At 34.1% G+C, this 259649-nt stretch overlaps 4 protein-coding genes, 3 long non-coding RNA genes and 1 other non-coding gene across 11 annotated transcripts in view; 2 read left to right on the top strand and 6 right to left on the bottom strand.

The window, feature by feature from the left end:
- Positions 1-2909: 2909 nt before the first annotated feature.
- On the top strand, positions 2910-39351 carry LOC143223294 (sucrase-isomaltase, intestinal-like). Its single transcript, XM_076451087.1, has 23 exons — positions 2910-3151; positions 5752-5999; positions 6576-6751; positions 9303-9480; positions 11143-11239; positions 12689-12801; positions 14221-14346; positions 16865-16996; positions 20601-20759; positions 22549-22665; positions 25208-25343; positions 26337-26469; positions 26679-26812; positions 28804-28838; positions 31876-31992; positions 33277-33440; positions 34661-34745; positions 35047-35106; positions 35398-35513; positions 36457-36545; positions 36765-36814; positions 37617-37775; positions 39132-39351. The coding sequence occupies exons 1-23, from the start codon at positions 3022-3024 to the stop codon at positions 39228-39230; spliced, it is 2853 nt and encodes a 950-aa protein (XP_076307202.1). The 5' UTR covers positions 2910-3021; the 3' UTR covers positions 39231-39351.
- Positions 39352-83927: 44576 nt separating this feature from the next.
- Positions 83928-88316, bottom strand: LOC143223292 (uncharacterized). The gene is made up of 2 exons (XR_013012800.1): positions 88041-88316; positions 83928-84313 (listed from the first exon to the last, which is right to left on the bottom strand). It is a non-coding gene; the product is annotated as an uncharacterized LOC143223292 (long non-coding RNA).
- LOC143223293 (uncharacterized) lies at positions 84502-246508 on the top strand. Of its 2 annotated transcripts, none has more exons than XR_013012802.1 (3): positions 84502-84691; positions 240639-240843; positions 246210-246508. It is a non-coding gene; the product is annotated as an uncharacterized LOC143223293 (long non-coding RNA). The 2 variants fall into 2 exon arrangements; XR_013012801.1 differs by lacking the exon at positions 246210-246508 and adding an exon at positions 241994-242761.
- Positions 117594-159939, bottom strand: LOC143223290 (uncharacterized). Of its 3 annotated transcripts, none has more exons than XR_013012797.1 (2): positions 158592-159939; positions 117594-120151 (listed from the first exon to the last, which is right to left on the bottom strand). It is a non-coding gene; the product is annotated as an uncharacterized LOC143223290 (long non-coding RNA). The 3 variants fall into 3 exon arrangements; XR_013012798.1 differs by lacking the exon at positions 158592-159939 and adding an exon at positions 130964-131052; XR_013012799.1 differs by lacking the exon at positions 158592-159939 and adding an exon at positions 124432-124620.
- Positions 148151-150877, bottom strand: LOC143223289 (transcription factor Jun-like). The gene has a single exon (XM_076451085.1). It carries the CDS (start codon positions 150620-150622, stop codon positions 149678-149680), a length of 945 nt encoding a protein of 314 aa, XP_076307200.1. The 5' UTR covers positions 150623-150877; the 3' UTR covers positions 148151-149677.
- Positions 210426-243661, bottom strand: LOC143223291 (uncharacterized). Its single transcript, XM_076451086.1, has 13 exons — positions 243454-243661; positions 232338-232420; positions 230787-230943; positions 229761-229829; positions 229420-229518; positions 226265-226410; positions 225762-226158; positions 222019-222131; positions 221396-221650; positions 217377-217982; positions 216384-216536; positions 212200-212359; positions 210426-211694 (listed from the first exon to the last, which is right to left on the bottom strand). Exons 1-13 carry the CDS (start codon positions 243521-243523, stop codon positions 211435-211437), a joined length of 2568 nt encoding a protein of 855 aa, XP_076307201.1. The 5' UTR covers positions 243524-243661; the 3' UTR covers positions 210426-211434.
- Positions 220108-220189, bottom strand: TRNAS-CGA (transfer RNA serine (anticodon CGA)). Its single transcript has one exon. It is a non-coding gene; the product is annotated as a tRNA-Ser (tRNA).
- A 12792-nt stretch (positions 246509-259300) lies between the features above and the next one.
- LOC143223288 (uncharacterized) overlaps positions 259301-259649 on the bottom strand; it is a 9625-nt gene continuing 9276 nt past the window's right edge. The window contains exon 5 of the mRNA XM_076451083.1: positions 259301-259537. The gene's annotated coding sequence lies outside the window, so the exon portion shown is untranslated. The remainder of the gene's footprint in view (positions 259538-259649) is intronic.

The following is a 259649-nucleotide window of genomic DNA, read 5'->3' as shown; positions in this document are numbered from 1 at the left end:
AAAAGGGAGACCGCGAATTTGTACCTCCCTCATGGACCCAATGAACTTCCTCATCAAATTTGGTGAAGATCCATCTACACCTTACATGAACGTACAAAAAACAATACTGGTATATTTATATAGATTTAAAAAGAGTTCTGGTGGATGCTAATTACATACAGTCGAAATATGAGAAATCCGTATGTACTTAATTATAAAGTTAATTTTATCATAAATTGTGCTTATGTGTACAGATCGAGTAACATAATTAGATAAATTTGATGATTTACAAAAATTACTGAACCATATTTGGTTGTTTTTATTCAAATAAGATATATAGTTTACAATGCTTTAATTATCTAGTTTAAAATATCACGTTATGTTACACAGTTCTTTCTTAATTTTCAATTTTCTAGATTTGCATATTTTTCATTAATAAAGAGTAATCCATGACTACAATATAAGTAATTGTGTACGTGATACACTAACAGAATGTTTTCAGCAAGCAACACAAATTATCACGAATGTTTTGAAAAAAAAAATTTCTAGTAAATACTCATAAGACTTTTAGTTAAAATAATTTTCAATTGACATTACATAACTTTCAAATGTAGAATAGTTATTTCACTAAAATAATCAGTTCGATACAAACAGTTAAGATGATTGATCATGAAAGTGAAGAAAGTAAAGTAACGCCTTCACAAATATATTTAATAATCAGATTTGTTCTTACTCACGAGTTAAGGCTTAATGTCAAAAGAAAGGTTTGATTTGTTTTGAATTTCGCACAAAGCTACTCGAGGGCTATCTGTGCTAGCCGTCACTAATTTAGCAGTGTAAAACTAGAGGGAAGACAGCTAGTCATCACCACCCACCGCCAACTCTGGGCTATTTTACCAACGAATAGTGAGTTTGACCGTCACTTTATAACGCTCTCACGGCTGAAAGGGCGAGCATGTTTGGCGTCAAAAGAAAGAGAAATGTAATGGTGAGCATAATTAAAAAAAAAATTAAGGAAGATTTTGTTCAGTAATATTATAGTATATGCTGATTAAATCATATACTATATTATTATTTTAGTATCGTTGTTTTTAACGTATATGTAATGACGGCGTTCTAGCCAGCTTTCCTTAATATTCACAACCCTTTTCATGCTTTTAAACTTTCTTGTAGGAATTAAAAAATAAAGAAGGTCTGTAGTCTAGCAAGATAAATGGTTGCGTTAACTACTATGGTAGACGTACAAGCGATGATAACATTTTATTTGGTTTGTTTTAATATAAAAACGAACTGAACAGCTTGTTCGGAAAAGAGAATGTAACTTCTGCAACGACGTGGTTTGTTTTGAATTTCGCGAAAAGCTACTCGAAAGATATCTGTTCTAGCAGTCAATTAACTTATTAGTGTAAGACTAGAGGGAAGGCAGCTAGTCATCATCACCCACCGCCAACTCTTGGGCGATTGTTTTACCAATGAATAGACCGTCACATTATAGTACCCCCATAAATGAAATGACGAGCATGTTTGATACGATGGGGGATTCGAACCCGCGACCCACAAATTATAAGTCGAGTGTCTAAATCACCTAGCCATGCCGGCCCTTTAACCTACTGAGAAATACACTTGGTTTACTAACATGAAGAAGCTAACTTTTTTTTTTTTTCTTTTTTTTTGGTGAATGGTAGGTATAACTTTACTTGCAATAGTAACTTACATGTATAGTTAGAAAAAGTTAATAAAAGCAATTTATAAACAGTTTTGTTAGTTGCTTAGCGTTTAAAAAAGTGCTGGTTTCTTAAGTTGAACAAACGCAGTTTTACACCGTGCGCCATCGAATCATTGGTCTGAAAATATTACATTTGTTGGAACTTGCAAGTAACAGGGTTTTAAGAAAGAACTGTATTGTAGAATTTCAAAATGAAAGTGCTATAATAACATTTTTATATAACCATTTCTAAATGAAATTATCCGAAGCGGAAATAATATTAATATATTGTCAACATAATAGGGGAGGGACTAAGATTATATATTTTTCTTCCTGCTTCTAAAAAAAAAAAAAAAAATTCTAAGAAAGAATACTCCTGTAAGTATCAAGGTTTAAATAATCATGCAATAAATGTTCTTTCCCTCTAAGATAAATCGTTTTAACTTGTAAATAACGATACAACCAGGTTTTATTCTGCAGTTTCTTAAAGTCATTTCCATACTTATGGGCAAAAGTGACATCTATATTTATTTTGGGTGTGACTTTAAGTACCAAAAATGAAATAATGCCTCCTCTGAAACACGTGCAAACATCTTCAGGAATTTTGGTTTATCTTTTCGTGCTTTTCGTTTATATGTAATAACAGAATAAGTGAGGATGAATTGTTTTGACATATGTGATGCTAGAGAAATGAAGATAAGTATCCTGAAGAGCAGGTTGCAGGAGGAAACTGATGTATAACATAAGAAAGAAGACCAGTGAAGTTTCTAGGAGACTTCATGAAGAAAGAAAAAATTGAAAGTCTGATTACAGTTAGACCGTGGATGAACGTATCGATATTGGAATTTCTTTATGGCTCAAAGGAAAGTCTGTGAAAGACCACAGTCATAAATGCCTTGTTTGCATGTGGTAAATAAAGAGAGAGAATGTTATGGTATGAACAGCAGTAGTGGTATTGTGTAAATGCACTTGTCGTCAAAACACAAGTTCTAATCTTATTAGTTTAGCATTTCTATACACTTAGTTACAATGCGAGGTTCACAGAGAGACTGTCTTCCATTGGTATCTTATCTTCGAGAAACGTTTCAGCGAATTTATATCGGATAAAACACCACCTGGAGTATAACATCAGAATTTCATTGAACTTTGTAACACCATGAGTGATAAGATTCCTAATTAAGAAAGGTTTGTTCTACTGTTGTTGCACATACATTTTTCAGTCTTATCTTACTTGCGAATTGATAAATTATATATTAATTTACGTATAGAAACACATCATATATGCGTATACATCCATTTTTATGTAACATTATTCTTTGTTACCCTTTAAGAGTGAAATGAAGCTTCATCTCATACTCGTCTACCTTGGATTTCTGTATGTGGCTGAAATAATTGCTGTTAATAGGGGTGTTCAGAAGGCTGACTCGATATTTCTTTTACTAGAAAGATTGGATTGCATATTTGATGGTAAGCCTGTTGTTGTAATATTCTGTTTAACGCGGCCTGACAAACATTCGAACCTCGTTATCAAGCATGCCATAGGAGCGTTATAATACTACGATAGGTTCCTTTATTCGTTGGCAAAATAGTAGCTCAAGAGCTTATAACTTCAAAATTAGTGATGATTAATGCAAATATTTCTGGAGTAACGTTGAAATTTCACAAACAAACTAGCGTTTGACATTGAAATATTACTATTAAACAATGAATAATTTTACAAGATTCGAAATATTTATATTGTAAATTATGTGCTAAATCAAAATCCTTTCATACATTAATTTTTCCGAAGAAAAATAACTTTAATTTATTATTATTTATTTAATAACCTGTGTGTTATTGTCGTTTTAAGTGTTCTCAATAATAACAATACAGTATAGAGTTTTCATCAGATATTTTTATTTAGCCAGTTCGAGTGAGATAGATAACGTTTGTGGTTGAATTTCGAGCAAAGTGGCAAACTAAAGGAAAGGCCGCTACTTAATCGCCAGCTTTATTAAAGAACAATGGGATTGACCGTCACATAATAATGCTGCTACGACTAAAAGGGTGAAAATGCTTGACGACACATTTTGATCCTGCGACCTGCAGATTGTTCCTAATCACTCAGCTTATAGATGACATTCGTTATTAGTAACATTCAAGAGTGTTATTTCTGTTTATTGTAACAGGTTAAAAAATATGGTGTGCTTTTACATAGTAAAAAAAAAATATTTAAAAATTACTGATTAGATTTATGATTAACTGTCACAATTTTGAATTTATAAGCATACTCATGTTATTGTTTCATGTAGTCTATAAAGTAAGATGAGTGGTTACATGGCATTGTTTCCTGTGGTCTCTGACTGATATTGTTGTTTGTTGCTAAATGCAAAGCTACACCAAGGTTATCTGGGCTCAGTTTTCCACAGATATCGAAGCCCGGTTTCCAGAACTATAGGTCCGCTGTGCCACTAGTAGGAATTTGTGACTGAAGACTCGTGATCATGTGATGTAATTATTTGGCGAAGTCTTTGAATTTTTAGGTCACACATTGTCATTATTTCATGTAGCCTATAAATGAAGAAGTATACTGAAAATGGTATCATTTTTCATATGGTCTATAAGAGAAGATACGTGGTTGCATTATGTCATTTTTCATATGGTCTATAAGTGAAGATGCGTGGTCACATTATGTCATTTTTCATATGGTCTATGAATAAAATGTCCTGGCCTTAGAGCACTGATGACGACAAAAGGATTTCCAGACTTAAGGGGTAGGATTGTGTTATAGGACATTACACTGTTATTAGAATTTTTTTGTAACAAGAAAATATCTAATTATTGACTTTGACGATAGGTGGTAATTTAAGTATCAATAATTGTGATTGATGAAACGTAAGAATGAATGATGTAAATTATCAATTAAACTGCTAAATCAAAAACAATTTTCTCATAGTTCTTGTATGCAAATACTAGAGAAATGTCAAGGAAAAATGTGAGCTGAATAGAAAGTTTATCGAAAAAAAGTCAAAGTTTCGATCCATGAAATGAATTATGAATATATAACTAGATAATTGTGAAAGTTATAAAACTGCGTTCAAGTTTGTTTTTGAATTTCGCGCAAAGATACACGAGGGCTTTCTGTGCTAGCCGTCCGTAATATAATAGTGTAAGACTAGAAGAAAGGCAGCTAGACATCACCACTCATCACTAACTCTTGGGTTACTCTTTTACCAACGAATAGTGGGATTGACCGAACATTATAATGCCCCAAGGGGGGTAGAAATGACGAGCATGTTTGATACGATGGGGATTCGAAACCGCGACTCTCAGATTAAAAGTCGAACCCCTTAACACACCTGGCCATGCCGGGCTAAGTTCAAGTAGGCCCGGTATGGCCAAGCGTGTTAAAGCGTGCGACTTGTAATCTGAGGGTCGCGGGTTCGCATTCCCGTCGCGCCAAACATGCTCGCCCTTTCAGTCGTGGGGGCGTTATAATGTGACGACCAATCCCACTATTCGTTGGTAAAAGAGTAGCCCAAGAGTTGGCGGTGGGTGGTGATGACTAGCTGCCTTCTCTCTAGTCTTACACTACTACATTAGGGACGGCTATCGTAGTTAGCACTCATGTAGCTTTGCGCGAAATTCAAAAACAAACAAACCACTATTTTGAACCATAGCACAGTTACATTCGTTTACTGTTAGCTTCGGGTATTTTGCTACTAATCTCCCCGCTTTAGTTAGACCTCGTTTATGTCGTTAAAGTGGCAAGCTTGAAATATTTTCTAAACTCTTATTCTTTCATACGATTATTAACCATTTAAGCCTAATCTTAGTGGAATTAACACAACTGTCTCTGCCAAATGTCTTAGAAATTGCATGGGGCAGCCAGTTTCTCACAATAGCTTGCAAATTACACCAAAGAGAGAAACACAAGTAACTGTGCTGTATATATTTGGAGACAGTCAGTAAGTAAACGACCAGACCTAACTATTGTCAGTCGTTTTTTTTTTCTATTGTCACAAATTGTAAGTGTAGCTGTTCCTGCATCATAACCGAAGGTTTGCATGCTAATCCTATTCCTGTAGGCGAATACACAAAAGAAATATGCGAAAACAAAGGTTGTCAATGGATAGAAAGTCTTGAAGAGAACGTTCCGAAATGTTTCATTCCGAAGACAGAGTTTGGTTACAAACTAAAGGAAGCAAAGGTTAACAAGCCCAGAGGGTTATCACTTCTTCTAGAACAGATGTCCTCTACTTCTCTAGTGCAGAAAAGCATTAAAGAGATTAGCTTTGAAGTGACGTATATCACAGAAGACATAGTACGATTTAAAGTAAGTTAACGTTAATTTTGATCCATAAATTCTGACACCTGACGTATCATATGGCTTTTTTTTTATTATGCAGATACCTACAACTAAAAATGTTAACAACTTATTATACACACATATACATATATGTACTTTACCGGGCTTTTTTCTAGTTAATGGCTTATCAACATGTATTTAGTAACATTATATTACGTAATTTATTAATTAATTATTTACCTTAAATCTTAAAACAGCAAGATATTTAATATGTACTGTTGTTTGTTATCATAAGTAATCAAACTCTTGTGATTTAAAGGTTATTCTATTTGCAGTTAAAGGTGGTTATAACCATGGAAGTCATCCGAATTACTCAATGGAATTTGATCCCTTTGTATTAGGAAAAAAACCAACTTAGTCACGTCCATGTAAATATTTTACTTCACTAAATGATTATGAGGAGTGACTTTCAGAAATACTGTGATGGACTAGAATGTTGAATATTACTTGTTAATGTTTTCACACTTGGCCAAATGCTAAATTCTTTTTCTTCTAAACTCTCAATTTACATTTAGCCAATAACTCTATATTTTATTATTTTAGTTCACAGACCCAGCCACTAATCGTTACGAAGTTCCCGTTCAAAAAACGTTTGATTTGTTAAAGAACATACCAGAACTTGACTTGAATGCTTTAAAGTACGAAGTCATTCTGGACAAGGAGGAACCAGGATCTATGTTTAGTTTCAAAATCAAGAGGAAAGAAAATGGTATAAATGTGTAAGTTTTTAGGAAAAATTAGTTTGTTTCCAGTTCATAGAGTTTTTACAGACTATTTCCTTGCGCGGAAGAACTGTATTGTAATTTGAGCTGTTATAAAGGTGTCTTATTATTTCTTCGTCAACCTTTCAGTCCAGTTAGTAAAAAACTCACTTATAATGCAAGAAGTCACAGGTTTGATCTTGAGAACGATATATACAGGGTGGCCCATAAGTCCCTGCCCATCCATATATCTTATGTATCCAGTGTATCTGTGTGCTGTCCCTCATTCTCGCTGCATAATATTATGCGACGCCATGTTCTGAGAGACATTTTCTCAACATAGCAGGGGTTATTGTTCCAAATGCCACGGTAACAGCTGCCTTCAACTCATCATTAGTATTATAACGTTGTTTAGACACAATGTTCTTTATGTATCCCCAGTTATTGTATCCAGGGTGTCACCAGTATTCTTGCGCTCATGTACCCACGTACTTGTCACAATACGCTCTTCAACTGTAAATGGGCATACATCGGCCATATTTCTCTGAAAAAAAAAACAAATTTATAATAATTGCGTAACTGAATATAACATAATAACATATGGATTGGTAGGGACTTACGGGCCACCCTGTATATATATGAAAAGGGATTGCCACAAGAAAAATTAGGATCCACCAGTTTGGTGCGTGTATGTGTCATTTGGAGTTCGTACGCAGGTTTCGAACGATTTGAAAAAACTAAATTGTTTAGTCTATTTCATTATCGTGGTTTAGCTTCTAAAATCTAACAAATATTTTGACCAATGAGCCAAAATCAACAGACTTTCAATTGAGAGTTACGGAAGATTCGCTTTAGATATATTAGCGTTTACAGTTGTAACATTTTAATTATGGGAAATAACTATGTACATCGGTATTTTTTAAAAAATTAATCATTTTTAATCTAAATATATAAACAGGAAGAGTTTAGCGTCCTTAAAACAGGCTTGGTTCTAATGCCTCCTGTATGTCAGATATGGGAACTATAACAGTAATTATAATTTTGTTTGGGCTCAAACTAATAGATGGATCTCAGAATGAAACAAAAATTAATGTGATTGAAAGACTACATAAATACAGAAAAATGATAATAACTTTGTAGTTTTACCCAAGAAAACTGGTTTCTAGACCAGGATATACATATATACAATCCCTTATTCTTATTTTTAGAAAATAAGCCTGAAATTAAGAACAAGAAATGGGATGGTGGAGAAAGGTTGATGGTCACTCTAACATTTGATTGAAATACGTATTGTATAATACATTCAGGCTCATTAAAACAATCTAAAACATTTGATTGAAATACGTATTGTATAATACATTCAGGCTCATTAAAACAATCTAAAACATTTGATTGAAATACGTATTGTATAATACATTCAGGTTCATTAAAACAATCTAAAACATTTGATTGAAATACGTATTGTATAATACATTCAGGCTTATTAAAACAATTTAAAACATTTGATTGAAATACGTATTGTATAATACATTCAGGCTTATTAAAACAATCTAAAACATTTGATTGAAATACGTATTGTATAATACATTCGTGCTCATTAAAACAATCTAAAACATTTGATTGAAATACGTATTGTATAATACATTCAGGCTTATTAAAACAAGCTAAGACATTTGATTGAAATACGTATTGTATAATACATTCAGGTTCATTAAAACAATCTAAAACATTTGATTGAAATACGTGTTGTATAATACATTCAGGCTCATTAAAACAATCTAAAACATTTGATTGAAATACGTATTGTATAATACATTCAGGCTCATTAAAACAATCTAAAACATTTGATTGAAATACGTATTGTATAATACATTCAGGTTCATTAAAACAATCTAAACTAGTACCCTTATTTTATAAGATCGAATATAAATTTTATTAATAATTTAAAATTCAATGAACTTCAGTTTGATGATGCTTTAATGTGTACATATAGTTATAGTTGAAGTTCTGATTTTTCAACAACTACTCGATTGTAACCCTGTTTACATAGACTATATATCCTAATTACAAGAGGTTTCATGAGGAGTAAGATTCTCTGAAGTCTGTCTGCCTACGTGATAAATGGCGAATCTAAGAATAGAATGAGCCTTATATCTCTTTCTCGTGTAATTTCGCAATTTTGGTGTTGAGACAAAAGAAACACTTTAACTTTAGTATTATATTCAATAAGTATATACACACCTGTTCCCTCCACTTTTTCCTCCAATGGCCAGTGAGAGTTGTAATGACCTATAAAGTTAATATTGGCTCGATTCCTAGCGCAGCCAATCACAGATGGCTATATAGGCCTTTTAGCAGCTCTACAATTATAATTCGTAACTGAATACGCAAAACAATTATAGAAAGAACATAGACAAAAAAAAAACACAGAAGGTTAAAGACATAATTTTATCCTATAACAATACATTTAGGCATTCCGTGGGAAGGAAATACAAACACAAAAAAAAGCAGTACAAATGTTTAGGCACATTGAATACCTGTCGTGTTAACCCTTATATTCTGTGCATAGATGGGATACCAGTATTGGCGGATTAGCTTTCGAGGACCAGTTTCTACAGATTGCCTCTTACCTTCCAGCTGAGAACGTGTATGGTTTGGGAGAGAACAATCACGAAACCTTCAGTCATGATCTCAACTACCGAACCTGGCCTCTTTTTACCCGAGATGAGTTTCCTAACGATTGGCCGGTAAGTCCTAAGTTTGACATACTCTATAATACGGCCGTGTTTACATGTGACGTAAACATTACTGTGTCTTAATTAACCTTCCATACAACTGTAACTTCTTATAATGTTATTCAGACACTGTTTGGTAAATCTTCCGACAAAGCCTTATGGTACTTGTCACAGTGTCCAAACATTACTTAGTAAACCTTCCACATAAAGCTCACAGTGTCCAGACATTACTTAGTAAATCTTCCATGTAAAACCCACAGTATCCAGACATTACTGAGTAAACCTTCCACATAAAGCTTACAGTATATAGGCATTAATTTTAAGCCTTCCATATAAAGTTGACAGTATTTATAACAGTATCCAGGCATTACTTAGTAAACCCTCCACCTAAGCTTGATGACTTTGATCACAATATCCAGACATTATACCAAGATATTAATTAGTGAATTTTGCACAACTCTTGCTGATTCATCGCTAATCTTGCGTACAACTCTAGTTGGTTTTTACACAGTAATATTTTACCCAGAGATAGCTATTTCTTACAAAATGCCTACCAAAAATACGACTAGTTATTAATCAATAGTTGACAGGCTCATTAAAATGTTCAGCTTATTTTCCAAAGCAAACTCCTAAAAATATAAGAATTCCTTCAAAGGTTGCCAATAAGTTACATTCCCAAAAATTAATTTAAAAAGTTGAGTAGGTTATATTAAAATTATTTTGAATATATAAAACAGCAATTCAAAGACAGCCATAGCCGATATTAAGTCGTAGTGCAATGGAAAAAATGAGAAATACATCTTGATATTGCTTGGTGTTTTGTAGGTTGTGTTATGCCACCGAAAACTGATTAGGAAAGGTATGCAATAGCCCTTTCCAAAACAAAATATTCATACACTTTTGGACGGGTATATCACTTGCACTTAATGGTAAAGAAAGGAATATTGGTCAACTTAAAGAAACCAAGACCAGAAAGAAAGATATTTGCAATAAGTAGTACCCCAGCCTTGGTAAGCACAGTTCGGTGTTATGTAAAACGTGAGGATTTACGAACCTAAAGGCTAATGAATGGCAAAAGACAGCCCCTGTACCTCGGGTAACAAACAACACGCAACGTAATAATAAAAGGTCTCTGTCTATAAAAGCATCACAAGCCACAAGTTGAATCCACGACATATCTATTCAACCACTGCATACCTCAATAAATTGAAGACTGAAACAGCTATTTCTCTTGTTTCATAAAAATACATACAATTTAAGTCGTATATTAATTTCTGTGTGATCAGACTGTTGAAAAGAATGCTGGAAAACTGTTGTCGTTGTACAATAGATGTATTTATGAAGAGCGTGGAGAAAAGCATTGTTGTGTTTTACACATTACATCCTTACGACAGAGATTTTTCTAATGGAAACTACTATGTTGTGCTGTTACAAGATCTAGGGCCGTCAGACAAAGCACGAGAGGACTTGGTGACGTGGGTTGTAACGACGTGATAAGGCTCCAATTCCTAGTTGAAAAATAACACGAAGTTTGCAACTAGCGGTTGCTGTTACTCAATTATAAGTATATCTATTCCCCAAACTAGTAGTTTTGATAGATTTTTTTTAATAAGAAGACCTGACCACCAGGGCAAAATATTTATCTCATTTTCTTATCTTGTTTTATTTTTGCAGGGCAGAAAAAATCTTTATGGTGTTTATCCATTTTACATTTGCTTGGAAAAGGATGGGAAAGCTCATGGAGTGTTGTTTTTAAACAGCAATGCAATGGGTAAGAGTTGATAGACCCAAATTTAGTGTAATAATTCAAACATGTTAACTTTTAATGCACTGATTATTATAAAACACACAGCTCCACATAATAGTGGAATGTATTATACTATGTATGCTATTACATTATATTATAGCATACTTGTAACTAGTATGAGATTCTATATAGTAAAATATAACTTAAAGACATCATGTTGTGTTATTTCTCCTTCATGAAACTTGTAAAATTCAATTATCAACAAAAGAAGACACTTCTAACGTGGTAACGTATTGAAATCGAAAAAAAAAAAAAAAAAAATTACTTTTTTTAAAAGTTTACTGGTTAAGGTTGAAACGTCACATGGTATTCAGTGTTATGGTAGGGAGGTATTTTTAGAAAATAATGGAAATATGTGACATAAAATCATGATCGAGTGAAATAGAGAGGGACATATGTTTATATATGGAGATGATAAGGAAGATGGGTAAAGAAAATATATCTGATACAATAGGGGAACAAAAGGGCGATTGAGAACAGAAAAGAAAACGGAGAAAAATTAATGCGGAAAAAATTCAGTAGCATAAATTATAAAAAGAACGGACTTAGGAGTGGAGACAAATGAAAAGGTGGGTAAAGGTACGAAAGGGAAAGTAAAACATGGGTTTTACATGGGAAGATAGGCACTCTTGGGGAAAGAGAAGAAGGATAAGCTAGAGGAAGGGAAGATAGGCACTCTTGGGGAAAGAGAAGAAGGATAACCAAGAGGAAGGGAAGATAGGCACTCTTGGGGAAAGAGAAGAAGGATAAGCCAGAGGAAGGAAAGATAGGCACCTTGGGGAAAGAGAAGAAGGATAAGCTAGAGGAAGGGAAGATAGGCACTCTTGGGGAAAGAGAAGAAGGATAACCAAGAGGAAGGGAAGATAGGCACTCTTGGGGAAAGAGAAGAAGGATAAGCTAGAGGAAGGGAAGATAGGCACTCTTGGGGAAAGAGAAGAAGGATAAGCTAGAGGAAAGGAAGATAGGCACTCTTGGGGAAAGAGAAGAAGGATAAGCTAGAGGAAGGGAAGATAGGTTTGTTTGGTTTGAATTTCACGCAAAGCTATTCAAGGGCTATCTGCGCTAGCCGTCCCTAATATAGTAGTCTAAGACTAGAGGGAAGGCAGCTAGTCATCACCACCCACCGCTAACTCTTGGGCTACTCTTTTGCCAACGAATAGTGGGATTGACAGTCACATTATAACGCCCCCACGGCTGAAAAGGCGATCATGTTTTGTGGGACGGGGATTCGAACCCGCGACCCTCAGATTACGAGTCGAACGCCTTAACCCACCTGGCCAGGGAAGATAGGTATGAACACTGACAGAAAACTAGGTAAACGAAGGAAGGTTACATAAAGAGAAATAACATAGACAGCTGGATGAATTGGTCAATAATTAACCTACTGATTTGCTTCTTTCATCTTGTTTTCAGAATATACACTGCTTCCTGCTCCCGCCATATCCTTCAAAACTACGGGTGGCGTGTTAGATTTTTTTGTTTTTATTGGCAAGGGACCGGAACATGTGGTTCAACTGTACACACAGGTAACGTTCTTATAATGTAATTTTTTTTTTGGTGAGGAACATAAGTTATATAAATAACCGTCTCTAATATTTTATTAACTTTTTTTACTGCATGGAGTACAGCATAATTTTACTTACAAAAGCCATGTAGATTAACCAACTCGCGAATGAACTACGGGTAAGATTAATTTGTTGACATGGAAAATTGACAGAAACAAATTAATTGGAATATATAGTTTGTAACTCCTTGTCGTACCGTGTGTATAAAATTGATTATTTTCTCAAACACAGAAGAAATATTATTAGGTATTTTCAACCTGAATAAATCCAGATACAAAATACAAGTTAAATTACTAAGTTAGAGACCCTTAGAGCTTGTGTATAGCCATCCCTAATTAAGGGCTACTGTCCGAATGGAGTGTAATCACTCAGCAACACTCGCTGTCTCATGCATGTACTCCTTATCGAGTAGTTATAACACCCCCACAACTGTATTGTGTCATGACTTGAACCTTGAACGTTTCTATCCTAGCCCGGCATGGCGAGGTGGGTTAAGGCGTTCAACTTGTAATTTGAGGGTCGCGAGTTCGAATCCCCGTCACAGTAAACAGGCTCGCCCTTTCAGCCGCGGGTGCGTTATAATGTGACGGTCCATCCCACTATTCGTTGGTAAAATAGTAGCCCAAGAGTTGGCGGTGGGTGGTGATGACTAGCTGCCTTCCCTCTAGTCTTATACTGCTAAATTAGGAACAGCTAGCGCAGATACCCCTCGTGTAGCTTTGCGCGAAATTAAAAAAAACAAACAAACGTTTCTATCCGAATCATGGTCTGTTAATTAATGAGCTATCTATGCTATGCCCACTACGGGTAACGAAAGAAAGAAGGCTATAATACTTTTCCTTGTTTGATTTTTTCTACTTAATATTTACTGTATCATCTTGGAGAATTGTCTTTAGTGAAGACTAGTATAAAACTTTTGGAAGTAGTTTGTCATATATAATATATGATATAATGCATTAAAATAACACTAGATGGAGAGTCTAGCACATCAAATGGTAAGAATAAACATCAAGATATGACGCCTTAGATTATGTGTTGTTCACTAATTCAATCAGTCTACAAAGACAGAAGAAATTTATAAGTGTTAGTATTAAATATGAATTTTACTCTTTGTCTGTCAGTTTTATTCACAAATGAAATTCTAATATTACAAAATGGGTCGAGAGGACAGTATAATGTTTCGTCAGCATGTTTTATTTTTTTTTGGAAATAATGAAGTAATTAGAAATCTAATATTCTTGGCTGTTGTGAGTGTCTCAAATAAGCATTATTCACATAGAATTTTAGAATTTACGCTTACGCTACAAAATTTATACTTTAATCTAATCAATGAGTTGAAAATATATTTAACATAATTAATAATTTAAGACTATTTTGCAGCTTGTAGGTCGACCTGTTATGCCTCCCTACTGGTCTTTGGGATTCCAGTTAAGTAGATGGGGCTACAACAGCTTAGAAGAGTTACAAGGTGCTGTGAAAAGAACAGTAGAGGCAGAGATTCCTTTGGTGAGTAACATAGGTTTTCAAGCATAACAGTTGTTCTCAAAATATCTGCTAATACAAGTTATCTAAACCACTTCTTTAGTTCCTGTATCTCAGCAACCCTGGAGAGTCCTGGCAAGAGGTGAAATATCTCATCTGTATTAGATTATGTCTGTTTGTTGTTAAGCACAAAGCTACACAACGAACAATCTGTGTTGTGCCAGTTCTTAGCATTATAAGCCATCAGAAGTCTCAACACTTCAAACAGCAAATATAATGTTGTTTACTGTTAATATCTATTTTGTTTGTTGTGAAGTACAAAACCACACAACCCGGCATGGCCAGCTGGTTAAGGTGTTCGACTCCCCGTCGCACCAAACACGATCGCTCTTTTAACAGTGGTAACGTTATAATGTGACGGTCGATCCTACTATTCGTTGGTAAACGAATATCCCAAGAGTTGGCGCTGTGTGGTGATGACTAGTTGCCTTTCCTCTAGTCTTACGCTGCTGAATAAGAGACAGCTAGCGCAGATAGTCCTCGTGTAGTTTTCCGCAAAATTTAAAAAAACGAACAAAACCACACAATGGGCTATCTCTGTTGTGCCCACCACAGCTATCGAAACTCGGTTTGTAGCATTATAAGTTCGCAACATGTCTGGTGTGTTTCTTGGAGGGGGAGTGTTTTTTTAACGATCACATTTTTAGAAGTTATTATATCAGGTTTAACACACTATAATGATTACTTAAACCAGTATTTTAGTTACGTATAAGAAAACTGTGAACTTTCAATTGACGTACATAACTTGATTAGATATTTATTTTATGGTAAGCTTCAAGAAACAGGAACATAGGAACGGTGAAATATCGGTAAGTTTCAAGAAACAGCTTGACAAAGGAACGGTGAAATATCGGTAAGCTTCAAGAAACAGCTTGGCATAGGAACGGTGAAATATCGGTAAGCTTCAAGAAACAGCTTGACATGGGAACGGTGAAACATCGGTAAGCTTCAAGAAACAGCTTGACATGGGAACGGTGAAATATCGGTAAGCTTCAAGAAACAGCTTGACATGGGAACGGTGAAATATCGGTAAGTTTCAAAAAACAGCTTGACATAGGAACAGTGAAATATCGGTAAGCTTCAAGAAACAGCTTGACATGGGAACGGTGAAACATCGGTAAGCTTCAAGAAACAGCTTGACATGGGAACGGTGAAATATCGGTAAGCTTCAAGAAACAGCTTGACATGGGAACGGTGAAATATCGGTAAGTTTCAAAAAACAGCTTGACATAGGAACAGTGAAATATCGGTAAGCTTCAAGAAACAGCTTGACATAGGAACGGTGAAATATCGGTAAGCTTCAAGAAACGATGAAACATCGGTAAGCTTCAAGAAACAGCTTGACATAGGAACGGTGAAATATCGGTAAGCTTCAAGAAACAGCTTGACATAGAAACGGTGAAATATCGGTAAGCTTCAAGAAACAGCTTGACATAGAAACGGTGAAATATCGGTAAGCTTCAAGAAACAGCTTGACATAGAAACGGTGAAATATCGGTAAGCTTCAAGAAACAGCTTGACATAGGAACGGTGAAATATCGGTAAGCTTCAAGAAACAGCTTGACATAGGAACGGTGAAATATCGGTAAGCTTCAAGAAACAGCTTGACATAGAAACGGTGAAATATCGGTAAGCTTCAAGAAACAGCTTGACATAGAAACGGTGAAATATCGGTAAGTTTCAAAAAACAGCTTGACATAGGAACAGTGAAATATCGGTAAGCTTCAAGAAACAGCTTGACATAGGAACGGTGAAATATCGGTAAGCTTCAAGAAACAGCTTGACATAGGAACGGTGAAATATCGGTAAGCTTCAAGAAACAGCTTGACATAGAAACGGTGAAATATCGGTAAGCTTCAAGAAACAGCTTGACATAGAACGGTGAAATATCGGTAAGCTTCAAGAAACAGCTTGACATAGGAACGGTGAAATATCGGTAAGCTTCAAGAAACAGCTTGACATAGGAACGGTGAAATATCGGTAAGCTTCAAGAAACAGCTTGACATAGGAACGGTGAAATATCGGTAAGCTTCAAGAAACAGCTTGACATAGGAACAGTGAAATATCGGTAAGCTTCAAGAAACAGCTTGACATAGGAACAGTGAAATATCGGTAAGTTTCAAGAAACAGTTTGACATAGGAACGGTGAAATATCGGTAAGCTTCAAGAAACGATGAAATATCGGTAAGATTATAACTTGATCTCAATGAAATTTTAATTTCACTTTTTACAACAACTTCGCTACTTTTCTCCTATTAAAAATACTTTATAATTAATTTGGTAATTTTCAAATAAGAAATTACTATACTCATTAACAAAACATATTATTGGATAATTGAGCTCAGATACAACAAAAAGATTCATACAAGTCTATTCAATAAAACAATTTTATAACAGGGTGGAAATACTTCGAGTTAATGTTACAATATTAATGATTATTAGTTTTTAATAAACTGTTTGTTGTTGTTTTTTTGTCCAACAGGATGTACAGCATGCTGATATTGACTATATGGAGGACCGTAAAATCTTCACTTGGGACAAGGTAAACTGGGACGGGTTCCCAGAGTACATCAAAGAGACAAAGAAAGACGGACTGAGATGGATCATCATACTGGTAAGTATTAGTAAGTTTATTATTTTTATAATTGTAGATTAATGTGAGCTTTTTTAAATGTTGTGATTTTTTATTCATAATATTTACTTTAAGGATAACTATAATAATTTGTAAACTGTTTAAAATACGGCTGTACGACAGTCGTTTACGATCTTTCCAACCAAACGTCCTCCTGCTGTCGGTTATTCTTGCTGTAGGACCACAGTAGTTTTATTACTTGGGTGTAATATTTCCGCATGCAGGTTATACCTTAAAGATGGCGCTCTGTCGTCATGTTATAACGTCAGAATAACCTTTTAAAGCCAATTTGCATTTTTATTGATATATTACTAGTCAACAGGCAAGTAATTAGCAATTTTGAGGTGTTGTGCTGTATTTTTTGAACATCGCTCTAATAAAATTAGTAAGAACCAATGTTACTGTGTATTATTCTGCAAAAGCATATACACTATAATGACAAATGTGCTTGGACAACATGTCCTTTGAAGACGATGGAATTATATTAAGTGCCCGGGATTCCATATTCATAAAGAGTGATTCTACAATTGTCGTTAATTTCAACTTGGATTCTTTTACTAGCATTAGTGTTAATGTACATTTGGTAGATTACGCAGCAGCACCACTTGAGTTTGTTAAACTAAACATGTTGTTCTGTTTTTGGATGATACTTATTTCAAACTAGTCGTGGACATGAGCTACGAGGATAGCAGTTACGTTATCATACTGAATAAAGTGTATCAGATTGGTATTGGAATCATACAAAACTGTTGTTCATGCTTCGAGACACTGTAAGGGTCCACACCTTGCGTTCACAGATGCTTTTGTGTTGCAGCCAGTAGTATAACATTGACCTCATATGAATGGCATAGCCTTTAATCCTGATCTATCATCGAAGGTTTTAATGATTGGTATAATGCTAGATGTTTTACACTTGGCGAAAACGTTTGCGTATTGGTCTATATCGATGTTATTGTTCACATGAATGGAGTAGTTATTGAGTAAATAAATGTTTGGATAGTAAAAGTAACGGTAGAGTATTATTGGACAAACACGCACATGTTGTTATTGTGGTCTGTATAAGTTGTTTGAGCATTTGTTCATCAAAACACACATATCCATCTGATTTGTATAAAAGGGTGTATTTTGGTATACACTTTTTTTTTACGAAACAGATCAATGCTTTATTTAGACAATTCCTATGTACTTGGTGTAGAGTCAGTTGTGTCTCGTCATGTGTCAGAAGTTATATGGCGTCAAATTGTTCGACTGTCCAGAAATGATATTATCCAATGCTCATTGCTAGAACAGTAGGGCACCCCCATTCTACTGTATCAAGAATCTTGCAACGTCATCGAACTACAGGAAATGTTGCTCCAGGAAAGTCTAATAGTAGACGCTGAAAAACAGCGACATAACCGTGTTTTTATCAGGTTCACAGACCAAGGACGAAAGATCTCTTTCAACAAGTCCGAAAGGAATGGAATGAGCACATTTATTTCAGGGTAATCAGAAGAACAGGGAATAGAATAGTGACAAAACAAGGCTATTTTACAAGCGGATTTTAACCATAATTCACCAACGTCACTCTTTTACTTGGGCAAAACAGTATGAATCTTGTTTCCTCTTTCTTAAAGTTAATGGTAGGTTCCGCGATCGTCATTTGCCTGGAGAACAGAAAACAGAAGGCTGTCATTCTAAGAGGAGGTGGTGCAATACGTGTTATGGAATCTATTCATCATGATGTAAAAACTGTTCTTTATTTCTTCCGGAGAAACGTCAACGGTGCCTCCTGCAGGCATCACATAGAGATATTATTCCTGTCATATGTCAGATCAAGGTTTGCATCAGCTTTGTGTTCCAGGATGATAATGCCACTGCCCAAGTACGCGTATTGTACAGGATTATTTCGACCAGGAGGACGTTGCAAGAGTGCCATGGCCAACAAAGCCTCCAGACTGTAATCCCATTGAGAACTGATGGGCAGAACTGAGCCGAAAAAATTCTAACCACGACCTAAAACCAGAATTGTAGATTGGTTTCAGTGCCTTTTAGTGACAAGCTGGACTATAATTACGATGGAGACACCAATAACCTTTTTGACATCATACCATTGTCGCCTTGGGGAGGTTATTAAAGTACGAGGGGGACCAACCAAGTAATGAATATTTACTTTAAACTGATATAAGATTACGAACGCTATTTATAATAATATTATGGTATACTTTGTCATTATATATTTGTGAGATTTGTTGTGATGGATGAAATTCTGAATTACACATTTTCCTACAAGTGGCTGATAAAATTGTTTGCTGCTCCAATAAATCGTCCATGATGTCCACAGGGCCTGTTTCATTATAAAAATTACAAATGTAGATGTTTAATATAATATGCATCTCTCAATTTGACAGCGTTAAGTATATGTGTATTTCATTTTATTATTAATGATTTTATTTGTTACAAAATATGCAAACATTTTGGCCAAGACTGTAATTTCAATTCAAGGTTTACAAAGACTTAATCTATATGAATTTTTGGTAATCATTCCACAGTTGTATGTCCAACTTCTATCACTTCTTTGGAGTATCACCTATAATGGATTTATACATGATTAGATGCGAAGTCATATGATCAATACTGATCAATAATCTTTCATTATTTAAAGCCTGGCCCGGCATGGCCAAGCGTGTTAAGGCATGCGACTTGTAATCTGAGGTCGCGGGTTCGCATCCCCGTCGCGCCAAACATTCTCGCCCTTTCAACCGTGGGGGCGTTATATAGTTACGGTCAATCCCACTATTCTTTGGTAAGAGAGTAGCCTAAGACTTGGCGGTGGGTGGCGATGACTAGATGCCTTCTCTCTAGTCTTACACTGCTAAATTAGGGATGTCTAGCACAGATAGCCCTCGAGAAGCTTTGTGCGAAATTTAAAAAAACAAACAAAACAATATTTAAAGCCATTCAGTTCGATTTTTTTTTTCCAATAATCTTGATTCCAACTAGCTGGCTACTACAGATACTCACATTAAAAAAATCTTGTTAAGCAACAGACGCATAATTTATTTTCAAAATTAATATGGAAGTGACCCTTTTCCCAATAACTCTATAGTATATTGCATAAGTAAGTGAAAACCCACAAAAGCTTTTCGGTTTAAATTAATGAAACGCAACCAAAAAGGTTCACACGTATAAATAAATGGCTACCAAGAAAAGGAACCAGAATCATGTTGGCATGTTCTTTTTCTTTATCAACTTACTTTCATCATTTCTCGTATTATCATATTATTTCTTATATAATCAATTTATTATAATCACTTTCCTTGTTCTTACTTACATGTTCAGTGTGTCATCATAACTTCACTTGTTCTTTCTTACATGTTTCGTTAAGTTTGGCCAGACTACTTTGCATCTGTAACATCAAATGATTAAAAATAAACTATTGTGTTTTAAAAACAATTACAAGAAATTCTGACAATGAACAACGCGTGTTTTGTTTTTAGAAGTAAAAACTTTATTCCACCTGATTTTATATTTGTACAATATGTTTGAGCATTAAGTCTTAAGACGCTTTGGAAAACTTCGACTAACGCAGCTGTTTTATTTTCAGGATCCATTCTTAGTGGCTAATGACACTACTTATCCAGTGTTCTCCAGAGGTTTGGAAAAAGATGTTTACATCAAGTGGCCAGCAACGATCAAGATGGAGGACAGAAACAATCCTGAGTTCGAGAATATTGACAATACCAAAGACTTGATGTATGGCTGGGTAATGCTCAGTTTAATTATATTCTAATGGGAATTTATTCCCTAAAAACAGTCAAGCTATAGGAACTTTTAAACATGAAATTAATAACCGCTATTAACCAGAATGTAATTAGATTATACTTGTATCATTTCGAACTGTATTAAACCTAGTGTAATACCTGGAAGGACAATTGTTATACGTGAACTTGCTTATAGTTACTTTATGTTTTCTTCCTTATTAGGAAAGTTGCTCTTATTTATTTTGTTTTTCATACCACGTGATTATCATTATCATTTCAGTTGTTCTTCATCACTTCACCTGATCACTTTTTCCAGACGAATAGTTCTGTTCCATTTTACTTATTAAATTTTGTTATATTAGTTTCTTATCACCATTTTGCGTTTTATTTTCATTATCAAATTAATTTGTCAATGTGTCCTCATGAATTCAGATATTGTTCCTCACGTGATCAGTTTGTTATCATCACTTCACATATTCTTCTCTACATGATCAGTTTGTCACCATCACTTTACATGTTCTTCTCTACATGATCAGTTTGTCACCATCACTTTACATGTTCTTCTTTACATGATCAGTGTGTTATCATCACTTTACATATTCTTCTTCACATGATCAGTTTGTCACCATCACTTTACATGTTCTTTTTTACATGATCAGTGTGTCACCATCACTTTACATATTCTTTACATGATCAGTTTGTCATCATTACGTTACATGTTCTTCTCTACATGATCAGTTTGTTATCATCACTTTACATATTCTTCTTTACATGATCAGTTTGTCACCATCACTTTACATGTTCTTCTTTACATGATCAGTGTGTCACCATCACTTTACATATTCTTCTTTACATGATCAGTTTGTTATCATCACTTTACATGTTCTTCTTTACATGATTAATTCGTTATCATCACTTCACATATTCTTCTCTACATGATCAGTGTGTCACCATCACTTTACATGTTCTTCTTTACATGATCAGTTTGTCACCATCACTTTACATGTTCTTCTTTACATGATCAGTTTGTCACCATCACTTTACATATTCTTTACATGTTCTTTTTTCTTTACATGATCAGTGTGTCACCATCACTTTACATATTCTTCTTTACATGATCAGTTTGTCATCATTACGTCACATGTTCTTCTTTACATGATCAGTTTGTTATCATCACTTTACATATTATTCTTTACATGATCAGTTTGTCACCATCACTTTACATGTTCTTCTTTACATGATCAGTGTGTCACCATCACTTCACATATTCTTCTCTACATGATCAGTGTGTCACCATCACTTTACATGTTCTTCTTTACATAATCAGTGTGTCACCATCACTTTACATGTTCTTCTTTACATGATCAGTGTGTCACCATCACTTTACATGTACTTCTTTACATGATCAGTGTGTCACCATCACTTTACATGTTCTTCTTTACAAGATCAGTTTGTCATCATCACTTCACATATTCTTCTCTACATGATCAGTTTGTCATCATTACGTTACATGTTCTTCTTTACATGATTAGTTTGTTATAATCACTTTATATGTTCTTCTTTACATGATCAGTTTGTTATCATCACTTTACGTGTTTTTTTAGTTTTTTTTACATATCATTTTGTCTTTATCACTTCACATGGTCAGTTTGTCTTTATAATTTCACGAGCTATTCAATATTAGATCAGTTTTCCTTCATCATCTCAAGTGGTTTCCATGGTTACTTTATCTTTATCACCTTACACGCTTTCAATTAACAGGTCAGATTATCAGGTGTTCTATTTCGTTAGGTCTGGCCAGACGGTCCAGCAGTATTTCCAGACTATTTTCGCCAGTCGACGAGAACCTGGTGGAAGGAGGAGATTAGAACGTTATATGAACAACTGAAATTTGACGGTCTTTGGATTGTAAGTTTATAACATCGTTTTACATAATTACTTGAATGAAGTCTGGCTGGAAAGTAAATGTATGTCTGTTTTATTTTGTTGGGAATTAGTTTTAAAATTAAATAATCTTAATCTTAGATGTTTTGAAAACTGAAGGAACCAGGGATATATGTTACAAGTTGATAACGTTCTAATAATAACACGATGTAACACAAATTTTGTTCCTGGATAGTATGTGTTATTTCTTAATTGCTTATGTTCTAAAAGTACAGAAAGTGGCCATTATTCCCTTCAAACTTTCCTTTTGTGAACAGGATAATGAAATTTAGAAATTAACCTATTTTCTATGTAAAAACGGATAAATTTGTACATTTTCATTAACATAAGGTCTGAATAAAACAACATATGAATCGAGATTTACATGTATTTATACTAAAGTTATACAAAAATGTTTGGAATTGAGTAGTTTTTCGAGATTTGCGACTGTGATGTAAATCACTTTCACGTATCGGCCCTCAAATATAGTCTCCCATCATGTTTTCGTTATACGCTTCCAGCTCACAAAAGCAAAGTTTGAAGAGAAAAATAAGTCTTTACCATTTACTTTAGGCATAAGAAACTGAAATATAACACTTTATGCCCAGGAACAAGAAAAAGTAAAAATTTTGTTACTTGTGTAATGCATAACTGGAGGATTATACGTTGTGTTCTGAAAGTCACTGTGCAGTTTTGAAAGCGGCGATAACAGCATTCATTCAGTCTATTTCAAGCCAGCAACTGATAGCGGTGTTTAGAAACAAAATAAAAAGGATCCAAGCCTGTATTGATGTCAACGGAGGTCACTTTCAACATTGTTTATAATTGCCATTCATATTTATCTCCTGTATTCTATATTGAAACATGTCTGTTAATAAATATATAAGTGCACAATGACTTTCCGAACACCTTGTACAACAGTCTGTTAGGTAACAACTGCATTCGATTTTCCATTTTTGACAGTTAATGTAGCTCAGACATTTTAATAAGAATGACAGTGAAAACCTGTTACAGTGAAGTGAATAATTAAACAATAGTAATAAGTATCTTGTTGTATTTTTGTCATCATAAAAGTAGATATACTATAGTATTTAAGAATACAGTATGGAACGTAGATACACATAAAAGCCAGTCATTTGATTTGATTACTAGACACCAGAGGATGATGTAGTTTGAAAAGGACAATCAATGAATATTATATTCTATATTTTTATTATTTTGGATCACTATTATTTCGACACAATAGAAAAACCTGTAGAATATTTCCGAAATTCCAACAAACTACCAACATAATTAGCTCATTGGTTATTATTTATAAGTTAAAAACAAATTAGTTGTTCACGACGTGTAGTTCTATACTTTATTTTTAAACCCCGCCAAAACACTCAAGTTAGATGAACTCCATTTGAACGATTCGTGTGATTCATGTAGTGTCATGCCACTGCAACACAAGCTGTGGCGCATTGTGCATCGTGTTTAACACCAATATATTTAGTTTACAGCGAATTAAAATAACAATACATTGTCGCTGCGGATACAAATATGCAACTATGGTTAGAGGATGTAAATGCCCTTTCCAAAGATAAATATTCATAAAGCGAGATTGTTAGATGACGTAGAACCGAAGGACACAACGTTTCACAGATGGAAATTTTCATTGTTCTCAATAGAATCGGAAATTTCGTAGAACAGAGCGTTTAGGACAAAAACCATACCTCAAGTCAATCTTTCATAAAGTAAAAGTTTTGGTTTAAAATAGAATCATTTTACCTAAATCAAGGTCATTTTGAAGCTTAGCACACTTCCTGATATCGTTAATAAGAAATAAACAAGGATTTGAAGTTACACGAGCTTCCAACAACACCTCGACAATTGTTTTGGCCAAACAAACAGGAATCACAGTAATCACATTTGGCTACTTACATACCAAATTACCACAATAGTTCCAACGGGCTTTTGTGCCTTTAGTATGTTTAAATGTGTTTTTATAGAAATTGACCTTCACGTACAGTGGAGAGGCTTTAGAAATGTTGTCAACATGTGTGGTTAAGGCCGACTTCGCCACTTTTTTGCAGAGTTCTGCTTATTACAAGTACGTATTCATGGCCATCAGAGTAAGCATGATAGGTGATAGAGGAAGCATTTCCAAGGTTAGTTTAGAACCTGAAGTATCGTTCTTTTAAAATGTAATTAACTTTATTATTATTCCCTATTTATATGTAAGTATGTGTAGGCACGGACGTGTCATCACGTAACTTAACGCACGAAAATAAAAATTAAGTATAGTACTAATCAAACTAATTGGCAACCTAAGAGACAGTGATGCCATATATACTAAATAAAAGATTTGGTTTATGGACATTAAAGCGCACTTTTAGCATTACATCTCTGCCAATAATCGGTGGCGCTTAGACTTTATATCATTTTGTTCATAAAACCTATATTTCTCTTCGTTCTGCACATATGATTGGTATATATTTCAGATATTGACTTAAAACTAAACCTTATAGTACATCTTGTTTTCGAGGATATGAACGAACCATCAAACTTTGGCACCAACGAAAAGAATCATGATGTCTACTGCCCGCAGTGGAAGTTTCCAGATGGTTGCTGGAGTCTTCAGTGCCCTAACAATCGTTGGGACGATCCTCCTTTTAATCCTCGTAAGTTTTGTTAAGTTATAAATGACTTATCGTTACTGTGGTCATTGTGTATTAAGTATTGTTGTCAGAAAGCTATAGCACATTGTAAATGTTGTGAACCATTGTAGATCAATATTTTTAAAACTTATGTTCAAGAAATCTTAAACAAGAATATAAACAAATGGTAATTTTAAAGGTCCTGTAACTAAGGTTGTATAATTATGTTTGACGTAATTTAAAGTAATCCGAAACTTTTCAGCATTTGACACAGCTATGATCTTAACCCATAGCTTAATGTCTCATGTAGACACATTTCACCAAGTTCATATAATATTAAATTCTGCTGACTACTTTTTATAAATTTAAGAACGACCAACTAAAGCTGAGGTCACGTGAGTGTTTGGAACTATAAGATTTTCTGGATATTATTTTAGTTTAACTATTTTTAGAGTTAAAACCAGAGGTAAACCGATAAAAGATTTGAGAGCTAGAAGTGTTTTGTGCGCTTTTTAGTTTAACCAATCATTAAGTTTAGAAACTAGAAAAGAAGTCATTCAAGTGTTGGGAGTTAGGTGTCTGAGTCTTTAGTTTAACCATTCTTGAGTTTAAAAGTCAAAGCTGCAGTCGCGCACGTGGTTGGAGCTACGAGTTGTGTGAACATTCTCAGGGATTCAATTGAAGGTTCGATGGCGGGAATACAAAGTGAAGAAAATATTACACCTTTACTTCCTAAAGAACTACCGACTATTACTTTTATTGATGGCGTTGCTTTCTAAAAATGACTTATTATCATAATTATAAACATTTTTATATATCGTGATGTTTGTTTTACAGTTGTTTTATTTTTCATTATTTGAATGTAAAGGTTATATTTAATTGGTACTTCTGCAAAAAAAATCATTTGTATTTCAAAAGAAATCAATGAAAAGATACCAACGTGAGGTCGTATTGTAAAATAAATTAAGTACATTTTCAAATTTTGTATAGTTAACACTTTTCTAACACTTCTTACAGTGAAGAAAGTGTTTAACAAAAAACTCTCTGATAAAACGTTGTGCATGGTGGCTGTCCAAGGAGAAGATGAAGAATTTGTTCATTATGATGTTCATAGTTTGTATGGCTGGAGCCAGATGGAGCCTACTTTGGAGTAAGTGAAAGAAATTTGTGAATAAAATACTGAACAAAATTGTGGTTCATTTTTATTAAGACATTAGCTCGATGAACAAGGAATGAGCTTTTTACTTCTGTTTTAAGAAGTATCATAGAGAGTAGCTTAATTTTTCTAGTCTGTTTGGACGCGAGTGATAAATTTATTGTCTCGAGTTTTGCAAAAGAACTTTGTTATTTAACTTTTAGAATAGCTCGTGAAGTCACTCAAGAGAGAAGTTTGGTGCTATCACGTTCTACTTTCGTCTCAAGTGGCCGGTATGGTAGCCACTGGCTAGGAGATAATAACAGTCACTGGCCTGATCTTCATCGATCCATTATTGGTAAGATAATTATCGATCTATGAGAAGATTTCATTTATTCAAAATTGTGTTTTATTCTAAAGAAATGGTTGTTGCGAGTACCACATTTATTTTTCTAATTGTCTGAAATTTGAATACCCACTGCGTGCATTTTTTTAGAGATTTTTATTTGTGGTGCCAGTAGATTTGTGGTATCAGTAGATAGCGCAGAGAAGTTTTCATCACATATATAGATACTGACATACTTTATATTTTCTAATGTTAAAGATTTTAAATGTGGTCAATATTACGTTTAATTCGATGTTTTCGTTACTGTCACATTATATATTTCAAATATATTTCAAGCAGCAAAATAACTTTTTATAACGGATTAATATTTATATTTCTGAGTTTCTTTTAAGTGTGTATACTTTATTCTTTTATATTTACCTACTTACATATTCTAGTCGATGAAGGGAATATTTTGTCTATTTAAGATGAAGAGATGTGAAACATTAAAGCTATGGTTTAATAAACTGTTTAAATAATCAGTTAGACATAGCATTACGATCCGCCATGGCCAAGCGTGTTAAGGCATGCGACTCGTAATCTGAGGGTCGCGGGTTCGCATCCCCGTCGCGCCAAACATGCTCGCCCTTTCAGCCGTGGGGGCGTTATAACGTGACGGTCAATCCCACTATTCGTTGGTAAAGAGTAGCCCAAGAGTTGGCGGTGGGTGGTGATGACTAGCTGCCTTTCTTCTAGTCTTGCACTGCTAAATTAGGGACGGCTAGCGCAGATAGCCCTCGAGTAGCTTTGTGCGAAATTCAAAATCAACAAACATAGCATTACGTAGATAAAGAACGAATTCCACGTTTCCTCCACAAAACGTTTTTTTTATTTTAGTAAAGTACACTTTCTAAGTATTTTAAAACTTTAACACGTTTTTTTGTACACTTTCCACGTATAAAGCTTTTTACCTAAACACAACTTTTTTTACATACACTCTCTACGTAAAACATTTTAAAGAGTAAACGCATCTTTATTCCTATACCATCCATACAAAAGCACTTTTGCATAAATTCTCGACATAAATATCTTTTCACACTAAACATACATTCCTCATCAAAACAATTTCACACTAAGCCTATTTACGTACACTCTCCACATATTTTGTGAAAACTAAATACATCTATTTGCGTATACTTTCTGCCTAATTTGTTTAAAACTAAGCACACTTTATTTACCTATACTTTCCACATAAAAACATTTTTTTACCTAATCAAACCTCTTATACATAACCAGTCGTCATGAATACCTTTTTAAACTAAACGTATCTTTTCCTGAACACTCGTCTTCTAAATAAATTTTAATTTCAACACATCGTTCAGCAAAGTTTAAGAATCGAAATGATATTTCAAATACAAAGGTTTTTATAAAATACATTAAAAAACTGATTTTTCCAATAAAGCCAGTCTTTACTTTTACAATGATAGTGTCTTGTTGATTTCTGAATCGGACATCTATCTCTTTCAAGGAATATCATCGTTCAAGATATATTTTCTACGTTAATATCGAAATTATTTCTAAGACCTAAATCAAGGTATCACCTAGGTAAAAAATATCCATATTTGGAACATTAACAACCTCGTAGGTAACAAACAATCAGTACGAAAAATTTAAGTTGCTAGCAAAGCATAAACATGAAACGGTTGTTGAAATGTCGCCACTGTTTCGCTGAGAGTTTCACGTCCTGTATACTATTTTTTCACATAAACCGTACACTTCTATATATACGAGAACTTCAGGAGCCACGAATATGTCTACCTGGTTTTCAGTAAACGTCTAAATATAGAACAAAAAACAACCTTTCTTCTGAAAATGTTTACTTTTTTTTTTTCTTATTTCTTTTTTGAGTAATCACATGTAGTTCCTTCACGAATCATATGAATTATCGAATGGGTTGTTTACTGCACGTGCTTACCTTTGTTTCTAATTCTTAATATCTTATTGTTTACCATTCTCTCCCCCAGGTATGCTGGAATTTAATCTTTTTGGAATTCCATACGTAAGTATCTTAAATGTATTTCATATAATGTTGTAAATGGGTAGCCAGTAAACCATTTCATAACCGTACGTGATTTTCGAAATCCTTTGAAGTCACTGGAATACAGTTACAAATATAAGAACCAAAATCAACTGTATAAAGTTATAAATTTACAACTTGATATTAAAACAAGTTACTCGTTACTATGTCCGTTTTAAAACAACCTACGTTTTCTTTAAAACATTTTATCTTATTTTACACAAAGTCGTATCTTCTGTTGGAACTGAATTCGTTAAATATCTATACGGTTATAGGCTAATGTGAACATTCAGCATATTTGCTTAACATCCTTTAAAACTGGTAATATGGTCTAGTTGTCTTGGTTACCTATACATCATCTAACTCTAATTATTAATTTGTAACACTATGGTAGGTAACACTTCCATCGAAATATCCCAGAATCGAATCCTACCCTTCCCAACGCAGAAAATGGCACTTCTTGGGAGTTATCTGAAGAAGGCAGCATCCTAGTAGCCGAAACATAAATTACAAACCACTCTGTACTTATTATTTAGCTATAAATTATGAATTATAAAAGTTATGAATTAATAATTAGACGTTTAAGCTGCTAATGATGACAATGATTGATAACCTCTCGTTACAAAAAACTTAATGTAAGTGTTGGATAATACAGCTAACAAATAGTAACTAAACCCCACTGTTGTCTTCTAACTAGCTTTTTTTTTTATTTTTACAATGCTAGAAACCAAGTTTTGATACCAGTAGTTTGCAGAGCAAAGATAGTTTTTTGTGCAACTTTGTGGTAAACTACAAACAAATAGAGCTTTTGGTTTACATTTTTTACACACCAATACTTGTTTGTTTGTTTTTGAATTTCGCGCAAAGCTACACGAGGGTAATCTGCACTAGCTGGCCCTAATTTAGCAGTATAAGACTAGAGGGAAGGCAACTAGTCATCACCACTCACCACCAACTCTTGGGCTACTCTTTTACCAACGAATAATGGGATTGACCGTAACTTTATAACGGTTAATACTAAAGAACACATAAACTATAACATGTTAATCGTGTGTAATTCTAGCTGGAAGAGTTGGACTTTCAAAAGAAACAGGTTTTCTTTTCCATATATACATATAAATTGCAGCTGTATATTTTCTCCTGCAACATTAATATACCATACTCCATACTGATTGTCGTGCATAATAACTACATTCGAGGAGTACAAGTAAACGGGCGAGTTCCTGTTCGTGTATCATAAGCAGTCTTGGACAAAATGTTTGAATATTTTGTAACAAATAAGATAATTAATATTAAGATGAAATGTAAATACATTTAGTGCTGTCAAACTGAGAAATACGTGTTATATTAAACATCTACATTTGTAATGTTTATAATGAAACAGGTTCTATGGACATCACGGACGATTTATTGGAGCAGCAAACAATTTTATCAGACACCTGTAGAAAGATGTATCTGTTCTTCAGTATTTCATCTATCACAACAGAACTTTACAAAAACATGTATCATGACAAGATATAACGTCAAATTAGTATGAATAGCATCTGTAACTTTTAATCAGTTTATATTAAACAGTTCTTAATAGGATAATTTGGACAGATTTTTGGTCATGGCAATCTTGTAATATCCTCTTTGTCAAGATAATCTTCTAGTATGCGCATTGTAGGCACTGGAACACAAAATTAGTGGCAAACCTTGTTCTGGCATATGACAAAAATATCATCTCTACGTGATATTGTAGAAGACGCCATTGACGTTTGCATGGAAAATAGTAAGAGTAGTTTTTTTCCACCACGATGAATAGCTGCCCAAACATATAGTGAACCACCTCCTGTGTATTTCCCGTGAAAAAGGCAGTCTTCCCTCATCTATTCTTCAGGCAAACGATAATCACAAATTCTACCATGAGCTTTAACAATACAGAAACAAGATTCATCTGAAAATATGGCATGTCACCATTGTCCTAACTGTGAGTTGACATCTGTCTTGCTCATGTAACACAGTGACGGCGGTGAATTTTGGTTAATACGTTTTACAGATAGCCCTTCTTGCAAAATAACTTTGTTTGGTCACTCTTCTGTTTACTGTGTATTTGGATACCCTGGAATGAATTTGTTCATGCAATTCCTGTCGTAAGATGTTTCAAAACTTCTGTCGAACTTGACGTGTTAACCTGATAAAAACAGGACCATTTCGAGCAGTGATTTTTCGGCGTTTACTACAAGACCTTCCTGGAATAACGTAGCTCGAAGACGTTTCAAGATTCTTGATACAGTGCATTGTGGGTAATCTACTGTTCTAGCAACATCCATTTGATTCATACAATTTCTGAACAGTTGAACAATTTGACGCCCTATAACTTCTGACATATGACGAGGGATGACTCTACACCAAGTATAGAGAAATTGTCTAAAAAACTCGTTGATCTGTTGCGAACAAGATTATATCAAAATCACATCGTTTTATACAAAACATGCATGCTTGTGTGTTTTGATGAACGAATGTTCAAACAACTTATACAGACCACAATAACAATTCGTACGTGTTTGTCCAATAATACTCTACCTTTACTTTTACTAGTCGAACATTTATTTACTAAATAACTACTCCATGCATGCAGACAATAACATAAGTATATAACATTATGTAAACAATGTGGCAAAACTGTAGTTCTGTATGCTCGTACCTTGTAACTTTCATCTCTCTGATCGCTTCAGGAAAGACATGGTTGGTAACACTTCCAGACAACTAATGGTCTCAAAGCAGCTGGACGTAATACAGAACCTGTCTTTATACTGTAGTGATAAGGCCGATAGCGTGACGAAGGAAGCCTATTGTAGTTAAAATAGACGAGTGATGTCCGGTTCCAACATCTTCACAACCATTGTTGTACATATGTTGATTGTAATCTAATTTCTTTGAACTACAGGAAATATAAAATCCAGCTTCTTTCTGAACACTCCAGGTATTATAGGAATTGTTACTATACGTCACATTAAATTTAATATTCTGTTTCCAGACTGGGGCTGATATTTGTGGGTTTTTCTCGGACACCACCATAGAACTATGTAAACGTTGGATGCAGCTCGGGGCTTTTTACCCTTTCTCCAGGAATCACAATGCAAATGGAAACCAAGTAAGTGTTAGGTTATATTAAAAACATTGAAATACATAACTAAGCATTGAAAAGCGTTGGTGTTCCTGATGATAAACCGACTTGGACTTTTCATCTCTCTCGAAATATTTCACTCACAATTAAATAAACTTAAGACACGTACCACACAAATGGGAAACCTTTGTTATCGTTAGAGAAAGCAGTTCTTTGTTTTTCTTTGTGTTTCACTATCTTTAGATGTTAGTTTTAAAATGATAATAATTTTAATAATATTTTGCAGTACATGTTTTGTGTTGTTTCTTTTTACTCGAAGAACATTGTTTTAAACACATTCAAGTGAGAGTTCTGTTGCTTTGTTGTTCATAATTTTATTATCCTGTTCACCAGGTAGTGCTTCCACAATGAAACTACTGACAAGCCTGTTCTAGTTTCCTTCAATTTATGTTCTGTATTCATACCAGTTATAGTATTTACAGTTTTAATGTAAAAACGTGCAACTGAATAAGATCTTCTTTTCACAAGTTTACTGATTTACTTTAGACATAAGAAGAAGAATCGTAATAACTTGGGGAACTACGGGAAATGTGTTATGTGTTAAACTGAGTTTATTATCTGATTAAACTGAGATAAAAAAATTAAATTAAATTAAAAAGACGAACTGAACAGGACGTGTCGTCACTAAATAAAGGACAGCACTTTACTAGTCGAAATATGGATTTAATACGAATAAAATAATTTAAACTCCGAATAAGCTAACCACGCACTAGAAAGCACAGTACGGTTATCTCTTTGTTAGAGTGTATGTGTTACTCACGTCATTCTTGGCTATTCCATAAACCCAAAAAAATATATGTTGTCACCTCATAGCATCACAAAACTCGTCAATGGTCAAGATCACTGCCTAAATCCACAAAAAGTATTTAACTGTGGATTCTTTCTTTCCCACAAAAAAGCACATGTTACACGAAGGAGAAATTATCTGAATAATGCTTATCCGAGACAAAAACAATTTAGCCACCTTATAGAACCAGCCCTATGCTGTTAAGTCTATACGTGAGCGGAAACATGCTTTTTTTGTGTGTGTGTACAATTTGTAAAGCTCTTGGTGGACAAAAAATGTACACCCGTTTAAACTAAACAAACCCTAAAAAGGATAAGGAAAACTAGTTTTGGATGTCTGTATAAAGCAATATTTGACTGTTTACAGTTGTATTTATGTTGAATAAGCAGCAATAAATACACGTGATTTAGAAATTACACATATATCTGTTCAGTGTTTGATGTATTTTTTCCTTTACTACTAAGCCTCAAGATCCAGCCCACCCAAATTTTGGAGGTCCTGATGGTCCAGTTGCTTCAGCATCTAGAAAGTCTCTTCAGGTCCGTTATACTCTTCTTCCCTACCTCTACACTTTGTTTTACCACGCCAACCAACATGGAAATACTGTAATTCGACCTTTGCTACACGAGTGAGCATTTAATTAAATATCATTTTTTTCCACTATATTTCCATTATATTTCTATTTAAGTTAAGGTACTTTTGTTTGTACACTTTTCGGTCAGTATTCCACAGTAAAGAGTTAACACCAATAACAGCAGTTTATAAACATTTCGTGAAATATCAAGATAAATATCTTTTAATTAATCTTTCTTTTAATGTGTTTTCCCGTCCTATAAGCATTTTCATATATTTTTATAGTTTTTGTTTTGTGTTGAATTTCGCTCATAGCTTGTTTGTTTTGAATTTCGCGCTAGCCGTCCATAATTTAGCAGTGTAAGACTAAAGGGAAGGCAACTAGTCATCACCACCCACAGCCAACTCTTGGGCTACTCTTTTACCAACGAATAGTTGGATTGACCGTTACATTATAACGCCCCCACAGCGGCTGAAAGGGCAAGCATGTTTGGTGTGACAGGGATTCGAACCCGCGAATCTCAGATTACGAGTGGAGTGCCTTAACTAGTTGGCCATGCCGGGGCACCTTTTCATACAATCAATAGTTTTTTTTGTTCTCTAAACGATTTTAAACTTTTTTGTTTAATTAATAATCTGGATGATTTACTTCATCCTTTAAAAAGTTTTCAGTTTATTTTCTACAATGAATGGCTTAACGTTACCTTTTGTCTTATAAAATATTTGAATTAATCTTTTTTTTTATTTTATTTTTACAATTTTTTATTTTCTGTAATCAAATATTTCAATGTGGTTTTAATTTATCAAATATTTTAAATGTATTTCTTTAACTCTAAAGAAAAATTTTCGACTCGTAATCCGAGAGTCGCGGGTTCGAATTCCCGTCGCATCAAACTTGCTTGCGCTTTCAGCCGTCGGGGCGTAATAATGGGAAGGTCAATCCCACTATTCGTTGGTCAAAGAGTAACCCAAGAGTTGGCGATGGGTGGTGATAACTGACTGCCTTTCCTCTAGTCTTACACTGCAAAATTAGGGACGGCTAGCGCAAATAGCCCTCGTGTAGCTTTGCACGAAATTAAAAAAAAAAAACTAAAGAAAAATTATAATAATATATTATATTCATTCTGTAAGATGCTGTAAGCTCCCCAGTGGCATAGCAACAAATAAGAAAACGTTAAAAATCGGGTCTCCATACCCATGATGGGCATGGCAAAGATAGCCCATTCAATTAACAGCAAACAAAGAAAATGTTTTAAGTTTTATTTTCGTTTTTAGATTTCCTACGGATAAATTAACATACAATATTGACAGACAGTTCATGTGGGGTCCTGTTCTTCTAATTTCTCCGGTTCTAGAAGAGGTAGGCTATCAGTTCACCACGTCCTTTATCTAGAAACTGTTATTCAATCCTTTAGTAGTCCAGATAATGTTGAAAAGTAGAATATAATATAGTTTCTATGTTGTTATATATAGCGAAATGAACCATTTGTAACGTAAAAAAAATAATAATACAAATTAAGATTTGAAATAATTTTTGTTTAGATAAGTATCGTAGTTGAGTAATAAGTAATGAAATGTTGATCAATTGACGTGTAAAAACAAATGAATAAAATAGAGAATGTTGTTGCAAAACGTCATTTTTCATCTGTTTTCATTTCAAGTTCCAAACGTCTGTGAAAGCGTACTTACCAATGGATTCTCAGTGGTTTAATTATTATACTGTAAGTAAAACTTTCCTAGCATAACGAAGATACTTAACTATTTTAATCAAAAGTAAAATGTTTTGGATTACAGAGTTTGTCATGAAAAATACTGCAAGTAAAAGTGTATTTAAATAATATATGTTACATTTTGTAACAGACTTGTGGTGCTGTTTAACGACTGTCACATATTTCATGGTATCAACTCAAATAATATGATATAATTTTGACAGACATTCGTATAAACTGAGATATCATCGAAACTTTTGAATTTTTAACACATTCATCAAATTTGATTTTCTTTATCCATAGGGTAAAATAGACAAATCCGGTGAAATAATAATTGATGATTTGGAAATGCCCCCTTTGCATGTTCGAGCAGGTTATATTCTACCCACTCAAGATTACGCCCAGAATACATTTCTTAGGTAATACCAAAAAAGTGTAAACTTTTGATAATGCAAGATATGTAGAAATAATTGTAAGTGGTTTCAAGTAGAAACATTTGCGTAAATTTCGTTTTGAGTTAAAAATTACAATAATAACGAAACAAACATTTCTGACATAGCGAAAGATTTTAAATGTTGTCATAAGCTTGTCACTAAAGTTCAATTTAAATAAATAAAGTCTTCACTGTGTGAATTTTAAGTACACTGGAATGCGATGACAGTTTTGCTAAACGAATTTCAAACAATCTATTATTTCTTTGGGCAAGTTAAACGATGCTAAGATATGTTGTTCAGATAAAATAACTGACGACTTCTTTTGGGGCGATGGTGAGGGAAAAGATTCGCTATTAAGTATAAAAACCATTATTTTATTTAAAATGTAAATAGTTATTGTACTGAACCACAGAAAACGTGATTAGCGATCTTTTCAAAAAAATCTCTTTATTTCAGATAAATATTATAAGCTCATAGTAAGACTACAGATAGTGGTAACATTGTTATTATTTTATTCTAAGTTTTCTTTAAAAGCTTATGATTAGAGCTTTTATAAAACCAAGTGTGTTGTATTATATTCAAAGCACTGCCTACCGTCAGAAAAGATTTCCAGCCTTCAGTTTATTTACTTTGTTTTTTTCAACAGCGAGTAAATTTTAATCTTTCCTCATGTTCAATGTTTTATATAAATCCGCTCAACAGTTGCAGTATTTGCTTTTAAGTATGGAGTCGCACTTACTGTTGTCTCTTCTTTGTGATACTAGTTCGATAGTTGTTTTAAGTATTAGGTTTTAAAAGAAAATAACGGAAAGACTCGGTGAGTCTATAGCTGAGTTACTAAGTACAATGAAGTAAAACGTTAGGTTCTTTTAAATTACAATACATATTATTTGCAATAAATTTTTGTGTTGTTTTTCATTTTTTCAAGTCGACAAAATCCGATGCACCTTTTAGTGTACCCTGACAAAGTCGGCATTGCAAGGGGCGACCTCTTTTGGGACGATGGTGTTGGCAATGGTTAGCTATAAACTATAAAATTATTACTTTGTTTAAAATGTATGTACTAATTCTTCTTTTATTTATTTTTAATTGTACTGAACAATAAAATAATGATTAGTAATTGTTCCAAAAATCTTTATATTTATTCTAGATAGCATTATATAAACAAATTAAACATTTTACTATTGATTAAATTAACTTTTTTTTTCTAACGAAGTGTTTATTTTTCAATTCTAGATAACATCCAACAAAATAAATATGTCTATTTACAGTTCTATTTAAATCAGGTAAGTACTTAATTGTTCAATATGTAGGCACGCTGAGTAGAATTTAAACAACACTAGGATATGATATTCGTTGGTTTGTTGTTAGGCCCAAAGCTACACAATGGGCTATTTATATTGTGCCATCACATGCATCGAAACCCGATTATTAGTGTCATAAAGGATACATTAATCACAAAAAAAGTTATTTTGTATAATATAATATTGTTATTCACTAATCTGGTTTATTTTAGGTCGTTCTCAAGAAAAGCTCTCTATTATTCCTATTTCTAATGTTAATAACAAGTTAGCAACATAGTATCGAGTTATTGTCGTTGCGAGTACTTAAAGATAAAAAGCGAAGAACGACTACCTTTATGTTTTAGAAAAAATATTACAGTCGTAAATTAAGACTAAACGTAGTGGTAACCTTGCTATTATTTAATTCTAAGTTGTTGTTTTTTTCAAATTTAAGCATTGGTTTATTTTTAGTACATATCCTAATGAATACTTATGAGTTGTCGATCGAAATAAATATTAAATTAACTTACAGTGTCATCTATTAAGAAAAGTAAACACTAACTGTTAAAGAAACCCGCTTTTCAATGACAATTTTTACAAATTGTGGATATGATTTAACATCTGAAATATTACATATTATTTTAATTGCTGAAAAATAATTACTAAAATCTTTTGTCATTAAAGAAGTGAAATAGTTAACAGTCTAACACAAACTGGGTGATTTATTCTTGTATTTACTTATATATATCCTTGTTCCAACAAGTGATAAATGACTTAATATATTCTTTTTAATTTATCTCAATAGTGCCATTTACTAATCAAAATGGACCCCGAAGACACTTTGATTCAAGATGAGCTTTATTTATCGTCTATCAAAGTTTATGGTTCTAAAAAAGCTGCCACATTAACTATAAATGGAAATGACCTACCTTCCGAAAACATTGAGTATGATGAATTAATTGAGGTGAGATAATATATGAATAAAATTTCTAATTGAAAGTGTATATGTGTAATTTCAATGGATATTACACCAACTTCTAATAAAAACAAACCATCTACACAAAATATAACTAAAAATTCACTCAATGAATAAGGTAACTAATTTAACATGGAATATGCAATGTAAAAAAAAAAACGTATAGTGATTAAAATGCATTAATTTATACGTTAGGTGTCATCGCTGTTATCGGTCATGGTATCAATAATATCTCACGAAGTTCAATCAGCTTAAGAGATTTAGATTAATTTGAAAACCATATATTAAGCCAACAGCATAGAATACTCCGTACACTAAAAATTATTTATAATAAAAGCGAACAGGTAGCCACTACTTTTTTTTTTTTATAATTTCACGGAAAGATGCTTGAGGTCTATCTAGCCGTCCATACTTTAGCAGTGTAAGACTAGAGGAAAGGCAGCTAGTCATCACCACCCACCGGCAACTCTTGGATTACTCTTTTAGCAACGAATAGTGGGATTGACCGTCACATTATAACGCTCCCACAGCTCAAAGGGCGAGCGAGCATGTTTGGCGCGACGGCGATTCGAACCCACGGCCCTCTGATTTGGAGTCGAATACCTTAACTCACGTGACCACGTCGGGCCAACCGCGACTACTTCCTTTTTTTTATTTGTTTGTTTCATACAATCACTCTTGATTTTTCCACTTAAAGTGAGTTCGAGCTCAAACAGATAATATTATTTGTTATAATCCTCACTAGAGAGATAAGAATTGATATAAATAAGTAGTTTGGTTTCCAAGTGCAGGTCTACGTAAATCTATTTTACATGTTGCAGTTAATTAAACAAAGAAGTGAATAAAATATCTGTGGTCGATCTTTTGAAAGTTTGAATAGCCTTAAACATTTTTTAGCGATAGAAAAGTTAAAAGCCTAATGTATAAACAACATTTCCGTTAGATGTGACCGCGTCATCATAACTGTGGTAGTCAGCTATCATGTATACGATTTATTATCTACTGTGAGGAGATATAACTTGTGTTAGATGTTTGCGATTTTTTTATTTGCTTTCATCGTGTTCTTTTAATCTTTTTACATCACGGATTCACTACAAATATCAATTTACAAATATATCAACAGTTCCGTCATAAAAGTGTTCCAAAGCTTTTATGAACATTTTAAACTTCTTTGAGACAAGGAGTTTTAAAGTTAAAGAATTAAAACAAGTCCTTCAAAATATATGTTATAATATAAGACCTTCTACGAAACAAAACAAACTAAATTTGATTTCTGACACTAGAAAAGATTCTCGTAATGACTGAAGAGATTGTATTAATTCTTTTTTGTTTTTGTATTGACAGCTTTTAACATTGACAGTAAACCTACATCCGCTCCAGGATTGCAAGGAAGAACCTTGTAAAGTCACATGGGCAAGCAACGACCAGTGTTTAACCTTGTAAACAGTTAGTTATCAGTTAAAACTGATTTGATAAACTTTACTTCAGGCAACATTAACTATTACAAGAATTATGTAGTTATAAGCAGTTGTGATGAGTAAAATAAAGAGATGTCATAATAAAACCATTTTGTCTGATTTTCTTAAAAGTATCGTGGAGTTATGTTTAGAGTTGTTTTAAACGTAGATTTATGTGTACTGTCAACTACGTCATATTAAACTTTCTGGGATATTTTTCTCTGTTATGTGCAAAAATATTGTTCATTATTATATTGTCCCATTTTAGAAATGTCATATTCTCAGTTGCAGAATCGTAGAACCTGGCTATTATTTGAGCACATTTATAGTTTAAAAAAGTGTTGACTGGAACTGCCAAACATCAGAATCATCCATTCATGTAACATTAACAAGAACACTTTATACACGTTGTAATTTGAACAAAAATAGCAGCTAAATAGCTCTGACTGGATACTAATTCTATGTTTTAAACATTACATCGACTGAAAAATCGGATACGTTTAAAAATATGGGAGTCGGTACTTTTAACAGCTATATGATGACATTATTTGGGAGATATTTTGAATCAAATCTACTAATTCCTTTATTAATACAGAATAAACGTCAAGAAATGTTAGTTATTAAAGACAGTGAAAAATAGTAGTAGAGCGTAAGTTTTTTTCCAGAATGGAATATTAAGATGTTAATTATTTATCTTGTGGTAACAGTTTTAAATGTAGTTTTCTCATGAAAAATATCAAGATTATGTTAAAACAAAATGTATAAATAGCTTATAAACAGAGGTGTAACCAACAGGAGGCCAAAGGTAACCTTGCTTCCCTGAAAAAATCTAGGCATGTTGATCATATATTATTTCTCATCTTTTATATATAATAACCTCGTTTTGTATCATTTAATTAAAAAAATAATTATTCTATAAACACTATTACATTTACTTTGATTTCTTTTGATGACAATTTTATTTAAAACTTAGATCAGTTTCAGCTTTTTAGTTTATTGGCCTTCCATTTACCATCTTCTGCTCCCTCTGAATGGAAAACTTAGTTACATCACCGCTTACATATCTTATTACAATGGAGCTTGAGACATAAAACGTCCAAAATGCGGATTTCGGAAACTACAGCTTTGATCATCACCAATCGTAACTTGGTAATACTTTTATAACTAGGTAGTCCGTTATGACGATAAAACCCACTTGTAGAGAAAATTATATATTTAAAAACGAATGGTATGGATAAAGAAAGCACTAGTAGAAGAGCGAACAACGTTTCGACCTTCTTCTGACGAAGATCAAGGAAGATCGACACGTTGTTCGCTCCTCTACTAATGCTTTCTATACCCATACCAACCGTTTTAAAATATATAACTAGGTAGTATTTTTACAGCTGAACAACGAATAAAACAATTAAAAGTTTCCCAAAAATTATACGTTTCAGATTAAACTAACAAAAATTACAAAGAAAAAGGAGTAAGTTTCAAATTTAACCAGTAAAATTTACAAAGAAGTAAGTTTTAAATATAAAACAATCAAAAAACAAATTTTTAAAAAACTCTGTTTTTCTTTAGATAAAATCTCACGAGCGATGCAACAGAAAATCAAAGCACTCTCATTAATAACTGCGTGTGCAAAGAAATACTTCAATAAAATGATGCAATGCTTTGATGAAAGCTAATTTTTAGACATAATTTTCATTAAAGTTCATTAATATTCATGGATGGTGAATATTATTGAATGTAAGTATAAGCAGATTGTTCTAGAACTGTCAGATAATTCCATAAAAGGCCGTAGGAACTAGCAGTCATGCCCGCCCGGAGAGCGGGTATTTCTGCTAGTTAATTTAAATATTGCGTGAAACTTGGACGACAAAACTACGAAGATATAGATTTTTAAAATTTAAATTATTGTATATGTTTAGGCCCAACTTGCTCAATTTTAGGCTATTCTCTGATATATTTATCAGGTTTTGTAGGATTTTCCATCATATAATGTACTTTATTTCAAGTTGTTGGCTTTTATTATAATTCATAAGTTTCTTGCTTTCCCAATTACTTAAATTTTAATGGATTTCATCATTCCTTTCGAAGGTTTTCAATTCAATTCTTTGATGAACTTGTTATACCTTGCTTTTATAAGTATCCTGCTTATTTGTCATATCTTTTAAGATATCTCATGTGTACTTTGTGCGTAAAACATAAATCAGCTTCAGTGCCTTAAAACTTTAAAACAATAACATCTTAAGCAGTTACAGAAGCCAAAATGTCCATTTTCCAACAAGAGATATTATGTTGTAAATTATTTTGTGCCATTACTTATCTGATTTGTCTGCTTAATAATTTGATAAGGATTTTAAATGTGTACGACTCAACACATTATTAAAAACGAAAGAGGACGCTGTGTATGGTTTGAGGAGATAGTCTGGCACTGTGGTATAGTTAGTCTTATGATTTGAGGAGACATCATTGAGTTAGATGAGCAAACAACCGATTAAGATTATAGTTACCTGAATCAACATTTTTTTTCTCTTAATTGTATCCTATTATCTGACAAGAAGAGGTTTCCAAAATGTTTGCAGCTCGGCCTCCAGTAAGTCCAAGTCCAACTCGTACGAGTATCAAAGAAGCTAATGATCACTTGCAGCTGTTACATACGAAAGTTGCTGAGTTAGAGAACACTGTGAAAGAACAAGCTGAGTCTCTGATTAAAAAGGACGAGTTTATGCAAGTTAAAGTTAAGGAGATTTCAGAACTTAAAGATATTGAAATTCAGGAGTTATTAAAGAAACTTGAAGTTTGTGAAGGAAAAATCAAGCAACTTGAACAATCATGTAGAGAAAAAGACAAACAAATCGAAACGTTATCTCAGCGTTGTGTTCATTCAGAAGATGTTGCCTCATACGTTCCTGTTATTGATAAACTGCTAACAGCTATGAAGAAGCTTCCAAGTAAATCTTCTCGACAGGGAAGCTTCACCAGTCGACCCAAAGTTCGCACAAATCGTTTACTCAAATCTGAACGGAAAAGTGGAGAAAATGGAGAAACCATGATAACTTCTCAACAGAATATTTCTGATGGAAGTGTCGACGGACATCTCAATAACTGTAATCAAGCTGTGGCAGATTTTAAAATTGCCAGAAGCTTCAATATTAACAGGAACTTTTCAGATGATGAAGGAGACAGTGGTGAAATTCTGTAGCGTCAATACAAATCTTCTTTTAAGTTAATAGAATAATATCTTTTCTCTGGCCAATATGACAAGACCTATAGCTTAACATACAGGAATAATATGTAGTCAGTGAGAACTGTAATAACTTCACTTATTCTGCACAAATGATCTAAACATTATTTTGGGATACAATTTGTTTTGTCTTTCAATTAAATTAACCCATATTAAAGTATGTTAGTTCAAACGTCAATTTATACTTTTGTGTCTACCCCACAGTGTGTTAAGGTTTAGATTTGGACTGCTAAGGATAGAATTTGAAAATATATAAAGTTAAAAATCTTATTTTATTTACTAAAAAATTCATTTTTGAAAAAATTACAAATTTTTTCGATATATTGGTTATTATGAAAAACTGTAGGACGTGGTATATAAACAGTAATTAAACATATTGTAGAATTGTGTGTATTTATATAAACGTTTACTAGTATGTGTACAAATGTATGTTTCTGTGTGATATATTTATTTATACATTTTTTATTTTAAAAAATTGTGTTATAATTTAGGCTTAAAGGGGACCAAACTCAAATTGGTGTGAATTTAGGCTAGTATTCAGTTGACGAGATTAGTAACCACCAAATTGCTGACTTGTGTAGTTTGCTATTGGTAAATTGTTACAGTAAAACCAGGTTGGTTCCTTGTAGGCCTTTCTTATTAATCACCAGTTCTTGAAATAAACTGTTAGTTTGAAGAAGTGTTTCTAGTCATTATGAAGAAAATCCTCCTTTTAGTTTGATACCACAGGTAAACAGTGTATTGAAATGGCTTTGTATATGTAGTTATAAAAGTTTAAACATACAGATATTTTGGGGACCATTTGTAGGTCTTGTTGAGCTGTAGCTATTATATTTTAGCATTTTTTATAGGATTTAGCTCACTATAAATGATTAAAAAAAGTATAATTTATGCAGTTTTATTTGTAGATAGAACATGACTAAAGAATTTAATCTGCTTGAAAATATAATAAAATATTTAAATATAATTTCTGTTATTTTTCTATTTTACTTTTATAGTTTATATCATTTCATTTTACATAAATCTATCCAATTTAAAAGCAACAGTGAATGGAATTGTTTCATTCTTTATCTATAGTTGCTTTTTGGTGTATTGTTATGAGACTTGTTACATGTACCATTGTATTCAAGATGAAAATACATGTAATGCGTAATAAGACTTTATTGACTTGTGCTAAAATATGTATAGGTCATCTTGACTGGAGACAAAATGTTCCAAGAATTCACTTATCTTCAAAGCTACACTCATATCTAGTACTTTTGAATATTAAAGTTTGTTTTTTGTGGTATCAAACATATTTTGGTATTACTATGCTAGTTTGGAAAAAATGGTAAATACTGAAAACATTTGCAAATATATTTAGATATGTTCATCAAAACTTGTGAGTAGATCTGACTTGATTAAATGATAGATTATGTTCTAAATTATTTTGAAATATACTGAAGTCAATATATGTAGTTTATTGGCTTGAAGTTGGTGTGTCTCTCTTTCTTTTTATTAAACTTTGACATTTTATCGCCACTCAGTTTTCATCAAAATATCATCCAAGTAACAAAATGTTATTTAAATTTTAGTAAGTTTGTTAATTAAATTTGTGATAAAATGTTTAAAAAATATTTCTTAAGGTATAATATATAATTATTTAATCATGTAAACACTTTACAGAATAATTTAATTTCATCTTATTATCATGATAAGTAATATGTTCTGTAGTCTTCCTGACTTCAAACTTTATTGAAGGCAAGCAATAGTGTAGTGCCAGTGTCATTTTGAGAACTGTACATTAAAGTTTGAGTTTTTGTATAATATTTTAATTATAGTTTGAAAATGTTTTTGTTGTTAAAACATTCATGATTTTCTGTAAACATTAATTGACAAGTGTGATTACTGTTATTTTATTTGCAGCTGATACAGTCATGTTTTTCTTACTTTGGGTTTGTGTAAATATTAATGATAGAAGTTATTGATTAAGAAATGTGTCTACATGTATACTTCAGTAAAATTATTAATTGATAAAATATACTACCGATTAATGAATTTTCACTTCAGGAACATGTTTCAAAGTACTCTTCTGGGTATTTTTCAATACTGTCTTGCTTTCTGTTGCACTGAAACTTTGTAATCTTTGTTATGCATTTTCACAGATAGAGTAAGTTGCCAAATTATATTTTTGTATAAACACATGAAAAGCATCTTATTTAACAAGTTGATTTTTACATTTTAAGACTATATACATTTACATTGCTGGGACTGAAACTTAAGATGAATGTTTACACTATAACATTTTCTCTTTCTCCCATTCTCAAAAGGCAATTTCTTCTAAACCAGAATATTTAGCGTGTTGTATTGTGAAAAAAATTTTTTATGTTATGAGTGTTTAGCGTTTTAGTATGCTCTGACTGGTATTATTATTATTGTACTGTTGAAATATTTTTACTATAATTAATTGTGAAAAATACAATATTTCAATTGGAAAATGATGTTTGGTAGTCCACATTTTATGATGATATCAAGTTTAAAAGTTCAAGTTATTAAATATTTTGCTACAAGACATTGTCTTATCTTAATTTTATTCAAAATGAGGTGAAAGTTTAGTGTTTTAAGTGTGGTGTCTGTAAAGTTAAAAGTACACAGTGATGGGCAACGTTATTTTGATGAAGAATTTACTTGAAGGTTGTTAGGTTCAATGTTGTTTTTAAGCTGTCTTATTAGTAATGACAGTTTTGATCAGATAACACATAAACACAATTAACAATCAAATTTTTCCCATAACTGCTTTCCATTTGACTTTTGTTTTTTCATATGATCTGGTATTTGTCAAACAAAAAACAACTCATATGACATGTTTCTTTTACTTATTTTTTAAGTAAATACAACGAAAATTTGGTGACATAATCTCTGTTGGTGGCTTGAATTAGAAATAACAATACTGTATTAATTGTCAAATTCTGTAAAGTCATTCATGTATCTTTCAGCATGTTTATGATTCAATTTATTAAAAAAAATGTTTTTCAGCATTAAAGTTTTTTCCATGAAAGTAATTATTTATTGGGGGGGGGCTAAAGTTGTGTTTAAGTAGTTATTTATGGGGGGGCTAAAGTTGTGTTTAAGTAGTTATTTATGGGGGGGCTAAAGTTGTGTTTAAGTAGTTATTTATTGGAAGGGCTAAAGTTGTGTTTAAGTAGTTATTTATGGGGGGGGGGCTAAAGTTGTGTTTAAGTAGTTATTTATGGGGGCTAAAGTTGTGTTTAAGTAGTTATTTAGTAATTCAAATTGGTAGCTATTTAGAGAATAGTTGATCTTCAGTTCATTGTGTAAAATATTTAAAATTCAGCCCCTTATAGATATACTGGATGTAATATATATACTAGTGGATATAACAGAAATGCTGTTAGTGGAATATTATTATAGGCTCTACTATCATTCATAGATCAAGTTATTTTCTCACCCTGCTTCTAAAGATACACATTTCATTGTTATGATTTACAAATAAAAAATAGTATATACATAACCTGGTTCTAAACAAAAAACAAACTGGTTTATATAACGAACTAGCTGGAGTATGCCCGTTGGGCGGGTGAAATAAAAACTTGTGTAATAAAGGGTAGAGAATTGTGCTTGTATTTTTTTTTTCTTAACACAAATATGAAAAGTGCAGTAAAAATACATAAAGGTACCAATAGTTATAAGAAAGACTGTACAGTAATTGTAGCAACTGTGATTACATAGTTCATTACAAGGCTGAGAAATATACAACATTAATAACCTATCCCGATGATCGTCATGCCATTTTGTGTCACTGTGTCAAGTTTGGTGCTGATTGATCAAGAAATGTGAAAGGAACAGACGCACACGCATATTGATGTTTATTTATAAAGACTGGTAGAAGTAATGCTTAAATATTATAAAATTAAATGCACATCTGAATGAATGAGATAATACGGGACTAAACAATTGTTTCATATTCCATAAAAAAAATGTTGCTGACAAAACTTTGTTTGGCAGGTTAAGCACTTTTTTTTTTTTTACTTAATTACTGAAACGTAATGCAATCAAGCACTGCAAAGTGACTATATGAACTGCAGCAATGAAACTCAAGAGTTATCAGTGAGAGTTTATTGGGTAAAATAAACAAAATATGCCCTCAATGTAATAACTTTAATATACCAATTATAAAATAAAATTCTTCAGCAAATTTTTAATTATTGCACTAATTTAATTCTCGGACGTCTTACGTTCAGAACTGGGCGTTCTACGACTCTGTATTTCTTTGCAGTTAATTACAAAGCTACACAATGGACTGAATACCTCTGTTTTTCCAACCACGGATATTGAAACCCGATTTCTAGCGTTATAAGTCGTCCGCAAACTTTTGCGGTGTAAAAGGAGTGCTTAAAGAAAAGTCTCAAAATGTCAACCACCAATTTGTTCTTATCTTACTTTTCTAGTGTCTTTATGCATATTGTTATTGTTATAATAATATCAAGATATATATACATTCTAAAATTAATTTAACATGAAATGTTTTTTGTGCAACGAGAAACTGTGTCTCTTGGCATAAATTTAGCAACATTCTTTGTTGCACCAAAAATAACATTGCGTGCTAATTTTTTTATATATCTTTTGCACGAGTTGGTTATATAAAAATTTACAATACATATTTATTCATACATGTTGAATGTTAAGATGATATAATTATTTCATATAACAGCCACTAGATGACACTACATCCATAGTATCGGTTTTGTTATAGAAACAAAAATTCACTTCAACTCTTCTAAGAGCTCCTAAAGGCCAGATGTCTATACCTTTTATGCTGTTCATTTTTAAAGTATACATTTGAAAAAAAAAGAAAGAAAACGGCCTTTAATGAAAGTAACATATGTATGCATTTCATCTTAAAACACATATGGTAAAATAAAAAAAAATACATGTTATTTTCTTTTATAACTAACTAATGCCACTCGTGATTCCACAAATGTACATTCTCTTTTCGACAAAAGGTTTCGTTATTAAAATTGTTAATGTGGTAATTCTTTAAACAAATTTCATAGAATTTCTGTAACTGATCAGGCGTGGCTAGTGATTTCGTTATTGAACTGTAAACATTTGGGTTTCAACAATCCCTGTGAGCAGAGCTTTCAATTAAATTTCTATCAACAAAACTTATATCAATTCTTATCTAGTATTTTTCCCTCATTTGTAGCCCATTGGGTGTCTTTGTGCTTAAAACAAACAAAGCTTGTTCTAACTATTTCCCTTTAAAGAAAAATATTTCGCCGTCGTTTTCTTCACGTGGTTAAAGTAATACAAAATCGAAAAATAAAATAGTCCAACATTTTATGATGTCTTTTTATATACCTTCCTGTTATTTGGTTGTTTTTTTCATGTAAAAGAACTGAAAGTTTATTCAAGTTGATTCCGATAACATTTTGAACAAAATTGTTTGGCGCCAAAATTTTAGTAATACTGTATTTCCATAACTGACTAGAGGTGGTTAGTGGTTTGCTTGCTAGATTGTGAATGTCCGAGGTGTGGTTCGTATCCCGTTGCTTCAAAAACGAATTCCGCACTTTGAGACCATAGGTACGTTATAAGATTGGCATTGAAGTTCAACTATTCGATAAGAGAAGCCCAAGATCTGGGAATTGGTGACGTTTATTACCTTCTGCATTCCCTGCAACCAGCCTATCAGCTCACAGGAAGAATGGACTAAGAGATTAGTTTCAGGTTTTAATTTTACAAATGTTTTAGGAAAATCTGTTTCAATGAAACACACTCTACTGATCTTTCTGAATATATATATATAAGGATCATATAATTTAAGTAAAAAAATATGATAGTCAAGTACGTCGCTAATGTCTTATTTCAATTTTTTCTTTTATTTTAAGATCCTTGCCAAGTTATACAAAGCATCAAAATTGTAATAAATCTCCTGTAGATGATATGAATTCTCATAAAACATCATGGTTATAACCAATCTTCAGTGTCTTTAGCATGCTATAATCCAAGAAGAATCAACACAACAAGTCCTGATCAAGATAAATAGCTTAGACCTTACATCCAAGAAGAATCAACACAACAAGTCCTGATCAAGATAAATAGCTTAGAGCTATCATCATTCTTTGTGATCTCACATCCAAGAAGAATCAACACAACAAGTCCTGACCAAGATAAATAGCTTAGAGCTATCATCATTCTTTGTGATCTCACATCCAAGAAGAATCAACACAGCAAGTCCTGACCAAGATAAATAACTTAGAGCTATCATCATTCTTTGTGATCTCACATCCAAGAAGAATCAACACAACAAGTCCTGACCAAGATCAGTAACTTAGAGCTATCATCATTCTTTGTGATCTCACATCCAAGAAGAATCAACACAACAAGTCCTGACCAAGATCAGTAAATTAGAGCTATCATCATTCTTCCCAACCACCTCTTGTGTGGAAACAAAAGTAGAACATTGACAGACTGCTAGCTATTCTCCAATGTTAATTCTGTAATATAAAATATTAATTAAACTAAATTAATTGGATATACCAATAACGCTGTCTTGACTTTTAAAAGCAAGTCAAACATTCTTATTCAACTACTTCTTACTAGTTTATTCATAACTCATGCTATATAAAAAGTCAACTAGTGTTTCAGAAATCCACTAGATTAGATGACAGACATGTTGCCCGTACACTTGAAGTAGATCGTTTACGTCTTACTTGCATGAGGCTTGTTCAACTGACGTAAATAATTTTCTGTCTTGTTTCGTACTTTATAAATGTATACACCTTGGTATTTTAAGTTTTACAGTTCAACACTTTGACATCTGTTTCAATAATTTTGCTTAACTTTGCATGACTAATAAATTCTTCCAGCCGACAAGCCGTCTGGAAAACATTTTTAATGTTTTAGCTGCACAAAGCTATTAAAAAAACCATTAAAGATACAAAGAAATAGTTAAAATTCAAGCATAGCATATATATATATTTTCAGGTGCAAGTGATTCGTTTCCTGTTCTGATAAAGGCAGTACACATGGTGGTTTCAAGAAGTGTAGTGGATGGTGTATAATGCTCTTGGATCTTACTACATGTCATCGAATTGTATCAAAATTGTTCTAATGCTCAATCACGTTTATTCGTTAAGTTTCTTTCCAAAATATCCACTTATCTTATGTTAACACTAAACGGTCATCTTTTACAGAGAAACCCGTAATGGTAATGTTTCACATTTTCCCACTAGCTTGTAGTCAAGAATCCTTAGATAGTGAACTTCTATTTACGAAAACTAGTCCCTAAAGATCACTCAATCTGCGCTTGTCACTTTATTATTACTGACGACACCATTACTATGCCACTTTCTTCCCTATACAAGCTATTGAATCACGTTTTTCCTAGTTACAATCAAACAATATAACGATCTCGCTTACCATAACAGATTGAACTTGTCTTTCTCTGTAGTCCATAATATATTCCAAGCCTCCACACAAAACAAGTTTCAGTTCTAACTGATTATCCTTGAGACACCAAACCTTGCACGTGCTGGATGAACCCTTGTGACTTACTTAGACCTCCTTCAGAGTTATATTATAGGTTAATAATTGCTGCTCTCAATTCGGGCAGGATTCTTTATCTGTCTGTCAACAATCTTATGGATTCTAGATTCACGAGACATTGCGTAACTTCATTGTAAATATAACTTTGCTTTTTTATTTAAACTGATATGCGTATTATAATATTAAACTGTTTACAGTGAAGTGATCATATGACAATGAATTCTGATCTTTCTAGGCCTTTTGTATAAATATTATCATTAAGTTCTTATGTAAAGTCGTAAAAAACAAAAAAAAAAACTTATAATGACTACAATGTATTGATGTACAAGTCAAGCACCCGCGTGTTGATGACGTAATTCTAACAATATCTTATGCGCTTCGACTAGCTTAGGAAATTTAGTTTAGATCAAACTCCAAACACTAAGCTAAAGGTGACTGAAAAAAGCATCTAGATTATCAGTAAGCTTTGTTTGTTTGTTATTTTCACCTCTCTCTTCTGTTGATCTTGGCTTGGCTTGTGCCAGTCCCTTCTGATGACTCAGTTCAAAAGGAATGAAAGAAAAAGGACATTAATAGTTTATTATAAGTTTAACTTTTTTGCAGCAGATTGTCAACTATTATTAAAACTGGTCTTATAAGGTGTTATGAAAAGCACGTTGTTCATTATTTTATCCAATCACTCGAGAGAGATTCTCAAACTGAGATCACTTGTCTAGGACATTTTCTTCCTACAATCTACTGTTTTTCAGTTGTCGTTTTTTATATGGGTTGGAAAATTAGAATTGATACCTTAAACTCAATAATTAAGAATGCTGTTGAGTCTGTTACGAAACAGGTTTGGCAAAGTGGTTGTAGTTATTGTTTTCTCAAATGGTACTTGTTACAGCAATTAGGTAATTATTCTCTAGCACTGAATAAAAGGGTAAAAAATTTAGATTTCAGACTTGTTGTTCAAGTTGTTGTTCAAGTGGTCTAACATTTTGTCTTTTTTTGTATGTGCTCTGGAAATTTTAGAATTGGCCACGTTAGTCTGTCCAGCAGCTGAAAGTCAATGACTCAAATACAATTTTACGTTAGTCTGTCCAGCAGCTGAAAGTCAATGACTCAAATACAATTCTACGTTAGTCTGTCCAGCAGCTGAAAGTCAATGACTCAAATACAATTCTACGTTAGTCTGTCCAGCAGCTGAAAGTCAATGACTCAATAATGACTCAATTCTACGTTAGTCTGTCCAGCAGCTGAAAGTCAATGACTCAAATACAATTCTACGTTAGTCTGTCCAGCAGCTGAAAGTCAATGACTCAAATACAATTCTACGTTAGTCTGTCCAGCAGCTGAAAGTCAATGACTCAAATACAATTCTACGTTAGTCTGTCCAGCAGCTGAAAGTCAATGATTCAAATACAATTCTACGTTAGTCTGTCCAGCAGCTGAAAGTCAATGATTCAAATACAATTCTACGTTAGTCTGTCCAGCAGCTGAAAGTCAATGATTCAAATACAATTCTACGTTAGTCTGTCCAAGCTGAAAGTCAATGATTCAAATACAATTCTACGTTAGTCTGTCCAGCAGCTGAAAGTCAATGATTCAAATACAATTCTACGTTAGTCTGTCCAGCAGCTGAAAGTCAATGATTCAAATACAATTCTACGTTAGTCTGTCCAGCAGCTGAAAGTCGATGATTCAAATACAATTCTACGTTAGTCTGTCCAGCAGCTGAAAGTCGATGATTCAAATACAATTCTACGTTAGTCTGTCCAGCAGCTGAAAGTCGATGATTCAAATACAATTCTACGTTAGTCTGTCCAGCAGCTGAAAGTCAATGATTCAAATACAATTCTACGTTAGTCTGTCCAGCAGCTGAAAGTCAATGATTCAAATACAATTCTACGTTAGTCTGTCCAGCAGCTGAAAGTCAATGATTCAAATACAATTCTACGTTAGTCTGTCCAGCAGCTGAAAGTCAATGATTCAAATACAATTCTACGTTAGTCTGTCCAGCAGCTGAAAGTCAATGATTCAAATACAATTCTACGTTAGTCTGTCCAGCAGCTGAAAGTCAATGATTCAAATACAATTCTACGTTAGTCTGTCCAGCAGCTGAAAGTCGATGATTCAAATACAATTCTACGTTAGTCTGTCCAGCAGCTGAAAGTCAATGATTCAAATACAATTCTACGTTAGTCTGTCCAGCAGCTGAAAGTCGATGATTCAAATACAATTCTACGTTAGTCTGTCCAGCAGCTGAAAGTCAATGATTCAAATACAATTCTACGTTAGTCTGTCCAGCAGCTGAAAGTCAATGATTCAAATACAATTCTACGTTAGTCTGTCCAGCAGCTGAAAGTCAATGATTCAAATACAATTCTACGTTAGTCTGTCCAGCAGCTGAAAGTCAATGATGATTCAAATACAATTCTACGTTAGTCTGTCCAGCAGCTGAAAGTCAATGATTCAAATACAATTCTACGTTAGTCTGTCCAGCAACTGAAAGTCAATGATTCAAATACAATTCTACGTTAGTCTGTCCAGCAGCTGAAAGTCAATGATTCAAATACAATTCTACGTTAGTCTGTCCAGCAGCTGAAAGTCAATGATCTGTCAAATACAATTTCAAATACGTTAGTCTGTCCAGCAGCTGAAAGTCGATGATTCAAATACAATTCTACGTTAGTCTGTCCAGCAGCTGAAAGTCAATGATTCAAATACAATTCTACGTTAGTCTGTCCAGCAGCTGAAAGTCGATGATTCAAATACAATTCTACGTTAGTCTGTCCAGCAGCTGAAAGTCAATGATTCAAATACAATTCTACGTTAGTCTGTCCAGCAGCTGAAAGTCAATGACTCAAATACAATTCTACGTTAGTCTGTCCAGCAGCTGAAAGTCAATGATTCAAATACAATTCTACGTTAGTCTGTCCAGCAGCTGAAAGTCGATGATTCAAATACAATTCTACGTTAGTCTGTCCAGCAGCTGAAAGTCGATGATTCAAATACAATTCTACGTTAGTCTGTCCAGCAGCTGAAAGTCAATGATTCAAATACAATTCTACGTTAGTCTGTCCAGCAGCTGAAAGTCGATGATTCAAATACAATTCTACGTTAGTCTGTCCAGCAGCTGAAAGTCGATGATTCAAATACAATTCTACGTTAGTCTGTCCAGCAGCTGAAAGTCAATGATTCAAATACAATTCTACGTTAGTCTGTCCAGCAGCTGAAAGTCGATGATTCAAATACAATTCTACGTTAGTCTGTCCAGCAGCTGAAAGTCGATGATTCAAATACAATTCTACGTTAGTCTGTCCAGCAGCTGAAAGTCAATGATTCAAATACAATTCTACGTTAGTCTGTCCAGCAGCTGAAAGTCAATGATTCAAATACAATTCTACGTTAGTCTGTCCAGCAGCTGAAAGTCGATGATTCAAATACAATTCTACGTTAGTCTGTCCAGCAGCTGAAAGTCAATGATTCAAATACAATTCTACGTTAGTCTGTCCAGCAGCTGAAAGTCGATGATTCAAATACAATTCTACGTTAGTCTGTCCAGCAGCTGAAAGTCGATGATTCAAGTACAATTCTACGTTAGTAAGTCCAGCAGCAGCTGAAAGTCAATGATTCAAATACAATTCTACGTTAGTCTGTCCAGCAGCTGAAAGTCAATGACTCAAATACAATTCTACGTTAGTCTGTCCAGCAGCTGAAAGTCAATGATTCAAATACAATTCTACGTTAGTCTGTCCAGCAGCTGAAAATCAATGACTCAAATACAATTCTACGTTAGTCTGTCCAGCAGCTGAAAGTCGATGATTCAAATACAATTCTACGTTAGTCTGTCCAGCAGCTGAAAGTCAATGATTCAAATACAATTCTACGTTAGTCTGTCCAGCAGCTGAAAGTCAATGATTCAAATACAATTCTACGTTAGTCTGTCCAGCAGCTGAAAGTTAATGATTCAAATACAATTCTACGTTAGTCTGTCCAGCAGCTGAAAGTCGATGATTCAAATACAATTCTACGTTAGTCTGTCCAGCAGCTGAAAGTCAATGATTCAAATACAATTCTACGTTAGTCTGTCCAGCAGCTGAAAGTGGATGATTCAAATACAATTCTACGTTAGTCTGTCCAGCAGCTGAAAGTCGATGATTCAAATACAATTCTACGTTAGTCTGTCCAGCAGCTGAAAGTCAATGACTCAAATACAATTCTACGTTAGTCTGTCCAGCTTCTGAAAGTCAGTGATTCAAATACAATTCTACGTTAGTCTGTCCAGCAACTGAAAGTCAATGACTCAAATACAATTCTACCTTAGTCTGTCCAGCAGCTGAAAGTCAATGACTCAAATACAATTCTACGTTAGTCTGTCCAGCAGCTGAAAGTCAATGACTCAAATACAATTCTACGTTACTCTGTCCAGCAGCTGAATGTCAATGACTCAATACAATTCTACGTTAGTCTGTCCAGCAGCGGAAAGTCAATGATTCAAATACAATTCTACGTTAGTCTGTCCAGCAGCCGAAAGTCGATGATTCAAATACAATTCTACGTTAGTCTGTCCAGCAGCCGAAAGTCGATGATTCAAATACAATTCTACGTTAGTCTGTCCAGCAGCTGAAAGTCAATGATTCAAATACAATTCTACGTTAGTCTGTCCAGCAGCTGAAAGTCGATGATTCAAATACAATTCTACGTTAGTCTGTCCAGCAGCTGAAAGTCAATGATTCAAATACAATTCTACGTTAGTCTGTCCAGCAGCTGAAAGTCAATGATTCAAATACAATTTTACGTTAGTCTGCCCAGCAGCTGAAAGTCAATGATTCAAATACAATTCTACGTTAGTCTGTCCAGCAGCTAAAGGTCTATGATTCAAATACAATTCTACGTTAGTCTGTCCAGCAGCTGAAAGTCGATGATTCAAATACAATTCTACGTTAGTCTGTCCAGCAGCTGAAAGTCGATGATTCAAATACAATTCTACGTTAATCTGTCCAACAGCTGAAAGTCAATGATTCAAATACAATTCTACGTTAGTCTGTCCAACAGCTGAAAGTCGATGATTCAAATACATTTCTACGTTAGTCTGTCCAGCAGCTGAAAGTCAATGATTCAAATACAATTCTACGTTCGTCTGTCCAGCAGCTGAAAGTCGATGATTCAAATACAATTCTACGTTAGTCTGTCCAGCAGCTGAAAGTCGATGATTCAAATACAATTCTACGTTAGTAAGTCCAACAGCTGAAAGTCAATGATTCAAATACAATTCTACGTTAGTCTGTCCAGCAGCTGAAAGTCAATGACTCAAATACAATTCTACATTAGTCTGTCCAGCAGCTGAAAGCTAATGATTCAAATACAATTCTACGTTAGTCTGTCCAGCAGCTGAAAGTCGATGATTCAAATACAATTCTACGTTAGTCTGTCCAGCAGCTGAATGTCAATGATTCAAATACAATTCTACGTTAGTCTGTCCAGCAGCTGAAAGTCAATTATTCAAATACAATTCTACGTTAGTCTGTCCAGCAGCTGAAAGTCGATGATTCAAATACAATTCTACGTTAGTCTGTCCAGCAGCTGAAAGTCAATGATTCAAATACAATTCTACGTTAGTCTGTCCAGCAGCTGAAAGTCAATGACTCAAATACAATTCTACGTTAGTCTGTCCAGCAGCTGAAAGTCAATGATTCATATACAATTCTACGTTAGTCTGTCAAGCAGCTGAAAGTCGATGATTCAAATACAATTCTACGTTAGTCTGTCCAGCAGCTGAAAATCAATGACTCAAATACAATTCTACGTTAGTCTGTCCAGCAGCTGAAAGTCAATGACTCAAATACAATTCTACGTTAGTCTGTCCAGCAGCTGAAAGTCAATGATTCAAATACAATTCTACATTAGTCTGTCCAGCAGCTGAAAGTCGATGATTCAACTACAATTCTACGTTAGTCTGTCCAGCAGCTGAAAGTCGATGTTTCAAATACAATTCTACGTTAGTCTGTCCAGCAGCTGAAAGTCAATGATTCAAATACAATTCTACGTTCGTCTGTCCAGCAGCTGAAAGTCGATGATTCAAATACAATTCTACGTTAGTATGTCCAGCAGCTGAAAGTCGATGATTCAAATACAATTCTACGTTAGTAAGTCCAACAGCTGAAAGTCAATGATTCAAATACAATTCTACGTTAGTCTGCCCAGCAGCTGAAAGTCAATGACTCAAATACAATTCTACGTTAGTCTGTCCAGCAGCTGAAAGTCAATGATTCAAATACAATTCTACGTTAGTCTGTCCAGCAGCTGAAAATCAATGACTCAAATACAATTCTACGTTAGTCTGTCCAGCAGCTGAAAGTCGGTGATTCAAATACAATTCTACGTTAGTCTGTCCAGCAGCTGAAAGTCAATGATTCAAATACAATTCTACGTTAGTCTGTCCAGCAGCTGAAAGTCAATGATTCAAATACAATTCTACGTTAGTCTGTCCAGCAGCTGAAAGTCGATGATTCAAATACCGTTCTACGTTAGTCTGTCCAGCAGCTGAAAGTCAATGATTCAAATACAATTCTACGTTAGTCTGTCCAGCAGCTGAAAGTCGATGATTCAAATACAATTCTACGTTAGTCTGTCCAGCAGCTGAAAGTCAATGACTCAAATACAATTCTACGTTAGTTTGTCCAGCTTCTGAAAGTCAGTGATTCAAATACAATTCTACGTTAGTCTGTTTAGCAGCTGAAAGTCAATGACTCAAATACAATTCTACGTTAGTCTGCCCAGCAGCTGAAAGTCAATGACTCAAATACAATTCTACGTTACTCTGTCCAGCAGCTGAATGTCAATGATTCAAATACAATTCTACGTTAGTCTGTCCAGCAGCTGAAAATCAATGACTCAAATACAATTCTACGTTAGTCTGTCCAGCAGCTGAAAGTCGGTGATTCAAATAGAATTCTACGTTAGTCTGTCCTGCAGCTGAATGTCAATGATTCAAATACAATTCTACGTTAGTCTGTCCAGCAACTGAAAGTCAATGATTCAAATACAATTCTACGTTAGTCTGTCCAGCGCTGAAAGTCAATGATTCAAATACAATTCTACGTTAGTCTGTCCAGCAGCTGAAAGTCAATGATTCAAATACAATTCTACGTTAGTCTGTCCAGCAGCTGAAAGTCAATGATTCAAATACAATTCTACGTTAGTCTGTCCAGCAGCTGAAAGTCAATGATTCAAATACAATTCTACGTTAGTCTGTCCAGCAGCTGAAAGTCAATGATTCAAATACAATTCTACGTTAGTCTGTCCAGCAGCTGAAAGTCAATGACTCAAATACAATTCTACGTTAGTCTGTCCAGCAGCTGAAAGTCAATGATTCAAATACAATTCTACGTTAGTCTGTCCAGCAGCTGAAAGTCAATGACTCAAATACAATTCTACGTTAGTCTGTCCAGCAGCTGAAAGTCAATGACTCAATACAATTCTACGTTGGTCTGTCCAGCAGCTAAAAGTCAATGACTCAAATAAAATTCTACGTTAGTCTGTCCAGCAACTGAAAGTCAATGATTCAAATACAATTCTACGTTAGTCTGTCCAGCAGCTGAAAGTCAATGATTCAAATACAATTCTACGTTAGTCTGTCCAGCAGCTGAAAGTCAATGATTCAAATACAATTCTACGTTAGTCTGTCCAGCAGCTGAAAGTCAATGATTCAAATACAATTCTACGTTAGTCTGTCCAGCAGCTGAAAGTCAATGATTCAAATACAATTCTACGTTAGTCTGTCCAGCAGCTGAAAGTCGATGATTCAAATACAATTCTACGTTAGTCTGTCCAGCAGCTGAAAGTCAATGATTCAAATACAATTCTACGTTAGTCTGTCCAGCAGCTGAAAGTCAATGATTCAAATACAATTCTACGTTAGTCTGTCCAGCAGCTGAAAGTCAATGATTCAAATACAATTCTACGTTAGTCTGTCCAGCAGCTGAAAGTCAATGATTCAAATACAATTCTACGTTAGTCTGTCCAGCAGCTGAAAGTCGATGATTCAAATACAATTCTACGTTAGTCTGTCCAGCAGCTGAAAGTCGATGATTCAAATACAATTCTACGTTAGTCTGTCCAGCAGCTGAAAGTCAATGATTCAAATACAATTCTACGTTAGTCTGTCCAGCAGCTGAAAGTCAATGATTCAAATACAATTCTACGTTAGTCTGTCCAGCAGCTGAAAGTCAATGATTCAAATACAATTCTACGTTAGTCTGTCCAGCAGCTGAAAGTCGATGATTCAAATACAATTCTACGTTAGTCTGTCCAGCAGCTGAAAGTCGATGATTCAAATACAATTCTACGTTAGTCTGTCCAGCAGCTGAAAGTCAATGATTCAAATACAATTCTACGTTAGTCTGTCCAGCAGCTGAAAGTCAATGATTCAAATACAATTCTACGTTAGTCTGTCCTGCAGCTGAAAGTCAATGACTCAAATACAATTCTACGTTAGTCTGTCCAGCAGCTGAAAGTCAATGATTCAAATACAATTCTACGTTAGTCTGTCCAGCAGCTGAAAGTCAATGACTCAAATACAATTCTACGTTAGTCTGTCCAGCAGCTGAAAGTCAATGATTCAAATACAATTCTACGTTAGTCTGTCCAGCAGCTGAAAGTCAATGATTCAAATACAATTCTACGTTAGTCTGTCCAGCAGCTGAAAGTCAATGATTCAAATACAATTCTACGTTAGTCTGTCCAGCAGCTGAAAGTCAATGATTCAAATACAATTCTACGTTAGTCTGTCCAGCAGCTGAAAGTCAATGATTCAAATACAATTCTACGTTAGTCTGTCCAGCAGCTGAAAGTCAATGATTCAAATACAATTCTACGTTAGTCTGTCCAGCAGCTGAAAGTCAATGATTCAAATACAATTCTACGTTAGTCTGTCCAGCAGCTGAAAGTCAATGATTCAAATACAATTCTACGTTAGTCTGTCCAGCAGCTGAAAGTCGATGATTCAAATACAATTCTACGTTAGTCTGTCCAGCAGCTGAAAGTCAATGATTCAAATACAATTCTACGTTAGTCTGTCCAGCAGCTGAAAGTCGATGATTCAAATACAATTCTACGTTAGTCTGTTCAGCAGCTGAAAGTCAATGATTCAAATACAATTCTACGTTAGTCTGTCCAGCAGCTGAAAGTCAATGACTCAAATACAATTCTACGTTAGTCTGTCCAGCAGCTGAAAGTCAATGATTCAAATACAATTCTACGTTAGTCTGTCCAGCAGCTGAAAGTCGATGATTCAAATACAATTCTACGTTAGTCTGTCCAGCAGCTGAAAGTCGATGATTCAAATACAATTCTACGTTAGTCTGTCCAGCAGCTGAAAGTCGATGATTCAAATACAATTCTACGTTAGTCTGTCCAGCAGCTGAAAGTCGATGATTCAAATACAATTCTACGTTAGTCTGTCCAGCAGCTGAAAGTCGATGATTCAAATACAATTCTACGTTAGTCTGTCCAGCAGCTGAAAGTCAATGATTCAAATACAATTCTACGTTAGTCTGTCCAGCAGCTGAAAGTCGATGATTCAAATACAATTCTACGTTAGTCTGTCCAGCAGCTGAAAGTCGATGATTCAAATACAATTCTACGTTAGTCTGTCCAGCAGCTGAAAGTCAATGATTCAAATACAATTCTACTTATCCTCACCTTTCATCGTTTTTCCCAGTGTTCTACATAACTGACATTTTTAATGGTTAAGATTTGTTTTGCTGACATCATATTATAAAATTTCTCCGAATTTCAACCCACATTTTTCATCTTTATTTCGGATTCTTACAACTAGTGGAATACCTCAAAAAACTTTCTCACTTTTCAACCTTCTCTGACCTTTAACCACATTCAACTGTTAATCCCATTTCTGGCACCAGATGTAATGCACCAAACTTTTACCCGATTTATTTTTTTCTGTTTTATAGATAACACACAGATTTCTTGAGTGATATCACTTGTTTATTTAGTAAATATGACTAAAACTAAGTATAATAGTTTATTGCAACTTCAACTGTACGTGGGTATTCAAACAGGTATTTTATTCCTATTATCACTATGATGCTAGTCCTATTTTTACCCTAGTTACGTAGATATTAATATACAATGCTAAGCCAGCTCGTTAGCACAGACAATTTCTAAGCATTAACAAGCCCTAACGCTCGGTTTGCGAGTCAATGAGACCGAATTCGAAGAATTGGGTGGGTTACGGAGGGTGTCACTGTTTCCGGTATTCAAGCTAGAAACGTTAAAAAAGTTCTCTTATAAAAAGTTCGGCCCGTTAACCTTAAAACTTACATACTTTACTTTAAAAACAACTCACATTTTAATAGTCTTCCGCCATAAAGATGCGGAGTTTAGGCGGTTAACCGGCCTCTTGCACAACACAAGTGTTCATGTTCAGAAAGGTAACGTTATTCACCTTACAGCAGAAAGTAATCTTCCTGCAACTTTCTAGACCATCGTTCTTACCAGAACGGTATAGAGAACGCTTTACAGAGTTGAAGAACTAGATATTATTTTGTTCAACGATACACAACCGCAACCGTATAGGTTTTTTCTTCCCTCGTAGACTGTGTTAATTCAGCGATACCCATGAAAAATTCAGATTACAGTTATTGTAAGAAGTTCAAATCTCTAATCAGATTTTTTAGACAAAAGAGAATCCCAAAAACTTTGTTTAAGAATCAATCCGCCAAACATGGCAACCGGACACAAACTTAATACTTACATAGCCGAACTTCTTTAGCTCCGTTAGTTACTGTTCATACTCAGATAACAATTTCAATATTCTATTATTATTATTCTGGATATTTTGAAGTCGGATGTTGTCAACCATGAAGTTACATAATCGAAATCCGATATTTTGCGATGTAAGTTTGCAAACATACCACTGAGCCAGGGGTGGGGAAGCTCGGATATTTTATCTTGGGATCATTCTAAGGAATCTGATTAGTAAGTAAAAGAAAGTTCTCTTTGCACTTCAGAACATTTGAAATACACGTAACAATATCAATACATAAAGCTAAATAAATCAATAAAGACTTATTTTGAATTAAGTTGACATAACGCACCCTGAAGTCGAGAGTGTACTTATCCGAAATTTTTTGTACAAAGTTTTATTTTTATTTGTGTGTATATTACAAATTTGTGCTTATGTTTTTTTTATGTCACACTGTTGTTAGCAAAGTGAGAACCATTAGTAAAAACACAAATAAAATTTCGCTAAACTGTCGATCCTGTCCCACGGTGAGACAGCAATAAGTTAAATAAAATTTGGATTTAGATTTCCTAGGTAGCCACAACAGCTACACCAGTGTGACTTTGCTCTAAAACAAATAACTGTCGCCCACAGTGGCATAGCCCTAAAGCTGAAGACTTGTAACACTAAAAATTGAGTTTCAATACCCATGGTGGACATAGTAGAGGCTCGGTATGGCCTGGTGGTTTAGGCACTCGACTCGTAATCTGAGGGTAGCGGGTTCGAGTCCCCGTCACACCAAACATGTTCGCTCTTTCAGTCGTGGGAGCATTATAATACTACGGTCAGTCCCACTATTCGTTGGTAAAAGAGTAGCCGAAGAGTTGGCAGTGGGTGGTGATGACTAGCTGCTTTCCTTCTAGTTTTATACTGCTAAATTAGGGATGGTTAACGCATATAGCCCTTGTGTAGCTTTGCGCGAAATTGAAAAACCAGTACAAGAACACAGAACAGATCGTCCATTGTATGTCTTAATGCTTAGCTGCAAACAAAAAACATATTTTCTAACTCCTTCCTTTAGCATGATTTTTTTTTAGCTAGATATGTGTTTCACTAATTATCTCTTGTTTTTTGTTACAGTAATTGATTCGGATGCCACTGATTTTTGCTGGAACGCGTGGAACAAATTCTGTTGTGACAGTTTATTTTATCGTGATATCAATGGTGTAGATTTTAGACAGTTATAAGGACAGAAATTAGTGAAAATCTTGGTGTCACGCGACTTATGCGGTACCCTGTAGCAGCCTTTGAATGTTCATTGCTCAGTTTTAAAGGGTTGCACATTACAGTGAGTTTTGTAAATTTAGGATAGAACTATTTTTGGTAAAGAATGTGTTTAAAATGTCAACAGAAGAAAAACATTAAAAAAATTTTAATACATTTTGGAGCCCCAGCAAAGTAGTTAGGGGCGCTCGACTCACATTCTGAGGGTTGCGTATTCGAATCCCTATCACATCAAACATGCTCACCATTTCAGCTGTGGGGGCTTTATAATGTGACGGTTAAGCGCACTATTCGTTGTTAGAAGAGTAGCTCAAGAGTTGACAGTGGGTGATGATGACTAGCTGCCTTTCCTTTTGTCTTATAGTCTTAAATTAGGGACGGCTAGCGCGAAACACACTCGTACATTTTGCAGTTTGTTACGACAATCACGAAGTTTATTCTGCTCAAAGTTAATATTAATAAAAAAAAGAAAGAAAATACTGAGTTACAAGTTTGAAAGTTGATTTGTCAACATGTTGGAGTCTTTAGTTTTCAACCCACTCATTGTACTGGAACTTAAAATACTAACATAACCATAAATAGAAAACAACTATATATATTGTTTGTGTATTCACTGAAAACGTACCAACCATAGAAATATTGATGGTTACTATTCCTTCGGTTTATCAACATATTTTTACTAATTACTGATACACCAGAGTGTTTGTGGAACTGCAACGTCTTTGATTAGAGCGACCCCGGAGTCAAAACATTTAAACACAAATAATAATACAACATTGCATTTAATCCCACTAATTACTGCTGGAACCCTTGATGTATTTTACACAGATAATGTGGTCTCACTAAATTTTTTTGGGTCAGTTTTTTTTTTTATGATGAGTGTATAACAAACAAAAACCTAAAACTGCTTAATATGGTGCATTGTGTCGTAATTTGGTAGTTATTTTATTGTTGGATTCTTTTAAATTGTCTAGTGTAACGGGACGGCATGGCCAAGCGTGTTAAGACGTGCGACTCGTAATCTGAGGGTCGCGGGTTCGCATCCCCTTCGCGCCAAACATGCTCGCCCTCCCAGCCGTGGGGGCGTTATAATGTGACGGTCAATCTCACTATTCGTTGGTAAAAGAGTAGCCCAAGAGTTGGCGGTGGGTGGTGATAACTAGTTGCCTTCCCTTTAGTCTTACACTGCTAAATTAGGGACGGCTAGCACAGATAGCCCTCGAGTAGCTATGTGCGAAATTCAAAACAAACAAACAAATCAGGTGTAACAATATTAAATTACTTTATTTCCTCTTTTAATCCTTTCAAGAGCTTGAATGTTTGCACACTTTAGTAAGTAGTTGTAGGTCTACGTTACAAGTCTCCCGCGGGTACAGCGGTAAGTCTAGGGATTTACAACGCTAGATTAGGGGTTCGATTCCCTCGGTGGACTCAGCAGATAGCCCGATGTGGCTTAGCTATAAGAACCTCCCTCCCATGTTACATAATCTGTTAAGTAACACAATATAAATGAACTTTACTTTATAGACTAACCCCTGCGGCTAACACATTGGTTGCTTTACGAGTTTGAAATAATCCAATCTTCTATACATCACTGACCCTATTTAAAAACTCGCTCTCTAACCAACCTAACAACACTTTCATAACATCGTATTATAATCTGTACTATTTCTAGGACTTTCTTGGTATTAATGTCATGTGCCCTTTCGCTAGTATCTAAATTACACAAATTACAGCATCATAGATATAACAATACGGACCCTACTGGTTACAAACAGCATAAAAACAAGTCAGTAAGTAGAAGGTTGAATTCTGACGTTTCGAAAGCCTGAACGGTCTTACATAATGGCCAATTAAGAGTACCTATAAATTATTTTTTTGGTCGCTTTGACATTTATAGACGCAGTGGGAGAGCTTCCTATGACTGTCCCAAGAGGTATAGCTTTAGGAAAAAGTTTCGGAAGCATTCTATGCGGAAAGTTAAAGGCGAGGCAAGCAGTAACGCCGCTTCTTGCGGCTAGTTTCCTTGGAAGTGTTAGTCTTCCCACACCTACTTATTCGGCCTCGTGTACGAAATAGAAAATGATGCAAGATCTTCTCCCACGTGCGGATGATACTTGGCAAACTCAGAAACACAAGGATAATTCTCCAACGCCCACCACTATGTTAAAACAACGGGTAAAATAACACACTTTAACTTCAAAATATATAAAAGTTTCAGATGAAAATAATTCCTTCGTATAAAATATTACTTGAAAAACCTTTTCTTAGTATCATAGCAACACGGACTTCCTATAACTGCCATATTCTAAAATACTTAGGGTGTGGTTAAGATAATTACAAACAATAAAATATACATTCTATAAGAATGTGCGTGGGAATTTTCAAGGTGTATCATGAGTGTTAGAATTTCCAAAGATCAAATAAGAGACTGTTGAGTTGTCTTGACATAAAAATTCAGACATACATCTTTTATTCGGTGCAGCTTTAATCTATTTATAAAAATCAACTTCGTTAATTTCTCAGGCTGCCTTTCAATCGACTCTTTTTGAAGATTCAAATCATTTCTTCAAACTGAAGATACTGCAGACGTAAGTTAAACCATAGTTCTGTGCGTGTGCGTGTTTTGTGCCGAGTTAGTCGTCTGTTAGTTATGTATAACAGATGTGTATATGTTTTTTGTCAGTTAGACATGTACAATGAACTGAGTTAAATATCATCCAGCTGGGAAGTAACATGGACATTGAACAAATGGTTAATTCGTAATCGCTGTATCTCTTGATATTTTAAGCCAACGTTTCGATTCACTTATTTAGCATGTTGTTACTATCTTGAAGTGTTTTAAGGAGTTTCGATTTTTTCTTTGGATATACTGTACTATTTCGGATAATTGTCAACGTTTAATTCCTGTTGTTTAGATCAACTGCCGTAAATTCAAAAGGTTTCACGATGTATTAATGTTCATTTTAAGATATACTGTATTATTTTGAGTTAATATTTGACGTTACTGAATCATGGATTAAGACTACTGCTACAACTTTAAACGATGTCAGTATATTGAAATGATCAGATGTTCCATGTTGTTTTTGAAATGATTTTTGACGTCACTCTCTTCAGAATTCGACTTACCATTACAACCTAACAGTAATTGACAAACATACAAGGAGAGTAACTGTGCATACAAAAACTTCTAGTCACAGATACGTTGTAAAATCTATCTTTCTGAAAAAACAACATGCTAATAGCAAGAATTGTTCACCAAAAATGTTTAAAATACGCTTTTGTGAAACAAACAACAACAGTAAATTAGGAACATGCAAATTTCAACGTGTAAGATTTAACTGTGTTTGAATAATTAAATAGTTTAAACTTTGGAGAAACATTAATGAAATCACACTACATGATAAGCGTTCCAGTTAAGGGTTATTGTTGTAAGCATACACACATTCAAGGAGTCTAACAGAAGTCTCCTACCTTCAAACTTCAATATTCCTGGGAATAAGATTACTTAACATAATTTGGAAAAATGAAAAATGGATCTAATTGTCACATAAACTATAAATCGAAACCATTCTTGCTTGTAGTTTCTGCTCTATTTATCCAAAATCTGTAACTCTATATAGTTGTGGTATACGTAAGGAAAGGAAAATAAAATTATTCATAAGTATCTTTACGTTTCTTTCTCCCTTTTCTTTCCTTCAATTTTCCATTTTCTCTTTTCCCCTCAAAAACCTGCCCAAGATTTGTTATTCCTCGCTAGCCCCTCTGTGAACACAGTTGACTATAAGTATCTCCAAATTTGGTGATGAGTTTCCCAAACAACACGAAAATTCAATCACAAAGATTAAATAGACTACAATACGTCAGAGGGAGAATTTCGACAGAAGGGCATTTATCATGTGTTTTGACCTTCAAAGCAAAAACAGCTACAAACAGAGAGAGAGAATCAGATTCATGGTTAGAGGAAACTCAGCTGCACATGAATGCTGATGTTTTCAATAACTGTCTACATTATTAGTATATGATCTGAATAATATGAAACATTTTTCAAGTCTTGAAGAACTTATACACATTGCGTTTTCTTTACGCCTGTTTCACCGATAAAAATATTAAAATCTATTGTTTATTTATTATGAAAATAACGCCTTAAAATGTAGTAACTGCGTTACACGTTGTTACATTATTTATTAAAACTACTTGGGACGTAATAAGTACTAAAACATAGATAAGATTGTAAGTTTTAGTTTTTTATTTTGTTTTGTTTTTTAACACATATTCTGAGAAAGGTTTGTGGCAAATGTTGTTCTTTTTAAGACATATTCTGAGAAAGGTTTGGGGCAAATGTTATTCTTTAGACATGTTTTATATATGACTGTACAAAATATGAATCTTATTTAATTTAAGCGTATTATAAGAGAAATATATAAAAGCTGAACACTAATAGGAGATAGAAGTGCATGTTCCAAACTATGTAGTCCTATATAAAAACAAGTTCAAGCTTTTATAGCATCTGTAAAACTATTGTTTTGTTTTGGAATTTCGCGCAAGGCTACACGAGGGCTATCTGCGCTAGCCGTCCCTAATTTAGCAGTGTAAGACTAGAGGAAAGGCAGCTATTCATCACCACCTACCCTCAATCAATTCTTAGATTGACCGTCATATTATAACGCCCCTATGGTTGAAAGGACGAGCATGTTTAGTGCGACGGGGAATCGAACCCACGACCCTCAGATTATGAGTCGAACGTCTTACCCACCTGACCATGCCGGGATAAAACTATTATACATGGTAAAAATGTTTTATTATTTTTCTTGTCAAAGTTCCTGTTTGGAAACATGATGTTCTTCACCTATCACATGTTTCTATTTTACGTTTTGGCATTAGTTATCGATAAAATGTTAATAATTTATACATAAAGCTCTATAGCATAGATTTTAACAGAATTGTTTTTTTGTGTTTTTTTTTAAATTATGATCTTAAAAATATATCAAAAGTTTGGGCTTACCATTTGACATTATTCTTATAATTCAAAGCGAAACGCATTTAGAAAACTTTTATGCTTTAGTTATAAAAAGCCATTTTAGTGTACTTAATTATTTCTACTAATGTACATAACAATTATAGAAATCTATTTTGGTTGGGATTCTTCCCAGTTTTATAACTATCATATAGTCTAATGTTCCCGGGACCCTCGGGAACTTGCGTGCAGAATACCAGTACACTAGGGAATGAAATTGTTTTATTCATTCTGTAGTTTTCCTGTCAGTAAAAGTAATTATGATATTATTTGTGAACCTTTGGCTGAGGCAGTGGAAATAAACTACGAAAGCCACCCAGTGCTTGATTTACGTTATGACGAAGGTCTTACATGACTGGTTGATTTGGATGTGTACATTCAAATTCGACCAATCAATAGAGACCGAACACCAGGGAATAATGGCAGAGAATTGATTAGTAACTGTTATTTGTTATACGAGCACTGAGCTTTAAACCTCTGGTGTTTTATTAGAAAACCAGCCACGCTATACGCACATACATTTTGTTAGCTTTAAGAAAATCTAGTGTGTACTTGTATTTCCAACTGTTTCATAAAATAAACGCATATATAACTTCGATTAAATTCATCGGACAGCTTAAATTTCTACGCACAGGATAGTTCGATAAAATCCGAAAACTCTGTGAAAATAATTAGTGTGATAAAATTGTGTATAAAGAACCTAATACAGTAGAATGTTGTCAGGACAACCATGAGCGTCTATAAACAATTTTCAATGGGTGGCAAATTCTAAAGTAACGTAATACATATATACTGAATGAATAAAGAAAGAAACGTGTTTCTCGTTTCCCAAAGCACTTGTTTCCCCCTGTGGACACCCATGAGAACAACTTTAACTGATTGAATTCCATTAATTTTATGACTGCGTGCAAAACTGTTTAACTAAAAAATATATGGTAACGTATTCCAGCTATAATTACACCCTACCCTCAAGTTACAGCCCATAAGACTAGAACTGTATGTAGTGTAAACTTCTTCGTCATAGCATTCAGACATCCGTCGAATCTGTTGCATGGTTCTTCAGTGGTTTCAAAGGCAATATGGTCAGTTTCAAAAGTGATAATATCAAAGGCTCTGAGTGACCAGCTTAAATTCCATATTTTATTCTACACAGTTTTTTTTAACCATATGAATAAAATATCATACAATAGCCTTTCATTCCTCATAACTGGTTAAGTTTTTTCATACAATAGCCTTTCATTCCTCATAACTGGTTAAGTTTTTTCATACAATAGCTTTTCATTCCTCATAACTGGTTAAGTTTTTTCATACAATAGCTTTTCATTCCTCATAACTGGTTGAGTTTTTTCATACAATAGCTTTTCATTCCTCATAACTGGTTGAGTTTTTTCATACAATAGCTTTTCATTCCTCATAACTGGTTGAGTTTTTTCATACAACAGCTTTTCATTCCTCATAACTGGTTGAGTTTTTTCATACAATAGCTTTTCATTCCTCATAACTGGTTGAGTTTTTTCATACAATAGCTTTTCATTCCTCATAACTGGTTGAGTTTTTCATACAACAGCTTTTCATTCCTCATAACTGGTTAAGTTTTTTCATACAATAGCTTTTCATTCCTCATAACTGGTTGAGTTTTTCATACAATAGCTTTTCATTCCTCATAACTGGTTGAGTTTTTTCATACAACAGCTTTTCATTCCTCATAACTGGTTGAGTTTTTTCATACAATAGCTTTTCATTCCTCATAACTGGTTGAGTTTTTTCATACAATAGCTTTTCATTCCTCATAACTGGTTGAGTTTTTGTAACACCAACATAAACGAAATTTAGTGGCATAATTAATTTAGCGAAAACGGTTAACGAATTAGTATAATGAAAAATATATCATTGGTTATAGCCAATTTTCACTTTAAGCACGAACAAATACGTACAACTTGGAGCCTCGTGCTATTCTAACCAAAGAAAAGTTTTATTTTGCCATCGTAGTTGCTTAAAAAACGGAGACTTATTGGCTATATAACACTTTTAAGCTTTGCTAGTGTGAACTAGATGAAGCATCTAAAGTTCAAATTTATCCATTAATTTCATCTCTTGCAAATGTACGTCAAAATATGTGATGATTAACCCCGTAAAATAAGCCTTAATTTAAAACATGTGTATAGGAGTATAAGACCCCTAAATACTCTACTGGCTTACAACTTATTATATAATCTGATTACACTGAAGCTTCACGCTTCTTAAGGCCAGCAACGATTATTATGTAACTTTTGGCTTTGGAACAAATGAAAAATAGACAGGGTTATGGTTTAACTGGAGATTTGTCGATTTATTTAGTCGGTGTCATGCCAAGTTCTCTGACGTTGAAATTTAGACTAGAACATATTGTTAGTCAGTCTACTGTTTCTTGTTCAAAGTAGTCATTCACAGTCCTGGCAATATGACTTTGGACATTATCCTGTATCAGGAGAAAGTCTGGTCCAAATATACCCACAAATGGTCATATAATAAAATACCACGTCAATATACGACTTAACATCACATATATCACCTAGAATCTAAATAAGATCTGTAATTCATGAACACACAACTACACAACCTTAAATGATTTGTCAACAAGAAGGTAATTAATCAACTGCATGAAGAAGAGCGTCTCTCAGAATCTTCGGACAATGACTCACCAACCTTGACTTATCTGTGAAGAGTGAAGATGTCCAGTGACATTGCTACCGGTTTTGGTGATCTCCAACAAGCTATACGAGTGCTGTACGGTCAAATATGGAGCTGAAACAGGTCTTTTAAGTGGGTTCTTGAAGCCTGTTCCTTATCATATGGTTACTGATAACAACTACAGTTATTATTCTAAAGTTCATATTGAGCTATTAGGGTCTGAAAAAGAAATTCCTAAAGGATATCTTGCGTATGTGGCTCTGCGAACCTTCCCCAGGGTTTATATTAGCGCGTCCACAACTTATTTTTCCCACATCACAATCAGTTTCTACGGTTTTTGTCTGGTTGTACCATTTAAACATTTTTGACAGCCAGTACTATCGTCACCACCGAAAGGCAATACTGTCACACAATCATAGCGAAGCAATAACCAAAAGTGAAGCAAAAATGTATTCTCTTAGGTCATCTTCAGGTTAATCTGAAGAAGGTAGAAACATTGTTCTGTACTTTATTTTAATTAAAGTGCTAATAACCATACCGTTTTGAGAAAACATTTTTACTTCAAGTGGGTTTCTCGTCATCACGAGAAAACTGAAACAATCTTTAAAATAACCACTGTTTAAGTCTAAAGACGAAGCAGGAGTAATTTATTTCTAACATGTGTAGCACGTGTAAAACACACCGAAACAACTGTTTTTACTTCAAAAATTCACATTGTCATAGATACATTTGTTTTTGAAATGCATTCAGATGTAATATTACTGACAGAATTGAATACTTGGCTTTATAATTTTTGGTTTAGTTTAAATCGCACTTTTTATCAGTTCTAGCACGATAATTATCACATATAACATGCTGCAATGTTACCGTTATTATATTCCACATTGTTTTAAAGTAATATGTGTATTTTGAAGCATATTCTATCAACGTAATATTTTAACATAAAATTCGACTCTTCTAACGGTTCGTTTCCCACTGGCTCAGTGATACATGTGCAGGATCACAACAATAATAGACTGGGTTTAGGCACCCGTGGTGAGTAGAACATACATATTATTTTGTGTAGGTTTGTACTTAATAACTAAACCAAATCTACCAATTCACAAAACATAACACCTTCAAATATTAAGAGGCTTTTCAGAAAATTTATTATTTATTAGAGTTTCTTGTTTTGTTTGAAGTTAAACACAAAGCCACACGATAGGCTATCTGTGCTCTACCCACCACAGGTATCGAAACCCGGTTTCTAGCGTTATAAGTCCGCAGATATACCGCTGTGTTACTGAATCTAATACTGTGAACAGTTACCCTAATTGTTGTTTAAAATACCTATTTTTGTGGTTAAACTGTAACTTTGATACTAGTCATTCAAATGAAATTATGTTAGACGACGCTAATAAATGACGTAAAATATTTCAAATAATCCTTCTGATTCCTTTGCAACATGTCGCTCACAATAATTTTTTATGTATTATAAGTGTAACAATATTTCTACTTATTAATTAATAATTTATTAACACATAGGAAACAACACAACACTACCATTCATCTATAAGATGTAGCAGGTTTGTATCTTGCTCTGTTCAGCTTAATAAATAACAGTAAGTTTAAAGAAACAATCTTATCTGTTTCGTACATATTTGCTTTCATCCATATATTTCACTACACTATAATGTGAAACCGTCACCTGACCTTAAATATTTGGGTTTAATAAATTCAACATTGCAAGTAAAGCAGTTTCGTTAAACTGTTATAATGTGTTTTACCATTAAGCGAGTTATGTTGGATTATTCGGTAAAAATAACACGAAGTTACGTCATATTAACGATAACGAATTAATTTATGTATTCGGCACCTTTCTACGTTCTATAAAGGGTACGTTGACAAACAAAAGTCTCAACAAAAATTCTGAAACTAATGTACGCCTAACTCACAAATAAAGCTTACGTCACTTGTCTACAAAATTCTCCACTATACCTGATAGATAAGAAACACGCTGGTTCACTGACTAATTTTTGACTACCAGTAAACAACTAACATTTTCGATGAGTGAAACTCTCGTGAATTAACTAAACAATCATTAACTCTCACGGAACGCATTAAATGACACTAAACTGGTTAAGTTCTAACTCATTCGATTTGGCGATTTTTCATTATACTCTGTTTTCCAAACGTTCAATATTCCACAGAAGCCTATACTTTCTTGAAACGTCTAGGATTCCTACAATTATTACATCATGTAAAAATATTATCTTTATAGAGAACAAAACATAGAAATATTAAAAATATGGCTAACACCACTGCCCTTGAATAATCCTAGTATACAAATAAGACGATAGACTAATCTTGGGTTCGTTTTCTCTCGGCGGACTCAGCAGATAGCCCGATGTGGCTTTGTTAAAAAATATATATATAGATACACTAAACTTATAATCCCATTATTAGCAATATTTTTTTATTTGCAATGAATAAATATTAGTATTCCAATTAAACATTACAATCGATATATTATTAATCAAAGGTGTTAAACAAAGTAAAATAAATATTACATTTAACAAACCAGAATCTCTAATATGTTATTTCATTGTGTCTGAGTCATCCATTACTAAGTTTTTTATAGTTTTCCCTTCTAGGTTGATGATATGAAGATGAGGTGGCTGCAGTTACCTTATCTTCACTTGCTGTCTTGTCACTGAAGAGTTCTCTCTAGGTAGTGAATCTTTCTTGTGGAAGTAGACTCCACACGTTCTATGAAGGTTGACTTGACAAGAACCTTAGTCTTTTTATCTGGTTTCGTTCACAACTGATTAAGTCTTTTATGAAGTTAAGCAATTGACTGCCCACCTGTTGATGCTCTTCTAAAAATGATCACAACAGATGACTTTGGGCTTGGACTGCTTGTCAACCCGGATTCTATTCTGTTGCACTCCATATCGACAGTCTTCATTTCTCTGTACATTTGTTTTTCTTGTGTAACAGATTTACCGTTATACGTTCATTTTAATATCCATGCTTGTTTCGATATAGTGTTCTTTTTTGCATGCAATGCATGTTGTTGAATATATGTGGCGTAAGCCCCGCCTCTTCTCTAAGTTTGTAGAAGATCCTTGAGAGTAAGAATCAATAATATTTGTATTACAAAAACGTTAACGTGTTCGAACATTGTTGAAACTTCGAGAATCTTGCGTGATTAATATAAGAAACCAACGCGCTGAGATAAAATTATTATTATTATTATTAGTCAGCTACAGTCAGTATGCTTTAGGCCTCAGAAACTATAATTGTGGTTAAAGCTTGTTAATTGGAAAACTACAGAACTGGTCCAGGAGCGTTTATAGATTTTGAGCATTACAAATTGTTGAACTTCAGTGAATTACTTCGGACTTTTAATTTTCTACGAGGGCATTAAATATCATTCCTGGTTAGAATTGAGCTTGTAACTGGTGTGAGGCTAGCCAAGAAAAGATATCGTTGGCTTAGGTGAGGTGTGAGAATATAAACTCAGAATTAATTAATAAATATTCAGTTCCAGAACGGATATAAAACTCGGTATTACCTGTATCTTTATAAAACTCTTGTATATAAACCACTATTTGTAATAACTATTACTAATAACAAGTATAAATCAACACAATCTAAGGCTTCACATTGATAAATCCATTACCTCTTGGACTTATTTCTTTAGATAATGCACTTCTTATTTCCACAAGAGCACGTGGAGTATTATCATCCTCAATATTTATTTTTCTGCGCGTAACTGATAAAAGTTCAGCACTAATTAATCAATAATAAATAGTTTCCTAATTAACTTGATCATTTAATATTCACAAATAGAATAAACAAACTAATAATTCTTACTGAGCTCGCTAACTGACTTTGAACTGGCGTTTTTATATTTTACTCTATTTCAAGAACATCTGAGGTCACAAAGAGGTCTAAACATTCAAGGTAACTTTTGGAATTTGTCTTGAAAATAGTTAATGTAAAAAAAAAGATCCATGTAGTGAACAAAATATTAAAAATATAGCTTACAACAAAGCTAATCTACCTGTATTAGTTTCAACTACCCGTTAACTTCTGAGGAACGTATTCATTAAATTAAATAAACTCGTTAGTTTGTTATTAAGCAATGAGTTAGTAACGCAAAAAATTAAAAGTGTATAGGAGCGTATTCATGCAAGTTTATGGTCTTATTGAAATGATTTGTTTTGAATTTCGTGCAAAGCTACACGAGGGCTATCTTCTCTAGCTTTCTCCCTAATTTAGTAGTCTAAGAAGACTAGGCATCTAATTATCACCACGCATCGCCAACTCTTTGGCTACTCTTTTACTAACAAATAGTGAGATTGACCATCACATTATAACGCCCCCACGCCTGAAAGGGCGAGCATATTTGGTGTCACGAGGATTCGAGCCCGTGACCCTCGAATTAAGAGTCGAGTGCTTTAACCATCTGGCCACTTCGAGTCTTTATTGAAATAACCTAACAAAAGTATTAATATATAAAATAAATATTGGGAACTTTAGGACAAGCGTTCATTATGGTATAATTACAAAGAATTATACGAGTTACTTTATTAATTTTCTTAGTTACTTATAATAACAAGCCAGTTAAATCATTCAACATCATATTACTTCAACCTCAAATCCATTGATTTTTGTTACAAATATTATGCATTTAAAATCTTAAGAAAACATATCTTACTAGTCAATGCAATGTTAGGAGTTGTTTGAAATGTTGGGGTAAAGGCAACCGTAAATTAAACAAAAATGTATATATACGAGAAATGAATAAAACGTTATCAGATATTTCGTGAGAAACTATTGGTTAATACCTAGAAATAATTACCTAACATACTGGATTGAATCATGTAAGTTGATTATCCACATTCTAGTGGACTTCCTGGCTAACTCCACGAATTATTACGTAATACTGAATGTTTAAACCCGCGTTACAACTTGATCTAAACTGTACACTGTGTGCTCTAATATTAAACCTGTGTTACAACTTGATCTAAACCGTACACTTTGTGCTCTAATATTAAGAAAATTAACGTTAAATTTCCATCTCATTTTACCTTCAAAGATCTAAAACATTTTTTTTTCAAAATTGATATCCCTCAAACTTTTCCAAACTAAGAAAAAGAACATGTCTTAAAAGTCTTAACAATCACGTGCTTCTGCCAATTTGTTGTTGTTGTTGCTTATTTTTAAACAGATAGATCAACGTAAGCCAACTTGTGTTGTAAGTGTTTTTTATTTTATATTTTAGTTAAAATCTACAAACCAATCTTATGATTGATATTTTAAAAGAAAGTCTCTCTTTTCCTTGATATTTGGGACTGCAGATGTATATATAGCAGTCGTTTTATTCAAATAATTTATATTAAATATTTAAACTTTTTTTGAAAAGATACATCCCTCTGATGAAGAAATTTAATTAAATATTGTCCTTAGATGTTGTACCATTTAAATAATATCATAGCTACACCTGAAAGAATGATGATTATAACAAACATACTGCAGGAAGCTAACTAATGTTTGTTAGAGGTGCCGTCAAGAAAGAGCCAACAAATCCTAGAGAGCAGTTGGGGATGAGACTGTAGCGCCACCTTCCTTAACCCGTTTTTACTGGCAAATCGCCCATCATATACAGTTTAGTCTTCTCCTACTTGCTCATTTAAAAATTAAAAATAAACTTACTTTTGACACTTCACAGATTGCTGTAGTGGTAATGGACTGACTAGAAAGAAACGTTACAGTAAAAACCAAACTTCAGTGCCGACAGTATAAAATAAAAAAACTGTTAATACATCGATAGAAAAGTTTATTTTTCTTACAAACTGCGTCGCTACTTGGCTGTATCACGTACAGTCATGTGAAAAAGTTAGGACACCCTATGAAAGCCTGTGTATTTTTGTAACATTTTTTGGATATATAGATATTTAATCTCAATTTGAATAATACTGAGAGATTATATGAATATAACTAAACAATTAAAACTAAAGAAAAGACTTTTCAAGATCTTCTGTAAATGTAATTCTACAAAAATGCATATTCTAACTGAGGAAAAAGTTAGGACACCCTAGCCCCTAATAGCTAGTGTTACCCCCTTTGTCTGATATAACAGCAGTGAGACGCTTCTTGTAACCAACTACCAGCCTCTGACATCGGTCTGAAGAAAGTATTCCCCACTTCTCAATGCAGAATTTTTCAGCTTGAGATGTTTGAAGGGTTTCTTGCATGTACAGCCCGTTTCAAGTCACCCCACAGCATCTCAATGGGATTAAGATCTGGGCTTTGACTTGGCCATTCCAGGACTCTCCATTTCTTGGTTTTCAGCCAGTCCTTGGTGGATTTACTGGTATGTTTTGGGTCATTGTAGTGTTACAGGGTCCAGTTCCGCTTCAACTTTAATTTTTTTTTACAGATTGACTCACATGTTCCTCAAGCACCCTCTGATACACAGTAGAACTCATGGTGGATTCTATGATTGTGAGCTGTCCAGGTCCTGCTGCAGCAAAGCAGCCCCAAACCATGACACTTCCGCCTCCATGTTGGTATGAGGTTTTTTTCTTGGAATGCTGTATTTGATTTATGCCAAACATGTCCTCTGTTCTGATGTCCAAATAATTCAATTTTGGACTCATCTGCCCAAAGAACATTATTCCAGAAGTCCCGGTCTTTGTCAACATTCTCTCTGGCAAACTTCAGTCTGGCCTTGATGTTTCTCTTAGAGAGCAAAGGTTTCCTCCTTGCACACCTCTCATGCAAGTTAAACTAGTGCAGTCTCTTTCTGATTGTAGAGGCATGCACTTTCACATCAACAGTAGCCAGAGCCTGCTGTAGGTCCCGTGATGACATGTTAGGGTGTTTGGAGACCTCTTTTAATATCTTGCGGTCTGCTCTCGGGGTGAACTTGCTTGGACGACCAGAACTGGGCATGTTGGCAGTTGTTTTGAAAGCCCTCCACTTGTTGACTATTTTCCAGACAGTGGAATGGCTGATTTCGAAATCTTTTGGAATCTTTTTAAATCCCTTACCAGACTCATAAGTTGCTACAATTTTTTTTCTGAAAGCCTCAGACAGCTCTTTTGCTCTCACCATGGTGCTCACTCTCACTTCAACAGTCAGGAGCACACCAAACTAAATGTCTGAAGTTTAAATAGGGCAAGCCTCATTCACAATGCTGAGTAACAAACTTCTAATCATGTGCACCTGGTGTGATATACCTGTGTGTGAGTTAAGCCATTTTAAGTGGGAATAAATGTGGGGGTGTCGTAACTTTTTCCTCAGTTAGAATATGCATTTTTGTAGATTTACATTTACAGAAGATCTTGAAAAGTCTTTTCTTCGGTTTTAATTGTTTAGTTATATTCCTATAATCTCTAAGTATTGTTAAAATTAAGATTAAATATCTATAAATATATCCAAAAATATTACAAAAATACACAGGCTTTCATAGGGTGTCCTAACTTTTTCATATGACTGTAAGTGTATAGGTTTGTTTCATTTTTAATTTCGCGCAAAGCTACTCGAGGGCTATCTGCGCTGGCCGTCACTAATTTAACAGTGCAAGACGAGAGGGAAGGCAACTAGTCATCACCACCCACCGCCAACTCTTAGACTACTCTTTTACCAACGAATAGTGGGATTTACCGTAACATTATAATGACCCCACGGCTGAAAGGGTGAGCATGTTTGGTACCATGGGGATTCGAACCCACGACCCTCAGATTACGAGTCGAATGCCAAGTGTATAGGAGAATATACTTAATTTCACCTTGGCTATAGAACACTTTTAAAATAAATATCTCTTCTTGATTGTAAAATGAGTTTATGAGGAGATTTCTTCCTTATATTTCTTAATTATAAAGCATGTTTAAGTTAAAAACTCTTACTAACGTTTATTTAGCATAAACCAAGTTTTGTCCTAGAGCATAAAACATATTTAAACCAAAATCTCTTTATTGTTATATTTTGGATACAAACTAAATTTACGAAGAAATTATTATTTTTCTCTTTAACTATAAAACACATTTCGAACTAATTTTTTTTCTCGTTGCATCATGGGTAAAAAGCAAATTTTATTTTGTTGTTGTTCATGTTTTCGGACATATACACACACAAATTACACATAGCTATCCACACCACATGTCTCTAATTTTAAATTGAGAGACTAGAGAGAAAGCAGCTTAACAGCAACACAACTGTAAACTTTAGGGTAGCTGTTGTATAACCGAATAGCGGGATTTTACTGTAACCCTTATAACCCACTGACGGCTTCATAATGCAAAACAATATTTTTTGTTTGTGGTAACGATAATCATTGGATCAAATGCAGGACTGTAAAACATTTACCTCAAAATATCTTCACTGTTGCGCTATGAATATAAACAACATGTTTAAACCAATTTATTTTCATTATTTTTCCATGAATTTAAAACATGTTCATGCCAATTTCCATTGTTGCACTTTAAGAATAAACAGCAAGTTTTTAACAAAACCTGATCATTGTTACACCCTGAGTATATACAACACGTTGATACCAAATCATTTTCCTTGTTGCTTCCTGGGTTTAAAATACGTTTATGTCATAATGTGCCCGTTGTTGGATCGTTAGTATTAATCCAGTTTATAGAGTTGGTTTTGTTTGTTTGTTTTTGAATTTTGCGCAAAGCTACAAGAAAGCTATCTGCGCTAGCTGTCCCTAATTTAGCAGTGTAAGACTAAAAGAAAGGCAACTAGTTATCATGGTGGGTGGTGACGACTAGCTGCATTCCTTCTAGTCTTACACTACAAAATTAAGGACGGCTAGTGCAGGTAACCCTCGTGTAGCTTTGCGCGAAATTCAAAAACAAATCTGAAGATTTGTTTTAATGCAACTCCATGACTGGCAAGTATGTTTATTATATTTCATCACTGTTGCACGTTGACTCTAGATTAAGTTTACATAAAGTTTTTATTTATAGATTAAGTTTACATGAAGTTTTTATTGTAACTCTTTGATTGTCATATATCGTGTGTTTTTCATATCTTAACATTGTGTCAATTTTACTATAAACCACACATATATGAAGATATTTCACTCTAACCCCTTCACTGTCAAGTAAATTCAAGAGTTACTTTTGCTAAAATGAGCATCGGTGCGTATTTTTTAAGGCAGTACTAGTACGGGGACTTATTTGATCTGCCTTATCAGATGCACGTGCGTTCCATTGCTCCATCAGATAGCATTTATTCACTGACACTCAAACTGTCATGTTTTTTATGTTCTCGCATAGAGTTTTTTTATTTTTCAAAAACAGGTCTACTTCATTTTTTTTGACGAGAATTGTATTACTGAATAGGTTTATTTGAATATCTCTTTACTGTCACACCTTAACAATAAAATAAATTGACTAAGTTGTTTATTGTCAACTAAATGAGTTTATAGAAATAATTGCTGATTTTTATTATTCTTCATTCCAGAAGATCCTTTTACACATTATCTTTCGTTTCAGCTGTCGTGTACTAGTTGTGTCCGCAGACTTACAACGCTAAAATCCAGGTTTCAATACCCGTGGTGGCAGAGCACAGATAGCCCATTGTGTTGCTTTGTGCTTAACTTCAAACAAACAAAACTAGTTGTGTTTAATTCAGAGAACACCTACATTGTGTGTCTTTATTATTAACAGATTAACTTGACATCACAAACTATAAACACACATAAAAAAGGCGTTTATCATATGGAGCGATAACATTACGTCATAAGTGTAAATGAAAACTCTCGTCGAAATGAGGTCATCAATATCTGATAACAAGGGTTAAAAAGTGACACAGAAAGTACGTTTAGGTTATAACTAGCTGTATCCTTTTTTTCTGCTAATAAATCAGACATGCTTTTGACGTTGATTAGATATAATTAAATTGAAAGTGAATAAGTGCATTGATGCATGTTGAGAATATTTGACTTCTTCCTTTAGTTCGTCTGCCTCCCTCCATGTTGTTCTAAAGACATAAGGACTGTATGACGGTTATAAAATTGTCATAAGAACTATATTATGGTTATCAAATTTTTATATATACATATACAAAATATTGAAATATCATTTTGTACAAGCTATCAATACTTATGTCATATAAACAGCCGCAGAAAATGCACTGTGTCGCATTACTGTGTTAAAAGTGGAAAGCCCTGTGGAACGTTGAAAACCGCTAGATTAATGTATAGAAACTACACGTGATGACAGACGTTTATCTCAGTTTGTTCATTAATAGCTTCAAATGACGTATATGATATACGTTTTCAGATCTACATGTAGTCCCTCAGAAATCACAGCAGAGGAGGTCTTTCGCAAAATTCCAGAACGCGTCAGGTGGGCTTCGCTTCTTCTTTGTGGGTATTTGGTTATGTTGGATTTTAGATACCCAGGAGAGTCAGGTGCAAAATACCTCTTCCTCCATCCCTAATTTTAATGTTGGCTACTACTATGTTGTAGTATTAGTGCTTTAGGGCCAGAGTAACCTACAGTACTCCTTTTCAGGGTAATGTCCATATATTGTCTCGAGTTGTCTTTTTTATTTATATTTTTCCTCTTTTATATTTTTTCGTTATTATTATTTTTCTAAATCTATTTATATATATATATATCTTTAACGAAAAAAAAAAGAGAGAAAGGAAGAAAAAGCTATGAATATTATACTAGTTCTAAACGTCTAGTGCATGGTGGTCATCTTGATTTCTATTTCTTAACTATATATTCATTGGAGAGAGGTACTTAGGACTATGTTCATCATGTATGTAGATCACATAATAAATCATTTTATGCCAGTTTTTTTTAAAATAATTTAGTGCATTATGGAAGAGTCTATCGGATACTGTCTTTATGTTTGCATACTTGTGCATAAATATGGATGAAGTACTGCGGGGTACTTTATAAGCTGAGGTTAAGATTGAATTTTGTATTTTTTGTAGTTTGTGCAATTGTTTTTGTGTTATGTTTATCCAGGCTGATAATAGGTCTGATGTATGTTTTGTAGATTTTTACTATATTATAAGGTGATGTGCCTTGATTTTTACCCGATAGGCTTGTTGCATAATTTGCTCTTTTCCAGATTCTTGTCAGAATATTGTTAGTAGTTTTGTATCCACGTTACTTTGGTATCATAAGTTAATCCTAAACATTTAGCCGAAGTAGCAGTCAGTAAAATTGATCCGTTCATGTATAACTTTGGAGGATCCTTTTTCAGTTTATTTAATCTGGTAAATAGTATTACTTGGTTTTTTTGGAATATTTATTTTTCTTCTGTATTTCTCACAGTATTCTTCTAAATTATTCAGGACTGGTTAGAGATTTGTTGAAGGAGTGGGGGCACTTTTCCAGACCCCAACATTGCCAGCAAATTGTGATGCAAAACCTACGTTTAAATTCGACAGTGGCATATCACTCACATACGTGACAAATAATATAGGGCTAACTACCCCTCCTTGTGTGACTCCTGCCTCAGGCGTCAGGTGGGCTGAACCTATGGCAGTTTGTTTTTGAATTTCGCTTAAAGCTACACAAGAGCTATCTGCGCTAGCTGTCCCTAATTTAGCAGTGTAAGACTAGAAGGAAGGCAACTAGTTATCATCACCCACCACCAACTCTTGGGCTACTCTTTTACCAACGAATAGTAAGAATGGCCGTCACATTACAACGCCTCCGTAGTTGAAAGGGCGAGCGTAATTAGTGTGACGGGAATTCGAACCCACGACCCTCAGATTACGAGTTGAGTTCCCTAACCACCTGGCCACCTATGACAACTAAACACATTTATGAAATGTGTTGTTTACGTAGTGTACAAAACAACAACAACAACCTAATATTGTAATTATATATTCAGAAAGATGACGTATTAGTTTAAACCATTAGGTGTGGCATTTGTTATATACATCATGTTTATATGCAGAAATTTTCTTTCTTTAATATCCTTCTTAACTTGACTATTACAGATTTAAGTAGATATATCCCTTGTATGCCACAAGCAACTGCTTTCTATTTAATACTTGATTTACTGTTACACTTTTATTTTAATACCTGTGTTTGGTTCACTTTGATGCATGTGACTTATATTGTTGGAAGTATATTGCGCAATTCCAAACTGTTCTCCAACTTTGTAGAAGATTCTCGAGAGCAGTGATAAATAATATACGGTTTAAGAAATCACTACTGTGTCTTCGAACATTATTGAACAATCAAGAATCTCGCCTTAAAGTATATAAACCGATGCATTAAGAGACAGAACAGAATATGTTTTAGTTGCTACTATAAGCCTCGGAAGCTATAATTGTGATAAACGTTTACTAATCGGGAAACTACAGATATTGGACCAGGAACCTTTACAAGGTTGAAACATTACAAACTTCAGTTAATTAACTTCGGACGTTAGTATTTCTGTCAGAACATTAAATATCTCCATTGGTAAAAAGTCAAGTTATAAGCGGTGTTAGTCAAGCCAAGAAAAGACAGCTAGCTAGCTTAAACGAGGTGTAACAATATCAACTCAGAATTAATTTGCTCCTCATGGACTTGGATCGCCAATAAAATATTTGGTTCTAAACTAGATGAAGACCCAATTTACAAACTATGTATTGTTGTTTGTATATTAAAATATATTTCTAATAAGCAAGAAAATTATGTGTACTAATCTTGTTGGCAAATATCATAAATTTTACATGTATTGACATATATTTAACTTCTAAGTTGAGATTACAATTTTCGGCTATTTGAAATCGTAATACGTAATATACGTAACATAGTAAATAGGAGACTCGTTCGAGATTAATTATAATACATAACAAGGCTCAGAGCTCTTCATAAATTTTGAATTATACCCTGCACCCATTGATGGTGTACTTTTCCACTTCTTTGGTTCTGGTGAAACGAATAGCGCTTTCAAGGTCGACATCATTTTTTACAAAGGCCAGTAGCCTAATTACCGAATAATAATGAAATACTTCAGCAAAATTTTGGAGTTTTACCTTGAACGAGGTGATTCATCTTTTACCTAACTTCACATAAAACGAATAACTTGTTCACTCTGGTGGTTATAATCGCCACAAGTTTTTATTGTTGTGACGTTATACTTTCGTTGGTGAGTTATCTTGCATTATCTCGTGAAAATAATTCAAAGTCTAGTCTACGAAAAGATAAATTAGTTTATTTCTCTATTGACACTTTTGAAAGTTTTCTTCACTTGTACAGTGTTATAATAATTTAGGCCTAAGGATCCCGATAATTTGTGCACTAGTAACGTAAAGATTAACTTATTTGCGCGAAGTAACTGAATATGCACGATAGCTAGCCAAGATCCAGAAATGTAAACACACTGACTGATTCATTCTACAGTGTTACTTACTTAGCTTATTGGCTGACTCATCCGTCTTCTTAATCTAACTTCGAATAGACTAAAAAACTTGACGTCAAATCTTCTATAAACGTCCAGACATTCCAGGCCTAGATTATTAGACCTTTAGATTTTAACATCGTCATTATGACCCAATGTTTCCTCTGGCAAACAAACAAATTATAACTTATAACAATATGGTTGATGGGACTTTGTTTTCACTTCTCTCGTAATCCCTGATATGCTAATTACACAATACTTTTGTTCTTTTCTTGGAACTAGTTCTAATTTTAAATATTACTAAAAATAATTACTGACTTATACACTTAAAATCAATCATAGGACAACCAATTATCGAAAGCATAACCAACAGTACTAATATTTATATACTTTATAGATTAAATGAATTCCTGTCAATCATGACGATTTTTGTTCTCAATTTCGGATATTATAACACGAGGAGTGTGGAGGTAGCCGTTCTAATATTTTAGTGGTGCAGAAAGTTATATAGTCATTGCTTAGGTGCTTATGGTATTTAATGTCTTGAATGTTTGTTGTTGTTTTTTTATGAATATCCATCTAATTGTTTAAGGTTATATTTCATGTAAATTGCTTCCAGTTTTAACCTCATAATACCTATTTTCCCATATTTTCTGGGGGGGTCATGTCCCTAGACTCCCATAGCACTAACATGCTTTGCATGATTATGTTTCGTACAGTATGTGTTGGCTTCCGAATTTCATAAATTAGAACTTTCCATTCAAACATTGTGTACGGGCCTGTATGAATAGTGTATACATATATAAAAAACTTAATTACAGCCATATACGAATCTCACTCACTATTTATTATTATTATTCCAAAAAAACTATATATACAAAAGTCAAATAACTTTTTTTTAACTTTTATAAATTTCCCAAGCACTTGTTGGTTATCTGTGTTTACACTGTAGCCTCGGATACCACAAGCAACACGTGCAATTCTAACTGTCGTTCCACCTCTGGTTTACACCCACACACAATCATTGTGTCCTACATTTAACCATCTGGTCTATTGAGATATCTTCTAATAATCATGATGCTCGTATCGGTAATTAAGTCTCTAATGAGACGAAGTTCCCGTCAAGGCTTGCACGCTGGGTCATTGTTGAACGTAGTCGATACCTTCAGCTTGAGTCAACTTCTAATGATAGCAGCTATGACTTAACTCTGACTAAGAAATAAAAAAAAATATAAAAGAATAATATTTTGTAAGTCAACGATGACGTTGACTGAATCTTAGTTTCATGCTTGGTATCCAAACAAACACGACAAGTGTAACTATTTAAAGAAAAACAATGACCTGACTGATTCACCGGTTTAGCATGTCTCTGAGTAATCCCCTATTTCTGTTAACATGTGATTTAGGCTTGACGGTTACTACCACTGGTGAACTTTCAGATTCATACATAACATTACTTGTGTTTCTATAGCGAACATGTAGTCTGTGTTGTAGACTGTGATAACGTTTTTTAAACATTGTGTACGTCTGATAGCGAATTTACGAGAAAATATAGGCCTAAAGAGTGAAGGGACGAAATTACTGTTCAAAGTAAGTTATTGCGCCATTATCTTCTATTCCCGTGTGTACTTTTGTTGTTGTTGTTTCACTCGATTCTGCGTTATTTGAGAGCGTGGGAAATTGTGTAAAGAATATAAGTTAAAAAACAGAAGACGCTTTTTACATTTACGTAAACGTGTGTATTCAAATTCTACTTTATAAATTAGATTTCTTTTACAAATCATTGCTGTCTGTATGGAGCTTTCTTTTAAAAAATCTACCGTATTTCAAGAAACAAAGATTTTGTAAAAGCTGAATTTTAAAAATCAAATTAGTAATTTTTAATATACTTTCAAAACACAGTATTTCTTTTTGTAAATTTGTAAGGCCTTATACAAACTTTATGATGTTTTCTACTTTATTGTGATTAAATTTTAATACCCATGACACCCGTCTTTAGAATGCATTTTTAGACAGTATGCAATCATATTCGTTTCACTTAGGCCCGGCATGGCCAAGTGTGTTTAAGCGCGCGAGTCGTAATCTGAGGCTCGCGGGTTCGCATCCCCGTCGCGCCAAACATGCTCGCCCTTTCAGCCGTGGGGGCGTTATAATGTGAGGGTCAATCCCACTATTCGTTGGTAAAAGAGTAGCCCAAGAGTTGGCGGTGGGTGGTGATGACTAGCTGCCTTCCCTCTAGTCTTACACTGCTAAATTAGGGACGGCTAGCACAGATAGCCCTCGAGTAGCTTTGTGCGAAATTCAAAAACAAACAAACAATCGTTTCACTTAAAGCAGCAAAAAGTTTAATCGCTTAACTTACAGAAATAAAGTTGAATAATAAAGTAGCAGTTGGATTTCGAACAAACAATTAGTTGTGATGATGGTGAGACAGATGGACATATAATACTGATAAATACAAACAAGACATAATTTTCGATAGCATTGTGTTATTATCTTGGAGTTAGGCGTATATGAATATTTATAATGCGCTCGTTATGTTTTATATAGAAATTAACTATTAAACTTAAAACTGAATTTCATTTTATTTCGAGAAGCGGGAAAGCTGCACATTAAAGGCAGTACCAACTGTAAATGAGGCCCTTTTCATTGGAACTCGAAATCATTTGATGCTCAAGACCCCCATACAATCGCATGGGTCACACCCTCTATAAACCCCACATTATTTGTATCATCATTTATAATTTATTGTGCTGTTATTTAACGAAAGGGAAATGTTGTGTATTAATTAAACCCCCACCTCGAAGCTTATTTTTGTCCATGTAACTGTCTTTAATTTCAACTATGTAAAGCAACTTGAAAGAAGTAAATAACGATTCCAACATGTTAATTACTAATGTAATATTGGTAAATATTATAAAAAATGATTACTTAATTAACACTTCTATATGATATGTCATTAACTTTGCTATGTTGTTCATGACCTAAAGATAATAGTATACATGTTCGTGGTAGCGGTGTGCCTTATATCATTCTATAACTCAAGAACAATTTTATATAATTTATTAAATTACTTTTTCTCTATATATATATATGTACACACACACATACACATGTAGAAACGTTTAGTAAAGTCTGAGATAACTGTCTCCTTCTTTTAATACCGTAGCGAAGTACTAATTAGAAAGTAATTTCTAGTGCTCTTATAACATACAACAGAACGGACGTAACAGTTACCGCTTGGTGGACCGTGTTAAAAATGTTTTGTTTTTGGATATTCACCGAAGCTACTCGAGGTTATTTGGGCTACCCGTACCTAATTTTGAACTGAGAGACTAAAGAAAAAGCAGCTAGTAAACAGTAACCACTGCCATTTCTTGTATGATCGAATAATGATTTTTTTTTTTGTTCCGGAAATAGGACGCGAGTGACTCTCGAAAATCCACAATTGAGCTCACTAGTTACCAGATCACACTCAGCCCCGTTTTAAAAAGTTAAAGCTATGCACGATCTGTAGAAAGTTAAAAGAATGTTAATACAAAATGTTTTCGGTAGTTTTCATGTCCATAGTTTGAATTTTCCTAATTCTATCATTTTCACGCAAGCTCTTTAAGCTACGCTATCTTACAGGCATTATAGGTAAGATCAATAATTTGGTTGGTTTGTTTTGAATTTCGCGCAAAGCTACACGAGGGTTATTTGCGCTATCCGTCCCTAATTTAACAGTATAAAATTAGAGGGAAAGCAGGTAGTCATCACCACCCACCGTCAACTCTTGGGCTACTCTTTTACCAACGAATAGTGGGATTGACCGTAACATTATAACGCCCCCACGGCTGAAAGGGCGAGCATGTTTGGTATGACAGGGATTCGAACCCGTGACCCTCAAAGTACTAGTCGAGCGCCTTAACCGTCTGGCCCTGTAGGACCAATGTTCACTGAATGACAAGCGTATGATTTTAGAGAACTTCACATACATATTTTTAGATCTAAATAACTCGGGAAGTCTCAGAGAAATTATATTTAGTGTGATTTTCATTTGTAGGAAGTTTCATATTAAGTGTTGTTTGTGTGAAATACTTTGCAAATAAATGAAACGAAAGTGACTAAAGTTGAAATCGAGACCAGTCGTCATGTAATAATGACAACATTGTGCCATTATGTACCATACTCGTTGTATTGAAGAGACGGACTAAGCAAAGATCAGATAAGGTGATTCTGAACTGGACCTACTTAATGATATGAGAGTTGTAGTATTTGATCGAAAAATTTGGAAGAAAAGTTCTGGCCAAACAAACACAAATATACTATTTATATGGATTCTGTATGAGTTTATAGTATTGCTAAAGCTTAATGTATTGCTTAAGCGTGCTGTACTACAGTTTGATCACTTAATCTCCGAATTAAGGTAGATGCATTACATTTATAGAAATAGAAGATATATTACTTAATAATATTAATTTTATAGTAATGAGCATGTTAAGAGCAATAGCTAAAGGACAGTACTTTCTCAGTGAACTTATACAGTATGATAGGACACTTATAGGGCTAGAAAAGATAAATATAATCAAATTAGTTATTAATTTTGCTGTAATATCACATAATTATGCTGTTCAACGGATCATGTTTGACCAGTTTAGGCATTACATATCATAAAATGTAAATTCGAATATCATTAAATGATTAGGTTATGGTAAGGTTTTAACTTTATCGATAATACTGAGATTTAAGACCTAAAACAATGAAAAATGAAAACACTAGAATTAACAATCCTAAATAAATACGTCCACCTGTCGTTTAGCATTAAGGTTGAAGAATTATAAGGCTCACATTCGCAATTCGAACCCTGCTGTACACACAACACAATAACCCATTATGCAACATTGGCTTAAATAAAATTTAAATATAGAGCTCTTGCACGCGACGTCACAAAACTTACTGATTCACCAACGTCGCCATATTTGACGTCGAATAATCAACAGCAGTCTATATCATTACAATATATGATAAAGCTTTACATGTTTATGGCAAAAACATCGCCTTTGACAAAAGATACAGATCTCAAGTTGTACGGCCATTCAGTTTCATGATGTATCCTTATGAACACTGCTGAGATTATTTACACCATTTTGTAACACTATATTAGAGAACAAATTTGTTGTTTTCCACCTAAGACGAATGTAAGCACTTGACATTCAAAATGGCGAGGTAAACTACAGACCACGTGATTTTTTATTTTTTTTTTTAATGTTAGTGCGAGACTGTAACTTGCTTTCCTTGAATGTGTATTCCTTTTACGCTCGTGGATGAAAAAGTGTAACACCGACTCGTCCGTTTTTGTTGTTTTTTTTATCATAATGTAAAGCTGAGAGTAGTTCTAACATATGATGCTTTAGAAAATACACAATTCAATCCAATTCATCTGTGAAGCTAAATCGAAGCGCTTAGGTTATAAGATTTATTTTATGTTTTATCTACAAGTTCGTAAAATATGTGGTAAGCAAATACATTCAGACTTAGTAAGTATAGGAATATAAGCTATAAGATCACATACATATTTTCTATATTTGTTATTCTATCTGTATAAGACTGGCTTTACAAATACTTGTTTCTAATATTTAAAACATTTTATCTTATTTTAAAACTAAGATAATTGTAAACTTTACATTACTTAACACGAAGTAAAACACGGTTCACTTAATATATGCATTTTACTTACGAAAGAAATTTCCTAGAAATAAATATTCCATTATAAGCTTGATAAAACTTACGGTTTCATTTTCAGGCAGTAAACTATGTTTCTGAAATAAAAGAAAAGAGAGAGAAATGATATTATTATAAATATTTATATGTCATAAACTCTATATGTATGGATGGTCAAGGAACTCAATAGGTATAATACAAATATACAGTCTAAAAATAATAAATGACATAATTTTACTTTAAAAGATGATTACCACTCCCTTTCAATTGTATTTCTACCCAACAAGCCCAAAAACAAAGCAACAAACCATCGCTAAAATACCAAATCAGAAAGTGACCAACCCACCAAACTGTTTATATTTCTTCTTCTTGTTTCAATCGAGGTAACTCTGCAATTACTTCCTTACTAGACCCACGCTAGTACAGCGGTATGTCTTCGGATTTACAATGCTAAAGTCAGGGGTTCGATTTCCCTCGGTGGGCTCAGCAGATAGCCCGATGTGGCTCTGCTATAAGAAAACACACACACACACTTCCTTACTAACATCAGTTTAAACCTAAATCCACTCTATGTGCTTCTGGGCAATGCAAGATGTCAAGACTTAGACGTAATAGCTAGTAGTAATTTAAAAAATCATAATTCTAGTGTAAACGATGTTATTATTAACTTTCGAAGTTAGTTGTTTCAGAAACATGTGGGAGTAACAAAATATAATCAATACACATAATATTAAATTAACAAAATATAATCAATACACATAATATTAAATTTTATTACACACATTCATAGAATACACTAACTTTTAGTCGAGGTTAAAAAAAACACGTCACAAGCCCCTCAGTGGCACAGTGATATGTCTGAGGACTTAAACGCTAGAATCCGGGTTTTGATACCCTTGGTTAGCTGAATTAAGCATTGTGCTTAACTTCAAACAACAACAACACCTCACAAAATACGTAATGAAGAACATTTTATCAATATAAAATAATGTATGGAGTTTTTATCGGTATCTCACTTTGTAAATTAAACCTTTTTGCTTTACTGTTTCTCATACTTACTTCTTGTTTATTTTTATGGAACAGACCTGTTATAGAATGTTGTTTGTAAATTTGCGTACGTTAATTCTATGTTATACTTTCTAAGCAAGGCATTTTATAGAATGATGTTTTTAAATTTACACAAGTTAGTTCTATATTTGACTCTAAGCAAGTATTTTTTCTCGTTCACTTTGAGAAAGAGACCAAGTTTTTCGAATAGTTTTATTCTACGTTAAGTTTGAAATATACATATATTGGTTTTAAATTTTACTAGCTGCTGAAATAATATTTAATGAAGACGTCGAACATTACAAAAATCCTTCTACATTAAATCGAAACTTATTTACTTCTACAGGATTATTGGATAGCAACACATTTATAAATAGCCGCTTTTAGTGTGGTTAGAATTTTTTCGAGAAACTATATAAAACCTATCTGCGGTAGCCGTCCCTGATTTTGAACTGACAGACTAAAAGAAATACAACAAGTCTGCAGCGCCCTCTACTATCTCTTGCACTATGTTTTTTTCTGACTGACTAGAGTAATTTGGCTATCATTCTTATAATATACACATGACCCCAAAGTACGAATCACGTTTCAGCGGCAAAAGGACGCAAACTATACATCTCCGGTTCACTGCCCGTGTATATTAACCACTAAGCCACGAGCGATCAAACAGCTTTCGAATTCACCTTGGTCTTTCTGTCACGTAACGTTTTGTAACATTGGTTGCTTATACTTGAAGAACTCTATAATTTTCGTATTAATCATTTTACACTTTGGGCTAGCAATGGACTGTCTAATTAAATTAACCGGATGCGATATGGAAATTTAACAATTAATCTTTGGGTTAAATTAAAGGTATCAAGCCTCGTAATAAAGCTTAACGGTTGTGTAAAATCCAATAAAACCTCCTCGTGATACGAATTTCAATATAACAGTTATATATTTATATTGTGAACTCGCAAGTCATCAAGACATATAGTAGTTTTATGACTACGTGTATAATAACCTATTATCTCAGTAACATGCATTTTTCACGTGTCCATGTGTTCATCTTTTTACGTACCCTGCGCGAGCATTTTCCTCGTGCTTTAGTCAGTTGAACTTCTTCCATGTGTTTAAATAAACGATAACATGTTTTAAGCTGTTGAGGAACTGCCGCGGAGAAATAAAGAGTCCTTCCCTTACCGCCATAAGAACGTCAGAGAAATTTGCCTCTTGGATTATAGCGGTCAAAAGTATGCAGTAAGATATGTACTAAGAAGCAGAGCTGTTAATTTTTATTGGTTAGTTGAGGTAAAGTTCGAAAGATTCAAAGAAATAAAACGTTAAAAAATACCCTCTCTTCTTCTGGTTATTTACAATTTTTCAGTTTACCGGACATTCAAAACAGTGAAAAACATGACTGTAGGTAGATGCATGCGTTTTTCGCAGAATGCGCTCAACGTTACTAACATGTGCAAAAAGAATCTTGAAATAGAAGTTCGACATGAAGTGGGTTTATTTTGTAATTCTCTGTTTTCTGTCTATTCAAGAATACGCATTTCTTGAGTTGTATATCACTTTACAATAGACTAGGCTTTCCCTTACCGGGGGGGGGGTTCTTTGAGGAACTCACGTGAATAGAAATTCTTACTGTCTTCTAGTTATTAAAATATTTTTGCACTCCTTGCTCTAGAGAAGCTTTATTGAGAGGTTAATAGTGATGCGAAATAAAATATATTTTAACCCAGTTTATTTCTTTTCTTCTTCAGATAATATTTTCGTGAATATTAAACAGATGACGTCAGCATGTCCGAACTCACTCATCCAGATGGACTTGTTGATTAAATCGAAAATAATTTCAAAAAAGTTGTCATATATAGCTACAGATGAACTTGTAGCTATATATATATTGTTATGTATGGTTTGGAAATTCCAACATTAGTTACACTTAAATCATTAAATAAACGTGTGTTGAGTACGTTTAAGGAATAGTGAACACGTTTAAACATAAATTTTACAACAGTATACTTTAACTGGATTAATATCACGCTATGAAATGAGATTTGGTCACTCATTACAGGATTCCTCTTTCTGTTCGACCTGTTATCGATATCTGTCTCATTTGTCCCACCTGGTGAGGCATGGCCAAGTGGGTTAAAGTGTGCGATTCCTAATCTGAGGGTCGCGGGTTCGAATCCCCGTCGCACCAAACATGCTTGCCCTTTCAGCCGTAGGGGCGTTATAATGTGACGGTCAATCCTACTATTCGTTGGTAAAAGAGTAGCCCAAGAGTTGGCGGTAGGTGGTGATAACTAGCTGCCTTCCCTTTAGTCTTACACTGCTAAATTAGGGACAGCTAGCGCCGATAGCCCTCGTGTAGTTTTGCCCGAAATTAAAAAACAAAAAACATTTGTCTCCCTTCCCTCCTTTGTAATGTGTTACGTATTGTAATTTATCTCGGACAAATCTCCGATGTATTATGTTACGTACGTTACGTATTACTATGTCAAATAACCGGAATTTTTAATTTAGAAGTTAATTGAATGATAATATGTATTATATTTGCCAATAAGACTGATACACAAAATTTTCTTTCTGAACACAAATATGTTTTAGTTTACAAATAATAAAACAATTTATAATAACGGTTATTATATACAAGAGTTTTACAAACTTGCAAATTATAGTAAGTCTTCTGTTTGATCTAGAACTGAATATCCTATCGACGTTCACGAGACTCAAATTATTTTTATGTTGATACACAGTTACATTTCTCTTGACGGCTAGCTGGCTTGAAGCACATGTAAATTTTTCACCAACGACAATACCTAATGTTTTCGTAGAATTACTAACGTCTAAAGTTAACCCTCTGAACTTGAATGGTTTATGTTCGAAATCTATAAACGTTATTGGTCAAATATCTGTTGTTTTCCGATTAATAAGCGTTTATCACTAGTATAACTTCCGAGGCTTATGGTATACTGACTATAGCGTCCAAACAATATTCTATTACTGTCTCTCTGCGTTTCTCTTTATAAACGTTAAGGCGACATTCTCGAAAATTCAACAATACTAGAATATAGTGTTTCTGTAAAACATATAGTGTTGATTCTTACTCTCGAGAATCTTCTACAAATTTAGAGAACAGGCAATACATATTTAACAATATACGTTAAATGCTTTAAACTGAAACAAACGTAGGTATTAAAATAAATGTATAACAGTAAATCTGTTACCTCTACTATCCACTCTGTTCAGCAGCATCTCAAAATAAGAAACATGATAGAATACACATATATGTGTATACATTCTAATTTGGTTTAGAAGAATTAAGAGTGAATTAGTTTATGTTTTATTATACTCTGAAATAATCTATAACATGCTTATCCTTGCTTGAATTGTTGTTTTAAGTTCCCCTCAATTTAAATATATTTATTTTTTTCCTCAAAAGCACCATTATTGTTATCAGAGTTATACAACAAGTTATACAACATGATCTGATATCACGCTTCGTAAACATTGTTGGGAATGCAAACTCGCATACACACTTAGCCTTAATAGATTTTATCGCTTTAACCATAAAAAGTAAAGCTGGAAGAAAAGAAGCATAGTGAAGTAAAACAACATTTAACGATTGCGTACATGACACTGTTTTATGTACATGAACTAATTATACTTTAAGGAGACTGATTTTATGCTAGAATTTGCGTATTTACTTACGACAGACACAGGCCTATCCTTTTCTAGTATATATTATGTATTACTGCTGAAGACTTACAACCATAGTTGCCAGGAGTAGGTATCAAAATTAACACCAAGCAGACTTTACGCTTCCTTTAAGCGTTTTGTTTGAAATACGCTAATTCAACAAAAGATGATTAATCAACGTCATTTATGGTTAGGTAGTGCGAAGTTTTTTTACATTGTTTGAGTATAATTAAAATATTCACGACTTCTTTTCTACTTATTTAATTTGAAGTAATGTTTACGGTATTCACACAATGATGTGTTTGTTTAAACCCCAGCTATGCGGCTATAATATTAGTGATATAAATATGTCAAATGAAAGACAAACAAGCAAGTTAAAATGTAATGTATATCACAGCTTGTTTCTGTTTAAAACGTTTTTTATTTAGAAGTTGTCGTTACATATTTCTATTGATCACTTCTAAGTTTCCTCTCCTCTTGTATTTTAACGTGCAATCTGTTTTTTGTTATTATTTCGTTAATTATTTTAGATAAAGAAACTGAAACTATTGTGAAATGTCGTATGTGAGGAGAGAGTGGAAAGAGATATAGGCTATTTTCATTTTGGATATCAGGGTTGAGAAAATAACACGCACGAAGTTCAATCAACACGCGGAGAAATACTTTATGAAAAAGTGCCGTTAAGTTTAAGCGTTATAGTTTCTCTTTAGAGTCCTTTTCTGTGGTATGGACAGAGGCAGATTTAAGGTTGTGTGGGCCCAGGCCCTACATCCAATGTAATTTTACACAGAATAAAATTATTAATTGGCCCCCAATAAGACCATGGGCTCTGGGGCTTAGCTCCCTCTAGCCACTACCTGAATACACCACTGGGTATGGATCATGAGCACAAAAATACTGGGAGTTTTTAATGCTATTATGTGTACTTTAAACCATTTTTATTTCTTGAGACACTTGCATAGCTACAGTCCATGTGATTATTGATCTAAGTAGCGAGAATAGTAAGATAGCGTAATGGTTTGCCATTATGTTTAATGTTGGTATCACTGACAAGACAGAGTATAGAACAAAACAGTTGTTTATTAAACTTGTCTCCACTAAACTTATGATATCACATTACTCCTTCCACTCTCCTGTCTTTCAAGCATGTCTTATGATACGTGGGTATATTTAAATAAGAAACCACATTTAGGCGATATGGAGGTCAGTTCCTGTAAGTATCTGAAAACCACGACAACCTGATATAAGAAGCGGAACATGCGAACGCTTCAAATGCCCAGTTTTTATAACCAGCAACCTATATATGACTGCAAAAAGTAAGTATACGAGGAGTTTGTGTGTTCTTAGCAGATATAAGTCATGATGTATTAGAAACTGTTTATATGAATATAGTATTCTTTGTTTCTGACCCCGAATGAACTTTATGTGGATTATATATTTTGCCACATTTGTTTGACCCATTAAAATTGAACAGTGAGAACCAGTAACGAAAATGCAGTGTACTTATTTCGTTACAAGTTTCAGTACTACGAACGATATATATATTCTGTTTGAGGTTTCCATTAAATGACCTGTGTGTAATTTCTTCTCCACTAGGTGGTACGGTTTGAAAGGTTCTTTTTTTCCATTGAAAAGCGAGAAAGATATTGATATAAATAAAGCTATTGATAAGTGTATATGCATTTAATAAAATATTTTATTTACTCAAAATATACCACAAGATAAGACAAAATATGTGTTTAAATTAGACCTATCGTCATGCAGTGTGTGCGTCTATTTATCCATTGAAAATGAATAAAGAAAGAACTAATTTGGATGTAGAATTAGGCGTATCACTATATCGTTAGAATTTAAAGGAATGTATTACTTCAGAAATGTGCCTCTCTTCCCCGGCTACAAGTAAGGTATTGGTGTAACTTAGGCCTAGCATCTGATTTGGGGTAATTGAGGAATTTTATTCACCTAATTATAAAAAATAAGAGTTGTTCGAATTAGGCAATTTACAAATATTAGTTTCCAACTATTAGAGTTCTGTGATAATGCAAAATTGTCTGCTAGTTCAAATAGATGCTAACGTTGATATAAGAAACCGATAGTAAGTACTTTCAAACATTTTTTCTATATAAAAATAAGTTCCTTTCATGAAAAAGACTTTGAGTTTTCCTAAAATATCTGGCAATTTTGTTTGAGATAAACATTACTGTGTGTTTGTTATTTTCCATAAAAACAACAACAACACTACAATTACATTTCTTTTTATTGTAAAACAGCTGCAATAACAAATAATCAACAATATAGTATACTAGAATATAATTTCACCGAATTATAATAGTAATTTAATTATTCAATTATTTGTTAAATATTCTTGCTCTCCTTTTACTACAAAGCTACACAATGGGCACTGTATCCATTTCAGCACTGTAAGTCCGTAAACTTACCGTTGACTCACTGAGGGCTTTGAAAAACAAAGTGTTGTCATAACATAATCGTCATAGGCTACAGCGATGGAATTTTTCTTCCCCCCCCCCCGATGTCCTTGTTTGTTTAATTTACACGTTGATGTGATTAATAGCTCACATTATGTAGATGTCTAGGACATAGAACAGTTAGTGAACTTTCTGATCTATTTATTACCCCTGCTTTTCAGATCCAGTTCCTTGAAAGTAACTCTATGATTCAATCAGTGTAAACGATATCCATACACAGGAAACGCCTACGTAAGAGACATTGGTAGATTACTGTGAAAAAAGCAACTGTAGAACTATAATCACAGGAGAAACGTCTGTGTACAGAAGGTGAACAATACTGTGTGGGCGTTACGGTTGTTGTTGTGTTCGGCTAGTGCATGTGTTACAGTATAGCTTCAGACTGTCTAGTCGTGTGTTTGAGTGAAGGCTGTGACATGAACATTACACAAGTATGTATATAACACGACATTTTCATAGTAAAGCACGTACATATACATACATGCATAGCATGAAAACACGGATGTTTGTGCCGCATAAACTATTGTATACATATGAAAATGTTAATAAAACTGTTAGAAGCACAGATGCATTTTTAGATACTTTATTACACGTACTTATCCCACCTTCCAAACCAAATGATATAAAATGATATAACCTGATGCATAATATCACGTTATCAAAAAATACACAAACCTGATATAGATCTTGTCATAATTCGATATGTCCTTTTTTTACATTTTTACGTATTGTGAAATTATGATACATAACTAAAGTAAAACATGGATACACATATACAACAAGCACACGTATGATTTGATATGAGATTCCGTCCCACGACATTACAAAATCGCCGTGTGTTTACATGATAGGAACTTTCTCAAGCAAAAGAAACAAAAGGTAAGATATCTGACATTCATTAACACAGTTTGTTTGTTTGTTTGTTTTGGAATTTCGCACAAAGCTACTCGAGGGCTATCTGTGCTAGCCGTCCCTAATTTAGTAGTGTAAGACTAGAGGGAAGGCAGCTAGTCATCACCACCCACCGCCAACTCTTGGGTTACTTTTTTACCAAACAAATAGTGGGATTGACCGCACATTATAACGCCCCCACGGCTGGGAGGGCGAGCATGTTTGGCGCGACGCGGATGCGAACCCGCGACCCTCAGATTACGAGTCGCACGCCTTAACGCACTTGGCCATGCCGGGCCACCATTAACACAGAGTAGAAGCTCTTTCCTGGCATTTATACACATGCATTGTGTGTATATCTACTTGAATACGCACGTGGTTTAGAGCGTTCTATTTGCAACCTGCAAGTCATGAGTTTCAATCCTCTCTCCAAACGTATTTGACACTTCTACTGTGGAAGCATTATAACATTATAGCCAATCCCACTATTCGTTGGTAAAAGAGCAGTCCAAAAGTTCGCGCTGTTCTAGTCCCTCACGTCTAAACTAGGTACATAGAGCTTTCAGGTAATTTTGCAAGAAATTCAACAAACAAACGAAAAGGTGTTATTAACCTTAACAACGGAAGAGAAAAGAACAAAAATCAACATCAACTAAAGACCCAAGGTGATTTTATTAAAAGTCCTAGATAATTACGTCAATTAACAACTATAGCTAATCTAGGTTACGTGACGTAAAGCAGTATTTTTTGCTCCATAACTTATGGTAGGCTCTTATAAGGTTAATTAAACAGCCTTATATTTCAGAACAAAAAAAAAGTGTTAATGATTAAGAAATAAGAGTGTTTTTTTTTCATGTATTGATATATTATAAATGCGAGCACACCCACACGCGGACACGTGTATGTGTGCACGCTTGTATGTATTTTAATCCTTGTTGCTAAGAGGTAACGCTATACACGGTGTACACAATGTTACCGACTTTGTGTGTTCATATAAAACGCAATAGAAATTATTTTTTCTCTTATGTCTTATTGAATGTCATGGTTTGTTTCCTTCTGTGAAATTTTATTTTATGATGCAAGTTTATCCTGTTATAACCTATAGAGAAATGGAAAAAAAAAGACATAAAAAACGTGGTTGTTAATTGACAAGCATTTCAAAATAAATTCTGTCAAAGTCAAGGAGTTTAAAACGCAATATTAAAGATATAAATTCACACAATGAAAACGAAACTGACATTAATCTGTGAACATTAAAAATCGTGTTTAAAGCGTGCTTTCTTTCCTACTGACGCATAACAAACACTGATAGTACTACAGCTTAAAAACATGAGAACTTTTAATGTGAGCTGAGTACTTAGAAGTAATGTTTGAATTACACTATTAACAAATAAAGGACCGGTTTTCAGCTTAATTGGCCTTCATATTGAAATATACATACACTGCTGGCCAAAATCTTAAGGCCAATGAACATAAAGAAACAAATATGCATTTTGCGTTGTTAGACTCAACCACTTATTTGAGTAGAGCTTCGAAAGATTAAAATAAGAAAAGGGAAAAAACAAACTTTTTTAGCATTTAATAGAAAAAATGTGAACCCTATGAAATTAGTCTAAATACTAGCTGGTTAAAAGTTTAAAACCATACCAAAGAGAAGTTCTTAACAGAGTAGGAAATGCCCAACAAGAGGTCTCAGTAGTGAGTTGCACGGCCGTCATTTCGAATAACTTCAAACATTCGCTTTGGCATGGTCGATATAAGCGTTTGCAAAAGGCTGGCTGGAATGTTATTCCAAGTGGTAAAGATGGCTTCACGAAGATCATGCAATGTTTGGAATTGACGTCCATTTCTATAGACTTCCCTTGCCATCCACCCCCAAAATATTTTTAATGGGGTTCAGTTCGGGCGAACATGCTGGATGGTTCAAAAGAATCACGTTATTCGCCATGAAAAAGTCCTTTGTCCTACGGTCATTGTGGATTACAGCGTTGTCCTGCTGAAAGATCCAGTCATTTCCACACAAACGAGGGCCTTCAGTCAATAAGAATGCTCCTTCCAACATGCCAATGTAGCCAGCTGCTGTTTGACGCCCCTGAAGCTCCATTGTTCCATGGAAGGAGAAAGCACCCAAGATCACAATGGAACCTCCTCCACTGTGTCGTGTAGAAAATTCTACGGTGGGATATCCTTATCGTGCCAGTAACGTTGAAAGCCATCTGGACTATCCAGGTTAAATTTTTTTCTCATCAGAGAACAAGACCTTCTTCCACTTTTCTACGTCCCATGTTTGGTGCTTATCAGCAAAGTTTAACCGAGCTGTTTCGTGGTGTGGAAGAAGGTGTGGCCTTTGAAGACGTTTACGGTTTGTAAAGCCTTTGTCCCGTAGATTCCGTCTTATTGTTCTTGAACTGCATTCTGCATCCGTAAGGGCCTTAATCTGGTTCGACGATCAGCTGATGTCTTGCTGGACAACTCGTCGAATCCTTTTGCTCAACGCCTGCGAAATTTTCTTGATTCGACCACTTGAAATTCTCGTTCCATATCCCCCAGGGTCTTTTAAGAAATTTGCAACAGCAGTTTTACTACGCCCAATCTCACCAGCGATGGCATGTTGAGAGATACCTTGCTTTTGTAGCTCGACAATTCTGCTACGTTCAAACTTTGTCAACTTTTTAGCTTTTGCCATGTTTTTACTCAATGTAACACAGGAGATGTCAGTGAGAGATGTTGACAACGCTAATGCTTGAACACAAGTGACTAAATTTCGTTACGCGTCTACTGATTAACACTTCGTTTCAGTATGGTCTTAAACTTTTGACCAGCTAGTATTTAGGCTAATTTCATAGTGTTCACATTTTCCCTATTAAATGCTAAAAAGTTTTATATTTTTATTTTCCCTTTTCTTATTTTCATCTTTTGAAGTTCTACTCAAATGAGTGGTTGAGTCTAACAACGCAAAATCCATATTTTTTCTTTATGTTCATTGGCCTTGAGACTTTAATCACCAGTGAACCTGAACGACGATTGTTTTTGCTAGACTTTAAAGTATTATATGAAATAGTTTATAATGTTTAACACTATCCATCTACTTAGAACAACGTCCCGTTTTTCTTAAAGCAAAATAGGTGACAAGATAAACAACAATGGAAATCAGTAAAATGTTTGAAATGTTTCTTGAAGCAGTGGTGAACATTTGGTTGTTTTTCGTTTGCCATAGATTTTTTTTAGAGCATGAATACTCTGAAGAAGACTAAGTCTGTTACCTAATAGAAACTTCTTTCACAAACTAAAACTAACTGTAAACATTATTAATGCGCATTCAGAATAGATATATACGCAACATATATGTATATACACATTATAAGAAGCACAGTTACGGACGGAGAGTTGACTTCATATTGAAACAGTTTATTTCTTATGCCATACGACACCCGACAGATGGTCGTGGGCCAGTTTTTACACAGTAATTATAGAAAATGAGCTTAAAAAAAATTAAAGTCATGGAAAACAGTGAAAGACTTAAATCAAGAAAAAAGCTGACGATACTGAAAATAAAGAACGAAAATTATGTATATATATATATATTAAAATATAACAACACTTCTTTACCAATCAGGTATAAAACAGGCTTAAGAAAAAAGATGCACGAGACATTATACGTCAATGACGACAATACACCACCTGCATTTTGTTTTCTATATATATTCATATTGCGGTTTTTCAAGCATGGCTATCTAATAATATTATTAAGGTCAAGCATGTTACTAGAAAGTGATTAACTGAAATTTAAAAAAATCGAAATAGATATAAAAAATATTAATAGGCTTGCAGTATAAATAGTTGATATTATAATGAATCTTTGTGTGCTGTACAATGAAAGTAAAACTATTCCCCTGACCTTACAGGTTTGTACCTGTTGTTGATATAGTTGAAAATAAATGTTACTTTCAGTGAAGTTCCCTTCATATTTCAATACAAGGGCCGTAAATAGCCTGGTGGTTAGCAGATTCAGACTATACAAGTGCCGTTAGTGGCATAATTATTAGCAAGGCCAAGCTGCACATCAAAATATCCAAAGTTCGAGACGTGATGTCGATGAACATCTACGCACTTTCAGTCGTTATAAAAGTAACAAACAGTTCTGTTATTCGGTTCAAAGAGACACGTGAATCTTCGTTGTTTCTGGTTTTGCCGTTTCGTCCACATGTGCATAAGGTACCTTAAGGGTAAAATAAAATTCGATTTTCTTTTTAGCTCACCAGTTGTTAACAATAGAAAACAAATCTTATTTTCACGTTTGTTTATATACGCACTGCTGGCCAAGATCTTCACATTTTCCCTATTAAATACTAAAAGGTATTTTATTTTTATTTTCCCTTTTCTTATTTTCATCTTTCGAAGATGTACTCAAATAAGTGGTTCAGTCTAACAACGCAAAATACATATTTTTTTCTTTATGTTCATTGGCTTTAAGATTTTGGCCAGCAGTGTATATATTAGTTAATCCGATGGTGTCGCGTAAAAGTAGCTCAAATTCTTTCTAACATTTATGTAATCTTTATACTGTTATTTAATTTTTACTGGTGACTGGTGAAATTAAATTCAATGCTTACTGAGAAGTAACTCATGTATCTGACACTGTCTAGAGGGCATTATTCAGTTAGTGTGGTTTCAGTTCCCTAACTCACTATTCTAGCATTTATTCAGTCACTGTTGAAAAACTTTTAAACTGTGCTAAGGTTAACAAAGTTTATGGGTCATTTTTAACATTTGATGCAAGTCCTATACATGTTTCATAACTGAAAGCGAAATAAATTTTGAACAGTTTCTATATATGTTTCATTACTAAAGATTAAATAAGATATGGTTATTAATTTTTCAAATGTATATGTATATAAAGAAATAAAGTTTGATAGTTTTTAACTCTCCGTTTTCTCATTTACTGACTGATATCACTCGCATCTTTAAATCGCACCGTTTAGTCTGTATTAATTTTCTCGTTTTAAAACAAATTATACTGGTTACTATGATCTCATGAGATTCAGTTAGTATTTGTTTGATTTGTTAAAATTCGCGCAAAATCACTCAAGACTTATCTGCGCTAAATGTCCCTATTGTTGATGTTATATGCTAGTATTAATCAACACCAGCTTTTGGGTTACTCACTGTCAAAGAACAGTGCTCCCACCGTTGAAAGGGCGAGCTTGTTCGGTGAAGATATTCGAACCTACAATCCACAAATTGTGAATCGAGTGCCTTAACCACAAGGCTCTGCCAGACCCATAATAATGTTAGAGTCTTAATGGTGTTTCAGAGATTACAATATGCTTGGAAACAATAATAACTTACCTACTAATCCAAATTGTTGGAAATGGTTAAAAACATTGTTTTAGAGTTTGTTTTGTTTTCGTGTTGTTGTTCCTGTAATGTATGAACATTTAGGTAACTTGGAAAGGGGACAAATCAATATTATACTTATATTCAGTATAGATAAATGTAAATTATAAGAAGGTCTTTTGGTTATTTGATAGACGAAGAACCAGTTGTGTTCATGTTAAAGAAGATATTTATCATGAACTAACGACGTTATTTGGCTTATCTTGTATCTAAAAACAAATATTATGAACCTGTGACTAGTATGTTTGATAAGAAAGCTGGAAACCGAATAATTACATAAGGTTAGTAAGCCATCTATGACTTCTTGTAAATAGTGTGTTTAGAAAATATAGTGTTATGAAATACTTCCAATACTACAAGAGCTTATTTGTGTTGTACGAAAGTAACATATACTGAACTATGTCAGACTGAACACAAAGCGTTTATAGAATTTTTTTAGTATTTGTATGTATATGGGTGTATATATATATATATATACACTACATCGCAAATAGTATGTGGATACCCAACCATCACATCCATATGTGCTTTTTGAACATTTCATTCCAAAACAATGGGATCAATATGTAATTGGTACCCTTTTGTCTATAACAGCCTTCACTCTTCTGGGAAGGTTTTCACCAGATTTTGAAACATGGCTGCGGGGATTTGGCCCTATTCAGCCACAAGAGCATTAGTGAGGGCGGGCACTGTTGCCTAGCTCACAGTCGGCGTTCCAGTTCATCCCAAAGGTGTTCGATGGGGTTGAGGTCAAGGCTCTGTGCAGGCCAGTCAAGTTCTTCCGCACCAACCTCGGCAAACCATGTCTTTATGGGCCTCACTTTGTGCACGGGGGCATTTCATGTTGAAACAAAAAAGGGCTTTCCCTAAACTGTTGCCACAAAGTTGGAAGCACACACTTATCTATAATGTCATAGTATGCTGTAGCATTAAGATTTCCTTTAACTGGAACTAAAGAGCCTAGCTCAAACCATGAAAAACAGCCCCAGACCATTATTTCACCTCCACAAAACTTTACAGTTGGCACTATGTATTCAGGCAGATAGCGTTCTCCTGGTATCTGCCAAACTCAGATTCGTCCGTCCGACTGCCAGATAGTGAAGCGTGATTAATCACTCCAGATAACGCGTTTCCACTGTTCCAGAGTCCAATGACGGTGTGATTTACACCACTCCAGCCGACGCTTGGCATTGCGCATGGTGATCTTAGGCTTGTGTGCGGCTGCTCGGTCATGGAAACCCATTTCATGAGCTTCCCAACGAACAGTACTTGTGTTGACGTTGCTTCCAGAGGCAGTTTAGAACTCGGTAGTGAATATTCCAACTGTTGACAAACGATTTTTACGCTCTACGCGCTTCGCACTCGGCGGTCCCATTCTGTAAGCTTGTGTGGCTTACCGCTTCATGGCTGAGCTGTTGTTGCTCTTAGACGTTTCCACTTCACAATAACAGCACTTACAGTTGACCGGGGCAGCTCTATAAGGGCAGAAATTTGACGAACTGACTTGTTGGAAAGGTGGCATCCTATGACAACACCATGTTGAAAGTCACTGAGCTCTTCAGTACGACCCATTCCACTGCCAATGTTTGTCTATGGAGATTGCATGGGTGTATGCTTGATTTTATGCACCTGTTAGTAATAGGTGTGACTGAAATAGCCGAACCGACTAATTCAAAGAGGTGTCCACATACCTTTGGCCGTGTCTTATATGTTTCTATGAGTAAATGGAATTAATAATTTTCAAATATTGGTACAAGATCTGTATTGTTATGCAAATAATATTCCTAAAGAGGAAATAAGCGCTATCCCCTAGTGGAACGTACTATAATTATAATAATCAGTAAATTGAGAGAAATTAAACATTTTTATAAAACTATAAGCACGTTCATGGTAATGAACACACGTGTTGATTGAACACACAAACGCAGGTGAGGTCATGAACTCCTACTTCAAATAAGTTTACAAAGTCAGACCTTGTAACAAATGACCTGATTCCAGTTCACTTAGGAACCATTTACAAAATATTTTATTAATAATTATCGAACATTGTTCCATAATTTCATGACCCGCGTTTTTTATCAAATATAAACATGTTAAATTATAACACTTGGCGTGGGGTAAGACAATTAATCATATTTATTAAAGATAAGCACTGATAGAGAAGGATAAAATGAAGTAATTCTCGATGACGGGAAACCCACTTGAAATAAAAATTGCAAACGCTTTCTTTGTATCTCAGAACGGCTGTTATGGGTATTAACACTGCTACTCATACGGAAAGAACAAGGGCCTGGCATGGCCTAGCGCGTTAAGGCGTGCGCTTCGTAATCTGAGGGTCGCGGGTTCGCGCCCGAGTCGTGCCAAACATGCTCGCCCTCACAGCCGTGGGGGCGTTATAATGTTACGGTCAATCCCACTATTCGTTGGTAAAAGAGTAGCCCAAGAGTTGGCGGTGGGTGGTGATGACTAGCTGCCTTCCCTCTAATCTTACACTGCTAAATTAGGGACGGCTAGCACAGATAGCCCTCGAATAGCTTTGTGCGAAATTCCAAAAACAACAACGGAAAGAACAACGTTTCGACCTTCCTAGGTCATCTTCATGTTAAGATAAGTTAACGTTGTTCTCTTTTATCAATAACAGTGTTAATACCCATAACAGCTGTTCTGAGATACATTTTCATTTCAAGTGGGTTTCTCGTCATCAAGAGAAACTCTCATTTTGTTAACCTAAAGATGACCTAGAAAGGTCGAAACGTTGTTCCCTGCTTTATTAGTAAAAGTGTTAATGCCTATACCAGCCGTTCTGAGATACAAAATATAGTAACTCTATTGGTATTTTATTACGCAATTTGTTCAACAGATTCTTCTTGTTTTATACCAACTTTTACTGTACAATCATCGACAATTTCTAATGTTGACAGTTCTGAATGTTTTTTTAAATCCTAATAAGACGTTTTACAACTGCGTTTATCGGTTATCTTCTCAACATTGTATGAAAGAACATTTATTCAGCAACCAGCTGAGTACATTTTTTTTCCTGTTGTTATAAGGAGCTTTTGAAAGGGGTGGAACGCATGTGTGTGTGTTTCTCTAATAGGGAAGCTACATCAGGCTATCTCCTGGCCTTACCGAGGGAAATCGAATCCCTGATTTTAGCGTTGTAAATCCAAGGACTTACCGCTGTCTCAGCGGGGGTCGGGTGGAACGCTCTTTTGTGACCCACTTTGACATTCCAATCGGAAGACCAGGAACGCTAATTGCTTGAATCCTCACGAGGCGGAACACCGTTCCGCCCCAGTTTAACTTCTGAACTTTTTGACCTCACATAGCACACTTGCAAAAGAGATTACCTTTATTTTAGTATAAATAACTTTTACCTTACCTGAGCCCGGCTGACGTCCGTTCATTGGACAACATATCTGTTTGTCCACCCGGTATCATTCCATTCGCATAATCTTATGTCAGTTTACCCAAACACTTTCGCTCTGTTCAACCGACAAAATGCTAGTATGTCCACCCAGTTTCCTTTCTTTGTTTTTTGAATTTCGCGTAAAGCTACTCGAGGGCTATCTGCGATAGCCGTCCCTAATTTAGCAGTGTAAGACGAGAGGGAGGGCAGCTAGTTATCACCACCCACCACCAACTCTTATGCTACTCTTTTACCAACGGATAGTGGAATTGACAGAAATATTATAACGTCCGCACGGCTTAAAGGGCGAGCATGTTTGGTGCGACGGGGATGCGAACCCGTGAACCTCAGAATACGAGTTGCACACCTTAACCCATCTGGCCATGCCGGGCCTCCACCCAGTTTCATCCGCTAATTTTACAATATGCCCGTTTGCTTAAATGGCTTCTTTATATTTATTTGGCATGTCTCTAGTAGTGAGGAGAAACCCATATGAAGTAAAAATGTATCTCAGGACGGCTGGTATGGGTATTAATATTATTACCAAAATAAAGTAGAAAATAACGTTTCTGAAGATTACCTAAACAGGTCGTAACGTTGTTTTCTGCTTTATTTTGGTAAACGTATCAATACCCATGCCAGTCGTCCTGAGATACATGACAACATGTCTGTCCAAATGGTTTCATTCTGTTAGTCTAACAAAACGTCTTTCTGGTCATATGATTTCAGTCCGTTAATTGGACGGCATATCTCTTTGTTCAAAATTTCTGTACGATCATTCAATAAAAAGTCTTTTTGTCCAAACAGTTTCAGTCTATTCACCCAATAATATATCCACCCAGTGCGTTCGCTTTTCAATAGGTCTTTTTATGAAAACGGTTTCTATACGTTTATTTGGTAATCTGTTTGTTTGTGAAAGCAGTTTTAGTCTTTTTCATAATTCAACATACCTGTCTGTCATCTGAGTTTTGCCCTTTCATCTCACTACATTTTTGTCCGTCCACTTGATTTCTTTCCGTCAATTAGACAAAGTGTCTGTTTGTCCAATCGGTTTCAATTCTTCATCAAACAACACCTATTTCTATCCAAAAGCTTTAGTCCATTCATTTGACAGTATGTCAAAGTGTGTCTATCCGATTAACATATATGTTTGTTCAGTTTCACTCCATTCATGTGACATCTCTCCATATATACATATGGCTTCAGAATGTTAACCCACAATATGTCTGTCTGAAAAGGTAACAAATGTATTTTTGTCTATCGGCTTCAGAATGTTAACCAACAACATGTCTGTAATTAAATGTACCAAACTTACTCAGTTATTTTGTGAAAATATATTTCGTAGCTGTTATTCCGTCTACATAGATCCTTTAAATATACATAACACTCTACATAAATATATCTTAGAGCACATTTATCATTGATATAATGAACTGACTAAATGACGAAGACTATTCGACTCGACAATGGACTTGAAAAATACATTTTCGAGGCTCAGACTTATAGTTCTGATTTACACATTTTAACCACAATTGTGGCCATTGATTACACACACATCTATGACATTAATTGACCATATCTTTTAAACGTGTCAAATATAGAGGGTACGGTTACAACTAGCATTATTGACCATCGTTTTAATTTTATTTTCTTACTCATAAATGGTATGCACTTGTTGAATACCTGTACCATTTAAAGAACTAGTGCAGTGATATGATAACATTTCCACAAGTACGGAATTTTGAGACAACCTAAATATACGTACAAGATGTACTTACGCAGGTCCCCCAAAATGTTGTGTTTTAAGAGTAAATAAAACAAAAATTAAGAGTACCAAATATTTTTCTTTCTTGCCTTTGAAGTTCATATATCATGTAGCGTTGTATCCTACAGAGAGCATGAACTTTCTCGTGATTCGTGGTATGAGCACGTTTTACTGATGTCACGACAGCACAAATCGTAATATGAAGCGTTCCTTGTGTGACGCCACTTTAAAATCTATTGACTGACTGACTGACAGACAACACGTTTCTGGATGGTGGTGCGAGTAGTTAAAACAAGTGACCCCTTTAGGCGGCTTTCTGCACCCTTTCCAGGAAATAGTGCACATTACCCACTTTTCCTCTGGTAACGGTCCAGAGTAATCGAGTTTCAAAATAAATATCATATTTTTAAAAATAAGTAAAAGAAGTATGTCAACTGAAACATTTCTATCAGCGTTGTTCTATTTTCGGGCAGAATTACTTCTTATCTTTTTCTTGTTCACAATTATGTTAGTTGCTTAATTACAATTAAATTTGTTTGTTTGTGACACACATTGGTTATTTTTGAAGGGTAATTCAAGACTAAGTAACATTTTTAGATAATCAATATTAGTTTAAGAATGAATCTGTTTCAGTATATTCTCCAAACGGATAATACTTTGTAGTCGTAATTATGCTTTAGAATTAGGTTGTTTCAGGGTTAGGCTGTTTCAGGGTTAGGCCCTGTAGTTCAAAATATGTTCAGCAATATTTTATTTATTTATGCTGTTTCTGATTGATTATTTAGAATTAAGCACAAAGGTACTCAATGGGCTATCTGTGCTCTGCTCACTACGAGTATCGAAACCTAGTTTGTAACGGTGTGAGACCATAGACATACTGCTGTGGCATTTGAGGGCGAAAATTGGGTGTGTGCGTGTTTTTTTACAGCAAAGCCACATTGGGTTAACTGATGTGTCCACCGGGGGGAATCGAACCGAACCTCTGAGTTAGACTGTAAATCCGTAGATTTGTCTCTGTTCCAAAGATGAACTGCCGTTTTTACTTTATGCACATGTTTGAAATAATATTACATATAAGGTAAACATCAGGAACTGTAAAATATTTACTTCCTTATTATACGAGTCATATTAGAGCCAAATGTCAAGGAATTTTTTCTTGTACAGAAGTCACTTGTACAGAAATCTTTGCCTCCTTACATAATGGCCACCAATAAAGGCCGCTCCGTTAATCCAATGTCTAATTATCAAAGCGTGTTCAAACTTCCACAGAGCGCGTGATGTAGTTTATTTAAGTGCAAGACATCCAATTACGTATCACAGAAAATATTTTGTCTCTAATCTTTTGTTCGTATTTAGATTTTGGAAGAACTGTACATTTCTATAGCATATACTCTTATACAGGATGTGATTCAAATAAAGTATACTCAGTATATTTTGCTCATTAATAAAAGTGTTTGGTTTGGTATATCAAATTTTAAGGAATAAAACAAACCAATGCTTTGAATGTAAGCGAAATCATGGTTATTGTATATGTAGTTTTGTAAGAGGATAGTAGAAAACAACATGAGTGAATTAAGGGCGTGAACGTACATATTGCTCAGTAGATTTTACCATAAACTTGGGTTTGGATCGGTTCACATCGGAAACAACTGTCTCGACAGTTGGACGTTAGTAGCCTGCCTACCAGACAAACTATCAAACATTATCATTTTTTATTGAAATACTATTACGTTTATAATGTTACTTGGTCAACTATTTCCTATTTACTTGTCATTTTAAAAAGCTCCTGTCTGCACATTTCAGTCATTTTTTAATGTATTATCAGACTATGCTCCTGAATACCTTTTGTACCATGTACTATTCCGACTGTCTTCCGAGTATCTTTTTCGACGTTTCCTACTTTTGTACCTCTGGCCATGTTGTTGTTGTTGTTGTTGTTGTTTTTTTCTGTTCATAATTCTCGTTAGATTTTTTCTATCTGTTGTCTTTCAGGTTAACTTTTGTATACGTATCATCCTGAAGAGATTTTCTCTAAAAAAATTTAAATACATTTTTTTTCTAAATATCTCCTTTCTATATTGCCGGATAATTTTGAGTACTCACCAGTTTGGTTGACTTCTGTCTATCTGCTTGTCCAATAGTGTATCATAGTTATTTCTTGTTATCAGCTAAATTAAACTGGTCTATATCCTTCATCTGATAGCCCCCAGTGACTTAGAGGTTTGTCTGCGGACTCGCACTTCTAGAAATCAGGCTTCAATATCCGTGGTGGGCAGGACACAGATAGCCCATTCTGTAGGTTTGTGCTTAATTCCACGTAAAACAAACCATTTGATAGCTCTCTTCTTTTCGTGTACTCTCTTCTACCTGTTTATCTTCCTATCTGTTTTTTGCTTATTTCTTACTACAGCTAATGATATTCTATTTTCAGAGTACATCTGAATATATATATATATATTCTGTTATATATATATATATATCTGTTGGTATAATTAGCCACTTTCTTGGTAATCTTAGTTTATCGGCATTGCCCATGTAATATAACCTTAAAAACCAGCCAATCATAACCTAGAGTGGTTGGTGTCAGGTTTAGTTTATGCCGAGATCGGTGCTTGTATATTTTATTGCACTCACTAAACATAATCCATTATTTTCCTGAAGAAAAATAGTGAATATTCAAAAGCGTTTGAGTTTGAGGTTCCGTTTGAAAATCACTACAACTTTTGTATCTGATCCTGTGTGCTAAATCAAAATTGCCCATGCAAGTCTATATTACAAATAAGGGTACGTTTATTTTGTCATCACATGGTTAACCAGCCCATACAATCACTTCGAGGAGTTACTTTCGTTCATGCTAAGATTTCCTTGTAATTTCAACCTCACAATGTGTAATTAAATGTAACTTCCGCTGTTTACTGACGTCATTAGGTTACGGTTTTATGTGTATGACATTAAAATTCATATCTTACATTCTTGTAAGTAAATTCATACCTTGCTCTGAGATCTTAATGGCCAATCAGTATAATTTTACTTTATAATAGCTTTTATTTACTCTTAAACTGGTTTCATTCGTATTTTAACCTAACAGAAGAATAAGTTTAATTAGAAGGTAAAGTAAAGAAAAATAATCTTACCATGAAAGTATATTTATTCTGAAACACAATTTTCAATTTGAAAAATAATTGTAGTGGCGCCCCCTTTTGGTAGGTAGTTGAATTTAATTAATCTTTGTTGTTTTTCCAGAAAACTAATTAAACTATTATGGTGTACTGTATGGGTTAGTCATCTTGTTAATATAGTGGGTGGTTTAATATAACATGGTTTTTAAAAAAAACGATGTAATGATTAACTGTGTTGAGTCACTTGTAAACTTCTTAATAGCTTGTAGTTGTATAGAGGTTAATGATGCGCCGTTTTTATAAGCTTCACTAAATTATTGAAGAATAATACATCGGAACATTTTGTTATTTTTGTTAACTGGTTTGGAAACCTGGTGTTAAATGTTTTTTTAAAAAACCTGAATCACATATTCAGATGTTTAGTTGCCTGTTGTAGGAACTAACTCAGTGAAACAATGTATTACATTTATAAATTTTAATATACCTGTTGTAGAGACTAAAGTTGCGAAGTAGTGGCCTAATTTACAAACCTCAATACATCTGGTGTTGAGATTAACCATTTAAAGTGGTGTGCTGTACTTGTAAACTGAAGACGCCTGTTATAGAGATTAAATTTGTGAAATAGTCTCTTATTTGTAAAATTAAATATGCTTGGTCTAGAAATTAAGTCTGTAAAATAATATCCAATTTATAATCTCCTAAAACACACCAGGAGATTTTAACTGTTTTAAGCCTAATGAGTAATGGTGTATCACATTTCGTGGTTTCTGTTCTTAAGAGATCAGAAAGCAACCATTCTATCGCTTGTTTAGATGTTCACCAAGACACAGATTAATTATATACGTAGGGAAAATATACAATAAGATTTAGAGCATATAATACAATACATAAAACTATAACATGTTCAAATTTGTTGTGCCAGTCAATATCACCATTGTAGGTCGTTGCGTTAAAGAAGTTAACTCTATATTTTTCGTACACGTAAAGGTCGGATGAATTGGAATGAGCCATGCTTCTTTTTAAGGATGACCACACATAACGACCAGTTCCTGTTTCCCCATTAAGAATTTTGATCAGTTAGTATTGTCATACTTTAATACATCTTCCACGTTCGTCGCTGTAGGTTCGTTACTATCTGGGTGAAATGCTTAATGATTTACTTACAGTTGCAATATCCGTAGACATTTGGTGTGACATCAGGCCTGTTCAAGTCTACCGCAAACAGTTGAAGATCTCGGTCGTCGCTGAAAGAACATTATGACATCAGAAATGTAGAAACACACATTAGTGGTTCTTGTCGTTCCGATTTGTGTCGAGTAAAACTTGACAAACTTAGTTGTGCACTCAGGCCTACGTTTGATTTTCATCATACAAACCGATGTTGTAAACCAGTTTTTATTCCAAGATGAAAAACATTTTATAAAAAGTTGTTGCTTTTTATTGTTCATATTTGTTTAAAGCTTTCTTAATTCACCACATAAACGAAAATAAATTGGAGATCCATTTAACAAACAGAAAAAAACAAAAGAAATGTATTTTTTTTATAATGCAAATTGCAAAATGTCCATATAAGTACAGCCGCAGAACAGATGACAAGATATACAACTATATGGTTATCTATTAATATATAAAGTTATATTTAGCCCTGAAAACATATATTCTAGATGAATGTTTATGCAAACATATCAAATGAACACGTTTAAATAATGTTTGTTACATCTGTAAACGAGCAAAGAGCTTTCAAGGCCGTATGTAATCTGTGACCTTTCTTCTACTCTCAGAAACACATAAAGACATCACATTGTTCATGACTATACTTTATCTGTTTGAGATCAACGTTAATGTTTTGATAACATATTTAATAAGCGGTAAGAATCAACAACTAATGTTTTAACCTGATATACACGGGGTCAATCCATTGGACCTACTCCGTATTGAAGAAAAAACGTTGACTATAATTCCAAATTTACCAGTGTATCTACACGAATTATGAAAAGCTCTTAGTTAAATGTACACGTCTGTTCTACCAAATAAGTAAATTAAATATTGTTTGTTCTCAAGACAGGCATGTCTGTGAATTGGGGACATCAAATCAGAGTACACGGTAACGTCCATGTGAAGAATACAAATGCCTTTGTCCATCTTCTGTTTTGCATATTATGATCGCGTAGTCTCTAGAGTCTCCAAAATGCATATCGATAGTTTTTTTCAGTATCCTGGACATTAATTACATCTGGTATTTATCCTCTTATACCACGAACTGTTGCTGTATCGGTAATGTAGAATAAAATAGGTAGTTGATAACTCTGACATCAAATACATAATACCATGTCGAATGGCACCCTGTGATGGTGGTGTGTACACTTTGACCCCTGACCTTGCATAAAAGGTTAAATCAGTCCGTATAGATCTTTATTTCGAATGTAGTAATCTCTCTTTTTTTTTCTTTACTTCAGCTAATTAAATATACGAAACCTACATTTCTATGTCAAAATTGGTGCATATTTCCTACACGTTACTTACCTTTCAAAGATCTGTATCTTATGGGTATGTCACACTGATGTAATCGTTACTTGACTGTCTTTGTACCTTCGTTTGTCTGTTGGGCCTCGGTGGCCAGAAAGGTGACATTTCGGGGACATCATTAACGTGGAACAAGAGGGCAGTCATGAACCTTTAAATGTTTCAGATTGGTGGGGAAACTTCATGATTTTGTACTGTTTTCTTAGCTTCTATAATACACACACATGTATGATATAAGGCAATATAAAAGAGCCAAAAGATTTATGTTTTTTCTTTAAAGCTTCTGTTGTCTCAGTAAATTAGTTTATTGTAATTACGAATTTTAAACGTTTCCATAAACTCAGTCACACCCACTTCTTTCATCATCACCCATATTCATGAAGCAATCACTCATCTCAGCCAACTCCACGAGCCTCCGGATATTGCGTGTGTTATTAATGTGTGATTTTTTTTTTAATTCATCGAACAACGAATAAAAAGTAAATAGCAGAGTATTTAAGCTGTCGGAATATCGAAGCGTCTTTTAACATCTAACAACGGGTTTCATGTACTATACCGTACATTGAATTGACATAAATTACAACTGAATATGAAATGTAACAGATAATAAGGGGTATTTTGTTCAACCAATATGAAATGTATAAAAAAAGAGTTCGAAATCTCATTGCCAATAAATTATAATCCCACGTGACGAAGCAAAACGTATTTGTCTACTTCTACTTTACAGATGTAACTATATAACCAACATAACCAAACAAAATCAGTGCCTTCAACCAACACAGATAATACTTTTTTATATGCAAAAACGGCTCGTTTGGGTTGAGAAAATATTTTACGTAGAAGGTCGAAACGTTGTTCGCTCTTCTACGTAAAATATTTTCTCAACCCAAACGAGCCGTTTTTGCATATAAATTTCTCAACAAGTGGGTTTCTCGACATCACTGAAAGATAATACTGATATACATGTACTGAATAATGGGTTTTTAAACTGGGGTACACGAACCCATGGGATCCAGGGAAGTGTCGAGGCTCTGTAGTGAATACACAATGCTGTTAAAGTATTCGGTATCTATAGCTTTATTGAGTGAGAACCTCAGTTGAGGTTCAAAATATATTCTAGAGTCTTATCTAGTGGGGTGAAAGAAATTTGGGATCTCTGTACTAGAGTATCGGTCTATTCTATTCGAACCATCCCTTTGAGATCACAAGATAAATACCAAGTTTAAAGATAAAAAAAGAAAACTAGATGAAAATATCACCAAAGACGTTTTTTAGAATTGTGGTCATGTTTCAAACAACGCCTTCCCTTCTCTGACGGGTCATGTTTGATGCAGAGTAAATTTATACGAAGAAGAGTGTGATGATGTTTCTTACATCCACATAAGCAAAGAACTATTTTTTTTAACCATTAACGTCATTTTAGGGTAGAAATAGATCTCCTGCTATATCAACACTTGTTACGTTTAAATATACACAATCATATTACATACTTATTTTTGACTAACTAGAGAACATAGCAAAGGATAGGATATTGTGGTTCATCTTTTTTCATAGCATCATAAATATTAATAGTGCAATAAAAATACATTAAGGTACCAGTAGTGAAAAAAATGCTGTTTTAAAGTATTCTAACAACAATGGTGCTCCCCAGTGGCACGGCGGTATGTCTGCGGAATTATAATGCTAGAAACTGGGTTTTAACACTCGTGGTGGGCAGAGCACAGATAACACATTGTGTAGCTTTATGCTTAATTACAAACAAACAAAACAAAAATGGTTGCGTGGTTCATTATAATACTGAGGAATATACAACATTGGTAGTTTTCAGAATTAGATATGAAATTAGAGGGGGAATCCAACCTCATGCTATCCTGTATCAATGTGTCAGATTTGGTGCTGAATGATCAAGAAATGTGAAAACGTTTTAAGAACAGATATACACACACACATACTGACGTTTATTTAAATATATTACATGTATATATGACGTTATCGCGTGATAACATTATTCTTACATTTTTACAATATTTAATTTAATTATAAATCCATTCGACAAACTAAACAGAATTAACAACATTTCCAACTATTTTAAATAAATAATTAATCATGCCGCTACAAAAATATGAAAAATAATTATATTTATTTGTAACTGTTCATATTTATAACTCGTTATCTAGCTTCATAAACTTAAAAAAATGTGTTCATTTGTAATTATTCATTTCTATGTTTATTATGTCGCTCCAGAAGCATGAAAATCAAAACCATATGTTTTTCACGTCTAATATTATAATGAAAACTACAGCACGCTTGAAGAAAACAGTCGATATTGTTGATTAACGGCCCGGCATGGCCAGATGGGTTAAGGCGCTCGAATCGTAATTTGAGGGTTTCGGGTTCTAATCCCCGTCGTACCAAACATGCTCGTCCTTTTAGCCGTGTAGGTGTTATAATGTGACGGTCAATCCCACTATACGTTGGTAAAAGAGTAGCCCAAGAGTTGGCGGTGGATGGTGATGACTAGCTGCCTTCCCTCTAGTTTTACACTGCTAAATTAGGGACGGCTAGCGCAGATAGCCCTCGAGTAGCTTTGCGCGAAATTCACACAAACAAAACTAGTTGATTAATTCACTTTAAACTATAAGTGCCAAATTATAAGTCTCGAATCAATTCAGTATACTGTTATAATTTTTTACTATACATATCTGTTGTAGGTTAAACTATACACACCAGGGATGGAGAAAGCCATCTTGGATTGGCCAGGTAACTAAGAATAATGTGGAAATCACACTATGGCATTCAAAGCATGGCAATGCTAATATAATCTGGGAGCATGCCCCACAGGAATCTTTTTTAAAATGTGAGCTACCAGTGAGCACTTATTTTTATGAACCATAAAAAGTGCTTGTCAATGATTAATAATTTCAACTAGTTGTAGTGAAACTGCCAGAAAATTCCATCATTTGCACTGACATCACTAGCACTGATACTCACCATAGCTATAAGCAACCAAAATCGTGTATTCTTACAGCTGCGCTTGTAATTTATTATGCATTGTTATACGGATTCATACAAACTACTATAAGTCTATATATTTACTTACAAACAATTTTTGAAATGCAAGTTAAACTTTAAAGAGTCCTACAGTTACTGTAACAAAATGTTGGTTCGTCTGCTATCCGATCTGCCATACCTGCTTCGGCAAACATGCACACTTAGTCAACGTTTTAAAATGATTGAAAGTGTTTAAATACATATATATATTTCTTAAATTATTTATAAACTGGTTTTCTCTACATTAATATCATTTTATTGTACATGTAAGTTCTGTGTTATCACCAAAACGTTATCAGAAATATATCCTGAAAGATAAATAAAAAGACCATGCTGTATTTCAGATTATTCAAAGATCACAATGGACAGATATTTCTCACGGATAGTCTCCCTACAGTGCGCTTTCAGTGCCTGGCGTCAATTCAATAGATCAATACATGGACTGAGGGGTAGCTTGTGGTGAGAGACATTGCCTGCCGAAATATACATTGGGTCCCCCTGACTTGAATCAACACACTTGGAACCAAGTGAGCAGCTATACAGCCGCGATCTTGTAAAATTATGTGTTACGGCTGCTACAAGTTAAACTTGTATTTTGTTTATTGGGAGCCCTCACATTCTGCAGTATTGATATAAACTTCTGATCAGAGTAAGCTGTCTACTTAGATTAAACTAACAAGAAATGAGTACAGATAATTAAATATACTTGTCTTATGTTCTAACTTACAAAGAGTAAAACGCAATCAATACGTTGTTTCATGAGCTTGATGCCCTCACTGTTAACGGCATTTCAGTCGTTACTGTAAGCTAACTCGTAGTAATTTAAGCAAGTAATGGAGAAGAAATTAAATAAACAACAATAAATCATTCAAAGAACTAAAACACATTACACAAAAACCAGTAAAAATAAAACATGTCCATATTGCTTGAGTAGTTGAATTTTGTTTCCTTCGTGGTTTCTGGCTATACAGATAATGCTGTCAATCGTGACCTAGTATGGCAAGTCAAGACAGTCACTTTGGAACCGTTCTTATAGCAAGTGAAAACGTTTGTATCATAGATTTATCTATGGCATTTCAAAAACTTCATACGTCCAAGGAATTACGTTATCACAATGTCAATATAGCACGTTTCACACGGAATAGAGAAGTTTTAGATGCCAGGACGAAATTCGTGTTGTTTGATTTACGAATCGGTGAATTAGAAGGGCTCTAAAGATCGAACTTTGTTAGTACAATTCGTATAATGAATGCTAAGTATTAATAATTACTTATTATATAATACGTATATCATTGAAGTTACTATTTATTAGGTGTTTAGGCTTCTCTTATTTATATTTCAGTTTCTGATGTATCTAGGTTTAGGTTTCTTGTGACGTGCTTGTAGGTTGAAACTTTCCAGTGACAAGATCGTGTTGCATCAACAGTTTCTGACTTTATTTGAATAACGAGGCTACAAACATACATAACGCTTGCTGACTAAGGAAGAAAGAACTCGATAACTTCTACTTGATGCTAATTTTCCGTCAAATTATGGATCAAAATGTTGCTTAAAATATATTAACTGTTCAATATTTAAATAATTTTACGTATTCAGTGATTTTCTTCTTAACTTATCATTATTTATTGATGTAGATAAAATAATTATGGTTCTGGTTATACAATTCAAATATTCCTCAGAACGATCCTGTACTCACAGTACGCGACAAGTACAACCGAAGCTTTATCGATCTATCGTTTCAAAAGCACGCAGACGCACGCGATCAGTTACAGAGTACGTGGCTGGCTACATTGATCAATGTGATCTCATCCATATGTATTTCAAACTGGACTGAAAGCTCGAGATTAGAGTGGCGAATCAGATTTTATCGTTATACAAATGGAACGGTTGATTTGTTTTAAGATATATTTTTCGCTATTAACAAATTACTTTCATTAAAATTAAGATTGTTTGTAATTCGACTTGTAGTCAAGGTGTCAAAGAATTTCACTTTCTTTACTAATTTGGTGAAATTATTATGCGAAACTTAGCGTACCTGAATATATTTTCTTCTTGCGCTTAATACGTTGCTGTAGTAATCACAGCCACTGTATACAGGCTCGTCTTCTGTTCATATCTTCTGTATTTTTGTACTTCCAGCAAGTGTTTTCGCAAAAAATCCACAGAGATGAATGTACATGTGTGAATTAAGATTATGACCTGAACGTTAAATACATTCGTATATTTTTATTGAAATCTTTACAGCGCTATTAACAAAGCTTTGTGGATATGCTCTGGTTTAGTCAGACAGATGTGATATAACGTTATGGTTTAGCCATACAGATGAGACGTAGCGTTCTGATTTAGTCAGGAAGATTTAACACGGCGTACTGGTTTAGTCAGGTAGATGATGCATAGTACTTTGGTTTAGCTAGATAAATGAGGGATAACGTCCTGGTTTAGCCCAACAGATGAGACGCGACGTTTTCGTTTAGTAAGACAGATAAAACTGGTGTTCAAGTTTGTTTTTCATACAGAGACTTGACATTCTGACACTTGACATTCTGGTTTAGTCATACAGATGAAACTTGACATTCTGGTTTAGTCATACAGCTGAGACTTGGCAATTTGTTTTAGTCGAACAGATAAGATAGAGCATTCTGGTTTAGCTTGCAAGATGAAACATAGCATTCTGGTTCAGTCAGACAAATGAGACATGATCTTCTGGTTTATCCAGACAAATGAGAATTGGTCTTTTGGCTCAGTCACACAGGTGAGATGTGACATTCTGGTTTAGTCAACAGAAAAGATGTGGCTTTCTTGTTTAGTCAGAGAGATGAGGTTTTTGTTTTGTTTTTGTGGTTTAACCTAACTTTCTGGTTTGGTCGGACAAATGAGACGTGACATTTTAATTTATTCAGAGAGTTGAAATGTGGTTTTCTCGTTTAGTCAGACAGATGAGGCGAGACGTTCTGGATTAATAAAATGTATGTGTTCTAGTTTCTTCATACAGGTGAAACTTGAGATTCTGGTTTAGACATACAAATGAGACTTGATGTTCTGGTTTAGTCATATAGATGAGACTCAACATTCTGTATTAGTCAGAAAGAAAGAGAACTATTGTTCTACTTTAACCAGAGAGGCGATGCTTCACGTTTTATTTCACTCACACTGGTGGGATGTGGTGTTCAGTTTTAATTAGGCAGATAATACGACGTTTTGATTGAACTCTACAGATCATACATAGCTTTCTGGTTTAGTCAGACAGAAGAAACGTGGAGCTCTAGCTTATTCAGACAGGTGAGACGTGAACTGCTTATTTAGTCAGGCAGGTGAGTCGTGACGTTCTAGTTTAGTCGGACAGATGGAACATGATCTTCTAATTTATCCAGACAGATGAGAAATGACGTTTTGGTTCAGTTAGGTCGGTGAAATATGACATTCAGGTTTAGTCAGACAGCAGAATTGTGTCTTTCTGGTTGAGTCAGACAATTAAGGCGTAACTTTCTGGTTAATAGGATAGCTAACTTGTAACGTTTTGATTTAACCAAACGTTGCGTTCTGGTTTATTCAGAAAGAAAAGGCATTACATTCTGATTTATCCAGACAGATAAAAGTTGACAATCTGGTTTAATCAGACAAATATGATGTATCATTTTATTTAGGCGTGGCATTCTCTATTAATTCGACAGATGAGATGTAACGTTTTGGTTTATGCAGATAGAATAGAAGTGTCATTCTGCTTTAGTCAGACAGATGGGTCTTGACATTCTGGGTTTGTCAGACAAATGTGACGTAGAGTTTTGATTCAGGCAGACAGATGATCCGAAGCATTCTGGTTTAGTCGGAAAGTGTTCTAGTTTAGTCAGAGATATGAAGCATAGTGTTCTGGTTTAGCCCGACAGACTAAAAGTGGCTTTCTGGTTCAGTCAGGCAGATGAGATGTGACGATCTGATGTAGTCAGACAGGTGAAACATGGTGTTGTGTTTAACCTGAAAAATGAGATCGAATGGTTATTTTCGAAGTCTAAAGAAGACATTTTGAACATATGCAGCTCTCTTTAGTTAAGATAAAATAGATGTTTCTTCATTTAACAAGGTTTTAACCGTAAGTCGGTTTTTGAAGTGAAGTGTTTAAACGATATGTGTGAATGTTTGTACACACGCATGTACTCGTTTCCAACTTATGGAAGTTATGAGCAAATGAGGACGATTTAAGAGAGAGAGGGAGGTTAACTTCTTGACTTTATTAGAAGAGTTTAGGTGATACCAAATAACGGAGTTACATATCAGACTTGAGGAAGCATCTTTTTTAGAGGTTTACGGTTTAGGTGATACCAAATAACAGTTACATATCAGACTTGAGGAAGCATCTTTTTTAAAGGTTTAGAGTTTAGGTGAAATCAAATAACAGAGTTACATATCAGACTTGAGGAAGCATCTTTTTTAGAGGTTTACGGTTTAGGTGATACCAAATAACAGTTACATATCAGACTTGGCGAAGCATCTTTTTTAAAGGTTTAGAGTTTAGGTGAAATCAAATAACAGAGTTACATATCAGACTTGAGGAAGCATCTTTTTTAAGATTAAACTACTTTACTTTTTAAATACTTCCCATTTAAACAGTAATTGGCAAACCACACAATGCATTGAAAGGTGCGACATTGTTGACAATATTATGAGACAGTCATTCTGGCCCTCAAAGACACAATATGACGTAATTTCCGCAAAACAATATGTTTATTGTAAACTGTAATTGTTTTGTTTGTTTTTCTTATAGCAAAGCCACATCGGGCTATTTGCGGAGCCCACACGAGGGGACTCGAACCCTTGATTTTGGCGTTGTAAATCCGGAGACTTACCGCTGTACTAGCTGGAAGCATAAGATGCATTTTTGTTCATGTGCTTAGGGACTGTATAAATGTTGTACTTTTTTTTTTTTTTTGTCAGTTTGTATTTCTTTGTTTTTACTTTTTTTATTAATTGTTTATTTGTTTTTGAATTTCGCGCAAAGCTACACGAGAGCTATCTGCGTCCCTAATTTAGCAGTGTAAGACTAGAGGGAAGGTAGGTAGTTACCACTATACGCTACTGTCTCTTGGACTACTCTTTTACCAACGAATAGCGGAATTGACCGTCACATTATAATACCCTACGGCGTAAAGGGCGAGCATGTTTGGTGTGACGGAGATGCGAACCTACGACCCTCAGATTATGAGTTGAACGCCTCAACCCACCTGGCCACGACGGTAAACTGTAATATTGGCATGTACTATTACTTTAAAATTAAGCGTTACGTAAAACACTGCCGCCTCTAAGCGAGGGAAAATAATAACAATAAATATGATTTGTTTTACGGGACAATTATAGCAAAGTCTGCACTGTCCCAAAACAAACATAGGGACAAACACATTAATTGTTCTCTTCAGTCAACAGCAATACTATTTTTTAAATGTACCTACATTCTGCCTTCCAATAAGTAAATAAACACCAACTCTTAAAATAGCACCTTTTCATGAAATAAACTAGCGTGAAACAAAGGATACTTGTTTGTTTGTTTTTGAATTTCGCACAAAGCTACTCGAGGGCTATCTGTGCTAGCCGTCCCTAATTTAGCAGTCCAAGAATGAAAAATCGCAGCCTACTGCTGGAATTCGAGATGTAAATCAAATAAGAAGTCAGTCTTTAAGTAACAATGGTAGCTGATATTCCTGATATTGTGTCAATATATATATGATACATCCATATATCCTTAACAGTTAAATGAGCTCGTATTTGATATTATACTACGTCTTAAGCAAGTTGGTTTATCCTTTTAGTTAGTGTTTTTAAGAGACAAATCATCCCATGTGAATACAAGCTACGATGGATTTGGATATAAAATGTAGTTCAAGGTGTACTACATCCCCTAAAGCGAGAGATCCCTCAATGAAGCTCTGTTTTGGTCATAAGGGAGCCCATACTGACATCAGTTAGAGTCTTAATTTTGTTAGTAACATTTTTCACCAACCTACACGTATACTAGAATAGATGTATCTTTTATTGCAAGGCATCTCCAAGTGCAATGAAATTCCGAGGTTTGTCATTCAGATAGTATTCCAAAACACAATCCTGAGCGAACGGTTCAGACAGATTAGGCCAGGATTCAGAACTACACCAAAGCAAATTCTTTACGTTACTGGTCTTAAAACACTGCTGGAAACGGTGTGAGATTAGCGTGCTGTATTGCCACGTTGAAAGTGTTATTATTGTCAAAGAACTTCATCAGCGAAATCCATGCAGGATTGTCGAATACCTCTAACACAAACTCCACGGTTGGAACGTCACAGTTACATTCAACGACTAAAAATAAGTAACTGGAGAGTTTTCTAGTGTTCTTCACCTCATGTTTGATAACTCAAGACATCACAAGGACCGAGACTTTCCATTTTCCAACACTGTTGATCAGCTTATGAGTTGCTTTATCTTATTCTTGAGATCCAACAGGATACAACTATATGTCCTGGCTCGTAGACCTGAACTCTCATAATCTACATTACATTTCCAGTATTTTTTTATCTATTTTGAGTATACTACTCGGCAACCGAACAACTAGACACCGGACAGTTAGACACCTAATAATTTTAGAGGGGAGTTAAAACTTTGCAAAATACTGAAAGGAAGAATTTGCTTGTTCGCAACATAATTCTGTAATTGTTCGGTTACCATGTAGGTCATGTAATGAAGTAAATTAAACTGTTAATATTAAACCTAATTGTATGTAGGTCGAATAACAGAGTAGATTTAAAATATCAATAAAATAGGAATATATCTTTTTTTGTTTGTTTGAAATTAAGCACAAAGCTACACGATGGGCTATTTGTGCTCTGTCTACTACAGGTATCGAAACCAGGTTTTTAGCCCTGTAAGTCCACAGACATACCACTGTGCCAACGTAAGGGGGCAGGTCTAAATCTATACAGTTTATATAATGGAGTGAATTAAAGTGGTAATGTAGTAGGCCAGCTTACATACAGGTCATATAATGGAAGAAACTGCTGTAATTACTGTTTTATTTTATAATTAACAAGTGGTCTCTAAATGCCCTACTTCGTCACTTTTTAAGTATCTAGCTGTCCTGGATTCGTGCTACCCATACTGGATTTTTTTAGACATTTTTATCATCAATACTGAACCATATGACCTTATCTTTGTGAAGGTCTCATAGTTCTTTCTCCATGGTATCTTAACTCTATCCGACAGTGTGTGACACCTATTGCCTTTACAAGACATGCAATCATTGCAGTATAGGGTCCTCTTGTTGATTAGGTGTGGACAGACACATAATGTGCTAACAATATGTTTTGAAATTCAGTATCACATTATTATACCTGTTATGTTTGTAGTTAAGCACAAAGCTAATCGGTGGGCTGAGCAGATAGCCCTTTGTGGCTTTGCTATAAGAAAAACACCCAACAAAGCTAATCAATAGGCTTTCTGTGATCAACCAACCACGAGTATCGAACTCCAATTTCTAGTGTTGTAGTTCGTAGACACATCGCTTACTTCGTTGTGATAGCGGTTGCTGCAAAATAAACATTTACACCCAGCTATTATTAAACGAAATATTTAAAGCAGGTGCATTTATATTTTACTTTTAGTTGACAGCATAAATCAAAATGATTGTAAGACAATCGAATAGTTTACTTAAGAAAACGTAACAATAGTTGAAAGAAAAATCCTAATCGCTTTTCAACCTTTCGTATAAATAGACAAATATGCAATCTGAAGCCTCTGATAGCACGAACACTGAACTTAAATATTTGTTTTGAGAGCGGACGTTTATATAGGTAGAACGACTAGGGCGAAACTAAAGCTGATACGTTCACCTTGCATCGTTCGTATTCTATTGTTAGCTTCCAAACATTTTTTTCTGTTTCTAACAGAGTTGAAAGTATGTTTTCACGAGCATGTTTAAACAATGTTTTAAAAGTAAGTTTTGTTATGTAAAATTCTTTAATAATACTTTTAAGTTTTACGCGTGAGCTTCGCAAATCTATGCTTACAATTATTATCTTATACAAGATTTTCATATATTTATTCTACATTCCTTTAAACCTCTTTATATTGCTAGTACTGATTAATGTATAAAAGCTGACTTGCACAACACCTAATAGGAAACGTCAACAAAATTTATAAAGCAAAAACACTACAAAGATTTTTCAGGGAAACAGTTTTGATTTTGTAATAATTCGCTCCTGGCTATAGTCATTCGAATAGTTTTCGTTCGTTACCTTGCTTATATGTATCTAAGCACGGATTCCTGTCTTCACCTTTACGTGGTAGTTCTTGGTAATGTACAGGCTATCAGCAGAATAGATGAACATACATAAAGGCACGTGACTGTGAAAGTTTCAACATTCCTAAGAGCGGTAATGACATTCCAGGCACTCACACCGGGCATGGTTTTCATGTTTACTTGAATATTCAGCTCTCTCAAGATTACATCTTGAAAGGGCACAGTCTTCATATACTTACATTCAGCTTGGTATTTGGGACAGGGCTACTGTTTTACCAGTTTTCTTCCCAACCTTTTTCACGTTTCAAAACACCTCCTTTCAGTATAATGAGACACTTAAGTTACCTTAAGTACCACAAATCATTATTAATTAAATCTAGTACCGCAAAAAAACACAAAAAACACACTAAAGAACGTAGCTTTATAATGTAATAGGCTTAACTTCTTTCGTGTGCTAATGGCGACGCACGTGTAAATCAAGAATTGTATTCATTACGGAGTGTTTATATGGCGAGAAAGATCAAGAACATAGATTATATTATTATTCAAGAGAAATCAATTCGGAATAATTGATACAATTAGAGTTACAACAATAATTTGATAATTTCAGTTATTTAATAATTAATTTCTTTGATGTTTTTTGGCATCTAAAGCTTAAATTGTTATAAGTTGTAATTTTTAAGAGGCATTTACTGTTTGTTTTGCGGATGAGTTGGGTGCTCATACGTGCTCTTTTACGTGTCATTCTGTATTACCGTGACAACAGGAATATGGCAAAATATGACAATGCAGAGAAATCATGCTACCGAAGTTACCCAGCCACCCATCCCAACTGACGTTTTGAATTCAATTTGTGATTTCCACAGATTCAAATTTTTCAGTGATTTATATGTAAAAGAAAAATAATTAATTACTTAATTGACTAGAGTGTCTTATAAATGCTCCTGTCATCATTATTACTAAATAGCCGGCGCGGCCTGGTGGTTAGCGTGTCCGGGCTGTAATTCATAGTTCGCCACCAGTTGCCATATAAAGGCGCTTATTATTTTTAAAGAGCCGTGGGTGACGGTTATATCTCACTATTCGATCATATACGAATAATCCAAGAGATTAGTGGCTACTATTGACTAGCTGTCTTCCTTTTAGTTTACCAGTTCAAAATTAAGGACAGTTAAGCGTGGATATCCAGAGACGGTGGGGAAGCTGGGAACATCTCCACTGTGCCAACTGCCCATCAGGGTGCTCACCAGAGCGAAAAAACGAATGTGTACGGCTTGTATCAAATCAGTACTATACGTTTAATCAAATATTAAGTTCACCTTTAATCAGTTATGTGTGTGCGTGGTATCATTCAAACGACTATTCAGAGAGGGAAGAAGACACATAACAACTTCTGTTTTGACCCATGGTGGCTCTCAGCAGCCCTATAGATAGATAGCCCTTATGCAGCTTTACACAAAAAGTACGTTTGACCGCGGGACATCTCTATAAAATTATATTAAAGGTTTTTACTTAGGTTTAATTAAACGAAATATTTTGTAATTTATGTCTGAAGTATCAATTTATAATTGTATATTTATATTTTACATTACAGTTTTCAACGCATTATTTAGTCAAACTGATTTCTAGTGACTCTATTATTGTTGACTTCTTATGCATTTCTAATAGTATAACAATAGTCAAAATACAACTGGTGACTAAAATAATCGTTTGAAACACCAAATGATCAACACTGATATAATATAAATATATATAATCATAGTTGCAGTGTAAACATGAATAGATTAAAATACTAATGTGTGAAACTTTTCTTTTAAGTGGGTTTTGTAAATGAAACCATACCTGTGGATGGTTTCAGACAATTTCGATCTCCATTCTGAGGCCTTTTTCTGGTTAGAGTATTACAGTTATACCAATTCATTCATTATTTTCCCCAATAATTGTTGTTTTTGCCTTACTAAGGGTAGTAGTGAGAAAAGGTTGTGGTTTAGGCACGGTCCTGCTAAACAATTCCAGAATATCATTGGGTTGTTTCGTACGGTCTTGGGTTGGAACTTTGTTTTCACTTTTAATTCTGACCTGAAGAAGACCTTATCACGAAAATCGCCCCTACCTCATAATAAAAAAGCTCTACTTTTCATAAACGACTGGGTTTTCAAGTTAGTTGTTATATATGTATAACAGTACGTGGTACGAAACTATGAAACGGTAAACTTCATTGGTCATGATTAAATGTAGTCTGCAGCTTGTTATACATTTTTACGACTAAACATAATTAATAAAATTACGCTTGTATTTGTTTTGGGAAAGATTTATAACTACCTTAAAGTCTAGAGGAGGTTAGCTTATCACAAAGGTAATGTTTGTTTATTGTTAAGCACAAAGCTACGCAATGGGCTGTCTGCGATCTGCCCATTACAGGTATCAAAACCTACTTTCTAACGTTGTAAGTCTGTAGACACATCACTGTGCCACTAGAGGGCTATCCGTTATTTTTTTACAGAATTTTAAACTTCCACATTTTTCTCGTACAGTGTGTGTGTGTGTGTATTCTTATAGCGAAGCCACACTGGGCTAGCTGCTAAGTCCACCGAGGGGAATCGTACCCCTAATTTTAGCGTTGTAAATCCGAAGTCTTACCGCTGTACCAGTGGGGCCTCTCGCACAGAAGACTTTGCAAAATATCTTAGTTTATGTTAAACAAAATACTGACTTTAAAGTAGTTCAGCAATAAATTTCCGGACTTACATTGCTAAAATCCCATGTTCGATTCCCCACGGTGAACAAAAAGCAAATAGCCTATTATATAGCTTTATACTAAAAACCGATAATTAGTTAAAATTGTTGCTTTTTCATAGGTTGAGATATTAACATTTTATTACACTTTACGAATTAGATGAGTTTATTAGTTCAATGTAGGAGTCTTAGGACGGACTTCAATTTTCTTTTCGAATAATTAATTAATAATTAATTTCTGTGTCATTCTTCTTTAGCTTTCACTTAACTGTAAACTTTCTAGTTGTAGTTCACATTTACACTCTACAGAAAAAGTTTATTTTCCAATTCTGTTATCTCTAATAGTTCCTTGGTTTCAGATTTCGGGTGCAAGCGAAAGTTATATTTATCATGTGTTATTTTGACTTGCAAGCTTTGATTTTATAAAGAAAGAAACTGGAACTTGTCATGAGTGAGACTGTCGCAGAAGGAAAATAACTAAATTAGTTCTTGTCAGATGGTTAACATTTACTGGATAAATTCTATGTAACCACAGTACTTATAAACGAGATTATTACAAGTGAAAAAACAAAACATTTTTCAAATGTGTTTTACTATTAATTACGAACCAGCTACTTCATGGCTGGTTATTCTAATTGATCATAACTTTGCAAGCAAACTTTAACTGAATAAAACAAAATAATTTTATGCTGCTCTCAGTTTCTCAAAGCAATGATGTCGTTTTTAGTTCTTTTTGTATCACTTTCTTCATAAATTAAATAAATTTTTATTTTACGGGAGCGGCCCGGCATTGTCAGGTGGTTAAGGCACTCTACTCGTAATTTGAAGGTCGCGGGTTCGAATGTCTGTCATATCAAGCATGCTCGTCCTTTCACTCGTGGGGGCGTTATAACGTGACGGTCAATCCCACTATTCGTTGGTAAAAGAGTAGCCCAAGAGTTGGCCGTGGGTGGTGATGACTAACTGTTTTCTCTCTAGTTTTACACTGCTAAATTAGAGACGGGTAGCGCAGATAGCCTTCGTGTAGCTTTGCGCGAAAATCAAAACAAAACAATTTACTGGAATATTGTTTTTAAATGTATGCTACACATAATATGTTTTTCAACCTTGCCAACAAAATCTGTCATAACTACTAATAAATAATTTTTAAAAAGTATTTATTACAAGTTGTGATACATGTTTGTTAACACATCTGAAAATAAATGTTGTGATGCGTAACAATTCAAATCTTATAAATAAACAATTATAAAAGTTAGTTTTTCAACTTATCTAAACGCTAAACTTACTGATGGTTCTTTTCCGGTGTTAGTTTAATAAACTATTAGAAAGTCAAATCCTTTAAAGCCGTCGTCTCAACGGTTAAAAGTGAAAAATATATAATACGTTCTTCAAAACACAAATTATAACCCACAGAACAATGATTAAAGAAGAATGAAAAGGCAATAATCTTATTAGCAATGTGTCGTAAAACGTTAATAGGACTAATATTTCATGAGTATAACATTGCTATTAACACTATTTGTACTTCACAAAGAAACAGACACACTACTGAAACACTAATAAACACCCAGCTTACTTGTATAGTACGCGCGTGTATGTGTTTTCTTATAGCAAAGCCACATCGGGCTCTCTGCTGAGTCCACCGAGGGATATCGAACCCGTGATTTGAGCGTTATAAATGTGTAGACTTACTGCTGCATCAGCGGGAGACGTTTAGTACGCCTGTAGATACTGAATAAAGGTAATCTTTACTACCCTAACTCGGAACTATTGAACTGATCGTTGAATAATGTTATTGATACAATATCGTTTTTTAAAACCTTCGAAAAAAACAGATGAAAACCATCAATCGATATGTCTTTGTGTATTTATCCGGATTATAAAGTCTATATACTTATACATATACCTATTTATTTCCATATCTATACTTTTAGCTGTTTATTGAAATGTATTCATACCTCTCTGTTTATCTTTTCGGCTAAACGTCTGTTTTTCTAAATATCTATTTGTGTGATTTCATTACATGTCTATCGCTGTCACTGTATTTGTTTTCCTTCTGTATATTTGTACACTTAGATACGAGCTCCAATATTTCACTGTATGTCTGTTTATTTCAAAGAAAACTCACAATAATCTGTATACTGTGTTTCCCGATAGGAATCGAACCCCGAATTTCAGCATAGTAAGCCTGTAGCCTGGTGTCTAACATTTCACTGATTAACTGCCTGTTTTTTAAAATATCATTTGTTCATTAATTAAAGATTTCTTGATATCGATGTTTTTGTCTAATCTTTTGTCCTTTGTAAATCGCCTACCTAACTACTGGCTTTTCTATCTAATGTCTCACTAATTTTATCTGGTTTTCTAAATATCCACAGACGTACGATAAAGGGGAGTAATCACTCCCCCCTATACATCTTGATATATTTACGATTCCAATCATTGATTTGAAATTCAAGACTAAAATATTGGCCGAATATAAAAGTGTGAAGATTCTAAAGTGAATTTGGTAGCTGAAATGAAAAAAAAAACAAAGGAGATTAAAAGAAAAATATAAGATAATACAAGATGAGCACTACATTCTTTATTTGCACACTAAGTGCGTGTGAGTTCTTTCAATGTCTCCCTTCATATGGATCAAAGTAAATCAACCTACCACTCTAACTGTTAAACAAGGAGCATTGCCTTCGAATACTCTTAAGTTCTACATTGCACTTCTGACAAGCTTAATTCACTCCCAACTTGATATCCCATCCCGTCCCCAACATTTTGCTTCCGACTCCTGTAATATCTATTCGTATTCCTTAATTACATATCCCTATTTATCCGTCTGGCCTCCGCAGACCTAACTATTTGACACTCTAATATTCGAGTTAGTGTATTCTAAGTTAAGCCGTGTTTTCAAGAACTATTGTCTCACGGAATAGCGAACTCCGACTACGCCACCAAAGTTACAAAGCTTACCATCTCGTTTAATATAAACATACTTTTTTATGAGGTTCAGTGAAATTATTTCCTCGTCGAAAGGAAGCTGGAGGAAGTATGACACATGATAGCGGAAGCAGCTCCTGTGACTTTTGATTACAGCCTAGCAATATTCAGGAAATAAATACATGTTTAAAAACTGAAGGCATTTAATATTATTATTAATGTATAACATTAAACTGTGCTTAAAGTGGGTAATATTGAACTCTAGAAATATTCTCAATGTGTGAAATGAATGCAACTAAATATTGACTCTATATTATAACTTCTTGGCAATAAATGTTATTACGACAAAACTATTATGTGATAAAAATCAAGTTAACAACAGGTTCCTCTTAATTTGTCCATTGAGGATTTAAATCAGAGGCGTGTATAAAGAGAATTTCAGATCAGTCTTTCATCTTTCAAAAGTCACTGCCAAAGAAGTCCTACGTAAAATACCAGAACACGTCTGTTTGACTGGACAGTGAAATACAAAAGATTCTATGAAACATCATTTACATATGCACTACAACGCTTCTAAAGAGACGGTTTAAACGTCGAAAGCTGATTAAGCAATAGAAATCGACGATTCTAACATTTATGATAAAATAAAATAAAAACTTAACGTGATTTTTGTCACAAATTGTATACCTAATAAACTCTAATGCTTAGCTTCCTTTCGGCGTTTAAATCGTAACTTTCAAAGTACTTTCGAATGTCTATATAAATATAACAGAATTGTCTGTTGTCTGTCCAGGTAACTACTTCGCACGATGTAAATGAATTTAGACCAAAATTACTATGGCGGTTCATCACGTACTTACGGTGCTACATACACTATGGTGGTTCATCACGTACTTACGGTGCTACATACACTATGGCGGTTCATCACGTACTTGCGGTGCTACATACAAATGCTATGTTTAGTTTTGCATTTTCCGGTTTGCGGTTTCTATAGGCGTTTTTTTTTTTACCTCTACTTCGTCCCGTTTTATTGGATCTTAACCAAATTTGGCATGAAGGTTTATTGGTTGTAAACATATATACACGCAGAGATACATGAAGATTTATTGGGTACACCCAGAGATACTTGCTAATTCACCATTTGTTTCATTTTTTTGCAGGTTTTAATCAGCATATACTGTAATATTACTGAACAAAATCTTCCTTAAAGAATTTTTTTTTCAATTCTTCTCAGCATTACATTTCCTTTCTTTTGAAGACCCGGCATGGCCAGGTGGGTAAAGGCGTTCGACTCGTAATCCGAGGGTCGCGGGTTCGAATCCCGGTTGCACCAAACATACTCGCCTTGTCAACTGTATGGGGCGTTATAATGTGGCAATCAATCTCACTATTCGTTGGTAAAAGAGTAATCCAAAGTTAGGCAGTGGGTGGTGATGATTAGTTGCCTTCCCACGAGTATTACACTGCTAAATTAGGGACGGCTAGCGCAGATAGCCCTCGTATAGCTTTGCTGGAAATTCAAAACAAATCAAACCTTTCTTTGGCATTAAGCCATAACTCGTAAGAACAAATCTGATTATTAAATATATTTGTGAAGGCGTTACTTTACTTTCTTCACTTTCATGATCAAGTAATGTGAAAATTTATACAGCATCACATCTCACTGATAGCGTGAAATATATAAATACCAAATAGACATAAAATTAACTGGTGGTTGAAACACTGGACTTCCAAATTGCAGCTGCAATCTACCAAGCAAGCTCACCTTTTCAACTGTGGGAGTGTTATAATGTGACGGCTAATCTCACTATTCATTGATAAAGAGTAATCTACCTCTAGTCTATCATTTACAGGTTAGTGATGACTAGTGCAGATAATCCTCGAGTAGCTCTGCAGAAGATTCAATGAAATAAACAATGAAATGAAAGTGACATTAAAAATTGTGTTTTTCAAAATTTATTATTTGAAGTGAATAAAACTGTTTATAATATTTTTGTATTTTTCCATTGTTCTTCATTAACATATACAGTCATGTGAAAAAGTAAGGACACCCTATGAAAGCCTGTGTATTTTTGTAACATTTTTGGATATATAGGTATTTAATCTCAATTTTAACAATACTGAGAGATTATAGGAATACAACTAAACAATTAAAACTGAAGAAAAGACTTTTCAAGATCTTCTGTAAATGTAATTCTACAAAAATGCATATTCTAACTGAGGAAAAAGTTAGAACACCCTACCCCCTAATAGCTAGTGTTACCCCCTTTGGCTGAAATAAGTGCAGTGAGACGCTTCTTGTAGCTTTCATATGGTGTCCTAACTTTTTAATATGACTGTACATAATTACACTTTACACTTTACCTGGTTTGGTGTTTTATATCACATATAATCACTAATAAGAAAGAAATTACTGTGAGAGCAAAATACATATATTCTGTTCTATTTGGATAGAATATTCCTGTTTTAACATTTTGAGTAATTTACAATAGAAGGAGGTATTTGTGTATCAGACTATATTTGTCATGTATTTAGTAATCAGTTTCAAGTCACATGCACATTGTAGCAATAGTAACTATAGACTAGGTATGTTTGAAAACTTTCTTGTCACGTTAGGTGTAACATAGTTTGATTTGCGAGGACAGATTTAAAGAGGTTTAATATTACAAGAAGTAAAAACTTAACTTTTCATCTTTATAAAGTCGTTCATATAAAGTATCTAACATTCCGCAGTTAGAAACGTAAAACGTATAGATATAAAAATGTCAGTAAAAGCTACCTTAAAGTGTCAAACAGTGATTTTTTTCTTTGCATTATATAAGCCTTAAGATGTATTGTTGAGTTATGGATATAGTGGGTCAGGAATGTATAAATAAGTTGAAACGTTATACAGATACGGTAAAAACAATGAAGTTAAAGTATTTTGTATGTCGTAATTTGTTGTTAAATAAACATTGACTGGACGTAACATAATTGTTACTGTGCTCGGACTGTGGATTTGAGGGTTCGAAGTTTGCCGGCCGTTACCGTAAAACCGGGTTATTTGGATACGATACGAGAGTTACAACTAAAACCCACTCTTCGGTTGACAAGAGCAGCCCAAGATGTGATGGTGGATTTTGGCCGTTTTGTTGGTCAGTTGCTAGAAGGAACGGATACGCGCAGATCGCCATCGAGTAGCTTTGCACGATGACTAGGAAACAAAGTTTTCTGAATAAAGAATTAGCACCTACTATTGAGGCACAATCAGCATTTGGAATAAGAGTGCTCAGAAAATATAAATAAATCCAACACGGATTTCTAACTGAATGAAACGGAATACAAGTTACAAAACGAATATTACACCCAATACAAACCTTCAATCCAAAGAAGCAAGGCTTATGTAGGAATCATCTTAACTGTTTGTATCGAACTGATTATTTTAGTGAAATAACTATTCTACATCAGGGAAGCAACTTTTCGTGTCCTAAGATAACCTTTACTTAATCGTAAATTAACATAACTTTCGTCCAAGACACAGATACTTCAGCCAGTTTTTAAATACTGTATCACAGTCAGGACTTATTCACCATCAATCAAAATAGCCAGCTGCTAGGTTTTAGCGCTGTCAATGGTTCCCACTCGTGCGAAATCTGAGTGTACATTTTGTAAAACAAATGTATAGGTCTTAAGGGAAAAATCAGACTCATTTTAAAATACAAACTGTTGTTCTTTGAAACCAATATTCCTCGTAGATTTATTAATAGCGTATTAATATTTTCTTTTCTTAATAATTCAGCTGAACCCAAGTGTTGTTGACGTTAATCTATGAAATAATTGGATTACTTTGAGCTGTGACTGACTCAACTCCTTATAATGTATTTTATTGTTTAAAAATTGATACCTCTAAATGCATCACCAGAAATGTTTTTCAATGAACAGTCAGCATTTTTACGGATCTTGCAATTGCAAACGGGCTTGGTCTGGATATATATCGTGTTTTTTTTTTGTAGGATTTTATTGAAATACTTTTTCTTATTATTATATTATAATTTTATGTAGACGATACTAGAATACAGTTTAATATTAATGCTATTTATAATTGTATATTCTAGAAAGAAAATTCAATGAAACCTCTACAGACACTGGTTATCTAATGTTGCCCAGTTCTCGCACTTTCTCATGAACGATCATGTTGGCTTCCACAATTTGTTATAACTTCTCATGTGCAGGAAGTGGGGTGTGTGGGATGACAGGGCTCCGCAAAACTTAAATACTGTGGTCCTAATCAATACATATGTGTTAGTGGGCATGGCATCATCGTAACAATAGCATGTTATATATCTGTGTGAAGAACTTATAAAGTCTAAAACTCTATGAATTAAAAGATACTGTTCAAACAAAATTACAGACATAGCTTAAAACATATTGTATTTCTTGGAGCTGATCGTGGCCAAACGGTTAGCGTGACCTGACTATGAATCAGAGAGTTTCCGCTTCGTATCCCATTATCACAAAAATAGTCTTTGTTCTTTCATTCTCTGGTAATAAATCCCAGAACGGATTCAGAGCAGCAAAAGAAAAAAAAACTGTTTGAATTAATGCACGTTTAATTATTTAAATTTAAAGTAGGCAAGAGATTAACGTCAGATTAAACACGGCTTTATGGATTTATAGAGTAAATTTGTTTGTTGCTAAATAGTTTTATCCAGATTTAAACAAGAGATTAACTTCGGTTCTTGCATAGCTTTATGGATCTGCAAAGTAGGTATGTTTGTTCTTAAGCAAAACTACACAATGTGCTATCTGTGCTGTGTATACTGCAAGAATTAAAACCTGGATTTAAGCATTCTCCACTCCTCGAGCTTAATGGTTGACCTACCGAAGTACGTCTAGTCTTATAATGTCGACCTACAATATTTTAATAAAATATGAATAGAAACATTAAGGACACATTTAATTTACAACTTCCGCTTTGCTTTGGTCAATCAACAGTTTTATTGTTTTCTTAAATGTTTTGGAAGTATATACCACGAATGTTAGTTTATGATCATGCGCAGGGTTGGTGTTATCTAGCTTTTTTTATGGAAGCTTTACAGGCAGCCTTCGAGTCTTGGTGCATGTTGAAAATTCTACGTCACATAAGAGTGAAATATGTCATTCACAGCTACTAGACTAATATACAACATAGGACACGTATAACGCCACCTTAAACAATATTCGTATAACATTTCAGAATGTTTTATATACTTAGCAATAACCTCACCAAAGATGGTTCGATAACACTATAATATAATACGAGTGTTACCACTCAAACCTAATAGACTTGTGATGTTTTTCTTCCTTTTGGTACGTCGGATAACTCTTATCTCTGTAAATCGCCTTCTAGTGCTTTTCGTTCTTTGAGGCCTGCAGCCGAGATCTTTATAAAATGTCCGTTTGATTGCAGAAAATTAAAAAAAAACAACTTATAGTTCACGAACTGGTGCTAATTATTTTTTAATATCAATAAAAGTTACATTTCGTTTTCGTAATGTTATTCAGCAAGTAATGACCTTTAACTTGTTTTATCATGTGACAAAAACATTATTAGTATCAAAAATAATTTTTCTACTTTACCTGATGTTAACAAATCTATTATACTTGCTCGTTTACTGCTGTTTTCAACGTAGGTATCACAAATAAAAGTTTCAGCTGGGAAATTAATGCTATAGGAAGATTTGCTACTGACTTCCTTTTTAAAGGGAAAACAATATTACGTTGTATTATAACTGTTAACGGTTACATTTGAGCTCTCACTCATTAGACTGATTAAAAACTATAGATGCATGTTTGTTTGATATTGAATATTCGGGCAAAGCTACACTCAAGGGCAGTCTACACTAGTTGTCCTTAATAACCAACTGATACACTGACACCCACCGCCAACTCTTTGGCTAACCTTGTTTAAGCAATAGTGAGATGTGGCTCTAACCCTTACAACGCATACACAGCCTCAAACTGGTGCAAAAACAGGAAGCATAAAACAGGCTTCAGTTAAAATTGATATATATTAACACAAAGGGCACCACCACAAGCGTGTATGAGTATGAGCTATCTGCTGTGCCCATCGCAAGAGTCTACCCCAGATTTTAATGTCGTAAGTCTGTAGACTTATCGGTGTCCCACTGGGGGACTGGAGCGTGAAGTGTAGTAGAACACCAAAGCTGCTGAGCAAACTGTAATATGAGGATATAGAGTTGTTTTTTTTTTAATCAATAACGGCTTGCCGAATAAATTAACATTTTTTGATACTTATATGTTCCTTAGGCGCGGCATGGTGAGGTGGTCAGGCACTCGTCTCGTAATCTGAAGGTCCCGGGTTCGAATCCCCGTCACACTAAACATGCTCGCCCTTTTAGGGTTGGGGGCAGTATGACGTTAGGATCAATACCACTATTCATTGGTAAAAGATTAGCCCAAGAATTGGCGGTGGGTGGTGATGACTAGCTGCTTTGCCTCTAGCCTAAATTAGGGACGGCTAGCGCAGATAGCTCGAGTGTAGCTTTGCGAGAAATTAAAAAAACAACAACCAAAATGTTCATTAAAGACACTGACTTTTTCTATGATTTATAAATTTCCCTTTAAAATTATTATATACCAACACTGGTAACTTGGCAAGATAAATTAAAACTTAAATCATTACATTATTTTTATATTTGCGATGAAAGAGTTTGTTTGTTTTGTTTTTTTGAATTTCGCACAGAGCTACTCGAGCGCTATCTGTGCTAGCCGTCCCTAATTTAGCAGTGTAAGACTAGAGGGAAGGCAGATAGTCATCACCACCCAACGTCAACTCTTGAGCTACTCTTTTACCAACGAATAGTGGGATTGACCGTCACATTATAACGCTCCCACGGATGAAAGGATGAGCATGTTTGGCGCGATGGGGATGCGAACCCGCGACCCTCGGATTACGAATCGCACGCCTCAACACACTTGGCCATGCCGGGCCCGCGATGAAAGAGAATTTATCAAATTTATTAAACATTTCTAGTCCCTAAACTCTACTAAATTGTATAGAGGGAATTTTTATACTATATACGAATAACAAAGATTTTAGTAGCCTTCTCTTTTCTCTGTATTTTTAAGATTTAATTGCTACAATAATCGATCTAGTGCTCTAATCTTCTGTGGTTTTTCCTTCTCGTTGTTTGCTTCACTTATTTATTTTCTCTCTCTCTTCTTAATTCTTAAATTGTTTAATTTACTCCATCTTTTCTTTCTCGGTTGTTCCTTTGATTTTATTTTCCATTAACTGTGTCAGTGAGTTTAGTTTGTTTGTGTGATTTAACTTTGTTATTAACTAAACAAACAGCTAATTTTAGGATAAGAAGAATGAAACTAAAAACTCATCTTCTAACTACTGTTCCATCCCCATAATGGTCAGATAAAGGACAATATAATAATTCTTTATATAGCGAACCAAGCGTGTGTACAGATAAGAATAAGAACCAGTACATTTGTTCCACATCGTGATGGTTATTACTATTTTCGGCGCTTACTTATTCGGTTTCATGACTGTCCTAACAGATCGATTGAGACTTTTCTATGACGATTTTTATCATTTCCTCTATTTAGTGTTTCAATTATTTATGTTTTCACGTATTTCTTTACCAGAACAATGACACAAACTCGACAGAAGTTACCCTTCTTTCACTATCCATATGGTGTTTGTATGGTTGTTTTATGTGACCAGTTTGGTAACGATGCCTTTAAGAAGATTGGTTTGTTTTGAATTTCGCTCAAAGCTACACGAGAGCTATCTGCGCTAGCCGTCCCTAACTTAGCAGTGTAAGACCAGAGGGAAGGAAGCTAGTCACCACCAACCACCGCCAACTCTTGGGCTACTCTTTTAACAACGAATAGTGGGATTAACCGTATATTATAACGTCCCAACGACTGGAAGGGCGAACATGTTTGGTATGACGGGGATTCAAGCCCGCGACCCTCGAGTGCCTTAACCACGTGGTCATGCCGGTCCTATGCCTTTAATAATCAGTGACAAACCTACTTTCTAAGATACCACACTCTTTTAGAAAATGATGCTTTAGAACTGTTCATATCCTAGTTCAGTGGTTCCCAACCTTTTTTATGCCCCGCACCCCTAAAAAAATTTAATATGTTCTCGCACCCTCACAGTAATTATTTGTTTAAGAATAAATGTGAAGATGGCCAAAACAAGTGTTATCTCGCACCCCTAATTAGGAACCACTGTCCTAGTTGTAAGAGTGTTTTCACCAACTTCTTTCCTGTCGTGTGGTTCAGGATTCTTTGGAGGTTTTCCTGTTGTTGAGTGAAATCCATGAAACAATGAATCAGTATCTAGAGCTTTATGTGTGGATAAAATTCAGTTAGAATGTTTTACACTATCTATGGTTATAACATCGCACCCATGAAGTGGTTTAATACACTTTATAAAAACGATTTTTATTTTCCTGGGCCGCTTACGACCGTTGGAACCCCTTTGTACTTACGCGTCATTTGTGAGTTCAGGCAGATTTATTCGGTGACGCCCACCATCTCTCCAGGTAGTCGTTTCTAATTTAGCAGTAAAATACCAGAGAGAAGACAACTAGTTAACACCACCCACCATCAACTGTTGGGGCACTCTTTTACCAAACGATAGTGGGAATGAACGGCTGAAAGGGAGAGCATGATCGGTGACCGGGATTTGAACCCACAATACGCATATTGCGAGTGAGTACCCTAACCAGGAGGCCAAAAGAACGATGGCTATATGATATAAAGCATGAGCATGTGACACCAAGTGTGACCAGCGCAGTTTCTATATACTTGGTTTAAGTAAATTATTGACCATTAATAATACAATGTGTTCACGGGTATACTTTGAAGATGGAAGATAATACCCATAGTCCTTCCTGAAGAACAGTAATTATATAATGAGCCTATAACTTTTAATAAGTATTTATAGAATAGCATCAATACAAGAATACAAATTAAATGAGAACACAAAACAGCATCACACTATTCAAAGGTAGTCATTACTTCCACGAAGTCCATTCTATCCAGTAAATGAATGCTAACAGTTTGTATATATTTCAAACAAGTGTGCATAAAATAATTCATAATGATCTTGCCCTTGTAATATACAGGATGTCCATAAATTATTTACCCCATTATAGGCCTTTATAAATTATCTATTGTATGAGCTATCTTAAAACGGTTTGTGATAATTAATGACACAACTCAAGACATTGTTTTTCTTTACTTCGCAGAACATCCACACAAGACATGCTTCTTAATGTTTGGAACGAAGTCATCTACCGCTTTGATGCCTTTTGTGTGTTATCAATGGGGCTCGCGTGGAAGTTTACCGAATTATTGATTGAACTGTGGTAGTTTACCTAATTAAAAGAAAAAGTAAATCATTTATGAACACTCTGTATCCATACATATTGGTGGAGACACAAACTGCAGAAAAATTAAATGAAAAATATCGTCCCCTAGTGGCACAGCGGTATGTCTGCGGACTCACACCGCTACAAACCGGGTTTCGATACTCGTGGTGGGCAGAGCACAGGTAGTACATTGGGTAGCCTTGTGCCTAATTCCAAAAGCAAACAAACGAAAAATATCTTGCACGTTAGAGATGGGGTTTAGTTGAAATACAGTACCAGATTTGGGTATAGCACTGAGACAATAAAAAAAATACTTGGCTTCTAACAAATGAGATAAAGACTTTTCAGTATGGTAAAAATATGCAAAGAAACTTTAATTTTGACTTTGAGGTTACCGCAGCTTTCTTATTTAATTGTAAATTTAAAATTAGTAAAGTATACAGTTATGGTAAGGTGAATTCTAGATACTTGAGGAGTCATCTGACTATGTATGACGTGATGACGAGAAACCCACTTGAAGTAAAAATGTATCTCAGGGCAGCTGGTATGGGTATTAACACTTCAGGTTAACCTGAAGTTGACTTAAGAAGATCGATGCATTGTTCTCTGCTTTATTAGTAAAAGTGTTAATATCCGATACCAGTCGTTCTGAGATACATGACTATGAATGTGTGTAGGTGGTTTGATTTAACATGATCTTGGAAGACAGTGGACGTGTACAGTGGAATGTCTCTGGAAAGTTTGTCATGATATCTGGTCTAAATATTAGGATAAAAATTAGAGTGTCGGGAAATTGTACTTAACCATAACCATAAGACTGGCTATCGTTGTGATAAAATACGATTGATTAACTCTGTATTTCTGTTTATTACTGACACTGATATGTTTATTTCTTCATTTGTTGGTTTTTGTAGTTAAACACAAAGTCACACAATTGGTTATCTGTGCTTTACCCACTACGAGAATAAAAACCCAGTTTGAAGCGGTGGGAGTCCACAGACATATCGCTGTGCCACTAGGGGGCTATTTCTTCAGAATTACAGTACTCATGCGTTGTCGAGCATGGCTGCTAATGCACCGACCTGAATACAAATTCAGTTTTTAACAGTTACAAATTCTAGAAATTAAAAGTGTGTCTGTACAGGATTTCAACCTACATACTTTTGCCTTAAAATGGTTTAGGTGTAAAACCAAAGCTCAGGGCTGAACCTCGATGCTAGCAGGGCATGTGAAAACTCAGCTCGGAACTTAAACCTACTCTTTCCTGTTTTCAGGATTTACGATTTAAGGCCGAGTGCACACGTGCTACAACTGTGTTAACAGAGTATAGGAGTAAACCTTCAGCCCGGGATTCTAATGTGTGAACAAGACTTTAGAGTGAACCTACACATGTTTCTCAACGAAACTTGGTGTTAATACGTCTGCTTTGAATTTGGATTTATATGGTTGTGTAACAGAATAGTTAAATGATTAATTATTAATACTTTCATACTGTGCTTACTATAATTACTGTGCTTACTAGAATTACTGAAATTTTAACTTGTGAAAGGATGCGCAAAATAGCCAAAAATTTTGAATTTGGTGAAAAATGTCAAGGTTAGTTTGTTTGTTTTTAAATGAAGAGCGACACAACGGGTTCTCTGAACTTGCCTGTCAGTGCCACTAAAAGCTATTAAAACACGACTTTTATGGTTATAAACCCTCAGACATATCGAGAAGAAAATTATAAGAATCTGGTTTCTCATATCTCTTTGAAATCTCACACTACTTGTTTCATGTTTAACAGCTGTTCGTCACTCAGACTGTGAAAAAATGATATATCTTTATAATAGAGTTTATTGAGTTTATTCTGAATTTTCACTACAAATTGCTTGTAAGAAGGATGTAGCTGATACATTGTAAATTGTTTTTTTGTTTTTCTCTCTATCACTACGGTAGTGTATTGTTGTGTTTTCTTGGCACTTTCATTCTACCAAACAGTTTTGTCGTTAACCATACGATAATGGTTTCTTAACAACTGTTTCACTCTTCTAAGCCTTTTTGTCACTATGCCGAGCATGGTGTGTTTTTGGTAGCTGCTTCGCTCGTCTGAACACTATTATCTCGATACAGAGAATGATGATTTATTGATTATTGTTTCGTTACCATTGTTTTAGTGTACATTCCCCTTTTGTTTGCTGTTGTTTTATTTTCTAAACCTTTTTTTTACACTATGCAGAGGTTGGTACCTACTTAAACACTTTACACTATGCAGAGGTTGGTACCTACTTAAACACTTATCATTTTGTATTATTTTTCATTATTATACTTTACACGGTATTCTCTTGACTGCTATTTCTTACGGACTTGCAATGCTAAAATCTAGGGCTCAATTCCCCGTATGGACACAACTTTGTGCTAAAATAAACGTGGTGTTCTCTTGAGTACTGTAGAGTTACGTAGTAACGTGAGGGGTAGTAAATAAATACACAGAATTCTATTTATATGCAACTAAAATATTTTACCCACTACTTTCAGACTGATTTAATGTGTTACTTCTGACTTACTTCAATACTGATAACATTACACATTCTTCAGGAACTGTTCGTTACTCGCAATTTTGTTGAAGTGATATAATGACGTGATATGGTTTGATATGATATAAACCTCAGTGATAACAAGACAATGATCGTGTGAAATAATCTGTATGAAATTATTGTGCAGTTGGTTTGATTAGATAATTTTTGTACTCTCGTTCGAGATTTGTGTTCATAAAAATACATGGTTTATAACTAAGTTGAACGTGTACTGAATCGAAAGTATTTAATATTTTTTACATATAGTTTCCAGTGATATAAACATATAACAAGCTATGGGGGGGATGTTTGTTCATGCCCTGGTTCTTGTCATTGTGATCTCAGCATTTACCAGGTAATAACAGGTAAAAGCGGAAGTACCTTCGTGTTTGTAATGAACTGTGTAAACATTGCTGGAACTCTCCGATAGTATAGTTAGAATGACAACGTAATGAACAAGTAACGGAATTTTGTTCGTGTACCGAGTTTTATGAGAGAAAATTGAAAGAACGAAAGGCTGGACGTTAAAAAAACAACCAATAAAAAACCTATAACTATCGGGAGGAAGCTTACTTTACTTGATAGTGATTTAGATTTGAAAGACTTTCAACTTTTAACAAACAAGAGCCTGAAAGTCAACCTTCTGTGCTTTGCATTTTTATAAACTCTTCATCCAAAAATTATTTGAGAACATGTGTACTATGGAGCGAAATGAGGGAGGGGAGGCCGAAGAGTATATTAGATGCATTAAAAGAGAGTCCCACAACCTAAAGAGTTTGCTCTAATAGCTCTTTTACACTTAAAGATGCTGAAGTTGACATGAAAACTGACCCATCTGAAATTTTCTAATACCTTCTATACGCGATTTTGTAAAATTTGAAGACATGTGATATATGTATATTTGAAATAATATATGTTTCAGTACTACGAATAGCAACATTTTTAAATAGATGTTGGAACTATATAACGTCAAGTTTATGATTCTTTATTGTGTTTAACGAGAAGGATGAGCGATTAGATTACAGTGAAGATTGGAACACGTCACAAACCTAAATATGACGTTTCAACCTGGCTGTTGTCTTCTCCTCAGAGACAATCCCGACGATGTTTAAAGTCGTCTCCTATTGGCTTGCTCTAACAACAGGCATGCTGCAATAATTACAAGTGAAGTCGGACAGTACCTCACATCTCTCTTTTATTTTTTTCAGAGGTATTACAACTACTACTTTTCTTTGTGTGTTTAGAAATTTCACACAGAGCTTTTCGTAAAGATGTTCCTAACTTTAGACTAATGGATTAGAAGAAAGACATCTAATTAACAGCAAACAATCCGACTCTTGGGTTATTTTAACCGATTAGTGGGATTAGAACAACGCTTAATGGGAAGCCATGGGTTTAAAAGAAGAATAGGAAATAAATCTTGAACCCCTACGTTCACATTTCAGGAATGGTAATCACTACGTTACGCTTAAATCCACTCTTTGTTTTATTTATGTGGTACATTGAAAAAACAGCAAATATATAACTTCCCTCCTTCCAAGAGATTTTATCGTACTAGTAAATCTATTTGATAAGATATATACAAATTTTTTTCTTGGTGGAATTAAACTCCAGTTGTTTTGTAAAAGTTGTAATTTTTTTCTCAAAGCGTGTGTGGGTTTCCTTATAGTAAAGCTATACCAGGCTATCTACCGAGAGGAATCGAACCCCTGATTTTAGCGTTATAACTCTGTAGACTTACCACTGTACCAGCGGGGACTTTCTTAGAGCAATAAAGTTTTATATAGTTTCAATACATTTCTCGGTAATTTAAGTTTCATAATTCGTTACATAAATACATTTTTAAATGTTTCAATGACTGAGATGAAAAAACCATGTATGTTGTAATCATGTCTATGTAAAACAGTAATTCCGTTTTAAGTAAATTCTATACTAGTTTTAAATTACAAATTTAAATATTCAAATATTTTAGGAACGATATCCGAACAGCATAAATATTACCAAAAAGTAAATAAAAGATAAACACGAAGTTTGATACTTTAATGACAAGTTTTGACCTCTTCCAAGGTTCGCTTCTGAAAACAGAACCTTGAATAGAGAACATGTAAATTAACTGCCATGAATACCTGTTTCTTTCGTGTTTTATTGTTGTCATACCTCATTTTATATCGCAGTTTCTATTGTTGTCTCCACCAAGTGTATACGAAACTTTTTGAATTGTTTAGTAATACATGTGTGGGTAAACAAGTTTCCTTTTGTATTTTTTTCGCTATCGCTCTCTTAGATTTGACGTAAGTTTAGTACAGCGTTTGTGCGTGTCAAACCGAAGGCCAATCAGTTACGTCAGCATAACCATCACGTCACGGACACTCCAAAAAGGCGCCAACTCGCGAGAAAGAGATAAGATCACGTAGACTACTGCACACCATTTCTCTACAGTAATTATAATACTTTTTCAAACACAAGTACAATTATAACTGATTTGTTTGTATTTGTTTTGATATACAGTACCGGCTAATATACTTTTTACTTATTTTAAAAACCAATAGAGAATAACAAAAAAACGTAGAAATGCTAATCTTTCATCTCAGGAACATTTATGTATTAATTTATCAGAAGTGCGTAATAATGAATACAGTTAATTGTGGTGCTAAGTAGGAAAAAAAAGAAAATTATGCTCGCCTGCATATTGTCTGATTTATCATTGAATTCTGAAGTAATATGACCTAAAGAGGCCTTAACTTTTAATATATTCTACGAGTCTTGAAATATGAAAGTCCTATAATTGTTTGTACAATTAACAACAAATCTTATGGTCAGTAAATATCCTGTTACAAACTTTACTATTTCTAAGTTAGTAGAAATGTATCAGATATAAGAGACAGAATAAAACGTATAACTATCATGCTTGTCGCAAAACATTAGTATTAGGCCTATTACATTTTTTAACATTACATTCTTCATCTAGTTCCACAGGAACATTGAAGAATGTGAATAATGTATTATATATTATTTCAACCATATTGTGTTCTTCAGATTGTTCTTACATAAATAGTGTTCTGACCTCTATTGTGTTTGTTGTGCACCTTCCGTTCTGATGATATCTGGACTGAGCGAAACGCGACGTCGATAAGGTATATGGCGGCCATAGTATAGTTGAAATTCTATTATTAGTAATTATACACTCTTCTAATTCTTGAAAATCTCAAAGACACTAGATAAAAATGTGGCGTTAAAAATACAATAGGCCTAATACTAATATCTTATGACAAGTATAATAATTATAATCGTACTTCGCCCGCTTGAAAAAGGCGTCCACACTATAACAATAAAACACAGTTTATATCCAGAAGCTACTGTCGTAATTGTTAAAATAATAAATAAATAACCGTACTACCGGTGATTATTGTTATCAATAGTTGATGGATCTTAGGTAAACATACACCCAATGTAACAATCGTATACAAATGTTATAGCTGTGAGAAAAACGTGTATAGCCTCACAAAATAATCTTATTTAAAATGAGATATGTTTAAAACATGTAACAATGGAAACATTATTTGTTTTTTATTTTTTCTTGGAAAAGAAAGTATCTTAAATAATAACGTGTTTAAAGAAAAAAATTGGCACTGCCTCTTGTAGTATATTTATAAAAGTGTATAAATTAAACTTTAAATAAAAAATATATAGTTTAAACATTTTCAGCATTTATAGTCAGCAATGCGTTTTGTTTTGTTTTTTAAACCAACATGACCTTTTGAGAAGATATTTTACCATTTATGGCACTTAAGATTAGGTTGTCGTTATTAATAGTTCCAGGAATTTGTATTTTTACCAGACACAACCTCTATATCGAAATATGCAAGGTATGTGTAATGCAATATTATGATTTCATTCTCCAATTAAAACGCTAAATTCAGCTTACCCAAATTATGTACAATACCTTTAATCAGTGTTATTGTGGCCATTTTATCATGACTTTCTACTTTTCCTTCTTGTTTTAAATTAATAATAACAAAATAAATATAATTATATGGTAACAAGGAAGTCTGCTTAAAAGATAGTAACTCGTTATTTAAACAAACCACAGCATGGTTTCCAGTTGTTGTTTTTTTAACACTGAATAACACCAGTAGGGGCACAGCCGTGGCGTTGTAAATCACGTGCTTGGTCCTATGTAGGGAATTTTTTTTTTTTTTTAATGTTAGAATACTATATTAGAATCAGACGATTAGCTTTAGGTTGTGAAAGATAAAATTTCAAGGACAAAACAAAGGTAGATGTGTTCATTATAAAGCCTAGTTATGAGTTGAACGAGCTCGTTACATTAAAAAATAACGGTTGTTGAGAACTAGTATGTTCGCTCGCCAGAATGTACATGCGTGAAGACGCAACCATTAATTTTATTTTTATATACAAATATTCCAGCAATGGCTTTAATAGTAATATAAAATATTATTGGCTTTGTTAATTTTGAGAATCAGACTTTGAAGGCTCCAGTATTCGTCCAACCTTTCTTATACCAATATTAGCACTACAGATTGAGGTACTATGAAACTGCGGTTTATGTTTATCTCTTGCGTCTCGATTGCATCACCTAAAATTTATTAGTCTCACATGTCATATAAATGGCGCTCTATTTTATAGTTATAAGACTGAATTTTACGAGTTTCAATATTAGCATGTATAAGACATTAAATATCGATAACTATTTGTATTTGATTACTGGAAATTTTTAATATTTAAGTACAACGAATATTTTGTATGCCTCTTAATATTATTATTTTGTCACATAATGCATGTATTTTTATTTAATAAAAAGCGCTAATTCATCACACACGTTATAATTGCGAAATACTGATACATTGTTTTTCACTGCTCAAACTTTTACTAATGAATAAAGATGGAAATAATCCTCTGTAGATGGGTTACCAAATTTCCATTGAATTAGGATTTCTATTTTTTGCCACTACATGGTAGGCCTGGCATGGCCAAGCGGGTAGGGCGTGCGACTCGTAATCCGAGGGTCGCGGGGCGTATAATGTGACGGTCAATCTCACTATTCGTTGGTAAAAAAGAGTAGCCCAAGAGTTGGCGGTGGGTGGTGATGACCAGCTGCCTTCCTTCTAGTCTTACACTGCCAAATTAGGGACGGTTAGCACAGATAGCCCTCGTGTAGCTTTGTGCGAAATTCCAAACAACAACAACAGCCACTACATGGAATGGAAGGAACCCTAGCAACCTAGAATGTTTATATTACAATCGTTCCTTTTACATTTACTAACTAACCTGATGTTTACTGCATCGTGTTATATAACCAAAGACAAACAAAATGTTAAAAATTTACATTGTTAAAAACATGAAACGCGCCTAAATTGTTTTTAACCTACTTAAGAACTCTTGTTCTTTATTGGGATCTGAGAGGGTGGAGATAAAAATGCTTTCTTAGTTTTGTTTTTCGACGCTGCCCAATGACATGTTAGGTTAATTAAAAAGACGTATTAGAGGGAGGGAACACTATCGTGATTGGTCTTTCTGAGGTGATTCTCAAAAAAAATTAAATACATGTATATATAGCGACAAACATTACATCTCCAATTGACGTAGAAGTACAGAAAAATTGGGACAATAATTTTATTGCTTCTGATCGAGACAAAAAAAAAGTTAAAACAGGGTCCATTTAAAAACTAACCGTAATTAGTTCTCAAACGATCTGCACAACTGTGGTTAAATGAATATACAAATCGATCGTTTTTTTTAATATATTACAAACTTAATGATGTTTTCAAACAGTAATATTATTTTTCTTTGCCATCAATTTATGTTTTTTAGCGATCCTTTTATTTAATTCAACTTGGATGATCTCTACTTGAGTATATAAAGTATTATAATTATAATTCGGAAATATCAATCTCAAATTTTAACGTGTCAGTCGCTTATTGTCGAGGTTTTACTATGTAAAACTGCATAGGCAGACTGAAGCGTTGTTCCACGAGATAGTAGTCGGTTGAATAGTGAAATTAAAATTACTTGTATATCTGAGAAAATAAACAAGCACGAGTATCATAAATGAATTAGTTTTCTTAAATACAAAGAAATGACACGACGATCCTTTTAAGCAGCCTGAAAACTTTTGTCTTTTATTTACAAACGTTTCAAATCTTAAACTTCTCCAGTGACTTAAAATATATATATCGCTCAAATGTCTGCATAGAAAGTGACAGTTTTTGTAAAACACAGTTTAAGTACAATTTATACAAAAAGTAACTTTAGGAAATACAAATTTAAGCAATTTTCTATTTTATATTGATAAAAATATATTGTATCAAAACATTTAGTTTTAATGATCAAATTCATGGCTTCTATAAAATTTCTTAGGACGCAATTTCTAAAAGTTGGATTCATGAACTATATATCACTGTCTTCAAAGATTGTGCAAACGCTGGTTAGGAGATAAAATGTATTATATTCGTAAGAAAATCACTAGCTTGAACATTATGACTTTGAAGTATGATGCATCGACTTTCAGCACTGTCAATGCAGGTTTTGGACACACGACATTCAACTAATAACAATACACATAAATCTACACATCAAATTATTTTGTTCTCTAGTGCACCTGTTCACTTATTTTTAATTATTGTAAAAACGATTGCTGTTATGAAATTTTTTTATGGTAACAAACTGCGATTTTTTCCGCAATTATTGAGCAAAGCAAATATACTTCCAATTAGATTGTCATCCAACTTCTAGTTAAGAAATTTTGAAAAGGTAAATATTTACAAAATCTTAGTGCACTGTAGTTTAGCTGTTATTTATTTACTCTTATTAGAAATAAAATAACTTATTGCTATTACCTTGGCACTAGTGTGGGAAGATACCAGGATTCTGAAGAAAGTGGAAATAGAAACAAAATGTTTTACAAACACCAGACAGAATTATATATATATACGATTCGACAAAATTACAAATTTTGTCAGATTGCTTAATTACCAGAATCTAGAAAGATTATAAAGTAACAGTACTTTTGTTTACAAAACATTTTTCTTCGACAAAGCACGAGTCACAAACTGTAAATCTTGTATAAAAATATTAAAAGGCCATCACCTATGTTACAAGTTACAGATGCTGTATGCATATTACATCAAAATTAGTATTACACTTTATAGATTTAACCACAGACGTCACTGTTGTTTCAGACTACAAATATACGGAAAACATTATTTTAGGCCTAATATTTATTCCAAATATCATCACTTACCAAATTAAAGACCTTTTAGTTTTACATTGTTTTCATATTTAAATACGAAAAAGAAACAAACTTTCTCTTATTTATTCTTAACTTCCTAGATGGGACGGGAAAACTGAACGAAAATTCTCCCATTTCGGAGTAACTGAGCAATTTTTAAAAGGCCACATAATAATATCACTCAGTTTCGGAAGCCTTTACACATCCAAGCCTTGACTTGTATGGTACAGTACTCAGTAGCAGTAATATACTATGAAGTGTTGAAAATTCATAAGCGGTAAGCAATCTTCCCACTTAATTTCTACATATCCAAATCCCAGATTCTTTGATCACCGTTTTCAAAGTTAAAAGCGGTATATACAATTTAATTATGATGTTACTACTCAATTATTAATAGCACATCACGTTACTGTTCATAATTTGACAGCCACTATTAACATGCTCCAGCACTTGCTGCTTAAGAGAAGCGACTTGTTCTCGAAGTTTGTTTACTATTGCTCCTAATTCACTATTTTCGCCTTTCATCCTTGCAACTTTATCTTCCAATTTTGCGATTCTTTCCAACTTGCGACGACGGCATTTACTAGCTGCAATACGATTACGAAGTCTTTTTCTTTCCAATTTAATTCTCTCTTGGTCTTGCATGTCGATAGGTGACATTGGCGGTGGAGATTGGCCAAGGCTAGGCACTGTCTGGGGCTCGTCTTTCACTATGCCCGAAAAGTAGCTACCGCTCGTTGCTACGGTCGTTGTTGCCGTCCGGCAAATCGGGTAACCAACGTTCGAATTTATTGTATAATGTTGGGCGCTTGTTGTGGCACAAAGGGTGGGGTCTAAAGCTGGTGGCTGCATACAGTCAGAGACTGCTAAAGTAACGTTAGGTTGGGTCAGTGCAGGTGGCTGACATGGTAACATGGTGCACGTGCTATTGCTTACAGCCGTAACCGATGGAAGGGGCACAGAATCTGTGGGTACTGGTTGTGGGACAATGTTGCCTGCACTAGGAGCTGTAGACTGATGTAAATGGTTGAGAGCTTCCACAAAACCCCGAGCATACTGATCTTGTTCTTCGGTAACAGATTTGGGGAAAATCTGAGAAGGAGTTGAAGTCGAATTCACTCCTCCATTTTGTGTAATAAAACGCTCTAGTTCTGGTGTACTCAGTTTCAACATTTTTAAATCAGGCGAAGTCAGAAGAGGATCAAACTTTTGACGAGAATTACTTTTCACACTGTCAAAATCCAGCGTCATATTTCTCTTCAACATGCGTATGTCAGACATGTGGCGGGCGGGAGCTTCATCATAGAAAGTCGCTTCCATTACTAAACCTGCCATTTGACGGCCACGTTCTTTAGCTACGGCTTCACACAGTTATCTTCTATGCGAAATTTGGCTGCCTAATAACGACAACACATTTGTATAACAAATAATAGCAGTAGAGTGGCCTTAGTTCTCGACTCCTTGTTAAATTACTGTTTCCTCTCAAAGTACACGATTTTACGTGAAACTTCTCTTAACGTTCCTTTTTCGCTACCCACGACTCAAACACACCAACGTGCTAAACTGACTCAGTCACAAATCTAGCCTATGGTACTTTATAATGCTGACTAAGCTCTCCAAATATGGCATGATGTCACAGTTCTGCGTTTCTATTGGATAGATTTGACGTAATTTCGGTGTTCGCTGAACGGTTTACATGGGGGTTGAGAATACCAGGAACTACGTATTTAATCGCAGGAAATCACATGACTTCCGCTAAATACACCAATCACAATTTGATTTTAAATCTCATAAAAGGTTTATGGCCGCATGTACAATATTGTCGTCTGCTGTTATTTACTAGTCGAATACCTGTAATACTATGAATTGTTTTTTGTAACAATGAATAATAATGTCCACTAAATTTATTACATGAATAACTGTATATGTGATATGTATTTGTTCATTCAAGTATAAACTTGTTCACAAGCTTTGGAGGGTGATTATTTGTCCAGTTTAAATCCTGTGCTTCCCTGTTTTAGATTTCAAATTGATATAAAAAAACCTATGATAGATCAAATGAAACACCATAATAAAATTAAGTTAAAGATAATAAACAACAAGTAGATGAGAAGTAAGTATTTACATTGCTTTACTGGAATGATCATGTGGTTAGGGACGCTTGACTCACAATCTGAAGGTCGCGGGTTCAAATCCCCATCTCCCCAAACATGCACGCCTTTTCAGCCGTAGGGATGTTATAAATGACCATCAGTCCCACTAGTTGTTGATAATAGAATAACCTAACAGGTGGTGGTGATAAATAGCTGTCTTCCTTCTATTCATTCACTGCTAAATTATGCAATCCTACTGCAGATAATCCTCGTGTAGCTTTGGGCGAAATTCAAAACAAACAAAACGATCTACTCCTTTTAAGAATAATCCAACTAATTAAAAATCCGGGAAACTATATTCATGTGAATGTTTCATAAAAATTTGGTATTAGTGTCATATAATTTATTAATTAATACACAGTGACGTAGTAACTTTCCAAGATCTCTCCCCCTAAATAAATGGGTTCCACTTCCCCATAGTGCAGTGTTGGAAGTGATATTGTGTAGCATATAGAGTTTATGTTATCTATGCCATTTAAAGATTAGATATGAGCAACAAAGTATTCAAGGGAAGGGGAGTAAAAACTCCAACCCAGCCCTTATCATATATATTTTTATCAAATTTTCCCTCAAACTGCATCAGCCACACCAGAAGACAACAGATTTCAAAGGCCAAACACCCTGTTAGAAAGGTAAAAACTACCTTATCTTAGCTGAAGATGAGTGACCACTACCTTAGACACTTTCATCAGAACTACTCTAACTATTCCTTTTTTCTTTTCTTCAAGAAGAATAAATTTCAGAGATCTTAAACTGACTTTCTATAATAATTTTTTCATTCATGGGACCGTCTTAGTGTCCCTTCCTTTAAACTCTTTTCAATAGCTGTTTAAGTAATGATAGACCTACACCATGTTTCTCTGTAGCATCAAGACATTTTATCATAGGATCAAATTGTTTCTCACATTTACTCTAAGTGTGACCTAATCTTGGACATGAAATTATGAGATATTTTAATATCTTTGTGTTCTCTTACATTGAACCTTATTTAGGGATAAATTAAATATGCTTAATAAATTTGACCATGAAAAAAATAAAGAAGAATGATATTCATGTTTTTTGTAATTGTAACATATTCTATTATCATTTTAATCCCAAACACAGGTGCATCCTCACAAATGTTTCTATTGAATTTGTTTTATCCAGGGTAATCTTACAATTTCTGTAAAAAATATAACCATATATATGTATATTAATATATACATACACAAATACTTGTGCTGTTGTATTTTCAAGTTGTTACTGACAGCTGAAATACTTTCTTAGATATACAGTTGAGTTATTAATTGATACATGACTATGAAACAATCTAGTAACATTTCTCATTGACGTGCAACAAGATTATTCCTTCATCATATTTCTTGTTAATTACTTTTGGGTCACTTCAAATATTTTGGCAATGTATTTACTGTGCTCGCTTTATTACTCATAACAGTGATTGATATTTGCCTTGATTTCAAATTTTAAGTCCATGCTTGCTTGCATGTCTATAAGTAGATTTTGCTATAAGTCTTAAGATGCATATTTAGAGCATGCATTTTAATTTACATCAAAATGTGTGTTGGTACACATGACATACAAGTACTGCATCACATGTTCATGGACAAAAGTATTGACATCCTTTGCTTATTATACCATAACTGCAGATAACAGATAAAGGATAAACATGTATTAATATTTAACCATTTTTAAGAAAACAAAATATGCTATTTCTAGAAATTTGACAAATGAGTTCCACCAAAAAATAAATATACGTGTTGTTTAAAGTAGTTGTTCAAGATAAAATTTTTGGCACCCTGTTTTAGTGTTTCATATATCCTTATTGTTTTGGTCATAGCTTTAAGACACTTATTAAAATTTTCAAGCTGTACATCACATCTTGTTGGAATAATCTGGGCCCATTCTATCTTGGACATTTCCTTCAATTCAGACAACCTGAACACACACAATATTTAGCTATAGCTGTTTTAAAATCAAGATGTGTTGGCAACTATAACCTTTTCCCTGACTATTAATTTTATAATGCAGCTTAATTACCATGTATTTTTTCAATTTATTAATATACTGTTTATTAGTTCCGTTAAGGTTTTACAGAATATTAATGAAAGGTCCCAATACTTTTGTCATGAACAAATATTTGAAATTACTTAAGTTCTTTTACATAAATATCCTCTATTAAATTACCATAGACTATACATTTTGGTTTTTATCATATTAATTATGGTTTAACGTTCACTACATGCTTGTATTTCACATGTTTTATCGAGTATGGGGTGCAAATATTTTTGTCTGAAAATTTACATGGTCAAGAACTATTCTTATTGGCATAAATGTTTTTTGTTTTGTTTTTTAATTTTAGAACCTCATAAAACACACCTGAAACCCACTATTTTCATGAACACCCTAACTTATGCAAGGAAGGTATATGTGAAATTAATATGTTTACTTTTTAAAATGTTATAAGACTTTTAGTATATTTTCTTTACTTAGACATTTGTTTCATTGTTATTCTTTTCTGTTCAAATATTGTTGATAGTATTCAATAATTCAGGAATTTGTTAAGGATTTATTTAAATTTCCCTGCAGTTTTTGTGTGTTTTCCAGTTTCTGTAAGTAGTTTATGTGAAATTTTTAAAGTGTTTTATCATGTTTTGAAACACTTAGGTTTTAGATTTTCTCAGTATTATTTTGTTTGGAATAATATCCTAATTTTAAGTTGAATTTAAAAATTTTTAAACATTTTTATTTGTACTAACAAGTTAAATAAACATAATTTTATTTACTGTTTTCTCTTTTTTCTTCTTTTTAGTTTTGTGAAAAGATGAAACTAAAAGTTTCTTGATATGTTTTATTTACACTTATCAATACTATGAATCAACAGTTAGCTAAAGATGATTTTTTAAAGCAATTCATTTTCCATAAATATTAATACCAAGACTCCAAGAATACAGTTTTATAGTTAATATTTGCATGCATTGAACAATACTGGAGGTTACAACATTCATTCTAGGAGGTTTGGTTTGAAGCATCTTCTTTCAGACAACAAAACATGTTTTATAAATTGTGATTATCTTAATTATACTAAAATAATTCAGATTTCCTTAGTATTTGAAAATTTGCTTAATATAAAATTCAATAATGTTTGTAGCTTAGCTTTGTAAATCATATTAATATTATAACATGTTTAGCTTTTCTATAGTGTTAAGTTTTAATGGGTCAAAATGCTCTTCTACTTAATAGGCATTTAGGGTTGAATTCTAGGAGGCTCAGTTTCAGCTTGTATAAAAATCTTGTCTCTGTAGGTTAAGCATGTTGATAAAAGGTCTTGAAAATAGGAAGGTATAAATTTTCTTAATCTATAAACTTTCAACTTTAAAGATTTTGATTACCATTAAACTTTGACAGACTTGGTTGTGTTTAGAGTATGATATCCAGTCCTTCTAGAAGTGATGTTTTTAAGAGTCATGTATTAGTGGTGCAAGCGCTATTATTACACTTGTTTTATTGTACAATATTGTGTATGATAGAACAGAATATATATTCATCACTTACACTTGTTTTATTGTACAATATTGTGTATGATAGAACAGAATATATATTCATCACTTACACTTGTTTTATTGTACAATATTGTGTATGATAGAACAGAATACATATTCATCACTTACACTTGTTTTATTGTACAATATTGTGTATGATAGAACAGAATACATATTCATCACTTACACTTGTTTTATTGTACAATATTGTGTATGATAGAACAGAATACATATTCATCACTTACACTTGTTTTATTGTACAATATTGTGTATGATAGAACAGAATACATATTCATCACTTACACTTGTTTTATTGTACAATATTGTGTATGATAGAACAGAATACATATTCATCACTTACACTTGTTTTATTGTACAATATTGTGTATGATAGAACAGAATATATATTCATCACTTACACTTGTTTTATTGTACAATATTGTGTATGATAGAACAGAATACATATTCATCACTTACACTTGTTTTATTGTACAATATTGTGTATGATAGAACAGAATACATATTCATCACTTACACTTGTTTTATTGTACAATATTGTGTATGATAGAACAGAATACATATTCATCACTTACACTTGTTTTATTGTACAATATTGTGTATGATAGAACAGAATATATATTCATCACTTACACTTGTTTTATTGTACAATATTGTGTATGATAGAACAGAATATATATTCATCACTTACACTTGTTTTATTGTACAATATTGTGTATGATAGAACAGAATATATATTCATCACTTACACTTGTTTTATTGTACAATATTGTGTATGATAGAACAGAATATATATTCATCACTTACACTTGTTTTATTGTACAATATTGTGTATGATAGAACAGAATATATATTCATCACTCCACCTTCAGGATGATTTCTCACATTTTTGTACAAATGACACTAGAGCATTAGTTCTGACTCTTTGATTGATAGCGTATAGCTAAATTACATTACACTCCAACAATGTCAAGTAAAATTACCTTGATTACCATTCTGTAAGAATACAAAAACAAGTATAATATTCCTTGTGAAATACTTAAAGTTTCATTTAGAATGAGATTTACTAACCTTTGAGACTGCAGTGGAGCCTTTGAATAAATCTTTATGAATTTTAAATCACTACTGATGTTCCACATTTTACTAAACAGAGTTACTAGTGGCTGACTGAAACTTAAGTATCTATTGTCCATTTGATAAACCCTAAAGTACATGAACTTTAACTGATACCATTATTTGTGTGTATAATATAGAAATATGTTATGATGTATGTAATATTTGTTATGTTAGGTTTGAGTATTAGTAATAGTGTGCAGAGGAAATTAATAGGGTAGGGGCTCAATGACAAAAAAAAAAAGAAAAAAGAGGCACTTTTCAAGCACCTTAAGGCAAACTTGTCTTTTCAAGGGGGAGTACTGCTATGTGAGACAATGGTTTTCCATGATACACATAGGATGAAAAACCATAAGAAACAAATAAATCCATATCAGATTACATGTAAAAACTCCACAGATGTGCAACTTCTTATGTGCCATTAATTCTGAAGCTGAAACAGGAATTATCTTTTAGTAGTTCTTGAAATTTTTTTGTTACTGTAAAAAAATAGGACACTTTTGGGTTATGAGGACGGGCAGATGGTTAATCCCCCCCCTCGCCCATGCATGTCACTAGGTGTTGGAAGTAAGGGAGTAATTCTGTTTGTTTGAAAAGTTATTTATTTGTATTCTCTGCCCCGAGAGCCTTATATAGTATAGTTGTATTGTTGTACATAACTTACTATCTAAGTAATGTGTGTGTAGATGTAGGAAAATTATTACAGTATAAAAATAACTATAAAATATTATGTACTCTTCTTGAATTAAATGCATATAAGCAAATGCTACACACAGTAAAATGTATACTTTAATAATCCAACACAACTGTTTTCAAGTGGGTATTGTAGTGTATCAATGTAGAAAAAGTTGCAGAATTATGTTGTTTTCCAAAAGGAGTTGACAAGGACGTTTGTAATAAAGTTTAATATCAATATAATAGCATTATAAAAACTGGTTTAAAATAATAGAAATAATCTAAGATGAACAATCTGATAAAATATCAAAACTTTAAAAAAACAACTTTTTAATGAAGTAAAATTACTTTGGAGGGAGTATTTGTATCTACATACACACGCAGATATGTGTTTAGCTATATTGGAAGTAAAATTACCATCAACTTAAAAGCTTGCATCAAAAATAAAACAAATTTTAAATCAGGTTCTCTGTATTTTTTTCATATTTTATTCTCTTTTAAATATTATTACAGAAAACTATTTGTCAGTAAATAAGCCAGAAGTACATATGAAATTTTGTTGTACAAGGGTACTGATTCACGTCATTCATGAACTTATTTTATACCAGTTACTACTTTGTTTTTCAAACTACATTTTTATTTTGCCTCAAAATTTTGAAATTTGAAAATACATCAGTAGCAATTCTAAATTCCTGTAGGTTAAAATATAAGTCAACAAAATAAGAGCTTAAGATTAAAAAATCTCACAATCTGCTATTATATATACCTTTCCATTGCGTAAAACTTCAAACATTTCGGTCTCAATTGTCCTCATTTTTTCTCTTTCTTCTTTTGTTCTGAAAGCCTAAGATCTTGGATTTACATCATCTTAGTGTAGCTTGCATTTAAAAGTTATTTTTTAGGCCAAAGTAGTAAGAATGACACAATAAACCTTGGCACAGTACTAGCTAGTCACGATTTAGCTAGTTATATTCATAAGAAGTAACATGAAAAATTAGAACATTCATAAATAAAGAAACGACAGTCCTCCATTGTTCCACTTGAACCCTTTTTCTCTACATTGGCCTGTACAAATTTGGCAAATATTTATTTTCATAACTCTCGCTAACACACTTAACGATTGTTTGTGACAATATGTATTTTCGTGTTCCAAAGTGCCATAACACAGTTGCCTATTTTCAACACAACTCTATAATTTAATTTCATAACTTTGTTGTACGTTGGCAGCATTCGTCGAAGTTCATTAACCCTGTTGTATTTTGTTATAACTTACAAGTAACAAAAAACTTAGTTGGTACTGTTGGTTTTATTTGTAGAATCAGCCTTGTATTTTTTGCATGTTCAAAGTTTTTGCAATACAAAGATTATAAACAATAACAAAAAAATAGTCGAATGAAAGTGCTGACACACAAAAAATTGAGATGTATTGTTTGTGAAAAATTTAAAATCCATAAATCTCGTGACTCAAAAATTTATTGTAGCGATACAGTCGTTATTGTTCAACTTTTTTTTCTAAAGTCTAAACAGTTAGAGAACAATCGGAACTTATAACACTATAGCTATGACGAAATAATAACTGTTAAAAATAACACTAATATCAATCTCAGCTCATTACTAATGCCAATCAGATTTCTTATTATCACTCATGTGACCTGAAATGCAAATAAACTGCCATTCATTCTGTGCTGTATAAAGTAGTGTCATACAATCTTCTTTCAGTTGTCATTTGAGGTGAATCATACATTTTAAAGTGATTCAAATTCAAATGTTCAAGAATAAAAGAAGGCACTTGAATGTTACACTTACGTAAAAAGCGATCTGACGAATAAGAGCCGGCTAATCACAGCACTCTCCAGAGGCGTCGATAAGTCACTGACACATGGGGCCCGTGACTCGATACTATTCGACAGTGTCCCGAATTCCCAGTTGGTGTCTTGAAATTCAGAAGAGAAAATCATGATTTCGGTGAGGAGACTATGGGACCGAGACGCAAATCTTTAAAATAACCTAGTGGCGCCTTTACAGCAGACTGTTGCAAGTAGACTGTATTATCTGAAAGTGTTAGCGGCAGTATGTGGAAGCATTTCGAAACCAACAGCTTGGCTATTTGAACTCTTATACAAGACATATTGTTCATCACAACATAAGCATACTTCTGCTATGCATCCATTCTGATTCTCCAGTAACACATCGGTATGTCTTCGGAGTTATACCGTTGTAAACCGGATTTCGAATCTGTAGTGGACAGAACATTCTGTGTAGCATTCTGCTTCATACCACACAACAACATCCATTCTGGTTCGGTAGAGAATGTAGATATGTGCATACGTATAAACGCAAACACATCTAGGTTAGGCGTGGCTCAGCAGTTAGAATGCCCGAACAATTAATCCAAAATTGTACAGTTCGCGTCCTGTTATCGAAATAAAATATGCTCTGCTCTTTGGGGCTTTCAGTACGCTTTAAGATGGCGGTTAAATCTCTCTAGCTAATCATAAAATAGAAGCCCAAGAGTTGGCGTTGGGTGCTTTTGATTATGTGCCTTTTTCTAGTGAGTTTAGTCTATCAGCTTAATTATATTAGGGACAACTATACTATGTGCAATAGCCCTTGTGCAGCTTTGCGAAAAAATTCTAAAACAAAGAGGAAATGCACCTACATTTTGTATCTGCGAAATTTTATATATTTTAGTTTTCGTTTTGCGTGAATTAATTAGAAAAGAAAATAATTTCTGCAAGTCCTATGTTTAACCAGTTTTCGTGATTTAAAAAAAAACACTCTTAAAAAATTTACACGGATAAAATTTAAATTAGGCAATAATAAAAAAACAGCACTTGCAAAGAAGATCCAATAAGATAATTTTTCCCTGATGGGTTAGTGGTAAATTTAAGGATTTATAACACTATAATCCGGCGGCCGATTCCTTATGGTGGACAAACAACAGATAGTAATAAAATAAGTAAATTTAATATCAAGTTAAAGTTTTAAAGAAGTAAAATTAGGAAGAATGTAATAAATTAAGATTTGAAAAATCTATAAAAATTATAGTTAATACTTTTACAAGTCCACAAGGTTAACCAAAGTTCTATTGAACACATAAGGAAAAAAAAATAAGAAAATTCAAATTACAAACGCCACCAAGCACTTATGTATAGAGGGGAGAAGTCGTAGGAATTCAGCCAACCCCCCTTTTACTTTGCGATGGAAAAAAATATGCTTATATATTATAGCGCAACCATAGATTGAAATAGCTAATATACTGTTATTATACCGAATTATTTAAATTAATAATATAATTTAATAATTAATGACTACTCTGCATGTAGATAGTACAGTATTTTACCATAATAAAACATACATATTTATGTTAATTTAAGTTTAGCTTCCCATGCAGAATGATGGTTTGTTGACTTTTACTAGATATTTGTGAATTTTGTGTGAACCGCCATGCAATTATTTAAGCTATATTTCATGCAAAGCTGCTCTCAGATTTAATATTAGCAATTTTGTTTAATACAAATTTTCTGGAGAACATCTCCCTCAGACCTTCGTATCATTAGCATACCTTGTATGCTGATTGCGCTTCGGATACTGTGTGTTGGATTTTGATTTCAAAAAGTAGAACCCTCACCTCCCTTTGAAACATTTTGTGTACGCACCTGCTACAGAATAAATTTCGTTTGTTTATTTAAGAAAAGGGATCCTCTAACTGTACCACGCGGACTAGTGGTGGCTCATAAAGGGGTTATTACAAATTTTATTCTTTTGTATACTAACAGTGTCGTATACTACCAATATAATTCTATGTGCCCTGCAAGTCCGTAAACTTACCGCTGTACCACATAAAATAAATGGCATAACATCTCCAGCAGTTGCGTCAAAATCATACATCTAGTACGTATTAAAGTTTATCTACCGAGTTGTAAGCAAGTTTTTGTTTTATTGACAAAGTTACTATTAACCCTATAACAAAGAAAGATACCTTCCTTTGAATTATTAGGTTCGAATTAGTAATTGAAAGGTAATTAAAGTAAGTTTTTGTTGTTGTTTGTTTTGAATTTTGCGCAAAGCTACTCGAGGGCTATCTGCGCTACCCGTCCCTAATTTAACAGTGTAAGAGTAGAGGGAAAGCAGCTAGTCATCACCACCCACCGCCAACTCTTGGGCTACTCTTTTACCAACAAATAGTGGGATTGACCGTTACATTATAATGCCCCCACGGCTGAAAGGGCGAGAATGTTTGGTGCGACCAGGATTCGAACCCGCGACCCTCGGATTACGAGTCGAACGCTCTAACACGCTTGGCCATACCGGACCCGGTTTGTTTTGTTTCACTGCTTTCTCAAAATAATTATTTTTCTAGTTAACAAAAAATTCTTTTCATTTATTTTCAGTAGCCTACTTAATCTTATTTTGAATGTTATTTATGTGGAAAAGAATACCAGATAGTGAATACGATATAAATGAATTTTTTAAAAAATTACCATGATCCTACAACGATTTAAAAATCTACACTTTATAATACTAATATTCTCTTTATATAACACTAAAAATGAAAATGTGAATTAGATAAAATTATTTGGCGTTTACCAATCGAAGTTGTCCCATTTTGAAATTTAAAAAATACAAACGTTTGGAGTAAAGAGATTAGAATCTTAGGTGGTTACTCAGAAAGACAAGATAAAGATGTTTGGCAGATCTCCACTTTCTGTGATTTTGTTTTATATATAATGGGCTATCTGTCCTTTGCCAACCGCGTATATCGAAACCCGATTTTTAGTTTAATAAGCCTCATTCTTGCCGCGCTGAGCAACCGTATAAGGTAATATTTATTTGATAAAACTCTAAGAATGTACCAAAACAATAATTTAAAATAACAAATCAGTTTTAAGAAAACAAGCTCTAATATAAATTTTTTTCAATAATTAATTACTTTTAAAATCTATAGATGTTAAAACAGTCAATATTTACATGATTTAGTAAGTTAAGATTTTGTTGAATGTATTACTCTTTTATATCAGCCCGACATGGCCAGGTGGGTTAAGGCGTGCGACTCGTAATCTGAGGGTCGCGGGTTCGTATCTTCGTCACACCAAACATGCTCGTTCTTTCAGCCGTGGTTACGTTGTAATGTGACGGTCAATCCTACTATTCGTTGGTAAAAGAGTAGCCCAAGAGTTGGCGGTGGGTGGTGATGACTAGCTGTCTTCTCTCTAGTCTTGCACTGATAAATTAGGGACGGCTAGCGCAGATAGCCCTCGATTAGCTTTGCGCGAAATTCAAAAACAAACAAAATATCTTTTATATCTCATCATAGCGCCCTACAAATGGCGGAAAATTCATTATTAAAATCAGTGTAGTTTGAAACGGACTTTATTTCAAAATGAGTCTCTAAATCTAGAGCTTCCCAGCAGCACAGCGATATGTCTGAGGACCTACAAGGTTATAAACAGCGTTTCGATAACGCACAGAGCACAGATAACCAATTGTGTAACTTTGTGTTTAACTTCAACCCAAGAAGCTGTAAGTTAGAGGGTGTAAACTATTTCAAAAAAAAAAAAAAAGTATTTTCGATTATAACAAGATGGAAAACAAGAAACAAATTAATGATGAACCTCAGTTGTTTCTTGGATTTTATTAAAGAACTTTCTATTTAATCTTATGTTGTTATTTACAAACTGAATAAAGGGTTTACTAAAACGTCCAATAAGTAATCAAAATGCCCAGTAATTCTGTTACGCCCCCCTGCTTTCGATCAGACTGAGATTGTCCCATTATAAATAAATATTCACACATCTCATACCCTCAATAACTATTAGCTTTGTATACTCACAGAATAGTAATACACTAAAACGCTTAATTTAATAACTTATTAGCAAATGACGATAACTTATGATGTTACTGCGTTTATGGAAAACCTTGTTGAAGTTGCTTAGAGAGGTCATAGCTTTTCGTTTGTTTATTTCGGATAATTGCGCAAAGTATGTACACAAGCTAGCTGTTCCTAATATTGTTAACAACACACACACACTGACAACCATAATCGGAGTGCAATTTGGTAACAGACTACGAACCATGAATTTTCAGGCTCACCAACGAAATAGCTAGCTATGCTCGTACCCGATCCCATAGCTTCTCGTTTTTGTAAAGAAATTTCTTCAATGAATCAGTTTTCTAGATTTCACTACATTTATATATATTTGGTTTGTTTGTTTGTTTGTTTGTTTTGAAATTTGCGCAAAGCTATACGAGGGCTAGCTACGCTAACCGTCCCTAATTTAGCAGTGTAAGACTAGAGGGAAGACAGCTAGTCATCACCACCCACCGCCAATTCTTGGGCTACTCTTTTACCAACGAATGGTGGGATTGACCGTCCCATTATTACGCCCCATGGCTGAAAGAGCGAGCAAGTTTGGTGCGAAGGGGATTGGAACCCGCGATCCTCGAATTACGAGACGAGTGCCTTAAAGGTGAATTTTCAACAAATTTAATAATTACCTTAGAAACTGTACTTTGGTTAGGTATAATTCCTGTGTGTTTGCTATATTTTTAAACACTTTAGTTTTTGAGTAAAAAAAGAAACAAAATATGCGGGTCCTCGAACTCAAGTTCCTCTCGATCGTTCGGCTGTTTCCGTGACGTTTTACAATTATGATGTAATAGTTGCCAAACACGCTTCGTTGCGCGCCGACCATTGTGTTTCTTTCAGTGCTGGTGTTTTATGTAAACTTATCGGTGCTTGTTTCGGATTACATACTTTGTGAGACTAATTTTTGTCTTCATATTGCTACTTTATGTTTGTTTTATGATAACATGGTTTACTGCGTAGCTTATGGTTGTAGAAACGGTTCGGCATCGCGCAAAAGCTTCTTTTCGTTTCCGTGCAAGGTGGCGACAGTGAGTGCGGATGGTCAATACGAAGAACTGGACTCCTTCACACCATGCAAAGCTTTGTCAAGATCATTTTGAACGCTCATGTTTTGTGTCGGATCCCACAGTTTTGGATTCCGTGGGTTTCAAGCCAGGCAGGTTGAGACTGAAAAAACCATCGGCAGTAGACAGGATGATCCCCACCATCTTTCCTCGTGAAGAGCTGAGGACTGATCTCAGCCTGTAGTGTACAGGTTTCACCCTCTGAAGCCATCCCTTGCCATCACGAAAAGAACAAACTTAAAGGTATATGTGCAGTGTAAAGCGATAAACAATAACTAGTATAATATAATAATTTAAAAAGTACAAGTTTTTGAAGAATGTAACTAGACATACACATTTCACATTCATGAGCGTGTTTTGCATTTGTGGCATGAAAGTCAGTGAAACCTTGATTTCCTAGTCTAGACAGTGGACAAATCTATCCCAAATAGAGTATATTCCAAGTTTAAAAGCTGGTAGATCATTCTGTAGATGTTTTTGTATCATTTTTAAATATGGAAAAGTTTGAATAATTCCATTTTTCAAATTTAACTTTTCAAGATAAATTAACTATTCAGACTGCTACATCTAGTTTGATTTTATAGACAGAATTATGACGTATAATTGAAATTCATTTTGTTACAAGTCATAAATACCCGGTACAATGATTGTGGAAGAGTCGAGTATTAGTTACCATAGTCGGCAAAGTATAAACAAATAAAACACAGTCTGTGATACCAAAAATTTATAAACACCAGACAGGTTTCGAGATGCTTAAAATTGCACAGACCATATTTGTTGTCATGACTTAGGCTTACCATTCTTCCACTGGAGGTATGACTGACTCGCAACCGGCCTGGGCGCTATCAGTATCACTCACAGTTCCGCTACTCTCGCTCGTGGAACTGTCCTCATCACTAGAACTTGTCAGATCTGTGTTAAAAGTAACTGTTCTAGGTTCGTTCAGAGTAGGTTTGAATTGATATGGTGCTACTCGACACTGTTCAGAACACAAAGTCAAAACAGACTCCGTCTCTGTTTCTCCGTATGCACTGGCCATGTTTATTTACATTCAACGCGCTGGCGTTGGCGGTTTGTTTGGCAACTAATACGTCACAATACTTTTCCTAGCGGCAAACGTAAAAACTAAAACGTTCGGATTACCCTCAAAAAGGGCTCTTTCTGCACCAAGTTCTATGTTTCATTTATTAGCACATATTTTTTATAAAAAATGTGAACCTGCAAAATTAATCAGTATGAGTAGTTCTTTTGACTGCAAAGTTTTCTTTTTTTCTGTAAAATTCACCTTTAACCACCTGGCCATGCAGGGCCACCACGTATAGTAAGTTCCATTATTTCTCAAGGAACGAAGTGCAAACTGGAGTATTTGATTTATGATAAAACGACACATAAAATAATTGTAACTTCAGATCAAAATGTTTTTTTATTAGCAGATATCGCAGCTGTAATTTTTGAGAATGTTGGAAAGTGAGGTGGCAAAACAAATCTAGTTACAAGTTTAGTTATTTTGTGTATATAACATAATTGTTAATAATAGACTAAGTGAAAAATATGGAGAAAGGATCGTTTACTCCTTTTGCCCTGTTTATGAGTTCCGACATATGGACTTTTAATTCTAAATACTGTACATGAACCAGGAAAATAAATAAATACAGCTTCAGGATCGTTTTGATTTCGCAAAGCTCTCGAAGTAAAAACTCGTATTACAAATACTGTAACTGAAATCGTTTATAAGTTATTCTATATTATGTTCGTCTAGTTTATGTAAAAAAAAAAATTCTGACTAAGTCTTAAGTTTGACGTTTAGGTTGGTACTGGTTATCGTGACGTTTTACTTATTAAAGGGCATGACTATATTATTCAACGAAGCTGTGAATGTAAACGTTATATCCTTTAAAAGTACCTAGTTCAATCCAAAGACACCCGGATTGAACTTGTAAACTTGGATTCAGTAAAAGTAAATAAAACATTTTGCTTGGAGATTTTCCATAATAGGCTATCCTTCAACAGAAGTCTTCTTGTTTCTATACAGTGTTATATGTGTAGATCTTTGTTTTCAAGTGTGATTGTATGCTTAAGAAAACATCAAAATAAAGAAGCCTCTCTTGTTTATGTAAATACGTCTCATTAATGGATCAAGTATCCGAAACGAATGTTTTTTGGTATTGAAATTTTCGTGAAACAACAAAAATGAACGAGTAGCTTATGTTACTTATGTGTGCTCCCTTTTCTTATGTTTTCATAATAAGTCTTATGTTTCAGTGTTTATTCTCTAAATCAATACTTAAGGTTGACCTCTGCCCAGAACTGTTGCCCAACAGAATTATCTCTTATCCTTGAAATATGTAGCTATAGTTATTAACGCAGAATCTTCTAGCAGGCTTGTACAGTATTGTAAAGAGAGTGCAGGAAGACTATTTAATGTATTTATGATATAATAACACAAGCACTGCAAAAAGTATATTTATGATTCTAAACATAAATTTTAGATTGTAAACAAAAAACGGTCGGGAATATCTGAATCGTTGTTATCTTTATATACCCTTGGTTAACTCCTATGTTATACTAATTCAAGCCATTTTACTCTTTGGATTCCAATGTTAATTTATGTCAAACGACAATGTTCATCAAAGCGTCACTTGAACGAAACTTTTGCTGAATCTTCCTTTTCATTTCAGTATATATGCATTGTGAATTTGTGTCAAATCAGGGAAAATATAAATTTTATGTTAATTCTTCCGAGGGCTTAGAATTTACCCATGTTTATGAGCTTTAATATCCTAACTTTTCAGAGTGCAAAAATTCACAGTTCGTTATTTGTTTTTATATTTTTTGTTCTAGATGTAAGAGTATGCAGAGTACGATAAACATACTTAAACATTCTGTATGGCAGTAGTACTATAATTGCAGACAAAAAAAAAATAAAGATTGGATAAATATATCCTACTTTCTGTTTAGTTATTTCCTGATGTAAGCTTAATTATTCCAGTTAATATTAATTACAATGGAGCGAAGTTGGCACAATGAACATTTAATGGCAGCGTATCTACGTACTCTCAATTCTTATTTTTATTTTCCAATATGCCCCATAGCATTCGGTACTCTAATCTTGCATGTAGTCCTTTAAATTTCAGATTTCTTACTATCCTTGAAACTATGTAGAAACGTACACTTGGGTACCATACATTTTAACTTAACGAAAATAGGGTCAGAGTGTAAACTTTTATAATTAAAATAATACTGTGTACTATATTTTTAAAAGCATGAACAAAATGTTAGGGCCCGGCATGGTCAGGTGATTAAGGCACTCAACTCATAATCTGAGAGTCACGGGTTCGAATCCTGGTCGCACCAAACATGCTCTCCCTTTCAGCCGTGGGGGCATTATATTGTGACGGTCAATCCCACTATTCGTTGGTAAAAGAGTAGCTCAAGAGTTGGCGGTGAGTGGTGATGACTAGCTGCCTTCCCTCTAGTCTTACTGCAAAATTAGGGACGGCTAACGCAGATAGCCCTCCAGTAGCTTTGCGCGAAATAAAAAAAACAACGAAGTCCAGTTTTTAGAAAGTATGTAACAAATTTTAAGTCGCCAACTCGTAACAGCAATTGAATCCAGTTTCATTAGTAAAGTTTTGATTAGAATAGTTTATGAAACTCAGTTTGTGCAAATTTAGAATTGTTACTAGCAAACAACGTATGTTGGCAAAATACTTCACGTAAAAACCAACAACGAAGATGCAATTAAAACGAACGTACAGTTTAATTCAGCATTTTTAAAGCCATGCTTAACTTACTGAGACACTTTTTTTCTATGGGTTATTATGTAGAGAAGAACATGAAGTATGTAAATTGTTCTTACTATCATGAACTCCGCTAGTTAAGAGAAACAAATCACTTCTATAAAATTAACGGCCTCGTATTTCCTGCGGTTCTACGTGGGCGAATATAAACCGTCCTGAACAATCAAAGGATATATTTTCGAATTTGGGCGAGGCAGTCCAATTAACCTAAACTTTTTTTTTTTTCACCCCCATCAAACTAAGAGTTACACAATGATAACCAGTACCTGTTCGCCCCCTGTCGCTAGAAGAAAATTATTAAACTAAAGCGTATTATATAACTACCCTTCGTTACCAAGAATATGATGGATGAATAATATTAAAAAGCAAGGCTTGGATAGATTATTATTATTGTTATTTGTAGTCAGTAACACAGCTTTTCATTTTAAAACACTTCTGAGTTTCATTGCATATTAACGTTTTTGAATAAAATTATGTTGCGCATATTTGTATGTTGGTACTGTTGTATCAAGAAAACGGTTAACCAGATTTGGATTCGTTATCCACCGACAAAACATGTTTCTTTACTTAACAACTCCACCCTCTCAAGAAAAATTCATCAGATAAATTATTGAAAAAGTTAAAAGCTCTATAAGAAAGAAACAGTTAAACCCAACATTTATTTACGTTTCCAATGTTTATAAATATTATATAATTATACAGTTATTCAGTTTCATTGCCAATTATTAAGATTACCAATTCAGAAGACAAACCGCAATGCAAAAGCAGTTAGTAACGCTCCACAATATATTTGAGAACAATAACTTCGCCATTACATCGTATACCGTATTTTTAGTATACATTTACACAAAAGGTTTGGTTTGGTTTTTTTGGAATTTCGCACAAAGCTACTCGAGGGCTATCTGTGCTAGCCGTCCCTAATTTAGCAGTGTAAGACTAGAGGGAAGGCAGCTAGCCATCACCACCCACCGCCAACTCTTGGGCTACTCTTTTACCAACGAATAGTGAGATTGACCGTAACATTATACACCCCCACGGCTGGGAGGGCGAGCATGTTTGGCGCGACTCGGGCGCAAACCCGCGACCCTCAGATTACGAAGCGCACGCCTTAACGCGCTAGGCCATGCCAGGCCCTACAAAGAAGGCCAATCGCTGTTTATATGAACGATTTATATATGTTAAAACAGAAGCATGTCAATGCAGATTCGACCCGTGGCGCTACACTCTAGACGGTTAACACAAATATATTTATTTAACTATAAATATATTTAGTTAACTGCAAATTCCTAACTACATAATTCCATGCTGCCAATGTAGACTTGTTGTTAAAAGAAAGTAAGTCGCAACTTTTTCGAGGAACGATATTCGTATAGTTAGATTGTTAAACTATTTGAGCCATAGGACAATATTTCAAAATTTTTCTGTGCTCTCTGACGAAGCAGAAAAACAGACAGAGCAAAGCGTATAGGATACCAACACATTTTAAAATCACACCTATATCAATCCGTAACAAGAGAACTTTTGAACGCAAAATTCTGTTGCAACGAAGCTGGACTTGTATCCTTGTACTCACAAGGTTCCGATATTACCAGCCTCCCAGTGGCGCAGCGGGATGTCTGCGGACTTATACTGCTAGAAACCGGGTTTCAATACTCGGGGTTAGAATACCATAGATGGCCCTTTGTGCAGCTTTGTGCTTAATAACAAACAACAAGTAACATAATCTGGAAAACAACTGTTATAACGAAAAAGATGGCCAAAGAAAATGAAGTTACATGTGTTTTACCTTTCAAATCGTATGTACTAAGGATGGAAGTGACTACATTATGTGATAAAAGTTTGTTCACCATAATATTATAACCGTGGTGTAACTGATCCCTCTGTAGCCCCAGTTAAATGTTTTTGTGTCTTTGATTTTCTTAACTGTGAGTTGAAAGCTCGTGTTTATGTACGATTAAAGGTCTGTGAAAAGTCGAAAATCGGTCCTGCTCGTCCTTTGTAGGAACTTATTACAATACAAAGAGCCATATTAGAAATAGTTCACTATCATGGCCACTAGATTCAACACAATAGACTGTGGAAGTTGTTCCAGTAGTAGCGCTGGATATGGTATGTTGTCCTTATAAAGCGTATTTAACCTCATTGTGCTGCACAAAGCAAACAAATGGCAACTGAAATTTATAATACTTTATCCATGATAAACCCTCTGTTAACAAATAATGTCAGACAGCTCATTTGTATTCAACTGTTAACAAATAATGTCAGACAGCTCATTTGTATTCAACTCAGACATCTAAAGTTCCACTTTGTGCTCTGAAATATAAATTATTGGTCATATAGGCTATAATAGTTAATGAAATTGGATAGAAGTGACTTATAATTCTTACTGTTCATGACAGTTGACTTCAAGCTGGAGTATGGAACAGTAAGTACAGACTGATTCTGATGTTATATATCTAAAATCATAATATTGATAAGGCTCTGAGGAATCCTCGACCACATCTGAATAAGAGTTGTTTTTAATGTCTTTAGACAGGATGTGACAAGTTGCTCAAGAACACCTCATACGTATTCAACGGCGTTGAGATCTATTGAGCGTCCAAGGCACTCCATTGAGCCAATCCCTTCTGCTTTAAGAATGTGTCGACCAATTTAACATGGTAGAGGTTGAACTTGTTATACATTAGGTTGAAATCAAAGTCTGTTACACTAATACACAATATCAAAAAGGACCGTGAGATGTAAGTCTTTTAACGTGTGGCACATATTAATGGTACCATTTTGCTAAACATAGAAAGTGAAATGTACATCAATGCTGATTTCTACCAACACCAATACTTTCATTACTATTATGACTCGTGTTATTGTATGAAAATACAGTTGGATCTGTTTCTAGCTATAATTCAAAGGAGTATATACCAATTATGTGGCTTCGGGTTGAAGTACGAATTAATTTCAAAAAAGAATATTTCTCCATATGTTGTTAATCCACTGAACATGTTATTTGTACCATTGTGAATAAGCTGCTGTATATATGTTGCTGTTAGAAGAATGCATCTGATAGGGTGTCTAAAGGCCGACGTTGTGAGATGTTCCTAATCGCCTACACATTAACTCAACGTCCAGTTGCAGCTGCGAACGTAAGATTTGAACCCGGAATAGGTATCCTACTAAGGCAATAAGCTAAAGTTGGTAGGTTAAGATTGTCTGCTTATGTTGTAGATGATCTACCCCGTCCAATTGTCTACGTAACTGTATCATTGTTTTGTTAGCGGCATTTTAAGACATTTGTAACTACGAGTGAAATGTCTGAATTGAGCCTGATCTGTGCAATGTTAGTGACGTTTTGTATTTGTACATAGTGAGGTCACCTACAGTTTGGGTACGAAAAGAATTCTCCACCTCAAGTTATTGTTGGTAAAAACCACTCAGCGGAAGATTTCAGTAAACATAACACTCAAAATATCTGTTAATTCTATCGGCAAATACTTTTCATTCAATCTCGCTAGAGTAATTTACGTGTTTACAATCATACAGTTGATGATGCAATGGTATAAATGGAACTGAGAGTGTTGTTGCATATTATTAAAAACGAAGTTTCAATGAGGTTGACGGTCTTGTAGGATGTAATGACTTCTGCATGCTGTTGTAGAGACATAGATTAATTTACTAATTACTAATTAAAGATGCATTAAAATACAAGATCCAGCTATTGCTAACTTTATGAATTCTGTATTTTTCTCAGAGCGGATTTTGAATTTAGCATCCTTGCGTGCGATTTTTAACTCTAAATACGTATTGGCTAACAAGTTCTGTCTACAAAAGGGTATTTCCAAGTAGTTATTACAAACCAAACTGCAGTAGCTTTTGCGCACGTAATGTGTTTCAATTGTGTGAACAAAATTCTTTTAATTTTCTTTCTTTCTTTACAAATCTGAACATTGTATGGTAGAAAACTAAATCAAAAATGAATTTGATTGATGTTACTTGTGTTTTTTTCTTTCATAGCGAGGAGTCTTGTTTCATTGAACTAACTGACCTCATATAGCCAACATTCTATAAGTATGTACTTACCGCGTTTCTTTTTAACAGTCAAGTTTCGTGTTAACCATGCCCCGTCAGTAAACACTAAGTTGCACGAGGGTATATATACAGTTATCGAAAAGGAAAACCTTGAACATTCCTAGCGTTGTTTATTAACTTCTTATTAGCCTGACAACAAAACACTGTTTTTGTGCAAACATTTACATGGCAAATGTTTAGTGAGTGGTTTTAGAATACCTTGAATATTTGTCTACCCTCGTGTTATACACGTATATTTTCCAGAATTACATTTTCTCTTAGGGACGGCAGGGAAGATTGAAAAATACAATTAGATACGCCTTAAATTCCAGACAGTTGTCTATTTCCGTTGGGTATTCTGAAATACACGCTATGTTAGTCCAAGCTTTAAATGTTTAAAAATTGAATCAGAATTATATAAAAAAAAAAATCTAATGAGTGCACGATCAAAATGAAAGACTGCCCAACAGCTGAGAGTAATATCGACACATATGCGAGGATGGGTTGAGTCTTTAAAAATGTCTGCATCTAGTTTGAGTTATGGTGAATAGACAAACAAATAGATGGGTACATTTTGTATTTAAATAAGTCTGAGAATCATTTGATGACCAAATGATGTGAAAAGGGGTTAGAGTCAGTATATGTTTAAAATTTGTCAAATCTATACAATAATTAATCTTCAACTAACGACTTTTGTTATACTGTTCACTAGTGGTTGATTAGTCGATATATTGATCAAGGTTTTTTAGTAAATTACACTTAATGTAAAGAACTGATAAAACAAAATTACTCATTTTTCATGTTAAATACCGAGATAACCCATATTAATGATTAGTGAAATTAACTGTAATTTTAATAATATTTTTGTTTACATTTTTATTTTATGGCTCGTGTGTTGTTAGTGACTCTATAACTAATGTAGTCATGGACCCACAAGCAATATGGGGCTTGCGTTGCTTAAAAAAAAAAGAGTAATTAAAAAACGGACTCTCATAAGTAGTTCCAGGGTTAAAAACATTTGTTCTTCTTCGGAGTTACTATGACTTCCACATTCCTTACAAACTTAATTGTCGTACAAATCTAATCTAAAATAACGTGCCGTATCCACACCGGTTCACTAAATTAATTTTGTGTTAAAAAGAATTTGCTTGTTTCTGTGTTTCTAAGCATAAATCTACACAGTGGTATATCTATATTGTGCCATTACGAGTATCCAAAACTCCGTTATTAGCGGTATAAGCAGACTTGCCACTGAGCCACTAGGGGTCATGTTATAATAGTCTTCGAAACTTTGAAATCTCTGCCAAGTAAAATATATCCTGAAGAAAATCTAATTTTATTTGTCCACTTGTACATTTTCACACATAACATTAAATTCATAAAATAAAAGTTTTCTTTGTTTGTAGTTAAGCACAAAGATACACAATGGGCTATCTGCGCTCTGCCCACCACGAGTATAGAAACCCGCTTTCTAGCAGTGCAAGTCCGCAGACATACCGCTGTGCCACTTGGAGGCTTTCTTGTTTGAAATAATATAAGTATCCATGGGAATATCTCTAATTTTCTAAATAAAATCTTGCCTAAGAGTTTGAGGATCATATTTAATGTCGAGTTGTGAAACAAGCGAGAATTGAAAGTTATCTATCGTGTATTCTAGCGTTGAGATCTGAGTTATTAGGACATCAGACTTATATAAAGTTTCTTAGTATACAGTTTGTGCAGATACACGTATATACACATCCACACATGTATCATACTTTCTAGCCTCCTAACTATGTATGGGTGTGCTGTCTTTCTTTGTAAGTGTTAGTTCAACACGAGATAAAGGTAATAATTTTAAAGTTTATTCAAGCACATGTACAATCAAGAATGAATTTCAGCTAGTACGACCGCAATACCCAGCAACTGGTTATAGAGATACCACTAAGACTGACATACATTTTTATAACAAATTATTCATACATATTATAGTAGTGTTTCTACTGTTGAACAAAACAGATTTCAAAGACGAGGGTGGGGGGGAGCTGTATGAATTTGCATACCAGCCTTCGTGGTATGCAGTATACTGGTATAAAGGTATTCAGAAATTCACCTCTGTATATAACTACTGTTATTTATGGTGAAAATTCTGTCCACTGTGTTATAGTTGAAATACAATGTTTGTGTATATTTGAGTCAAATTTACAATAGCTATTCACGTGGGAGTCACCAGACCACGAGACAACGTGTGTAGGCGACGACGTGTGTCGTGTACAATAGCTTGCATGTGCAAGAAACGTGGCTTTTATATAATTTGCAGGCGACGCGGGAACGTCATGTTAAACTCTCTTTTTAATCTTTGACCTGTACTTACAAGAAATGAGGTTTGCATACAGGTGAATATATGGTCTCTAAACATGACCCCGATTATTATGGATACAAAGTATAAACGAGTTTGTTTTTCCTTAAAAAATATATGTGTATGTATATATACACTTGGGTTTGGCCTATCTGCCGTTCGTCTGTCTGTTTGCTTTTTTTGAATAATAAATAAAGAACGCTTGTCAAATTGTATGCAAAGTAGCCCTGACCTATGTAACCAATTGGGTAATTTGTATTTAAGAACTCAAACAGAACGAACATGGGCGTGAAAGGGGAAGGTTTTAAGATACTTGAAGTTACACCAGTGTTCTCTAATTTAATGTATGAAAAAAGCGGTAGTTATGTTTATTCAATATTAAAAAAGCTGGGGTTTCTTTATATACTTCTAAAGAAACGAAACGCTTGAAATACACAAACTGAAGAACACAGAGCAATTTGTATACAAGATTTTAAAAGAGCTAGTAATAACACATCTTAGAACTTTCTGTACAAAAATAACACTGTGTGGAGAAACTCTGTTATAAAACCGGTTCTCGAGAAGGACAATAGACAACTAAAATAGATTTGAATATTTACTTAACTTTTAATTGTGGTTGATATAATGTACATTATACTACCAAAGGTATTAGGGCCCCATAATAAGAGGGAGTACTTTCATATTCGACATTAATCACAGCTTGGGCTCTGATGTTATTTATTATTAGGACATGCCTAATTACGACTCGTGGGATAGATTGCCGCTCGTTTTATAATACAGGATCAAGCGTTGTGAGATTTTGGGGTGTGCCCCTCCAGAAGTGTTTTAAAACATCCTAGAACGATTTAGTTTCACTTGGGCTGGGATTCTGCCAAAACAGATTCTGGATGCCATTTGTCCGAAATTATTGCAGGACACGAGTATGATTTGATGCTAGTTTAAGCTGAAAGAAGTGTTGTCCTTCCCATAGTATTCTGGTAGTCATATGGCAGAGTATCACTATTATGAATCTTGAGATGTGACCAGGTATTCTTGGTTTATTTGACCAAGACCAAACCATCTAATAGAAAAATACGCTATGTTTTCATGTACAGTGAAGTGATAAATTTTTTGCTGTTAGGGCTAGTACATTAAATTGTCATAAGCAATAGCATTATTTTTCTTTCTTTTTTTCTCCAACAATTTCCCACAAGGATTTGGGTACGAACAGGCAGACTGAACTGTCTTCAACTTGTGTTACCAACAACTGTTCTTCTCTCAAGATGTCTAATCTTCTTTCCTTGTTGAATCTTGGCTCCTACTGTTTGTAGGGGCTGCTGACTTTTATAAGGCATACTCTGCAGGGAACCATAGGGCTTATGTGTTAAGCACGCCCGTTATTTGCTACGAAAGTTGCTAACATAGATTATATATCAAGTTGTTTAACTTGTGCTGTATGCTGTGTATACGCTATCTTCAATTAAATAAACAGCCCGGCATGGTCAAGTGGTTAAGGCGCTCGAATCGTAATTTGAGAGTTTCGGGTTCTAATCCCCGTCGTACCAAACATGCTCGTCCTTTCAGCCGTGGGGACGTTATAATGTAACGGTCAATCCTACTATTCGTTGGTAAAAGAGTAGCCTAAGAGTTGGCGGTGAGCGGTGATGATTAGCTGTCTTCCCTTCAGTCTTACACTGCTAAATTAGGGACGACTAGCGCAGATAGCCCTTGAGTAGCTTTGCGCGAAATTCAAAAAACAAACAAACAATTAAATAAATCTCTGTAAAGTAATATTTAAACCCAGGAGCGTGCACAAAAGGTGGTCAGTAGGGGCATGTAACCCCTGAATGTTTTATATATGTGTGTGTGTGTGTGTGTTCACACCCTCACCAGTAAGTGTGAAATCTTACGAGGTCTGTTCAAAAAATACGCGGACTGTTTGAATTGCGCGGCTCCAGTTGGTTCCAGTGGAATCCACTTGGTGTCGCTAGGTTCGCACAGATCAGCTGATTACGACGCCATTTCCCGATTGCAGATATCTTCATTTGTATATTAGCTACGCGGTTTTAAGTGAAGTGCGATTTTTTCGTTTGGCGGATTTCAGAATGAATGACCTGAAGGAGCAACAACTTGCTGTGAAATTTTGTGTTAAACTTGGAAAATCTGCGACTGAAACTTTTGCTATGCTTAACACGGCTTACGGTGATGTTGCTATGAAGCGTACGGCATGTTTCAAGTGGCATGAACGTTTTAAGGATGGTCAACAGTCCATTGAAGATGATGAACGTCTGGACGTCCTTCCACGTCAACTGACGACCCACACGTCGACAAAATCAACACCCTGGTGCGGCAAATCGACGTCTGACTGTCAGGGAGCTTGCTGAAGAGTGTGAGATATCAGTTGGATCTTGTTACGAGATTTTGACCGAAAAATTGAAGATGCACCGCGTTGCTGCGAAATTTGTGCCTCAGAACTCGTGAGTTTTTGGCCAAACACTCGATCAGTGTTCTTCCCCCCCCCCCTACTGACCTGACCTTGCTCCTTGCAATTTTTTCTTGTTCCCCAAACTCAAAAGACCCTTGAAAGGAAGAAGATTTGAGACGATTCCCGAGATTAAGCCAAATGCGACGAAGGAGCTGGAGGACATTACAAAAGAAGCGTACCAGGACTGTTTCAACAAGTGGAAACACCGTTGGGATAAGTGTGTGCGTTGGGGAGGAGAGTACCTTGAAGGGGTCCCAGACCTGTAACTTCTAAATAAAGTACATTTTGTTTCATGACGTCAGTCCGCGTATTTTTTGAACAGCCCTCGTATATCCTGTATGCGGCCTTGTTTAAACTTTCTAAAATCCATTCATGTATATTGTTACGTATTATAATTTATTTCGGACGAGTCTCCGATTCATTATGTTACGTATTACAATTTCAAATACCCGGGAATATTAATTTTAATTTAGAAGTTAACTGAATTTTGATATGTATCAAACTTGTGATATTTATCAACAAGATTGATAAACCCAATATTCTTTCTTACTACAAATTTATTTTAATATACAAAAACATACAATTTATAATAACGGTTGTTATAAATAGTTAACACAAATAGTTTATTTCTATATATAAAAGTTTTTACAAATCCACAAACAGTATTCAGTCTTCTATCTGGTCTGCAACTGAATATTTTATCAACCGTCTAGGTCCACAAGGCATGATTTTGTTTATATTGACACACAACTGACCTTCACTTGTTTGTTGTTTGTTTTTTTAATTTCGCGCAAAGCAACATGAGTGCTGTCTCCTCTAGTTGTACCTAATTCAGCATTGTAATACTACAGAGAAGGCAGCTAATCATCATCTCTCACAGCCAACTGGTAGGCTACTCTTTTACCAACGAATAGTGGTATTGACCCTGACGTTATAACGCCCTCACGGCTCAAAGAGAAAGCGTGTTTGATGTGACGGGGATTCGAACTTGCGACCCTCAAATTACGAATCGAGCTCCTTAACCACCTGACCATGCCGGGGTCCCTTCACTTGCTGGGGATGCTAGCGGTTTACAAGCTTACTTTTTACCAAGGAAGATATCTATGTCCTCGTAGATATTATTAACTTTTGAAGTTTCTTTGAAACTGAACGATTCGTAATGTTAAAAATCTATAAACGTTCTTAGTCAAAAAATCTTTAGTTTTCCGATTGATAAGCGTTAATCACAATTACAGCTTCCGAAACTTATAGCATAGTGACTGTAGCTGGCCAATAACATTATCTTGGCGTGTTGGTTTATATTCGAGATACTCGAAGGCATAACATTGTTCGAAGGCACACTAGCGTTTTCATAAAACAAATTATTGTCGATTCTTGCTTTCGATAATCTTCTATAAATTTAGAGAACAGGTAGGAGTTGCACAATACAGATCCAACAATATATACGTCACGTACATAAAAATAAAATGTACATATTATATTAAACGTATAACAGTAAATCTATTAAAATATATACCAATTCAATTTACAGATGGGGAACTTTTGAGTTTTTCTGAAGACCAAAATGTTTGTAAATTTGCAAAATAATAAACAGTTAATGATAGCCCCTGTACACGTCTTTAACTGTTCACCTAAAATATTTTATCATTTTTCATCACCATGTGCATGAAGGGAGGAAACTTGTCGATTTGTCTGATTTTGTCGTTATGTTCGGTGCACAGTTTAGTAAAAATAATACTACGTTTGTTTTTTATTTATTCTGGCATGAGCATTGTCTGATGGCAGTTCGTGGAATATGTTATAGTGTTGCACCACACAAACACAGTTACTAGCATAAATTATATTTATGTGCATCAATCATCAAGTAACGTTGCTGCTCATATCAGAGCAAGTTGTCAGCTGCGTGCTCTATCGTGTATACAAGCACGTTTTGGAACATCTGTTCATTAGACCCCAGCTGTGGAAGGCATCTTCAAACTTAGGCTATTGATTGTTTTACTCGATTAAATACTTGCAAGGGTTCGTGAGACTGCGTATAAACACACGTGTAGCAAAAAGACGTTGATATACGTGTTTGTAAAACTTAAATAAACATTCCTTATATGTGCATCGTTCAATAAATTAAAAAATATATTACTCTCCAACAACATATTTATATGGGTTATCAGAGAGAACGGGAGCACTTTCCTGCTGGAAATTGTGTGTGTGTGTGTGTGTGTCTAAATGATGAAATGACGCTTAGAGATTGTTGAAAGTACGTGTAACTAAATAAAACCAAAAATCCAGAATACTGTGGTCTATGTACAACTGGAGATTTTCTTGTGTAGTGTTACTAAAACGTTACCGTCGTAACAGGCCTGCTAACTGTAAATATACTAGGATATACAATGAAAAGCACATGGGTCTTATGAAGTCAAGCGTCTAAATATAAAACAACAACAACAAAACATGTAAGTATACCATTATACACATTATGCAGTATATAAACACAAGAAGCACCCGCTAACGTACAAATAAGATCAAACCATCAGAAGTCACAGTAGGACAATAAAGTATTCTACACAGTATTAGGAATATAACGTTAAACAGATTTAATTTCTTTCTGTAAATTAATACTGAAATTAAGAGTATACGCGGATGCTCCAATCCAGAACAACTCGCTCCAAAACTTTCACTCGCTGTGTCCACGTTCTGAAAAGTAAGAATAGTTTTCAAATGAGGATGACTATCCAATACGTGACTTTGAAAATAAGTAACACACAATACCACTGAGCACAAAAAAATTTTTCGTCAGGAATGATAATTCTTGAGACGAATCGTCTGGAACCGAAAACTATAAATGACAATAATCTAGCATGGTCTCTTTTAATTTATCATCAGAATGAACAGGATGAAAAACCATAAACAAACTGTTTGTAAAGAACACTGTAAAACACTAATATTTCTGGAAGTTGAGTGTTTGAAAGCTATCAAGTTGTAAGGACAGTTATGAAGTTATTTACATTCCATGAAAATCTTTCTTGTTTCGAGAAGAAAATATGATTTTATTCTTGATGACAAGAAACCCACTTGAAATATAAAAATTTATCTCATAACGGCTGGTATGGATATTAACACTTTTATTGATAAGGAGAGAACCTTAACCTGAAGATGACCTAGAAAGGTCGAAACGTTGTTCTCTCCTTATCAATAAAAGTGTTAATACCCATACCAGCCGTTCTAAGATACATTATTATGATTTCAGTTGATGTGCAATATGAATAGTTTTCTTTTTATCAATTCAAGTTTAACTGACAGGCATAACGGTGAAGTTTGTTATTGTAGGTAATTAGTGATATGGAGTTTTTAATAATATTGTGTTTAATTGTATTGTTTAAATTGTACAGCATGAATTAGGTTGTAGAACCTACCTGTACAGTTCCCGACAGAATTCAAGGTAATTGTTCATCAAAGTGAGTTTAGAAAACGTGTAAGTTTAGTTAAGTACTGCAAACATTTTTTCTAAGTTTAGTCAAAGATGACTTAATAAGCACTTATTGCCTTCAGGGAAGGTCGTCTACATTTTAAGAATCGAGTGTAGCCTGATTGTTTGCATGTCTAAACCGTGAATCCAAGGTTTTATGGTACCTGACCTATCGGCTCTAAAACATCTTCACCACGTTAGCGGTGAAACTCCACTATTAGATCACACAAAAGTAGCCCAAGAGTTGGCGGTCGGTGCTGTCGGCTATCTACTGAGCGCAAATAACACTTTGCCCAAACTTCTGAAATAAACATTCGCTTTTTTTAAAGAATTATGGGTATTCGTACATAGCGTTGTTTTGATAAATTATAATTCGTGACCTCTTTATCCATGAAGTGATTAAACGTATTTTGTAAATCGGTGACTTTCATGTCTTCTTAAGTCAGTCAATATTACCCTCAACGTTTTCTAATCGATTTCTTGTTTACTGACGAGTCAACACAGTGTTTATTAAATTATTAGAAGGAAAACTTTGTGGTTTTTAAATCGTATGCATTTAATTTCCACCATTAATATTTTACGTATTGGGCAAATTTATGAAAACATTTATTATAATGTTCAAAACTATTCTGGAAAGACCGAGAAAATAAAAATCATCCTTAACTGTGGAATGTGGTATGATCGTACAAGAAACACTTGTTTTAACTTAAAGCTACACAAACACACACGCTGGACTATTTCAACTCTGTTCACTATAGAAAATCAAACCCCTAAGTTTAGCGATGTAAGTCCGTAAAGCTATTTGATATCTCCATAAGGGGAAAGGCTACAAGAAACGAGGAAAAATAGGTTGGATATGTTTTAGAAGAAGAAACTGTCGAGTAGTTTGGAAAGTCACCAATTGAATTTCAATCGTGGTTTGCTGTGTGAGAATATGGTATTTATTAAAAGATCTGTATGTAGCTGTCGTGTCATCGTGTTCGTCACGTCACACATTGAGTCTGACAAATGCCCTGACTTATAAATAATCCTGTAAGTAGCACTACAAAGACCGTCTTTAACTTTTAACGATAGCTATTCGTCTTCTGTCAGCTATCTATATAAAACATATTCAGGTATTTTTCTTTACACTTGGCACGAAGCTGAGATTGTGTAGCTTTAAGTATTTTGATGGTTTTGTGAACATAAAGAGTGAAGAGACCTCTTGTGTGTGAGTGTGTAACTATATATGTCTGACCGGAACTTGTCCTTGTGCACGATTCTTTCTGTCTTAATTTTATTACTATAAACATTATATGTCTACACGGTGGAACCGACATTCACGAATGGCATAGTTTTATCCAATAAATTTTTAACGTAAAGAAAGCTTCAAGGATGGAGAGCAGGTGTTCATAACGACGTTACTGCTTATACGTAATTGTAATTATCAGGAACACACGTTTGTATACGCTTGGTTGCAAGCGCATGCACGCCGTGCCCTCGTTTGGTTTTTAAAGGGCCAGACACTCATGCAGCTGGCCAAGGCTTTGTGGAAGCAGACAGTCTGGCTACTATGTAGGGTCACCTGCCGCCGTCAGTGATGGGAAGCGACATTAGAGCCAACGACTCAGCTGGTTAAGCCCATCGATTGCTCTCGTTTGTTCTAGCCTTCACGTTGCGTGCAGTATTATTGTATGCTTGGGTTGAAAGGTTAGGCCTGAATTCGCTTCTTTTCTTGCACGGGTGGGCTGGCTTAGCTGTTATTATATACAGTTCGGTTCACCCCTCCCTTCATCACATTTACACAGTATTCTAAAGGGACATTTTTGTGTACAAAAGTGAACACAAAATTAAAGTATTCATATTTAAAACCGCATGGTATGTCATGTTTGGATAACGTTTGTTTAGGAATGCTTAATTCATTAATGTGAAAATTAAACTGAACGTCAAGAGAATGCACTGTTATATGTTTATCATGTTGTAATTATTTCTCGTTAACATAGTTTTAATTTATTTTTTCATATACGCAGCAGTGTATCAACGTAGGATTGCTTTCCGTGTTTATAGTAAGAATATTGAGTTCCGTGGTCATGTAACAGAAAGCAGTGTATTGTTATACAGAATTAAACGCAAAACTATGCCAAATGCAAACAAAGAAATAACTTTTGACATGTCAATAATCGTTAAAACGGGTAAAAATTAAAAGTTATGCGATAAATATCGACAAGCAATTTTTATTTATCACATATTTTTAATTAATTTCTTCACACTAGGAACATCTGTTCAAGCCCATATATGGGGAGTTGATGAGTTACTAACGGGTGTGGGCAGGACTGAAGTGAAAGTAAGATAAGTTTTTCCACTTCAATGACTTATTTTACTTAATTAAGATCATTGTTACGTTCAATATTCCCCCACCCACTCGCTGTAACCCGTAAAAAAAGAAATTCACGAACCTTTCTTTACCTTTCACTTGAAGTGTGTGTGTGTGTGTGTATTGCCCCTGTGCCATTGTGTTCACTTACTTTGTAAGTAAGAATGTTACTCAACATTCATAGCTAACTTTGGCCTGCAAGTTAAAAGTAACAAAAGGGAATTCGTAATAGCCGAGGCACATATCATTCTTTTAATCAGGATTAGAATAAACTAATCTATGAAGCTTTAGGAATGATCAAATATATCAATCAAAAGGGTTTGAGATCCTGAGTTCAAAACTGTAATTAGATCTCAAAAGAAAACGGAGCTATAAGCTAAAACGTGTGTACTGAAAACAAAGCCATTCTCTGAGTAGCGATGCCGTAGATAAAAATATTAATCAGTTAATGTCAGTGACCAAAATTTACATTACAGCAACTTGAAATAAATTCTGGTGAGACCTGAATAGAGCTTAAATTTATTGGATTTTTCTCTCCTTTGTTTGTACATATAAAGAAAGTACATTGTCTGACATAGGTAGTAATTTATTTTTGGCTGCAGTACCAGTTTCTCATTAATTATTTGTAACGAAATTATCTCTATTTTGTTGCATTAAAAAAAAAGCCTAAAAAATACGGTACCACAGGTTCTCTCATTTTTAAATTTTCTAGTAAGCCTGATAATAGTAATGTATTTAAACTTCCAACGTATGTTTCTTATTTTAATACTTGCAGACTCACTTTAATGTAGTTGTATTTCAATTAAAAATTAAAGCTATATTGAAAAGTTTTGCCATCACAATCCCCAGCTTACCTGCGCATGCTTCGTAATCGAACTATGAGTCCGATAAGTTCAGCAAACGGAAGAGTGCGTATAATGTTATTGAATTCAACATTCCTGCGCAATTAAAGAAGAAGAAAAATAAAGAGTGATTACATTGAAATTCTCATAGTTAAAATGATTATATCTTATAAACTACCATTGACCTGTGCTGGGATGACTAATATCACCAGAATTACACTAAATACCTTTAATTGATTTTCTCTCAAAACTAACGTCGCTTTTTTCTCTTCCTTTCAACAATACAAGACAGGTATTGGAATATAATGAATATTGTTGCTTTGGCGCCGTCCACAACAGACGAGTCTTGCAGCAGATTTATTTAGGGATATGCAAATTAGGGTAAAAAAGATGAACAGAGTATTAAACAACTTGTGGAAGTTTCTGAAACACCTTTCAAATGCAAATTTATAGATAAAAATGTAATAATTCACGAATACGCTGAGTTTCTTCTTGAATACATAATATATAGTACTTATTAATTGTAACGAACATTATTAATCCATTATATATCATCAAACTCCGTGCTGTTGTCTAGTTTTGATGTAATTACATTTACTCCAAAGTGGTACCAACCTTTAAACGAATTTCTAACTGATCGCAGCAAAATTATTTTTGTTTCGGGTACTTGCTAAAACTTACACCATTAAGGGCTACCTACGGGTAACCTTCCCTAAATTTTGATTTGACACATTAAAGGAAAAGAAACTAGCCACCTTTAAGGCTTCTCTAATCGAATAGTGGGATTTATACCAGCACTTTTTTATAACGCGTCCACAACCTCAAACTACGAGTGTGATGTTGCTACAAAAGGATCAGATCCATACATTTCTACACCAAGATTAATAAAAATTACATATTAAGTTAAGTATGCATATATCACTTGTTCAAGTTCCATTGTTTATCATAATAAGCCACAGTTTACGTAATTAACTTTCCGTATAGTAGTTATTTATTACATCTCTTACTTGTTGAATACGAGTATAATAACCTGTCAGTTTAGTATGCATAAGAAATACTAATTGACCTAATATATACATATTAATTTAATTAAGTTGACAACATCCTTTTTTCTTGTAGTGATATAACTATTCTTAAAATTTAGCCTTATTAGTTTTTATAAAAACTTATAGCCTACAGTTATACTGGAAAATTTTAACATTTTGTCATATATAAAGTCTGGATCACGTTTGATGTTGTTAAGTACAATGCAACACAAAGAACTGTGTTCTGCCCATCACGGGTATCAAAACTCGGTTTCTAGCAGTCTAAGTCCGCAGATATGCCGCTGTGCCCCTGGAAGGCGTGAATTCTGGATGAGAAAAAAGAGAGACCTGTTAAATTGTTGTTGTTGTTTTTATTAACGATAAACTTATACCTACCCTTGAAGGCAGGGGTGCCTTGTTTATTATGCAGAGTAGGTAACTGTATATAGTTCAATGCTGTAATAGTAATAGTAGATGTACTACAAACAAAATTGATAAATTTAAAGCTACTAAATTTTCTTTTGTCAAATTTTAAGATCATTAAGGTATAAAACTTTCGAGCTTGGTTCCTTGATTCCTCGTGATAAATGTTTTAAAATAACTAGCAGCGTCCCCTATCTAAGCAGGAAGCTTAAACTAAAAAAAACCAACAACACGAGAAACATCGTGACATATCTTTAATTAACTTTCATCTTTTATTTTTTAAAAAATCCCATGCTGGGAAAGCGGTAAGTCTATGGACTTGCAACGCGAAATTATGGCGTTGGATTCCCTGCGGTGGACACAGCAGATAGAATAACGTGACTTTGCTCTAAAATAAAGTCACACACACAGCTTAGAAAAACGCTCCAGCTTTAAGTTATTGTTTATTGAATGATATAATTAAAAAAAAAAGAAAATTCGTAAGCATACGTCTCATGATATCATGTAACATATTCCGCGTTTGCTACACCCTCAAATCATCCCATAGTTCAGTATCATAGCAACAACGTTTTGACTAATCTGGAAATTAATTAATCCACAATTTCTGTAAGACTACTCGGTTTTTGTATTAAAGATATATAAGTAGTTAATGTTATTATCACCGGAAATGAGTAATCAGTATTAGTGCCAGTTGGATTTGCCAATAAAATGTATATAGTCAGTCGAATAGTCTGAGCAATGTTTTACAAACCACCGACGCTTTCTAAATTCTCCCAGTTCTTCTTACATGCATGATATAAGGCTTCGATAGTTTAATTTTAGTGGCTTAATTTCTCCCCTCAAGTCATTTGTAGCGGTCGAAAATCTATATCAGGGATACTCTCACATTTAACGTTACAGAAGTATCACATTACAGGTCTTGTACAGTGGTTTAGGGAAGAAAAAACAAACAAAAACAGACGAGTTGAGGTCCACGCAGGAAACGTCGTGCTGTTTACACAAATTTCTCCGCATACGAAGGCCTCGTACTCTTTGTGTACACTATATGTTGCACGTAGTACATGTCGTTTCTGAAATACTGTTTCTTAATTAATTAACGTGTTTTATTCATTTTTACTTTATATATGTTATAACACAAACTTAAATACCGTTGAGTGTCTGTTAAAGGCTTACACAACTCCTTGGTTCTAATTTTGAAAGTTTGTTAAAATATTTTTAAAAAATCAGAAATGCAATGGTTGGTTATACACAAGTACACCGGATATCTTCTGTATTTATCGTTAGAAATTCCACAAGATACATGTACTTATTTTGTTACATTCTGGATCAGATAAGTGTTTAATACGTAAACACGTCATAACTATGAAGGGCAATATAAAATAACTCGAAACGTTGTTGTGATGTCAAACATGACATCACTAGTCCTGCCTTCTGACGTCAGAAGGGCGATGGTGTACTGGCAGACCTGTTTGTAGATAAATAGGCATAAACACAAAATAACTTGCGGTTAGTACAATGAACGCCTAGATATTTTTTCACTGTATTATTTATTTGAAAAGTGGAGAATGTTTGTGCATATAGATTTATAGATTATACATTTTTCTTACAATTAGTAGTTAGTAATAAAGCAGTGTATACACGTTATATTGTGCCTGTGACGGTTTCCTGATGTGTTCACCACCTTATTTTTTATCTACGCACGGGTGAAATTATCAAAAAAAAACAAACGTAGTGGTACTCAGAGCTATTTAACTTATCTGTTTTTGTGAAAAAACAACAACAAAGGGAAATCTTAGTTAAACGTAAAACAAACAAACGACAAAGCAGTTCAAATGAGTTCTTTAAAAGAACATCCAGTAGGGCACAAATTTACCACTGAACTATCGTCAGCAGTCCCGTAGTGAGGGGGTGACAAGTCTTCGGACTTACACTGTTCGATTCCCCGATGTGGAGCCCGGCATGGCCAAGCGTGTTAAGGCGTGCGACTCGTAATTTGAGGGTCGCGGTTCGCATCCCGGTCGCGCCAAACATGCTCGCCCTCCCAGCCGTAGGGGCGTTATAATGTTACGGTCAATCCCACTATTCTTTGGTAAAAGAGTAGCCCAAGAGTTGGCGGTGGGTGGTGATGACTAGCTGCCTTTTAGCTGATTTTAGCGTTGTAAATCCGTGGACATACCGCTGTACTAGCGGGGGAAGGGGGACGAAGAAATACGATATTTCAGAATAAACTCACACTCACTGTTGGGCATGAAAGGTAGTTGTTTTTTGAATTTCGCACAAAGCTACTCGAGGGCTATCTGTGCTAGCCGTCCCTAATTTAGCAGTGTAAGACTAGAGGGAAGGCAGCTAGTCATCACCACCCACCGCCAACTCTTGGGCTACTCTTTTACCAACGAATAGTGGGATTGACAGAAAGTGTAATTTATAATCTAATTTTCTCCGGTAGAGTACTTTTGATTGTCAACCTAATTACGAGACTCTATTGACTTTTACAAAATAACACCCATATTCTTATTCAAAATAATTTTAAGGTATTCACTTGATGTTACACAAGGCCCAGCATGTCCAAGTGGTTGGGCGCTTGTAATCTGAGGGTCGCGGTTTCGAATTTCCGTCACATTAAACAAGCTCGCCCTTCCAGCCGTGGTAACGTTATAATGTTACGGTTAATCCCATTATTTCTTGGTAAAAGAGTAGCCCAAGAGGGAACGGTTGGTTGTGATGACTAGCTATCTTGTCTCTAGTCTTACTTACACTGATAAATTAGGGACGGTTAGCGCAGATAGCTCTCGTAATAAGAAAAAAAAAACACAAACATTCTACGCTAGCCATTCCTAATTTTGAACTAACAAACTAGTGCGAATGTAGCAAGTAGACTTCATCCACACCCAAGTCGAGACTACTCTAATCGAAAACATGGGATTTGGTAGTTACGATAACGCATCTAAGATCCTAAAGTGCGAACCACGACTTGGCGACAATAGAATACAAAGCATGTATCCATGTTTAATTATATTCGACAGACATTTTCAGTTTTTAATTAACTGTTTGTATGTTTTTTGAATTTCGCTCAAAGCTACACGAAGACTATCTGCTTTAGTCGTTCCTAATATAGCAATGTAAGATTAGTGGGAAGGCAGCTAGTCATCACCACCCACCGCCGACTATTGGGCTACTCTTTTTACCAACGAATAATGGGATTGATGGTCACATTATAACGCCCCCATGGCTGAAAGGGCGAGCATGTTTGGTGTGACGTGGATTCAACCTCGCGACCCTCATTTTATGAGTCGAACGCCTTAACCCACCTGGCCATGCCGGGCCTTAACGTCTTATACATAGTCTACGTTCTTATGATGAAACAATAGCATTTTTTGGTTTGAAATAGTTGCATATTTCCATATTTGCATACTGATTTGTTTCGCACAATGTGTTGACGTTTGATCTCGCAAATTAGAACCTCTCATACAAACATTCTGCGTACGGGCCTTAGGATGCTCTCGGAAATTGTATCTTTATATGTTTGAAGTTAAGCACAAGGCTACACAATTGGCTATCTGTGTTCTGTCAACCACACTTTCGAAACCCGATTCTTAGTGTTATAAGTCTGTAAACATGCCGCTGTGCCACTGCAGGGGCATCTCGATATAACGTTATTTGTTTACACAGTGGATCAAGAAATTCTTACATTAATACTGTTTTAAAACTTTAATAAGGTTCCATAAACAGAACAAAGCGCAGATGCACTTTAGTGATCAATCATTTAATTGCATGCACTGCTGACATTTTTCCGTTTTATTAATTAATAAATCACGATACGATAAATAAATTTGTTTTTATGACCTGTTATTCCCCATATAATAAAAACATTTTCTTTTTCCGGAAATACGTAGGTGGTTGCCTCAAGCATGTGAGTCTATTAGAATTGATCACAAGTTTGAGTGATACACGCGCTTGTTTTTTAACTTCCTCTTGATTTCAAGGACTGTTTGCAAGAATGTCACTGTAGTTACATAACTTATACACCCAGTTTAACAGAAACAATTTGTTTTTCATGATCGATTTATTATAAGAACTATATTTTCAAGTTTTGTGAATGTATATTTCGCAATTCGTGGTATTTATTACGAGTAGAGCTATTCAATCATTATAGCGTTTTCCCGCTACAAGTTTAGTATGTTATAAATATCAATAAACCTACCGCAATTAATTAACTGCTTGCTAGTTATAAATCATTCAAAAGGAAATCTTAGCAAAATAATTACTTGCTTATTTTTAGCAAAAATTTTCTGGAATATCAGATTTGAGAATTAACTTATAAATTTTTATTTTTTTAACTGTATATTTTTGTTTTAATCATGCTTAGAAACTATTGCTCGCGCCATCTGTTAGTAATAATATAAATGTTATTCAGATATAAAACTAAGCTAACTTTATCTGCCCAGAACCTTTTAATTACTACTACTAGCTATCAGTATTTATTAAAATATTTATGTAGGCAATATTTTAATTTCTGATGTTTTAATTAGCCATTTTTATTGTTGATAATCGATATTTACATGTAATTATAGTAGCAAAAGTAAAGTATTATTGTAATATTGTTATAGGTATTAAAATTACCCCAAGTTTCTCAACAACAGGTCTGAAGGCTTACGTCGCTAAAAAACTGGGTTTCCAGTTCCATACCTTTGGAGAGCACACAACAAATTATCAGTTGTGTAGCTTTGTACATAACAAAACAAAAATACATTAAATCTTATGCAGTTTCTATTTTATAGAAACGAAACTTTTGTTTTGTATTTTGTACACACACTCATTATATATATATATATTATTTTGTTTTATTGGTATTTTATTTATTCAAAGTTCTATTAATTTTCCATGGATATAGCGATAATGAAGTGTCTAATAAAATTTCAGAAGTTACCATAAATTTTTTTTCTTTAGTGAAAATAGTTCTGGCAATTAGAAATAATTTTCTAAAAATACAACTTGGCAATTAATTTTTCAGTATGATAATGAAATCTTGGTATTTTATCAGAACAATACTAATTCATTAACTTAAACTAGTTATCATGCAATATTCCAGAAATTATGAGCAAATAACTATTCCTCAGAGTCTTGTAATATTTTTTGTGTTATTTCTAAAAACTGAGTATGCAGTAGTTTTATGCATGTATATATAAAGTTATATATATGTGTGTGTGTGTGTGTATGTACGTATGTAATCTGAATTGGCTGCGTACCTCTATGCTAAGATATGACCAAATTATTCCACTACACTTTCGAAGTATTCAAGTACAATCTTTCAGCCTTTATAATTTTGATCATAAGGTACAAAGATATCATCATTAGTATTATTTGACCGAGATGTTAATAATAAAACTAGACAACTTAGCAATATTAATAGTATTACAATGGCTGATGCTATAGCATAATCTTTCAAAACTTTTTTTTTAATCTATCATATAATTTGTGATGTTTATAGAAGTGGTCAGCTTTATCATCATTAGTATTATTTGACCGAGATGTTCATAATAAAACTAGACAACTTAGCAATATTAATAGTATTACAATGGCTTATGCTATAGCATAATCTTTCAAAACTTTTTTTTTTAATTTATCATATAATTTGTGATGGTTATAGAAGTGGTCAGCTTTCTCTGGTCCTCACTCAATATAGAAAGATAAATACTATCATGGTATGAAAAATTTTAAGGAAACAAAGAAAATGAAGAAAACTGGGCAACTCAAGATTGTCAGGATAAATGGACCTTTTTTCTTTCTGTATCAAGATAGAGTGAGCAGAGTGTAGCTATGTTATTCCAGGTGTAAAATTGAACTACAGGAGGTATAGAAAAGTAAAATAATTTTAAGCAATGGATTGAACGAGTTTTTCACATTTCTTTCATAGTTTCATGTTGAAATTAGCACAGTGTTTGACATTATGTTAAAAATTCATATAAATACAAAAACAGCAGGATCTCTAATAAATCAAATTATCACAATGTGAAAATATATCAAAAAGCATGGAAAAAATGTCAGTGAAAAGCTAAATGAATAAGCTAAAAGTAGTTACTTTTTATGTATCATAACAAACTATTCACAAATGTATTGACATTTGTCAGAATTAACAGAAGTTGCCAGGAACTAAACTGTAAATTTAATCATTTTTTATCTTTTTGTATGACAAGTATTTTTTTCTTTGTTGACAGTGGAGTGTCAGTTATAACTGATAGTTGTAAAAGTTGCAATTTACAAAGGTTATAAAACTACTGATGAATATTTGAGGACTTAATATCAGAAATGGATATTATGATCAGTTTCTAATTGTTTAAGGAAGTTGTGTGTCATGAAGGTCATCTTCGACAAATCACAAGGTTTCTTGTTTGATAATTCATGAAAAAATAAGATAAAGTATATATTTATCAAGTTCTTTTCAAAACTATTAAAAACGTTTTTAGGTGTTCAAATGTGTAAAGAAGAATGATGTTTATAAAATTTTAATAAGCTTCAGTTAACAGTTAATATTTTGTATTGACCAGATTTTTCTGGTCTGTGTTTCAAAGCTTTATGGGTCTATTCTATAAACCTTAGCCCCCCACTAGTACAGTGGTAAGTCTACAGATTTATAATGCTAAAATCAAGGGTTCTGTTCCTCTCGGTGGTCTCAGCAGATAGCCCAATGTGGCTTTGCTATAAGAACACACACACACACACACATACTATGAGCCTTAATTTTTGTGTGTGTAGGTTTATGTATTATGCAATGTGAACTGAGCTAGAGAGTAGACGTACGTGATACCATGATGTGTTATTTAGTTTCTTCATATCTAATATTTTTGTGTCATTCAGAATACTCATAATTTTGGTTTATAAAAAATGTCGTTGAAGTTGAGGGGTATTTGTCTAGGTTGAAGACTGTGGATTAAACATTTATCTATTAAGACCATTCCAACCAAACCTGTATGATAAATTCTTGCATTGAAAATATTAAATGTAAGTATTATGTATTTTTACAAAGACAAAGTTAATTATAAAAGTTTCATTAAAATTACTTCATCTAGCTTTCTAATCATCACTCACTACAGACAAAGAATCTGATGTTTTCAGATCTCTTATCTGTTTCTAAACTTGTTAGGAAAATAAAAATTCTGCTTTTAGATAGATAAATATCATTACTAAATGGCACCGTGAGATTAAAATGGCATTTCAGATATGAAAGAATATCAAAATGCAGTAAAAACATCTAACATATATTTTAATGCCTAAATTTGTCTTCTTTTAAAGAAAATATAATAGGTTACTTAAAACTGTAGAATACTTATTCACTTATTCTCTTTTTTTGTAATTAATTGGTCACCATATTAATGCAACTGAGGATATCATGTGTTGATTTTCATTGTGCAACATACACATTTAGCTTTTGTTTCTATTTTACTAGTTACCTTGTAGTGGTTTTATAGATCAATTATTGTAATTAAACTGCAAAGAAAAAAGTATTTGAAGAAATACATGGTTTATTTTGAAAGCCCTGAAATCATCTGTTGTTATAGTATTTTCTCTAATTTACTATTATATACTGAGTATTGAAAAAGTTGAAAAAGACAGATTAAACATTTATGAAAAAAACAAACTTTTGAGAGTATGGTAAAGCTGTAGTATTTTGTTAATTTTATTATTTTTGTAGCATTTTTAATTTTAAAACAAAGAAAAATGTCCATAATGTATATTATAAATTTCTAAAATTTCTCTTGACAGTATCAAGTACAGAGTAAAATTGTACATTAGTTTAGACAGCTGACTGATAATACGTTAGAATGCAGACATTCAGCATTATATTCTAAACTGATAATGTTTAATTTACAAACAAACCATGGTCTTGTTTCTATCTGAAGTACAGATTAATCATCAAAGGTTATGCACCAGCAACTCTCTTGTATAAAAGGTTGTTTTGAAATTGTCTATTTGAGTGGATAAGAACTAACTAGAAAGTTACAACCACATTATCATGTTTTTCTTTTAGAGTTAACAGATTGTGGTTAATTTAGGATATCTTCGATATGTGTTCCAAAATAGTGTATACTCTTTTACTACACACAGAACTGTGATTTGTGCTGATACAAACAATAATTATGTAGAGGTGTGTTCCAATAGCATAATAAAAAAGTTTCCTTTTTTCTTATACATGTTTCTGATAATTTTTAGCAAAATGGAGGAAACGTTTGATTGACTTTATAATGATAAAATACTCCCAGATAAATTCAAAAAATATATTTACCACATGAGTTCTGATCATATGAATATTACATACTTTGTTGAAAATGAATAGGTTTGTTACATGATTTTTGTTCACATGAAGATCACATATTTTGTTGAAAATGAGTAATTCTGCTTCATGAATTCTGATCACGTGTATAATATTCAGGGTTGTAAAGCTTGTGATATACTCTGGACTGGCATATATAAACAATGCTGTTAGAAATCAGATGAAGTATTAGGTCATCCCTTATGTAATGTCTGATTTTAGGTTCAGAAAAAGAGAAAGAAGTTCAGATGCTTTTAATGTTATTTAATCAATAACGTACGTTCCATTATTATTAATTACTTCCTGTCAACAATTCACAAGTTTCTGAATGCCACTTCTATAAAATTCTTGGGGTTTGGAGGAAAAGAATGTAGAGAGGGTAGCTTTGACATCTTTATGTGTTACAAGCTCTTTTCCATCAAGATAGCTCTGCAAGCTTCAGAATAGATGATAATTAGATGGGGCAAGGTTTGGAGAATAAGGAGGATGTGGAAGTTTTTCCCAGTCTGTCTCTTCAATCTTTGCAGATGTGATCCTTGCTGTATTGGGTCGTGCATTATCCTGGTGTAACATAAAACCTTTATGATTGATAAAAGCAGACCTCTTTTTTTTTTCAGTACAACATTCAAGTGCTCTAACTGTTGATAATAGAAGCCTGGTGTAATCATTACATTGATGGCAGCAACTTAAAGTGGATCACACCAACAATATCCCACCTAATGCTTAAGAAGACTATCATAGGATGGAGGTCCATTTTGGGCTGTGCTTTAGCCAGTTTACCTGCACTGAGCCATTGTCTCCAGCACTTAACATTTTTATAATATATCTATTTTTCATCTCCAGTCACTAACCTGTCAAAAAAAGGTGAGATACGTTCATGAGAGTGCAGAGAAGTGCAAATGTCCACTCTTGTTCTAAGGTTGGCTTTTGTCAAATCATGAGTGACTCATTATCCAAACTTTCACATCTTTACAAGCTGTTTCAGATGACTGTGAACTGTTGAATAGGTTGAATTAAGCTTCTGTGCTAGTTCTTCAACTGTTACAATACAATCTTCATCAAGTGCAGCCAGCAGTAAGTCATCATTAAACTCAACAGGACGACCTGTACGTAGCATATCATGTAATCTGTAGTCACCTGATCTGAACTACTGAAACCTTCCTTGACATTTTCTTTCATTCAGAGATTCTGCACCATAAACACCTTGAATGTTTCATGTAGTTTCTGCTGCACCATTGCCTTTTTTAAGTCATAAAGCATTATATGCCTAATGTGCTCCTCAGACACATCCATTTTCATAACGGTTTATTTGATTAATGATCTAAAAAAGTGGAGTTGGGTTAGTTTATTTTATTTGTCTGAACATTTTTATACACATCCTACTACATATTTTAGTCATTAAAGCCTTCAACAAAGACAGAAATGATGATGCACTTTCTGTATTAAATTTTTTAACATTACTTATCGGATGACCTGATACTTGGATTTGTTTTAAAATATCCAATTTCAAGTGTATTTGTTATATGAAAAAAACCTTAGTTAAATTTATGTTGTAGGATACAAGTACGTTCAGTATTTTACTATAATATCTTGATTATACGTGTAATCTGAAATATTCTTTAAAATTAATACTCATGTTTAATCTAAAACACACACAGATGGCAACATTTTCAGAGAGCTGGTTAATAATGATTCCTGTGAATGCTTCATTATACATCTATTACTGAAAGAAAATACATTTAATGAACTATTTTTAGTATTTTTTTTCTTCTTCCTTATATGTCTGATAATTCATATACACGCAAGTTTTTAATAATTCCAGTAAATGTAGAATATGAATGAATTTATTACTAAAACATTAAGAATACTCAAGAATGAATTATTGTTATATTCCAATACTATTTAAATTTTATAACAATTTTTAAAATTAGATGTAATTATTTGCAATGGTAAAAAAGGATTTTTCCTGTTTTTAGAAAATCTGGAATATTTAACAGTTTAATCCCCATGTTTAATCTGGAAATATTTAATATGATATACTGACTTTAGTTATTGAGAAAAAATATTAGTGTCAAAATGGGTGTATCAATGATTTTTATATGTATGTCTTTGTATTAAAATTAAAATATAACTGTATAATGACTTGTTGCACTTTTTACTTTTCATATCATTGTATTTTCTTTTTTAAACTTCTATTTCTGTGATACAACATATGATGTAGCTAAAATGCAAATGAAGTTAAAAATTCAATTCTTATACTGACACTGCATATTATATTTTCCTACTTTTTCTTCTTAATTAATTTCAGTAACTCTTCCATGGTAGCTTATTTTCACCAAGTTACATTGAACACCTATACTGCATCAAAAAAATTAATACCTTTGGAATAAGAAGTTTTATGAAATTATCAGTGTATTTTTCATCATATCCTTCAAGTTTTCTAACTAATTAAGATGTGTTATTGTAGCTTTTTAACCCCATGTAAACTGCTATTACTGAAATCTCTTTGTGTGTACAAGAAAGAGCTCATCAGGGTGATTAGGATACACCATGCAATTTGTCAGTAATATACAAACAAACAAATCGTATAGAGTACATGTGTCTTGCTTACATCAATAAGCCATGGGTACTTTTAAGGTAATACACATGAAATTGATAACAGTCTTAATACATCATTTTAAAAACTGACCCAACCTGCACTGGATCAGATACAAATGCAGTGATCAAACTTTTGACAATGAAATGCTTCCTTATTTATATTGTACTAACAATTTAATTATTATTTTTCATAAATATATTGTGTTGTTTCCTATTTCAGAAGAATCAAGACACTGAGTTATTTTTAACTTCTTCACAAATTAATAAAAACAAAAGAATCTGCTCTTAATTAATTTTAAATTTTAAATTGACCCAAAAATGCAGTAATTGATTAATCTCTTCATGATGTTGTTGTATCCAGGTAAAACTGGATTAACTATAGAGTTACATTGGATAGGTCTGCTTGGTAACTACAGATATGATCAGTGTATTAATTATAGAATAATATTAAAGCTCTTAGTGACTGGATAAATGAAATAAAGAGCCTAGACACAAAGTGAACTATGTTTCACTTACAAATTTTAATTTGTAATGAAACAAACACAGCAGGTGTTTTTAAATATATCAAACCATTGCTTTCACTGATTCTTCCTTCAGAACATCCTGACAAGACCTTGTATCAGATTGTTTGAATAAAGGCTAAGACTTTTTTCAGGCTAGCATGTTTGAGTGAAAATGAAGTTCAAGCTTTTCTATGAATTCAAGGTTAATTACTGTGCAAAAAATCTTTTAGTTATCAATAGCAACATGCATTACACATGTGATTGATCATAATTATTACTATATAGAAGTATTATCATACTACACTTCGTTTAGATTAACGTTTGTATAGAACTATAACTGAAGTAGATGTTGCATAGAATAACATTTGTGTAGAACTAGGATTGAAGTAGACACTGAGTAGGGTAATGTTTGTATAAAACTTGTGTTATAGTAGACCTTGAATACAATAATATCTGTACAGAACTAGTGCTGTAGTAGATTTAGATTTATAGAAATTTTATAATAGAAAAATAGAAAATTGATAGAAATAATGTAGAAGTGGAATTTGTTTAGAGTAATATTTGTATGGAAGTAATGTTGTAGTACACTTGTATAAAGAAACTTTTGTACAGAACATACATACATAGCTTGTGCTTTAATATCCAGATAAACATGTATTGTTATATATATAAAACACAAAATCTGTTAAGTTGATATTAATAACATTGTGTACATATACATAACACTGCACAAGAAAAATGTTCTTCAGCACTGACTGATGTCATAATAGGATGGACCCTAAAGAGTTGAAGTTTTGGCTTATTGGTTCAACATTTAAGCAGCAAGACAACAAGATAAGGGAATTAATGATGTTCTAAACAACCTGCATGTGGATGCCCCTTCTAGCAGGAGATTCCTTCTCTTTAGCTATTCATCATTAGTAATTGACCTCATAATTACTGGAACCCTAGTGTACACTACTTTTCAGTCAAAATATTATTTTTCACGGCAACTTAAAAACTTGGAAACTTTGGTTAAAGATTAACAGTCATGACTTAAAGAATTCAATTTTATGTTTTAAATGATTGTATCAAATATGCAGGGTCAATGATTTCAAAGTTTTCAAAAGGTTATCTGTGTGTGTATGTTGAAATGGGATCATAACCATCTATTTATGACCATTACTCCCTTCCAAAAATTATCTTTAGTGGCTGAGTAACATGGTTTGGTTTGTTTTGAATTTTGTGCAAAGCTACACAAGGGCTATCTGCACTAGCCATCCCTTAGCAGTGTAAGACTAGAGGGAAGGCAGCTGGTCATCACCACCCACTGCCAACTCTTGGGCTGCTCTTTTACCAACGAATAGTGGAATTGACTGTCACATTACAACAACCTTACGGCTGAAAGGGCGAGCATGTTTGGTGTGACGAGGATTCGAACCCACTACACTCAGATTACAAGTTGAGTGTCTTAACCACCTGGCCATGCTGGGCCTGAGTAACATGTGAGTCACTTTGGCTAAGCAATATTTTTACAAGGTTTATATTTGGTCATTTTATAATTTCTGTAGAAAACAGTGTTGAATTCAAACATTTCCACCAGGGGAAGAGGGAATTTGAAACTGGAGGAATAAACTAAACTCAATATTCGACAAAATGGAAACTACTGTACTTTAATTATGTGTTTGTAGTTAAGTATAAAGCTACACAATGGTCTCCTTGTGCTCTGCCCATCACAGGTTTCGAAATCCACTCTTTAGTGTTGCAATTCTGCAGACATTCCTTTATGCCACTGAAGAGTTCACTTTAACTGAAATATGTGACTTAACAAATTTACAATGATATATTCTATTATTGTTGGTTATGATAGGTAAATGTACCTATTTACGAATTTGCTATGAATAAAATTACCTAAAATTTGTTCAGACGGATTAGTGTAGCTATTTTTAGAAAAATGAACGCATATTGTTTGTTTTTGTTTTCATTCATATAAGTCTATAATCTTTGAAAACAAGGTGTTTGAAAATATATTAGGTCTTTCGATTTTAATTTTCATGCAGCTTTGAAGTGTGTCTTGCTCCATCTGGTTTCTCAGCTTATTTAGGATAAGGTTCATACCATTAAAATAACACTCAACTACAGCCATTGAAACTGGTATCACCATCATGCATTCAGTTAGTTTTGTGTTGGAAACAGTGTTTGCTTTCAACAATGCACGACATTTTTATTTCCTTGCTCATTTGCAACGTATTTGAAGGAGCTCATATCAGTCTACATGGCATCTGCATCCAGTCTATCAAACTGCACACTGACTGGATAATTTGGAAGGAAGCACATATGTTGAGGAAGGAGACTGTTTGATTATTGAACCGTTGCTTCGTTTGCTCGATCATAGAGTTAATGAATATTTTAATGGTTTTGAAGGATTTTTCTGGCTGGTTTTCAACAATAGTCAGCATACCAGAAGTCTTTGTTTTGAGATCCACGACAATGATAGCAATATTTTTATTTACTTAAATGGACTTAATGAGTCCCTGTATTTCTCAAATGTGCTATCATAAATGCCACAAGCCGAGGAACTGACGATAAGTTTAAGTTTCCTTTCCACAAAAATTTGCTGAGATAAGCTACTGCACTTATAGCCTCATCCAAAACTGCTGGATAACAAAAAAACAAACAAACTAGGTTTTTTTATTCCCAGCAAAATACCTCATTTTAATGATGCTAAATATGTACCATCTTTGTGGAAGTGCTCAAAGAGCATCATAATCGAGGAAACATTACAATGACATGAACAGATCTGTAAGTACTGATCCAGCACATTTCAAAAGATTTTGGAATTTTTAGTTCAGGTTCTTCCAATGGCCCCTGAACTCCATGCAACATGCATTCCCATTTTGATGATTTGTAGAATAGTTAATGCATGCATTTAGTGACATGAAGAACCCTCTTCACAGACATGATTTTATTTCTAGCTTTGGTTAAGGCTGAAGATAAAAGACGAGACCCACAATGTACATAAGGAATTTTCCTTCCTGCTTTCTCTGAGAGTTGCTTACCATGCCACTTATTTCTCCTGAAAAATTGGTGACACCATCAAAAGTGCAAGACAATATTTTTTATTTTCTTGTAATCCAAGTTTTTTTTCACCAGGCCCAGCATGGCCAGGTGGTTAAGGCACTCAACTCGAAATTTAAGGGTTGCAAGTTCGAAACCCTGTCACACCAAACATGCTCGCCCTTTCAGCCATTGGGGCATTATAATGTGACGGTCAATCCCATTATTCCTTGGTAAAAGAGTAGCCCAAGAGTTGGCAGTGGGTGGTGATGACTAGCTGACTTCCCTCTTGACTTACACTGCTAAAGTAAGGATGGCTAGTACTGATAGCCCTTGAGTAGCTTTGTGCAAAATTAAAAAGAAACAAACAAACTCTTTCCATTTCTTCTGATATTTAACCAAAAATTGCTGAATATGGTGAGAAAATTGCAGCAGTGGGGTCAATGAACCAGCATCAATAATTCCAAGACCCTGCTGCTTAATTTCATCCAGAGACTGAGCACCAATACCACTGGCCTGGCATGGCCAGGTAAATAGAGCTTTTGACTCATTATCCGAGGGTCACAGGTTTGAATCCCCGTCACACCAACTATGTTCGCCCTTTCAAATGTGGAGGAGTTATAATGTGACTGTCAATCCCCCTATTCATTGGTAAAAGAGTAGCACAAGAGCTGGCAGTGGGTGGTGAGGACTAGCTGCCTTCCCTCTACTCTTACACTGCTAAATTAGGTACAGCTAGCACAAATAGTCCTCATGCAACTTTGTGTAAAATTCAAAAGCAAACAAACCAACATCACTGCTTGCTACCTGTGGTCTAGTTTTATTTGTAATAAACTGTAGAATTAATTTCTGTAACATACTTCACCACAAGAAAGTTCAAATCCCAAAGTTTAATCACATTATTAAATAATGTACAAACTACAATACAGATGGTTTCCATACAAGCATATAAAGCAGGAAACGCTTCTCTAGACACATCCACACCTCTAACAGTGTCAATACGGTTTAAGTCTATGCTTATCTTATACAAAATAATCCTGGATTCTTTGGTAAAAGCCCCTACTTTTCTCAATACACATTGGCTAGCTGTCAAGATCAACACACCTTTGTACGAGAAGTCATTTGAATTTTGTGTTATACCATATGTATAACTACTGGGTCCAGGTGTTTGATGAAATAATGGTAAATCCTGACTCATGCACCATAATTTTCATATGGTTGATAACGTTTGTTTGTAAAAACGAAAAATGATGAAAAATGACCAAATAGCTAAGATATTTTGGGGGATTTTTTGTACAGAAGGAGAAGTTTCCCTTTGTACAACCATGAATTCAACACTGGTAGAAAATGTATCCCTGGTGCCTATGAGCTACTCATTCAACACTCCTCATTTGGTCTGTACTAGACTAATGCTACCTTCTCTTGCCATTCTCGTTGCTATGGCTGGTATGCATGCTTACTGTAGAACAGGATCATACATACAGTACTAACCTTTACATTTGAAAGTTAGGGTTAACTAAATTCTCATTGCCTTTTGTTATGGACCTTTATCAGTACTAGCTATAAAGTTTCACAACATGAATATTACTTTCCATCCCCCTATAGTACATCTACAGCTTGTATTTTTCATCATCCTATATTGCTTGTTTTACTTAACTAATGTTTAAAAATACTTAAAAAACATTTGCGTTTATAATTAATTCAGTCTTCATGGCTGAAAATATTATATCACAACAACTGACTACACCAGATTCATAATCATAATATTTAATTGACTGCCTGTGAACTTTGTATATTTCTTATAATTTTTATGACTCTCTTTGATACATTTTAAGATATCCAAAATCACTCATTTTGGAAAAATACAAGCTAAACTGTGTTTTCTCTCAAATGTAAGTTGAGTCTGTCTGTTACTCTTGTCTCCTGGTGAAACAGTGGGAAGTCTACAAATTTACAATGCTAAAAGCAGGGGGTCATTTTCCCTCAGTAGACACAGTAGATAGCCCAATGTGGATTTGCTATGAAGAAAAAAAGCACACACACACACTATTACTCTTTTATTTCCATAAAACTTCACTCCCTGGAAAATATTTCTGTGTTAAAATTGAAACACACTGTTATGAGTATCAATGAAAACAACAGTTACACAATATTTTCCAATTATACATATATATATATAATGTATAGCCTTATACATTTATCTCCTTTACAGCTCATCACATGCATACATTGCTTTTGACAGACTGACTAGCTCCCATTCAGATTACTTCATAACTGTCTCATATTACCAAAAATGCTGCCAACTTCAGGTTTTACATCTTTTGACACCAGCAATTTTAGCTTTACTGTAATTAAGTGAAAATCATACAGTGTAGTGCATACAATAAGTGGTGAACATCACTTGATAGCTAGGAAAGCAAAGAATATCACTATATATCAATAATCAGGTGCTTGACCATCCTAGCTGATATATTGTTGTTCAATTCCAGCCATATCAATTAGCCTGTTTGCATATAACCAATTACACAGTTTAAGATAAAAAACTCTGGCTACATTTCAACAACGTTTTTACTTTAAAATATCTAAGAAATGATATTTTATAACTTTGCAAAATTTATTTAGTATAATGTGCAAATAAAAAACATTTACACATAGACTTTTGTGTACCATTTGTGAACAAAGCCTTTCACAATTTTAGAATGTTTTTGCCCATCCTAAAATATTGGTTTATATTTACCCAGATCCTGGCATTTTTTGAAAATATACTTATTCAAGGTTTTGTTTCTCATGTGATGTTAACTTTAAAAATAATGTAAAAGAAAGCTGTATTACGAGGATTTGACAACATCATAGCAATTGTTGTGTGGTTTACCCTTCAACCAAGATAAAATCAGTGGCTAAATATAATTGGAAAGAAAGCATTCTTGTCTATCAACATCATTGTGAAATAAATAACTTTTATGGGAAACAGTAATGTATCATTTCTGAAAAGGTGAATAATGAAAGTTCTCATAATGGAAAACAAATTTTTCTTTTAATGCAAAGTTTATAACTTAGGAACAAGCCAAAACCCACTTGTTTTTATAGTTTTTGTTTGTGATAATATTTTTGTGTTATCTATGTTTTAAAACTACAGGAATATTCTTAGATAATAAGACATAAGGGTTATTGAGTATGGTAAGTTGGGAAAATATTTTTTGTGTGTATTAGTAAATTTATTATTACTCAAATAACATACAAGTACAAGAACTCCTTAATTACTGAGGACAAAATATAATTATTAAAGATAAACTGAGCTTCTTACAAATACTGTTTGTTTGTTTGTTTTTGAATTTCACACAAAGCTATTTGCGGGCTATCTGTGCTAGCCTTCCCTAATTTAGCAGTGCAAGACTAGAGGGAAAGCAGCTAGTCATCACCACCCACCATCAACCCTTGGGCTTCTCTTTTACCAACAAATAGTGGGATTGACTGTCTCATTATAACAGCCCCACAGCTGAAAGGGCTAGCATGTTTGGTGTGATGGGGATTTGAACCTGCGGCCCTCAGAATACGATTCGAACACCTTAACCCACGTGGCTATGTTGGGCCTCTTACAAATATTAAACCAGATTATGTAAAAAAAAGTGTACGAAATTTCTTGTAGGCAGGTTAAGCATAATAAATCTGAGAAGAAAAAAATAGGGGTGACACAATGTCACCTGTATTCTCAAGACAGCTGGTATGGGTATTAGCACTTTAATTAAAGCAAGGTACAGAACAACGTTTCAGTCTTCTTAGGTCATCTTCAGGTTAACTCGTGAGAATACATTTCTACTTCAAGTGGGTTTCTCATCATCATGGACAATGTCACCCTGCTAATTTGGATAGGATGTTTAATGTCATCATTGTAAATTATGTGGACTCTCAGAGTAAATCTTGATTTTAGATCTGGCTCATCCTGAAATCCAGATAAATACTTTCATTTCTTTCCTTTTCATCCTCTGGGTCAGAGTGTGATCAGCCTGTATTTTCATCTTCATCCGGTTTGATTTTCTTTCCCCTTATAACAATTGCTCAATCCAGTTTACCAAAGGCTCATTGATCAGGTATGGAATTAACTAATTGGCATATACTATGTACTTCCATGTGCCTTTTAAATTGCTGTAACTCGTATTGATGGACCAATTCCTTGGTATATAAAATGGGGAACAGTTCAACTAGAGCCACACTGCTTCTGTGCTGCTTGTATACATGAAACTCTCACCAGATCTTATTTTGCACACTCCTTCTTTCATTGTTTTATTTCAATACCTCCTCTTTCATATGGTGTCCTTTCCTAGCTGAAGATACATAAACTCATAAGCATCAATTAATGCAGACCAAAGCTACTCTACATATTTATGTGGATACTTTGTGGTACCTACTCTAGATAGATGACAACACATCACATTTACATCAGGCAGAATTCTTGATGAAACAGTAGTACATGTTGAAAATAACCAGTTTATCTTTATTTAGTTGTATAATATTTCATTATGATATAAGGTGTCTATCCCAATTGGTTCAATTTAGGTTAATAGACTTAGCAAACATGTATTTGAAAGTTTGTATCATCACCTCCATTAACCCATCATACTGAGCTTAAAGTGAATTGCATGTTTTTACCACATCCAATACTTCACACAACTCAGAAAACAAATGGCTCTTAAAACTAGCTCCCTGATCTCACTGGATATCTTCAGGTGTTCTGAACTTGGTTATTTGATTTTCAACCATTGCATCAGCCACAGACTATGCACTTGGACCACTTTAGGAAGTTGTCAATGACCACGAATTACAACTGGGGAGCTATTTTTGTTTCTAGGAGTGAACCAACAATATCCATGGCTATTTATTGTAGTGGTGAACTAACAATTCTTTGTTTGAATTTAACCTGTTTAGGTCATCTTTTCTTAGGGTGGCTCATATTATGCAGTGCTCACACCACAACATTTTATTTTGAATGGAGCTGGAATAACAACTGTCAAGTATTAGTACATGTATATGTAACACTTTGATGTCATCCAGTCTTTTTATTAAGTAAATCCTGGAGAATCTTGTACCTCAAAAGACTACTATAAACCTTTCTAGACATAGATGGAGTGTAAAATCTCTATCTCCATTCATGTCTTGTTTATCACCATCACCAAAACAAAGTCTGAGTCAATAGACCTAAGTGATAGTTCTGCTCAGAGAACATGTTATATTATGAGATCTACCAGTTTTTCTCATCTCTGTATCAACCAGGAATTCATTTTCTCATGCTTTTACTCTGACAGGCATATAAAAAGACCCGTCCAACTTTGAAAGAACTGGGCTGACTACCACAATTTTTGATGTAAACTGTTCATTGGAATCTCTTAAGTAGGAGGCCAACTCTGACTTGGGCTTCTTTAGTTTTCAGGGCTACAGCTGCAGTGTTCATTGCTTGCTGCTTACACTCCTGAACCTATTTCACTATTTATCTACCTTGATGCTCAGCAGGGTAGTGGCAGCTCATTCAAAAGTGACCTGCATTCCACAAACAAAGAAAGTGTTTTACTCTTCCATTTCAGGATGACATTTGAATTACAAAATATACATCATGGGAGGACTGGGACAGCACTGTCTATTCACAGGATTTCAGCAACACTCAGATGTGTGGTACTTGGGCTGAGTTCAAACCTGGTGCAGTGTGGGTGACTTGATAGATACAGTTGCTACATCTTTTGCTACAGGCTTCTCCCTCTCTTAAAACCTGCTTAAAGTTACCACTTTGTGTCATATGGCAAAAACTGCCTCAGTAAGAGTGAAAAGGTGATGCTGCATCATCTTTCTGTGTATCTCTTCAACAGGATTGTCAGTAAGGTAAACTTTATCATGCTATTGGTGTAGATCATCCAAATAAGGGGTGTAGCTTTCAGTCTCACCCCTCTTTCAAACTCGAATTTATTTGATGGATTACTCTGTCTTCCACCATGTCAAACATCTAGTGAAACTCAGTTATGACTGTCTTACAATCCTGTAGTTGCTTCTCAGCTAAGTGTTTGATGGAGTCTAGGGCCAGTTTATTTAGACTTACAACTAGGAATTGGAGAACATATTTTGGAGCCCAACTATTCTAGGAAGTTCCCTGCCTAAAGAACATCAAAATCTGGTCCAAATCTTACTTTGCTATACCTTTCAATGGCAATGGATTGGTCTGCCTCACCTCACACACAGGGATCTGTGAAGCTCTCCTTCCTGAATTCCCAGCATGGTGGGAACCCTCAGCAGCCACAGCTTATGAATGGTAAGCTCCTGATCCAAACTGCCAAAGCAAAGAGGTATTTTAGTAAGCTAATGAATTTCAGCTCTTCTGTGGATCATATTCACACAAGCAGTAAACCTACTAGCTTAGAAAGGCTTACCACTGTCACATAACTCACATATGGCCTGGCATGGCCAAATGGTTAGGGTGCTCGATTCATAATCTGAGGGTTGGGGGTTCGAATCCATTGTCAGACCAAACATGCTCATCCTTTCAGCCATGAGAGTGTTATAATGTGACTGTCAATTCCACTATTCATGGGTGATGATAAATAGTGGTCATGAATGACTAGAGTTCCCTCTAGTCTTACACTGCTAAATTAGAGATGGCTAGTGCAGGTAGCCCTCGTGTAGCTTTGTACAAAATTCAAAGAAACAAACAAGCCCATAACTCGCTCATTTCATCACTTGGAACTTGTTGTCTCACCAACTCTCTGTTGGTGAGACAGCTCTGATTGATAGACTTTGTCTATCAACAGCATCTCTAAACTCTTGCATCTAGTTTTGAGTGGCTTATCATTAATTAGAACTGGGATTGAGTTACTCTGGTTGATGTAAGTCTGGCAGTCCTGTATACTTCACCACGTACTCTCAGACTCAGATGACATCATACCACTACAACAATCCTCTGGCAATTTTTCCCTCACACTGAAGTTAATCCTCATAGGGCAAACTCAGTTAATCATGGTAGTTCTTCTTTCCTGAGCCATTGGTCTCAGCAAAATCAAAGTTATAGATCTTTGCAGCATTAGCAAAAATCATACATCCTGGACATAACTTCCTCTAGACCTGACAACTCTCTCAGACAACCATCTTCCTCCAGTGGGTGACTTTCTTCCATTGATATAAGTTTTCTCATAATGGAAAATGTTATTTCACAGATATGAAGTCTATTTGACTTAAATCACACCAAAGTAGGAATAAGTTCTCAGTAGTTTAGTGGTATTACACAGAAATGTGTTGCTTATTAAATGTCATTATGAATTATATTTTTTTTCCCACAAAGTTAAGTTTTAAATTAAAGGAAGTTCCTTCTTTAGTTTTCTTTGAGAAATAATGGTAAGTTTTGTGATGACAAGTTGTCAATTTGTTTTAATATGTTTTTGCCATCTTGTAAAACAGATATGTGCCCATAATACCATTAGGTAGTTTGTTATATCTAATATAATATTCACTCATCTTAGTGGTGGTAAGGCTAATAACATTTTTTAAATGTGTTTGTTACATACTGTTGTGTTAAAAAACTATGTATGATAGTTATTACTGTTGTCATAATTATAAGTTATTCTAGTACAAAAGAGGATTACTAGATATTTTTCTTAAGTACTCAAATAAAAGAAAATATTCTAAATTTGTCTTCTGTTTCATCATATGCCCTATATAATGAAAAAATAGCAGGCTAAGAAAGTATCACTAATTCATTATCAGGAATGCATATGTGTAACATGTGTAGAAATATTGTGTAAAAAATAATTAAAGAATTTGTGTATAAGATTTGTAGTTTAGTAACCAGTTTTTAAGTGTTGAAAGTACATTTATTTGGTTCTATACTTGTATTATTAATTTTTAAGCTATTAGGCTAAACCAGGAGAGGCAATGTCTTTGTTCTGACTTTTAACACCCCCCTCCCTAAAAGTAATGTTATTATGGATTTTCTAGCATCAACCTGTTGTATTTTGGCTCTTGTGCCGATTAAGCGTGATCAGATTTTCATTAATTAAGATGTGGTATATTTAACTTATGAATAGACTTTGCTATTTTCTGATAAGAGGAAAGCAACTAAATGTTTTAGGGCTCCTTTTTTCTTGTTCTATTACTATGGATTTGACTAGACTATAGCATATAATGTATAAAGAAAGTAAAATATCAGTTGTAGTAGGCCTTTTATGTTACATTATAACCTGACAATATAACAACATCAAATCACATGATCAGCTGGCTCAGGGATTATTGACCAACTAGAGAAATTGTTAAAAGAAATAACGAAGAATAAAGTAATGCATGAAAGTTTCACTGTGTCGTATAAGATAGATAAACATACTCATACTGTTTTGACTCATGTACCTATTTTTGTAATTGATAAAAGATATCATGGACTGGCTAAGATGTTAGTAGCATCCAGTTAAAATATGTTTTTGTGTTAAAAAAAGCCTTAAATAACAAAGGTTATTCGCTTGTAAAATGTACTCAGAAAAAAAATACCTGTAATAATACACCAGGATATTTGATTTATCATAGTGCAAGCCGTACCCAGTATTAATAATATATCAATAACAGAATAAATATAGATATTTTAACAAAGCCATGAACCTCTTGACAGACATACATATAACTATTTCTATCTGCCATATGCTTAGCAGTAATTCTGAAAGCATATAGTGCTTAAATCCAGATTGGCACAGTACAGATAGATTATTGTATAGCTTTGTACTTAACAACAAACAAACAAAGAAGTATTGTTCTTCATTGAATAATATAAAATACTGAACCATAAACTCAATAGCTTCCAAAATTGGTTTATTTATAATATTTTTACAGTAATTGCTCTGTTCAGTGTTTAGTTTATATATTTAATTCTGGTTTTAATTTTTGTAATGTAGATTTTGCAATGAACAGTAGTAAGCTTGTAATATTTTTTAAAAAAATTTATATGTTTTTACATGGTTATTGCTATACAATTTATTTTGATGTTTTTTTTCCATTCAGTTAAAAAGTCAAACCTTTCAATTTCTTTTTTTCTTAGAGAAGAATATACACAAGTTTATGGTAGATATAGTTTCAAGATACGTAGTGTAGTATTTAGATGCACTGATATAAATGTTAGAAGGAAATTAGATACCCGCATATGCATGTTCCAGAACGTTAAAGTTGAGAATTATAATGAATAGCTAAAAACCTTCAGGACCACATGTAGCTGTTGTGTGAGGAACTAAATAATCAAATGTTAAAAAGAAAATTTCTGTATCACACACAAGGTAGGAAACATATTACATACCCACATACCACATTATTGTAGTCAGAGTAGATAATATGGAAGATGGTTGTTAAATAAAAACATGAAATGATGTTAAATTGTTATATAGTCAAAATATAAACAGTGGTCAGCTATACAGTGATGTGTAAGTGCAGTATTGAGTTAGGGTAATAAACAACAGTCAGCCACATAGTAAGGTATGGGCTGGGTTTAGAATTGATATATGTACTCCTCAATTTATAGCAAAGATTTTTCTCTGTTCATTTATAACATAAAATACAATTTTTCAAGATATTTATTATTTAATTATTTACAAAATGTTTTACTGATATTGTAATATGATATTTTATATATTATTTTAAAATATACCTATAGTTTGTTTTTAAATCTTGGATTATTATGATTAATTCTGTTACTATACTAAAGTTTATAGATATTAGTTTTCACTTTGTTTGGTTGATCGTTTTACAATTCACATGGAATGTGTGGCATTCGCTATCTTAAAGTATGATATCATTAATGTTTTGGGATGTCAAAATTGTGAAAAGATAGAATTCACTTTAATTTAATACTTTTAATAAAAGTATATGTGTAAAATTATACTGTTTAAAAATATAGCATTTATGCATTGTTTTATTTTGTGTTCTAATTATTGTATACTTTGTTGTATTTACTATAAAGTATTACATTTTACTATTTTAGAATAAAGATAATAAAATTGGTTTTGTAAATGAGTTGTTACTTAGGTCACAGGACTTGTATGCACACACATACATGAGTGTTAAGTTACATCTCAAACATCTGAGCAAAAAATGAAAAATACATTGAATATGCTTATGAACCTGATAATTCTATATGGGCCAAGAACTTCCAAAACAGGTCCATGTACCCAACAGTTGAATAAACATTACAGTCAATGTTGATATGACAGTGAATTATAGTTTGATTTAAAAATTGAAATGGTGTTGAAATTACAACATTGAAACAACTATAGAACATTCTTAAGAAAGTGAGAAAACAAACCTTTTGGAAAATTATATCCCATTTGAGTTGCACTTGCATTTTCCCTCCCATTGTGCTGAAGGACAATCAACCATCCAGACAATGATTAAAAATATTAATTATATATAAGTTATCTTTGGATGAAAATAAGAAAATATCAATATCAGAAATCACCATTTATTCAATATTAAAAATATTGCATTGAAACAATTTCATGTGCCTCTCGGATCTAATACAATATTGGAAACAGTATTTTTGCATCATACATTCATCCAACTTCACTAATTGTTATACTATTCTATTTCAAATAAATAATTCAGTTTTTCTTGTACACTTTTCTTCTAAATGTTAGCACGTAAAGGTAAAAACAATTCAAAGATGTATAAAAAATGTGCAGACGCTATTAAAGTAATGCCTGAAAAAATCAATCTTTTGAAGTGTTCACCATTTTTACAATTTTTAATTATTCTTCAGGTTTCTACATTGCTATCTTACAAGACGTTTGCATGAAAAAAAATCCATAAACGTAAGTTTTAACAAGGTTAATATATAAAGTATAAGAGCTTCTGAAATTCACAGTTGTGGAGAGAAAGTGACTTTCTAATGTTCCATTTTTATTTACTATCCTTGTTTAAAAATACGTTTTGTCTGAAATTAATTATTGTTGATGTTCCACTTTTTTTTTTACCCAAAAAAGGAAGATACGAATTCTGTAAATTATTTGTAGTTGAATAATGACTCAGAAGTATGCTTTGTAATTTTAATGACACATTGTTAACACATTATCCAGAGATGGAATGGAATAAAAATAATAGAATTAATTACAGTATATAAAAGAAGTATCATTCTACAAATATATAAGTCGTACATAAAGCTAAACTTATAATATATATATATAATCAAAAACATATATTAGAAAGCTCAAAGTTATGAAACATTTCAGTTATTTGTTTCCTGGTTAAAGTCTGTTGAACAAAATAACTCTTCCTTAAAATGACAAGCACAGGACACTTGACAGAATAAGTAATTTAGGTATTTTGATTACAATAAAAACAAAAGTTATATAACAGTTACTCAGTGGATCACAAGACATTACACCAAACTCAACAGCTATTGTTTGTGTCTTAAATAGTGAAGTTTCTTATATTTATTTTGGTTCTGTTATGTTTACTGACTTGTTTAATAAAAAATTAAAACATTCAGTTGAAAAAGATTTAAAAATTCTTTTTATTTTAGAAAAATGCACTTTTTTATTGACAATACCAAATAATTATATTTCTCATAAGTAATAAAAGCATAAGGTGTTTCTTCTTGTACATGAGCATTTCTTCATTTTTTCCTTGAGAGAATAAATAAATGTAAACAGTTTACTGAGAATGATATCCACACTGGTTTGTGCTTGAGTGTAATATTTAATAAAATTTTAAATACTTATATCACAATGTTACTTTGTAAATGTTACATCATCAGCTCATAAAAAATATAATCTAATCTACTAACAACATCTGCTTATCAATGTTTATCAGTCAAATGCAGAAAAATATAAATAGGATTATTATTCACACTCATTATATTGTTCTTGTAATTTAAATGCAACACTATGAGTAGAAAGACTTAGTCACTTAAAAACATATCAAGCATAGTTGCTTATTAAGCTAATTTAATCCTTACCTAGTCTAATATAGATATTTTGTTTTCAAGAGTTATCTTGAAAATTGTATATATATTCTAAACATTGTTCAATTACATTCAAAATGAACAAAAAAATAAAAAAATGTTTTTTTATTAATATAACAAATAGAAAAAGCAAGTGATATGAAAATAACTTAGGGAGAAATTAGCAAACTCTGGTGTGAGTTACAGCTTTTAATATTTACTGACATGGGAAGTCAGTTGTTCCTCTACTATAATATATATTTTGTGTCTTTTCAGGAAATGATATAAGTTTGAAGGGCAAATTAAGTCTGTTGATATATCATTTAATAAACTGACTGCAGTGCTCCTTAAAGCTTTATATATATAGATTTCATTTACTATACTGAACAAAGTAGAATTTAGTGGTTGCTAGAAAGTGCAGTATACTTTAAAGGTGACTAACTGTGGCACAAACCTGTTTTACAAAATAGTTTTATGCCTACTTGTAACTAGTGTTAATGTTTTTCTCATCCTAAAGTTTTTGACAGAAAGAAATATCACAGAGTACTTATTCATTTTATCTAAGGTTCAAAAAAACTTGTGCCCATGTTTTCTGCAGCAAGATTAAATGTTTCATACTCTCCTTGGTTAAAATAAGCCTCACTTAATGACACTTGGCTAGGCACACTGTTGTAAGAAGATGATGGATAGTGATAACTAGGATAGTAGCTAGGGTATCTGCTGCACTGGTAGGTATCAGAACAGGAACACAGCATAATTTGGTTCCAGAACAATTTTCCAGTAATTGGATCTCTGTCACCACGAAAAACAGCATTGTCATCTGAATAATAAAATGTATAAAGAAATGTAGATAAACACAGGGAAGTGTTATATGTGATGCTCAAATCTCTGTAATGAAATGAAAAATATATTCATATAAACATGGAGTTTCTGCTAGCACTAGCAGCCTTGAAGAAAACTGAAAGCAAACCTAGAATCTCATCCATCTATCATTGCCAAAATGCATATATAAAAACAACAACAATGGAAGATAAATATAAAAACAGCATAGATTATTCTTTACAAATGAAAAGTGTGCTTGTGAAATACTGCTGAGGAAGTTAAATACAGGAACTATCTTCATCAAACTACCATACACTGAAAATAATCTACTTTTTAAAATTTTAGTTTTAGGCACTTTTATGCTTCATAAAAGTAATACAAAACTATCTGGATCCCAAATAAATTCATAACGTTACTTGGACACATATGAGCTAGAATTATTAAATATCATTAAAGGCTATTCTGTATAAAGTTGATAAAATATAATGAAACTTAATACTTACAAACTTCGTAAAACGTCTTTTTCATTAACTTGAATGGAGATTCAGAAAATCCTTTTAATTCCATTAGTTTCTCCAGAGCAGCCATCTGGCACATTGTATCTGTAGGATACTCTCCAATTTCTCCTTCTTTCAGCATCCACTCCTCATTCATGATACGAATCTAGAAGATGAGACATCGCTTTTTTTTTTCTTGTTAGTAACGGTTTATTGTAAATCGTTAATTAATACCTGATGGCTTATTACAAGCCACCAAATCATATTCAATGGTTTACTAGTCAAAAGTACCAAAACTAGTCATTATGATATAAATTAGAGGCACAGCACATGTTTTTAGAGTAGGTTATGTGCAGTTAATTAGATGTGTATATAACTATTATTGTTATGTAGGGCAAAAACCAATTTGAAATATTAATAAAAGAAGAACTTGCAAAAAAGGATGTTGTCAACTACTAGGCCAAGTTCAAAGGCTGTTATGGTTAGCAGCAGAGAAGGCTGAAAAGAAGAGAAAAATGACAAGAGAAAAACAAAATCTGGGTGAATGATGAACTTCAGCACCCACAAAATAAGAAGATGAAGGAAAAAAAAGAGGTAAATGAAAGAAAATAACTTTTAAGACAAGATAGAAATATAGGGAAACAGGTAGAAAATTGGACATTTGTATAGGAAAGCAGAGAGCATTTATCTGAAAAAGAAATTTTGAGAAATTGAACAGTACAAGTGAACATGCATTGAATATCCAGGAAAATGAACAGTTAAATGAAAACCTATCCTGTCTGGGTTCGTCAAAAGTTAGAACAACCAGATACTTTTTGAACCTAAAAATGTTAAACAAAGAAGGTAGCGAGTGTGTGATAGAATTATATAACTATATCAGTGAATAGGAATCACATTTAGAAGTGGTAGAACCAATTAACAACACTTCAAAAGTACTAGAAAGAGAGATATGGAAAGTCATTAAAAGTTTATAAAATGAGAAAACTGACACAACAAAAGTTTAAAAGTAAATAGACGTTTTAGAGATTGGATATTTGACTAAATAACTCAATATTTAGATTAAAAACGACGTCAACATACTTTATTAGCTATATTTTTGTGCAGATCATTAAATTTAAGGCTATTGAGTCTGACAAACAGAAGAAGTCAGCTTGATCAGTTACCCTTCAAAAGTATTAATTCTTAATATAATTAAACACTCGATTGTGAATGAGCTGTAAGTAGACCAAAATGGTTTTAAAAGAGTTCGAGGCACGCGATAAAGCATATTCTATATTCTTGCAACATATTATGGTTAGTAAACCAGATATCAGAATCCTGAAAAATTTATACTGATGTCAGGAAACAGTAGTTTTGGTCGACAGAAAATATAAGCAGTTGGTTAAGTTTGCGATTAAGAAGGGGTGTATGTTAGTCACTGATATGACATAGGGTGGTTAATAAAAGAGATAATTACTGGTGCACAAGGGATTGAGGTTATAGAAACAGAATTTATAATGCTAAGTATACTGATAATACAGCACTTATAGGTATTGCTGAAGAAGAAATACAATAGTTACTTGACAGGTTTATTGATAACAAGAAAGACTACGGATTCAGAAAAAAATGGCCTCAAAATTAAAACTGAGAATTTCATAGAATTTGCATCAAAGTAGAGAAGTTACTTAAGGATGAATATTAGTAGTGGTAAATGTGGAAAATATATAAAACGAAGGACAGTAATGGCCAAAACAAAAAATATCTAAACTCATAAGATTTGCTCGAGAGAAATGTCAAACGAGATTTCAAGATGAGACTATAGAAAAAGAAAAACTAACTATAAAGTACCGGAATATGCAAAGACAGCTAGTGAGAATACATAGGAAGCGGAAGACGCGCCACTTTTGACATATAATAAGATATGAGGTAAAGATGGCAGAAACTGTGATGAGAGGTACAGACGAAAGAAGAGTGAGTAGTTTAATGTCGGTAGAAAACGGAATAGATATGAAAAGCTTAAATTAGAAAAGTTTGTTCAAGCAACAAGAAACAGAGTCTGACATACTGAAGAAACATTGACTATACTCACATTGCCAGTTTTTCCATACTTATACAGAAATTCCAACAAAAGTTTAAAAGTAAATCGACATTTTAAGGATTTCTAAAATGTATTTTTAAAAAGGAAGATAGAATATGCACTACATGGCCAAAAGTATATGGACACCCGACCACCACACGGATATGTATTTATTGGGCATCTCATTCCAAAACCATTGGCATTAATACGGAGTTGGTCCCCCCTTTGCTGCTATAACAGCTTCCACTCTTCTGGCTATGCTTTTCACTAGATTTTGGAACATGGTTGCGGGGATTCGCTACTATTCAATCACAAAGCATTAGTGAGGTCGTGCACTGATGTCGGACGAGAAGGCCTGGCTCACAGTCGGCGTTCTAATTTATCCCAAAGGTGTTCGATGGGGTTGAGATCAGGGTTCTGTGCAGGCCAGTCATGTTCTTCTACAGCAACCTCGGCAAACCATGTCTTTATGAATCTCGCTTTGTGCACGGGGGCATTGTCATGCTGAACAAAAAAGACCCTTCCCCAAACTGTTGCCACAAAGTTGGAAGCACACTGTTCTCTAAAATATCGTTGTATGTTGTAGCATTAAGATTTTCCTTCACTGGAACTGAAGAACCTAGCCCAAATTATGAAAAAAAAAAAAAACAGACCCAGATCATTATTCCTCCCCCACAAAACTTTACAGTTGGCACTATGCATTTAAGCAGGTAGTGTTATCCTGGCACCTGCCAGATAGTAAAACGTAATTAATCATTCCAGAGAACGCGTTTCCACTGCTCCAGAGTTCAATGGCAATGTGCTTTACACCATTCCAGCCGACGCTTGGTATTGTGCATGGTGATCTTAGGCTTGTGTGTGGCTGCTCGGCCATGGAAACCCATTTCATGAGGCTCCCAACGAACAGTTTGGAACTCGGTAGCAAGTGTTGCAACACTGGACAGATGATTTTTACGCGCTATGCGCTTCAGCACTCTGCAGTCCCGTTGTGTGAGCTTGTGTGGCCTACCGCCTCGTGGCTGAGCTGTTGTTGCTCCTAGACTTTTCCACTTCACAAAACAGCACTTACAGTTGACCGGAGCAGCTCTAATAGGACAGAAATTTGACGAACTAACTTGTTGGAAAAGTGGCATCCTATGACAGTGCCATGTTGAAAGTCACTGAGCTCTTCAGTACAACCCATTCTACTGCCAATGTTTGTCTATGGAGATTGCTGTATGCTTGATTTTATGCACCTGTTAGCAATGGGTGTAGCTGAAATAGCCAAACTCACTAATTAAAATGGATCAACACATGCTATTGACCATGTAAAAACTTGGCATTGCGCATGGTGATCTTAGGCTTGTGTGTGGCTGCTCGACCATGGAAACCCAGTTTATGAAGCTCCCGAGGAACAGTTCTTGTGCTGACGTTGTTTTCATTGCTTTAAAGATTAACTTGTATCTCAGAAAACCAAAAATTTAATAAACTATTCGTTGGTAAAAGAGTAGCCAAAGAGTTGGCGGTGGGTGGTAATGACTAGCTGCCTTCCCTCTAGTCTTACACTGCTAAATTAGGGACGGCTAGCGCAAATAGCCCTCGAGTAGATTTGCGCGAAATTCACAAAGAACACAAAAAACAATAAGCACCAATGTTTAGATAAATTAGAAAGTGTTATAACAAATGTTTAAATAAATTCACAAGTAATATTATAGTTAAAGTAAGTTACTAACCAAGTAAAAGGTTCAGGCGTAAGTAAATATATATAAAATAAGCAAACAAAATAAAAACTTTTTCAAAGACTGCTTGTTTCTCGAATAACTAGAGACAATATTTTTTAGATTTTATACTGCTAAAAACCGGTTTTGATGTGTTGTTTCTGAATTAAGCACAAAGTTACACAATGGGCTATCTGTGCTCTGCTCACCACGGGTATCAAAACCCGGATTTATCGTTGTAAGTCCGCAGACAACCGCTGAGCCATTGGAGGCCCCATGATGGACAGAGCACGTATAGCCTTTTGTGCAACTTTGCGCTCAATAACAAACGACAACTGTTCTGCCTAAAAAATTAATCGAAATAATTTTTCATGTTAGATGACAGGTAGATGTAATATTTTAATATATTTGTAGGAAATGGGATTCACAAACCATACCTTGATTAGTTCTTTTGCAATTCTGTACCATTCATTCCAAAAGTTACCAGCCAGAGAAGTTTCAAGTGTTGCTTCCCAAACTTCTAGCATCTCCTCTTCTTTGCTACCAACAGTAACATTCTTTTTGTAACCTTGAACCATTGCCAATAAAGCCTGGAATGAAAAGTATGTTCATTAGAACTCCAAGATCCTTAGATGAGCGACAATGCAGAACATTGCAGTTTAAACAGAAACGATTAGGCAAAGTAAAATGAAACATAAATGGTATAAAGTAATAATTTTAAAAGGTTTCACAAACTACTATTGATAATAATTACGATGAAGACAGTTGATAAAACATTTTCGAACGTTTTGGAATAAGTTATTCCATCTTTAGCGAAATCTGAAAATCGTGTTGCAAATATGATTATTACTGAATTTATGAAATAATAACATAATCAATAGTTTGCTAAGAAAAGTGGTAAACGAACGGATAAAACAATGTATATATTTATATATATCACACATGCACACACACTTACAATGTATGTATAGTTACAATGTGTAATACAACTGTAAAACAATTGTTCATGTAATTTAATAATATTAGGAAGTATCAATCATTACCGTTTCTCTTGTATCCTAGCCAGCATGACAAGTACTGGTATTGGCCAAAAGACCTTGTTGATTTTGAACATAGCAGATGTAGTGTGGTTGATATATTGTTATAATTCATTCTTCTTTATGTTCACTCATAAGTTGTGTACTTTACAATAGCTTTCATTTGTTAGCTGAAACCGATGTTTTATTATATAGTTATGGTGTTCAAAAGATGATAAAGAGCAGAAATGTCGAACAAATGATAAAAATAAAAATGCTTCTGTGAACCTCAATAATATTTCGATATGAGTTCAATACTGCAGTTAGCATTGGAACTGCCCTGTTTATAGGTTTACACGTGTCATGTCTAATATTAAAGTAGTAAAATAGGTAATGGAAAACATCAAATATTACCTTAATTTTGTTTAAAGCTATCATCTCCCCCTCAGGGCTAATGTCCAAATTAGTCATAGTAAGAGTCTGAATCATTGGCATTATGAGTTCTGGAGCAATACTCTCTTTTGACAGAAACATTTCTATCGCTTTCTTCAGGTCCTTCAAAAGATCATAAGACATATCAGGATTCAGACGTTTAGCTTCTGTTTCGCCTTCCAACATCAACCTTTGGATGATTAATCTCAGACTTTCTGGTACATAAGATAATGGCACAGAGGAATTAATCATATTTTCCAATAAGTTACTAATTATGTCAACGGGTGTTTTATACATGTCTGATGGGTATCCAGAACGAGGGTCAAGCTCCACGGAAGAATACTCTGGTATTGAGGAAACATAGGAAGAATCAACCGAATACTCATTGTTCTGGGAGTACATGCTTGACCAACTTGACTGTTGGTCATTGGTGTCCATTGTAATATCTGGGCTAAAAGGTCCATACTGGTCATTTGAACCTACACTCTGAAACGTTGTGACTATCTCAGAAAGATACTTATGGAGTGACCTATCTGGTATCACCAATTCCTCCAGTATCTGACTGACAACTGAGACAAGACTGGCCATCTGAAAAATAAAAAAGTTTGAAGAGCTAACAGTTAATAAAACGTTAGTTTATTTTATGTATTATGTTAATTTCTAGACCAATCAAACTTTTTTATCAACAGTAGAATTTAATAAGGATGATTTATGATAAAAAATGAGTTATTTTCAGTATTTATTCCCATGCTACTTTAGGTAAATAGGGCTCTCTGTTTACGTTAAAACTGTTTTATTGTACCATAAAATACGTATCTATATATTTGAAGTTTGTAACACAAAGTGACAAACTTTATTGTGCCATAAAGAAAGTCAATGCTACTTATTCTGACAGTAACAGTTTCCTCGAAATGGGGCAGAAGGCCCCCTGGAAAAGTCACCTGTTTTAACCACTCGCACCACAGTAATGGATTGTCTGTCTGTCAGTAGACACCAAAATGACTTCACATAAGGAACACTCAATGTTGCAGTTTGTACTATCATGACGTTCGTGAAACATGAGAATAATGCACTCTGTGGACTAGAACACAGTAGGACATATGAACTCCAAAAACAAGACATAAAAATGTTTCTTACTTTTGGGAAAGTAGATCGATTAGCTCTTAGATAAACAAAACAAAATTCCACTGTGGAAAGATTTTTTTTTCTTTTCAAAACAACGTGTCACAACAAAATCTTAAAAATTTCTACAAGACGCTATTTGTCTGAAGTTTAAAAGCAGTTTGATTAAGTATGGTAACTGTGAGAAAATGCAAGGGCTACCACTGATACCACATCACTCAGGACCGAGGGAAATTAGTCCTTTCTACTAATAGTTTTTTCCCCCTCATAACGTCTTAGAGGTAAGGTTAAGGGGTAATATGTTAAAGTTCGGAGTTCGATACCCCTAGTAGACATTGTGCATCTAGCCCATTGTGCTTAAAACACAAACAAGTAAATTCTCATTTTACAGAAACTCACTTAGTGTTTGTTTTGTTTTTCTGAATTTCGCACAAAGCTACTCGAGGGCTATCTGCGCTAGCCGTCCCTACTTTAGCAGTGTAAGACTAGAAGGAAGGCAGCTAGTCATCACCAACCACCGCCAACTCTTGGGCTACTTTTTTTACCAATGAATAGTGGGATTGACCGTCACATTATAACGCCCCCACGGCTGAAAGGGCGAGCACGTTCGGATTCGAACCTGCGACCCTCAGATTACGAGTCGAACGTCTTAACCCAGCTGGCCATGCCGGGCAAAACAAAGAGAATGTAGGCGAAATTGGTAAGTTTGACTGTGTGGGTATTTGGGTATTGATGTTGTTAAATACCCAGGAGGGTCAGGTACATTTGACCTCTTCCTCCCTCCCGAACGATTATAGCGTCTGTCTTTAGGGTTTTTTTTTTTTTAAAGCTTTGGGCCAGAGTAAAAGTATAACATCATACTCAGGTCCATTTCAGGGCTCAGTCCATGCATGGACGAACAAGAAGTTTTTTTGTTTCTTCATTTAATTTTTTTCCATATATATATATATATTTTTTTTGTATTTTCATATATATATATATTTTTTTGTATTTTTCTCCTTTTTCTCGATTGCGAGAATGCTACTACTACTTGTAGTAACACAAACACACACACAGAAAAGAAAGTAGTAATAATTATTATTATTCAATACTTGAATAATAATTCAAAAAGAGAAAAAAATATATAAAATAATAGTAAAAAAAATAATGATTAACAAAGAAAATAATAATTATAAAAATAAAAAGAAACAAGGACTAAGTGTCTAGTGCATAGTGGCCAGCTTGTGTTACATGGGGCCCGGCATGGCCTAGCGCGTAAGGCGTGCGACTCGTAATCCGAGGGTCGCGGGTTCGCGCCCGCGTCGCGCTAAACATGCTCGCCCTCCCAGCCGTGGGGGTGTATAATGTGTCGGTCAATCCCACTATTCGTTGGTAAAAGAGTAGCCCAAGAGTTGGCGGTGGGTGGTGATGACTAGCTGCCTTCCCTCTAGTCTTACACTGCTAAATTAGGGACGGCTAGCACAGATAGCCCTCGAGTAGCTTTGTGCGAAATTTCCAAACAAACAAACAAAACAAAATTGTGTTACATTTCTTAAATATATGTTAAAAGGGGAGAGGTATTTAGGACCATTTACATCATTGGTAAACGTTTCGCAGTTGGTAGGATTCGAACCTACGCGGGAAAAACCCAATGGATTTCGAGTCCATCGCCTTAACCACTCGGCCACAACTGCCTTGCTTAATGTTTGTAAATATTGTAATACAGCAGTTGTATGTAGTTTCTCTGTGTTGAGGCTGATTTTGGAAATAAACAAATAAAAGAAAATCTATAACTTAAAATAAAACTGATAAATCAAAATCACATACCAGAACTTTTACCGTATTATTCGTAATTAATTATGTTTCTCTAATTATTGCTCCCCCGCAATATTTTTATAAAGCTTACTTTGTTTGTTTGTTTTTTGTTTTTTGAATTTCGCGCAAAGCTACTCGAGGGCTATCTGCGCTAGCCGTCCCTAATTTAGTAAGGCAGCTAATTTAGTAAGGGAAGGCAGCTAGTCATCACCACCCACCGCCAACTCTTGGGCTTCTCTTTTATTAACGAATAGTGGGATTGACCGTCACATTATAACACTCCCACGGCTGAAAGGGCGAGCATGTTTGGTGCGACCTGGATTCGAATCCGCGACCCTCTGATTACGAGTCGAACGCCCTAACACGCTTGGCCATGCCGGGCCAGCTTACTTTATGTGACAGCAATAATAATACAACATATAATCCACTTTTATTACCGCAATTTTTAATTGAAAAAGAGAAATAACACACATACACACTCACTTATTAACAATGAAATCAGCAAATCACATGTGAAAAACAGAATCCGGAAATGCACAAATATTATAATTAGCGCTTCCTCTCTGTGGTTTGCGACGCCTCTGGAGGCGTCAGTTAGGAACAATACGGTAAATAAAAAAAAAGAAACGAAATTATAATCAAAACATTTTCAACAAAAACAAATAACAAATTTAATTCTTTATTTAAAAAAAGCAAAATGATGTGCAATATTAATCTCGTGATTATCACTATTATTATTTTTGTTATCGTAGTGGCGATAAAACAATTTTTCCTCCTAAAAACTAAACGAGGCGCGGATAATTAGAATACTATACTGCAGATCTAGGGTTCTGTGATTCGCTTCTAGTTATTACAAAATCTAAAATTGTACTTCGCAGTTTAGGGCCATGGATGCGTATAAAAGTAACAGTCAAATCCCACTATCAGGCCTTCTAATAGTTGGCAGAGAGTGGTGCAGGCTAGTTCCTTTTTATATATATTTTTGTCTGTCGCTTCAAAGTTAATGATGTATAATGCAGATAGCCGTCGAGTAACTTTGCGCGAAATTCATCAAACCATCAATTTATTTGATCAGTTATACATACGTTGTTCAACTGAGACTGCTGCCATTCAGACATGTCTGGTTTTATAGAATTTTTTAAATTCTCTTCTAACTGTTTTGCCAGATCGCCGATCATTAAGAGAATCGGATCTATGTGAGCCTTCATTTCCAATGGACACATTCCTTCTCTGTCCATTTGGTCAGCCAGAACTTCAGTTACTCGTTCCAGCCATATCATTTTGGTCATATCTGTCAATACTGTAGATATTTGAATCTTCTTGAGTGATTTACTATCACGCTGGAAAAAACAAAAACAACACATAAGTTAAAATTAGTTGCTTCGATAAGTCGATAAAACTTTGCATTGTTGATATATTTCAATAGCAAAGCTATCCATAAATTCATAGATATAAATATTTATACATAATTCTCAGCGGTATTGGAAACAAAACATTGATTTGCTGGATGTCAGAGATCAAGTTTTGCAGTAAAGATTCTGATAGCAACAGTATTTTTTGTGTATAGACTATTTAAATATTTGAAATGTTATCAAATAATACAATGCATATAAAACATTTCATGTTGTAACTTTGAAATTATTTTAGCATACCACATTCTGTCTGGTGTTTATCAGAACTTCTGACAGAAAACTGAAACCTAACTCACCATATATTCGTATACTCTTATGCCGTTCATGTACCTTGGATTGTATGTAATCCAAGCCTTGTCACCACCTTTCCAAATATTTCCTTTTACCTCACAGTAGGAGTTGTACCGACCTGGAAAGAGAAAAATTTAATATCTATTATTCTTGTGGATCCGTCACAAAGCAAATGTTGTTTTTATTTCTAAACAAAAGTTCATGTTGTTTGTTTTGTGTTTTTTTAGGTAGAAGTAATATATAATAATTTATGTTGGGCTTATTTATAATAACGCATTTTATAGTGATAATAATGTTAAATATGACAGAATGCTAAAATGACAGTTCCATATTTTTCTGCATTCTCAATTTTCTCATCGTGAAAGAGGATTTATGAAATAAGATGTAGTTTGCAACTGAATAGAGTTATAAAGACAGTCGAAATTTAAACGTGTTTTCATTATTTTTGATATAGTTTAGGCAAAAGATAAAAAATGGCTTATCTATTTTTTGCCCATCTATGCTAGTATAACATTTGCGGGAAACTAATGTTGCCGATTAAGAGTTGTTACTGGTCGATTATTTACATATTTACACAGAATATAACACGATAAAAAGCCCTATAATCCAAGCGCTTTCGAAAGGTGAACTTTTCTTCTTCAGGCAGGCCCGGCATGGCCAAGCGTGTTAAGGCGTTCGACTTGTAATCCGAGGGTCGCGGGTTCGAATCCCGGTCGCACCAAACATGCTCACCCTTTTAACGTGGGGGTGTTATAATGTGACGGTTAATCCCAGTATTTGTTGGTAAAAGAGTAGCCCAAGAGTTGGCAGTGGGTGGCGATGACTAGCTGCCTTCCCTCTAATCTTACATTGCTAAATTAGGGACGGCTAGCGCAGACAACCATCGAGTAGCTTTGCGCGAAATTCAAAACAAACAAACAATCTTCTTCAGGAAGCTATCTGTATTTAAATAAGTCCATCTTTAGCAAAAGCTCGGGTATAGGGGTTTTATAATTTTATATAAAGACTCCTTGGACTTACATATTTTCTGACATTATGATTCTACACAGGTTATTTTATAGATCAGAGGGATTTCCATAACTTAGCGTTTGACTTAGAATTTCTTATGATAAGGTCATAGTTCATGCATTGCGTCATTTTGCCTTAACTGATTAACTTTAAAAGTGTGTGTGTGTGTGTTTTTCGTATAGCAAAGCCACAAAGGGCTATCTGCTCAGCCCACTGAGGGGAATCGAACCCCTGATTTTAGCGTTGTAAATCCGGAGACATACCGCTGTACTAGCGGGGGGCTTCTAAAATATGCGTGCTAGGGATCGAACCTGGGACCTTCCGCGTGTAAAGCGGATGTGATAATGACTACACCACAAACACGTGGGTAACTTTAAAAGAGACAACACATATCACAGAACTAATGGTGTACACGTATTTGTTATTTAAACAATATGAAATCTGAATATCTGTAGGTAACGCTATACATGTGTGCCTCAAGACATTAATATATATACTTATATATATAGTGTATATATATTTTATTTTTCATATGAACTTATTATAGATAACCTTAAAAGTAGTGTAATGTAAATATATTAAACTTATCTATAAAGCTACGGCCCCCAAGTGGTACAGCGTTATGTCTGCGAACTCACACCGCTAGAAAACGGGTTTAGATACCCGTAGTGAGCACAGCACGGGCAACCCATTGTGTAGCTTTGTGCTTAATTCGAAATAAACAAACAAAATAAACCTACGACTGCAAAATGCCGATAGTACTGTTAGCTGAATAGTGAGTGTGATGATTTCCCCTTCTTCAGCCCCACACTGTTCCCCCCGTACCTCCAATAAAATAAAAATTAGTCAAGAAAATGAAGCACATTACTTTTCAGAAATTAACATAAGGATAATTTTGTTTATATGGTTAAATAATACGAAAAGCAATAAGACATTATCTGCAACATCAACGTTTTGTCTGAATATTTAAAAAAACTCCACAATTGTTTTGTTTTTTTTAATTTCGTGTGAAGCTACTCGAGGGCTTTCTGCGCTAGCCGTCCCTAATTTAGCAGTGTAAGACCAGAGGGAAAGCAACTAGTCATCACCACCCATCGCCAACTCTTGGGCTACTCTTTTACCAACGAATAGTGGGATTGATCGTCACATTAACGTCCCCATGGCTGAAAGGGCGAGCATATTTGGTGCGACCGGGATTTGAACCCGCGGCCCTCGGATTGCAAGTCGAACACCTTAACATGCCAGGCCAAACTCCACGATAAAACTGTAATTTTGTTTGTCTTTATTTTAACCATTTTTTCGTTAATGCACGGATAAATAAACCAATAACTCGTCAAGCAGCTCTGGGTATTTTTTACTACTTCAAATAGCATCAACATCGATAATACAAACCTCATTAAAGCTTCCATGTAACTTGTATATTAGTCCAATTTGTTTTTGTCTTTTTTATGTTTATACAGCATACAGTGAGCATTGCGTTGCCGAGTGGTGATTTGCTTATTTAAAGCACAGAGATGCACGATGGAAAATTTGCACCATGCTTTTGTTTGGATCGAACTCGGATTTCTAGCATAAATCTTCACGTTTTCTACTGAGTCACTGAAAGACGTGGTGACAGAAAACTTTACACGTAAGAAATTTCGAAAAAATATATGATAATGTTATCAAAACTTAAATGTATTTGGGTTTGGTTTGTTTTGAATTTCGCGCAAAGCTACCCGAGGGATATCTACGCTAGCCATCCCTACTTTAACAGTGTAAGACTAGAGGGAAGGCAGCTAGGCATCATCACCCACCGCCAACTCTTGGGCTATCCTTTTACCAACGAAAAGTAGGATTGACCGTACCATTATAACGCCCCCATGGCTGAAAGGTCGAGAATGTCTAATGTGACAGGGATTCGAACCCGCAACCTTCAGGTTACAATGTATTTGGATTTCTTTCAAAGTCGATTTTGTTTGAATTCGTTATTTTCTCGTTTATATTAACTTACTGTACATTAATAAAATTGGAATATCTTTTTAAAGCAAAATAATAATTAGTTTGCGATTTATAATTTACCTACTTGAAAACATAATTAGTTGATCCATAGTCCATTTTGTACAAATTATAAAAATTATGAAATAATAACAAAAATGTGTTTGTCTTAGAATTTGCTCTCTAATGGCACGATGTCATGTTCCGGACTTATACCTCTAGAAACGGGGTTTTGATAATTACATTAAAGATCGTGTTAATTTCAGACTTTTTGTTCAGTACAATTATTGTAGTTTAAATGTCACCTTAACTTTAACCTTTCTATCCAGTCCGATTATTTTATTTTAAAGATCACGTTAATTTCAACTCTTCTGTGTAATCCATATATTCTAGTTTAAAGATTATATCAACTTCAACCTTTCTATCCAGTCCAATTATACTACTTTAAAGATCATGTTGATTTCAGCCTGTTCGTTCAGAACAATTATTATAGTTTAAAGGTCATGTTAACTTCAACCTTTCTGTCCACTCCAAGGAAAGTTAAATGTGCGTGTGTTCGGTTTAGTGATATCCTTATTATAATGTGTGTATATTTAGTTTCTTGATGTCTACAGTATAATGTATCTGTGTTTAGTTTGATGATATCCTCAATGCAAGGTACACTCATTTAGTTTGGTGACATAAAAATTCAAGTCTGTGGATAATAGTAAACAATCTATATAGGCAACTCTAATAAAAATGCACAATAAAAATCAACGCTAACCACAACATTCCAGCGCCATGGGCAGCACAAAATAATTATTTTTTCTGTTATTGTCTGTAGTAGACTTTAGAGGATCCACAGCAATTATGAGATAGGACTCCCAGTGTGGGTGAGGCTGTCGCTCACTCAACAGGACAAGCTGTGTCAAGTCGAGTTCTATTGCTCCACCTGGTGGAATGGCGTTGCTTGTGAAATTCCCAGTGGGGTTTACCAGCCTGTTTGCTTTGTGGACGATGATGTCAGTAACGTTATATTGCAACAATGCAGGATTGGTTTGTTCGCCACCTAACGGCAGCACGTCTTCATGGTTATATGCACGGATGTAGGCCCATGTTTGAAGTATTTTCATTCCACTCCTTTGACGGAATACAGTATTTCCATTATTTTTTACCAGTATCTGAAAATAGAAGAAGCACAATTAATGTTCAGATTAATAATATTCGTTGTTCTGCGCCTTATTAAAAGTGAGCCTTTATTCCACAAGTAGTTACAACCCAACTCACCTTCAATCCACCAGGTATTTGATCTTTGATTGGTTTATCCATATAGTTTAGTGGAAAGTTTTTATAGCTCGTCTCGAAGCTGTCGTTGCTTGCGAAGTTTATAACTGTTCCATTGGCAAATTGTACTATTAGCTCGAGATCAACACCTGAAAAAACAAACTAGTTATTATTTGACTTTTTAATCACTGTCCAACAATTGATTTGTTTGTTCGTTAAATAAAACGAATGTGCAATAAGCTACTATTTCTGCGCCCACCGTGGGTATTGAATTTTGAGCGAGATATGCCTTCAGAATTACTACGAATTATCGCAATTGAAATGTCTTTACGAATGCATCGTATTAAAAATATAAGCTTAAAACTATGTCCCCTCCTTTATCACAATGGAGAAAAGAGACAAAAAATGAAGCAGTTTTGTACCACTAAACTCATCAAATGAAACACAGTTATATTGACCACGTCTTTTAAGCATTGATAAGTAGTTTAAAAATAATCGTTCAAAAGGTTTATGTATTTTGTCCGCTGTTTATGAGAGTAGCTCGTAAGAACTGGGGATATGGCTGTAAATTCCTGTATTTATTCACAGTTTCCAGCTCTCAGGCGGCTCAGCAGCAAAGTTGATGGCTTATGCTGACGCCCTATCTTTAATATTATGTAAAATAAATGTTGTAATAAATTGCTTTTGTTTTATTTTTAAATCCAAAACTATACTATAGGCTACCTTTGCTATGCCTACCACGATAGAGAAACTTGATATTTGGTTTCATAGGTCCACCAGTTTACCTCCGAACCACTGACGAGATGGTAAGTGAATGCAAAAATGTTTTTTATTTTGTACATTGTAGGATCTAAGGTATAAAATATGATCACATAATACCTAATATTTTGTACTTTTTCAAATTTATTTAATTTATAACCGTCAGTGAATTACCATTTTACTGATTTCCACAATAAATTTCAACCAAAATGAAATCGAGTTCAGAGAGTTCTTGAAAAGCTTTTTGTCAAACATTTGACCATCTCTTTGTCCATTCAGTATCCCTGAGAAACCGGGTTACGATACCCTTTGTTGGCACAGCACAGATAGCCCATTGTGTAGTTTTATGCATAACCGTAAACAAAACAGTTTATTAATTTCCTATATCTTTGAACTTGATAAAGTTCATGTTATCTTATTTTTCCTTCCCCTGGCTCTCCTGGTTTAAAATGTCATATAAAAATTATATTGAGAACACTCAATTTAAGTAAAACATTGCACACAAACACGTAATGTAAAAACAACAAAAAACAACACAGCAATTAGAATTGGTTTGTTTTGAATTTCGCGCAAAGCTACTCGAGGGCTATCACCACTAGCCGTCCCTAATTTTGCAGTGTAAAACTATAGGAAAGGCAGCTAGTTATCACCACCCACCGCCAACTCTTGTGATATTCTTTTACCAATGAAAAGTGGATTGAGCGTCACATTATAACGCCCCCAGGTCCGAAAGGGCGAGAATGTTAGGTGTGACGGAGATTCGAACCCGTGACCCTCAGATTACGAGTCGAGTGCCTTATTCACCGGGCCATGCCGAAGCAGCAACTAGGAATATACACAATAATACTTAGTTACATATTAATTTTATAAAAGCCGAGTGTAACTAAGTCGTTAGCATACTTATACTTTGAGCCACAGAGTTCATGTTTTGAGATCCGTTGCCCCAGAAATATGCTCCGCAGTTTGGACTGTAGGTGCGCTATAAGGGCGTTATTCAAACACCACAATTCAATTATACACAGACAATTATAATCTTAACTTTGTCACTACATAGAACTAAATGCCATCGTATTGATATTAGGTTGTTTAGAAATAAATATAGTTTTTTAACTGCGAAGTTGGGAAAGTATAAACCAATGTTGTAAAACATGCTTTAATCAAAGTAAGCACTATTTGCTTCGATATACTTTTGTTAACATGTATCGATGCTGTTTGTGCCCCTGCTGCAGAAATCAGAGTTTCTTTTGCCAATGAATTCCCTGAAAGCTTCTTCTGTAGCTGCCTGGTTTTGAAAGCGTTTAGTGTTAAAAAAGTTGTCAAATTGCTTGAAAAATTAAAATATGTATGGGAAAGGTCTTGGGAATAAGGTGGATGGGACAGAACCTCGATTCCCAATTCGTTCAATTTTTGGAGCGGCATCCTTGACAGGTCTCATAACGCCAATTTTGTTGATCTTCAGTCAGCTCATTCGAAATCCACTTATCCAACTTTTTCGTCTTTTTAATCAAACTCAGGTGGTTGGTAATGCTTAATTTGCTTGTGCCCACATTTTTTTGCAAGCTCACGTACTGTTGTGCGAGGGTCTATCTCAACTGCTTCCCTTAATATGTTTTTATCTAAGGATGGCTTCCTTCCACGACCTTCATGGTCTTTAAGACTTTCATCTCCATGTCGAAACCCTTGGAACCAATGCTGAACTATACGTTTAGTAACAGATTCATGGCATGGTTGATTCTCCATATAGTATAGGTAGTTTTTCGTCCAGGTTTGAAGTCGTAGAGGAAAATCAGAAGAACGTCCTTCTTATCCATACTGCCTTGGAAGTTGCGAAACATACTATGAGTAGAGTTGAAGCAGCAGACAATGAACACACCTTGTTAGCTACAAATGCTGAATTAAACCAACCAGCCAACGATAAGTTACTCAATATTCAGCTTATAAATGTCATCGTGAGAATTCCGACATTTATTTCTGGACAATCTAACACTATTCACACTACTTTTTTATCAATAATTTATATATTTATTTGCTACACAAATTAGGCTATCTATGCTGTGCCCATCAAAGTACAGAAACTTGATTGTTAGCGGTATAAGCCTACAGACTTAAAGTAGAATCACTGGTTGGAAGGAGCCATATTGTATATAATTTTGTTATGGTGCTATAATTTTAAATTCTATATTTCCTTGGCACTCTCGGCAAACATAACGTAGGTAGCCCATTGTGTAGTTTTGTGCATAAACAAAAAGAAACACATTTTCAGTATTGATGAAAGAAAACTCTATCACAATTAATTTGTTAGATTACATCCTTGGGTTATGAATTATAATTGCTTCAATCTCTTTTTACTGATCAAAATTTTGAAACTTGATTTTTGGAGTTCAAAACGTTGAGCTTACCTTCCTCATTAAGACATTCAAGTTGAAACAACGAGGCCATTGAACTGATGATTTCTGTTTGACCTCCTTCGGTCTTTTGAAGTTCGGCCACAAAGCAGGCTTAAAAGAAAAAATTTCTTTTTAATAATATAATTGTGTGATTTGACTCTTAATATTAGGTTTGTTGTTCAAATGACGACATTAATTTCTAGGTATTTACTCTAACATAAAATTGCATCACTATAAAAACATTAGTATTTACTTTTAATAGATGTAATTAAAATATATTATGAGATAGAAATTTATTCAGTTAAAAAGTTAGAGATGTCAAAAATAAGACAAAGATAATTTTCGTAACTTACCATCTCCGCAGAATTCAACTGGATCCACCATTATGTTATCTAATGCAACTTGAATGGATGTGTTTGATTCTGTAAAATATACGCCCATTTATTGGTCATTAAATTGATAAGAATTAGTGTAAGGGTTTAGATAAATTAATAAATAGTAAAAACCAGTTTTAAGGTAATTTGATAAGACCAAGCACTGATGTTTGGGTAGGTTGGTAAGAGTAGGACCAGTGTTTAGATTAAATGTAAAGGGTAACAATATGAGTTCAGATAAATTCATAAGGTAAGAATTAGTTTTAATAGAAGTTGATAATTAAAACAACCAGTATTTATACAGACCGACAGAATTAGTATCTGTATGTAAAAAATAAATTGATAAAAGTAAGAATAGTTTTTTTTATAAGTGACGATAAATTGATAAAAATTTTAATTTTTAGCCTGTTAGACGTTCAATAAGATAATAATAAGACGATCAAATTAATTAAAATTAGTTTATTATTTTTTTACAGTTTTGACATGGAATGAGGTATGTAAGTTAATGGTTACAAACAGTTTATTTTTTTGTTTATTATTGTATTTTTTATCATATCTTTAGCTGATATCTTAATGTTTTCAAGAATAAGAATGAATAATAATAATATTTTAACCCTACTATGTCCGCCATAGACATAACCAAAGACATCTTTCACTCAAAAACAGAGTTCATCAGGCTAGCTGAAATACAGCAATGGTCGGGAAACTGTTTATTATAATAACAATTATTGAAGTATGAAGGCCTTTACTTCGCTAGTAAAACATGACTGTGCTTAATTTTACTTGTATAAGATATTAGTATCAGGCCCAGAGGCTTATTATGAGCGAAATATGTAGTTGTCGGTGTATATGGGACGTAATATCAAACACTCTTCTTCTTGGAAGGGACTGAATTATACAACACAATATTAATGGCACATTATGAAAATAATAAACTATGATCATACTTTGTAAGTTTAGGAAAGGTGTTCACACCATAACAAGATACTTTGCTGTTGAACTTACTATATTGAACAGGTATTGTTCCCAATTTCGTAGCCGAACTTGTAGGGGTCTCGACGTCATGTGATAGAGACAGATATACAATGATATCATAGCTGGCGTCGGCACTTGTAGTTGTTTCAGCAGGTGTACCTACGTTTATTACGAAATTGCATATATCCTGGAAGTATAATAACTTTTTCAGTAAAAAAGTGATTGCAAAATTTTTAACAATGTTGAGAACACTGGAAAAATTCATTGTAGTGAGTAAATACCTTCTTATAATACTTACATTATGCGAGAGCTGTAATGTATTTTAAGTCCCAGAACTGTAAATCAATATAAAAATGAAATAACCTTTATGTGTAAAGATTGGCTTAAAAAGCAAATAAGAACCTTGCGAACAGTTTATAATATTTCTAAACTCCATTCTTAAATTGATTTCAGTCGTAGACTCTATTCCTGACCATTTACACCATTATAATTATAGCCCACTTCCCAATGATAACTTATGGTCAAACAAAGAAACTGTCGAAGCTTGTTGAAATAGTTTTATATTTTTATAGTTTCTGAAAATTTTCACCCATTTTTTTCGGCTTTCTTAATGTGATATTTAATCCTCAGAGAATGATAGAACCAACCAACCTGTCAACCAGGAACTTCGTCCAAGAATCATCAACGATTTGTTTAAATCCAACAATCATAAAGAATCAAATCATCAACTGAGTTTTTGTTAACCATATAAGAACTTCGGCCACGGTCATAATAAATTGATTCATCAACTGATTTTGTTATCAAGAAACCTCCTCCAAGTCACTGACGATTTATATAAATATAGCAGTCAGATTTCTCTGGTAACTTTAACCAAATAAAAGGTTTCACACGTAAGTGTACATATAAAATAAACAACTAAAATAAAAAGTTTTTCAACGACTGCTCGTCTCTCAAACAACTAGACAGTATTTTTCAGATTTTATCACACTGTAGTTACGTTTTTGCCCTGCAGTGGCTCAGCGGTATGTCTGCGGACTTACAACGCTAAAAATCGGGTTTCGATACCCGTGGTGGGCAGAGCACAGATAGCCCATTGTGTAGCTTTGTGCTTAATTCAAAAACAACAACAAGAAGTTACGTGTTTTTTATTTCCGTTGATTTCATATGACGTCATCAGATACAGCTTTCTAACTACCAGTTATAGTGTTCTTTATTCCACCATCTATTACAATAACTAGAGATATGGGTGCAGGTTGGAGGTGCTGCCGATCCTGAAATGAATGAGATCTTCGGATTTCCTGACACCCTCTTCAACTTTAAAATCGTTACTTCTTTTATTACCAAGGGTAATTTTCATTCAAGGCATCAGCTACAGTCTACTCACGTAACCAAGTGAAACAGCTATCTTCTTAACAAAAAGCTTCTCAAACAACAACGGGCAGTTCTACCAGACCGCCACTATAATTATACTTTTAAAAAATCAAAACCAATTTTCTTCAGTAATCGTAAAAGTGGATTTCATAAGCAGGTATGTATAAAGCTTCTGAAGAATGCAAACAACCATTTATAGAACACACTTACCGTTATACTAGTTCTTTCGGTTGGGGTTTTCCACATTGGTAAACCTTTTTCTGGACAAGAAAATGATTCCAAGTGAGGCATAGCTGAAAAAGATAAGAAAATATTATAACGATATGATTTAATGTAATCATTAAAACCTTATAAAGAGCAATAATACCCGTATTTCATTGTTTGTTATGTTAGAAAAACACGTAGGCTCAATAACTGTTAATATAAAGCGATAAAAACACTACGAAACCAGCGCTTTCGAAACGTGGACTTTTCTTCTCCAGTGGTAAACTATTTCACTTTTTATATAGTTACACGAATATTATTAGTTATCATTTCTACCTCTCTCTTTTCTTGATTAGTAATATGTCTAACTGTCTGTACTTTTTATATTCTGATGAAGGGATTAGGCTCGACACGTTGATTTTGAAACAAATGTAGAAGGATTAATTTATTTTGCGTCTAACTTGCATGATTTCCTATAACTTTGTCAGCGATGTGGTAATATCATAATTGCACCTGATTTGAACTTTCACTGAATACTTTTACAATACGTTCACAGATATTCGAGACCCGGTATGGCCAGGTGGGTTAAGGCGTTCGACTCATAATCTGAGGGTCGAGGTTTCGAATCCCCGTCGCACCAATCATACTCGCCCTTTCAGCCGTGGGGGCGTTCTAATGTGACGGTAAATCCCAGTATTCGTTGTTTAAAAAGTAGCCCAAGAGTTGGCGGTGGGTGGTGATGACTAGTTGCCTTCCCTCTAGTCTGGCACTGCTATATTAGTGACGGCTAGCGCAGATAGCCCTTGAGTAGCTTTGCGCGAAATTGAAAAAAAACAGACGAACAATCACAGAGCTTCCAGCCGTGACCGGTTGTTTTCGGATGTGATAACGTCTCATTTAAACGGGTGATTTGAAAGTTAAATTATTGTCCAGCTTGTTATATTTTAGACTGTTTCGATAATGCTTATATTACTGTATTTTATTTAAAATTGTATATTATTTTTGACGTCTATTTTCTCTGTTTTCTTATTTATTTTTAATAAATTTATTTGCTTTTGTTTTATTTGTTTTGAATTTCGCACAAAGCTACTCGAGGGCTATCTGCGCTAGCCATCCCTAATTTAGCAGTGTAAGACACAGAAGGAAGGTAGCTAGACATCACCAACCACTGTCAACTCTTGGGCTACTCTTTTATCAACGAATAGTGTGATTGACCGTAACATTATAACGTCCCAACGGCTGAAAGGGCAGGCATGTTTGGTGCGACCGGGATTCGAACCCGCGACCCTCGTATTACGAGTCGAACGCTTTAACACACTTGGCCATGCCGGGCCTAATTTGTTTGCTTTGATTGGTTGAGCGTTTATCTCTTCTTAAACCGCTAGAGTTGAGTTTATTCACATCAAACCTTTGAGCTTCTCATTTCGGTTTGTTTACGTATGAGATAAATATTCCATGGGTGAAAATACTACAGCTTTTCAGTTATAACGTGTAGATGAACCACGATCATAAAAAAAATAGTTATAACATATTCTTAGTTTTAAACAAACTTTTCAATCAAAATGGCTGATTTAATAACACATTTGCAGTTAAATTGTGGAAAGGGATAGGCGGGGCCGAATGGTTAGCGTACCTGGTCCGTAAATTCGAAAATTCATGGTTCGCTATCCGTTCGGCCCTTGTTTACGCTATAAGAGTAACGGCCAGTTCTCCCTATTTGATCATGGGAGAGTAGCCCAAGAGTTGACGAAGTGTATTGTTAACTACCTGCTTTTCTTCTAACCTACCAGTTTAAAATTAAGAACGGATATGCGCAGATAGCCCTTTTGTAGTTTTGTGCGAAATTCTGAAAAGAAACAAAAACTTGGAGAAAATAAGTTGGCTATTTTCTGAACTTTATATGTAAGGAGTTTACTTAGCTTTAAAAAATGACAAGGATTCTTTCATATAAATTTTATTTTTAGTAGGCGCCACTTTCTTCACCAAAATGTTTTGTTTATTTGTTTTTTTTTGCTCTAAAAATACAATGGGTAACCACCATACATCAATGTGTATGTTTTGAATTATATTAATTTAAAAGGAACGTAGCACAAATTCGCACCCTCAAAAACATTATGATTATAAATTGGTGAAATCTTCAGTCAGTTAATTATTGTTTATGCTAATTGTAAAGTGACTCTATGCTGCTAATTTTAGTTATTTGTAGGTTTACGTATGAAGGGTGCATAAATTCACTACCCCTGAAGCTCAAAATAAACAAGTCAAAAACAAACAAATCGATTTTATAAATTTACCTTTTGCATGTGTATGGTGTATGTATTTTCTTATAGCAAAGCCACATCGTGCTGTTTGCTAAGTTCACCGAGGGGAATCGAATCCCTGATTGTAGCGTTGTAAATCCATAGACTTACCGCTGTACCAGCAGGGGGCTTACATTTTGCATGCATCAAGTTTGGCTATGTTCATCATGGAAAGACAATAATACAAATGTAAGCTCAGGATCCCCTGGGAAAGATATGTTTTGATTTATGAATAAACATTTAAAGTGCTTGCATTTATTAAAACACTATTGGGTATTAATATAGATCTTTTGTATTAAAATTTATAGATCTAACTGAATGTGGCTACTTTCACTTTGTTTTGAGTGCCTGATTTCAACACTTTCTTTCACACTAAGATTTACTTGGTTGAATAAATCTGACTTTATTGAATAAACTCTGCATTAAATTTAAAGTATTTTTTTTTATTTATGTTTAACACATTTGACTTCAGAAAGTATCTAAAGGAACATTGTTGCATGGAATTTCTTTGTTGTTGCTGTTGTTGTTTTTTCATTGCTTCCACGGTGACAATAGTTTCGGTCATTTCCAACTGCTAGGACAATCTGACATAACTGTTGAACTATGGATTTGTTGGTTGTTGTTTGTTGTTTTTTTTGTAGGAGAATTTTTTGTTCACTTGTTTAATGAAGGAAAGTAAGAAATTCTGCTGAGTTTCTTTCTTATTCTTTTGAGATGCAAGTGCTGTTCAACTTGTCTCTCCAGGTGGTTGTTACTTGTAAAATAGATAGATCAATCCATGTCTGTTTCTATTGGTTGAATGTATTTATTTTTCTCTTACTCCCTAAGTGATAGATTATCTTGACGATTATTTATCCAAAAGCGCTTGGCAAGAAACTGAGTTCGTGGTCTTCATACAAATATCTTTGCCCTTTTATGTATATGGTTTATTCACGTGAAATAAAATATTATGAACAACAACAAAAGAAAACAACGCATCAAGTGCAGAAGTTGTTTTAATCTTGCAGTACAAAGACGGTAACAACAAAACAGGTTTGGAAGGGTCAGTATTGGCAGTAATCCTATCACCAAAACATTCTGTCAGAACTTGAAGTTGACTGCAAAAACAAAATGACTGAACCTCAGAGTAAGTAATAACTTCTTTCTGTTCACATATAAGCTTGCCGTAACTGGTGTGAAAAGGCCTTGATTTGTACTGTAGGGTGAGAGGACAAGTACTTTTCAGTTTCCAGTAGGGAGAAGTTCAAGAACCATTAATTACTACCATGCTTTGTATTTTGACCAGAAAAAAGTACAATTATTGTGGTTCTCAAAACTAAAACCAAATATCTGTAGCTAGTAAGGTCTGGGTCTCTCTTTTTCGGCCAATGACGATGCAAAGAGCATGCCATGTTTGCGCGTTTGGATAAGTGCATTATCTGAAATATAAATGGAGGTTAGAGAGCACACACGTGTCTAAATTTCTTTTAAAAATCATACTCTAAACACCTACCCTTCTCAAGATTGTGAAGCCTTCTAAACAATCCTATCGCACAAATAAGACTTAAAATGTAATTCCATAATGAACAATTAATTAAGCCTTGGCACCGACTAAATCAATATTCAAAAATGTAGCTATTACGTCCATAAATTTGGCTAATTTCATAGTGTTCTCATTTTCCCTATTAAATGCTAAAAAAGTTTTTTATTTTTATTTTCCCTTTTCTTATTTTCATCTTTCGAAGCTCTATTCAAATAAGTGGTTGAATTTAACAACGCAAAATGCATATTTTTTCTTTATGTTCATTGGCCTTAAGATTTTGGCCAGCAGTGTGTATGTAAAAACGGCTGGTATGGATTGAGAAAATTCTATGTAGAGGAGCGAACAACGTTTCGACCTTCTTCGTTATCATCAGTTTCACAAAGAAAGAAAGAGGTTAACTGACCGATAGCTGACCACGTGTTTGAAGGGGGTTGTCTAATTAAGTGTAGGAATGTAAAGGGCGTGCTTAGATTCTTACACCTACACTCAATTACACAACCCTCTTCAAACATGTGGTCAGCTATCGGTCAGCTACCTTCTTCTTTCTTTGTGAACTTGACGATGACCGAAAAAGGTCGAAACGTTGTTCGCTCCTCTACATAGAATTTTCTCAACTCATACCAGCCGTTTTTACATATATACTACCAAAATTTCCCTTCTGCACTCATTTACTGTTGTGTGTGTGTGTTTTCTTATAGCAAAGCCACATCGGGCTATCTGTTGAATCCACCGAGGGGAATCGAACCCTTGATTTTAGCAGTGTAAATCCGTAGACTTACCACTGTCATCTACTGTTCCTAAGCTTTTCAGTTTTCAAACATTTTTATCCGTGGCATAACGGATCATAGAATGATACTATGTTGTTTTTTTCAACCAGAGACTTTTAACTTACAGCTCCGTCATCTCTTGAATGATTTGAGATCTATTTACAGTTTTGGATTCAGGAAGTCAAACCCTTTTGATTGATGTATTTGACCATGCCCAAGGTCTCATAGAATAATTTGCTCTTATCTTGCCTAAGAGAATTTCAATTTGAGGGTAGGCTTGCAGAGATCTTGATGAGTAATACAATCGTATCTGGTATACGCGCTCCCTAAGCTTCATACTGCTGGCGTACAAAAATATAAATAATAAAAAGAAAGAAAAAAAAGTTTCGTAGATTAATTAACTTTAATCCTATCTGAAAGAATTTCAAGTGGCTATTGATGATTTCCTCTTGTTTGTTGATTTGTACACCGTACTACGAAAATAAAATGAGCCTTGACCATATAAACACTCAATGTCTTGTCATTGAGAAAATCATCTTCTGGTAAGTTATCGAGAGAATCCACTGGTGGTACTCTGCAAACGCCTCCGACAGTTACTTTAGGCTTCTCATCAGGTTGATATACCAGTAGTGAAATCTTCCGTATAGTTGACCAGTTGTCACTTTCTCACCAAAGTACATCCAGAGATCACATGAGCGATTTTGGTTTCAACCACGTATCTTTCTCGATTCTGCTCCGTTGCATTTTAAGCTGAATGTCTTCATTATCTTGTACTTTCAACTTTGCTTTGATGTCTTTTTATACGTTTCTTGATATTATAATCTTTATATACATCTCCTATGACTTTTAAACTTGAGAAAATACAGTTTCTATCTTGTCCTACAACAAAGTGATCTATATTCACACTTTGTCTATATATGTTATGTCTTGTTCTTGTAATTCATATCTTACTAAGCTCTTATCTCATTTTTCTTGATCTTCTTCTATATTTCTCTTTCTTTCTTCCAGTTTTCATCTTTTTTCTAGAGCTTTTGCTGTTGTTTCTTTCTTTTTATTGTTTTCCCATTGTTTTAGCATTTCCAGCAAACTTTCAATCTCGCTTTGCCCTTGTGGAATCATCTTGAGGTTGGCTCTGATTTCATTTTATTTTTGCTTAAGTAATCCCACTTCTGACACTAATGCTATAATAGCGTCTGCTATGGGGCGATTTTTTTTGGATCGTTTAGTGAAACTTCCGGTTCATTTAATAATAAGGAAAACACTTTATTTCTCCGACTTGAAATTTTAACAACTACAAACTTAACTTGCAAAATCCCCATGTAACTGACTGCAGCCCTAACTTCATAAATAACGCTGAACAGTCATTTGTGAACGTCTTTTGCACCTAACTCTGTTACTTCGTTAAAAACAAAACTCAAAACTTTCATTGCTGAAATAACTAACTGATTGGTTGAATAATCAGTTCATCACCGGGGCTGATCTTGTGACTTTGTTCCGGTGATTGATTGATTATTGAGCCAGTCAGTTATTTCAGCAAAGAAAAACTACTTCAAAATATAAAAAAATTAAATGGAATCACAATCTGCACGAATTTCTCATATGTTGTGGTCAGACATGCTGAAATGACCTTTTACGTTAATCTTATTGGCATATTCTAAAGTTTTTTGTTTGTTTTTACAAGGGCGTACTCTCCAGACAAAATGTGAACGTCCCACAATGATAAGAAACAAGTGCCAAAAATTAATTTTTGTATGTATTTTAATAAGAAACAACTTTAATACTAAGCCTAATACCGACTTTTGCTCACTGATCTTGCCAGCTTTCCTTTACAATTTCGATGATGAGAGAAAAATTGCATTAGCGAATGTATATTTTTAAAAAGCTTTTGGTATTATTCTTAACGATATTTGCTCTAATAAGGATCGTCAATATATGTAAGAAGTAATAACAGAAAATGTAACAACTAGTATGCTGAAAATATAGCGTATAGAATTTACGAACATAAAACGTGAGAAAATCTAGATCAATGATTGTGAGAAACATATTTTTATAAATTCAAAGAAACTGTGGTAGCAAAAGTATGGTACAAAAATTTAGCACAGGTGTAGTGGTAGAAACATCTACTTTAGAGCGCCTACAAAGTAGTCCAAACAAAATCGTGGTGCGAAAATTTAAAACTGTAATACGATTGTGTCTTATATATGATGAAAATAGTGGTAGCAAAAATGTGGCTGGTAGGAAAATTTAGATTGTGGTAGGAAAAAAATATATAGATTGTAAAAAATGAGAGGTAGCAAAATTGAGAATAATGGTAGGTAGAAATATGTGTTATAAATATAGATGTAGTAACCCAAATCCTTTATCTATATTTCGGCATCTTTACTTGAAATTACTCAAGGCATTAATGGGCTAACTTGCGATGGGTCAGTAGTAAGTCTCAGGGTTTATAACGCTAAACACCGGGTTTCGATACTCACTAAGGGGAAGACCTTGATATTTCATTGTGTAGCTTTGCATTAACAACAAAATCAAAATCAATAGGTTGTTACTATCTCGTGGATAATACAAGGAGATGTATAAGTTAAGTAATGGCGTTACAAATGTTTTATTGTAATCCCGTTATCGATAAATCTCAGTTATACGATACCGTTAAAATATTCAAACAAAACTAAATGATTCAAAATATTGTGCAGTACATTGTGTTTTACTAATCCACAAACTGCACAGACGTAACAAGTCTGATAGGTAAATTAAATGTTTAAAAGCCACGTTGTGAAGATGCAGCGCTGTAGTAAGACTGTAATAGTGTGAAGATAACAAAATAGTATGGCATTAAGAAAGAACATGCTTCATACAAAAGTTACGGATTTTATAATATTTAAACAAAGTATGCTAAAAGTGTTCTTATAAGTTAGTTCACATTCCACTCACACGTGACATGCTGCAGGAGAGAACTGACTCACCACCGATTTGACATTGATAGACTGACATGAGATAGATTATGTCATATTTTGTAATGGTGAATAATAAAAAAAGACTTTTGTATAGATAAGTTGATACCATTTTTGAGACCATAATTTTCAATCTTGATATTTAGTACTTTTTTTATTTCTAGTCCGTTCCTCTCGGTGGGCTCAGCAGATAGCCCGATGTGGCTTTTCTGTAAGAAAATACACACACAAACACACATTTGTAGTCCAGCATGACCACGTTAATAAGGCGCCTGACTCGCAATTTGAGGGTCGTGAGTTCAAATCCCATTCCCACCAAACGTGTTCGTCCTTTAGTTGTGAGAACGTTATAATGTGACAGTCAATCCCGCTATTCGTTAGTAGAACAGTAGCGCAAGAGTTGGTGGTGGGTGGTAATGACTGGCTGCCTTCCCTCTAATCTTACACCGCTAAATTAAGAACAGCTAGCGCAGATAGCCCTCGTGTAGCTTTGCGCGAAATTCAAAACAAACCAAACCTAAATACATAAACTTTTTCGAAATTATTTTTGTATAGATTTTATCGAATTTAAAAACACCGATACCAATTTTACCAAAGATAAAAAGAAAATTGAAAAATAAGGGTTAAAGTTAGGTGGTTGTTTTAAGAGCAAGGCCACATCTGCTGTGTCCACTGAAGAGAGTCAAACCCCGGATTTTAGTGTTGTACAACCATAAAATTACTACTGTCTTACTAGGGGACGAAAAGATTATTTTGTTTATTTCCAGTAAGAAAGAAAGAAGGCAGCTAGCACCACCACCAACCGCCAACGTTTGGGCTACTCTTTCGCCAACGAATAGTAGGATTGCCCGCAGATATAAGGCCCCCAAGGCTGAAAGAACGAACATGTTTGGTATGTCAGGGATTCGAATCCGCGACCCTCGGATTACGAGTCGAGTGCCTTTACCATCTGGCCATGCCGGCCCTAGGACGGTAAGAAGTTACGCTAATTTATAGGCACACACTTTCAACTGAAAAGTTAAGAAGCGGGATATTACTTTGTTTATTAATACCTTTAACTATTTTTACTAGCTTTTTCAAATGTTTGTTACAAAACAGTATATAGTAAAATCGCTAATAGTTGGTTGATGTCACCGAAGAAACTCAGTTATAAGCCGTTTGAGTGTGTATTGCGGTTTGCTTACAGTAAGCACTAAAAATAAAAGATCTTGACCTTCCAGAAATGTTCCCACCTTCAACCCACTTTGTTTTCTCAGTAACTGAATAATTCGTGAGAAGTTAAAGCATGTCAGTACTAATAGTTAAAACAATAATATTATAAACAACCGATAAATAAATTGAGTGCGTAGGTGGCGAATGAGTCTTTTTGTTTGGGTTATCTATTCAGTTAAATATTTTGTGTGGTATTTTTGAGTTGCTGAAAATAAAGTTCTGTAACGAAAGTTGTATTTGTGGAGGTTTTCGTTTGTCCACGAAAAGCGTTCAAGGGGTTTGCCCTTCGAGCAGTCAGAGATAAACTAAGCCTTCCCAAACTTCTTACATGCACCATCCTTCATTGAATGATGTGTTAAAATATAAGGATGCTCAATTGTTGTTTTATATACAATAAAAGATGAATATTTATCATTGAGTCGAGGATTTCTACCTTCGTCAGGTTTAACCGCAAACATAACACACAGATCGCTTAGCATTTATACTTATAAAAGTAAAAAAAAAAATGTTTGTCTGTGCATGAAGTACTTCGTGGTCTTTGTATCAATTTCAATTGAACTTAAGGGTGTACACTGGATTAAAGGGCGTGTCACAGGATGGTTACTTTTCAGCCTTACCTACCTTGGGTCAAGCCCACAGCAAAAATATGTTTGTTTAGCTAATGGCTCCACGATCTCTGACTAATTCTTATTCCATTTTTTCTTTTGAGTTTTTTTTAGAAAAATTTTAGTTCTTTCATTAACGATGCCAAACATTTATATTGTTGCCAGATAAAATAGCAAACAAAGCACAAGGTGAGACCCTTTAAATGACAAAGCTACATCTGAAAACCCCTTGTTTTTTACATTATCAATTTTATGCTAAGTGTTCAAGAGTGGCATCATCAAGAAATCTCTTTATTTTGGACCAGGAAGGAAGAAGAACATTTAATGTTGTCCAGTGGTCCATCAAGAACCACTGAGAGTATGAACAAATACTGAGGCTGCAGAGAGGGCGTAGCAAAAGTAATGAAGTAAAGTGAAGAAATGTAACCATCGCACCATTTCTGTAACAGAAAATAAAGTAGTTGAAAAGTAAACTATGTGTGAAATAGACTATACATATAAATTATTGATTTAATTTAATACTTCAAGTTCTACATTCAGCTCTTACCCTCCATGACGTAGGATGGGTCTTATACTATACATAGACGTGTGCATCGTGCATTTTGAAACATATGGTTACATTAAATATTTTCGTTCTCTCTTTCTCAGAGGTTAATAGTGACGTTTAGAAGGATGAAAATAAATAGTTCTAATATGAACTTCATACATTACTCTGCCATGTTATTAAGGGTGTGTGTGTGTTTTGTTGTTTTTTCTTATAGCAAAGCCTCATCGGGCTATCTGCTGAACTCACCAAGGGGAATCGAACCCCTGATTTTAATGTTGTAAATCCGGAGACATACCGCTATACTAGCGGTGGTAGGTTCTAAAGGAAATATATCATAATCGAAAACCATTTGGGACTGGCTTAACTGTCTTAACTGTCCTACTGTTAAAGCGTAAGCGATTCAAAAATGCTTTTGTTGCAAGTGGAAAACAACAAGAATTTGTGTTAACTAAACTTAAAATTAATAAGCACTAATAAAAGGTTTAATTTTCATAAAAAACTATGTGGGTTTGTTTAAATATCAGCATCAAGCCTTTATTAACATCACCGCGAAATAGTTATTGTAACTTCAATATTTATGGGTAGTTCAGGTATTTTTGAACAAGTTAAAACTGAGTTAAAACAATAATTTAAGACTTTCAGCATCTGTAGTACATACCGGATGGATGTGCACATTTTGATAACAAATGTGTAGTATTGTGTAGTATTGGGGTGATGACTAGCTGTTTTCCTTCTAGTCATCACCAGCCACCGTCAACTCTTGGACTACTCTTTTATCAATGAATAGTGGTATTGTCCGTGATATTACAACACCTCCACAAGTGAAAGGGCAATTATGTTTGGTGTGACGAGAATTTGAGTGCCCTAACCACTTAACCATACCGGGCCTCTTCAGGATTAATAAATAAAACTTCTTATAGTACAATTCAAAGTGCAATGAAACTGTGATGTAATTCTCTTAAGATATTTGTAATATATATGTGAAAGTTTCTATATTGTTTTGATGGAACAACAAATGGATATTCATAGTACAAGTTAGCTTTTATTTTGTTTGATTGTACATCAAACCTGAAAAAAAAAGTAAAATCGCTATAATAAAAATCCACATTAGGGATCAGTTATATTGTCTTGTATAAAACTTGTTAAGCCAGGATGTTTAACCTTTTGCGCTTCCTTTGTGAAGGAATCTCATATGTAAAAACAAAGTTGTGAACTTACCAATGGCAGTGGTCAAAACTGAAAGAAAGTTCAAAACAAAGGTTAAGGATTTCAATCTGCCTTCCATCATTATAGATAATCGTAAATTTAAACAAACTGTAACTGTAGTTTTTAAAGAGTCTTCAGGCACGTGTTGCACGACTTGAATTTACCACGGAAATTGTGATTTGAGCGAAAAGGAATGAACAGGTTGCCAATATCTTGTTTACACCTCACCTAAGGAAACAAACGGTTGCTAGGTGCACTGATCGACTCTCACAATACACTAAAGAAAGCCTAGCTTAAAACGGGTCGATCGCCGTGGTAACCTAGGGTAAAAAAAAAATTATGAACTTACATATATGTACATTCGCTTGGAAACCAAGTGTTCATGACGTTAGTTTTATACCAAGGTTAATAATAGAGTATTGAAAAATGGACCATCTCAGCCATAGTTACAACAGGTCAACTATGTAAATATTAAAAGTTTCGTTTTCCAACTGTATATAATAAATAATTTTTGCGGAATACATTCTGCCAGCCGTTAAATATTTACTTAATTTTAGTATAACGTTAATACTATTTGTTTATTAGTGTTACCATTACTTATCTAAATGTATATCGATTACATTGTTAAATATCAATTCAAACATTTGTTTTTCTTGTTATTGATTTTGAAATACTTGTCAGTTTTATTAATCTTTTGTTTTTCTCCTGAACATGTCATAACATGAGATATACCTAATAATTAAATTTACGATTCCTTCCTAGACTGTTGCATTATTTTTGTAAAAAATCAGCTTGTGTTAGAGCAAAGCCACACTGAGTTTTCTGCTGTGTTCATCTCGAGGAATGAAGCTCCAGAATTTAACTATTTAAGTTCATAAAATTACTACTATTTTACTCTCGGGCTTTTTTTAATAGTTCGTTTATATGCTAACAGCTATATGTAAATACAAAAACGCTCTTTAAGACTACACCCCTCTGTGTATATCAATATTTAAATATCTAATGTTTAACTTATCTTTTTACATGAAGTATATCAATTGAAAGAGTAAACACGTGTTTTGTTCATACAAACAAAACTGATGCAAAACGAAAAACAAAGTAGCAAAGATATAACGAAGATGTGCTTTATATGTTAACAGCTCTTTAATTTCTTTATAAATTTGACCTATGAATTTTAATCAAAAACTGTATTTTGTTTATACATATGTTGGGAATACTCTGTATTCGCTCTTATCACTCATTAGTAGGGTACCAGACGTTGTTCAGATGTAAATTGTCTTAACTGATTTAGTTCTTTATTCCCATACTAATTTATTGATCTACTGTAAAACTTCTTTGCACATAATATATTTTGTATTGCTGTCAGGAATAAAGAATAAAATATTTTTGAAGTTCTTTCTTCTTATGTTCCCTTTTCTCAATTACAACTTTTGGATTTTGTTGTATATTTAGATAGGCTTAACCTTCGTTAAGCCTTGGTGGTATCTTGGAGCTTCAGAGAGGGTCACTTAGAAAAATTTAATATCCCGAGTTGTTTTGATTAAGCCAACCATATTAATCGTGATTTTTTTTTTTTTTTTTTTTTTTGCAAAAGAGAAAATCAAAATGATTTATTTATCTAACTAAATATTTTGATTAAAATCGATACAAATAACAATGTGCGAAAATAAATGAACATTTGCTAAAGCTGTTTTAATCAAAGCAAAACTGGGTATATTGTTTCTGCTTGTTGCATGTGCTTAGTATAAGATTTCAAGTCTTCAGGACAAAAATTCCTTACCTTTTGGTGTCCTGATTTCTTTTGTGGTTTGCAACGTATTCTGACTTTATCATCGTTCCGTTTAATGAAAAATTGATTTTTCTCTTTTCGTTGCAACACAACATAAATACAAATTAGCTAATAACAAACGTTTTTGTAAAGTTAGCGAAAACCTAATTCTTGCGAGTACACGCAAGCAAAGCAAAAAATATGGCTAAAGCGAGCCTATTTAGTTGAGAGAGTGTGCACGCAGGTTTGAGAGAAAGCACCATCTTTTTTTCAGTTAAGGAAAGTTAAAGAATAGGTATGCATGTGTAGAAAGAAGAAAGAGTACAAATGAAGGCTTCACGAAGTTTTTAAATTGTGTTAACAGATAACTGGTAACGTGTAATTAAGAGGAATGTTCTTTATGTTTCTTTTATGTGCGAGGACTTCTCTTAATCATTCCATCCATGATAAAACAAATCCAGCCGTTTTAATTTGAGATAAACTGATTGTTCTGTTTGCTAAAAATTGCTATATTGGTCACTTTGACCACAATTTACGGCCTAAGTATGGTCTTGGCCACATAGTCTATGTTATTTTCCGAGTTTGAAATTTGTATCTTGAAGATGTGGTCTTGAATAAGGAACACATCCACAGAGAGAGAGGATCATTCACACTTGTATATGAAGAGTTTGCTAATTTCAATATGATGAATCTGTCCTTTAATACAACTAGCATAAAGTACCTCTTCTGATATCTGGTTCAAAGTCCCTGTCTACCAGAAAAACTATTCTATTATTCCCAATTACTTCTGTAGTTATTTCTTTAAAACAAAAACAAGTTTCGTTAAGTCATACGTCCGTGAAACTTGAGCCAACTATGGTGTTGCTAGGTTGGTAACCTTCTTTCTTCCAAGTTTAGATTTAGGTTCATTTAGACCTGAGAGGATCAGATATAATGTTCACCTCTTCCTCCCTCCTTGACGGTTTGTGTGCGTTCTTCTAATTTTTTTTTATTTCAACAGGAAAATACTGGTGTTACTACAACACGAGGAGAAGTGGCTGTGTCCAGTTTTCCAGGCAATACTCTGACCCAAATCAAGGCAATGCCCATGTGTGTGACGAGACTATTATTTAATGTGTTTATATTATTTTTTCTTCTTTTGGTTCGTAGTAGTCCTCTACATTGTAAACAGTTCCAGTAATATTCACACACTTTAAATTAAATCACTAGGATAAATTGCACATAAATATTATTTCAATGCACTCGTAATTCTTGATAAACTGTATTATCAAGGTCTAATTATAGATGGCCTTGACTTATCTTTATATTGTTGCTTATTATAATTTATCTCAGACAAGTCTTCGACGTATTATGTTATATATTATGATTTGAAACAGACGGAAATTTTAATTTTAATTTAGACGTTAATGAAGTGTCAATATATATCAAATTTATGATATTTGCCAACAAGATTGATACACACAGTTTTCTTTCTTAACATAAATACGTTTTAATATACAAACAACAATACAATTTATAATAACGATTATTACTAATAATGGTACCCAACAAAGTCAGGTGGTTAAGATACTCGACTCGTAATCAGAGGATCACACCAAACATCCTAGCCCTTTCAGCCGTGGGGGGCGTTATAATGTGACGGTCAATCCCACTATTCGTTGGTAAAAGAGTAGCTCAAGAGTTGATGGTGGGTGTTGATATCTAGCTGCCTTCCCTCTAGTCTTACATTGCCAACTTAGGGACGATCAGCGCAGATAGCACTCGTGTAGCTTTGCGCGAAATTCAAACCAAACCAATAATGGTTTATATACAATAGTTTTACAAATTTACAAACAATATTGAATTTTCTACCTGGTCTGGAACAGAATCTTTTATCGACGTTCACAGAAACCGAATTAATTCTATGTTGATACACTGGTACAGTTCTCTTGACGGCTAGCAAGCTTGAAGCACACGTATGTTTTTCACCGACGAAAATATCAAATATCCTCTTAAAAATACTAACTTCAGAAGTTAATTTACGGAAGTTAAGAGGTTTGTACTTTTTTTGAATTTATAAACTTTCCTGGTCAAATATCTGTAATTTTTAGATTAATAAGCGTTTAACACAATTATAGCTTCCAAGGCTTTTAGTATACTGATTGTAGCAGACTAACAATATTATATATTACTGCCTCTCGATGTGTCGAATTATAAGCTTTTAAGGTATTATTTACGAAAGTTCATTTGGCAACAATATTCGAAGATACGTTAATGCTTTCTTTAAAAATACATCATTGATTTTTACACTCAAGAATGTTCTATAAATTTAGAGAACAGGCAGGACTTGCACAATACACATTTAACAATATAAGTTGCATACATCTGAAACAAACCTAGGTATTAAAATAATATTAAATCCGTTACAATATCTATAGTAGATGTTACTGAGGAAGAGGTACTTAGGACCACTTTCTTCTTGTATGGGTAGAAGTTTAATCCATGTAATAGCTCGGTTTTATTCCAACTATTTATTTAGGAAAGTTGATAATGTTGATTTTGGTATTTTGAGAGCTGTTGTGGGAAAGGAATTTTATAAGGTTTATAATTTATGATTGTGTTATATTCATCCTTACATGACATCCATATTTTATAACTGGTCGTATTTATGTTATGTTAATTTTGGTAATATTTTTAGTTGACATTTCTCTGATATTTACCTTCAGACTCCTCGTACAGTTCTTATGTTGTCAGACTCAGATTCTAATATCGTTTAGGTGTTTCAACTATGGGAAATTTGTGTCGTAGATAAATCATAAAAAAATTGCTGAAATTGCAGTTTGGAGAAGTGTTCCGTTGGTGTGTATCTCTGGTGGAGTGTTTTATTTAATTTGGTAAATAATAACATTCAAATCATTCGGGTATTTATCCGAATTCGGTATTTTTGACAATAATCCATTATTCTATTCGGTTTTTGCTTGAAGATTTGCAGCTGTTATTTAGGGTGTGTGGAATTTGTCTTCCAAATTGCAACTTCATCGTGAAGTAGGACGCAAATACAAGATTTGGATCTGTAAAAGACATACTTCCAACATAGATGATGAATGAAATACGGCTGACTTTGTTTCTGGGGAGCACTTGCTTCAGGAGTGAAGTACTCTGAGCAGATGCTTGCCACATTTACTCTGTATAATAATTACTCTGAATAATGCTGTGTGGAAGGAACGACAGATAATTATGTCATACGGTGTCGAAGGCTTTCTTTTCATCGAGAAACAGTGTATCTTTTTTATAAAAGGTATCTATACTGGTTTCAGTTGACTAGATGAATTTTGGTTTCTGGAATTTTTGAAATCATTTTGTACTTCAGGTAATTTTGATGTGGCTTCCAAGAACGTAGATATCCTATTACTTATTTCTCTCTCTAGATTTTTGCCTATACAGCTGCTTAGGCTGATTAGATGGTAACTAGCTAGCTTTCCTTCCATATGGAACATTATAAAATACGCTTGCTTCAAAAACGCTGAAATATAACCAGGACTTAAGGACCGGTTAAAAAGCGCGGTTTAGTGTTAAAAAAACACCAAGTATGTTTTTAGTAGAATGATTTTTATACCGTCTTCTCTAAGAAATATGTTCTTGTGAAATTTTATTTTACTATTTCTGTTACTCGAATTGTTTTGATTACTTAGTAGGCGATGTGATTGCTACTTTGTTCAATATAGTTGGTAATGCTATTAATGTGTACCGGAAATTATGGTTTGTAGATGTTATTATTGTGTGTTACATGTGCGTTTACCAGACTGTAGAGGAGATTTCTCATGTCTGGGTCAGAGTGAGTTTTGTAATTGTTGCGATTTTGAGCGTAAGGTATGTGCGATTTCTAGTACTACCTACCGCTGGTGAGACGTTTAAAATGTGTCCAGAAGAGTTATGGATCAGTTTTGTCCTTTAGTTAAGGACAATATGTATATTAGTTTTCTTGTCTCAACTCTTTTATTTCGTTTCTTAATGTATGTATTTAGGTTTTAACTATATAATCTGTAACTTTCATGTATTGTTTCCGTAGCTGGCTTCATTCTTTGATCATATTTGATAATTGTGTATGTGATTGTCATGCGTCCTACGTGTTTATAGATTATGTTTGTTCATGCAGTTCTATGAGCTGATTTAGTAAGTAGAGAACGTTGTGACTGTTTGACAAGATGCATTTATTAGAAACGGTCCTATGGCACTTTTTGGTTAATACATGTATACATGTAATAAACATATGTCTGCGACTGTTCTATTGTCTTGAAATGTTTACTTTACCTACAGTACTTCCTATACGCCGAATCCGAAAATGATATCCATTTTTCTCCATCACATACAGATTTTACACAAAACGTCATATGTAGTTTTTGAAATGCAAAATTTGTAAAATTTTTACAACCACTGACTATGGATTTCTAAACTAATCACGACTTGAGAGTCTTACGATCGCTCTACCACCGAAACATAATAATAAATAATAGTAAACAAAATAATAATTTGATCTAAGTAACAGCCCCCCCCCCGATTTGTAAAACAAAATCCTTACGCGATGGGGTAAAAAGGAATATTAATATTATTTTCAAAATATGGAAAAGTTTGTTATTGCTTTGTTTGTTTTAATTTCGCGCAAAGCTACTCGAGGGCTATCTGCGCTAGCCGTCCCTAATTTAGCAGTGTAAGAGTAGAGGGAAGGCAGCTAGTCATCACCACCCATCGCCAACTCTTGGGCTACTCTTTTACCAACGAATAGTGGGATTGACCGTAACATTATAACGCTCCCACGGCTGAAAAGCGAGTATGTTTGACGTGACGGCGATTCGAACCCACGACCCTCGGATTACAAGTCAAGCGTCCTAACCACCTGGCCATGGCGGACCTTCGCAATATGCTGCCGTGAATGTGCTACAAGGATCATAGGTCAAATCCTGTTTGTTAGATTTTGTGCAGAACTACACAATGGCTAACTCCACCAGTCATTTCTAGTTTTCTAGTGTAAGCTAGACAGAAAGGCAGCTATTCAAATCACCCACTAACATTTCTCGGGATGTTCTTGTCAGACACAATAATGAAATTTTATTGATGCTCTTATAACGCACATACGCCTTCAAAGTGCTGAGTGTGATTTTTCTTTGATGGTAACCGGAAGCGAACTATGGAACTTCAGTTCCACAGCCCAATACGCTAACCATCTGGTCGCTCTCGGTTTAGATGAATGAAGAGTAAACACAGAGTTAGTGGTGGGTGGTGATGACTAATGAAATTCCCTTTGGCTTATCAGTTCACAATTAAGGACACTGAACGCAATAAACCTATTATGTAATTTTTCACGAAAATTCTAAATAAACAGTCTGTCTCCCACCAAATGATTTATTATAGAAATATTACGCTCATAAAATTACTAGACATAAGCAGCATGTTAGAAAAATAAATAAATTTATGTAAACATAGTTAGTTACTTTAATGTACGCCAATTTAGACGTAACGTATATGTATTTAGCTTGAAGTTAATGTATGTTTATTTTAAATGTATAACACTTACAATTAGCATAATAAAACCAATGTTTGACTTCGGTATCCAAAAATAAACTATAAGAAAAGCGCTATTATGTACTAGGAGATGAGGTTGGTATAGTTAACTTTAGTTTATAAAAGTTTATTATATTCATCGTTGTTTATACATTCAAATTACATCCATTAGACATACAAGCAGTTAGTTAGCAAGATTCTTGTTTGAATATATATTAATGTGGTCTGAATGTTCTGAAATATAATATAATATAATATAAATTAGGTAAATTAATAGGTGCGTTAACATGTTTCGTACATTAAGTCTACTAATATGATGTCAATGTTTATTTAGTTATGCAACATTAATGTGCATTTACGAAATAAGATTCTGCATGTGAACTGATAAGATTTATGGAATCGAAAGCTCAGGAAACTATGTGTATGTAGTATAAATTCCACTTTTTTTTTTTTTTTTTGAGAAGGGAAAAATAAAAGTAGATTTTTATTTGTTTTTAATTTCGCGCAAAGCTACACGAGGGCTATCTGTGCTAGCCGTCCCTAATTTAGCAGTGTAAGACTAGAGGGAAGGCAGCTAGTCATCACCACCCACCGCCAACTCTTTTACCAACGAATAGTGGGATTGACCGTCACATTATAACGCCTCCACGGTTGAAAGGGCGGGCATGTTTGGTGCGACGGGGATTCGAACCCACAACTCTCAGATTACGAGTCAGACGCCTTAACCCACCTGGTCATGCTGGGCCAAGGAGAGGTTTACATTCAACAATATATATTCGATCGTTAAACTTGCAGATTTAATTTTAAGAAAACATTTACAACTTGACCAAAAAACAGTAAATTAAAAAACAGCAATGCTTGTGATTTTATATCATCACTTTTTGTTACAGCTTTTATTTTTATCTTCCTTAACGCACGTTAGTTTTCGATTAGAAAAATATTACTTGAAATAGATTTCATTTCTGTTCAAGATTAACTCAGTGTCACCTAAAAAAGGATTATGCCAAAATATTTAATATAACAGCTGCTAAAAATCCACAGTAACAACTAATAATAATTAGTCTTAATTACGAATACAGCAAACCAAAACAAAAATCATTTGTGACTACTCCGGCAACCTTATATCATCAGTTAGGTGTCACTGTTGTTGACAGCGTTTTCGACCTTTAACCCTAAATTACTTCACGTGTTTGGGTTTGCTTAACGAATTATTTAAACATCGAAGTAGAATTGTCGCTCGTAAAGCTTCATGCACCATGTCTATCACATTCGGCAGATTTAATAATTATTATTTAAGAAATTTAATATTATATATTAAATCTAACTGACACTAAATAATTAAATTGTATACTGAATTAATTTAACACAATACTATTAATTACACAAACACAAATACGCTTCATTTAGCTCGTGGCAATGTATGGCTAAGTGCCCACTGAACAATAACACAGCATTTTTATATGCAAAAACGGCTCGTTTGGGTTGAGAAAATATTTTACATAGAAGAGCGAACAACGTTTCGACCTTCTTCGGTCATCGTCAGGTTCACAAAGAAAGAGGTAACTGACCGGAAGCTAACCACATGTTTGAAAGGGGTTGTGTAACTGAGTGTCGGAATGTAAAGGGCGGTATTAGATGTTTGAATATATAATTTTATTTATTTTATTATATTAATATAGGTATAAAGGCGTTCCTTTATATTGGTTTATTTTGGGTTTAAGTTGTTGTATAAGTAAGGCTTCTTTAATTTTGCGTTTGTTTATGTTTTTATACAACCAAACGAGCCGTTTTTGCATATAAATTTCTCAACAAGTGGGTTTATCGACATCACTGAATAACACAGCATATATCTACATGACCTCTTCTACATTTGGTCAAGCTTTCCTTTTCTTAATCCACAAACTTATAGAGAATTTTCATGTGACGTCACTTACTACTGTGACTGCTGGTCATTCGTCAACAGCAAATACTTTGTATACCGCATAAATTGAAAGATAAAAACCAGGGGCTGACATTACCTATAAAAGACAGTGTTAAATAATGTTCCCTTTGCTTTTTTTGTTGTTTTTGTTATTAAATCCATAATAACCTCACTGGATGCTAATCGCAAATACTGCTTTGGGGAAAATAATAATTTACTTATTTAACTGATTAAGTGCTTGTGTCTTTAAATTCAAGGCCAAAAGTTTATAATAAAGTGTTAGTATTTCACGGTCCTTTTTTATCTCTTCTCGGACAAGAAATAATAAAACAAAGCAGATTTGTATACCTCGGACATAACATAGTAAAAATTATGGTAATCTAGCTAGCCAAGTCTGGGGGATGAATTCTAACACACAGATAATGGATCACCCACGTATAAGATAGTCTAATATAGGAAAAGGTCTAAAAATCGTAATGTTTTCAGAAGAAAGACCGACTAGAGTAACCATTCTCAGACCTCTATAATTTTCAGTTTTTCATGTATATTTTTATATATACCTCTCAGGAAATAGCGCCCTCTGATCCACCAAAATATTTAGTTAGACGGGCCTATAAATACACAAATATATATTTTTTTCTTTTGATTGAAGTGTTTTCCTTTTTTTTTCGCACCGAAAGTGTGGAAATTTTATTAGATAAAAAAACATACTTAACTTATATGGATTATTTTTAACTTTGGTGCACTGATAGATCTTTACAACCCACAATTAGGAGTCTCATTTGGTGTAAATATAAACCTCATCTGCAAAATTATTTAGAAAAACGTTAAATTTTGACAAAAATATTTGCACGCACCTATATTAAAAGTCACGTGAGCTATCGGTCTGAAATATTTACTACAGCTTCAGCTAAAAGTAAATGTGAGCCGTTTTTAGTTTTTGTCATCCTGATTAAACACGGCTGATTTAGAGCAGTAAAACTATAAGGTAAAAGCACAAAAGGAGAGGAGAATATTTTGTCATTCTTTCCATTTTATGGTGTTAATTCTTCCATGCTATTACAGAATGTAAATTTCAACACTATGATAATGCCTCCCTGATCCATATTGACAATTGAATGAGCCAGCGTGAGAATACTTATCGTTCTTTAGAGATCCGATATACATGTACCAAGGGTATGTCATAAGGATTCTGCTTGAATGAACATCCTGATCAAATTTAGTGTTCGAAACAACTGTCATGGTGTCCCATGCAGTGTTGTACCTATAAGAAAAGATTGTTGTTGCTGTTTTGAATTAAGCACAAAGCTACACAATGGGCTATCTGTGCTCTGCCCACCACGGGTATCGAAACCCGGGTTTTAGCGTTGTAACTCCGCAGACATGTGAAAAGAAGCTAGCATATTGTACCTGTATATGCTACAATAAATCAATTTAATAGCATTCCACAAATAAATCTTGATAAAAATAGAGTTTAACAGTATATATTAAGTTCTGTTGTCATTCAATATCCCAAAAAGCATAGATAATTGTCAGTGGAGCAGAGAGTTCGCATAAAAGCTTTGCGTGATGATAGCTGGACTCTCCGACAAATTTTTGCAGACTTGAAATGTTCCACAAACACTGTCAAGTGCACCCTAGATCGTGAGGCCGAGACAGGTAAATTTAAAAATAGTAAAGGAAGAGGCAGAACACCTAAATTCAATGATATTAATGTTAAGTGTGTTCTTTTTTTTTCAGGATAGTAGGAAGACTACCACTGATTTCATGCATGAGATAAACGACCATGTACAGAAAAATGTCCAGATCTACAGTATCAAAAAGACTCGTTTTTGAATTCTTTTTGAATTTTGCGCAAAGCTACACGAGGGCTATCTACGCTAGTCGTCCCTAATTTAGCAGTGTAAGACTAAAGGGAAGGCAGCTAGTCATCACCACCCACCGCCAACTCTTGGGCTACTTTTTTACCAACGAATAGTGGGATTGACCGCCCATTATAATGTCCCCACAGCTGAAAGGGTGGGCAAGAAGACTCAACGAGAATGGAATATTTGGTAGTGTAGCAGTTTAAAAACCTTTACTTCGATCTCCAACTATTGTCCAGCGGAAAAATGGTGAAAAATACCTCAGTCCATCACACCTACCATGAAGCATGGGGAGAGGCAATATGATAGTTTGAGGGGTTGTTCTGCTGAGACGACAGGATATATTTGCAAGATAGATAAAATAATGTACCATCAGATATTAATCCGTCATGGTAACACTAATACAAACTTTGCAGAAATTATTTAGCAAAGAAACAAGCTGCTGTAGTAATTCAAATGATGCAATGTCTCCCACAAAACAACGAACTCAACTCAACTGAGCAGATAGATGGGGTTTGATAGACCAGAAGTTGACAAATCTAAAATTCTTCCAAAAAAAACTTTATGGGAATGTATTAGAGACACTTGGAGTAAAATCCAAAAGGACATTTTGATGAAATATGTTGCAACAACGCCTGAAGGACTGTCTGTAGTTGTTAAAGCAAACGAGGTATACACAAAACATTAACTATTTACTGAACTCAAACACTTTTACTAAGTTTACGTTGTATGAAGACTAGTAAAATTTTGAAATTCCATTGTTCTTTGAAAGTAGCATGAAGCCTAATTTTGGACTTGCCCTAACAACTTTGTACAGTACTGTACATAAGTATTGGCTAGGTCAAGCAAACTAGATTATCAGTTTCTAGCTCAGGCTTTCAAAAGAAACATTTCATTAATATTAATATTTTCATTAATATTCATTGTCAACTTTTATGCACAAATTTGCTAAGTTTCATAATTCTTTTTTTAAATTAAATAGCGGATATCGTTATATGATACTAACTTAAGCAATTAACGCAAATAATGATGCTTGACGCGTTTTCACTGAGTGCACGCAGGTGATGACAGGACACTGTTAATATCGATTCCATGGTATTACTGTTAAGGAAATTATTAACAGCTTGGAGCATAATGGTGGGTAAAACAAAATAATCGGTTTAGCTAACTAATGAATGAATATTTGCTGTAAAATTGTTATTAATGCTAAAAGTGGAGCCTCCAGTTTGACCGCCAATTTCGATTTAATTTTTCTCTTACGCTCAGTCCTTTTTTTTAATCGAAATTTTTTCACAACTCAGACGTTTTTGATTAGGTAGGATATATGTTATTACTACTCATAACAGTATTAAGTTTTCAGACGTCCCGGTTTTCAACGTTATTTTCGTTCCAGTCAAAAACAGTGAAAGTACTAAATTGTTCCACTTTCTTTTTTCTCAGTGTGAGTTTCATATGTACAGTTTACAATTACACATGACTCCTTCAAATTTTACTTGGACAGTCATCTGATAAAAACAGGTCACATGGCACAGTGTTATCTCCTTTCTGTTACAATTTCATAACATAACCTGTCATTGGGTAACCACAGAAATTGAGATTTGAAGACCTTGTCAACAGCAGAAAAGAAAGCAAAGAAGCAACATATCTCTTTCGAGTAGGTTTAAGACAACTTAGGCGCGTTTTTTTTATTTTAGTTATTTGTTTTTTTTAACACGTTAAACCCTGAACAAATTTTGTTTGCCTATAATTTTAAAACGTAACACAATCAATGTCAGATTATCTAGCAAATGGTAAAAGTGTTATTCTAATTTAAACTGTTTCAAGGCTGTTATAGTTTTACTCCGTATGGAAAAAAAAAGTTCCAGTTTTGCTCTCTAGAAATGTGATAGCCCTAAGTACTAGGCGGATTTAACATTACCTTGTCCATTTTTAGAACTGCTTATATAACCTGCAATATGACATTTGAACCCTGAGTGACGTCCTGCTACCATGCTAAAGTGAGTCTGCACAACAGCCAGGTTTCAGGGAGGTTTATAAAGAAAACAAACCAAAGGTGATCAGTGGCCAGTTGTTTAATCTGAATAAATACGTGTAAAAACAAAACAAAGACAAAATCGAACTACTATCCAGAGACAGCTGAACACGGTCATTACGTGAGGTCTTTGCAACATTTTAAGGCTTTCGACAACCCCCACACCTGTTCATCATCGGATAGAAATGTTTGTTTGTTTTTGAATTTCGCGCAAAGCTACACAAGGGTTATCTTCGCTAGCCGTCTCTAATTTAGTAGTGTAAGACTAGAGAGAAGGCAGCTAGTCATCACTACCCACCGTTATAACGCCCCCACAGCTGAAAGGGCGAGCATGTTTGGTATGACGGTGATTCGAACCCGCGATCCTCAGATTACAAGTCAAGATTTTATTTTCTTTACAAATAGTCAAGTCTTTAATTCAATTTCTTTGAAGCTGAGAATTTTAAAAAGAGAATATTCCAGTTCACATAATAAACAAATCTATAGTAAGCAAGATATAGTAATTTTCAACAAAATATACACTAGCAGTAGAAAATTACTGTGGAAAAGATAAAAAAAAGTTTTATTTAAATAGTCGCGAAAATACTGTCTTCGCCCAGGCTATTAGGTTGCTTTATTATAAATGACTGTGTCAGTGTATGTGTATTCTGAACCCATTTTAGCATAAAAGTATAACCTATATACTTCTTGTGGCTCCCTTACTGGACGTGATCTGTTTATAAAGGTAATCCTCCCTCTAGGTTGTCCAGTGATATTGAACTTAAATAACGAAAAACAAACCTCTTTAATCAACTGAGCCCCTAAACTAGAAAATGGCCTTTGTTTTTCAATTTTGAAATTTATATATTTCGTTATATACTTTCAGTACACATTCTCTTAACAATAATAATAGGTTATACTGTTATTGTTAAGTAACGTCATATAAAATCATTGTTGGAACACATTGTTGCTAAAGCGCACTGGCTTTTCTATGTATTAGAAGCTATCATATAGGAAACCACTTTTTTCTATGTAATTTTTACTAGATTACCTCATTAAAAGGATGCGCATGCGCACACATACATGGATGAGTAATAATGACCAGATGGATACCCTCAGGGTCCACTAATTTTCTTTTGGAGTTATGGCAGTCACGCACACACACACAGACACGCCCTTTTATTATTATAGATATTGTTCTAAACGGATGACTTTCATCGGATACACTGATATAGTTTTGTAAATAAAGATATTTTATCTTATAGAGAAAAACAATCATGTGGTTCAAGACAGCATATGATGTTTGAATTATCCAGTGTTTATTTTTCAACATTCTCAAAAATATAAGGCCTTCTGTTTCTGTAGGTGTTGAGGCTGTAGTTTTGACGTGTCTATTTTCCACATTAAAGGCACGCATTGTATATACAGTTTTTATTTATTGTCTTCACATGAGTTTGTCACGAAATTCCAGCTTAATGACTTATTGATTTTTACTTTACATATTAATTTGTTTCTTCTCAGAAAATTCTGTTGGTCTCAAGCAAGGGGCGTGTTCTAACACCTTTTCCTGCAGCATCAGTATTTAGTGTATAAACAATGAAATGTTATGCTATTTCTAAGCTTGCTGGCATTAGCAACATTTTGAGAGTTAGTATATTTCAATTGTATTGTTATGTTTATTGGCCCTAGCTGTGTACACCAACTACAGACAGCGCGACTACATTATCAATATACTTCACCGACTTGATCCATTTCACAATGCAACATTTGTTTTCTTTTGAATTTTGCGCACAGCTACATTAGGACTATATACAGGAAAGGCCTACAACCACTTCTTGGGCTATATTTTTTTACTAACGAATAGTGGGATTGACGGTACATTATAACGCTCCCACAGCTGATAAAGAAGCATGTTTGGTGGGACGGGGATTCGAACCCGTAACCCGAACATTACAAGTCAAACGCTCCAACCGCCTTGCCTAACATTTGTTGTTAAACGTCTTGCCAATCTGAACAGTGTCCTAACCACTACCGTATCTGTCGCGTCGGCCCAACATGGCCCAGCTTGTTAAGGCGTGCGACTCGTAATCTGAGGGTCGCGGGTTCGCATCTCTGTCGCGCCAAACATGCTCGCCCTTTCAGCCGTGGGAGCGTTATAATGTGACGGTCAATCCCACTATTCGTTGGTAAAATAGTAGCCCAAGAGTTGACGTTGGGTGGTGATGACTAGCTGCCTTCCCTCCAGTCTTACACTGCTAAATTAGGGACGGCTAGCAAAATTCCAAAAACAAACAAAACATATCTATCGCGTTGCAGCCGGTCTGAAGTTATGGTATTCAACAAAAGGCTTCGTCAACACTGGGTATATAAAATACAGTATAGTTGACGCTGTTATTTTACACTCTTCCACACTTTCACTCATTACTAATTTTCATTATTACTAATACCCTTGAATCACGGTGTGTGGCAAAAATGATTTTTTTTTTTTACTATTTCTGCAAATTTTCAAACAAACTGGACATTTTATTTGAAATAAATCATACTTATATATTTATAGATCTAATTTATTCGAATAAATCAATGTATTGATTCCTTTTTGGTAATATCTTTAACAAGGAATATTATTATAAAGAATTAATGCACAAAACCTCATTACCACCTACTTTGCACTGCTTCTTTCTTTTCTACCAATCAAATGAGTTGGATATCTTACAAGCAATAGCGGGTTCTTTAATATCTTTATTATATAAAAGCGTATGTATACTATACAGTGAATAGAAACCTCATTTTTCTAAAAAAAAAAGTCTTAAAAGCCATGCTTTGACGTAGAGTGATATAAATTTAACTGTAATTAAACGGACACTCAAGAGTTTCTGAAACGTAATAGTAATTACATCCAAAACGGGACATCAGTGGCTCTTCCGATTTACAACGCTAAAGTCAAGGTTTGGATTCGCGTCTGTGGACACAGCAGATATCTTTATGTGGCTTTGCTATAATAAAACATAAACAAACCCAAATACATCCAAAGTGAATCAAATAATGAAGTAGTTAATATTTATGTAATCCGATTAACATTTAATGTAAATTGTTATCATTTGGATA

This window comes from Tachypleus tridentatus, chromosome 8 (assembly GCF_004210375.1).
Source record: "Tachypleus tridentatus isolate NWPU-2018 chromosome 8, ASM421037v1, whole genome shotgun sequence".
Lineage (NCBI taxonomy): Eukaryota > Metazoa > Arthropoda > Merostomata > Xiphosura > Limulidae > Tachypleus > Tachypleus tridentatus.
Note: the sequence above shows the minus strand (reverse complement) of the source record. Positions and strands in the feature narration are given on the sequence as shown.

Excerpts from the sequence above, each read along its gene's own strand:
- LOC143223294 (XM_076451087.1), top strand. The coding sequence starts at position 3,022 with ATGAAGCTTCATCTCATACTCGTCTACCTTGGATTTCTGTATGTGGCT. Across the intron at positions 33,441-34,660 it reads ATTCGACCTTTGCTACACGA|ATTTCCTACGGATAAATTAA; the intron begins GTGAGCATTTAA and ends TTTCGTTTTTAG. Across the intron at positions 34,746-35,046 it reads TTTCTCCGGTTCTAGAAGAG|TTCCAAACGTCTGTGAAAGC; the intron begins GTAGGCTATCAG and ends TTTCATTTCAAG.
- LOC143223289 (XM_076451085.1), bottom strand. The coding sequence starts at position 150,622 with ATGGCAGGTTTAGTAATGGAAGCGACTTTCTATGATGAAGCTCCCGCC.
- LOC143223291 (XM_076451086.1), bottom strand. The coding sequence starts at position 243,523 with ATGATGGAAGGCAGATTGAAATCCTTAACCTTTGTTTTGAACTTTCTT. Across the intron at positions 226,159-226,264 it reads AAATACCTGGTGGATTGAAG|ATACTGGTAAAAAATAATGG; the intron begins GTGAGTTGGGTT and ends TTCTATTTTCAG. Across the intron at positions 216,537-217,376 it reads TAGCTTTAAACAAAATTAAG|GCTTTATTGGCAATGGTTCA; the intron begins GTAATATTTGAT and ends TTTTCATTCCAG.